The following is a 219,737-nucleotide window of genomic DNA, read 5'->3' as shown; positions in this document are numbered from 1 at the left end:
TCTTGACGATCCATAGCAAACGTGTACTGACTAAATAAAAGCAGTACAATCCAATGTGACGTCATAATAGGGAAGTTTTCTTCCTTTTCGTATCGCCTTTCAGCTCATGATTACACTATATTCTTCCGTTGACATAATTGATAACGCAATGATGTCGCAACATTATTACGAACACCCAGCACCGCAATTTCTTTGACGTATCCTGGTCATGAGATTTATTCGTTTCGTGACAATATCTATATTTTTAGTAAATAGTTTTGGTAAAAATAACACTGGCCGAATTAAATCGGCTATTGCTAATTTCGTGAATTTATTCTCGTTCATTTCATATAATGAGTTTTGGTTGATTTAATTGTTTTACGTAACAATCGGGGAAGAGACATCTGCGTGTACTCGTACCTTTGGGGTGTAATCATCCGATCATTGGCACCACTTGTAACACTGTGAATCAATGGTCATTACGATGCCATTGGTAGAGCAATAACTGTTTTATGGATTGGACAAGATATTAAAGCTAATATGTAAGTAAATAAGCCCACATTTGATTGTCGCTCACATATTTAACGACGATGACGTCATGTTTGAAAAAGCTGTGTTGATACCTTATAAAAAAACGTGAAGTCAAAATGAACATGAAACCACTACCAGCAAAATACATCTGGGACAGTGAAGCAAAACTAAAATATAGGCAACTTCTTGAAATTGCTAAAGAAAACGAAATTAGCGACATTATAAACAAAATTGATTCAAACAATTGTGATGATGTTGTTACAGAATTTAGTGCTTTGCTGTCATCAGTCGCGAACAAAACTGTCAAAAAAATAACACCCAAAATTAGAAAAAAGAAAAGAGAAACCAAATTATGGTTTGATAGAGAATGCTGGGAAATTCGAAATGAACTTAAATCTGCTAGCAAATTGTTTCAGCAATATCCCCTTGATCCGTTCACCAGGGGAAAATACTTTGTTATAAAAAAAAAATATAAAAAATTAATTAAAAGGAAAAAATATGACTTAAAACAGCACCAGTTATCAAAGCTAAATGATTCGGAAGGTGAACCATCAAAATTTTGGAAGCTGTTACGAGACTTAAACTCAGATTGTTTAGATAACAACAACAATTCAATTGAGCCCAATGAATGGCTGTCTTACTTTAAAAAGCTTTTAAACAATAACAGTCTATCAACTGATTTAGAAACAAATCGCCTTAATAAAAACAATTTAAATGAAACTAGTCAAACTGATTGGACTGTTGAAAACAAAACAAACAGCAAAAATGATTTAAATGCCCAAATCACTATACCTGAAATCAAAAAAACATCAGGGGAGGACGAGCTCTGTAATGAAATGTTTAAATATGGTGAATTCTACATTCTTGAAGGGCTTCAAAAATTGTTTAGTCATATATATAATTCAGGCATTTTTCCAGCCAGTTGGAACACGAGCTTAGTCGTTCCTATTCACAAGTCAGGGTCCAAGACAATTCCTAATAACTACAGAGGGATTGCAGTATCTAGCTGCTTAGGAAAACTGTTTACCAGTATCCTGAACACTAGGCTAATAGCATACTTGGACAAACAAAATATTATTTCAAAGCATCAATTCGGTTTTAGGAAAAACTGCAGGACCACAGACAATCTCTTTATATTAAAAACAATTGTACAAAAATATCTCTATAATAATAGCCATTCAAAAGATATCATAACCTCCAAGTCTAACAAAATCTATGCTTGCTTCATAGATTTTAGAAAGGCGTTTGACAGTGTGTGGCATAATGGTCTCTATTTCAAACTCCATAAAAATGGCATATCAGGTAAAATGTTTGAAATAATAAAAAACATGTACGAAAACAACAGGTACAGAATTAAAACAAAAGAGGGTTTAACTGAGAGCTTTAAATCAACAGTTGGAGTCAGACAAGGGTGCAATCTTAGCCCTACTCTTTTTAACATTTTCTTAAATGATCTACCTAACTGTTTCAACTCTGAAAACTGTGACTCCCCGGTTCTTGATAATTTAAAAGTAAGTTGTCTCCTATATGCAGATGATGTTGTCATTTTATCTAAATCTGCTAGGGGGCTACAAAACTGTTTAGACAACTTAAAAATATATACGTCAAAATGGCACCTGGCTGTTAATACAGAGAAAACAAAGGTTATTGTATTCAATAAATCAAACAGAGCCCTGAGCAATAATATATTCTTCTTCGCTGAAAAAGAAATTGCCATAGTTAAGCAAATTAATTACCTGGGTATAACTATAAGTGCTAATGGCAAACATAAAGAGGGTATCAATAATTTAAAAAATAAAGGGATGAAAGCTCTCTTTGCTTTGAAATGCAAACTCGGTTATGACAACTCACTAAACATACCCCTCCAACTATCTTTATTTGACAAACTGATAAGACCAATTATTGTATATGGTAGTGATGTTTGGGGTGATGAAAGCACAACTAAGTCTGCAATTGAGGATGTCCATCTTTCATTTTGTCGGTTCATTCTTGGTCTCTCAAAATTCACACCAAAAATGGCTGTTTATGGTGAGCTAGGAAGGTACCCCATTGACTATTTTATCAAGAAACAACAACTTAAATATTTCAACCGGGTAACAAACTCTGATAACACATTACTAAGAGAAGACTACTTAGTAAATAAGAATGTAACAAGTAAATGGTTTACAAGTGTAGAAACCCTCATGCAAAATTTAGATGTTGTCACCATTGTAAACTCAAGTGAAAAAATAATTAAGAAAAATTTAGACTTTATTCATAAAAAAATAAACAAATCATTTGAGAACCAATGGATCTTAGACATGCATAATGATAATAGAAAACTAACCTTGGCTAAAAACAAACTAAGAACATACAGACTTTTCAAACAAGATTTAAAAATTGAAAATTACCTAATTAATATGCAGAACCATGGTCTTAGAAGGTTAATTGCAAAATTCAGGACAAGCAACCATGACCTTAAAATTGAGAAAGGCAGACATAATAATGTGCGGCTGGATAAAAGAACATGTGATATGTGCAGCCAAAATATAGTTGAGGATGAGCAACATTTTGTAATGAAATGTCCAGCTTACAGTCACCATAGGGACAAATTATTCCTGACTGCACAAAATAACATTCCAAATTTTGATAAAGAAAATAGTCAGAATAAATTCATTTTGATTATGGCAAACCATACTCTAGCACCAGCCTTAGCTGTCTTCTTAAAAAACAGCTATGGAACAAAACAGCAACAACTATCAGTGTATTAGGCCACATTCTGTGTTCATTCTATATTCTGTATTCACCATTGGCTGCAAATTGTATTTTTTTGTTTTTGACTTGTTTTTTTTTTTTTTTTTAGAAATGTTTTTATTTTTTGTTTTATTTTTTAGATTGTATTTTTTTTTTTAATTTCTTTCTGTAAGACCCTTTTTATCCTTTCCTAAGGATTTTATGCGTCTAATAAAAATATAATATATAATATATGGCTGGGCACTGGAATAATAACAGTGAACCCATATCCTGTCTACGTGAAATGCCGGGAGCCTAATGCCTCAGATTTTAATGCAGTCGACGACTCGTATTATTGGTGGTGAATGTGTGTTTCCAGATTGACTTTTTGTTGGTGGAATCTTTACAAATAAGCAATTTATATTTGTAGTTGTGGCATACAATCTCTGCTATAATGATCATTGTGAAATTTTTTTCTAATTTGGGATATGTATAATCTAAAAGCCGATAACAAAAGAAATGACTGGAAATTGGCGAGAGCTATATTTGAAAACACACACACACTGGAACCTTCTTATAACGAACTCTTTGGGGACATACAGTTAGTTTGTTATAGTGAAGTGTTCACTATAATGAAATACATAATACATTGAGATTATTGTGGACGAGAGTCGTGCAATGTGTTTATTATATATATATATTCGTCATCACATACTACGCAATACAATACAAATAATATGATGCCATTTCAGTAAATTTCAGTAGTGATTTATTGCCTTGCGTTGCCCCTACCTGATATTTGGCAAGTTAAAAATCTAACCAATGTCGGGTATTTATCGAGGCTTTCCACAACCACGTGCGGATTCAGGGGGAGGCGTGCCAGGCGCCCCACTCAGCCCGCAAAAAGACGAAGCAATGGACAAACCCAGCTCTCCGACGAAGGTGCGCGGACGTGCTTACATATACAGGTATGACTAGACTAGAAACATATAGAGGTGAGGCACAGATACGGTGGCGGGTTTTAGCGGGGAACATCACACATTGTACAACATGACACATTCTTGAAACCACTAACCAGCAGCATTTCATATTGTTTGTCAGAATAAGCAATACTGTAACAGATAATATCTTAACAATAAAAAAACATTGTCTTGAAATGCAAAAATATGATATATGAAAGTAAAGTAAATCGACATGTATATGGTTCTCATGGACAGCTGTTCTCGTCACTGTTGTCTCCACAGTCGTCTTGACCATTACAGAATAGTGTATTACTGATACACGTGCCAGATGACGCACACAGGAAGTGGGGGAAACATTCATTCCATGTTATACCTTATAAGAAATAAAACTAATTTAATAATTGGGCGTAGTGATAAGAAAGGCAGTAAGCTGGAATATTATACTTTTGATATTCAAGACGATGATGTGGTAAATGGCCGTCAATCGTTGCGATATGTTGTTAAAAATAATTTAAATATCACATAGCATATATTTATTCATTAAAGCGCTGTGGTCGTCGCGCAGCACGTGTTCGAATTTCATGTAAATAAACCGTATTTTACACGTGTTGTATACGTCGCTATGAGTTCCATATCGAACAGGGCGCGGCACGACGACTGCCGCCCTTGACTGAGTAAAAATGTAATTTGGGAAATATGCAAAGCAAACGATGTTCGCTGTAAACTGGGTCTACACTCATCAACACCAGGGGCATGTGCTATTCATTCGAAAAAAAACACATTTAAAAAAAAAAAAAGAATTCCACCTGGGCATTTGTCTTCGTCTTCTTGATCAGGACAGTCGTGTTCTCCATCACAACGATCTGAACGTGGAAGACATTGCCCAGATACGGGACATTCATATCCAACCTGACACGAACCTAGAAACCAAACCAGTTCGTGATATTTGTTTAGTTTAGTATTCATGTTAGCGGGACGGAGTAGGTTAACAGCAATATGCATTGGTAAGTGTTCGAACGTGCAATGACATGCGTATTAAAGCGAGAGGGTCGTCACCTGCGCACGCGCGGAAATTGAGTTCCAAGCGACGATAACAACACACGCTAAAAACGCAAAAGCTCATGGGTAGACGCTTGTTTGTAAACAATGAAACGCTATGGCCACCTGACGCTTGCACAGGTGACGACTCTCATTTCTCATTACATCTAACTAACATTACGATACATCGTAATTCAATGCAACACACATAGCAATGCACGTTCCCATTCGGGTTTCATCTTTAGGACATATACGTACATTGCAGTTCATCGCTGTCATCACCACAGTCATCAATTCCATCGCACTGCCACGCATTCGGTATACAGCGTCCATTTGTACAATCGAAATGAGGAGAACACGTTGCTGTGTGTATGAATATACATATATTCAATTGGTAGTGAGCAAAGTACACACAATGGACGTTTGCACGTTGACGTTGATTGATGAATATTGGAACAAACTCGTAGTATAATTCGATATTGTGATGAATACTTATATAATGAAGTTAAATTATGCGAATTAGCTGGCAATCTGACTAAAATTCGATGTAAAATATATATTGTTATTAGGTTTTCAAGACACATGTCTTGGAAACCTTTTGTAATTGTTATGTTTTTTATTATTATTAGGTTTTCAAGACACATGTCTTGGAAACCTTTTGTAATTGTTATGTTTTTTATTATTAGGTTTTCAAGACACATGTCTTGGAAACCTATTGTAATCGTTATGTTTTTAGGTTTTCAAGACACATGTCTTGGAAACCTTTTGTAATTGTTATGTTTTTTATTATTATTATTATTATTATTATTATTAGGGTTTCGAGCCCATTTGGTCGAAACCCTATTGTAATTGTTCCGTTTATTATTATTATTATTATTATTAGGGTTTCGAGCCCATTTGGTCGAAACCCTTTTGTAATTGTTCCGTTTATTAGGGTTTCGAGCCCATTTGGTCGAAACCCTTTTGTAATTGTTCCGTTTATTATTATTAGGGTTTCGAGCCAATTTGGTCGAAACCCTATTGAAATTGTTCCGTTTATTATTATTATTATTATTATTATTATTATTATTCTTCCGCCTAAATTTTTGGTCACGCTTTATGTCAACACCGTTGGACCGATCAGTTCCATACTTGCCACAATGGTAAAGCTGTATGAGATCTGGTGCATATCCTAAGTTCAGACACATAGGTCACATGACCAGGCCGCCATCTTGGATTAAAGGCGAAATTTTCAATGCCGAATTGCGCACCTTTCTGAGGGTCTGAGTGCTCCAATTTTTTTATGATAGTAGCAGTGCGACAAGGGCTACAAATTTCATCAAAAAAAACTTTAGCGGTCACGTGACTTTTTTTTTTAGAATTTTTTTAAATTTTGTTTTGCATCTCATTTGCATAATTTTCGACAAATCAACTAACCCTGAATAACTTTGAAAGATCATATGACATAGTATTTAATTCCAAAATATGGAAGTCCAGGCGAAAAGCCGTTTTTTATAAGAAGATTTTAGAATGTTTTTTCATATTTTTTTGTTCTTTTATATGGTCACGTGACCTCATTTTATAGACATAATTGCAATATCTTAAGCACTGTTACAGATAGGAACATGCAACCAGTGCAATATTGAAGTGATGGTACATGAAATTCTACTAACAAACAAGATGACCATATATGGTCATGTGATCTCATTAAATATGCATAAATGTAATATATCAAGCACTGTTACAGATAGGGACATGCAACCTGTGCAATATCGAAGCTATAAGACACGAGATGTTACTAACTAATGTGATGACCATATATGGTCATGTGACTTCATTAAATATGCATAATTGAATTATCTGAAGCACTGTTACTGACATGAACATGCAACCTGTGCAAAATCGAAGCTGTGGGACATGAGATGTGAGTAACTAATGTGATGACCGTATATGGTCATGTGACTTCATTAAATATGCATAATTGAATTATCTCAAGCACTGTTACAGATAGGAACATGCAACCAGTGCAATATTGAAGCTATTGCACAACAGAAGTGACTAACATATCCGATGACCATATATGGTCATGTGACCTCATCAAATAAGCATAAATGTAATAACTCAAGCACTATTACAGACGGGAACATGCAACCTGTGCAATATCGAATCTATGGAACAAGAGATGTGACTAACTAATGTGATGACCATATATGGTCATGTGACCTCATCAAATATGCATAAATGTTATATCTCAAGCACTGTTACAGATAGGAACATGCAACCAATGCAATATTGAAGTTATTGCACAACAGAGCTGACAAAAAATATCAGATGACCATATATGGTCATGTGACATCATTAAATATGCAAGATTGTAATACCTTAAGCACTGTTACAGACAGGAACATGTAACATGTTTAGTATGAAGGCCATGCAATTTCCTTTAATATATTATTGTCAATGATGCTGATTTTGGAACGCTGCTAATAAGTCAGTGGGCTCGAAACCCGACATTGCTGCAACGCAGCTATATTTATTATTATTATTATTATTATTATTCTTCCGCCTAAATTTTTGGTCACGCTTTATGTCAACACCGTTGGACCGATCAGTTCCATACTTGCCACAAAGGTAAAGCTGTATGAGATCTGGTGCATATCCTAAGTTCAGACACATAGGTCACATGACCAGGCCGCCATCTTGGATTAAAGGCGAAATTTTCAATGCCGAATTGCGCACCTTTCTGAGGGTCTGAGTGCTCCAATTTTTTTACGATAGTAGCAGTTCGACAAGGGCTACAAATTTCATCAAAAAAAACTTTAGCGGTCACGTGACTTTTTTTTTTAGAATTTTTTTAAATTTTGTTTTGCATCTCATTTGCATAATTTTCGACAAATCAACTAACCCTGAATAACTTTGAAAGATCATATGACATAGTATTTAATTCTAAAATATGGAAGTCCATGCGAAAAGCCGTTTTTTATAAGAAGATTTTAGAATGTTTTTTCATATTTTTTTGTTCTTTTATATGGTCACGTGACCTCATTTTATAGACATAATTGCAATATCTCAAGCACTGTTACAGATAGGGACATGCAACCTGTGCAATATCGAAGCTATAAGACACGAGATGTTACTAACTAATGTGATGACCATATATGGTCATGTGACTTCATCAAATATGCATAAATGTAATAACTCAAGCACAGTTACAGACGGGAACATGCAACCAGTGCAATATTGAAGTGATGGTACATGAAATTTTACTAACAAACAAGATGACCATATATGGTCATGTGACCTCATTGAATATGCATAAATGTAATATATCAAGCACTGCAAGAGTTAGGGACATGCAACCTGTGCAATATCGAAGGTATGGGTCAAGAGATGTGACTAACTAATGTGATGACCATATATGGTCATGTGACTTCATTAAATATGCATAATTGAATTATCTCAAGCACTGTTACTGACATGAACATGCAACCTGTGCAAAATCGAAGCTGTGGGACATGAGATGTGAGTAACTAATGTGATAATCGTATATGGTCATGTGACGTCATTAAATATGCATAATTGTAATATCTCAAGCAGAATCACAGATTGAGACATGCAACCTATGCAATATCGAAGCTATGAGACAAGAGATGTGGCTAACTAATGTGATGACCATATATGGTCACGTAATTTCATCAAATATGCATAAATGTAATAACTCAAGCACTGTTACAGATAGGAACATGCAACCAGTGCAATATTGAAGCTATTGCACAACAGAAGTGACTAACATATCCGATGACCATATATGGTCATGTGACCTCATCAAATAAGCATAAATGTAATAACTCAAGCACTATTACAGACGGGAACATGCAACCTGTGCAATATCGAATCTATGGAACAAGAGATGTGACTAACTAATGTGATGACCATATACGGTCATGTGACCTCATCAACTATGCAAAAATGTTATATCTCAAGCACTGTTACAGATAGGAACATGCAACCAATGCAATATTGAAGTTATTGCACAACAGAGCTGACAAAAAAACATCAGATGACCATATATGGTCATGTGACATCATTAAATATGCGAGATTGTAATACCTTAAGCACTGTTACAGACAGGAACATGTAACATGTTTAGTATGAAGGCCATGCAATTTCCTTTAATATATTATTGTCAATGATGCTGATTTTGGAACGCTGCTAATAAGTCAGTGGGCTCGAAACCCGACATTGCTGCAACGCAGCTATATTTATTATTATTATTATTATTATTATTATTATTCTTCCGCCTAAATTTTTGGTCACGCTTTATGTCAACACCGTTGGACCGATCAGTTCCATACTTGCCACAATTGTAAAGCTGTATGAGATCTGGTGCATATCCTAAGTTCAGACACATAGGTCACATGACCAGGCCGCCATCTTGGATTAAAGGCGAAATATTCAATGCCGAATTGCGCACCTTTCTGAGGGTCTGAGTGCTCCAATTTTTTTATGATAGTAGCAGTGTGACAAGGGCTACAAATTTCATCAAAAAAAACTTTAGCGGTCACGTGACTTTTTTTTAAAGAATTTTTGTAAATTTTGTTTTGCATCTCATTTGCATAATTTTCGACAAATCGACTAACCCTGAATAACTTTGAAAGATCATATGACATAGTATTTATTTCCAAAATATTGAGTCCAGTCGATAAGCCGTTTTTTATAAGAAGATTTTAGAATGTTTTTCCATATTTTTTTGTTCTTTTACATGGTCACGTGACCTCATTTTTTAGACATAATTGCAATATCACAAGCACTGTTACAGATAGGAACATGCAACCAGTGCAATATTGAAGTGATGGTACATGAAATTCTACTAACAAACAAGATGACCATATATGGTCATGTGATCTCATTAAATATGCATAAATGTAATATATCAAGCACTGTTACAGATAGGGACATGCAACCTGTGCAATATCGAAGCTATAAGACACGAGATGTGACTAACTAATGTGATGACCATATATGGTCATGTGACTTCATCAAATATGCATAAATGTAATAACTCAAGCACAGTTACAGACGGGAACATGCAACCAGTGCAATATTGAAGTGATGGTACATGAAATTTTACTAACAAACAAGATGACTATATATGGTCATGTGACCTCATTGAATATGCATAAATGTAATATATCAAGCACTTCAAGAGTTAGTTACATGCAACCTGTGCAATATCGGAGGTATGGGTCAAGAGATGTGACTAACTAATGTGATGACATTACATGGTCATGTGACTTCATTAAATATGCATAATTGAATTATCTCAAGCACTATTACAGATAGAAACATGCAACCTGTGCAAAATCGAAGCTATGGGACATGAGATGTGAGTAACTAATGTGATGACCGTATATGGTCATGTGCCGTCATTAAATATGCATAATTGTAATATCTCAAGCAGAATCACAGATAGAGACATGCAACCTATGCAATATCGGAGCCATGTGACAAGAGATATGACTGACTAATGTGATGACCATATATGGTCATGTAACTTCATCAAATATGCATAAATGTAAGAACTCAAGCACTGTTACAGATAGGAACATGCAACCAGTGCAATATTGAAGCTATTGCACAACATAAGTGACTAACACATCCAATGACCATATATGGTCATGTGACCTCATCAAATATGCATAAATGTTATATCTCAAGCACTGTTACAGATAGGAACATGCAACCAGTGCAATATTGAAGCTATTGCACAACAGAAGTCACTAACATATCTGATGACCATATATGGTCATGTGACCTTATCAAATAAGCATAAATGTAATAACTCAAGCACTATTACAGACGGGAACATGCAACCTGTGCAATATCGAATCTATAGAACAAGAGATGTGACTAACTAATGTGATGACCATATATGGTCATGTGACCTCATCAAATATGCATAAATGTTATATTTGAAACACAGTAACAGATAGAAACACACAACCTGTGCAATATCGAAGCTATGAGACAAGATATGTGACTAACACATCTGATGCCCATACACGGTCATGTGACATCGTTAAATATGCATAAATGTAATAACTCAAGCACTGTTACAGACGGGAACATGCAACCTGTGCAATATCGGATCTATGGAACAAGAGATGTGACTAACTAATGTGATGACCACATATGGTCATGTGACCTCATCAAATATGCATAAATGTTATATCTCAAGCACTGTTACAGATAGGAAAATGCAACAATGCAATATTGAAGTTATTGCACAACAGAGCTGACAAAAACATCTGATGACCATATATGGTCATGGGACATCATTAAATATGCAAGATTGTAATACATTAAGCACTGTTACAGACAGGAACATGCAACATGTTTAGTATGAAGGCCATGTAATTTCCTTTAATATATTATTGTCAATGATGCTGATTTTGGAACGCTGCTAATAAGTCAGTGGGCTCGAAACCCGACATTGCTGCAACGCAGCTATATTTATTATTATTATTCTTCCGCCTAAATTTTTGGTCACGCTTTATGTCAACACCGTTGGACCGATCAGTTCCATACTTGCCACAATGGTAAAGCTGTATGAGATCTGGTGCATATCCTAAGTTCAGACACATAGGTCACATGACCAGGCCGCCATCTTGGATTAAAGGCGAAATTTTCAATGCCGAATTGCGCACCTTTCTGAGGGTCTGAGTGCTCCAATTTTTTTATGATAGTAGCAGTGCGACAAGGGCTACAAATTTCATCAAAAAAAACTTTAGCGGTCACGTGACTAATTTTTTTCTAGAATTTTTTTAATTTTCTTTTGCATCTCATTTGCATAATTTTCGACTAATCAACTATCCCTGAATAACTTTGAAAGATCATATGACATAGTATTTAATTCCAAAATATGAAGTCCAGGCGATAAGCCGTTTTTTAGAAGAAGATTTTAGAATGTTTTTTCATATTTTTTTTGTTCTTTTATATGGTCACGTGACCTCATTTTATAGACATAATTGCAATATCTCAAGCACTGTTACAGATAGGAACATGCAACCAGTGCAATATTGAAGTGATGGTACATGAAATTCTACTAACAAACAAGATGACCATATATGGTCATGTGATCTCATTAAATATGCATAAATGTAATATATCAAGCACTGTTACAGATAGCGACATGCAACCTGTGCAATATCGAAGCTATAAGACACGAGATGTGACTAACTAATGTGATGACCATATATGGTCATGTGACTTCATCAAATATGCATAAATGTAATAACTCAAGAACAGTTACAGACGGGAACATGCAACCAGTGCAATATCGAAGCTGTGAGACAAGAAATGTGACTAACAAATGTGATGACCATATATGGTCATGTAACTTCATCAAATATGCATACATGAAATAACTCAAGCACTGTTACAGACATGAACATGCAACCTGTGCAAAATCGAAGCTATGGGACATGAGATGTGAGTAACTAATGAGATGACCGTATATGGTCATGTGACGTCATTAAATATGCATAATTGTAATATCTCAAGCAGAATCACAAATAGAGACATGCAACATATGCAATATCAAAGCTATGAGACAAGAGATGTGACTAACTAATGTGATGACCATATATGGTCATGTAACTTCATCAAATATGCATAAATGTAGTAACTCAAGCACTGTTACAGATAGGAACATGCAACCAGTGCAATATTGAAGCTATTGCACAACAGAAGTGACTAACACATCTGATGACCATATATGGTCATGTGACCTCATCAAATATGCATAAATGTTATATCTCAATCACTGTTACAGATAGGAACATGCAACCAGTGCAATATTGAAGCTATTGCACAACAGAAGTGACTAACATATCCGATGACCATATATGGTCATGTGACCTCATCAAATAAGCATAAATGTAATAACTCAAGCACTATTACAGACGGGAACATGCAACCTGTGCAATATCGAATCTATGGAACAATAGATGTGACTAACTAATGTGATGACCATATATGGTCATGTGACCTCATCAAATATGCATAAATGTTATATGTCAAGCACTGATACAGATAGGAACATGCAACCAGTGCAATATTGAAGTTATTGCACAACAGAAGTGACCGACACATCCGATGTCCATATATGGTCATGTGACATCATTAAATATGTATGATTGTAAAACATTAAGCACTGTTACAGACAGGAACATGTAACATGTTTAGTATGAAGGCCATGCAAATCCATTAATATATTCTTGTCGATGATGCTGGTTTTGGAACGCTGCTAATAAGTCAGTGGGCTCGAAACCCGACATTGCTGCAACGCAGCTATATTTAGGGTTTCGAGCCCATTTGGTCGAAACCCTTTTGTAATTGTTCCGTTTATTATTATTATTATTATTATTATTATTATTATTCTTCCGCCTAAATTTTTGGTCACGCTTTATGTCAACACCGTTGGACCGATCAATTCAATACTTGCCACAATGGTAAAGCTGTATGAGATCTGGTGCATATCCTAAGTTCAGACACATAGGTCACATGACCAGGCCGCCATCTTGGATTAAAGGCGAAATTTTCAATGCCGAATTGCGCACCTTTCTGAGGGTCTGAGTGCTCCAATTTTTTTATGATAGTAGCAGTGCGACAAGGGCTACAAATTTCATCAAAAAAAACTTTAGCGGTCACGTGACTTTTTTTTTTAGAATTTTTTTAAATTTTGTTTTGCATCTCATTTGCATAATTTTCGACAAATCAACTAACCCTGAATAACTTTGAAAGATCATATGACATAGTATTTAATTCCAAAATATGGAAGTCCAGGCGAAAAGCCGTTTTTTATAAGAAGATTTTAGAATGTTTTTTCATATTTTTTTGTTCTTTTATATGGTCACGTGACCTCATTTTATAGACATAATTGCAATATCTCAAGCACTGTTACAGATAGGAACATGCAACGAGTGCAATATTGAAGTGATGGTACATGAAATTCTACTAACAAACAAGATGACCATATATGGTCATGTGATCTCATTAAATATGCATAAATGTAATATATCAAGCACTGTTACAGATAGGGACATGCAACCTGTGCAATATCGAAGCTATAAGACACGAGATGTGACTAACTAATGTGATGACCATATATGGTCATGTGACTTCATCAAATATGCATAAATGTAATAACTCAAGCACAGTTACAGACGGGAACATGCAACCAGTGCAATATTGAAGTGATGGTACATGAAATTTTACTAACAAACAAGATGACCATATATGGTCATGTGACCTCATTGAATATGCATAAATGTAATATATCAAGCACTGCAAGAGTTAGGGACATGCAACCTGTGCAATATCGAAGGTATGGGTCAAGAGATGTGGCTAACTAATGTGATGACCATATATGGTCATGTGACTTCATTAAATATGCATAATTGAATTATCTCAAGCACTGTTACAGATAGAAACATGCAACCTGTGCAAAATCGAAGCTGTGGGACATGAGATGTGAGTAACTAATGTGATGACCGTATATGGTCATGTGACGTCATTAAATATGCATAATTGTAATATCTCAAGCAGAATCACAGATAGAGACATGCAACCTATGCAATATCGAAGCTATGAGACAAGAGATGTGGCTAACTAATGTGATGACCATATATGGTCATGTAATTTCATCAAATATGCATAAATGTAATAACTCAAGCACTGGTACAGATAGGAGCATGCAAACAGTGCAGTATTGAAGGTATTGCCCAAGGAAGGTGACTAACATATCCGATGACCATATATGGTCATGTGACCTCATCAAATATGCATAAATGTTATATCTCAAGCACTGTTACAGATAGGAACATGTAACCAGTGCAATATTGAAGTTATTGCACAACAGAGGTGACTAAAATATTCAATATCCGTATATGGTCATGTGACCTCATCAAATATGCATACATATAATAACTCAAGCTCTGTTTCAGACAGGAGCATGCAACAAGTACAGTATTGAATGTACTACACAAGGAAGGTGACTAACATATCCTATGACCATATATGATCATGTGACATCATTAAATATGCATTAATGTAATAACTCAAGCACTGTTACAGACGGGAACATGCAACATGTGCAATATCGAAGCTATGAGACGAGAGATGTGACTAACTAATGTGATGGCCATATATGGTCATGTGACATCATTAAATATGCAAGATTGTAATACCTTGAGCACTGTTACAGACAGGAACATGTAACATGTTTAGTATGAAGGCCATGCAATTTCCTTTAATATATTATTGTCAATGATGCTGATTTTGGAACGCTGCTAATAAGTCAGTGGGCTCGAAACCCGACATTGCTGCAACGCAGCTATATTTAGGGTTTCGAGCCCATTTGGTCGAAACCCTATTGTAATTGTTCCGTTTATTATTATTATTATTATTATTATTATTATTATTCTTCCGCCTAAATTTTTGGTCACGCTTTATGTCAACACCGTTGGACCGATCAGTTCCATACTTGCCACAATGGTAAAGCTGTATGAGATCTGGTGCATATCCTAAGTTCAGACACATAGGTCACATGACCAGGCCGCCATCTTGGATTAAAGGCGAAATTTTCAATGCCGAATTGCGCACCTTTCTGAGGGTCTGAGTGCTCCAATTTTTTTATGATAGTAGCAGTGCGACAAGGGCTACAAATTTCATCAAAAAAAACTTTAGCGGTCACGTGACTAATTTTTTTCTAGAATTTTTTTAATTTTCTTTTGCATCTCATTTGCATAATTTTCGACTAATCAACTATCCCTGAATAACTTTGAAAGATCATATGACATAGTATTTAATTCCAAAATATGAAGTCCAGGCGATAAGCCGTTTTTTAGAAGAAGATTTTAGAATGTTTTTTCATATTTTTTTTGTTCTTTTATATGGTCACGTGACCTCATTTTATAGACATAATTGCAATATCTCAAGCACTGTTACAGATAGGAACATGCAACCAGTGCAATATTGAAGTGATGGTACATGAAATTCTACTAACAAACAAGATGACCATATATGGTCATGTGATCTCATTAAATATGCATAAATGTAATATATCAAGCACTGTTACAGATAGCGACATGCAACCTGTGCAATATCGAAGCTATAAGACACAAGATGTGACTAACTAATGTGATGACCATATATGGTCATGTGACTTCATCAAATATGCATAAATGTAATAACTCAAGCACAGTTACAGACGGGAACATGCAACCAGTGCAATATTGAAGTGATGGTACATGAAATTTTACTAACAAACAAGATGACCATATATGGTCATGTGACCTCATTGAATATGATTAAATGTAATATATCAAGCACTGTAAGAGTTAGGGACATGCATCCTGTGCAATATCGGAGGTATGGGTCAAGAGATGTGACTAACTATTGTGATGACCATATATGGTCATGTGACTTCATTAAATATGCATAATTGAATTATCTCAAGCACTGTTACAGATAGAAACATGCAACCTGTGCAAAGTCGAAGCTATGGGACATGAGATATGAGTAACTAATGTGATGACCGTATATGGTCATGTGCCGTCATTAAATATGCATAATTGTAATATCTCAAGCAGAATCACAGAGAGAGACATGCAACCTATGCAATATCGAAGCTATGTGACAAGAGATATGACTAACTAATGTGATGACCATATATGGTCATGTAACTTCATCAAATATGCATAAATGTAATAACTCAAGCACTGTTACAGATAGGAGCATGCAACCAGTGCAATATTGAAGCTATTGCACAACAGAAGTGACTAACACATCCGATGACCATATATGGTCATGTGACCTCATCAAATATGCATAAATGTTATATCTCAAGCACTGTTACAGATAGGAACATGCAACCAGTGCAATATTGAAGCTATTGCACAACAGAAGTGACTAACATATCCGTTGACCATATATGGTCATGTGACCTCATCAAATAAGCATAAATGTAATAACTCAAGCACTATTACAGACGGGAATATGCAACCTGTGCAATATCGAATCTATGGAACAAGAGATGTGACTAACTAATGTGATGACCATATATGGTCAGGTGACCTCATCAAATATGCACAAATGTTATATCTCAAGCACTGTTACAGATAGGAACATGCAACCAATGCAATATTGAAGTTATTGCACAACAGAGCTGAAAAAAACATCCGATGACCGTATATGGTCATGGGACATTATTAAACATGCAAGATTGTAATACCTTAAGCACTGTTACAGACAGGAACATGTAACATGTTTAGTATGAAGGCCATGCAATTTCCTTTAATATATTATTGTCAATGATGCTGATTTTGGCACGCTGCTAATATGTCAGTGGGCTCGAAAACCGTCATTGCTGCAACGCAGCTATATTTAGGGTTTCGAGCCCATTTGGTCGAAACCCTTTTGTAATTGTTCCGTTTATTATTATTATTATTATTATTAGGGTTTCGAGCCCATTTGGTCGAAACCCTTTTGTAATTGTTCCGTTTATTATTATTATTATTATTATTATTATTATTATTCTTCCGCCTAAATTTTTGGTCACGCTTTATGTCAACACCGTTGGACCGATCAGTTCCATACTTGCCACAATGGTAAAGCTGTATGAGATCTGGTGCATATCCTAAGTTCAGACACATAGGTCACATGACCAGGCCGCCATCTTGGATTAAAGGCGAAATTTTCAATGCCGAATTGCGCACCTTTCTGAGGGTCTGAGTGCTCCAATTTTTTTATGATAGTAGCAGTGCGACAAGGGCTACAAATTTCATCAAAAAAAACTTTAGCGGTCACGTGACTTTTTTTTTTAGAATTTTTTTAAATTTTGTTTTGCATCTCATTTGCATAATTTTCGACAAATCAACTAACCCTGAATAACTTTGAAAGATCATATGACATAGTATTTAATTCCAAAATATGGAAGTCCAGGCGAAAAGCCGTTTTTTATAAGAAGATTTTAGAATGTTTTTTCATATTTGTTTGTTCTTTTATATGGTCACGTGACCTCATTTTATAGACATAATTGCAATATCTCAAGCACTGTTACAGATAGGAACATGCAACCAGTGCAATATTGAAGTGATGGTACATGACATTCTACTAACAAACAAGATGACCATATATGGTCATGTGATCTCATTAAATATGCATAAATGTAATATATCAAGCACTGTTACAGATAGGGACATGCAACCTGTGCAATATCGAAGCTATAAGACACGAGATGTGACTAACTAATGTGATGACCATATATGGTCATGTGACTTCATCAAATATGCATAAATGTAATAACTCAAGCACAGTTACAGACGGGAACATGCAACCAGTGCAATATTGAAGTGATGGTACATGAAATTTTACTAACAAACAAGATGACCATATATGGTCATGTGACCTCATTGAATATGCATAAATGTAATATATCAAGCACTGCAAGAGTTAGGGACATGCAACCTGTGCAATATCGAAGGTATGGGTCAAGAGATGTGGCTAACTAATGTGATGACCATATATGGTCATGTGACTTCATTAAATATGCATAATTGAATTATCTCAAGCACTGTTACAGACATGAACATGCAACCTGTGCAAAATCGAAGCTGTGGGACATGAGATGTGAGTAACTAATGTGATGACCGTATATGGTCATGTGACGTCATTAAATATGCATAATTGTAATATCTCAAGCAGAATCACAGATAGAGACATGCAACCTATGCAATATCGAAGCTATGAGACAAGAGATGTGGCTAACTAATGTGATGACCATATATGGTCATGTAATTTCATCAAATATGCATAAATGTAATAACTCAAGCACTGTTACAGATAGGAACATGCAACCAGTGCAATATTGAAGCTATTGCACAACAGAAGTGACTAACACATCCGATGACAATATATGGTCATGTGACCTCATCAAATATCCATAAATGTTATATCTCAAGCACTGTTACAGATAGGAACATGCAACCAGTGCAATATTGAAGCTATTGCACAACAGAAGTCACTAACATATCCGATGACCATATATGGTCATGTTACCTCATCAAATAAGCATAAATGTAATAACTCAAGCACTATTACAGACGGGAACATGCAACCTGTGCAATATCGAATCTATGGAACAAGAGATGTGACTAACTAATGTGATGACCATATATGGTCATGTGACCTCATCAAATATGCATAAACGCTATATTTGAAACACAGTAACAGAAAGAAACACATAAACTGTGCAATATCGAAGCTATGAGACAAGATATGTGACTAACACATCTGATGCCCATACACGGTCATGTGACATCATTAAATATGCATAAATGTAATAACTCAAGCACTGTTACAGACGGGAACATGCAACCTGTGCAATATCGAATCTATGGAACAAGAGATGTGACTAACTAATGTGATGACCACATATGGTCATGTGACCTCATCAAATATGCATAAATGTTACATCTCAAGCACTGTTACAGATAGGAAAATGCAACCAATGCAATATTGAAGTTATTGCACAACAGAGCTGACAAAAACATCTGATGACCATATATGGTCATGGGACATCATTAAATATGCAAGATTGTAATACCTTAAGCACTGTTACAGACAGGAACATGCAACATGTTTAGTATGAAGGCCATGCAATTTCCTTTAATATATTATTATCAATGATGCTGATTTTGGAACGCTGCTAATAAGTCAGTGGGCTCGAAACCCGACATTGCTGCAACGCAGCTATATTTATTATTATTATTCTTCCGCCTAAATTTTTGGTCACGCTTTATGTCAACGCCGTTGGACCGATCAATTCAATACTTGCCACAGTGGTAAAGCTATATGAGATCTGGTGCATATCCTAAGTTCAGACACATAGGTCACATGACCAGGCCGCCATCTTAGATTAAAGGCGAAATTTTCAATGCCGAATTGCGCACCTTTCTGAGGGTCTGAGTGCTCCAATTTTTTTATGATAGTAGCAGTGCGACAAGGGCTACAAATTTCATCAAAAAAAACTTTAGCGGTCACGTGACTTTTTTTTTTAGAATTTTTTTAAATTTTGTTTTGCATCTCATTTGCATAATTTTCGACAAATCAACTAACCCTGAATAACTTTGAAAGATCATATGACATAGTATTTAATTCCAAAATATTGAGTCCAGGCGATAAGCCGTTTTTTATAAGAAGATTTTAGAATGTTTTTCCATATTTTTTTTGTTCTTTTACATGGTCACGTGACCTCATTTTTTAGACATAATTGCAATATCTCAAGCACTGTTACAGATAGGAACATGCAACCAGTGCAATATTGAAGTGATGGTACATGAAATTCTACTAACAAACAAGATGACCATGTATGGTCATGTGATCTCATTAAATATGCATAAATGTAATATATCAAGCACTGTTACAGATAGGGACATGTAACCTGTGCAATATCGAAGCTATAAGACACGAGATGTGACTAACTAATGTGATGACCATATATGGTCATGTAACTTCATCAAATATGCATAAATGTAATAACTCAAGCACAGTTACAGACGGGAACATGCAACCAGTGCAATATTGAAGTGATGGTACATGAAATTTTACTAACAAACAAGATGACTATATATGGTCATGTGACCTCATTGAATATGCATAAATGTAATATATCAAGCACTGCAAGAGTTAGTTACATGCAACCTGTGCAATATCGGAGGTATGGGTCAAGAGATGTGACTAACAAATGTGATGACCATATATGGTCATGTGACTTCATTAAATATGCATAATTGAATTATCTCAAGCACTGTTACAGATAGAAACATGCAACCTGTGCAAAATCGAAGCTATGGGACATGAGATGTGAGTAACTAATGTGATGACCGTATATGGTCATGTGCCGTCATTAAATATGCATAATAGTAATATCTCAAGCAGAATCAAAGATAGAGACATGCAACCTATGCAATATCGAAGCTATGTGACAAGAGATATGACTAACTAATGTGATGACCATATATGGTCATGTAACTTCATCAAATATGCATAAATGTAATAACTCAAGCACTGTTACAGATAGGAACATGCAACCAGTGCAATATTGAAGCTATTGCACAACAGAAGTGACTAACACATCCGATGACCATATATGGTCATGTGACCTCATCAAATATGCATAAATGTTATATCTCAAGCACTGTTACAGATAGGATAATGCAACCAGTGCAATATTGAAGCTATTGCACAACAGAAGTGACTAACATATCCGTTGACCATATATGGTCATGTGACCTCATCAAATAAGCATAAATGTAATAACTCAAGCACTATTACAGACGGGAATATGCAACCTGTGCAATATCGAATCTATGGAACAAGAGATGTGACTAACTAATGTGATGACCATATATGGTCAGGTGACCTCATCAAATATGCACAAATGTTATATCTCAAGCACCGTTACAAATAGGAACATGCAACCAATGCAATATTGAAGTTATTGCACAACAGAGCTGAAAAAAACATCCGATGACCGTATATGGTCATGGGACATTATTAAATATGCAAGATTGTAATACCTTAAGCACTGTTACAGACAGGAACATGTAACATGTTTAGTATGAAGGCCATGCAATTTCCTTTAATATATTATTGTCAATGATGCTGATTTTGGAATGCTGCTAATATGTCAGTGGGCTCGAAACCCGACATTGCTGCAACGCAGCTATATTTATTATTATTATTATTATTATTCTTCCGCCTAAATTTTTGGACACGCTTTATGTCAACACCGTTGGACCAATCAGTTTCATACTTGCCACAATGGTAAAGCTGTATGAGATCTGGTGCATATCCTAAGTTCAGACACATAGGTCACATGACCAGGCCGCCATCTTGGATTAAAGGCGAAATTTTCAATGCCGAATTGCGCACCTTTCTGAGGGTCTGAGTGCTCCAATTTTTTTATGATAGTAGCAGTGCGACAAGGGCTACAAATTTCATCAAAAAAAACTTTAGCGGTCACGTGACTTTTTTTTTTAGAATTTTTTTAAATTTTGTTTTGCATCTCATTTGCATAATTTTCGACAAATCAACCAACCCTGAATAACTTTGAAAGATCATATGACATAGTATTTAATTCCAAAATATTGAGTCCAGGCGATAAGCCGTTTTTTATAAGAAGATTTTAGAATGTTTTTTCATATTTTTTTTGTTCTTTTATATGGTCACGTGACCTCATTTTATAGACATAATTGCAATATCTTAAGCACTGTTACAGTTAGGAACATGCAACCAGTGCAATATTGAAGTGATGGTACATGAAATTCTACTAACAAACAAGATGACCATATATGGTCATGTGATCTCATTAAATATGCATAAATGTAATATATCAAGCACTGTTACAGATAGGGACATGCAACCTGTGCAATATCGAAGCTATAAGACACGAGATGTTACTAACTAATGTGATGACCATATATGGTCATGTGACTTCATCAAATATGCATAAATGTAATAACTCAAGCACAGTTACAGACGGGAACATGCAACCAGTGCAATATTGAAGCTATTGCACAACAGAAGTGACTAACACATCCGATGACCATATATGGTCATGTGACCTCATCAAATATGCATAAATGTTATATCTCAAGCACTGTTACAGATAGGAACATGCAACCAGTGCAATATTGAAGCTATTGCACAACAGAAGTCACTAACATATCCGATGACCATATATAGTCATGTGACCTCATCAAATAAGCATAAATGTAATAACTCAAGCACTATTACAGATGGGAACATGCAACCTGTGCAATATCGAATCTATGGAACAAGAGATGTGACTAACTAATGTGATGACCATATATGGTCATGTGACCTCATCAAATATGCATAAATGTTATATTTGAAACACAGTAACAGATAGAAACACACAACCTGTGCAATATCGAAGCTATGAGACAAGATATGTGACTAACACATCTGATGCCCATACACGGTCATGTGACATCATTAAATATGCATAAATGTAATAACTCAAGCACTGTTACAGACGGGAACATGCAACCTGTGCAATATCGAATCTATGGAACAAGAGATGTGACTAACTAATGTGATGACCACATATGGTCATGTGACCTCATCAAATATGCATAAATGTTATATCTCAAGCACTGTTACAGATAGGAAAATGCAACCAATGCAATATTGAAGTTATTGCACAACAGAGCTGCAAAAACATCTGATGACCATATATGGTCATGGGACATCATTAAATATGCAAGATTGTAATACATTAAGCACTGTTACAGACAGGAACATGCAACATGTTTAGTATGAAGGCCATGCAATTTCCTTTAATATATTATTGTCAATGATGCTGATTTTGGAACGCTGCTAATAAGTCAGTGGGCTCGAAACCCGACATTGCTGCAACGCAGCTATATTTATTATTATTATTATTATTATTATTATTATTATTCCGCCAGATTTTTCGCTAAGCGCCATTCGAACACAGTTGCACATATCTTGAAAATGTTTGCACATGTTTGTAAAGCCTGATGAGATCTAGTGCATATCCTAAGATGACGCATATTGGTCACGTGGTACGGCGGCCATTTTGAATTTAAGGCGAAAAATGGCATGCTCATTTAAACACCTTTCTGAGGGTCTAGGAGTCTCAAACTTTCACTTAAAAGAAGCATTGGCCCTAGAGCTACGTATTTCATGAAAAAAAAGTTGAACGGTCATGTGACTTTTTTTTCTAGAATTTTCTAAAATATTGTTTTGCATCTCATTTGCATAATTTTGATCGTATCAAAATTCCACGCCATAATTTTGAAGAACATCATACATACTACAGATTAATCAAAGAATCATGCAAGTGCGACCAGTAGTTTTGGAGCAGTTGATTTATGAATATTTTTCACATTTTATATAAAATAGTCAGCAATGTTGCATTGTGGGAAAGGGGGGAGGGCCCATATACGATACACATTGAATTGACATATATTGAGAACTATTGCACATACAAACATGGAACTAGCGCTATATTGAAGACATTGGACAAGAGAATTGACCAAAATATTGGATGACCATATATGGTCATGCAACTCATTAAATATGCATGTCTCTAATATCTCAGGCACTATTGCAAGTACAAACATGGAACTAACGCTATATTGAAGACATTGGACAAGAAAATTGACCAAAATATTGGATGACCATATATGGTCATGTAACTCATGAAATATGCATGTCTTTAATATCTCAGGCACTATTGCAAGTATAAACATGGAACCAATGCTATATTGAAGACATTGAAGAAAAGAATTGATCAACATAGTGTATGACCATATATGGTCATATAACTCATTAAATATGCACGTCTCTAATATCTCGAGTACTATTGTAAGCACAAACATGGAATCAATACTATATTGAAGACATTGGACAAAAGGATTGACCAACATATTCGATTACCATATATGGTCATAGAACTCATTAAGTATGCATATCCATACTATCTCGAGCACTTTTGAAGATAGGGACATGTACCCAAACCTATACTGAAGACATTGGACAAGAGAATTGTCCAACATATGAGATGACCATATATGGTCATAGAACTCATTAAATATGCACGCCTCTAATATTTTAGGCACTGTTGCAGGTAGGAACATGAAACCAATGCTATATTGAAGACATTGGACAAAAGAATTGACAAACATACTCGATGACTATATATGGTCATATAACTCATTACATATGCATGGCAATAATATCTCGGACACTATCACATATACAAACATGGGACCAACGTTAATTTTGAGGGCTATTGCAAACAGTCATACCTGGCCATGCATTGCATGTGACTTCGCCATGTGCCATGGTCTTGAAAACCGGTGATTGCTGCTATGCAGCTATATTTAGGTTTTCAAGACACATGTCTTGGAAACCTATTGTAATCGTTATGTTTTTTATTATTATTATTCCGCCAGATTTTTCGCTAAGCGCCATTCGAACACCGTTGCACATATCTGGAAATTGTTTTCACATGTTTCTTAAGCTTGATGAGATCTAGTGCATATCCTATGATGACGCATATTGGTCACGTGGTACGGCGGCCATTTTGAATTTTAGGCAAAAAATGGCATGCTCATTTAAACACCTTTCTGAGGGTCTAGGAGTCTCAAACTTTCGCTTAAAAGAAGCATTGACCCTAGAGCTACGTCTTTCATGAAAAAAAAGTTGAACGGTCATGTGACTTTTTTTTCTAGAATTTTCTGAAATATTGTTTTGCATCTCATTTGCATAATTTTGATCGTATCAAAATTCCACGCCATAGTTTTGAAGAACATCATACATACTACAGATTAATCAAAGAATCATGAAAGTGCGACCAGTAGTTTTGGAGCAGTTGATTTATGAATATTTTTCACATTTTATATAAAATAGTCAGCAATGTTGCATTATGGGAAAGGGGGGAGGGCCCATATACGATATACATTGAATTAACATATATTGAGAACTATTGTATATACAAACATGGAAGGAACGCTATATTGAAGACATTGGACAAGAGAATTGACCAAAATATTGGATGACCATATATGGTCATGCAACTCATTAAATATGCATGTCTCTAATATCTCAGGCACTATTGCAAGTACAAACATGGAACCAATGCTATATTGAAGACATTGGACAAAAGAATTGACCAACATATTCGATGACCATATATGGTCATAGAACTCATTAAATATGCATATCCATAATATCTCGATCACTTTTAAAGATATAGACATGTACCCAAACCTATATTGAAGGCATTGGACAAAAAAATTGACCAACATATAAAATGAATATATATGGTCATAGAACTCATTAAATATGCATGACTCTAATATCTCAGGCACTATTGCAAGTACAAAGATGGAACCAACGCTATATTGAAGACATTGGACAAAAGAATTGACCAACATAGTTGATGACCATATATGGTCATATAACTCATTACATATGCATATCCATAATATCTCAAGCACTTTTAAGGATATAGACATGTACCCAAACCTATATTGAAGACATTGGACAAGAGAATTGACCAACACATTCGATGACCATATATAGTCAGAGAACTCATTAAATATGCATGTCTCTAATATCTCAGGCACTATTGCAAGTACAAACATGGAACCAACGCTATATTGAAGACATTGGCCGAGAGAATTGACTAACATATTCGATGACCATATATGGTCATAGAACTCATTAAAAATGCATATCCATAATATCTCGAGCACTTTTAATGATAGAGACATGTACCCAAACCTATACTGAAGGCATTGGACAAAAGAATTGACCAACATTTTAAATGACCATATATGGTCATAGAACTCATTAAATGTGGAAGTCACTAATATCTTAGGCACTGTTGCAAGTAGGACCATTGAACCAATGCTGTATTAAAAACATTGCTCATTTAAACACCTTTCTGAGGGTCTAGGAGTCTCAAACTTTCGCTTAAAAGAAGCATTGGCCCTAGAGCTACGTATTTCATGAAAAAAAAGTTGAACGGCCATGTGACTTTTTTTCTAGAATTTTCTAAAATATTGTTTTGCATCTCATTTGCATAATTTTGATCGTATCAAAATTCCACGCCATAATTTTGAAGAACATCATACATACTACAGATTAATCAAAGCATCATGAAAGGGCGACCAGTAGTTTTGGAGCAGTTGATTTATGAATATTTTTCACATTTTATATAAAATAGTCAGCAATGTTGCATTATGGGAAAGGGGGGAGGGCCCATATACGATACACATTGAATTGACATATATTGAGAACTATTGCACATACAAGAATGGAACTAAGGCTATATTGAAGACATTGGACAAGAGAATTTACCAAAATATTGGATGACCATATATGGTTATGCAACTCATTAAATATGCATGTCTCTAATATCTCAGGCACTATTGCAAGTACAAACATGGAACCAACGCTATATTGAAGACAAAGGACGAGAGAATTGACCAAAATATTCGATAACCATATATGGTCATAGAACTCATTAAATATGCATGTCTCTAATATCTCATGCACTATTGCAAGTACAAACATGGAACAAAAGCTATATTGTAGATATTGAACAAGAGAATTGACCAACACAATCGATGACTATATATGGTCATAGAACTCATTAAATATGCATGTTTTTAATATCTCGGGCACTATTGCAAGTACAAACATGCTACCAATGCTATATTGAAGACATTGGACGAGAGAATTGACCAACATATTCGATGACCATATAAGGTCATAGAACTCATTAAATATGCATATCCATAATATCTCGATCACTTTTAAAGATATAAACATGTACCCAAACCTATATTGAAGGCATTGGACAAAAAAATTGACCAACATATAAAATGACCATATATGGTCATAGAACTCATTAAATATGCAAGTCCCTAATATCTCATGCACTATTGCAAGTACAAACATAGTACCAACACTATATTGTAGATATTGAACAAGAGAATTGACCAACACAATCAATGACCATATATGGTCATAGAAATCATTAAATATGCTTGTCCCTAAAATCTCGGACACTATTGCAAGTATAGACATGCAACCAACACTATATTGAAGACATTGGACAAGAGAATTGAGCAACATAGTAGATGACCATATATGGTATTAAATATGCATGTCTCTGATATCTTAGGCACTGTTGCAAGTAGGAACATGGAACCAGAGCTACATTGAAGACATTGAACAAGAGAATTGACAAACATACCTGATGACTATATATGGTCATGGAACTCATTAACTATGCATGGCTATAATATCTCGGACACTATCACATATACAAACATGGAACCAACGTTAATTTTCAGGGCTATTGCAAACAGTCATACATGGCCATGCATTGCATGTGACTTGGCCATGAGCCATGGTCTTGAAAACCGGTCATTGCTGCTATGCAGCTATATTTAGGTTTTCAAGACACATGTCTTGGAAACCTTTTGTAATTGTTATGTTTTTTATTAGGTTTTCAAGACACATGTCTTGGAAACCTATTGTAATTGTTATGTTTTTAGGTTTTCAAGACACATGTCTTGGAAACCTTTTGTAATTGTTATGTTTTTTATTATTATTATTCCGCCAGATTTTTCGCTAAGCGCCATTCGAACACCGTTGCACATATCTGGAAAATTTTTTCACATGTTTGTTAAGTTTGATGAGATCTAGTGCATATCCTAAGATGACGCATATTGGTCACGTGGTACGGCGGCCATTTTGAATTTTAGGCAAAAAATGGCATGCTCATTTAAACACCTTTCTGAGGGTCTAGGAGTCTCAAACTTTCGCTTAAAAGAAGCATTGGCCCTAGAGCTACGTATTTCATGAAAAAAAAGTTGAACGGTCATGTGACTTTTTTTTTTAGAATTTTCTGAAATATTGTTTTGCATCTCATTTGCATAATTTTGATCGTATCAAAATTCCACGCCATAATTTTGAAGAACATCATACATACTACAGATTAATCAAAGAATCATGAAAGTGCGACCAGTAGTTTTGGAGCAGTTGATTTATGAATATTTTTCACATTTTATATAAAATAGTCAGCAATGTTGCATTATGGGAAAGGGGGGAGGGCCCATATACAATACACATTGAATTGACATATATTGAGAACTACTGTATATACAAACATGGAACTAACGCTATATTGAAGACATTGGACAAGAGAATTGACCAAAATATTGGATGACCATATATGGTCATGCAACTCGTTAAATATGCATGTCTCTAATATCTCAGGCACTATTGCAAGTACAAACATGGAACCAATGCTATATTGACGACATTGGACAAAAGAATTGACCAACATATTCGATGACCATATATGGTCATAGAACTCATTAAATATGCATATCCATAATATCTCGATCACTTTTAAAGATATAGACATGTACCCAAATCTATATTGAAGACATTGGACAAGAGAATTGACCAACACATTCGATGACCATATAAGGTCATAGAACTCATTAAATATGCATGTCTCTAATATCTCAGGCACTATTGCAAACACAAACATGGAACCAATGTTATATTGAAGACATTGGACAAAAGGATTGACCAACACATTCGATGACCATATATGGTCATATAACTCATTAAATATGCATATCCATAATATCTCGAGCACTTTTAAAGATAGAGACTTGTACCCAAACCTATACTGAAGGCATTGGACAAAAGAATTGACCAACATTTTAAATGACCACATATGGTCATAGAACTCATTAAATATGCAAGTCTCTAATATCTTAGGCACTGTTACAAGTAGGAACATTGAACCAATGCTATAATGAAGACATTGGACAAGATAATTGACAAACATACCCGATGACTATATATGGTCATGGAACTCATTAAATATGCATGGCTATAATACCTCGGACACTATCACATATACAAACATGGGACCAACGTTAATTTTCAGGGCTATTGCAAACAGTCATACATGGCCATGCATTGCATGTGACTTGGCCATGTGCCATGGTCTTGAAAACCGGTGATTGCTGCTATGCAGCTATATTTTATTATTATTATTATTCCGCCAGATTTTTTCGCTAAGCGCCATTCGAACACTGTTGCACATATCTGGAAAATTGTTTCACATGTTTGTTAAGTATGATGAGATCTAGTGCATATCCTAAGATGATGCATATTGGTCACGTGGTACGGCGGCCATTTTGAATTTAAGGCGAAAAATGGCATGCTCATTTAAACACCTTTCTGAGGGTCTAGGAGTCTCAAACTTTCGCTTAAAAGAAGCATTGTCCGTAGAGCTACGTATTTCATGAAAAAAAAGTTGAACGGTCATGTGACTTTTTTTTCTAGAATTTTCTAAAATATTGTTTTGCATCTCATTTGCATAATTTTGATCGTATCAAAATTCCACGCCATCATTTTGAAGAACATCATACATACTACAGATTAATCAAAGAATCATGAAAGTGCGACCAGTAGTTTTGGAGCAGTTGATTTATGAATATTTTTCACATTTTATATAAAATAGTCAGCAATGTTGCATTATGGGAAAGGGGGGAGGGCCCATATACGATACACATTGAATTGACATATATTGAGAACTATTGCACATACAAGAATGGAACTAACGCTATATTGAAGACATTGGACAAGAGAATTTACCAAAATATTGGATGACCATATATGGTCATGCAACTCATTAAATATGCATGTCTCTAATATCTCAGGCACTATTGCAAGTACAAACATGGAACCAATGCTATATTGAAGACATTGGACAAAATAATTGACCAACATATTCGATGACCATATATGGTCATAGAACTCATTAAATATGCATATCCATAATATCTCGATCACTTTTAAAGATATAGACATGTACCCAAATCTATATTGAAGACATTGGACAAGAGAATTGACCAACACATTCGATGACCATATAAGGTCATAGAACTCATTAAATATGCATGTCTCTAATATCTCAGGCACTATTGCAAACACAAACATGGAACCAATGTTATATTGAAGACATTGGACAAAAGGATTGACCAACACATTCGATGACCATATATGGTCATATAACTCATTAAATATGCATATCCATAATATCTCGAGCACTTTTAAAGATAGAGACTTGTACCCAAACCTATACTGAAGGCATTGAACAAAAGAATTGACCAACATTTTAAATGACCATATATGGTCATAGAACTCATTAAATATGCAAGTCTCTAATATCTTAGGCACTGTTACAAGTAGGAACATTGAACCAATGCTATAATGAAGACATTGGACAAGAGAATTGACAAACATACCCGATGACTATATATGGTCATGGAACTCATTAAATATGCATGGCTATAATACCTCGGACACTATCACATATACAAACATGGGACCAACGTTAATTTTCAGGGCTATTGCAAACAGTCATACATGGCCATGCATTGCATGTGACTTGGCCATGTGCCATGGTCTTGAAAACCGGTGATTGCTGCTATGCAGCTATATTTATTAGGGTTTCGAGCCCATTTGGTCGAAACCCTTTTGTAATTGTTCCGTTTATTAGGTTTTCAAGACACATGTCTTGGAAACCTATTGTAATCGTTATGTTTTTTATTATTATTCCGCCAGATTTTTCGCTAAGCGCCATTCAAACACCATTGCACATATCTTGAAAATGTTTGCACATGTTTGTAAAGTTTGATGAGATCTAGTGCATATCCTAAGATGACGCATATTGGTCACGTGGTACGGCGGCCATTTTGAATTTAAGACGAAAAATGGCATGCTCATTTAAACACCTTTCTGAGGGTCTAGGAGTCTCAAACTTTCGGTTAAAAGAAGCATTGGCCTTAGAGCTACGTATTTCATGAAAAAAAAGTTGAACGGTCATGTGACTTTTTTTTCTAGAATTTTCTGAAATATTGTTTTGCATCTCATTTGCATAATTTTGATCGTATCAAAATTCCACGCCATAATTTTGAAGAACATCATACATACTACAGATTAATCAAAGAATCATGGAAGTGCGACCAGTAGTTTTGGAGCAGTTGATTTATGAATATTTTTCACATTTTATATAAAATAGTCAGCAATGTTGCATTATGGGAAAGGGGGGAGGGCCCATATACGATACACATTGAATTGACATATATTGAGAACTATTGCATATAGAAACATGGAACTAACGCTATATTGAAGACATTGGACAAGAGAATTGACCAAAATATTGGATGACCATAAATGGTCATGCAACTCATTAAATATGCATGTCTCTAATATCTCAGGCACTATTGCAAGTACAAACATGGAACTAACGCTATATTGAAGACATTGGAGAAAAGAATTGACCAAAATATTGGATGACCATATATGGTCATGTAACTCATTAAATATGCATGTCTTTAATATCTCAGGCACTATTGCAAGTATAAACATGGAACCAATGCTATATTGAAGACATTGAACAAAAGAATTGATCAACATAGTGTATGACTATATATGGTCATATAACTCATTAAATATGCGTGTCTCTAATATCTCAGGCATTATTGCAAGTTCAAACATGGAATCAACGCTATATTGAAGATATAGGACTAGAGAATTGACCAACATATTCGATGACCATATATGGTCATAGAACTGATTAAATATGCATATCCATATATCTCGAACACTTTTAAAGATAGAGACATGTACCCAAACCTATGTTGAAGACATTGGACAAGATAATTGACCAACACAGTCGATGACCATATATGGTCATACAACTCATTAAATATGCATGTCTCTAATATCTCGAGTACTATTGTAAGCACAAACATGGAACCAATACTATATTGAAGACATTAGACAAAAGGATTGACCAACATATTCGATTACCATATATGGTCATAGAACTCATTAAGTATGCATATCCATAATATCTCGAGCACTTTTAAAGATAGGGACATGTACCCAAACCTATACTGAAGACATTGGACAAGAGAATTGTCCAACATATAAGATGACCATATATGCTCATAGAACTCATTAAATATGCATGCCTCTAATATCTTAGGCACTGTTGCAGGTAGGAACATGGAACCAATGCTATATTGAAGTCATTGGACAAAAGAATTGACCAACATAGTAGATGACCATATATCGTCATATAACTCATTAAATATGCATATCCATAATATCTCAAGCACTTTTAAAGATGTAGACATATACCCAAACCTATATTGAAGGCATTGGACAAAAAGAATGACCAACATATAAAATTACTATATATGGTCATAGAACTCATTTAATATGCATGTCTCTAATATCTCAGGCACGATTGCAAGTACAAACATGGAACCAATGCTATATTGAAGACATTGGAGAAAAGAATTGACCAACATAGTTGATGACCATATATGGTCATAGAACTCATTAAATATGCATATCCATAATATCTCAAGCACTTTTAAAGATAGAGACATGTACCCAAACCTATACTGAAGGCATTGGACAAAAGAATTGACCAACATTTTAAATGACCATATATGGTCATCGAACTCATTAAATATGCATATCCATAATATCTCAAGCACTTTTAATGATGTAGACATATACCCAAACCTATATTGAAGGCATTGGACAAAAAAAATGACCAACATATAAAATGACTATATATGGTCATAGAACTTATTTAATATGCATGTCTCTAATATCTCAGGCACGATTGCAAGTACAAACATTGAACCAATGCTATATTGAAGACATTGGAGAAAAGAATTGACCAACATAGTTGATGACCATATATGGTCATAGAACTCATTAAATATGCATATCCATAATATCTCAAGCACTTTTAAAGATAGAGACATGTACCCAAACCTATACTGAAGGCATTGGAAAAAAGAATTGACCAACATTTTAAATGACCATATATGGTCATAGAACTCATTAAATATGCAAGTCTCTAATATCTTAGGCACTGTTGCAAGTAGGAACATTGAACCAATGCTGTATTAAATACATTGGACAAGAGAATTGACAAACATACCCGATGACTATATATGGTCATGGAACTCATTAAATATGCATAGCTATAATATCTCGGACACTATCACATATACAAACATGGAACCAACATTAATTTTGAGGGCTATTGCAAACAGTCATACATGGCCATGCATTGCATGTGACTTGGCCATGTGCCATGGTCTTGAAAACCGGTGATTGCTGCTATGCAGCTATATTTATTATTATTATTAGGGTTTCGAGCCAATTTGGTCGAAACCCTATTGAAATTGTTCCGTTTATTATTATTATTATTATTATTATTATTATTATTCTTCCGCCTAAATTTTTGGTCACGCTTTATGTCAACACCGTTGGACCGATCAGTTCCATACTTGCCACAATGGTAAAGCTGTATGAGATCTGGTGCATATCCTAAGTTCAGACACATAGGTCACATGACCAGGCCGCCATCTTGGATTAAAGGCGAAATTTTCAATGCCGAATTGCGCACCTTTCTGAGGGTCTGAGTGCTCCAATTTTTTTATGATAGTAGCAGTGCGACAAGGGCTACAAATTTCATCAAAAAAAACTTTAGCGGTCACGTGACTTTTTTTTTTAGAATTTTTTTAAATTTTGTTTTGCATCTCATTTGCATAATTTTCGACAAATCAACTAACCCTGAATAACTTTGAAAGATCATATGACATAGTATTTAATTCCAAAATATGGAAGTCCAGGCGAAAAGCCGTTTTTTATAAGAAGATTTTAGAATGTTTTTTCATATTTTTTTGTTCTTTTATATGGTCACATGACCTCATTTTATAGACATAATTGCAATATCTTAAGCACTGTTACAGATAGGAACATGCAACCAGTGCAATATTGAAGTGATGGTACATGAAATTCTACTAACAAACAAGATGACCATATATGGTCATGTGATCTCATTAAATATGCATAAATGTAATATATCAAGCACTGTTACAGATAGGGACATGCAACCTGTGCAATATCGAAGCTATAAGACACGAGATGTTACTAACTAATGTGATGACCATATATGGTCATGTGACTTCATTAAATATGCATAATTGAATTATCTGAAGCACTGTTACTGACATGAACATGCAACCTGTGCAAAATCGAAGCTGTGGGACATGAGATGTGAGTAACTAATGTGATGACCGTATATGGTCATGTGACTTCATTAAATATGCATAATTGAATTATCTCAAGCACTGTTACAGATAGGAACATGCAACCAGTGCAATATTGAAGCTATTGCACAACAGAAGTGACTAACATATCCGATGACCATATATGGTCATGTGACCTCATCAAATAAGCATAAATGTAATAACTCAAGCACTATTACAGACGGGAACATGCAACCTGTGCAATATCGAATCTATGGAACAAGAGATGTGACTAACTAATGTGATGACCATATATGGTCATGTGACCTCATCAAATATGCATAAATGTTATATCTCAAGCACTGTTACAGATAGGAACATGCAACCAATGCAATATTGAAGTTATTGCACAACAGAGCTGACAAAAAATATCAGATGACCATATATGGTCATGTGACATCATTAAATATGCAAGATTGTAATACCTTAAGCACTGTTACAGACAGGAACATGTAACATGTTTAGTATGAAGGCCATGCAATTTCCTTTAATATATTATTGTCAATGATGCTGATTTTGGAACGCTGCTAATAAGTCAGTGGGCTCGAAACCCGACATTGCTGCAACGCAGCTATATTTATTATTATTATTCTTCCGCCTAAATTTTTGGTCACGCTTTATGTCAACGCCGTTGGACCGATCAGTTCCATACTTGCCACAATTGTAAAGCTGTATGAGATCTGGTGCATATCCTAAGTTCAGACACGTAGGTCACATGACCAGGCCGCCATCTTGGATTAAAGGCGAAATTATCAATGCCGAATTGCGCACCTTTCTGAGGGTCTGAGTGCTCCAATTTTTTTATGATAGTAGCAGTGCGACAAGGGCTACAAATTTCATCAAAAAAAACTTTAGCGGTCACGTGACTTTTTTTTTTAGAATTTTTTTAAATTTTGTTTTGCATCTCATTTGCATAATTTTCGACAAATCAACTAACCCTGAATATCTTTGAAAGATCATATGAAATAGTATTTAATTCCAAAATATTGAGTCCAGGCGATAAGCCGTTTTTTATAAGAAGATTTTAGAATGTTTTTCCATATTTTTTTGTTCTTTTACATGGTCACGTGACCTCATTTTATAGACATAATTGCAATATCTCAAGCACTGTTACAGATAGGAACATGCAACCAGTGCAATATTGAAGTGATGGTACATGAAATTCTACTAACAAACAAGATGACCATATATGGTCATGTGATCTCATTAAATATGCATAAATGTAATATATCAAGCACTGTTACAGATAGGGACATGCAACCTGTGCAATATCGAAGCTATAAGACACAAGATTTGACTAACTAATGTGGTGAACATATATGGTCATGTGACTTCATCAAATATGCATAAATGTAATAACTCAAGCACAGTTACAGACGGGAACATGCAACCAGTGCAATATTGAAGTGATGGTACATAAAATTTGACTAACAAACAAGATGACAATATATGGTCATGTGACCTCATTAAATATGCATAAATGTAATATATCAAGCACTGCAAGAGTTAGGGACATGCAACCTGTGCAATATCGAAGGTATGGTTCAAGAGATGTGACTAACTAATGTGATGACCATATATGGTCATGTGACTTCATTAAATATGCATAATTGAATTATCTCAAGCACTGTTACAGACATGAACATGCAACCTGTGGAAAATCGAAGCTGTGGGACATGAGATGTGAGTAACTAATGTGATGACCGTATATGGTCATGTGACGTCATTAAATATGCATAATTGTAATATCTCAAGCAGAATCACAGATAGAGACATGCAACCTATGCAATATCGAAGCTATGAGACAAGAGATGTGGCTAACTAATGTGATGACCATATATGGTCATGTAATTTCATCAAATATGCATAAATGTAATAAATCAAGCACTGTTACAGATAGGAACATGCAACCAGTGCAATATTGAAGCTATTGCACAACAGAAGTCACTAACATATCCGATGACCATATATGGTCATGTGACCTCATCAAATATACATAAATGTAATAACTCAAGCACTGTTACAGACGGGAACATGCAACCTGTGCAATATCGAAGCTATGGGACAAGAGATGTGACTAACTAATGTGATGACCATATATGGTCATGTGACCTCATCAAATATGCATAAATGTTATATTTGAAACACAGTAACAGATAGAAACACACAACCTGTGCAATATCGAAACTATGAGACAAGATATTTGACTAACACATCTGATGCCATACACGGTCATGTGACATCATTAAATATGCATAAATGTAATAACTCAAGCACTGTTACAGACGGGAACATGCAACCTGTGCAATATCGAATCTATGGAACAAGAGATGTGACTAACTAATGTGATGACCACATATGGTCATGTGACCTCATCAAATATGCATAAATGTTATATCTCAAGGACTGTTACAGATAGGAAAATGCAACCAATGCAATATTGAAGTTATTGCACAACAGAGCTGACAAAAACATCCGATGACCATATATGGTCATGGGACATCATTAAATATGCACGATTGTAATACCTTAAGCACTGTTACAGACAGGAACATGCAACATGTTTAGTATGAAGGCCATGCAATTTCCTTTAATATATTATTGTCAATGATGCTGATTTTGGAACGCTGCTAATAAGTCAGTGGGCTCGAAACCCGACATTGCTGCAACGCAGCTATATTTATTATTATTATTATTCCGCCAGATTTTTCGCTAAGCGCCATTCGAACACTGTTGCACATATTTTAAAAATGTTTTCACATGTTTGTAAAGTCTGATGAGATCTAGTGCATATCCTAAGATGACGCATATTGGTCACGTGGTACGGCGGCCATTTTGAATTTAAGGCAAAAAATGGCATGCTCATTTAAACACCTTTCTGAGGGTCTAGGAGTCTCAAACTTTCGCTTAAAAGAAGCATTGGCCCTAGAGCTACGTATTTCATGAAAAAAAAGTTGAACGGTCATGTGACTTTTTTTTCAAGAATTTTCTGAAATATTGTTTTGCATCTCATTTGCATAATTTTGATCGTATCAAAATTCCACGCCATAATTTTGAAGAACATCACACATACTACAGATTAATCAAAGAATCATGAAAGTACGACCAGTAGTTTTTGAGCAGTTGATTTATGAATATTTTTCACATTTTATATAAAATAGTCAGGAATGTTGCATTATGGGAAAGGGGGGAGGGCCATATACGATACACATTGAATTGACATATATTGAGAACTATTGTATATACAAACATGGAACTAACGCTATATTGAAGACATTGGACAAGAGAATTGACCAAAATATTGGATGACCATATATGGTCATGCAACTCATTAAATATGCATGTCTCTAATATCTCAGGCACTATTGCAAGTACAAACATGGAACCAACACTATATTGAAGACATTGGCCGAGAGAATTGACTAACATTTTCGATGACCATATATGGTCATAGAACTCATTAAATATGCATATACATAATATCTTGAACACTTTTAAAGATATAGACATGTACCCAAACCAATAGTGAAGACATTGGACAAGAGAATTGACCAACACATTCGATGACCATATATGGTCATAGAACTCATTAAATATGCATGTCTCTAATATCTCAGGCACTATTGCAAGTACAAATATGGAACCAATGCTATATTGAAGACATTGGACAAAAGAATTGACCAACATAGTTGATGACCATATATGGTCATAGAACTCATTAAATATGTATATCCATAATATCTTGAGCACTTTTAAAGATGTAGACATGTACTCAAACCTATTGTGAAGACATTGGACAAGAGAATTGACCAACACATTCGATGACCATATATGGTCAAAGAACTCATTAAATATGCATGTCTCTAATATCTCAGGCACTAGTGCAAACACAAACATGGAACCAATGTTATATTGAAGACATTGGGCAAAAGGATTGACCAACACATTCGATGACCATATATGGTCATAGATCTCATTAAATATGCATATCCATAATAAACCTCGAGCACTTTAAAAGATAAAGACATGTACCCAAACCTATAGTGAAGACATTGGACAAGAGAATTGACCAACACATTCGATGACCATATATGGTCATAGAACTTTTTAAATATGCATATCCATAATATCTCGAGCACTTTTAAAGATAGAGACATGTACCCAAACCTATACTGAAGGCATTGGACAAAAGAATTGACCAACATTTTAAATGACCATATATGGTCAAAGAACTCATTAAATATGCATGTCTCTAATATCTCAGGCACTATTGCAAGTACAAACATGGAACCGATGCTATATTGAAGACATTGAACAAAAGAATTGATCAACATAGTTGATGACCATATATGGTCATGCAACTCATTAAATATGCATGTCTTTAATATCTCAGGCACTATTGCAAGTATAAACATGGAACCAATTCTATATTGAAGACATTGAACAAAAGAATTAATCAACATAGTGTATGACCATATATGGTCATAGAACTCATTAAATATGCGTGTCTCTAATATCTCAGGCATTATTGCAAGTTCAAACATGGAATCAACGCTATATTGAAGACATAGGACGAGAGAATTGACCAACATATTCGATGACCATATATGGTCATAGAACTGATTAAATATGCATATCCATATATCTCGAACACTTTTAAAGATAGAGACATGTACCCAAACCTATATTGAAGACATTGGACAAGATAATTGACCAACACAGTCAATGACCATATATGGTCATACAACTCATTAAATATGCATGTCTCTAATATCTCGAGTACTATTGTAAGCACAAACATGGCACCAATACTATATTGAAGACATTGGACAAAAGGATTGACCAACATATTCGATTACCATATATGGTCATAGAACTCATTAAGTATGCATATCCATAATATCTCGAGCACTTTTAAAGATAGGGACATGTACCCAAACCTATACTGAAGACATTGGACAAGAGAATTGTCCAACATATGAGATGACCATATATGGTCATAGAACTCATTAAATATACATGCCTCTAATATCTTAGGCACTGTTGCAGGTAGGAACATGAAACCAATGATATATTGAAGTCATTGGACAAGAGAATTGACAAACATACCTGATGACTATATATGGTCATATAACTCATTACATATGCATGGCAATAATATCTTGGACACTAACACATATACAAACATGGGACCAACGTTAATTTTGGGGGCTATTGCAAACAGTCATACCTGGCCATGCATTGCATGTGACTTGGCCATGTGCCATGGTCTTGAAAACCGGTCATTGCTGCTATGCAGCTATATTTTATTATTATTATTATTCCGCCAGATTTTTTCGCTAAGCGCCATTCGAACACCGTTGCACATATCTGGAAAATTTTTTCACATGTTTGTTAAGTATGATGAGATTTAGTGCATATCCAAAGATGATGCATATTGGTCACGTGGTACGGCGTCCATTTTGAATTTAAGGCGAAAAATGGCATGCTCATTTAAACACCTTTCTGAGGGTCTAGGAGTCTCAAACTTTCGCTTAAAAGAAGCATTGGCCCTAGAGCTACGTATTTCATGAAAAAAAAGTTGAACGGTCATGTGACTTTTTTTTCTAGAATTTTCTAAAATATTGTTTTGCATCTCATTTGCATAATTGTGATCGTATCAAAATTCCACGCCATAAGATTGAAGAACATCATACATACTACAGATTAATCAAAGAATCATGAAAGTGCGACCAGTAGTTTTGGAGCAGTTGATTTATGAATATTTTTCACATTTTATATAAAATAGTCAGCAATGTTGCATTATGGGAAAGGGGGGAGGGCCCATATACGATACACATTGAATTGACATATATTGAGAACTATTGTATATACAAACATGAAACTAACGCTATATTGAAGACATTGGACAAGAGAATTGACCAAAATATTGGATGACCATATATGGTCATAGAACTCATTAAATATGCATGTCTCTAATATCTCTGGCACTATTGCAAGTACAAACATGCAACCAATGCTATATTGAAGACATTGGACAAAAGAATTGACCAACATAGTTGATGACCATATATGGTCATAGAACTCATTAAATATGCATATCCATAATATCTCGGTCGCTTTTAAAGATATAGACATGTACTCAAACCTATATTGAAGACATTGAACAAGAGAATTGACCATCACATTCGATGACCATATATGGTCATAGAACTCATTAAATATGCATGTCTCTAATATCTCAGGCACTATTGCAAACACAAACATGGAACCAATGTTATACTGAAGACATTTGACAAAAGGATTGACCAACACATTCGATGACCATATATGGTCATAGAACTCATTAAATATGCATATCCATAATATCCGAGCACTTTTAAAGATAGAGACATGTATCCAAACCTATACTGAATGCATGGGACAAAAGAATTGACCAACATTTTAAATGCCCATATATGGTCATAGAACTCATTAAATATGCAAGTCTCTAATATCTTAGGCACTGTTGCAAGTAGAAACATTGAACCAATGCTATATTGAAGACATTGGACAAGAGAATTGACAAACATACCCGATGACTATATATGGTCATGGAACTCATTAAATATGCATGGCTATAATATCTCGGACACTATCACATATACAAACATGGAACCAACGTTAATTTTGAGGGCTATTGCAAACAGTCATACATGGCCATGCATTGCATGTGACTTGGCCATGTGCCATGGTCTTGAAAACCGGTGATTGCTGCTATGCAGCTATATTTAGGTTTTCAAGACACATGTCTTGGAAACCTTTTGTAATTGTTATGTTTTTTATTATTATTATTATTATTCCGCCAGATTTTTCGCTAAGCGCCATTCGAACACCGTTGCACATATCTTGAAAATGTTTTCACATGTTTGTAAAGTCTGATGAGATCTAGTGCATATCCTAAGATGACGCATATTGGTCACGTGGTACGGCGGCCATTTTGAATTTAAGGCAAAAAATGGCATGCTCATTTAAACACCTTTCTGAGGGTCTAGGAGTCTCAAACTTTCGCTTAAAAGAAGCATTGGCCCTAGAGCTACGTATTTCATGAAAAAAAAGTTGAACGGTCATGTGACTTTTTTTTCTAGAATTTTCTAAAATATTGTTTTGCATCTCATTTGCATAATTTTGATCGTATCAAAATTCCACGCCATAATTTTGAAGAACATCATACATACTACAGATTAATCAAAGAATCATGCAAGTGCGACCAGTAGTTTTGGAGCAGTTGATTTATGAATATTTTTCACATTTTATATAAAATAGTTAGCAATGTTGCATTATGGGAAAGGGGGGAGGGCCCATATACGATATACATTGAATTGACATATATTGAGAACTATTGCACATACAAGCATGGAACTAACGCTATATTGAAGACATTGGACAAGAGAATTGACCAAAATATTGAATGACCATATATGGTCATGCAACTCATTAAATATGCATGTCTCTAATATCTCAGGCACTATTGCAAGTACAAATATGGAACTAACGCTGTATTGAAGACATTGGACAAGAAAATTGACCAAAACATTGGATGACCATATATGGTCATATAACTCATTAAATATACATGTCTTTAATATCTCAGGCATTATTGCAAGTACAAACATGGAACCAACGCTATATTGAAGACATAGGACATGAGATTTGACCAACCTATTCAATGACCATATATGGTCATATAACTGATTAAATATGCATATCCATATATCTCGAGCACTTTTAAAGATAGAGACATGTACCCAAACCTATATTGAAGACATTGGACAAGAGAATTGACCAACACATTCGATGACCATATATGGTCATAGAACTCATTAAATATGCAAGTCTCTAATATCTGAGGCACTGTTGCAAGTAGGAACATTGAACCAATGTTATATTGAAGGCATTGGACAAGAGAATTGACAAACATACCCGATGACTATATATGGTCATGGAACTCATTAAATATGCATGGCTATAATATCTCAGACACTATCATATATACAAACATGGAACCAACGTTAATTTTGAGGGCTATTGCAAAAGTCATACATGGCCATGCATTGCATGTGGCTTGGCCATGTGCCATGGTCTTGAAAACCGGTGATTGCTGCTATGCAGCTATATTTATTAGGGTTTCGAGCCCATTTGGTCGAAACCCTATTGTAATTGTTCCGTTTATTAGGGTTTCGAGCCCATTTGGTCGAAACCCTTTTGTAATTGTTCCGTTTATTATTATTATTAGGGTTTCGAGCCCATTTGGTCGAAACCCTATTGTAATTGTTCCGTTTATTATTATTATTAGGGTTTCGAGCCCATTTGGTCGAAACCCTTTTGTAATTGTTCCGTTTATTATTATTAGGGTTTCGAGCCCATTTGGTCGAAACCCTATTGTAATTGTTCCGTTTATTATTAGGGTTTCGAGCCCATTTGGTCGAAACCCTTTTGTAATTGTTCCGTTTATTATTATTATTATTATTATTATTATTATTATTCTTCCGCCTAAATTTTTGGTCACGCTTTATGTCAACACCGTTGGACCGATCAGTCCCATACTTGCCACAATGGTAAAGCTGTATGAGATCTGGTGCATATCCTAAGTTCAGACACATAGGTCACATGACCAGGCCGCCATCTTGGATTAAAGGCAAAATATTCAATGTCGAATTGCGCACCTTTCTGAGGGTCTGAGTGCTCCAATTTTTTTATGATAGTAGCAGTGCGATAAGGGCTACAAATTTCATCAAAAAATACTTTAGCGGTCACGTGACTTTTTTTTTTAGAATTTTTTTTAATTTTGTTTTGCATCTCATTTGCATAATTTTCGACAAATCAACTAACCCTGAATAACTTTGAAAGATCATATGACATAGTATTTAATTCCAAAATATGAAGTACAGGCGATAAGCCGTTTTTTAGGAGAAGATTTTAGAATGTTTTTTCATATTTTGTTGGTCTTTTATATGGTCACGTGACCTCATTTTATAGACATAATTGCAATATCTCAAGCACTGTTACAGATAGGAACATGCAACCAGTGCAATATTGAAGTGATGGTACATGAAATTCTACTAACATACAAGATGACCATATATGGCCATGTGATCTAATTAAATATGCATAAATGTAATATATCAAGCACTGTTACAGATAGGGACATGCAACCTGTGCAATATCGAAGCTATAAGACACGAGATGAGACTAACTAATGTGATGACCATATATGGTCATGTGACTTCATCAAATATGCATAAATGTAATAACTCAAGCACAGTTACAGACGGGAACATTCAACCAGTGCAATATTGAAGTGATGGTACATGAAATTCTACTAACAAACAAGATGACCATATATAGTCATGTGACCTCATTGAATATGCATAAATGTAATATATCAAGCACTGTAAGAGTTAGGGACATGCAACCTGTGCAATATCGAAGCTATGGGTCAAGAGATGTGACTAACTAATGTGATGACTATATATGATCATGTGACCTCATCAAATATGCATAAATGTAATAACTCAAGCACTGTTACAGACGGGAACATGCAACCTGTGCAATATAGAATCTATGGAACAAGAGATGTTTATAACTAATGTGATGACCACATATGGTCATGTGACCTCATCAAATATGCATAAATGTTATATCTCAAGCACTGTTACAGATAGGAAAACGCAACCAATGCAGTATTGAAGTTATTGCACAACAGAGCTGACAAAAACATCCGATGACCATATATGGTCATGGGACATCATTAAATATGCAAGATTGTAATACCTTAAGCACTGTTACAGACAGGAACATGTAACATGTTTAGTATGAAGGCCATGCAGTTTCCTTTAATATATTATTGTCAATGATGCTGATATTGGAACGCTGCTAATAAGTCAGTGGGCTCGAAACCCGACATTGCTGCAACGCAGCTATATTTATTATTATTATTATTATTATTCTTCCGCCTAAATTTTTGGTCACGCTTTATGTCAACACCGTTGGACCGATCAGTTCCATACTTGCCACAATGGTAAAGCTGTATGAGATCTGGTGCATATCCTAAGTTCAGACACATAGGTCACATGACCAGGCCGCCATCTTGGATTAAAGGCGAAATTTTCAATGCCGAATTGCGCACCTTTCTGAGGGTCTGAGTGCTCCAATTTTTTTATGATAGTAGCAGTGCGACAAGGGCTACAAATTTCATCAAAAAAAACTTTAGCGGTCACGTGACTAATTTTTTTCTAGAATTTTTTTAATTTTCTTTTGCATCTCATTTGCATAATTTTCGACTAATCAACTATCCCTGAATAACTTTGAAAGATCATATGACATAGTATTTAATTCCAAAATATGAAGTCCAGGCGATAAGCCGTTTTTTAGAAGAAGATTTTAGAATGTTTTTTCATATTTTTTTTGTTCTTTTATATGGTCACGTGACCTCATTTTATAGACATAATTGCAATATCTCAAGCACTGTTACAGATAGGAACATGCAACCAGTGCAATATTGAAGTGATGGTACATGAAATTCTACTAACAAACAAGATGACCATATATGGTCATGTGATCTCATTAAATATGCATAAATGTAATATATCAAGCACTGTTACAGATAGCGACATGCAACCTGTGCAATATCGAAGCTATAAGACACGAGATGTGACTAACTAATGTGATGACCATATATGGTCATGTGACTTCATCAAATATGCATAAATGTAATAACTCAAGCACAGTTACAGACGGGAACATGCAACCAGTGCAATATTGAAGTGATGGTACATGAAATTTTACTAACAAACAAGATGACCATATATGGTCATGTGACCTCATTGAATATGATTAAATGTAATATATCAAGCACTGTAAGAGTTAGGGACATGCATCCTGTGCAATATCGAAGGTATGGGTCAAGAGATGTGACTAACTAATGTGATGACCATATATGGTCATGTGACTTCATTAAATATGCATAATTGAATTATCTCAAGCACTGTTACAGTTAGAAACATGCAACCTGTGCAATATCGAAGCTGTGAGACAAGAGATGTGACTAACTAATGTGATGACCATATATGGTCATGTAACTTCATCAAATATGCATACATGAAATAACTCAAGCACTGTTACAGACATGAACATGCAACCTGTGCAAAATCGAAGCTATGGGACATGAGATGTGAGTAACTAATGAGATGACCGTATATGGTCATGTGACGTCATTAAATATGAATAATTGTAATATCTCAAGCAGAATCACAAATAGAGACATGCAACATATGCAATATCGAAGCTATGAGACAAGAGATGTGACTAACTAATGTGATGACCATATATGGTCATGTAACTTCATCAAATATGCATAAATGTAGTAACTCAAGCACTGTTACAGATAGGAACATGCAACCAGTGCAATATTGAAGCTATTGCACAACAGAAGTGACTAACACATCTGATGACCATATATGGTCATGTGACCTCATCAAATATGCATAAATGTTATATCTCAATCACTGTTACAGATAGGAACATGCAACCAGTGCAATATTGAAGCTATTGCACAACAGAAGTGACTAACATATCCGATGACCATATATGGTCATGTGACCTCATCAAATAAGCATAAATGTAATAACTCAAGCACTATTACAGACGGGAACATGCAACCTGTGCAATATCGAATCTATGGAACAATAGATGTGACTAACTAATGTGATGACCATATATGGTCATGTGACCTCATCAAATATGCATAAATGTTATATGTCAAGCACTGATACAGATAGGAACATGCAACCAGTGCAATATTGAAGTTATTGCACAACAGAAGTGACCGACACATCCGATGTCCATATATGGTCATGTGACATCATTAAATATGTATGATTGTAAAACATTAAGCACTGTTACAGACAGGAACATGTAACATGTTTAGTATGAAGGCCATGCAAATCCATTAATATATTCTTGTCGATGATGCTGGTTTTGGAACGCTGCTAATAAGTCAGTGGGCTCGAAACCCGACATTGCTGCAACGCAGCTATATTTATTATTATTATTATTATTCTTCCGCCTAAATTTTTGGTCACGCTTTATGTCAACACCGTTGGACCGATCAGTTCCATACTTGCCACAATGGTAAAGCTGTATGAGATCTGGTGCATATCCTAAGTTCAGACACATAGGTCACATGACCAGGCCGCCATCTTGGATTAAAGGCGAAATTTTCAATGCCGAATTGCGCACCTTTCTGAGGGTCTGAGTGCTCCAATTTTTTTATGATAGTAGCAGTGCGACAAGGGCTACAAATTTCATCAAAAAAAACTTTAGCGGTCACGTGACTTTTTTTTTTAGAATTTTTTTCAATTTTGTTTTGCATCTCATTTGCATAATTTTCGACAAATCAACTAACCCTGAATAACTTTGAAAGATCATATGACATAGTATTTAATTCCAAAATATGAAGTCCAGGCGAAAAGCCGTTTTTTATAAGAAGATTTTAGAATGTTTTTTCATATTTTTTTGTTCTTTTATATGGTCACGTGACCTCATTTTATAGACATAATTGCAATATCTCAAGCACTGTTACAGATAGGAACATGCAACCAGTGCAATATTGAAGTGATGGTACATGAAATTCTACTAACAAACAAGATGACCATATATGGTCATGTGATCTCATTAAATATGCATAAATGTAATATATCAAGCACTGTTACAGATAGGGACATGCAACCTGTGCAATATCGAAGCTATAAGACACGAGATGTGACTAACTAATGTGATGACCATATATGGTCATGTGACTTCATCAAATATGCATAAATGTAATAACTTAAGCACAGTTACAGACGTGAACATGCAACCAGTGCAACATTGAAGGGATGGTACATAAAATTTTACTAACAAACAAGATGACCATATATGGTCATGTGACCTCATTGAATATGCATAAATGTAATATATCAAGCACTGCAAGAGTTAGGGACATGCAACCTGTGCAATATCGAAGGTATGGGTCAAGAGATGTGACTAACTAATGTGATGACCATATATGGTCATGTGACTTCATCAAATATGCATAAATGTAATAACTCAAGCACAGTTACAGACGGGAACATGCAACCAGTGCAATATTGAAGTGATGGTACATGAAATTTTACTAACAAACAAGATGACCATATATGGTCATGTGACCTCATTGAATATGCATAAATGTAATATATCAAGCACTGCAAGAGTTAGGGACATGCAACCTGTGCAATATCGAAGGTATGGGTCAAGAGATGTGACTAACTAATGTGATGACCATATATGGTCATGTGACTTCATTAAATATGCATAATTGAATTATCTCAAGCACTGTTACAGACATGAACATGCAACCTGTGCAAAATCGAAGCTGTGGGACATGAGATGTGAGTAACTAATGTGATGACCGTATATGGTCATGTGACGTCATTAAATATGCATAATTGTAATATCTCAAGCAGAATCACAGATAGAGACATGCAACCTATGCAATATCGAAGCTATGAGACAAGAGATGTGGCTAACTAATGTGATGACCATATATGGTCATGTAATTTCATCAAATATGCATAAATGTAATAACTCAAGCACTGTTACAGATAGGAACATGCAACCCGTGCAATATTGAAGCTATTGCACAACAGAAGTGACTAACACATCCAATGACCATATATGGTCATGTGACCTCATCAAATATGCATAAATGTTATATCTCAAGCACTGTTACAGATAGGAACATGCAACCAGTGCAATATTGAAGCTATTGCACAACAGAAGTCACTAACATATCCGATGACCATATATTGCACAACAGAAGTCACTAACATATCCGATGACCATATATGGTCATGTGACCTCATCAAATAAGCATAAATGTAATAACTCAAGCACTATTACAGACGGGAACATGGATCCTGTGCAATATCGAATCTATGGAACAAGAGATGTGACTAACTAATGTGATGACCATATATGGTCATGTGACCTCATCAAATATGCATAAATGTTATATTTGAAACACAGCAACAGATAGAAACACACAACCTGTGCAATATCGAAGCTATGAGACAAGATATGTGACTAACACATCTGATGCCCATACACGGTCATGTGACATCGTTAAATATGCATAAATGTAATAACTCAAGCACTGTTACAGACGGGAACATGCAACCTGTGCAATATCGAATCTATGGAACAAGAGATGTGACTAACTAATGTGATGACCCTATATGGTCATGTGACCTCATCAAATATGCATAAATGTTATATCTCAAGCACTGTTACAGATAGGAAAATGCAACCAATGCAATATTGAAGTTATTGCACAACAGAGCTGACAAAAACATCCGATGACCATATATGGTCATGGGACATCATTAAATATGCAAGATTGTAATACATTAAGCACTGTTACAGACAGGAACATGCAACATGTTTAGTATGAAGGCCATGCAATTTCCTTTAATATATTATTGTCAATGATGCTGATTTTGGAACGCTGCTAATAAGTCAGTGGGCTCGAAACCCGACATTGCTGCAACGCAGCTATATTTATTATTATTATTATTATTATTATTCTTCCGCCTAAATTTTTGGTCACGCTTTATGTCAACACCGTTGGACCGATCAGTTTCATACTTGCCACAATGGTAAAGCTGTATGAGATCTGGTGCATATCCTAAGTTCAGACACATAGGTCACATGACCAGGCCGCCATCTTGGATTAAAGGCGAAATTTTCAATGCCGAATTGCGCACCTTTCTGAGGGTCTGAGTGCTCCAATTTTTTTATGATAGTAGCAGTACGACAAGGGCTACAAATTTCATCAAAAAAACTTTAGCGGTCACGTGACTTTTTTTTTTAGAATTTTTTTAAATTTTGTTTTGCATCTCATTTGCATAATTTTCGACAAATCAACTAACCCTGAATAACTTTGAAAGATCATATGACATAGTATTTAATTCCAAAATATGGAAGTCCAGGCGAAAAGCCGTTTTTTATAAGAAGATTTTAGAATGTTTTTTCATATTTTTTTGTTCTTTTATATGGTCACGTGACCTCATTTTATAGACATAATTGCAATATCTCAAGCACTGTTACAGATAGGAACATGCAACCAGTGCAATATTGAAGTGATGGTACATGAAATTCTACTAACAAACAAGATGACCATATATGGTCTAGTGATCTCATTAAATATGCATAAATGTAATATATCAAGCACTGTTACAGATAGGGACATGCAACCTGTGCAATATCGAAGCTATAAGACACGAGATGTGACTAACTAATGTGATGACCATATATGGTCATGTGACTTCATCAAATATGCATAAATGTAATAACTCAAGCACAGTTACAGACGGGAACATGCAACCAGTGCAATATTGAAGTGATGGTACATGAAATTTTACTAACAAACAAGATGACCATATATGGTCATGTGACCTCATTGAATATGCATAAATATAATATATCAAGCACTGCAAGAGTTAGGGACATGCAACCTGTGCAATATCGAAGGTATGGGTCAAGAGATGTGGCTAACTAATGTGATGACCATATATGGTCATGTGACTTCATTAAATATGCATAATTGAATTATCTCAAGCACTGTTACAGACATGAACATGCAACCTGTGCAAAATCGAAGCTGTGGGACATGAGATGTGAGTAACTAATGTGATGACCGTATATGGTCATGTGACGTCATTAAATATGCATAATTGTAATATATCAAGCAGAATCACAGATAGAGACATGCAACCTATGCAATATCGAAGCTATGAGACAAGAGATGTGGCTAACTAATGTGATGACCATATATGGTCATGTAATTTCATCAAATATGCATAAATGTAATAACTCAAGCACTGTTACAGATAGGAACATGCAACCAGTGCAATATTGAAGCTATTGCACAACAGAAGTGACTAACGCATCTGATGACCATATATGGTCATGTGACCTCATCAAATATGCATAAATGTTATATTTGAAACACGTAACAGAAAGAAACACACAACCTGTGCAATATCGAAGCTATGAGACAAGATATGTGACTAACACATCTGATGCCCATACACGGTCATGTGACATCATTTAATATGCATAAATGTAATAACTCAAGCACTGTTACAGACGGGAACATGCAACCTGTGCAATATCGAATCTATGGAACAAGAGATGTGACTAACTAATGTGATGACCACATATGGTCATGTGACCTCATCAAATATGCATAAATGTTACATCTCAAGCACTGTTACAGATCGGAAAATGCAACCAATGCAATATTGAAGTTATTGCACAACAGAGCTGACAAAAACATCTGATGACCATATATGGTCATGGGACATCATTAAATATGCAAGATTGTAATACCTTAAGCACTGTTACAGACAGGAACATGCAACATGTTTAGTATGAAGGCCATGCAATTTCCTTTAATACATTATTGTCAATGATGCTGATTTTGGAACGCTGCTAATAAGTCAGTGGGCTCGAAACCCGACATTGCTGCAACGCAGCTATATTTAGGGTTTCGAGCCCATTTGGTCGAAACCCTATTGTAATTGTTCCGTTTATTATTATTATTATTATTATTATTCTTCCGCCTAAATTTTTGGTCACGCTTTATGTCAACACCGTTGGACCGATCAGTTCCATACTTGCCACAATGGTAAAGCTGTATGAGATCTGGTGCATATCCTAAGTTCAGACACATAGGTCACATGACCAGGCCGCCATCTTGGATTAAAGGCGAAATTTTCAATGCCGAATTGCGCACCTTTCTGAGGGTCTGAGTGGTCCAATTTTTTTATGATAGTAGCAGTGCGACAAGGGCTACAAATTTCATCAAAAAAAACTTTAGCGGTCACGTGACTAATTTTTTTCTAGAATTTTTTTAATTTTCTTTTGCATCTCATTTGCATAATTTTCGACTAATCAACTATCCCTGAATAACTTTGAATGATCATATGACATAGTATTAAATTCCAAAATATGAAGTCCAGGCGATAAGCCGTTTTTTAGAAGAAGATTTTAGAATGTTTTTTCATATTTTTTTTGTTCTTTTATATGGTCACGTGACCTCATTTTATAGACATAATTGCAATATCTCAAGCACTGTTACAGATAGGAACATGCAACCAGTGCAATATTGAAGTGATGGTACATGAAATTCTACTAACAAACAAGATGACCATATATGGTCATGTGATCTCATTAAATATGCATAAATGTAATATATCAAGCACTGTTACAGATAGCGACATGCAACCTGTGCAATATCGAAGCTATAAGACACGAGATGTGACTAACTAATGTGATGACCATATATGGTCATGTGACTTCATCAAATATGCATAAATGTAATAACTCAAGCACAGTTACAGACGGGAACATGCAACCAGTGCAATATTGAAGTGATGGTACATGAAATTTTACTAACAAGATGACCATATATGGTCATGTGACCTCATTGAATATGATTAAATGTAATATATCAAGCACTGTAAGAGTTAGGGACATGCATCCTGTGCAATATCGAAGGTATGGGTCAAGAGATGTGACTAACTAATGTGATGACCATATATGGTTATGTGACTTCATTAAATATGCATAATTGAATTATCTCAAGCACTGTTACAGTTAGAAACATGTAACCTGTGCAATATCGAAGCTGTGAGACAAGAGATGTGACTAACTAATGTGATGACCATATATGGTCATGTAACTTCATCAAATATGCATACATGAAATAACTCAAGCACTGTTACAGACATGAACATGCAACCTGTGCAAAATCGAAGCTATGGGACATGAGATGTGAGTAACTAATGAGATGACCGTATATGGTCATGTGACGTCATTAAATATGCATAATTGTAATATCTCAAGCAGAATCACAAATAGAGACATGCAACATATGCAATATCGAAGCTATGAGACAAGAGATGTGACTAACTAATGTGATGACCATATATGGTCATGTAACTTCATCAAATATGCATAAATGTAGTAACTCAAGCACTGTTACAGATAGGAACATGCAACCAGTGCAATATTGAAGCTATTGCACAACAGAAGTGACTAACACATCTGATGACCATATATGGTCATGTGACCTCATCAAATATGCATAAATGTTATATCTCAATCACTGTTACAGATAGGAACATGCAACCAGTGCAATATTGAAGCTATTGCACAACAGAAGTGACTAACATATCCGATGACCATATATGGTCATGTGACCTCATCAAATAAGCATAAATATAATAACTCAAGCACTATTACAGACGGGAACATGCAACATGTGCAATATCGAATCTATGGAACAATAGATGTGACTAACTAATGTGATGACCATATATGGTCATGTGACCTCATCAAATATGCATAAATGTTATATGTCAAGCACTGATACAGATAGGAACATGCAACCAGTGCAATATTGAAGTTATTGCACAACAGAAGTGACCGACACATCCGATGTCCATATATGGTCATGTGACATCATTAAATATGTATGATTGTAAAACATTAAGCACTGTTACAGACAGGAACATGTAACATGTTTAGTATGAAGGCCATGCAAATCCATTAATATATTCTTGTCGATGATGCTGGTTTTGGAACGCTGCTAATAAGTCAGTGGGCTCGAAACCCGACATTGCTGCAACGCAGCTATATTTATTATTATTATTCTTCCGCCTAAATTTTTGGTCACGCTTTATGTCAACACCGTTGGACCGATCAGTTCCATACTTGCCACAATGGTAAAGCTGTATGAGATCTGGTGCATATCCTAAGTTCAGACACATAGGTCACATGACCAGGCCGCCATCTTGGATTAAAGGCGAAATTTTCAATGCCGAATTGCGCACCTTTCTGAGGGTCTGAGTGCTCCAATTTTTTTATGATAGTAGCAGTGCGACAAGGGCTACAAATTTCATCAAAAAAAACTTTAGCGGTCACGTGACTAATTTTTTTCTAGAATTTTTTTAATTTTCTTTTGCATCTCATTTGCATAATTTTCGACTAATCAACTATCCCTGAATAACTTTGAAAGATCATATGACATAGTATTTAATTCCAAAATATGAAGTCCAGGCGATAAGCCGTTTTTTAGAAGAAGATTTTAGAATGTTTTTTCATATTTTTTTTTGTTCTTTTATATGGTCACGTGACCTCATTTTATAGACATAATTGCAATATCTCAAGCACTGTTACAGATAGGAACATGCAACCAGTGCAATATTGAAGTGATGGTACATGAAATTCTACTAACAAACAAGATGACCATATATGGTCATGTGATCTCATTAAATATGCATAAATGTAATATATCAAGCACTGTTACAGATAGCGACATGCAACCTGTGCAATATCGAAGCTATAAGACACGAGATGTGACTAACTAATGTGATGACCATATATGGTCATGTGACTTCATCAAATATGCATAAATGTAATAACTCAAGCACAGTTACAGACGGGAACATGCAACCAGTGCAATATTGAAGTGATGGTACATGAAATTTTACTAACAAACAAGATGACCATATATGGTCATGTGACCTCATTGAATATGATTAAATGTAATATATCAAGCACTGTAAGAGTTAGGGACATGCATCCTGTGCAATATCGAAGGTATGGGTCAAGAGATGTGACTAACTAATGTGATGACCATATATGGTCATGTGACTTCATTAAATATGCATAATTGAATTATCTCAAGCACTGTTACAGTTAGAAACATGCAACCTGTGCAATATCGAAGCTGTGAGACAAGAGATGTGACTAACTAATGTGATGACCATATATGGTCATGTAACTTCATCAAATATGCATACATGAAATAACTCAAGCACTGTTACAGACATGAACATGCAACCTGTGCAAAATCGAAGCTATGGGACATGAGATGTGAGTAACTAATGAGATGACCGTATATGGTCATGTGACGTCATTAAATATGAATAATTGTAATATCTCAAGCAGAATCACAAATAGAGACATGCAACATATGCAATATCGAAGCTATGAGACAAGAGATGTGACTAACTAATGTGATGACCATATATGGTCATGTAACTTCATCAAATATGCATAAATGTAGTAACTCAAGCACTGTTACAGATAGGAACATGCAACCAGTGCAATATTGAAGCTATTGCACAACAGAAGTGACTAACACATCTGATGACCATATATGGTCATGTGACCTCATCAAATATGCATAAATGTTATATCTCAATCACTGTTACAGATAGGAACATGCAACCAGTGCAATATTGAAGCTATTGCACAACAGAAGTGACTAACATATCCGATGACCATATATGGTCATGTGACCTCATCAAATAAGCATAAATGTAATAACTCAAGCACTATTACAGACGGGAACATGCAACCTGTGCAATATCGAATCTATGGAACAACAGAAGTGACTAACACATCTGATGACCATATATGGTCATGTGACCTCATCAAATATGCATAAATGTAGTAACTCAAGCACTGATACAGATAGGAACATGCAACCAGTGCAATATTGAAGTTATTGCACAACAGAAGTGACCGACACATCCGATGTCCATATATGGTCATGTGACATCATTAAATATGTATGATTGTAAAACATTAAGCACTGTTACAGACAGGAACATGTAACATGTTTAGTATGAAGGCCATGCAAATCCATTAATATATTCTTGTCAATGATGCTGGTTTTGGAACGCTGCTAATAAGTCAGTGGGCTCGAAACCCGACATTGCTGCAACGCAGCTATATTTATTATTATTATTAGGGTTTCGAGCCCATTTGGTCGAAACCCTATTGAAATTGTTCCGTTTATTATTAGGGTTTCGAGCCCATTTGGTCGAAACCCTATTGTAATTGTTCCGTTTATTATTATTATTAGGGTTTCGAGCCCATTTGGTCGAAACCCTTTTGTAATTGTTCCGTTTATTATTATTATTATTATTATTATTATTATTATTCTTCCGCCTAAATTTTTGGTCACGCTTTATGTCAACACCGTTGGACCAATCAGTTCCATACTTGCCACAATGGTTAAGCTGGATGAGATCTGGTGCATATCCTAAGTTCAGACACATAGGTCACATGACCAGGCCGCCATCTTGGATTAAATGCGAAATTTTCAATGCCGAATTGCGCACCTTTCTGAGGGTCTGAGTGCTCCAATTTTTTTATGATAGTAGCAGTGCGAAAAGGGCTACAAATTTCATAAAAAAAAACTTTAGCGGTCACGTGACTTTTTTTTTTAGAATTTTTTTAAATTTTGTTTTGCATCTCATTTGCATAATTTGCGACAAATCAACTAACCCTGAATAACTTTGAAAGATCATATGACATAGTATTTAATTCCAAAACATGGAAGTCCAGGCGAAAAGCCGTTTTTTATAAGAAGATTTTAGAATGTTTTTTCATATTTTTTTGTTCTTTTATATGGTCACGTGACCTCATTTTATAGACATAATTGCAATATCTCAAGCACTGTTACAGATAGGAACATGCAACCAGTGCAATATTGAAGTGATGGTACATGAAATTCTACTAACAAACAAGATGACCATATATGGTCATGTGATCTCATTAAATATGCATAAATGTAATATATCAAGCACTGTTACAGATAGGGACATGCAACCTGTGCAATATCGAAGCTATAAGACACGACATGTGACTAACTAATGTGATGACCATATATGGTCATGTGACTTCATCAAATATGCATAAATGTAATAACTCAAGCACAGTTACAGACGGGAACATGCAACCAGTGCAATATTGAAGGGATGGTACATGAAATTTTACTAACAAACAAGATGACCTTATATGGTCATGTGACCTCATTGAATATGCATAAATGTAATATATCAAGCACTGCAAGAGTTAGGGACATGCAACTTGTGCAATATCGAAGGTATGGGTCAAGAGATGTGACTAACTAATGTGATGACCATATATGGTCATGTGACTTCATTAAATATGCATAATTGAATTATCTCAAGCACTGTTACAGACATGAACATGCAACCAGTGCAATATTGAAGTGATGGTACATGAAATTCTACTAACAAACAAGATGACCATATATGGTCTTGTGATCTCATTAAATATGCATAAATGTAATATATCAAGCACTGTTACAGATAGGGACATGCAACCTGTGCAATATCGAAGCTATAAGACACGAGATGTGACTAACTAATGTGATGACCATATATGGTCATGTGACTTCATTAAATATGCATAATTGAATTATCTCAAGCACTGTTACAGACATGAACATGCAACCTGTGCAAAATCGAAGCTGTAGGACATGAGATGTGAGTAACTAAAGTGATAACCGTATATGGTCATGTGACGTCATTAAATATGCATAATTGTAATATCTCAAGCAGAATCACAGATAGAGACATGCAACCTATGCAATATCGAAGCTATGAGACAAGAGATGTGGCTAACTAATGTGATGACCATATATGGTCACGTAATTTCATCAAATATGCATAAATGTAATAACTCAAGCACTGTTACAGATAGGAACATGCAACCAGTGCAATATTGAAGCTATTGCACAACAGAAGTGACTAACACATCCGATGACCATATATGGTCATGTGACCTCATCAAATATGCATAAATGTTATATCTCAAGCACTGTTACAGATAGGAACATGCAACCTGTGCAATATCGAATCTATGGAACGAGATGTGACTAACTAATGTGATGACCATATATGGTCATGTGACCTCATCAAATATGCATAAATGTTATATCTCAAGCACTGTTACAGATAGGAACATGCAACCAATGCAATATTGAAGTTATTGCACAACAGAGCTGACAAAAACATCAGATGACCATATATGGTCATGGGACATAATTAAATATGCGAGATTATAATACCTTAAGCACTGTTACAGACAGGAACATGTAACATGTTTAGTATGAAGGCCATGCAATTTCCTTTAATATATTATTGTCAATGATGCTGATTTTGGAACGTTGCTAATAAGTCAGTGGGCTCGAAACCCGACATTGCTGCAACGCAGCTATATTTATTATTATTATTCTTCCGCCTAAATTTTTGGTCACGCTTTATGTCAACACCGTTGGACCGATCAGTTCCATACTTGCCACAATGGTAAAGCTGTATGAGATGTGGTGCATATCCTAAGTTCAGACACATAGGTCACATGACCAGGCCGCCATCTTGGATTAAAGGCGAAATTTTCAATGCCGAATTGCGCACCTTTCTGAGGGTCTGAGTGCTCCAATTTTTTTATGATAGTAGCAGTGCGACAAGGGCTACAAATTTCATCAAAAAAAACTTTAGCGGTCACGTGACTAATTTTTTTCTAGAATTTTTTTAATTTTCTTTTGCATCTCATTTGCATAATTTTCGACTAATCAACTATCCCTGAATAACTTTGAAAGATCATATGACATAGTATTTAATTCCAAAATATGAAGTCCAGGCGATAAGCCGTTTTTTAGAAGAAGATTTTAGAATGTTTTTTCATATTTTTTTTGTTCTTTTATATGGTCACGTGACCTCATTTTATAGACATAATTGCAATATCTCAAGCACTGTTACAGATAGGAACATGCAACCAGTGCAATATTGAAGTGATGGTACATGAAATTCTACTAACAAACAAGATGACCATATATGGTCATGTGATCTCATTAAATATGCATAAATGTAATATATCAAGCACTGTTACAGATAGCGACATGCAACCTGTGCAATATTGAAGCTATAAGACACGAGATGTGACTAACTAATGTGATGACCATATATGGTCATGTGACTTCATCAAATATGCATAAATGTAATAACTCAAGCACAGTTACAGACGGGAACATGCAACCAGTGCAATATTGAAGTGATGGTACATGAAATTTTACTAACAAACAAGATGACCATATATGGTCATGTGACCTCATTGAATATGATTAAATGTAATATATCAAGCACTGTAAGAGTTAGGGACATGCATCCTGTGCAATATCGAAGGTATGGGTCAAGAGATGTGACTAACTAATGTGATGACCATATATGGTCATGTGACTTCATTAAATATGCATAATTGAATTATCTCAAGCACTGTTACAGTTAGAAACATGCAACCTGTGCAATATCGAAGCTGTGAGACAAGAGATGTGACTAACTAATGTGATGACCATATATGGTCATGTAACTTCATCAAATATGCATACATGAAATAACTCAAGCACTGTTACAGACATGAACATGCAACCTGTGCAAAATCGAAGCTATGGGACATGAGATGTGAGTAACTAATGAGATGACCGTATATGGTCATGTGACGTCATTAAATATGCATAATTGTAATATCTCAAGCAGAATCACAAATAGAGACATGCAACATATGCAATATCGAAGCTATGAGACAAGAGATGTGACTAACTAATGTGATGACCATATATGGTCATGTAACTTCATCAAATATGCATAAATGTAGTAACTTAAGCACTGTTACAGATAGGAACATGCAACCAGTGCAATATTGAAGCTATTGCACAACAGAAGTGACTAACACATCTGATGACCATATATGGTCATGTGACCTCATCAAATATGCATAAATGTTATATCTCAATCACTGTTACAGATAGGAACATGCAACCAGTGCAATATTGAAGCTATTGCACAACAGAAGTGACTAACATATCCGATGACCATATATGGTCATGTGACCTCATCAAATAAGCATAAATGTAATAACTCAAGCACTATTACAGACGGGAACATGCAACCTGTGCAATATCGAATCTATGGAACAATAGATGTGACTAACTAATGTGATGACCATATATGGTCATGTGACCTCATCAAATATGCATAAATGTTATATGTCAAGCACTGATACAGATAGGAACATGCAACCAGTGCAATATTGAAGTTATTGCACAACAGAAGTGACCGACACATCCGATGTCCATATATGGTCATGTGACATCATTAAATATGTATGATTGTAATACCTTAAGCACTGTTACAGACAGGAACATGCAACATGTTTAGTATGAAGGCCATGCAATTTCCTTTAATATATTATTGTCAATGATGCTGATTTTGGAACGCTGCTAATAAGTCAGTGGGCTCGAAACCCGACATTGCTGCAACGCAGCTATATTTATTAGGGTTTCGAGCCCATTTGGTCGAAACCCTTTTGTAATTGTTCCGTTTATTATTAGGGTTTCGAGCCCATTTGGTCGAAACCCTTTTGTAATTGTTCCGTTTATTATTAGGGTTTCGAGCCCATTTGGTCGAAACCCTATTGTAATTGTTCCGTTTATTATTATTATTATTATTATTATTATTATTATTCTTCCGCCTAAATTTTTGGTCACGCTTTATGTCAACACCGTTGGACCGATCAGTTCCATACTTGCCACAATGGTAAAGCTGTATGAGATCTGGTGCATATCCTAAGTTCAGACACATAGGTCACATGACCAGGCCGCCATCTTGGATTAAAGGCGAAATTTTCAATGCCGAATTGCGCACCTTTCTGAGGGTCTGAGTGCTCCAATTTTTTTATGATAGTAGCAGTGCGACAAGGGCTACAAATGTCATCAAAAAAAACTTTAGCGGTCACGTGACTAATTTTTTTCTAGAATTTTTTTAATTTTCTTTTGCATCTCATTTGCATAATTTTCGACTAATCAACTATCCCTGAATAACTTTGAAAGATCATATGACATAGTATTTAATTCCAAAATATGAAGTCCAGGCGATAAGCCGTTTTTTAGAAGAAGATTTTAGAATGTTTTTTCATATTTTTTTTGTTCTTTTATATGGTCACGTGACCTCATTTTATAGACATAATTGCAATATCTCAAGCACTGTTACAGATAGGAACATGCAACCAGTGCAATATTGAAGTGATGGTACATGAAATTCTACTAACAAACAAGATGACCATATATGGTCATGTGATCTCATTAAATATGCATAAATGTAATATATCAAGCACTGTTACAGATAGCGACATGCAACCTGTGCAATATCGAAGCTATAAGACACGAGATGTGACTAACTAATGTGATGACCATATATGGTCATGTGACTTCATCAAATATGCATAAATGTAATAACTCAAGCACAGTTACAGACGGGAACATGCAACCAGTGCAATATTGAAGTGATGGTACATGAAATTTTACTAACAAACAAGATGACCATATATGGTCATGTGACCTCATTGAATATGATTAAATGTAATATATCAAGCACTGTAAGAGTTAGGGACATGCATCCTGTGCTATATCGAAGGTATGGGTCAGGAGATGTGACTAACTAATGTGATGACCATATATGGTCATGTGACTTCATTAAATATGCATAATTGAATTATCTCAAGCACTGTTACAGTTAGAAACATGCAACCTGTGCAATATCGAAGCTGTGAGACAAGAGATGTGACTAACTAATGTGATGACCATATATGGTCATGTAACTTCATCAAATATGCATACATGAAATAACTCAAGCACTGTTACAGACATGAACATGCAACCTGTGCAAAATCGAAGCTATGGGACATGAGATGTGAGTAACTAATGAGATGACCGTATATGGTCATGTGACGTCATTAAATATGCATAATTGTAATAACTCAAGCACAGTTACAGACGGGAACATGCAACCAGTGCAATATTGAAGTGATGGTACATGAAATTTTACTAACAAACAAGATGACCATATATGGTCATGTGACCTCATTGAATATGCTTAAATGTAATATATTGAGCACTGTTACAGACATGAACATGCAACCTGTGCAAAATCGAAGCTATGGGACATGAGATGTGAGTAACTAATGAGATGACCGTATATGGTCATGTGACGTCATTAAATATGCATAATTGTAATATCTCAAGCAGAATCACAGATAGAGACATGCAACCTATGAAATATCAAAGCTATGATACAAGAGATGTGACTAACTAATGTGATGACCATATATGGTCATGTAACTTCATCAAATATGAATAAATGTAGTAACTCAAGCACTGTTACAGATAGGAACATGCAACCAGTGCAATATTGAAGCTATTGCACAACAGAAGTGACTAACACATCCGATGACCATATATGGTCATGTGACCTCATCAAATATGCATAAATGTAATATATCAAGCACTGTTACAGATAGGGACATGCAACCTGTGCAATATCGAAGCTATAAGACACAAGATGTGACTAACTAATGTGATGACCATATATGGTCATGTGACTTCATCAAATATGCATAAATGTAATAACTCAAGCACAGTTACAGACGGGAACATGCAACCAGTGCAATATTGAAGTGATCGTACATGAAATTTTACTAACAAACAAGATGACCATATATGGTCATGTGACCTCATTGAATATGCATAAATGTAATATATCAAGCACTGCAAGAGTTAGGGACATGCAACCTGTGCAATATCGAAGGTATGGGTCAAGAGATGTGGCTAACTAATCTGATGACCATATATGGTCATGTGACTTCATTAAATATGCATAATTGAATTATCTCAAGCACTGTTACAGACATGATCATGAAACCTGTGCAAAATCGAAGCTGTGGGACATGAGATGTGAGTAACTAATGTGATGACCGTATATGGTCATGTGACGTCATTAAATATGCATAATTGTAATATCTCAAGCAGAATCACAGATAGAGACATGCAACCTATGCAATATCGAAGCTATGAGACAAGAGATGTGGCTAACTAATGTGATGACCATATATGGTCATGTAATTTCATCAAATATGCATAAATGTAATAACTCAAGCACTGTTACAGATAGGAACATGCAACCAGTGCAATATTGAAGCTATTGCACAACAGAAGTGACTAACACATCCGATGACCATATATGGTCATGTGACCTCATCAAATATGCATAAATGTTATATCTCAAGCACTGTTACAGATAGGAACATGCAACCAGTGCAATATTGAAGCTATTGCATAACAGAAGTCACTAACATATCCGATGACCATATATGGTCATGTGACCTCATCAAATAAGCATAAATGTAATAACTCAATCACTATTACAGACGGGAACATGCAACCTGTGCAATATCGAATCTATGGAACAAGAGATGTGACTAACTAATGTGATGACCATATATTGTCATGTGACCTCATCAAATATGCATAAATGTTATATCTCAAGCACTGTTACAGATAGGAACATGCAACCAATGCAATATTGAAGTTATTGCACAACAGAGCTGACAAAAACATCAGATGACCATATATGGTCATGGGACATAATTAAATATACGAGATTATAATACCTTAAGCACTGTTACAGACAGGGACATGTAACATGTTTAGTATGAAGGCCATGCAATTTCCTTTAATATATTATTGTCGATGATGCTGATTTTGGAACGTTGCTAATAAGTCAGTGGGCTCGAAACCCGACATTGCTGCAACGCAGCTATATTTATTATTATTATTCTTCCGCCTAAATTTTTGGTCACGCTTTATGTCAACACCGTTGGACCGATCAGTTTCATACTTGCCACAATGGTAAAGCTGTATGAGATCTGGTGCATATCCTAAGTTCAGACACATAGGTCACATGACCAGGCCGCCATCTTGGATTAAAGGCGAAATTTTCAATGCCGAATTGCGCACCTTTCTGAGGGTCTGAGTGCTCCAATTTTTTTATGATAGTAGCAGTGCGACAAGGGCTACAAATTTCATCAAAAAAAACTTTAGCGGTCACGTGACTTTTTTTTTTAGAATTTTTTTAAATTTTGTTTTGCATCTCATTTGCATAATTTTCGACAAATTAACTAACCCTGAATAACTTTGAAAGATCATATGACATAGTATTTAATTCCAAAATATGGAAGTCCAGGCGAAAAGCCGTTTTTTATAAGAAGATTTTAGAATGTTTTTTTCATATTTTTTTGTTCTTTTATATGGTCACGTGACCTCATTTTATAGACATAATTGCAATATCTCAAGCACTGTTACAGATAGGAACATGCAACCAGTGCAATATTGAAGTGATGGTACATGAAATTCTACTAACAAACAAGATGACCATGTATGGTCATGTGATCTCATTAAATATGCATAAATGTAATATGTCAAGCACTGTTACAGATAGGGACATGCAACCTGTGCAATATCGAAGCTATAAGACACGAGATGTGACTAACTAATGTGATGACCATATATGGTCATGTGACTTCATCAAATATGCATAAATGTAATAACTCAAGCACAGTTACAGACGGGAACATGCAACCAGTGCAATATTGAAGTGATGGTACATGAAATTCTACTAACAAACAAGATGACCATATATGGTCATGTGACCTCATTGAATATGCATAAATGTAATATATCAAGCACTGCAAGAGTTAGGGACATGCAACCTGTGCAATATCGAAGGTATGGGTCAAGAGATGTGGCTAACTAATGTGATGACCATATATGGTCATGTGACTTCATTAAATATGCATAATTGAATTATCTCAAGCACTGTTACAGACATGAACATGCAACCTGCGCAAAATCGAAGCTGTGGGACATGAGATGTGAGTAACTAATGTGATGACGGTATATGGTCATGTGACGTCATTAAATATGCATAATTGTAATATCTCAAGCAGAATCACAGATAGAGACATGCAACCTATGCAATATCGAAGCTATGAGACAAGAGATGTGGCTAACTAATGTGATGACCATATATGGTCATGTAATTTCATCAAATATGCATAAATGTTATAACTCAAGCACTGTTACAGATAGGAACATGCAACCAGTGCAATATTGAAGCTATTGCACAACAGAAGTGACTAACACATCCGATGACCATATATGGTCATGTGACCTCATCAAATATGCATAAATGTTATATCTCAAGCACTGTTACAGATAGGAACATGCAACCAGTGCAATATTGAAGCTATTGCACAACAGAAGTCACTAACATATCCGATGACCATATATGGTCATGTGACCTCATCAAATAAGCATAAATGTAATAACTATTACAGCACTATTACAGACGGGAACATGCAACCTGTGCAATATCGAATCTATGGAACAAGAGATGTGACTAACTGATGTGATGACCATATATGGTCATGTGATCTCATCAAATATGCATAAATGTTATATTTGAAACACAGTAACAGATAGAAACACACAACCTGTGCAATATCGAAGCTATGAGACAAGATATGTGACTAACACATCTGATGCCCATACACGGTTATGTGACATCATTAAATATGCATAAATGTTACATCTCAAGCACTGTTACATATAGGAAAATGCAACCAATGCAATATTGAAGTTATTGCACAACAGAGCTGACAAAAACATCCGATGACCATATATGGTCAGGGGACATCATTAAATATGCAAGATTGTAATACCTTAAGCACTGTTACAGACAGGAACATGCAACATGTTTAGTATGAAGGCCATGCAATTTCCTTTAATATATTATTGTCAATGATGCTGATTTTGGAATGCTGCTAATAAGTCAGTGGGCTCGAAACCCGACATTGCTGCAACGCAGCTATATTTAGGGTTTCGAGCCCATTTGGTCGAAACCCTATTGAAATTGTTCCGTTTATTATTAGGGTTTCGAGCCCATTTGGTCGAAACCCTATTGTAATTGTTCCGTTTATTATTATTATTATTATTATTATTATTATTATTCTTCCGCCTAAATTTTTGGTCACGCTTTATGTCAACGCCGTTGGACCGATCAATTCAATACTTGCCACAATGGTAAAGCTATATGAGATCTGGTGCATATCCTAAGTTCAGACACGTAGGTCACATGACCAGGCCGCCATCTTGGATTAAAGGCGAAATTTTCAATGCCGAATTGCGCACCTTTCTGAGGGTCTGAGTGCTCCATTTTTTTTATGATAGTAGCAGTGCGACAAGGGCTACAAATCTCATCAAAAAAAACTTTAGCGGTCACGTGACTTTTTTTTTTAGAATTTTTTTAAATTTTGTTTTGCATCTCATTTGCATAATTTTCGACAAATCAACTAACCCTGAATAACTTTGAAAGATCATATGACATAGTATTTAATTCCAAAATATCGAGTCCAGGCGATAAGCCGTTTTTTATAAGAAGATTTTAGAATGTTTTTTCATATTTTTTTGTTCTTTTATATGGTCACGTGACCTCATTTTATAGACATAATTGCAATATCTCAAGCACTGTTACAGATAGGAACATGCAACCAGTGCAATTTTGAAGTGATGGTACATGAAATTCTACTAACAAACAAGATGACCATATATGGTCATGTGATCTCATTAAATATGCATGAATGTAATATATCAAGCACTGTTACAGATAGGGACATGCAACCTGTGCAATATCAAAGCTATAAGACACGAGATGTGACTAACTAATGTCATGACCATATATGGTCATGTGACTTCATCAAATATACATAAATGTAATAACTCAAGCACTGTTACAGACGGGAACATGCAACCTGTGCAATATCGAAGCTATGGGACAAGAGATGTGACTAACTAATGTGATGACCATATATGGTCATGTGACCTCATCAAATATGCATAAATGTTATATTTGAAACACAGTAACAGATAGAAACACACAACCTGTGCAATATCGAAGCTATGAGACAAGATATGTGACTAACACATCTGATGCCCATACACGGTCATGTGACATCATTAAATATGCATAAATGTAATAACTCAAGCACTGTTACAGACGGGAACATGCAACCTGTGCAATATCGAATCTATGGAACAAGAGATGTGACTAACTAATGTGATGACCACATATGGTCATGTGACCTCATCAAATATGCATAAATGTTATATCTCAAGCACTGTTACAGATAGGAAAATGCAACCAATGCAATATTGAAGTTATTGCACAACAGAGCTGACAAAAACATCCGATGACCATATATGGTCATGGGACATCATTAAATATGCAAGATTGTAATACCTTAAGCACTGTTACAGACAGGAACATGCAACATGTTTAGTATGAAGGCCATGCAATTTCCTATAATATATTATTGTCAATGATGCTGATTTTGGAACGCTGCTAATAAGTCAGTGGGCTCGAAACCCGACATTGCTGCAACGCAGCTATATTTATTATTATTATTATTATTATTATTATTATTCTTCCGCCTAAATATTTGGTCACGCTTTATGTCAACACCGTTGGACCGATCAGTTTCATACTTGCCACAATGGTAAAGCTGTATGACATCTGGTGCATATCCTAAGTTCAGACACATAGGTCACATGACCAGGCCGCAATCTTGGATTAAAGGCGAAATTTTCAATGCCGAATTGCGCACCTTTCTGAGGGTCTGAGTGCTCCAATTTTTTTATGATAGTAGCAGTGCGACAAGGGCTACAAATTTCATCAAAAAAAACTTTAGCGGTCACGTGACTTTTTTTTTTAGAATTTTTTTAAATTTTGTTTCGCATCTCATTTGCATAATTTTCGACAAATCAACTAACCCTGAATAACTTTGAAAGATCATATGACATAGTATTTAATTCCAAAATATGAAGTCCAGGCGATAAGCCGTTTTTTAGAAGAAGATTTTAGAATGTTTTTTCATATTTTTTTGTTCTTTTATATGGTCACGTGACCTCATTTTATAGACATAATTGCAATATCTCAAGCACTGTTACATATAGGAACATGCAACCAGTGCAATTTTGAAGTGATGGTACATGAAATTCTACTAACAAACAAGATGACCATATATGGTCATGTGATCTCATTAAATATGCATGAATGTAATATATCAAGCACTGTTACAGATAGGGACATGCAACCTGTGCAATATCGAAGCTATAAGACACGAGATGTGACTAACTAATGTCATGACCATATATGGTCATGTGACTTCATCAAATATGCATAATTGTAATAACTCAAGCACTGTTACAGACGGGAACATGCAACCTGTGCAATATCGAAGCTATGGGACAAGAGATGTGACTAACTAGTGTGATGACCATATATGGTCACGTGACCTCATCAAATATGCATAAATGTTATATTTGAAACACAGTAACAGATAGAAACACACAACCTGTGCAATATCGAAGCTATGAGACAAGATATGTGACTAACACATCTGATGCCCATACACGGTCATGTGACATCATGAAATATGCATAAATGTAATGACTCAAGCACAGTTACAGACGGGAACATGCAACCTGTGCAATATCTAATCTATGGAACAAGAGATGTGAATAACTAATGTGATGACCACATATGGTCATGTGCCCTCATCAAATATGCATAAATGTTATATCTCAAGCACTGTTACAGATAGGAAAATGCAACCAATGCAATATTGAAGTTATTGCACAACAGAGCTGACAAAAACATCCGATGACCATATATGGTCATGAGACATCATTAAATATGCAAGATTGTAATACCTTAAGCACTGTTACAGACAGGAACATGCAACATGTTTAGTATGAAGGCCATGCAATTTCCTATAATATATTATTGTCAATGATGCTGATTTTGGAACGCTGCTAATAAGTCAGTGGGCTCGAAACCCGACATTGCTGCAACGCAGCTATATTTATTATTATTATTATTATTATTATTCTTCCGCCTAAATTTTTGGTCACGCTTTATGTCAACGCCGTTGGACCGATCAGTTCCATACTTGCCACAATGGTAAAGCTGTATGAGATCTGGTGCATATCCTAAGTTCAGACACATAGGTCACATGACCAGGCCGCCATCTTGGATTAAAGGCGAAATTTTCAATGCCGAATTGCACACCTTTCTGAGGGTCTGAGTGCTCCAATTTTGTTATGCTAGTAGCAGTGCGACAAGGGCTACAAATTTCATCAAAAAAAACTTTAGCGGTCACGTGACTTTTTTTTTTAGAATTTTTTTAAATTTTGTTTTGCATCTCATTTGCATAATTTTCGACAAATCAACTAACCCTGAATAAGTTTGAAAGATCATATGACATAGTATTTAATTCCAAAATATGGAAGTCCATGCGAAAAGCCGTTTTTTATAAGAAGATTTTAGAATGTTTTTTCATATTTTTTTGTTCTTTTAAATGGTCACGTGACTTCATTTTATAGACATAATTGCAATATCTCAAGCACTGTTACAGATAGGAACATGCAACCAGTGCAATATTGAAGTGATGGTACATGAAATTCTACTAACAAACAAGATGACCATATATGGTCATGTGATCTCATTAAATATGCATAAATGTAATATATCAAGCACTGTTACAGATAGGGACATGCAACCTGTGCAATATCGAAGCTATAAGACACGAGATGTGACTAACTAATGTGATGACCATATATGGTCATGTGACTTCATCAAATATGCTTAAATGTCATAACTCAAGCACAGTTACAGACGGGAACATGCAACCAGTGCAATATTGAAGGGATGGTACATGAAATTTTATTAACAAACAAGATGACCATATATGGTCATGTGACCTCATTGAATATGCATAAATGTAATATATCAAGCACTGCAAGAGTTAGGGACATGCAACCTGTGCAATATCGAAGGTATGGGTCAAGAGATGTGACTAACTAATGTGATGACCATATATGGTCATGTGATTTCATTAAATATGCATAATTGAATTATCTCAAGCACTGTTACAGACATGAACATGCAACCTGTGCAAAATCGAAGCTGTGGGACATGAGATGTGAGTAACTAATGTGATAACCGTATATGGTCATGTGACGTCATTAAATATGCATAATTGTAATATCTCAAGCAGAATCACAGATAGAGACATGCAACCTATGCAATATCGAAGCTATGAGACAAGAGATGTGGCTAACTAATGTGATGACCATATATGGTCACGTAATTTCATCAAATATGCATAAATGTAATAACTAAAGCACTGTTACAGATAGGAACATGCAACCAGTGCAATATTGAAGCTATTGCACAACAGAAGTGACTAACACATCCGATGACCATATATGGTCATGTGATCTCATCAAATAAGCATAAATGTAATAAATCAAGCACTATTACAGACGGGAACATGCAATCTGTGCAATATCGAATCTATGGAACAAGAGATGTGACTAACTAATGTGATGACCATATATGGTCATGTGACCTCATCAAATATGCATAAATGTTACATCTCAAGCACTGTTACAGATAGGAACATGCAACCAATGCAATATTGAAGTTATTGCACAACAGAGCTGACAAAAACATCAGATGACCATATATGGTCATGGGACATCATTAAATATGCGAGATTGTAATACCTTAAGCACTGTTACAGACAGGAACATGTAACATGTTTAGTATGAATGCCATGCAATTTCCTTTAATATATTATTGTCAATGATGCTGATTTTGGAACGCTGCTAATAAGTCAGTGGGCTCGAAACCCGACATTGCTGCAACGCAGCTATATTTAGGGTTTCGAGCCCATTTGGTCGAAACCCTATTGAAATTGTTCCGTTTATTATTAGGTTTTCAAGACACATGTCTTGGAAACCTATTGTAATCGTTATGTTTTTTATTATTCCGCCAGATTTTTTCGCTAAGCGCCATTTCGACACCGTTGCACATATCTGTAAAAAATTTTCATATGTTTGTAAAGGTTGATGAGATCTAGTGCATATCCTAAGATGACGCATATTGATCACGTGGTACGGCGGCCATTTTGAATTTAAGGCGAAAAATGGCATGCTCATTTGAACACCTTTCTGAGGGCCTAGGAGTCTCAAACTTTCGCCTAAAAGAAGCATTGGCCCTAGAGCTACGTATATCAGAAAAAAAAAGTTGAACGGTCATGTGACTTTTTTTTCTAGAATTTTCTGAAATATTGTTTTGCATCTCATTTGCATAATTTTGATCGTATCGAAATTCCACGCCATAATTTTGAAGAACATCATACATACTACAGATTAATCAAAGAATCATGGAAGTGCGACCAGTAGTTTTGGAGCAGTTGATTTATGAATATTTTTCACATTTTATATAAAATAGTCAGCAATGTTGCATTATGGGAAAGGGGGGAGGGCCCATATACGATACACATTGAATTGACATATATTGAGAACTATTGCATATACAAACATGGAACTAACGCTATATTGAAGACATTGGACAAGAGAATTGACCAAAATATTGGATGACCATAAATGGTCATGCAACTCATTAAATATGCATGTCTCTAATATCTCAGGCACTATTGCAAGTACAAACATGGAACTAACGCTATATTGAAGACATTGGACAAGATAATTGACCAAGATATTGGATGACCATATATGGTCATGTAACTCATTAAATATGCATGTCTTTAATATCTCAGGCACTATTGCAAGTATAAACATGGAACCAATGCTATATTGAAGACATTGAACAAAAGAATTGATCAACATAGTGTATGACCGTATATGGTCATATAACTCATTAAATATGCGTGTCTCTAATATCTCGGGCATTATTGCAAGTTCGAACATGGAATCAACGCTATATTGAAGACATAGGACGAGAGAATTGACCAACATATTCGATGACCATATATGGTCATAGAACTGATTAAATATGCATATCCATATATCTCGAACACTTTTAAAGATAGAAACATGTACCCAAACCTATACTCAAGACATTGGACAAGAGAATTGTCCAACATATGAGATGACCATATATGGTCATAGAACTCATTAAATATGCATGCCTCTAATATCTTAGGCACTGATGCAGGTAGGAACATGGAACCAATGCTATATTGAAGTCATTGGACAAGAGAATTGACAAACATACCTGATGACTATATATGGTCATATAACTCATTACATATGCATGGCAATAATATCTTGGACACTATCACATATACAAACATGGGACCAACGTTAATTTTGGGGGCTATTGCAAACAGTCATACCTGGCCATGCATTGCATGTGACTTGGCCATGTGCCATGGTCTTGAAAACCGGTCATTGCTGCTATGCAGCTATATTTATTATTATTATTCTTCCGCCGTTTTTCGGTCACACTTTATGTCAACGCCGTTGGACCGATCAGCTCAGTACTTGCCACAATGGTAAAGCTGGATGAGATCTAGTGCATAGCCCAAGTTCAGACACATAGGTCACATGACCAGGCCGCCATCTTGGAATAAAGGCGAAATTTTCAATGCCAAATTGCGCACCTTTCTGAGGGTCTGAGTGCTCCAATTTTTTTATGATAGTAGTAGTGCGACAAGGGCTACAAATCTCATCAAAAAAAACTTTAGCGGTCACGTGACTTTTTTTTTTAAGAATTTTTTTAAATTTTGTTTTGCATCTCATTTGCATAATTTTCGACAAATCAACTAACCCTGAATAACTTTGAAAGATCATATGACATAGTATTTAATTCCAAAATATTGAGTCCAGGCGATAAGCCGTTTTTTATAAGAAGATTTTAGAATGTTTTTTCATATTTTTTTGTTCTTTTATATGGTCACGTGACCTCATTTTATAGACATAATTGCAATATCTCAAGCACTGTTACAGATAGGAACATGCAACCAGTGCAATTTTGAAGTGATGGTACATGAAATTCTACTAACAAACAAGATGACCATATATGGTCATGTGATCTCATTAAATATGCATGAATGTAATATATCAAGCACTGTTACAGATAGGGACATGCAACCTGTGCAATATCGAAGCTATAAGACACGTGATGTGACTAACTAATGTCATGACCATATATGGTCATGTGACTTCATCAAATATACATAAATGTAATAACTCAAGCACTGTTACAGACGGGAACATGCAACCTGTGCAATATCGAAGCTATGGGACAAGAGATGTGACTAACTAATGTGATGACCATATATGATCATGTGACCTCATCAAATATGCATAAATGTTATATTTGAAACACAGTAACAGATAGAAACACACAACCTGTGCAATATCAAAGCTATGAGACAAGATATGTGACTAACACATCTGATGCCCATACACGGTCATGTGACATCATTAAATATGCATAAATGTAATAACTCAAGCACTGTTACAGACGGGAACATGCAACCTGTGCAATATCGAAGCTATGGGACAAGAGATGTGACTAACTAATGTGATGACCATATATGGTCATGTGACCTCATCAAATATGCATACATGTTATATTTGAAACACAGTAACAGATAGAAACACACAACCTGTGCAATATCGAAGCTATGAGACAAGATATGTGACTAACACATCTGATGCCCATACACGATCATGTGACATCATTAAATATGCATAAATGTAATAACTCAAGCACTGTTACAGACGGGAACATGCAACCTGTGCAATATCGAATCTATGGAACAAGAGATGTGACTAACTAATGTGATGACCACATATGGTCATGTGACCTCATCAAATATGCATAAATGTTATATCTCAAGCACTGTTACAGATAGGAAAATGCAACCAATGCAATATTGAAGTTATTGCACAACAGAGCTGAAAAAACATCCGATGACCATATATGGTCATGGGACATCATTAAATATGCAAGATTGTAATACCTTAAGCACTGTTACAGACAGGAACATGCAACATGTTTAGTATGAAGGCCATGCAGTTTCCTTTAATATATTATTGTCAATGATGCTGATTTTGGAACGCTGCTAATAAGTCAGTGGGCTCGAAACCCGACATTGCTGCAACGCAGCTATATTTAGGGTTTCGAGCCCATTTGGTCGAAACCCTTTTGTAATTGTTCCGTTTATTATTATTATTATTATTATTAGGGTTTCGAGCCCATTTGGTCGAAACCCTATTGTAATTGTTCCGTTTATTATTATTATTATTATTATTATTATTATTATTCTTCCGCCTAAATTTTTGGTCACGCTTTATGTCAACACCGTTGGACCGATCAGTTTCATACTTGCCACAATGGTAAAGCTGTATGAGATCTGGTGCATATCCTAAGTTCAGACACATAGGTCACATGACCAGGCCGCCATCTTGGATTAAAGGCGAAATTTTCAATGCCGAATTGCGCACCTTTCTGAGGGTCTGAGTGCTCCAATTTTTTTATGATAGTAGCAGTGCGACAAGGGCTACAAATTTCATCAAAAAAAACTTTAGCGGTCACGTGACTTTTTTTTTTAGAATTTTTTTAAATTTTGTTTTGCATCTCATTTGCATAATTTTCGACAAATCAACTAACCCTGAATAACTTTGAAAGATCATATGACATAATATTTAATTCCAAAATATGGAAGTCCAGGCGAAAAGCCGTTTTTTATAAGAAGATTTTAGAATGTTTTTTCATATTTTTTTGTTCTTTTATATGGTCACGTGACCTCATTTTATAGACATAATTGCAATATCTCAAGCACTGTTACAGATAGGAACATGCAACCAGTGCAATATTGAAGTGATGGTACATGAAATTCTACTAACAAACAAGATGACCATATATGGTCATGTGATCTCATTAAATATGCATAAATGTAATATATCAAGCACTGTTACAGATAGGGACATGCAACCTGTGCAATATCGAAGCTATAAGACACGAGATGTGACTAACTAATGTGATGACCATATATGGTCATGTGACTTCATCAAATATGCATAAATGTAATAACTCAAGCACAGTTACAGACGGGAACATGCAACCAGTGCAATATTGAAGTGATGGTACATGAAATTTTACTAACAAACAAGATGACCATATATGGTCATGTGACCTCATTGAATATGCATAAATGTAATATATCAAGCACTGCAAGAGTTAGGGACATGCAACCTGTGCAATATCGAAGGTATGGTCAAGAGATGTGGCTAACTAATGTGATGACCATATATGGTCATGTGACTTCATTAAATATGCATAATTGAATTATCTCAAGCACTGTTACAGACATGAACATGCAACCTGTGCAAAATCGAAGCTGTGGGACATGAGATGTGAGTAACTAATGTGATGACCGTATATGGTCATGTGACGTCATTAAATATGCATAATTGTAATATCTCAAGCAGAATCACAGATAGAGACATGCAACCTATGCAATATCGAAGCTATGAGACAAGAGATGTGGCTAACTAATGTGATGACCATATATGGTCATGTAATTTCATCAAATATGCATAAATGTAATAACTCAAGCACTGTTACAGATAGGAACATGCAACCAGTGCAATATTGAAGCTATTGCACAACAGAAGTGACTAACACATCCGATGACCATATATGGTAATGTGACCTCATCAAATATGCATAAATGTTATATCTCAAGCACTGTTACAGATAGGAACATGCAACCAGTGCAATATTGAAGCTATTGCACAACAGAAGTCACTAATGTATCCGATGACCATATATGGTCATGTGACCTCATCAAATAAGCATAAATGTAATAACTCAATCACTATTACAGACGGGAACATGCAACCTGTGCAATATCGAATCTATGGAACAAGAGATGTGACTAACTAATGTGATGACCATATATGGTCATGTGACCTCATCAAATATGCATAAATGTTATATCTCAAGCACTGTTACAGATAGGAACATGCAACCAATGCAATATTGAAGTTATTGCACAACAGAGCTGACAAAAACATCAGATGACCATATATGGTCATGGGACATCATTAAATATGCGAGATTATAATACCTTAAGCACTGTTACAGACAGGAACATGTAACATGTTTAGTATGAAGGCCATGCAATTTCCTTTAATATATTATTGTCAATGATGCTGATTTTGGAACGCTGCTAATAAGTCAGTGGGCTCGAAACCCGACATTGCTGCAACGCAGCTATATTTAGGTTTTCAAGACACATGTCTTGGAAACCTATTGTAATCGTTATGTTTTTTATTATTCCGCCAGATTTTTTCGCTAAGCGCCATTTCGACACCGTTGCACATATTTGGAAAAATTTTTCATATGTTTGTAAAGGTTGATGAGATCTAGTGCATATCCTAAGATGACGCATGTTGGTCACGTGGTACGGCGGCCATTTTGAATTTAAGACGAAATATGGCATGCTCATTTAAACACCTTTCTGAGGGTCTAGGAGTCTCAAACTTTCGCTTAAAAGAAGCATTGACCCTAGAGCTACGTATTTCATGAAAAAAAAGTTGAACGGTCATGTGACTTTTTTTTCTAGAATTTTCTGAAATATTGTTTTGCATCTCATTTGCATAATTTTGATCGTATCAAAATTCCACGCCATAATTTTGAAGAACATCATACATACTACAGATTAATCAAAAAATCATGAAAGTGCGACCAGTAGTTTTGGAGCAGTTGATTTATGAATATTTTTCACATTTTATATAAAATAGTCAGCAATGTTGCATTATGGGAAAGGGGGGGGGCCTATATATGATACACATTGAATTGACATATATTGAGAACTATTGTATATACAAACATGGAACTAACGCTATATTGAAAACATTGGACAAGAGAATTGACCAAAATATTGGATGACCATATATGGTCATGCAACTCATTAAATATGCATGTCTCTAATATCTCAGGCACTACTGCAAGTACAAACATGGAACCAACGCTATATTGAAGACATTGGCCAAGAGAATTGACCAACATATTCGATGACCATATATGGTCATAGAACTCATTAAATATGCATGTCTATAATATCTCAGGCACTATTGCAAGTACAAACATGGAACCAATGCTATATTGAAAACATTGAACAAAAGAATTGATCAACATAGTGTATGACCATATATGGTCATAGAACTTATTAAATATGCGTGTCTCTAATATCTCAGGCATTATTGCAAGTACAAACATGGAATCAACGCTATATTGAAGACATTGGACAAAAGAATTGACCAACATATTCGATGACCATATATGGTCATAGAACTCATTAAATATGCATGTCTCTAATATCTCAGGCACTATTGACATCACAAACATGGAACCAATGTTATATTGAAGACATTGGACAAAAGGATTGACCAACACATTCGATGACCATATATGGTCATAGAACTCATTTAATATGCATATCCATAATATCTCGAGCACTTTTAAAGATAGAGACATGTACCCAAACCTATACTGAAGGCATTGGACAAAAGAATTGACCAACATTTTAAATGACCATATATGGTCATAGAACTCATTAAATATGCATGTCTCTAATATCTTAGGCACTGTTACAAGTAGGAACATTGAACCAATGCTATATTGAAGACATTGGACAAGATAATTGACAAACATACCTGATGACTATATATGGTCATAGAACTCATTAAATATGCATGTCTCTAATATCTCAGGCACTATTGCAAACACAAACATGGAACCAATGTTATATTGAAGACATTGGACAAAAGAATTGACCAACATAGATGATGACCATATATGGTCATGGAACTCATTAAATATGCATGGCTATAATATCTCGGACACTATCACATATACAAACATGGAACCAACGTTAATTTTGAGGGCTATTGCAAACAGTCATACATGGCCATGCATTGCATGTGACTTGGCCATGTGCCATGGTCTTGAAAACCGGTGATTGCTGCTATGCAGCTATATTTATTATTATTATTCTTCCGCCTAAATTTTTGGTCACGCTTTATGTCAACACCGTTGGACCGATCAGTTCCATACTTGCCACAATGGTAAAGCTGTATGAGATCTGGTGCATATCCTAAGTTCAGACACATAGGTCACATGACCAGGCCGCCATCTTGGATTAAAGGCGAAATTTTCAATGCCGAATTGCGCACCTTTCTGAGGGTCTGAGTGCTCCAATTTTTTTATGATAGTAGCAGTGCGACAAGGGCTACAAATTTCATCAAAAAAACCTTTAGCGGTCACGTGACTAATTTTTTTCTAGAATTTTTTTAATTTTCTTTTGCATCTCATTTGCATAATTTTCGACTAATCAACTATCCCTGAATAACTTTGAAAGATCATATGACATAGTATTTAATTCCAAAATATGAAGTCCAGGCGATAAGCCGTTTTTTAGAAGAAGATTTTAGAATGTTTTTTCATATTTTTTTTGTTCTTTTATATGGTCACGTGACCTCATTTTATAGACATAATTGCAATATCTCAAGCACTTTTACAGATAGGAACATGCAACCAGTGCAATATTGAAGTGATGGTACATGAAATTCTACTAACAAACAAGATGACCATATATAGTCATGTGATCTCATTAAATATGCATAAATGTAATATATCAAGCACTGTTACAGATAGCGACATGCAACCTGTGCAATATCGAAGCTATAAGGCACGAGATGTGACTAACTAATGTGATGACCATATATGGTCATGTGACTTCATCAAATATGCATAAATGTAATAACTCAAGCACAGTTACAGACGGGAACATGCAACCAGTGCAATATTGAAGTGATGGTACATGAAATTTTACTAACAAACAAGATGACCATATATGGTCATGTGACCTCATTGAATATGATTAAATGTAATATATCAAGCACTGTAAGAGTTAGGGACATGCATCCTGTGCAATATCGAAGGTATGGGTCAAGAGATGTGACTAACTAATGTGATGACCATATATGGTCATGTGACTTCATTAAATATGCATAATTGAATTATCTCAAGCACTGTTACAGTTAGAAACATGCAACCTGTGCAATATCGAAGCTGTGAGACAAGAGATGTGACTAACTAATGTGATGACCATATATGGTCATGTAACTTAATCAAATATGCATACATGAAATAACTCAAGCACTGTTACAGACATGAACATGCAACCTGTGCAAAATCGAAGCTATGGGACATGAGATGTGACTAACTAATGTGATGACCGTATATGGTCATGTGACGTCATTAAATATGCATAATTGTAATATCTCAAGCAGAATCACAAATAGAGACATGCAACATATGCAATATCGAAGCTATGAGACAAGAGATGTGACTAACTAATGTGATGACCATATATGGTCATGTAACTTCATCAAATATGCATAAATGTAGTAACTCAAGCACTGTTACAGATAGGAACATGCAACCAGTGCAATATTGAAGCTATTGCACAACAGAAGTGACTAACACATCTGATGACCATATATGGTCATGTTAGCTCATCAAATATGCATAAATGTTATATCTCAATCACTGTTACAGATAGGAACATGCAACCAGTGCAATATTGAAGCTATTGCACAACAGAAGTGACTAACATATCCGATGACCATATATGGTCATGTGACCTCATCAAATAAGCATAAATGTAATAACTCAAGCACTATTACAGACGGGAACATGCAACCTGTGCAATATCGAATCTATGGAACAATAGATGTGACTAACTAATGTGATGACCATATATGGTCATGTGACCTCATCAAATATGCATAAATGTTATATGTCAAGCACTGATACAGATAGGAACATGCAACCAGTGCAATATTGAAGTTATTGCACAACAGAAGTGACCGACACATCCGATGTCCATATATGGTCATGTGACATCATTAAATATGTATGATTGTAAAACATTAAGCACTGTTACAGACAGGAACATGTAACATGTTTAGTATGAAGGCCATGCAAATCCATTAATATATTCTTGTCGATGATGCTGGTTTTGGAATGCTGCTAATAAGTCAGTGGGCTCGAAACCCGACATTGCTGCAACGCAGCTATATTTATTAGGGTTTCGAGCCCATTTGGTCGAAACCCTATTGTAATTGTTCCGTTTATTATTATTATTATTATTATTAGGGTTTCGAGCCCATTTGGTCGAAACCCTTTTGTAATTGTTCCGTTTATTATTATTATTATTATTATTATTATTATTATTCTTCCGCCTAAATTTTTGGTCACGCTTTATGTCAACGCCGTTGGACCGATCAATTCAATACTTGCCACAGTGGTAAAGCTATATGAGATCTGGTGCATATCCTAAGTTCAGACACATAGGTCACATGACCAGGCCGCCATCTTAGATTAAAGGCGAAATTTTCAATGCCGAATTGCGCACCTTTCTGAGGGTCTGAGTGCTCCAATTTTTTTATGATAGTAGCAGTGCGACAAGGGCTACAAATTTCATCAAAAAAAACTTTAGCGGTCACGTGACTTTTTTTTTTAGAATTTTTTTAAATTTTGTTTTGCATCTCATTTGCATAATTTTCGACAAATCAACTAACCCTGAATAACTTTGAAAGATCATATGACATAGTATTTAATTCCAAAATATTGAGTCCAGGCGATAAGCCGTTTTTTATAAGAAGATTTTAGAATGTTTTTCCATATTTTTTTTGTTCTTTTACATGGTCACGTGACCTCATTTTTTAGACATAATTGCAATATCTCAAGCACTGTTACAGATAGGAACATGCAACCAGTGCAATATTGAAGTGATGGTACATGAAATTCTACTAACAAACAAGATGACCATGTATGGTCATGTGATCTCATTAAATATGCATAAATGTAATATATCAAGCACTGTTACAGATAGGGACATGTAACCTGTGCAATATCGAAGCTATAAGACACGAGATGTGACTAACTAATGTGATGACCATATATGGTCATGTAACTTCATCAAATATGCATAAATGTAATAACTCAAGCACAGTTACAGACGGGAACATGCAACCAGTGCAATATTGAAGTGATGGTACATGAAATTTTACTAACAAACAAGATGACTATATATGGTCATGTGACCTCATTGAATATGCATAAATGTAATATATCAAGCACTGCAAGAGTTAGTTACATGCAACCTGTGCAATATCGGAGGTATGGGTCAAGAGATGTGACTAACAAATGTGATGACCATATATGGTCATGTGACTTCATTAAATATGCATAATTGAATTATCTCAAGCACTGTTACAGATAGAAACATGCAACCTGTGCAAAATCGAAGCTATGGGACATGAGATGTGAGTAACTAATGTGATGACCGTATATGGTCATGTGCCGTCATTAAATATGCATAATAGTAATATCTCAAGCAGAATCAAAGATAGAGACATGCAACCTATGCAATATCGAAGCTATGTGACAAGAGATATGACTAACTAATGTGATGACCATATATGGTCATGTAACTTCATCAAATATGCATAAATGTAATAACTCAAGCACTGTTACAGATAGGAACATGCAACCAGTGCAATATTGAAGCTATTGCACAACAGAAGTGACTAACACATCCGATGACCATATATGGTCATGTGACCTCATCAAATATGCATAAATGTTATATCTCAAGCACTGTTACAGATAGGATAATGCAACCAGTGCAATATTGAAGCTATTGCACAACAGAAGTGACTAACATATCCGTTGACCATATATGGTCATGTGACCTCATCAAATAAGCATAAATGTAATAACTCAAGCACTATTACAGACGGGAATATGCAACCTGTGCAATATCGAATCTATGGAACAAGAGATGTGACTAACTAATGTGATGACCATATATGGTCAGGTGACCTCATCAAATATGCACAAATGTTATATCTCAAGCACCGTTACAAATAGGAACATGCAACCAATGCAATATTGAAGTTATTGCACAACAGAGCTGAAAAAAACATCCGATGACCGTATATGGTCATGGGACATTATTAAATATGCAAGATTGTAATACCTTAAGCACTGTTACAGACAGGAACATGTAACATGTTTAGTATGAAGGCCATGCAATTTCCTTTAATATATTATTGTCAATGATGCTGATTTTGGAATGCTGCTAATATGTCAGTGGGCTCGAAACCCGACATTGCTGCAACGCAGCTATATTTATTATTATTATTCTTCCGCCTAAATTTTTGGTCACGCTTTATGTCAACACCGTTGGACCGATCAGTTCCATACTTGCTACAATGGTAAAGCTGTATGAGATCTGGTGCATATCCTAAGTTCAGACACATAGGTCACATGACCAGGCCGCCATCTTGGATTAAAGGCGAAATTTTCAATGCCGAATTGCGCACCTTTCTGAGGGTCTGAGTGCTCCAATTTTTTTATGATAGTAGCATTGCGACAAGGGCTACAAATTTCATCAAAAAAAACTTTAGCGGTCACGTGACTTTTTTTTTTAGAATTTTTTGAAATTTTGTTTTGCATCTCATTTGCATAATTTTCGACAAATCAACTAACCCTGAATAACTTTGAAAGATCATATGACATAGTATTTAATTCCAAAATATTGAGTCCAGGCGATAAGCCGTTTTTTATAAGAAGATTTTAGAATGTTTTTCCATATTTTTTTGTTCTTTTACATGGTCACGTGACCTCATTTTTTAGACATAATTGCAATATCTCAAGCACTGTTACAGATAGGAACATGCAACCAGTGCAATATTGAAGTGATGGTACATGAAATTCTACTAACAAACAAGATGACCATATATGGTCATGTGATCTCATTAAATATGCATAAATGTAATATATCAAGCACTGTTACAGATAGGGACATGCAACCTGTGCAATATCGAAGCTATAAGACACGAGATGTGACTAACTAATGTGATGACCATATATGGTCATGTGACTTCATCAAATATGCATAAATGTAATAACTCAAGCACAGTTACAGACGGGAACATGCAACCAGTGCAATATTGAAGTGATGGTACATAAAATTTGACTAACAAACAAGATGACCATATATGGTCATGTGATCTCATTGAATATGCATAAATGTAATATATCAAGCACTGCAAGAGTTAGGGACATGCAACCTGTGCAATATCGAAGGTATGGGTCAAGAGATGTGACTAACTAATGTGATGACCATATATGGTCATGTGACTTCATTAAATATGCATAATTGAATTATATCAAGCACTGTTACAGACATGAACATGCAACCTGTGCAAAATCGAAGATGTGGGACATGAGATGTGAGTAACTAATGTGATAACCGTATATGGTCATGTGACGTCCTTAAATATGCATAATTGTAATATCTCAAGCAGAATCACAGATAGAGACATGCAACCTATGCAATATCGAAGCTATGAGACAAGAGATGTGGCTAACTAATGTGATGACCATATATGGTCACGTAATTTCATCAAATATGCATAAATGTAATAACTCAAGCGCTGTTACAGATAGGAACATGCAACCAGTGCAATATTGAAATGATGGTACATGAAATTCTACTAACAAACAAGATGACCATATATGGTCATGTGATCTCATTAAATATGCATAAATGTAATATATCAAGCACTGTTACAGATAGGGACATGCAACCTGTGCAATATCGAAACTATAAGACACGAGATGTGACTAACTAATGTGATGACCATATATGGTCATGTGACTTCATCAAATATGCATAAATGTAATAACTCAAGCACAGTTACAGACGTGAACATGCAACCAGTGCAATATTGAAGTGATGGTACATGAAATTTTACTAAAAAACAAGATGACTATATATGGTCATGTGACCTCATTGAATATGCATAAATGTAATATATCAAGCACTGCAAGAGTTAGTTACATGCAACCTGTGCAATATCGGAGGTATGGGTCAAGAGATGTGACTAACTAATGTGATGACCATATATGGTCATGTGACTTCATTAAATATGCATAATTGAATTATCTCAAGCACTGTTACAGTTAGAAACATGCAACCTGTGCAATATCGAAGCTGTGAGACAAGAGATGTGACCAACTAATGTGATGACCATATATGGTCATGTAACTTCTTCAAATATGCATACATGTAATAACTCAAGCACTGTTACAGACATGAACATGCAACCTGTGCAAACTCGAAGCTATGGGACATGAGATGTGAGTAACTAATGAGATGACCGTATATGGTCATGTGACGTCATTAATTATGCATAATTGTAATATCTCAAGCAGAATCACAGATATAGACATGCAACCTATGCAATATCAAAGCTATGATACAAGAGATGTGACTAACTAATGTGATGACCATATATGGTCATGTAACTTCATCAAATATGAATAAATGTAGTAACTCAAGCACTGTTACAGATAGGAACATGCAACAAGTGCAATATTGAAGCTATTGCACAACAGAAGTGACTAACATATCCGATGACCATATATGGTCATGTGACCTCATCAAATAAGCATAAATGTAATAACTCAAGCACTATTACAGACGGGAACATGCAACCTGTGCAATATCGAATCTATGGAACAAGAGATGTGACTAACTAATGTGATGACCATATATGGTCATGTGACCTCATCAAATATGCATAAATGTTATTTCTCAAGCACTGTTACAGATAGGAACATGCAACCAATGCAATATTGAAGTTATTGCACAACAGAGCTGAAAAAAACATCCGATGACCGTATATGGTCATGGGACCTCATTAAATATGCAAGATTGTAATACCTTAAGCACTGTTACAGACAGGAACATGTAACATGTTTAGTATGAAGGCCATGCAATTTCCTTTAATATATTATTGTCAATGATGCTGATTTTGGAACGCTGCTAATAAGTCAGTGGGCTCGAAACCCGACATTGCTGCAACGCAGCTATATTTATTATTATTATTCTTCCGCCTAAATTTTTGGTCACGCTTTATGTCAACACCGTTGGACCGATCAGTTCCATACTTGCCACAATGGTAAAGCTGTATGAGATCTGGTGCATATCCTAAGTTCAGACACATAGGTCACATGACCAGGCCGCCATCTTGGATTAAAGGCGAAATTTTCAATGCCGAATTGCGCACCTTTCTGAGGGTCTGAGTGCTCCAATTTTTTTACGATAGTAGCAGTGCGACAAGGGCTACAAATTTCAGCAAAAAAAACTTTAGCGGTCACGTGACTTTTTTTTATAGAATTTTTTTAAATTTTGTTTTGCATCTCATTTGCATAATTTTCGACAAATCAACTAACCCTGAATAACTTTGAAAGATCATATGACATAGTATTTAATTCCAAAATATTGAGTCCAGGCGATAAGCCGTTTTTTATAAGAAGATTTTAGAATGTTTTTCCATATTTTTTTGTTCTTTTACATGGTCACGTGACCTCATTTTTTAGACATAATTGCAATATCTCAAGCACTGTTACAGATAGGAACATGCAACCAGTGCAATATTGAAGTGATGGTACATGAAATTCTACTAACAAACAAGATGACCATATATGGTCATGTGATCTCATTAAATATGCATAAATGTAATATATCAAGAACTGTTACAGATAGGGACATGCAACCTGTGCAATATCGAAGCTATAAGACACGAGATGTGACTAACTAATGTGATGACCATATATGGTCATGTGACTTCATCAAATATGCATAAATGTAATAACTCAAGCACAGTTACAGATGGGAACATGCAACCAGTGCAATATTGAAGTGATGGTACATGAAATTTTACTAACAAACAAGATGACTATATATGGTCATGTGACCTCATTGAATATGCATAAATGTAATATATCAAGCACTGCAAGAGTTAGTTACATGCAACCTGTGCAATATCGGAGGTATGGGTCAAGAGATGTGACTAACTAATGTGATGACCATATATGGTCATGTGACTTCATTAAATATGCATAATTGAATTATCTCAAGCACTGTTACAGATAGAAACATGCAACCTGTGCAAAATCGAAGCTATGGGATATGAGATGTGAGTAACTAATGTGATGACCGTATATGGTCATGTGCCGTCATTAAATATGCATAATTGTAATATCTCAAGCAGAATCACAGATAGAGACATGCAACCTATGCTATATCGAAGCTATGTGACAAGAGATATGACTAACTAATGTGATGACCATATATGGTCATGTAACTTCATCAAATATGCATAAATGTAATAACTCAAGCACTGTTACAGATAGGAACATGCAACCAGTGCAATATTGAAGTGATGGTACATGAAATTCTACTAACAAACAAGATGACCATATATGGTCATGTGATCTCATTAAATATGCATAAATGTAATATATCAAGCACTGTTACAGATAGGGACATGCAACCTGTGCAATATCGAAGCTATAAGACACGAGATGTGACTAACTAATGTGATGACCATATATGGTCATGTGACTTCATCAAATATGCATAAATGTAATAACTCAAGCACAGTTACAGATGGGAACATGCAACCAGTACAATATTGAAGTGATGGTACATGAAATTTTACTAACAAACAAGATAACTATATATGGTCATGTGACCTCATTGAATATGCATAAATGTAATATATCAAGCACTGCAAGAGTTAGTTACATGCAACCTGTGCAATATCGGAGGTATGGGTCAAGAGATGTGACTAACTAATGTGATGACCATATATGGTCATGTGACTTCATTAAATATGCATAATTGAATTATCTCAAGCACTGTTACAGATAGAAACATGCAACCTGTGCAAAATCGAAGCTATGGGATATGAGATGTGAGTAACTAATGTGATGACCGTATATGGTCATGTGCCGTCATTAAATATGCATAATTGTAATATCTCAAGCAGAATCACAGATAGAGACATGCAACCTATGCTATATCGAAGCTATGTGACAAGAGATATGACTAACTAATGTGATGACCATATATGGTCATGTAACTTCATCAAATATGCATAAATGTAATAACTCAAGCACTGTTACAGATAGGAACATGCAACCAGTGCAATATTGAAGCTATTGCACAACAGATGTGACTAACACATCCGATGTCCATATATGGTCATGTGACATCATTAAATATGTATGATTGTAAAACATTAAGCACTGTTACAGACAGGAACATGTAACATGTTTAGTATGAAGGCCATGCAAATCCATTAATATATTCTTGTCAATGATGCTGGTTTTGGAACGCTGCTAATAAGTCAGTGGGCTCGAAACCCGACATTGCTGCAACGCAGCTATATTTATTATTATTATTAGGGTTTCGAGCCCATTTGGTCGAAACCCTATTGAAATTGTTCCGTTTATTATTAGGGTTTCGAGCCCATTTGGTCGAAACCCTATTGTAATTGTTCCGTTTATTATTATTATTATTATTATTATTCTTCCGCCTAAATTTTTGGTCACGCTTTATGTCAACACCGTTGGACCGATCAGTTCCATACTTGCCACAATGGTAAAGCTGTATGAGATGTGGTGCATATCCTAAGTTCAGACACATAGGTCACATGACCAGGCCGCCATCTTGGATTAAAGGCGAAATTTTCAATGCCGAATTGCGCACCTTTCTGAGGGTCTGAGTGCTCCAATTTTTTTATGATAGTAGCAGTGCGACAAGGGCTACAAATTTCATCAAAAAAAACTTTAGCGGTCACGTGACTAATTTTTTTCTAGAATTTTTTTAATTTTCTTTTGCATCTCATTTGCATAATTTTCGACTAATCAACTATCCCTGAATAACTTTGAAAGATCATATGACATAGTATTTAATTCCAAAATATGAAGTCCAGGCGATAAGCCGTTTTTTAGAAGAAGATTTTAGAATGTTTTTTCATATTTTTTTTGTTCTTTTATATGGTCACGTGACCTCATTTTATAGACATAATTGCAATATCTCAAGCACTGTTACAGATAGGAACATGCAACCAGTGCAATATTGAAGTGATGGTACATGAAATTCTACTAACAAACAAGATGACCATATATGGTCATGTGATCTCATTAAATATGCATAAATGTAATATATCAAGCACTGTTACAGATAGCGACATGCAACCTGTGCAATATTGAAGCTATAAGACACGAGATGTGACTAACTAATGTGATGACCATATATGGTCATGTGACTTCATCAAATATGCATAAATGTAATAACTCAAGCACAGTTACAGACGGGAACATGCAACCAGTGCAATATTGAAGTGATGGTACATGAAATTTTACTAACAAACAAGATGACCATATATGGTCATGTGACCTCATTGAATATGATTAAATGTAATATATCAAGCACTGTAAGAGTTAGGGACATGCATCCTGTGCAATATCGAAGGTATGGGTCAAGAGATGTGACTAACTAATGTGATGACCATATATGGTCATGTGACTTCATTAAATATGCATAATTGAATTATCTCAAGCACTGTTACAGTTAGAAACATGCAACCTGTGCAATATCGAAGCTGTGAGACAAGAGATGTGACTAACTAATGTGATGACCATATATGGTCATGTAACTTCATCAAATATGCATACATGAAATAACTCAAGCACTGTTACAGACATGAACATGCAACCTGTGCAAAATCGAAGCTATGGGACATGAGATGTGAGTAACTAATGAGATGACCGTATATGGTCATGTGACGTCATTAAATATGCATAATTGTAATATCTCAAGCAGAATCACAAATAGAGACATGCAACATATGCAATATCGAAGCTATGAGACAAGAGATGTGACTAACTAATGTGATGACCATATATGGTCATGTAACTTCATCAAATATGCATAAATGTAGTAACTTAAGCACTGTTACAGATAGGAACATGCAACCAGTGCAATATTGAAGCTATTGCACAACAGAAGTGACTAACACATCTGATGACCATATATGGTCATGTGACCTCATCAAATATGCATAAATGTTATATCTCAATCACTGTTACAGATAGGAACATGCAACCAGTGCAATATTGAAGCTATTGCACAACAGAAGTGACTAACATATCCGATGACCATATATGGTCATGTGACCTCATCAAATAAGCATAAATGTAATAACTCAAGCACTATTACAGACGGGAACATGCAACCTGTGCAATATCGAATCTATGGAACAATAGATGTGACTAACTAATGTGATGACCATATATGGTCATGTGACCTCATCAAATATGCATAAATGTTATATGTCAAGCACTGATACAGATAGGAACATGCAACCAGTGCAATATTGAAGTTATTGCACAACAGAAGTGACCGACACATCCGATGTCCATATATGGTCATGTGACATCATTAAATATGTATGATTGTAATACCTTAAGCACTGTTACAGACAGGAACATGCAACATGTTTAGTATGAAGGCCATGCAATTTCCTTTAATATATTATTGTCAATGATGCTGATTTTGGAACGCTGCTAATAAGTCAGTGGGCTCGAAACCCGACATTGCTGCAACGCAGCTATATTTATTAGGGTTTCGAGCCCATTTGGTCGAAACCCTTTTGTAATTGTTCCGTTTATTATTAGGGTTTCGAGCCCATTTGGTCGAAACCCTTTTGTAATTGTTCCGTTTATTATTATTATTATTATTATTATTATTATTATTATTCTTCCGCCTAAATATTTGGTCACGCTTTATGTCAACACCGTTGGACCGATCAGTTTCATACTTGCCACAATGGTAAAGCTGTATGACATCTGGTGCATATCCTAAGTTCAGACACATAGGTCACATGACCAGGCCGCAATCTTGGATTAAAGGCGAAATTTTCAATGCCGAATTGCGCACCTTTCTGAGGGTCTGAGTGCTCCAATTTTTTTATGATAGTAGCAGTGCGACAAGGGCTACAAATTTCATCAAAAAAAACTTTAGCGGTCACGTGACTTTTTTTTTAGAATTTTTTTAAATTTTGTTTCGCATCTCATTTGCATAATTTTCGACAAATCAACTAACCCTGAATAACTTTGAAAGATCATATGACATAGTATTTAATTCCAAAATATGAAGTCCAGGCGATAAGCCGTTTTTTAGAAGAAGATTTTAGAATGTTTTTTCATATTTTTTTGTTCTTTTATATGGTCACGTGACCTCATTTTATAGACATAATTGCAATATCTCAAGCACTGTTACATATAGGAACATGCAACCAGTGCAATTTTGAAGTGATGGTACATGAAATTCTACTAACAAACAAGATGACCATATATGGTCATGTGATCTCATTAAATATGCATGAATGTAATATATCAAGCACTGTTACAGATAGGGACATGCAACCTGTGCAATATCGAAGCTATAAGACACGAGATGTGACTAACTAATGTCATGACCATATATGGTCATGTGACTTCATCAAATATGCATAATTGTAATAACTCAAGCACTGTTACAGACGGGAACATGCAACCTGTGCAATATCGAAGCTATGGGACAAGAGATGTGACTAACTAGTGTGATGACCATATATGGTCACGTGACCTCATCAAATATGCATAAATGTTATATTTGAAACACAGTAACAGATAGAAACACACAACCTGTGCAATATCGAAGCTATGAGACAAGATATGTGACTAACACATCTGATGCCCATACACGGTCATGTGACATCATGAAATATGCATAAATGTAATGACTCAAGCACAGTTACAGACGGGAACATGCAACCTGTGCAATATCTAATCTATGGAACAAGAGATGTGAATAACTAATGTGATGACCACATATGGTCATGTGCCCTCATCAAATATGCATAAATGTTATATCTCAAGCACTGTTACAGATAGGAAAATGCAACCAATGCAATATTGAAGTTATTGCACAACAGAGCTGACAAAAACATCCGATGACCATATATGGTCATGAGACATCATTAAATATGCAAGATTGTAATACCTTAAGCACTGTTACAGACAGGAACATGCAACATGTTTAGTATGAAGGCCATGCAATTTCCTATAATATATTATTGTCAATGATGCTGATTTTGGAACGCTGCTAATAAGTCAGTGGGCTCGAAACCCGACATTGCTGCAACGCAGCTATATTTATTATTATTATTATTATTATTATTCTTCCGCCTAAATTTTTGGTCACGCTTTATGTCAACGCCGTTGGACCGATCAGTTCCATACTTGCCACAATGGTAAAGCTGTATGAGATCTGGTGCATATCCTAAGTTCAGACACATAGGTCACATGACCAGGCCGCCATCTTGGATTAAAGGCGAAATTTTCAATGCCGAATTGCACACCTTTCTGAGGGTCTGAGTGCTCCAATTTTGTTATGCTAGTAGCAGTGCGACAAGGGCTACAAATTTCATCAAAAAAAACTTTAGCGGTCACGTGACTTTTTTTTTTAGAATTTTTTTAAATTTTGTTTTGCATCTCATTTGCATAATTTTCGACAAATCAACTAACCCTGAATAAGTTTGAAAGATCATATGACATAGTATTTAATTCCAAAATATGGAAGTCCATGCGAAAAGCCGTTTTTTATAAGAAGATTTTAGAATGTTTTTTCATATTTTTTTGTTCTTTTAAATGGTCACGTGACTTCATTTTATAGACATAATTGCAATATCTCAAGCACTGTTACAGATAGGAACATGCAACCAGTGCAATATTGAAGTGATGGTACATGAAATTCTACTAACAAACAAGATGACCATATATGGTCATGTGATCTCATTAAATATGCATAAATGTAATATATCAAGCACTGTTACAGATAGGGACATGCAACCTGTGCAATATCGAAGCTATAAGACACGAGATGTGACTAACTAATGTGATGACCATATATGGTCATGTGACTTCATCAAATATGCTTAAATGTCATAACTCAAGCACAGTTACAGACGGGAACATGCAACCAGTGCAATATTGAAGGGATGGTACATGAAATTTTATTAACAAACAAGATGACCATATATGGTCATGTGACCTCATTGAATATGCATAAATGTAATATATCAAGCACTGCAAGAGTTAGGGACATGCAACCTGTGCAATATCGAAGGTATGGGTCAAGAGATGTGACTAACTAATGTGATGACCATATATGGTCATGTGATTTCATTAAATATGCATAATTGAATTATCTCAAGCACTGTTACAGACATGAACATGCAACCTGTGCAAAATCGAAGCTGTGGGACATGAGATGTGAGTAACTAATGTGATAACCGTATATGGTCATGTGACGTCATTAAATATGCATAATTGTAATATCTCAAGCAGAATCACAGATAGAGACATGCAACCTATGCAATATCGAAGCTATGAGACAAGAGATGTGGCTAACTAATGTGATGACCATATATGGTCACGTAATTTCATCAAATATGCATAAATGTAATAACTAAAGCACTGTTACAGATAGGAACATGCAACCAGTGCAATATTGAAGCTATTGCACAACAGAAGTGACTAACACATCCGATGACCATATATGGTCATGTGATCTCATCAAATAAGCATAAATGTAATAAATCAAGCACTATTACAGACGGGAACATGCAATCTGTGCAATATCGAATCTATGGAACAAGAGATGTGACTAACTAATGTGATGACCATATATGGTCATGTGACCTCATCAAATATGCATAAATGTTACATCTCAAGCACTGTTACAGATAGGAACATGCAACCAATGCAATATTGAAGTTATTGCACAACAGAGCTGACAAAAACATCAGATGACCATATATGGTCATGGGACATCATTAAATATGCGAGATTGTAATACCTTAAGCACTGTTACAGACAGGAACATGTAACATGTTTAGTATGAATGCCATGCAATTTCCTTTAATATATTATTGTCAATGATGCTGATTTTGGAACGCTGCTAATAAGTCAGTGGGCTCGAAACCCGACATTGCTGCAACGCAGCTATATTTAGGGTTTCGAGCCCATTTGGTCGAAACCCTATTGAAATTGTTCCGTTTATTATTAGGTTTTCAAGACACATGTCTTGGAAACCTATTGTAATCGTTATGTTTTTTATTATTCCGCCAGATTTTTTCGCTAAGCGCCATTTCGACACCGTTGCACATATCTGTAAAAAATTTTCATATGTTTGTAAAGGTTGATGAGATCTAGTGCATATCCTAAGATGACGCATATTGATCACGTGGTACGGCGGCCATTTTGAATTTAAGGCGAAAAATGGCATGCTCATTTGAACACCTTTCTGAGGGCCTAGGAGTCTCAAACTTTCGCCTAAAAGAAGCATTGGCCCTAGAGCTACGTATATCAGAAAAAAAAAGTTGAACGGTCATGTGACTTTTTTTTCTAGAATTTTCTGAAATATTGTTTTGCATCTCATTTGCATAATTTTGATCGTATCGAAATTCCACGCCATAATTTTGAAGAACATCATACATACTACAGATTAATCAAAGAATCATGGAAGTGCGACCAGTAGTTTTGGAGCAGTTGATTTATGAATATTTTTCACATTTTATATAAAATAGTCAGCAATGTTGCATTATGGGAAAGGGGGGAGGGCCCATATACGATACACATTGAATTGACATATATTGAGAACTATTGCATATACAAACATGGAACTAACGCTATATTGAAGACATTGGACAAGAGAATTGACCAAAATATTGGATGACCATAAATGGTCATGCAACTCATTAAATATGCATGTCTCTAATATCTCAGGCACTATTGCAAGTACAAACATGGAACTAACGCTATATTGAAGACATTGGACAAGATAATTGACCAAGATATTGGATGACCATATATGGTCATGTAACTCATTAAATATGCATGTCTTTAATATCTCAGGCACTATTGCAAGTATAAACATGGAACCAATGCTATATTGAAGACATTGAACAAAAGAATTGATCAACATAGTGTATGACCGTATATGGTCATATAACTCATTAAATATGCGTGTCTCTAATATCTCGGGCATTATTGCAAGTTCGAACATGGAATCAACGCTATATTGAAGACATAGGACGAGAGAATTGACCAACATATTCGATGACCATATATGGTCATAGAACTGATTAAATATGCATATCCATATATCTCGAACACTTTTAAAGATAGAAACATGTACCCAAACCTATACTCAAGACATTGGACAAGAGAATTGTCCAACATATGAGATGACCATATATGGTCATAGAACTCATTAAATATGCATGCCTCTAATATCTTAGGCACTGATGCAGGTAGGAACATGGAACCAATGCTATATTGAAGTCATTGGACAAGAGAATTGACAAACATACCTGATGACTATATATGGTCATATAACTCATTACATATGCATGGCAATAATATCTTGGACACTATCACATATACAAACATGGGACCAACGTTAATTTTGGGGGCTATTGCAAACAGTCATACCTGGCCATGCATTGCATGTGACTTGGCCATGTGCCATGGTCTTGAAAACCGGTCATTGCTGCTATGCAGCTATATTTATTATTATTATTCTTCCGCCGTTTTTCGGTCACACTTTATGTCAACGCCGTTGGACCGATCAGCTCAGTACTTGCCACAATGGTAAAGCTGGATGAGATCTAGTGCATAGCCCAAGTTCAGACACATAGGTCACATGACCAGGCCGCCATCTTGGAATAAAGGCGAAATTTTCAATGCCAAATTGCGCACCTTTCTGAGGGTCTGAGTGCTCCAATTTTTTTATGATAGTAGTAGTGCGACAAGGGCTACAAATCTCATCAAAAAAAACTTTAGCGGTCACGTGACTTTTTTTTTTAAGAATTTTTTTAAATTTTGTTTTGCATCTCATTTGCATAATTTTCGACAAATCAACTAACCCTGAATAACTTTGAAAGATCATATGACATAGTATTTAATTCCAAAATATCGAGTCCAGGCGATAAGCCGTTTTTTATAAGAAGATTTTAGAATGTTTTTTCATATTTTTTTGTTCTTTTATATGGTCACGTGACCTCATTTTATAGACATAATTGCAATATCTCAAGCACTGTTACAGATAGGAACATGCAACCAGTGCAATTTTGAAGTGATGGTACATGAAATTCTACTAACAAACAAGATGACCATATATGGTCATGTGATCTCATTAAATATGCATGAATGTAATATATCAAGCACTGTTACAGATAGGGACATGCAACCTGTGCAATATCGAAGCTATAAGACACGTGATGTGACTAACTAATGTCATGACCATATATGGTCATGTGACTTCATCAAATATACATAAATGTAATAACTCAAGCACTGTTACAGACGGGAACATGCAACCTGTGCAATATCGAAGCTATGGGACAAGAGATGTGACTAACTAATGTGATGACCATATATGATCATGTGACCTCATCAAATATGCATAAATGTTATATTTGAAACACAGTAACAGATAGAAACACACAACCTGTGCAATATCAAAGCTATGAGACAAGATATGTGACTAACACATCTGATGCCCATACACGGTCATGTGACATCATTAAATATGCATAAATGTAATAACTCAAGCACTGTTACAGACGGGAACATGCAACCTGTGCAATATCGAAGCTATGGGACAAGAGATGTGACTAACTAATGTGATGACCATATATGGTCATGTGACCTCATCAAATATGCATACATGTTATATTTGAAACACAGTAACAGATAGAAACACACAACCTGTGCAATATCGAAGCTATGAGACAAGATATGTGACTAACACATCTGATGCCCATACACGATCATGTGACATCATTAAATATGCATAAATGTAATAACTCAAGCACTGTTACAGACGGGAACATGCAACCTGTGCAATATCGAATCTATGGAACAAGAGATGTGACTAACTAATGTGATGACCACATATGGTCATGTGACCTCATCAAATATGCATAAATGTTATATCTCAAGCACTGTTACAGATAGGAAAATGCAACCAATGCAATATTGAAGTTATTGCACAACAGAGCTGAAAAAACATCCGATGACCATATATGGTCATGGGACATCATTAAATATGCAAGATTGTAATACCTTAAGCACTGTTACAGACAGGAACATGCAACATGTTTAGTATGAAGGCCATGCAGTTTCCTTTAATATATTATTGTCAATGATGCTGATTTTGGAACGCTGCTAATAAGTCAGTGGGCTCGAAACCCGACATTGCTGCAACGCAGCTATATTTAGGGTTTCGAGCCCATTTGGTCGAAACCCTTTTGTAATTGTTCCGTTTATTATTATTATTATTATTATTATTATTATTATTCTTCCGCCTAAATTTTTGGTCACGCTTTATGTCAACACCGTTGGACCGATCAGTTCCATACTTGCCACAATGGTAAAGCTGTATGAGATCTGGTGCATATCCTAAGTTCAGACACATAGGTCACATGACCAGGCCGCCATCTTGGATTAAAGGCGAAATTTTCAATGCCGAATTGCGCACCTTTCTGAGGGTCTGAGTGCTCCAATTTTTTTACGATAGTAGCAGTGCGACAAGGGCTACAAATTTCAGCAAAAAAAACTTTAGCGGTCACGTGACTTTTTTTTTTAGAATTTTTTTAAATTTTGTTTTGCATCTCATTTGCATAATTTTCGACAAATCAACTAACCCTGAATAACTTTGAAAGATCATATGACATAGTATTTAATTCCAAAATATTGAGTCCAGGCGATAAGCCGTTTTTTATAAGAAGATTTTAGAATGTTTTTCCATATTTTTTTGTTCTTTTACATGGTCACGTGACCTCATTTTTTAGACATAATTGCAATATCTCAAGCACTGTTACAGATAGGAACATGCAACCAGTGCAATATTGAAGTGATGGTACATGAAATTCTACTAACAAACAAGATGACCATATATGGTCATGTGATCTCATTAAATATGCATAAATGTAATATATCAAGAACTGTTACAGATAGGGACATGCAACCTGTGCAATATCGAAGCTATAAGACACGAGATGTGACTAACTAATGTGATGACCATATATGGTCATGTGACTTCATCAAATATGCATAAATGTAATAACTCAAGCACAGTTACAGATGGGAACATGCAACCAGTGCAATATTGAAGTGATGGTACATGAAATTTTACTAACAAACAAGATGACTATATATGGTCATGTGACCTCATTGAATATGCATAAATGTAATATATCAAGCACTGCAAGAGTTAGTTACATGCAACCTGTGCAATATCGGAGGTATGGGTCAAGAGATGTGACTAACTAATGTGATGACCATATATGGTCATGTGACTTCATTAAATATGCATAATTGAATTATCTCAAGCACTGTTACAGATAGAAACATGCAACCTGTGCAAAATCGAAGCTATGGGATATGAGATGTGAGTAACTAATGTGATGACCGTATATGGTCATGTGCCGTCATTAAATATGCATAATTGTAATATCTCAAGCAGAATCACAGATAGAGACATGCAACCTATGCTATATCGAAGCTATGTGACAAGAGATATGACTAACTAATGTGATGACCATATATGGTCATGTAACTTCATCAAATATGCATAAATGTAATAACTCAAGCACTGTTACAGATAGGAACATGCAACCAGTGCAATATTGAAGTGATGGTACATGAAATTCTACTAACAAACAAGATGACCATATATGGTCATGTGATCTCATTAAATATGCATAAATGTAATATATCAAGCACTGTTACAGATAGGGACATGCAACCTGTGCAATATCGAAGCTATAAGACACGAGATGTGACTAACTAATGTGATGACCATATATGGTCATGTGACTTCATCAAATATGCATAAATGTAATAACTCAAGCACAGTTACAGATGGGAACATGCAACCAGTACAATATTGAAGTGATGGTACATGAAATTTTACTAACAAACAAGATAACTATATATGGTCATGTGACCTCATTGAATATGCATAAATGTAATATATCAAGCACTGCAAGAGTTAGTTACATGCAACCTGTGCAATATCGGAGGTATGGGTCAAGAGATGTGACTAACTAATGTGATGACCATATATGGTCATGTGACTTCATTAAATATGCATAATTGAATTATCTCAAGCACTGTTACAGATAGAAACATGCAACCTGTGCAAAATCGAAGCTATGGGATATGAGATGTGAGTAACTAATGTGATGACCGTATATGGTCATGTGCCGTCATTAAATATGCATAATTGTAATATCTCAAGCAGAATCACAGATAGAGACATGCAACCTATGCTATATCGAAGCTATGTGACAAGAGATATGACTAACTAATGTGATGACCATATATGGTCATGTAACTTCATCAAATATGCATAAATGTAATAACTCAAGCACTGTTACAGATAGGAACATGCAACCAGTGCAATATTGAAGCTATTGCACAACAGATGTGACTAACACATCCGATGACCATATATGGTCATGTGACCTCATCAAATATGCATAAATGTTATATCTCAAGCACTGTTACAGATAGGAACATGCAACCAGTGCAATATTAAAGCTATTGCACAACAGAGCTGACAAAAACATCCAATGACCATATATGGTCATGGGACATCATTGAATATGCATAAATGTAATATATCAAGCACTGTTACAGATGGGAACATGCAACCTGTGCAATATCGAAGCTATGGGACAAGAGAGGTGACTAACTAATGTGATGACCATATATGGTCATGTGACCTCATCAAATATGCATAAATGTTATATTTGAAACACAGTAACAGATAGAAACACACAACCTGTGCAATATCGAAGCAATGGGTCAAGAGATGTGACTAACTAATGTGATGACTATATATGATCATGTGACCTCATTAAATATGCAAGATTGTAATACCTTAAGCACTGTTACAGACAGGAACATGCAACATGTTTAGTATGAAGGCCATGCAATTTCCATTAATATATTATTGTCAATGATGCTGATTTTGGAATGCTGCGAATAAGTCAGTGGGCTCGAAACCCGACATTGCTGCAACGCAGCTATATTTATTATTATTATTCTTCCGCCGTTTTTCGGTCACACTTTATGTCAACGCTGTTGGACCGATCAGGTCAATACTTGCCACAATGGTAAAGCTGGATGAGATCTAGTGCATAGCCTAAGTTCAGACACATAGGTCACATGGCCAGGCCGCCATCTTGGATTAAAGGCGAAATTTTCAATGCCGAATTGCGCACCTTTCTGAGGGTCTGAGTGCTCCAATTTTTTTTATGATAGTAGCAGTGCGACAAAGGCTACAAATCTCATCATAAAAAACTTTAGCGGTCACGTGACTTTTTTTTTTAGAATTTTTTTAAATTTTGTTTTGCATCTCATTTGCATAATTTTCGACAAATCAACTAACCCTGAATAACTTTGAAAGATCATATGACATAGTATTTAATTCCGAAATATGGAGTCCAGGCGATAAGCCGTTTTTTATAAGAAGATTTTAGAATGTTTTTTCATATTTTTTGTTCTTTTATATGGTCACGTGACCTCATTTTATAGACATAATTGCAATATCTCAAGCACAGTTACAGATAGGAACATGCAACCAGTGCAATATCGAAGCTATGAGACAAGAGATGTGACTAACTACTGTGATGACCATATATGGTCATGTGACCTCATTAAATATGCATAAATGCAATATCTCAAGCATTCTAACAGATAGGGACATGCAACCAGTGCAATATTGAAGTGATGGTACAAGAAATTTTACTAACAAGGAAGATGACCATATAAGGTCATGTGACCTCATTAAAAATGCATAAATGTAATATATAAAGCACTGTTACAGATAGGGACATGCAACCTGTGCAATATTGAAGTGATGGTACATGAAATTCTACTAACAAGGAAGATGACCATATAAGGTCATGTGACCTCATTAAATATGCATAAATGTAATATATCAAGCACTGTTACAGATAGGGACATGCAACCTGTGCAATATCGAAGCTATAAGACACGAGATGTGACTAACTAATGTGATGACCATATATGGTCATGCGACTTCATCAAATATGCATAAATGTAATAACTCAAGCACAGTTACAGACGGGAACATGCAACCAGTGCAATATTGAAGTGATGGTACATGAAATATTACTAACAAACAAGATGACCATATATCGTCATGTGACCTCATTGAATATGCATAAATGTAATATATCAAGCACTGCAAGAGTTAGGGACATGCAACCTGTGCAATATCGAAGGTATGGGTCAAGAGATGTGACTAACTAATGTGATGAACATATATGGTCACGTCACTTCATTAAATATGCATAATTGAATTATCTCAAGCACTGTTACAGACATGAACATGCAACCTGTGCAAAATCGAAGCTGTGGGACATGAGATGTGAGTAACTAATGTGATGACCGTATATGGTCATGTGACGTCATTAAATATGCATAATTGTAATATCTCAAGCAGAATCACAGATAGACCATGCAACCTATGCAATATCGAAGCTATGAGACAAGAGATGTGACTAACTAATGTGATGACCATATATGGTCATGTAACTTCATCAAATATGCATAAATGTAATAACTCAAGCACTGTTACATATAGGAACATGTAACCAGTGCAATATTGAAGCTATTGCACAACAGAAGTGACTAACACATCCGGTGACCATATATGGTCATGTGACCTCATCAAATAAGCATAAATGTAATAACTCAAGCACTATTACAAACGGGAACATGCAACCTGTGCAATATCGAATCTATGGAACAAGAGATGTGACTAACTAATGTGATGACCATATATGGTCATGAATGTAATAACTCAAGCACTGTTTCAGACAGGAACATGCAACCAGTGCAGTATTGAAGGTATTGCACAAGGAAGGTGACAAACATATCCGATGACCATATATGGTCATGGGACGTCATTAAATATGCAAGATTGTAATACCTTAAGCACTGTTACAGACAGGAACATGTAACATGTTTAGTATGAAGGCCATGCAATTTCCTGTAATATATTATCGTCGATGCTGATTTTGGAACGCTGCTAATAAGTCAGTGGGCTCGAAACCCGACATTGCTGCAACGCAGCTATATTTATTATTATTATTAGGTTTTCAAGACACATGTCTTGGAAACCTTTTGTAATTGTTATGTTTTTTATTAGGTTTTCAAGACACATGTCTTGGAAACCTATTGTAATCGTTATGTTTTTTATTATTATTCCGCCAGATTTTTTCGCTAAGCGCCATTTCGACACCGTTGCACATATCTGGAAAAAATTTTCATATGTTTGTAAAGGTTGATGAGATCTAGTGCATATCCTAAGATGACGCATGTTGGTCACGTGGTACGGCGGCCATTTTGAATTTAAGACGAAATATGGCATGCTCATTTAAACACCTTTCTGAGGGTCTAGGAGTCTCAAACTTTCGCTTAAAAGAAGCATTGGCCCTAGAGCTACGTATTTCATGAAAAAAAAGTTGAACGGTCATGTGACTTTTTTTTCTAGAATTTTCTGAAATATTATTTTGCATCTCATTTGCATAATTTTGATCGTATCAAAATTCCACGCCATAATTTTGAAGAACATCATACATACTACCGATTAATCAAAGAATCATGAAAGTGCGACCAACAGTTTTGGAGGAGTTGATTTATGAATATTTTTCACATTTTATATAAAATAGTGAGCAATGATGCATTATGGGAAAGGGGGGAGGGTCCTTAATACGATACACATTGTATTGCCATATATTGAGAACTATTGCATATACAAACATGGAACCAACGCTTTATTGAAGACATTGGACAAGAGAATTGACCAAAATATTGGATGACCATATATGGACATAAAACTCATTAAATATGCATGTCTCTAATATCTCATGCACTATTGCAAGTACAAACATGGAACCATGGCTATATTGAAGACATTGCACGAGAGAATTGACCAACATATTCAATGACCATATATGGTCATATGACTCATTAAATATGCATGTCTCTAATATCTCATGCACTATTGCAAGTACAAACATGGAACCAATGCTATATTGAAGACATTGAACAAAAGAATTGACCAACATAGTTGATGACCATATATGGTCATAGAACTCATTAAATATGCATATCCATAATATCTCTAGCACTTTAAAAGATAGAGACATGTACCCAAACCTATATTGAAAGCATTGGACAAGAGAATTGACCAACACATTCGATGACCATATATGGTCATGCAACTCATTAAATATGCTTGTCTCTAATAGCTCAGGCACTATTGCAAGCACAAACATGGAACCATGGCTATATTGAAGACATTGGACGAGAGAATTGACCAACATATTCAATGACCATATATGGTCATATAACTCATTAAATATGCATGTCTCTAATATCTCATGCACTATTGCAAGTACAAATATGGAACCAATGCAATATTGAAGACATTGGACAAAAGAATTGACCAACATAGTTGATGACCATATATGGTCATAGAACTCATTAAATATGCATATCCATAATAACTCTAGCACTTTAAAAGATAGAGACATGTACCCAAACCTATATTGAAAGCATTAGACAAGAGAATTGACCAACACATTCGATGACCATATATGGTCATGCAACTCATTAAATATGCATGTCTCTAATAGCTCAGGCACTATTGCAAGCACAAACATGGAACCATGGCTATATTGAAGACATTGGACGAGAGAATTGACCAACATATTCAATGACCATATATGGTCATATAACTCATTAAATATGCATGTCTCTAATATCTCATGCACTATTGCAAGTACAAATATGGAACCAATGCTATATTGAAGACATTGGACAAAAGAATTGACCAACATAGTTGATGGCCATATATGGCCATAGAACTCATTAAATATGCATATCCATAATATCTCTAGCACTTTAAAAGATAGAGACATGTACCCAAACCTATATTGAAAGCATTGAACAAAAGAATTGACGAACATAGTTGATGACCATATATGGTCATATAACTCATTAAATACGCATGTCTCTAATATATTATGCACTATTGCAAGTACAAACATTGTACCAACCCTATATTGAAGACATTGGACAACAGAATTGACCAACATAGTTGATGACCATATATGGTCATAGAACTCATTAAATATGCATGTCTCTTATATATTATGCACTATTGCAAGTACAAACATGGTACCAACCCTATATTGAAGACATTGGACAACAGAATTGACGAACATAGTTGATGACCATATAAGGTCATTGAACTCATTAAATATACATGTCTCTAATATAGTATGCACTATTGCAAGTACAAACATGTAACCAATGCTATATTGAAGACATTGGACAAAAGAATTGACCAACATATTCGATGACCATATATGGTCATAGAACTCATTAAACATGCATATCTATAATATCTCGATCACTTTTAAAGATATAGACATGTACCCAAACCTATATTGAAGACATTGGACAAGAGAATTGACCAACACATTCGATGACCATATATGGTCATAGAACTCATTAAATATGCATGTCTCTAATATCTCAGGCACTATTGCAAACACAAACATGAATCCAATGTTATATTGAAGACATTGGACAAAAGGATTGACCAACACATTCGATGACCATATATAGTCATAGAACTCATTAAATATGCATATCCATAATATCTCGAGCACTTTTAAAGATATAGACATGTACCCAAACCTATATTGAAGACATTGGACAAGAGAATTGACCAACACATTCGATGACCATATATGGTCATGCAACTCATTAAATATGCTTGTCTCTAATAGCTCAGGCACTATTGCAAGCACAAACATGGAACCATGGCTATATTGAAGACATTGGACGAGAGAATTGACCAACATATTCAATGACCATATATGGTCATATAACTCATTAAATATGCATGTCTCTAATATCTCATGCACTATTGCAAGTACAAATATGGAACCAATGCAATATTGAAGACATTGGACAAAAGAATTGACCAACATAGTTGATGACCATATATGGTCATAGAACTCATTAAATATGCATATCCATAATATCTCTAGCACTTTAAAAGATAGAGACATGTACCCAAACCTATATTGAAAGCATTAGACAAGAGAATTGACCAACACATTCGATGACCATATATGGTCATGCAACTCATTAAATATGCATGTCTCTAATAGCTCAGGCACTATTGCAAGCACAAACATGGAACCATGGCTATATTGAAGACATTGGACGAGAGAATTGACCAACATATTCAATGACCATATATGGTCATATAACTCATTAAATATGCATGTCTCTAATATCTCATGCACTATTGCAAGTACAAATATGGAACCAATGCTATATTGAAGACATTGGACAAAAGAATTGACCAACATAGTTGATGGCCATATATGGCCATAGAACTCATTAAATATGCATATCCATAATATCTCTAGCACTTTAAAAGATAGAGACATGTACCCAAACCTATATTGAAAGCATTGAACAAAAGAATTGACGAACATAGTTGATGACCATATATGGTCATAGAACTCATTAAATACGCATGTCTCTAATATATTATGCACTATTGCAAGTACAAACATTGTACCAACCCTATATTGAAGACATTGGACAACAGAATTGACCAACATAGTTGATGACCATATATGGTCATAGAACTCATTAAATATGCATGTCTCTTATATATTATGCACTATTGCAAGTACAAACATGGTACCAACCCTATATTGAAGACATTGGACAACAGAATTGATCAACATAGTTGATGACCATATAAGGTCATTGAACTCATTAAATATACATGTCTCTAATATATTATGCACTATTGCAAGTACAAACATGTAACCAATGCTATATTGAAGACATTGGACAAAAGAATTGACCAACATATTCGATGACCATATATGGTCATAGAACTCATTAAACATGCATATCTATAATATCTCGATCACTTTTAAAGATATAGACATGTACCCAAACCTATATTGAAGACATTGGACAAGAGAATTGACCAACACATTCGATGACCATATATGGTCATAGAACTCATTAAATATGCATGTCTCTAATATCTCAGGCACTATTGCAAACACAAACATGAATCCAATGTTATATTGAAGACATTGGACAAAAGGATTGACCAACACATTCGATGACCATATATAGTCATAGAACTCATTAAATATGCATATCCATAATATCTCGAGCACTTTTAAAGATATAGACATGTACCCAAACCTATATTGAAGACATTGGACAAGAGAATTGACCAACACATTCGATGACCATATATGGTCATAGAACTCATTAAATATGCATGTCTCTAATATCTCAGGCACTATTGCAAACACAAACATGAATCCAATGTTATATTGAAGACATTGGACAAAAGGATTGACCAACACATTCGATGACCATATATAGTCATAGAACTCATTAAATATGCATATCCATAATATCTCGAGCACTTTTAAAGATAGAGACATGTACCCAAACCTATACTGAAGGCATTGGACAAAAGAATTGACCAATATTTTAAATAACCATATATGGTCATATAACTCATTAAATATGCAAGTCTCTAATATCTTAGGCACTGTTACAAGTAGGAACATTGAACCAATGCTATATTGAAGACATTGGGCAAGAGAATTGACAAACATGCCCGATGACTATATATGGTCATGGAACTCATTAAATATGCATGGATATAATATCTGGGACACTATCACATATACAAACATGGAACCAACATTAATTTTCAGGGCTATTGCAAACAGTCATACATGGCCATGCATTGCATGTGACTTGGCCATGTGCCATGGTCTTGAAAACCAGTGATTGCTGCTATGCAGCTATATTTATTATTATTATTATTCCGCCAGATTTTTCGCTAAGCGCCATTCGAACACCGTTGCACATATCTTGAAAATGTTTTCACATGTTTGTAAAGTCTGATGAGATCTAGTGCATATCCTAAGATGACGCATATTGGTCACGTGGTACGGCGGCCATTTTGAATTTAAGGCAAAAAATGGCATGCTCATTTAAACACCTTTCTGAGGGTCTAGGAGTCTCAAACTTTCGCTTAAAAGAAGCATTGGCCCTAGAGCTACGTATTTCATGAAAAAAAAGTTGAACGGTCATGTGACTTTTTTTTCTAGAATTTTCTAAAATATTGTTTTGCATCTCATTTGCATAATTTTGATCGTATCAAAATTCCACGCCATAATTTTGAAGAACATCATACATACTACAGATTAATCAAAGAATCATGCAAGTGCGACCAGTAGTTTTGGAGCAGTTGATTTATGAATATTTTTCACATTTTGTATAAAATAGTTAGCAATGTTGCATTATGGGAAAGGGGGGAGGGCCCATATACGATATACATTGAATTGACATATATTGAGAACTATTGCACATACAAACATGGAACTAACGCTATATTGAAGACATTGGACAAGAGAATTGACCAAAATATTGAATGACCATATATGGTCATGCAACTCATTAAATATGCATATCCATAATATCTCGATCACTTTGAAAGATATAGACATGTACCCAAACATATATTGAAGACATTGGACAAGAGAATTGACCAACACATTCGATGACCATATATGGTCATAGAACTCATTAAATATGCGTGTCTCTAATATCTCAGTCATTATTGCAAGTACAAACATCGAACCAACGCTATATTGAAGACATAGGACGAGAGATTTGACCAACATATTCGATGACCATATATGGTCATAGAACTAATTAAATATGCATATCCATATATCTCGAGCACTTTTAAAGATAGAGACATGTACCCAAACCTATATTGAAGGTATTGGACAAGAGAATTGACCAACACATTCGATGACCATATAAGGTCATAGTACTCATTAAATATGCATGTCTCTAATAGCTCAGGCACTATTGCAAGCACAAACATGAAACCAATGTTATATTGAAGACATTGGACAAAAGAATTGACCAACACAGTCGATGACCTTATATGGTCATACAACTCATTAAATATGCATGTCTCTAATATCTCGAGCACTATTGCAAGCACAAACATGGAACCAATGCTATATTGAAGACATTGAACAAAAGGATTGACCAACATATTCGATTACCATATATGGTCATAGAACTCATTAAATATGCATATCCATAATATTTCGAGCACTTTTAAAGATAGAGACATGTACCCAAACCTATACTGAAGGCATTGGACAAAAGAATTGACCAACATTTTAAATGACCATATATGGTCATAGAACTCATTAAATGTGCAAGTCTCTAATATCTTAGGCACTGTTGCAAGTAGGAACATTGAACCAATGCTATATTGAAGACATTGGACAAGAGAATTGACAAACATACCCGATGACTATATATGGTCATGCAACTCATTTAATATGCATGGCTATAATATCTCGGACACTGTCACATATACAAACATGGAACCAACGTTAATTTTCAGGGCTATTGCAAACAGTCATTCATGGCCATGCATTGCATGTGACTTCGCCATGTGCCATGGTCTTGAAAACCGGTGATTGCTGCTATGCAGCTATATTTATTATTATTATTCTTCCGCCTAAATTTTTGGTCACGCTTTATGTCAACACCGTTGGACCGATCAGTTCCATACTTGCCACAATGGTAAAGCTGTATGAGATCTGGTGCATATCCTAAGTTCAGACACATAGGTCACATGACCAGGCCGCCATCTTGGATTAAAGGCGAAATTTTCAATGCCGAATTGCGCACCTTTCTGAGGGTCTGAGTGCTCCAATTTTTTTATGATAGTAGCAGTGCGACAAGGGCTACAAATTTCATCAAAAAAAACTTTAGCGGTCACGTCACTAATTTTTTTCTAGAATTTTTTTAATTTTCTTTTGCATCTCATTTGCATAATTTTCGACTAATCAACTATCCCTGAATAACTTTGAAAGATCATATGACATAGTATTTAATTCCAAAATATGAAGTCCAGGCGATAAGCCGTTTTTTAGAAGAAGATTTTAGAATGTTTTTTCATATTTTTTTTTGTTCTTTTATATGGTCACGTGACCTCATTTTATAGACATAATTGCAATATCTCAAGCACTGCTACAGATAGGAACATGCAACCAGTGCAATATTGAAGTGATGGTACATGAAATTCTACTAACAAACAAGATGACCATATATGGTCATGTGATCTCATTAAATATGCATAAATGTAATATATCAAGCACTGTAAGAGTTAGGGACATGCATCCTGTGCAATATCGAAGGTATGGGTCAAGAGATGTGACTAACTAATGTGATGACCATATATGGTCATGTGACTTCATTAAATATGCATAATTGAATTATCTCAAGCACAGTTACAGACGGGAACATGCAACCAGTGCAATATTGAAGTGATGGTACATGAAATTTTACTAACAAACAAGATGACCATATATGGTCATGTGACCTCATTGAATATGATTAAATGTAATATATCAAGCACTGTAAGAGTTAGGGACATGCATCCTGTGCAATATCGAAGGTATGGGTCAAGAGATGTGACTAACTAATGTGATGACCATATATGGTCATGTGACTTCATTAAATATGCATAATTGAATTATCTCAAGCACTGTTACAGTTAGAAACATGCAACCTGTGCAATATCGAAGCTGTGAGACAAGAGATGTGACTAACTAATGTGATGACCATATATGGTCATGTAATTTCATCAAATATGCATACATGAAATAACTCAAGCACTGTTACAGACATGAACATGCAACCTGTGCAAAATCGAAGCTATGGGACATGAGATGTGAGTAACTAATGAGATGACCGTATATGGTCATGTGACGTCATTAAATATGCATAATTGTAATATCTCAAGCAGAATCACAAATAGAGACATGCAACATATGCAATATCGAAGCTATGAGACAAGAGATGTGACTAACTAATGTGATGACCATATATGGTCATGTAACTTCATCAAATATGCATAAATGTAGTAACTCAAGCACTGTTACAGATAGGAACATGCAACCAGTGCAATATTGAAGCTATTGCACAACAGAAGTGACTAACACATCTGATGACCATATATGGTCATGTGACCTCATCAAATATGCATAAATGTTATATCTCAATCACTGTTACAGATAGGAACATGCAACCAGTGCAATATTGAAGCTATTGCACAACAGAAGTGACTAACATATCCGATTACCATATATGGTCATGTGACCTCATCAAATAAGCATAAATGTAATAACTCAAGCACTATTACAGACGGGAACATGCAACCTGTGCAATATCGAATCTATGGAACAATAGATGTGACTAACTAATGTGATGACCATATATGGTCATGTAACTTCATCAAATATGCATAAATGTAATAACTCAAGCACTGTTACATATAGGAACATGTAACCAGTGCAATATTGAAGCTATTGCACAACAGAAGTGACTAACACATCCGGTGACCATATATGGTCATGTGACCTCATCAAATAAGCATAAATGTAATAACTCAAGCACTATTACAAACGGGAACATGCAACCTGTGCAATATCGAATCTATGGAACAAGAGATGTGACTAACTAATGTGATGACCATATATGGTCATGAATGTAATAACTCAAGCACTGTTTCAGACAGGAACATGCAACCAGTGCAGTATTGAAGGTATTGCACAAGGAAGGTGACAAACATATCCGATGACCATATATGGTCATGGGACGTCATTAAATATGCAAGATTGTAATACCTTAAGCACTGTTACAGACAGGAACATGTAACATGTTTAGTATGAAGGCCATGCAATTTCCTGTAATATATTATCGTCGATGCTGATTTTGGAACGCTGCTAATAAGTCAGTGGGCTCGAAACCCGACATTGCTGCAACGCAGCTATATTTAGGTTTTCAAGACACATGTCTTGGAAACCTTTTGTAATTGTTATGTTTTTTATTATTATTATTATTATTATTATTATTATTATTATTATTATTATTATTCCGCCAGATTTTTCGCTAAGCGCCATTCGAACACCGTTGCACATATCTTAAAAATTTTTTCATATGTTTGTAAAGTTTGATGAGATCTAATGCATATCCTAAGATGACGCATATTGGTCACGTGGTACGGCGGCCATTTTGAATTTTAGGCAAAAAATGGCATGCTCATTTAAACACCTTTCTGAGGGTCTAGGAGTCTCAAACTTTCGCTTAAAAGAAGCATTGGCCCTAGAGCTACGTATTTCATGAAAAAAAAGTTGAACGGTCATGTGACTTTTTTTTCTAGAATTTTCTGAAATATTGTTTTGCATCTCATTTGCATAATTTTGATCGTATCAAAATTCCACGCCATAATTTTGAAGAACATCATACATACTACAGATTAATCAAAGAATCGTGAAAGTGCGACCAGTAGTTTTGGAGCAGTTGATTTATGAATATTTTTCACATTTTATATAAAATAGTCAGCAATGTTGCATTGTGGGAAAGGGGGGAGGGCCCTTGTACGATACACATTGAATTGACATATATTGAGATCTATTGTATATACAAACATGGAACTAACGCTATATTGAAGACATTGGACAAGAGAATTGACCAAAATATTGGATGACCATAAATGGTCATGCAACTCATTAAATATGCATGTCTCTAATATCTCAGGCACTATTGCAAGTACAAACATGGAACCAACGCTATATTGAAGACATTGGACAAAAGAATTGACCAACATAGTTGATGACCATATATGGTCATAGAACTCATTAAATATGAATATCTATAATATCTCGAGCACTTTTAAAGATATAGACATGTACCCAAACCTATAGTGAAGACATTGGACAAGAGAATTGACCAACACATTCGATGACCATATATGGTCATGGAACTCATTGAATATGCATGTCTCTAATATCTCAGGCACTATTGCAAGTACAAACATGGAACCAATGTTATATTGAAGACATTGAACAAAAGAATTGATCAACATAGTTGATGACCATATATGGTCATAGAACTCATTAAATATGAATATCTATAATATCTCGAGCACTTTTAAAGATATAGACATGTACCCAAACCTATAGTGAAGACATTGGACAAGAGAATTGACCAACACATTCGATGACCATATATGGTCATGGAACTCATTGAATATGCATGTCTCTAATATCTCAGGCACTATTGCAAGTACAAACATGGAACCAATGTTATATTAAAGACATTGAACAAAAGAATTGATCAACATAGTTGATGACCATATATGGTCATAGAACTCATTAAATATGAATATCTATAATATCTCGAGCACTTTTAAAGATAGAGACATGTACCCAAACCTATATTGATGGTATTGGGCAAGAGAATTGACCAACACATTTGATGACCATATAAGATCATAGTACTCATTAAATATGCATGTCTCTAATATCTCAGGCACTATTGCAAGCACAAACATGAAACCAATGTTATATTGAAGACATTGGACAAAAGAATTGACCAACACAGTCGATGACCTTATATGGTCATACAACTCATTAAATATGCATGTCTCTAATATCTCGAGCACTATTGCAAGCACAAACATGGAACCAATTCTATATTGAAGACATTGAACAAAAGGATTGACCAACATATTCGATTACCATATATGGTCATAGAACTCATTAAATATGCATATCCATAATATTTCGAGCACTTTTAAAGATAGGGACATGTACCCAAATCTATACTGAAGACATTGGACGAGAAAATTGTCCAACATATGAGATGACCATATATGGTCATAGAACTCATTAAATATGCATATCAATAATATCTCGAGCACTTTTAAAGATAGAGACATGTACCCAAACCTATACTGAAGGCATTGGACAAAAGAATTGACCAACATTTTAAATGACCATATATGGTCATAGAACTCATTAAATGTGCAAGTCTCTAATATCTTAGGCACTGTTGCAAGTAGAAACATTGAACCAATGCTATATTGAAGACATTGGACAAGATAATTGACAAACATACCCGATGACTATATATGGTCATGCAACTCATTAAATATGCATGGCTATAATATCTCGGACACTATCACATATACAAACATGGAACCAACGTTAATTTTCAGGGCTATTGCAAACAGTCATACATGGCCATGCTTTGCATGTGACTTCGCCATGTGCCATGGTCTTGAAAACCGGTGATTGCTGCTATGCAGCTATATTTATTATTATTATTATTCCGCCAGATTTTTTGCTAAGCGCCATTCGAACACCGTTGCACATATCTGGAAAATGTTTTCACATGTTTGTAAAGTTTGATGAGATCTAGTGCATATCCTAAGATGACGCATATTGGTCACGTGGTACGGCGGCCATTTTGAATTTTAGGCAAAAAATGGCATGCTCATTTAAATACCTTTCTGAGGGTCTAGGAGTCTCAAACTTTCGCTTAAAAGAAGCATTGGCCCTAGAGCTACGTATTTCATGAAAAAAAAGTTGAACGGTCATGTGACTTTTTTTTCTAGAATTTTCTAAAATATTGTTTTGCATCTCATTTGCATAATTTTGATCGTATCAAAATTCCACGCCATAATTTTGAAGAACATCATACATACTACAGATTAATCAAAGAATCATGAAAGTGCGACCAGTAGTTTTGCAGCAGTTGATTTATGAATATTTTTCACATTTTATATAAAATAGTCAGCAATGTTGCATTGTGGGAAAGGGGGGAGGGCCCATATACGATACACATTGAATTGACATATATTGAGAACTATTGCACATACAAACATGGAACTAACGCTATATTGAAGACATTGGACAAGAGAATTGACCAAAATATTGGATGACCATATATGGTCATGCAACTCATTAAATATGCATGTCTCTAATATCTCAGGCACTATTGCAAGTACAAACATGGAACTAACGCTATATTGAAGACATTGGCCGAGAGAATTGACCAACATATTCGATGACCATATATGGTCATAGAACTCATTAAATATGCATATCCATAATATCTCGAGCACTTTTAAAGATAGAGACATGTACCCAAACCTATATTGAAGGCATTGGACACAAAAATTGACCAACATATAAAATGACCATATATGGTCATATAACTCATTAAATATGCATGTCTCTAATATCTCAGGCACTATTGCAAGTACAACATGGAACCAATGCTATATTGAAGACTTCGAACAAAATAATTGACCAACACATTCGATGACCATATATGGTCATAGAACTCATTAAATATGCATGTCTCTAATATCTCAGGCACTATTCCAAACACAAACATGGAACCAATATTATATTGAAGACATTGAAGAAAAGGATTGACCAACACATTCGATGACCATATATGGTCATAGAACCCATTAAATATGCATATCCATAATAACTCGAGCACTTTTAAAGATATAGACATGTACCCAAACCTATACTGAAGGCATTGGACAAAAGAATTGACTAACATTTTAAATGACCATATATGGTCATAGAACTCATTAAATATGCAAGTCTCTAATATCTTAGGCACTGTTGCAAGTAGGAACATTGAACCAATGCTATATTGAAGACATTGGACAAGAGAACTGACAAACATACCCGGTGACTATATATGGTCATGGAACTCATTAAATATGCATGGCTATAATATCTCGGACACGATCACATATACATACATGGAACCAACGTTAATTTTCGAGGCTATTGCAAACAGTCATACATGGCCATGCATTGCATGTGACTTGGCAATGTGCCATGGTCTTGAAAACCGGTGATTGCTGCTATGCAGCTATATTTATTATTATTATTCTTCCGCCTAAATTTTTGGTCACGCTTTATGTCAACGCCGTTGGACCGATCAATTCAATACTTGCCACAATGGTAAAGCTATATGAGATCTGGTGCATATCCTAAGTTCAGACACGTAGGTCACATGACCAGGCCGCCATCTTGGATTAAAGGCGAAATTTTCAATGCCGAATTGCGCACCTTTCTGAGGGTCTGAGTGCTCCAATTTTTTTATGATAGTAGCAGTGCAACAAGGGCTACAAATTTCATCAAAAAAAACTTTAGCGGTCACGTGACTTTTTTTTTTAGTTTTTTTTTAAATTTTGTTTTGCATCTCATTTGCATAATTTTCGACAAATCAACTAACCCTGAATAACTTTGAAAGATCATATGACATAGTATTTAATTCCAAAATATCGAGTCCAGGCAATAAGCCGTATTTTATAAGAAGATTTTAGAATGTTTTTTTCATATTTTTTTTGTTCTTTTATATGGTCACGTGACCTCATTTTATAGACATAATTGCAATATCTCAAGCACTGTTACAGATAGGAACATGCAACCAGTGCAATTTTGAAGTGATGGTACATGAAATTCTACTAACAAACAAGATGACCATATATGGTCATGTGATCTCATTAAATATGCATGAATGTAATATATCAAGCACTGTTACAGATAGGGACATGCAACCTGTGCAATATCGAAGCTATAAGACACGAGATGTTACTAACTAATGTGATGACCATATATGGTCATGTGACTTCATCAAATATGCATAAATGTAATAACTCAAGCACAGTTACAGATGGGAACATGCAACCAGTGCAATATTGAAGTGATGGTACATGAAATTTTACTAACAAACAAGATGACCATATATGGTCATGTGACCTCATTGAATATGCATAAATGTAATATATCAAGCACTGCAAGAGTTAGGGACATGCAACCTGTGCAATATCGAAGGTATGGGTCAAGAGATGTGACTAACTAATGTGATGACCATATATGGTCATGTTACTTCATTAAATATGCATAATTGAATTATCTCAAGCACTGTTACAGATAGAAACATGCAACCTGTGCAAAATCGAAGCTATGGGACATGAGATGTGAGTAACTAATGTGATGACCGTATATGGTCATGTGCCGTCATTAAATATGCATAATTGTAATATCTCAAGCAGAATCACAGATAGAGACATGCAACCTATGCAATATCGAAGCTATGTGACAAGAGATATGACTAACTAATGTGATGACCATATATGATCATGTAACTTCATCAAATATGCATAAATGTAATAACTCAAGCACTGTTACAGATAGGAACATGCAACCAGTGCAATATTGAAGCTATTGCACAACAGAAGTACCTAACACATCCGATGACCATATATGGTCATGTGACCTCATCAAATATGCATAAATGTTATATCTCAAGCACTGTTACAGATAGGAACATGCAACCAGTGCAATATTGAAGCTATTGCACAACAGAAGTGACTAACATATCCGTTGACCATATATGGTCATGTGACCTCATCAAATAAGCATAAATGTAATAACTCAAGCACTATTACAGACGGGAATATGCAACCTGTGCAATATTGAATCTATGGAACAAGAGATGTGACTAACTAATGTGATGACCATATATGGTCAGGTGACCTCATCAAATATGCACAAATGTTATATCTCAAGCACTATTACAGATAGGAACATGCAACCAATGCAATATTGAAGTTATTGCACAACAGAGCTGAAAAAACATCCGATGACCGTATATGGTCATGGGACATTATTAAATATGCAAGATTGTAATACCTTAAGCACTGTTACAGACAGGAACATGTAACATGTTTAGTATGAAGGCCATGCAATTTCCTTTAATATATTATTGTCAATGATGCTGATTTTGGAACGCTGCTAATATGTCAGTGGGCTCGAAACCCGACATTGCTGCAACGCAGCTATATTTAGGGTTTCGAGCCCATTTGGTCGAAACCCTATTGTAATTGTTCCGTTTATTATTATTATTATTATTATTATTATTATTAGGGTTTCGAGCCCATTTGGTCGAAACCCTATTGTAATTGTTCCGTTTATTATTATTATTAGGTTTTCAAGACACATGTCTTGGAAACCTTTTGTAATTGTTATGTTTTTTATTATTAGGTTTTCAAGACACATGTCTTGGAAACCTATTGTAATCGTTATGTTTTTTATTATTATTCCGCCAGATTTTTCGCTAAGCGCCATTCAAACACCATTGCACATATCTTGAAAATGTTTGCACATGTTTGTAAAGTTTGATGAGATCTAGTGCATATCCTAAGATGACGCATATTGGTCACGTGGTACGGCGGCCATTTTGAATTTAAGACGAAAAATGGCATGCTCATTTAAACACCTTTCTGAGGGTCTAGGAGTCTCAAACTTTCGGTTAAAAGAAGCATTGGCCTTAGAGCTACGTATTTCATGAAAAAAAAGTTGAACGGTCATGTGACTTTTTTTTCTAGAATTTTCTGAAATATTGTTTTGCATCTCATTTGCATAATTTTGATCGTATCAAAATTCCACGCCATAATTTTGAAGAACATCATACATACTACAGATTAATCAAAGAATCATGGAAGTGCGACCAGTAGTTTTGGAGCAGTTGATTTATGAATATTTTTCACATTTTATATAAAATAGTCAGCAATGTTGCATTATGGGAAAGGGGGGAGGGCCCATATACGATACACATTGAATTGACATATATTGAGAACTATTGCATATAGAAACATGGAACTAACGCTATATTGAAGACATTGGACAAGAGAATTGACCAAAATATTGGATGACCATAAATGGTCATGCAACTCATTAAATATGCATGTCTCTAATATCTCAGGCACTATTGCAAGTACAAACATGGAACTAACGCTATATTGAAGACATTGGAGAAAAGAATTGACCAAAATATTGGATGACCATATATGGTCATGTAACTCATTAAATATGCATGTCTTTAATATCTCAGGCACTATTGCAAGTATAAACATGGAACCAATGCTATATTGAAGACATTGAACAAAAGAATTGATCAACATAGTGTATGACTATATATGGTCATATAACTCATTAAATATGCGTGTCTCTAATATCTCAGGCATTATTGCAAGTTCAAACATGGAATCAACGCTATATTGAAGATATAGGACTAGAGAATTGACCAACATATTCGATGACCATATATGGTCATAGAACTGATTAAATATGCATATCCATATATCTCGAACACTTTTAAAGATAGAGACATGTACCCAAACCTATGTTGAAGACATTGGACAAGATAATTGACCAACACAGTCGATGACCATATATGGTCATACAACTCATTAAATATGCATGTCTCTAATATCTCGAGTACTATTGTAAGCACAAACATGGAACCAATACTATATTGAAGACATTAGACAAAAGGATTGACCAACATATTCGATTACCATATATGGTCATAGAACTCATTAAGTATGCATATCCATAATATCTCGAGCACTTTTAAAGATAGGGACATGTACCCAAACCTATACTGAAGACATTGGACAAGAGAATTGTCCAACATATAAGATGACCATATATGCTCATAGAACTCATTAAATATGCATGCCTCTAATATCTTAGGCACTGTTGCAGGTAGGAACATGGAACCAATGCTATATTGAAGTCATTGGACAAAAGAATTGACCAACATAGTAGATGACCATATATCGTCATATAACTCATTAAATATGCATATCCATAATATCTCAAGCACTTTTAAAGATGTAGACATATACCCAAACCTATATTGAAGGCATTGGACAAAAAGAATGACCAACATATAAAATTACTATATATGGTCATAGAACTCATTTAATATGCATGTCTCTAATATCTCAGGCACGATTGCAAGTACAAACATGGAACCAATGCTATATTGAAGACATTGGAGAAAAGAATTGACCAACATAGTTGATGACCATATATGGTCATAGAACTCATTAAATATGCATATCCATAATATCTCAAGCACTTTTAAAGATAGAGACATGTACCCAAACCTATACTGAAGGCATTGGACAAAAGAATTGACCAACATTTTAAATGACCATATATGGTCATCGAACTCATTAAATATGCATATCCATAATATCTCAAGCACTTTTAATGATGTAGACATATACCCAAACCTATATTGAAGGCATTGGACAAAAAAAATGACCAACATATAAAATGACTATATATGGTCATAGAACTTATTTAATATGCATGTCTCTAATATCTCAGGCACGATTGCAAGTACAAACATTGAACCAATGCTATATTGAAGACATTGGAGAAAAGAATTGACCAACATAGTTGATGACCATATATGGTCATAGAACTCATTAAATATGCATATCCATAATATCTCAAGCACTTTTAAAGATAGAGACATGTACCCAAACCTATACTGAAGGCATTGGAAAAAAGAATTGACCAACATTTTAAATGACCATATATGGTCATAGACCTCATTAAATATGCAAGTCTCTAATATCTTAGGCACTGTTGCAAGTAGGAACATTGAACCAATGCTGTATTAAATACATTGGACAAGAGAATTGACAAACATACCCGATGACTATATATGGTCATGGAACTCATTAAATATGCATAGCTATAATATCTCGGACACTATCACATATACAAACATGGAACCAACATTAATTTTGAGGGCTATTGCAAACAGTCATACATGGCCATGCATTGCATGTGACTTGGCCATGTGCCATGGTCTTGAAAACCGGTGATTGCTGCTATGCAGCTATATTTATTATTATTATTATTCCGCCAGATTTTTCGCTAAGCGCCATTTGAACACCGTTGCACATATCTTGAAAATGTTTGCACATGTTTGTAAAGTCTGATGAGATCTAGTGCATATCCTAAGATGACGCATATTGGTCACGTGGTACGGCGGCCATTTTGAATTTAAGGCGAAAAATGGCATGCTCATTTAAACACCTTTCTGAGGGTCTAGGAGTCTCAAACTTTCGCTTAAAAGAAGCATTGACCCTAGAGCTACGTATTTCATGAAAAAAAAGTTGAACGGTCATGTGACTTTTTTTTCTAGAATTTTCTGAAATATTGTTTTGCATCTCATTTGCATAATTTTGATCGTATCAAAATTCCACGCCATAATTTTGAAGAACATCATACATACTACAGATTAATCAAAGAATCATGAAAGTGCGACCAGTAGTTTTGGAGCAGTTGATTTATGAATATTTTTCACATTTTATATAAAATAGTCAGCAATGTTGCATTATGGGAAAGGGGGGAGGGCCCTTATACGATACACATTGAATTGACATATATTGAGAACTATTGTATATACAAACATGGAACTAACGCTATATTGAAGACATTGGACAAGAGAATTGACCAAAATATTGGATGACCATATATGGTCATGCAACTCATTAAATATGCATGTCTCTAATATCTCAGGCACTACTGCAAGTACAAACATGGAACCAACGCTATATTGAAGACATTGGCCGAGAGAATTGACCAACATATTCGATGACCATATATGGTCATAGAACTCATTAAATATGCATATCCATAATATCGCGAGCACTTTTAAAGATAGAGACATGTACCCAAACCTATACTGAAGGCATTGGACAAAAGAATTGAGCAACATATTAAATGACCATATATGGTCTCTAATATCTTAGGCACTGTTACAAGTATGAACATTGAACCAATGCTATATTGAAGACATTGGACAAGAGAATTGACAAACATACCCGATGACTATATATGGTCATAGAACTCATTAAATATGCATGGCTATATTATCTCGGACACTATCACATATACAAACATGGTACCAACGTTAATTTTGAGGGCTATTGCAAACTGTCATACATGGCCATGCATTGCATGTGACTTGGCCATGTGCCATGGTCTTGAAAACCGGTCATTGCTGCTATGCAGCTATATTTAGGGTTTCGAGCCCATTTGGTCGAAACCCTTTTGTAATTGTTCCGTTTATTAGGGTTTCGAGCCCATTTGGTCGAAACCCTTTTGTAATTGTTCCGTTTATTATTATTATTATTAGGGTTTCGAGCCCATTTGGTCGAAACCCTATTGTAATTGTTCCGTTTATTATTATTATTATTATTATTAGGGTTTCGAGCCCATTTGGTCGAAACCCTTTTGTAATTGTTCCGTTTATTATTATTATTATTAGGGTTTCGAGCCCATTTGGTCGAAACCCTTTTGTAATTGTTCCGTTTATTATTATTATTATTATTATTATTATTATTATTCTTCCGCCTAAATTTTTGGTCACGCTTTATGTCAACGCCGTTGGACCGATCAATTCAATACTTGCCACAATGGTAAAGCTATATGAGATCTGGTGCATATCCTAAGTTCAGACACGTAGGTCACATGACCAGGCCGCCATCTTGGATTAAAGGCGAAATTTTCAATGACGAATTGCGCACCTTTCTGAGGGTCTGAGTGCTCCAATTTTTTTATGATAGTAGCAGTGCGACAAGGGCTACAAATCTCATCAAAAAAAACTTTAGCGGTCACGTGACTTTTTTTTTTAGAATTTTTTTAAATTTTGTTTTGCATCTCATTTGCATAATTTTCGACAAATCAACTAACCCTGAATAACTTTGAAAGATCATATGACATAGTATTTAATTCCAAAATATCGAGTCCAGGCGATAAGCCGTTTTTTATAAGAAGATTTTAGAATGTTTTTTCATATTTTTTTGTTCTTTTATATGGTCATGTGACCTCATTTTATAGACATAATTGCAATATCTCAAGCACTGTTACAGATAGGAACATGCAACCAGTGCAATATTGAAGTGATGGTACATGAAATTCTACTAACAAACAAGATGACCATATATGGTCATGTGATCTCATTAAATATGCATAAATGTAATATATCAAGCACTGTTACAGATAGGGACATGCAACCTGTGCAATATCGAAGCTATAAGACACGAGATGTGACTAACTAATGTGATGACCATATATGGTCATGTGACTTCATCAAATATGCATAAATGTAATAACTCAAGCACAGTTACAGACGGGAACATGCAACCAGTGCAATATTGAAGTGATGGTACATGAAATTTTACTAACAAACAAGATGACCATATATGGTCATGCGACCTCATTGAATATGCATAAATATAATATATCAAGCACTGCAAGAGTTAGGGACATGCAACCTGTGCAATATCGAAGGTATGGGTCAACAGATGTGGCTAACTAATGTGATGACCATATATGGTCATGTGACTTCATTAAATATGCATAATTGAATTCTCTCAAGAACTGTTACAGACATAAACATGCAACCTGTGCAAAATCGAAGCTGTGGGACATGAGATGTGAGTAACTAATGTGATGACCGTATATGGTCATGTGACGTCATTAAATATGCATAATTGTAATATCTCAAGCAGAATCACAGATAGAGTCATGCAACCTATGCAATATCGAAGCTATGAGACAAGAGATGTGGCTAACTAATGTGATGACCATATATGGTCATGTAATTTCATCAAATATGCATAAATGTAATAACTCAAGTACTGTTACAGATAGGAACATGCAACCAGTGCAATATTGAAGCTATTGCACAACAGATGTGACTAACACATCCGATGACCATATATGGTCATGTGACCTCATCAAATATGCATAAATGTTATATCTGAAGCACTGTTACAGATAGGAACATGCAACCAGTGCAATATTGAAGCTATTGCACAACAGAAGTCACTAACATATCCGATGACCATATATGGTCATGTGACCTCGTCAAATAAGCATAAATGTAATAACTCAAGCACTATTACAGACGGGAACATGCAACCTGTACAATATCGAATCTATGGAACAAGAGATGTGACTAACTAATGTGATGACCATATATGGTCATGTGACCTCATCAAATATGCATAAATGTTATATTTGAAACACAGTAACAGATAGAAACACACAACCTGTGCAATATCGAAGCTATGAGACAAGATATGTAACTAACACATCTGATGCCCAAACACGGTCATGTGACATCATTAAATATGCATAAATGTAATAACTCAAGCACTGTTACAGACGGGAACATGCAACCTGTGCAATATCGAATCTATGGAACAAGAGATGTGACTAACTAATGTGATGACCACATATGGTCATGTGACCTCATCAAATATGCATAAATGTTATATCTCAAGCACTGTTACAGATAGGAAAATGCAACCAATGCAATATTGAAGTTATTGCACAACAGAGCTGACAAAAACATCCGATGACCATATATGGTCATGGGACATCATTAAATATGCAAGATTGTAATACCTTAAGCACTGTAACAGACAGGAACATGCAACATGTTTAGTATGAAGGCCATGCAATTTCCTTTAATATATTATTGTCAATGATGCTGATTTTGGAACGCTGCTAATAAGTCAGTGGGCTCGAAACCCGACATTGCTGCAACGCAGCTATATTTATTATTATTATTATTATTCTTCCGCCTAAATTTTTGGTCACACTTTATGTCAACGCCGTTGGACCGATCAATTCAATACTTGCCACAATGGTAAAGCTATATGAGATCTGGTGCATATCCTAAGTTCAGACACATAGGTCACATGACCAGGCCGCCATCTTGGATTAAAGGCGAAATTTTCAATGCCGAATTGCGCACCTTTCTGAGGGTCTGAGTGCTCCAATTTTTTTATGATAGTAGCAGTGCGACAAGGGCTACAAATCTCATCAAAAAAAACTTTAGCGGTCACGTGACTTTTTTTTTTAGAATTTTTTTAAATTTTGTTTTACATCTCATTTGCATAATTTTCGACAAATTAACTAACCCTGAATAACTTTGAAAGAGCATATGACATAGTATTTAATTCCAAAATATTGAGTCCAGGCGATAAGCCGTTTTTTATAAGAAGATTTTAGAATGTATTTTCATATTTTTTTGTTCTTTTATATGGTCACGTGACCTCATTTTATAGACATAATTGCAATATATCAAGCACTGTTACAGATAGGGACATGCAACCTGTGCAATATCGAAGCTATAAGACACGAGATGTGACTAACTAATGTGATGACCATATATGGTCATGTGACTTCATCAAATACGCATAAATGTTGTATCTCTAGCACTGTTACATATAGGAACATGCAACCAGTCCAATATTGAAGTTGTTGCACAACAGAGGTGACGAACATATCCGATGACCATATATGGTCATGTGACCTCATCAAATATGCATAAATGTAATAACTCAAGCACTGTTGCAGACAGGAACATGCAACTAGTGCAGTATTGAAGGTATTGCACCAGAAAGGTGACTAACATATCCGATGACCATGTATGATCATGTGACATCATTAAATATGCATTAATGTAATAACACAAGCACTGTTACAGATAGGGACATGCAACCTGTGCAATATCGAAGCTATGAGACACGAGATGTGACTAACTAATGTGATGAAAATATATCTGGTCATGTGACTTCATCAAATATGCATAAATGTAATAACTCAAGCACTGTTACAGACGGGAACATGCAGCCAATGCAATACTGAAGTGATGGTACAAGAAATTTTACTAACAAACAAGATGACCATATATGGTCATGTGACGTCATTAAATATGCATAAATGTAATATATCAAGCACTGTTACAGACGGGAACATGCAACCTGTGCAATATCGAAGCTATGAGACAAGAGATGTGACTAACTAATGTGATGACCATATATGGTCATGTGACCTTATCAAATATGCATAAAATGCAATAACTCAAGCACTGTTACAGATAGGAACACGCAACCAGTGCAATATTGAAGTTATTGCACAACAGAGGTGACTAAAATATCCGATGACCATATATGGTCATGTGACCTCATCACATATACATAAATGCAATAACTCAAGCACTGTTACAGACAGAAACATGCAACCAGTGCAATATTGAAAGTATAGGACAAGAGAGGTGACTCACACATCGGATGACCATATATGGTCATGTGACCTAATCAAATATGCATAAATGTAATAACTCAAGCTCTGTTACAGATAGGAACATGCAACCAGTGCAATATCGAAGCTATGGGATAAGACATGTGACTAACGTATCCGATGACTATATATGGTTATGTGACCTCATCAAATATGCATAATTGTGATATCTCAAACACTGCTACGGATAGGGACATGCAACCTGTGCAATATCAAAGCTATGTGATAAGATTTGTGACTAACGTATCCGATGACCATATATGGTCATGTGACATCATTAAATATGCAAGATTGTAATACCTTAAGCACTGTTACAGACAGGAACATGTAACATGTTTAGTATGAAGGTCATGCAAATCCTTTAATATATTCTTGTCAATGATGCTGATTTTGGAACGCTGCTAATAAGTCAGTGGGCTCGAAACCCGACATTGCTGCAACGCAGCTATATTTATTATTATTATTATTCCGCCAAAATTTTTGGTCACGCTTTATGTCAACGCCGTTGGACCGATCAATTCAATACTTGCCACAATGGTAAAGCTATATGAGATCTGGTGCATATCCTAAGTTCAGACACGTAGGTCACATGACCAGGCCGCCATCTTGGATTAAAGGCGAAATTTTCAATGCCGAATTGCGCACCTTTCTGAGGGTCTGAGTGCTCCAATTTTTTTATGATAGTAGCAGTGCGACAAGGGCTACAAATCTCATCAAAAAAAACTTTAGCGGTCACGTGACTTTTTTTTTTAGAATTTTTTTAAATTTTGTTTTGCATCTCATTTGCATAATTTTCGACAAATCAACTAACCCTGAATAACTTTGAAAGATCATATGACATAGTATTTAATTCCAAAATATCGAGTCCAGGCGATAAGCCGTTTTTTATAAGAAGATTTTAGAATGTTTTTTCATATTTTTTTGTTCTTTTATATGGTCACGTGACCTCATTTTATAGACATAATTGCAATATCTCAAGCACTGTTACAGATAGGAACATGCAACCAGGCAATTTTGAAGTGATGGTACATGAAATTCTACTAACAAACAAGATGACCATATATGGTCATGTGATCTCATTAAATATGCATGAATGTAATATATCAAGCACTGTTACAGATAGGGACATGCAACCTGTGCAATATCGAAACTATAAGACACGAGATGTGACTAACTAATGTGATGACCATATATGGTCATGTGACTTCATCAAATATGCATAAATGTAATAACTCAAGCACAGTTACAGACGGGAACATGCAACCAGTGCAATATTGAAGTGATGGTACATGAAATTTTACTAACAAACAAGATGACCATATATGGTCATGTGACCTCATTGAATATGCATAAATATAATATATCAAGCACTGCAAGAGTTAGGGACATGCAACCTGTGCAATATCGAAAGTATGGGTCAAGAGATGTGGCTAACTAATGTGATGACCATATATGGTCATGTGACTTCATTAAATATGCATAATTGAATTATCTCAAGAACTGTTACAGACATGAACATGCAACCTGTGCAAAATCGAAGCTTTGGGACATGAGATGTGAGTAACTAATGTGATGACCGTATATGGTCATGTGACGTCATTAAATATGCATAATTGTAATATATCAAGCACTGTTACAGATAGGGACATGCAACCTGTGCAATATCGAAGCTATAAGACACGAGATGTGACTAACTAATGTCATGACCATATATGGTCATGTGACTTCATCAAATATACATAAATGTAATAACTCAAGCACTGTTACACACGGGAACATGCAACCTGTGCAATATCGAAGCTATGGGACAAGAGATGTGACTAACTAATGTGATGACCATATATAATCATGTGACCTCATCAAATATGCATACATGTTATATTTGAAAAACAGTAACAGATAGAAACACACAACCTGTGCAATATCGAAGCTATGAGACAAGATATGTGACTAACACATCTGATGCCCATACACGGTCATGTGACATCATTAAATATGCATAAATGTAATAACTCAAGCACTGTTACAGACGGGAACATGCAACCTGTGCAATATCGAATCTATGGAACAAGAGATGTGACTAACTAATGTGATGACCACATATGGTCATGTGACCTCATCAAATATGCATAAATGTTATATCTCAAGCACTGTTACAGATACGAAAATGCAACCAATGCAATATTGAAGTTATTGCACAACAGAGCTGACAAAAACATCCGATGACCATATATGGTCATGGGACATCATTAAATATGCAAGATTGTAATACCTTAAGCACTGTTACAGACAGGAACATGCAACATGTTTAGTATGAAGGCCATGCAATTTCCTATAATATATTATTGTCAACGATGCTGATTTTGGAATGCTGCTAATAAGTCAGTGGGCTCGAAACCCGACATTGCTGCAACGCAGCTATATTTATTATTATTATTCTTCCGCCTAAATTTTTGGTCACGCTTTATGTCAACACCGTTGGACCGATCAGTTCCATACTTGCCACAATGGTAAAGCTGTATGAGATCTGGTGCATATCCTAAGTTCAGACACATAGGTCACATGATCAGGCCGCCATCTTGGATTAAAGGCGAAATTTTCAATGCCGAATTGCGCACCTTTCTGAGGGTCTGAGTGCTCCAATTTTTTTATGATAGTAGCAGTGCGACAAGGGCTACAAATTTCATCAAAAAAAACTTTAGCGGTCACGTGACTTTTTTTTTTAGAATTTTTTTAAATTTTGTTTTGCATCTCATTTGCATAATTTTCGACAAATCAACTAACCCTGAATAACTTTGAAAGATCATATGACATAGTATTTAATTCCAAAATATGAAAGTCCAGGCGAAAAGCCGTTTTTTATAAGAAGATTTTAGAATGTTTTTTCATATTTTTTTGTTCTTTTATATTGTCACGTGACCTCATTTTATAGACATAATTGCAATATCTCAAGCACTGTTACAGATAGGAACATGCAACCAGTGCAATATTCAAGTGATGGTACATGAAATTCCACTAACAAACAAGATGACCATATATGGTCATGTGATCTCATTAAATATGCATAAATGTAATATATCAAGCACTGTTACAGATAGGGACATGCAACCTGTGCAATATCGAAGCTATAAGACACGAGATGTGACTAACTAATGTGATGACCATATATGGTCATGTGACTTCATCAAATATGCATAAATGTAATAACTCAAGCACAGTTACAGACGGGAACATGCAACCAGTGCAATATTGAAGTGATGGTGCATGAAATTTTACTAACAAACAAGATGACCATATATGGTCATGTGACCTCATTGAATATGCATAAATGTAATATATCAAGCACTGCAAGAGTTAGGGACATGCAACCTGTGCAATATCGAAGGTATGGGTCAAGAGATGTGGCTATATATGATGATGACCATATATGGTCATGTGACTTCATTAAATATGCATAAATGTAATAACTCAAGCACTGTTACAGATGGTAACATGCAACCTGTGCAATATCGAAGCAATGGGACAAGAGATGTGAATAACTAATGTGATGACCATATATTGTCATGTGACCTAATCAAATATGCATAAATGTAATAACTCAAGCACTGTTACAGACGGGAACATGCAACCTGTGCAATATCGAAGCTATGGAACAAGAGATGTGACTAACTAATGTGATGACCATATATGGTCATGTGACCTCATCAAATATGCATAAATGTTATATTTGAAACACAGTAACAGAAAGAAACACACAATCTGTGCAATATCGAAGCTATGAGACAAGATATGTGACTAACACATCTGATGCCCATACACAGTCATGTGACATCATTAAATATGCATAAATGTAATAACTCAAGCACTGTTACAGACGGGAACATGCAACCTGTGCAATATCGAATCAATGGAACAAGAGATGTGACTAACTAATGTGATGACCACATATGGTCATGTGACCTCATCAAATATGCATAAAGGTAATAACTCAAGCACTGTTACAGACAGGAACATGCAACTAGTGCAATATTGAAGGTCTTGCACAAGAGAGAAGACTAACACATCTGATGACCATACACGGTCATGTGACATCATTAAATATTCATAAGTGTAATAACTCAAACAATGTTACAGATAGAAAAATGCAACCTCTGCAATATCGAAGCAATGAGACAAGAGATGTGACTAACTAATGTGATGACCATATATGGTCATGTGACTTCATCAAATATGCATAAATGTAATAACTCAAGCGCAGTTACAGACGGGAACATGCAATCAGTGCAATATTGAAGTGATGGTACATGAAATTTTACTAACAATCAAGATGACCATATATGGTCATGTGAACTCATTGAATATGCATTAATGTAATATATCAAGCACTGTAAGAGTTAGGGACATGCAACCTGTGCAATATCGAAGGTATTGGTCAAGAGATGTGACTAACTAATGTGATGACCATATATGGTCATGTGACCTCATCAAATATGCATAAATGTTATATTTGAAACACAGTAACAGATAAAAACACGCAACCAGTGCAATATTGAAGTTATTGCACAACAGAGCTGACAAAGACATCCGATGACCATATATGATCATGTGACCTCATCAAATATGCAAAAATGTAATAACTCAAGCACTGTTACAGATAGAAAAATGCAATATCGAATCTATGGAACAAGAGATGTGACTAACTAATGTGATGACTATATATGATCATGTGACCTCATCAAATATGCATAAATGTTATATCTCAAGCACTGTTACAGATAGGAACATGCAACCAATGCAATATTGAAGTTATTGCACAACAGAGCTGACAAAGACATCCGATGACCATATATGGTGGTGGGACATCATTAAATATGCAAGATTGTAATACCTTAAGCACTGTTATAGACTGGAAAATGTAACATGTTTAGTATGAAGGTCATGCAATTTCCTTTAATATATTATTGTCAATGATGCTGATTTTGGAACGCTGCGAATAAGTCAGTGGGCTCGAAACCCGACATTGCTGCAACGCAGCTATATTTATTATTATTATTATTATTCTTCCGCTTAAATTTTTGGTCACGCTTTATGTCAACGCCGTTGGACCGATCAATTCAATACTTGCCACAATGGTAAAGCTATATGAGATCTGGTGCATATCCTAAGTTCAGACACGTAGGTCACATGACCAGGCCGCCATCTTGGATTAAAGGCGAAATTTTCAATGCCGAATTGCGCACCTTTCTGAGGGTCTGAGTGCTCCAATTTTTTTATGATAGTAGCAGTGCGACAAGGGCTACAAATTTCATCAAAAAAAACTTTAGCGGTCACGTGACTTTTTTTTTTAGAATTTTTTTAAATTTTGTTTTGCATCTCATTTGCATAATTTTCGACAAATCAACTAACCCTGAATAACTTTGAAAGATCATATGACATAGTATTTAATTCCAAAATATCGAGTCCAGGCGATAAGCCGTTTTTTATAAGAAGATTTTAGAATGTTTTTTCATATTTTTTTGTTCTTTTATATGGTCACGTGACCTCATTTTATAGACATAATTGCAATATCTCAAGCACTGTTACAGATAGGAACATGCAACCAGTGCAATTTTGAAGTGATGGTACATGAAATTCTACTAACAAACAAGATGACCATATATGGTAATGTGATCTCATTAAATATGCATGAATGTAATATATCAAGCACTGTTACAGATAGGGACATGCAACCTGTGCAATATCGAAGCTATAAGACACGAGATGTGACTAACTAATGTCATGACCATATATGGTCATGTGACTTCATCAAATATACATAAATGTAATAACTCAAGCACAGTTACAGACAGGAACATGCAACCAGTGCAATATTGAAGTGATGGTACATGAAATTTTACTAACAAACAAGATGACCATATATGGTCATGTGACCTCATTGAATATGCATAAATGTAATATATCAAGCACTGTAAGAGTTAGGGACATGCAACCTGTGCAATATCGAAGCTATGGGTCAAGAGATGTGATTAACTAATGTGATGACTATATATGATCATGTGACCTCATCAAATATGCATAAATGTAATAACTCAAGCACTGTTACAGACGGGAACATGCAACCTGTGCAATATCGAAGCTATGGGACAAGAGATGTGACTAACTAATGTGATGACCATATATGGTCATGTGACCTCATCAAATATGCATAAATGTTATATTTGAAACACAGTAACAGATAGAAACACACAACCTGTGCAATATCGAAGCTATGAGACAAGATATGTGACTAACACATCTGATGCCCATACACGGTCATGTGACATCATTAAATATGCATAAATGTAATAACTCAAGCACTGTTACAGACGGGAACATGCAACCTGTGCAATATCGAATCTATGGAACAAGAGATGTGACTAACTAATGTGATGACCACATATGGTCATGTGACCTCATCAAATATGCATAAATGTTATATCTCAAGCACTGTTACAGATAGGAAAATGCAACCAATGCAATATTGAAGTTATTGCACAACAGAGCTGACAAAAACATCCGATGACCATATATGGTCATGGGACATCATTAAATATGCAAGATTGTAATACCTTAAGCACTGTTACTAGACAGGAACATGCAACATGTTTAGTATGAAGGCCATGCAATTTCCTATAATATATTATTGTCAATGATGCTGATTTTGGAACGCTGCTAATAAGTCAGTGGGCTCGAAACCCGACATTGCTGCAACGCAGCTATATTTAGGGTTTCGAGCCCATTTGGTCGAAACCCTATTGTAATTGTTCCGTTTATTATTATTATTATTATTATTATTCTTCCGCCTAAATTTTTGGTCACGCTTTATGTCAACACCGTTGGACCGATCAGTTCCATACTTGCCACAATGGTAAAGCTGTATGAGATCTGGTGCATATCCTAAGTTCAGACACATAGGTCACATGACCAGGCCGCCATCTTGGATTAAAGGCGAAATTTTCAATGCCGAATTGCGCACCTTTCTGAGGGTCTGAGTGCTCCAATTTTTTTATGATAGTAGCAGTGCGACAAGGGCTACAAATTTCATCAAAAAAAACTTTAGCGGTCACGTGACTAATTTTTTTCTAGAATTTTTTTAATTTTCTTTTGCATCTCATTTGCATAATTTTCGACTAATCAACTATCCCTGAATAACTTTGAAAGATCATATGACATAGTATTTAATTCCAAAATATGAAGTCCAGGCGATAAGCCGTTTTTTAGAAGAAGATTTTAGAATGTTTTTTCATATTTTTTTTTGTTCTTTTATATGGTCACGTGACCTCATTTTATAGACATAATTGCAATATCTCAAGCACTGTTACAGATAGGAACATGCAACCAGTGCAATATTGAAGTGATGGTACATGAAATTCTACTAACAAACAAGATGACCATATATGGTCATGTGATCTCATTAAATATGCATAAATGTAATATATCAAGCACTGTTACAGATAGCGACATGCAACCTGTGCAATATCGAAGCTATAAGACACGAGATGTGACTAACTAATGTGATGACCATATATGGTCATGTGACTTCATCAAATATGCATAAATGTAATAACTCAAGCACAGTTACAGACGGGAACATGCAACCAGTGCAATATTGAAGTGATGGTACATGAAATTTTACTAACAAACAAGATGACCATATATGGTCATGTGACCTCATTGAATATGATTAAATGTAATATATCAAGCACTGTAAGAGTTAGGGACATGCATCCTGTGCAATATCGAAGGTATGGGTCAAGAGATGTGACTAACTAATGTGATGACCATATATGGTCATGTGACTTCATTAAATATGCATAATTGAATTATCTCAAGCACTGTTACAGTTAGAAACATGCAACCTGTGCAATATCGAAGCTGTGAGACAAGAGATGTGACTAACTAATGTGATGACCATATATGGTCATGTAACTTCATCAAATATGCATACATGAAATAACTCAAGCACTGTTACAGACATGAACATGCAACCTGTGCAAAATCGAAGCTATGAGACATGAGATGTGAGTAACTAATGAGATGACCGTATATGGTCATGTGACGTCATTAAATATGCATAATTGTAATATCTCAAGCAGAATCACAAATAGAGACATGCAACATATGCAATATTGAAGCTATGAGACAAGAGATGTGACTAACTAATGTGATGACCATATATGGCCATGTAACTTCATCAAATATGCATAAATGTAGTAACTCAAGCACTGTTACAGATAGGAACATGCAACCAGTGCAATATTGAAGCTATTGCACAACAGAAGTGACTAACACATCTGATGACCATATATGGTCATGTGACCTCATCAAATATGCATAAATGTTATATCTCAATCACTGTTACAGATAGGAACATGCAACCAGTGCAATATTTAAGCTATTGCACAACAGAAGTGACTAACATATCCGATGACCATATATGGTCATGTGACCTCATCAAATAAGCATAAATGTAATAACTCAAGCACTATTACAGACGGGAACATGCAACCTGTGCAATATCGAATCTATGGAACAATAGATGTGACTAACTAATGTGAAGACCATATATGGTCATGGGACCTCATCAAATATGCATAAATGTTATATGTCAAGCACTGATACAGATAGGAACATGCAACCAGTGCAATATTGAAGTTATTGCACAACAGAAGTGACTGACACATCTGATGTCCATCTATGGTCATGTGACATCATTAAATATGTATGATTGTAAAACATTAAGCACTGTTACAGACAGGAACATGTAACATGTTTAGTATGAAGGCCATGCAAATCCATTAATATATTCTTGTCGATGATGCTGGTTTTGGAACGCTGCTAATAAGTCAGTGGGCTCGAAACCCGACATTGCTGCAACGCAGCTATATTTATTATTATTATTCTTCCGCCTAAATTTTTGGTCACGCTTTATGTCAACACCGTTGGACCGATCAGTTCCATACTTGCCACAATGGTAAAGCTGTATGAGATCTGGTGCATATCCTAAGTTCAGACACATAGGTCACATGACCAGGCCGCCATCTTGGATTAAAGGCGAAATTTTCAATGCCAAATTGCGCACCTTTCTGAGGGTCTGAGTGCTCCAATTTTTTTATGATAGTAGCAGTGCGACAAGGGCTACAAATTTCATCAAAAAAAACTTTAGCGGTCACGTGACTATTTTTTTTCTAGAATTTTTTTAATTTTCTTTTGCATCTCATTTGCATAATTTTCGACTAATCAACTATCCCTGAATAACTTTGAAAGATCATATGACATAGTATTTAATTCCAAAATATGAAGTCCAGGGGATAAGCCGTTTTTTAGAAGAAGATTTTAGAATGTTTTTTCATATTTTTTTTGTTGTTTTATATGGTCACGTGACCTCATTTTATAGACATAATTGCAATATCTCAAGCACTGTTACAGATAGGAACATGCAACCAGTGCAATATTGAAGTGATGGTACATGAAATTCTACTAACAAACAAGATGACCATATATGGTCATGTGATCTCATTAAATATGCATAAATGTAATATATCAAGCACTGTTACAGATAGCGACATGCAACCTGTGCAATATCGAAGCTATAAGACACGAGATGTGACTAACTAATGTGATGACCATATATGGTCATGTGACTTCATCAAATATGCATAAATGTAATAACTCAAGCACAGTTACAGACGGGAACATGCAACCAGTGCAATATTGAAGTGATGGTACATGAAATTTTACTAACAAACAAGATGACCATATATGGTCATGTGACCTCATTGAATATGATTAAATGTAATATATCAAGCACTGTAAGAGTTAGGGACATGCATCCTGTGCAATATCGAAGGTATGGGTCAAGAGATGTGACTAACTAATGTGATGACCATATATGGTCATGTGACTTCATTAAATATGCATAATTGAATTATCTCAAGCACTGTTACAGTTAGAAACATGCAACCTGTGCAATATCGAAGCTGTGAGACAAGAGATGTGACTAACTAATGTGATGACCATATATGGTCATGTAACTTCATCAAATATGCATACATGAAATAACTCAAGCACTGTTACAGACATGAACATGCAACCTGTGCAAAATCGAAGCTATGGGACATGAGATGTGAGTAACTAATGAGATGACCGTATATGGTCATGTGACGTCATTAAATATGCATAATTGTAATATCTCAAGCAGAATCACAAATAGAGACATTCAACATATGCAATATTGAAGCTATGAGACAAGAGATGTGACTAACTAATGTGATGACCATATATGGTCATGTAACTTCATCAAATATGCATAAATGTAGTAACTCAAGCACTGTTACAGATAGGAACATGCAACCAGTGCAATATTGAAGCTATTGCACAACAGAAGTGACTAACACATCTGATGACCATATATGGTCATGTGACCTCATCAAATATGCATAAATGTTATATCTCAATCACTGTTACAGATAGGAACATGCAACCAGTGCAATATTGAAGCTATTGCACAACAGAAGTGACTAACATATCCGATGACCATATATGGTCATGTGACCTCATCAAATAAGCATAAATGTAATAACTCAAGCACTATTACAGACGGGAACATGCAACCTGTGCAATATCGAATCTATGGAACAATAGATGTGACTAACTAATGTGATGACCATATATGGTCATGTGACCTCATCAAATATGCATAAATGTTATATGTCAAGCACTGATACAGATAGGAACATGCAACCAGTGCAATATTGAAGTTATAACACAACAGAAGTGACTGACACATCCGATGTCCATATATGGTCATGTGACATCATTAAATATGTATGATTGTAAAACATTAAGCACTGTTACAGACAGGAACATGTAACATGTTTAGTATGAAGGCCATGCAAATCCATTAATATATTCTTGTCGATGATGCTGGTTTTGGAACGCTGCTAATAAGTCAGTGGGCTCGAAACCCGACATTGCTGCAACGCAGCTATATTTAGGTTTTCAAGACACATGTCTTGGAAACCTATTGTAATCGTTATGTTTTTTATTATTATTCCGCCAGATTTTTCGCTAAGCGCCATTCGAACACCGTTGCACATATCTTGAAAATGTTTGCACATGTTTGTAAAGTTTGATGAGATCTAGTGCATATCCTAAGATGACGCATATTGGTCACGTGGTACGGCGGCCATTTTGAATTTAAGACTAAAAATGGCATGCTCATTTAAACACCTTTCTGATGGTCTAGGAGTCTCAAACTTTCGCTTAAAAGAAGCATTGACCCTAGAGCTACGTATTTCATGAAAAAAAAGTTGAACGGTCATGTGACTTTTTTTTCTAGAATTTTCTGAAATATTGTTTTGCATCTCATTTGCATAATTTTGATCGTATCAAAATTCCACGCCATAATTTTGAAGAACATCATACATACTACAGATTAATCAAAGAATCATGGAAGTGCGACCAGTAGTTTTGGAGCAGTTGATTTATGAATATTTTTCACATTTTATATAAAATAGTCAGCAATGTTGCATTATGGGAAAGGGGGGAGGGCCCATATACGATACACATTGAATTGACATATATTGAGAACTATTGCATATAGAAACATGGAACTAACGCTATATTGAAGACATTGGACAAGAGAATTGACCAAAATATTGGATGACCATAAATGGTCATGCAACTCATTAAATATGCATGTCTCTAATATCTCAGGCACTATTGCAAGTACAAACATGGAACTAACGCTATATTGAAGACATTGGAGAAAAGAATTGACCAAAATATTGGATGACCATATATGGTCATGTAACTCATTAAATATGCATGTCTTTAATATCTCAGGCACTATTGCAAGTATAAACATGGAACCAATGCTATATTGAAGACATTGAACAAAAGAATTGATCAACATAGTGTATGACTATATATGGTCATATAACTCATTAAATATGCGTGTCTCTAATATCTCAGGCATTATTGCAAGTTCAAACATGGAATCAACGCTATATTGAAGACATAGGACGAGAGAATTGACCAACATATTCGATGACCATATATGGTCATAGAACTGATTATATATGCATATCCATATATCTCGAACACTTTTAAAGATAGAGACATGTACCCAAACCTATGTTGAAGACATTGGACAAGATAATTGACCAACACAGTCGATGACCATATATGGTCATACAACTCATTAAATATGCATGTCTCTAATATCTCGAGTACTATTGTAAGCACAAACATGGAACCAATACTATATTGAAGACATTGGACAAAAGAATTGACCAACATTTTAAATGACCATATATGGTCATAGAACTCATTAAATATGCATATCCATAATATCTCAAGCACTTTTAATGATGTAGACATATACCCAAACCTATATTGAAGGCATTGGACAAGAGAATTGTCCAACATATAAAATGACTATATATGGTCATATAACTCATTTAATATGCATGTCTCTAATATCTCAGGCACGATTGCAAATACAAACATGGAACCAATGCTATATTGAAGACATTGGAGAAAAGAATTAACCAACATAGTTGATGACCATATATGGTCATATAACTCATTAAATATGCATATCCATAATATCTCAAGCACTTTTAAAGATGTAGACATGTACCCAAACCTATACTGAAGGCATTGGACAAAAGAATTGACCAACATTTTAAATGACCATATATGGTCATAGAACTCATTAAATATGCAAGTCTCTAATATCTTAGGCACTGTTGCAAGTAGGAACATTGAACCAATGCTATATTAAATACATTGGACAAGAGAATTGACAAACATACCCGATGACTATATATGGTCATGGAACTCATTAAATATGCATAGCTATAATATCTCGGACACTATCACATATACAAACATGGAACCAACGTTAATTTTGAGGGCTATTGCAAACAGTCATACATGGCCATGCATTGCATGTGATTTGGCCATGTGCCATGGTCTTGAAAACCGGTGATTGCTGCTATGCAGCTATATTTATTATTATTATTCTTCCGCCTAAATTTTTGGTCACGCTTTATGTCAACACCGTTGGACCGATCAGTTCCATACTTGCCACAATGGTAAAGCTGTATGAGATCTGGTGCATATCCTAAGTTCAGACACATAGGTCACATGACCAGGCCGCCATCTTGGATTAAAGGCGAAATTTTCAATGCCGAATTGCGCACCTTTCTGAGGGTCTGAGTGCTCCAATTTTTTTATGATAGTAGCAGTGCGACAAGGGCTACAAATTTCATCAAAAAAAACTTTAGCGGTCACGTGACTTTTTTTTTAGAATTTTTTAAAATTTTGTTTTGCATCTCATTTGCATAATTTTCGACAAATCAACTAACCCTGAATAACTTTGAAAGATCATATGACATAGTATTTAATTCCAAAATATGGAAGTCCAGGCGAAAAGCCGTTTTTTATAAGAAGATTTTAGAATGTTTTTTCATATTTTTTTGTTCTTTTATATGGTCACGTGACCTCATTTTATAGACATAATTGCAATATCTCAAGCACTGTTACAGATAGGAACATGCAACCAGTGCAATATTGAAGTGATGGTACATGAAATTCTACTAACAAACAAGATGACCATATATGGTCATGTGATCTCATTAAATATGTATAAATGTAATATATCATGCACTGTTACAGATAGGGACATGCAACCTTTGCAATATCGAAGCTATAAGACACGAGATGTGACTAACTAATGTGATGACCATATATGGTCATGTGACTTCATCAAATACGCATAAATGTAATAACTCAAGCACTGTTACAGACGGGAACGTGCAACCTGTGCAATATCAAAGCTATGAGACAAGAGATGGGACTAACTAATGTGTTGACCATATATGGTCATGTGACCTCATCAAATATGCATAATTGCAATATCTCAAGTACTGTTACAGACAGGAACATGCAACCAGTGCAATATCGAAGTTATTGCACAACAGAAGTGACTAACACATCCGATGACCATATATGGTCATGTAACTTCATCAAATATGCATAAATGTAATAACTCAAGCACTGTTACAGACGGGAACATGCAACCTGTGCAATATCGAAGCTATGGGATAAAAGTTGTGACTAACTAATGTGATGACCATATATGGTCATGTGACCTCATCAAATATGCATAAATGTTATATGTCAAGCACTGTTACAGATAGGACCATGCATCCAGTGCAATATTGAAGTTATTGCACAACAGAAGTGACTAACACGCTCATTTAAACACCTTTCTGAGGGTCTAGGAGTCTCAAACTTTCGCTTAAAAGAAGCATTGGCCCTAGAGCTACGTATTTCATGAAAAAAAAGTTGAACGGTCATGTGACTTTTTTTTCTAGAATTTTCTAAAATATTGTTTTGCATCTCATTTGCATAATTTTGATCGTATCGAAATTCCACGCCATAATTTTGAAGAACATCATACATACTACAGATTAATCAAAGAATCATGCAAGTGCGACCAGTAGTTTTGGAGCAGTTGATTTATGAATATTTTTCACATTTTATAATAGTCAGCAATGTTGCATTATGGGAAAGGGGGGAGGGCCCATATACGATACACATTGAATTGACATATATTGAGAACTATTGCACATACAAACATGGAACTAACGCTATATTGAAGACATTGGACAAGAGAATTGACCAAAATATTGGATGACCATATATGGTCATGCAACTCATTAAATATGCATGACTCTAATATCTCAGGCACTACTGCAAGTACAAACATGGAACCAACGCTATATTGAAGACATTGGCCGAGAGAATTGACTAACATATTCGATGACCATATATCGTCATAGAAGTCATTAAATATGCATATCCATAATATCTCGAGCACTTTTAAAGACAGAGACATGTACCCAAATCTATATTGAAGGCATTGGACAAAAAAATTGACCAACATATAAAATGACCATATTTGGTCATAGAACTCATTAAATATGCATGTCTCTAATATCTCAGGCACTATTGCAAACACAAACATGGAACCAATGCTATATTGAAGACATTGGACAAAAGAATTGACCAACATAGTTGATGACCATATATGGTCATAGAACTCATTAAATATGTGTGTCTTTAATATCTCAGGCATTATTGCAAGTACAAACATGTAACCAACGCTATATTGAAGACATAGGACAAGAGAATTGACCAACATATTCGATGACCATATATGGTCATAGAACTCATTAAATATGCATATCCGTAATATCTTGATCACTTTTAAAGAAATAGACATGTACCCAAACCTATATTAAAGACATTGAACTAGAGAATTGACCAACACATTCGATGACCATATATTGTCATAGAACTCATTAAATACGCATGTCTCTAATATCTCAGGCACTATTGCAAGTACAAACATGGATCCAACGCTATATTGAAGACATTGGCCGAGTAAATTGACTAACATATTCGATGACCATATATGGTCATAGAACTCATTAAATATGCATATCCATAATATCTCGAGCACTTTTAAAGATAGAGACATGTACCCAAACCTATACTGAAGTCATTGGACAAAAGAATTGACCAACATTTTAAATGACCATATATGGTCATAGAACTCATTAAATATGCAAGTCTCTAATATCTTAGGCACAGTTGCAAGTAGGAACATTGAACCAATGCTATATTAAAGACATTGGACAAGAGAATTGACAAACATACCCGATGACTATATATGCTCATGGAACTCATTAATTATGCATGGCTATAATATCTCGGACACTATCACGTATACAAACATGGAACCAACGTTAATTTTCAGGGCTATTGCAAACAGTCATACCTGGCCATGCATTGCATGTGACTTGGCCATGTGCCATGGTCTTGAAAACCGGTGATTGCTGCTATGCAGCTATATTTAGGGTTTCGAGCCCATTTGGTCGAAACCCTATTGAAATTGTTCCGTTTATTATTAGGGTTTCGAGCCCATTTGGTCGAAACCCTTTTGTAATTGTTCCGTTTATTATTAGGGTTTCGAGCCCATTTGGTCGAAACCCTATTGTAATTGTTCCGTTTATTATTATTAGGGTTTCGAGCCCATTTGGTCGAAACCCTATTGTAATTGTTCCGTTTATTATTAGGGTTTCGAGCCCATTTGGTCGAAACCCTATTGTAATTGTTCCGTTTATTATTATTAGGTTTTCAAGACACATGTCTTGGAAACCTTTTGTAATTGTTATGTTTTTTATTATTATTATTCCGCCAGATTTTTCGCTAAGCGCCATTCGAACACCGTTGCACATATCTTGAAAATGTTTGCACATGTTTGTAAAGTCTGATGAGATCTAGTGCATATCCTAAGATGACGCATATTGGTCACGTGGTACGGCGGCCATTTTGAATTTAAGGCGAAAAATGGCATGCTCATTTAAACACCTTTCTGAGGGTCTAGGAGTCTCAAACTTTCGCTTAAAAGAAGCATTGGCCCTAGAGCTACGTATTTCATGAAAAAAAAGTTGAACGGTCATGTGACTTTTTTTTCTAGAATTTTCTGAAATATTGTTTTGCATCTCATTTGCATAATTTTGATCGTATCAAAATTCCACGCCATAATTTTGAAGAACATCATACATACTACAGATTATTCAAAGAATCATGCTAGTGCGACCAGTAGTTTTGGAGCAGTTGATTTATGAATATTTTTCACATTTTATATAAAATAGTCAGCAATGTTGCATTGTGGGAAAGGGGGGAGGGCCCATATACGATACACATTGAATTGACATATATTGAGAACTAATGCACATACAAACATGGAACTAACGCTATATTGAAGACATTGGACGAGAGAATTGACCAAAATATTGGATGACCATATATGGTCATGCAACTCATTAAATATGCATGTCTCTAATATCTCAGGCACTATTGCAAGTACAAACATGGAACCAACACTGTATTGAAGACATTGGACAAGAAAATTGACCAAAACATTGGATGACCATATATGGTCATAGAACTCATTAAATATACATGTCTTTAATATCTCAGGCACTATTGCATGTACAAACATGGAACCAATGCTATATTGAAGACATTGAACAAAAGAATTGATCAACATAGTTGATGACCATATATGGTCATATAACTTATTAAATATGCGTGTCTCTAATATCTCAGTCATTATTGCAAGTACAAACATCGAACCAACGCTATATTGAAGACATAGGACGAGAGATTTGACCAACATATTCGATGACCATATATGGTCATAGAACTAATTAAATATGCATATCCATATATCTCGAGCACTTTTAAAGATAGAGACATGTACCCAAACCTATATTGAAGGTATTGGACAAGAGAATTGACCAACACATTCGATGACCATATAAGGTCATAGTACTCATTAAATATGCATGTCTCTAATATCTCAGACACTATTGCAAGCACAAACATTAAACCAATGTTATATTGAAGACATTGGACAAAATAATTGACCAACACAGTCGATGACCTTATATGGTCATACAACTCATTAAATATGCATGTCTCTAATATCTCGAGCACTATTGCAAACACAAACATGGAACCAATGCTATATTGAAGACATTGAACAAAAGGATTGACCAACAAATTCGATTACCATATATGGTCATAGAACTCATTAAATATGCATATCCATAATATTTCGAGCACTTTTAAAGATAGAGACATGTACCCAAACCTATACTGAAGGCATTGGACAAAAGAATTGACCAACATTTTAAATGACCATATATGGTCATAGAACTCATTAAATGTGCAAGTCTCTAATATCTTAGGCACTGTTGCAAGTAGTAACATTGAACCAATGCTATATTGAAGACATTGGACAAGAGAATTGACAAACATACCCGATGACTATATATGGTCATGCAACTCATTAAATATGCATGGCAATAATATCTCGGACACTATCACATATACAAACATGAAACCAACGTTAATTTTCAGGGCTATTGCAAACAGTCATTCATGGCCATGCATTGCATGTGACTTGGCCATGTGCCATGGTCTTGAAAACCGGCGATTGCTGCTATGCAGCTATATTTATTATTATTATTCTTCCGCCTTAATTTTTGGTCACGCTTTATGTCAACACCGTTGGACCGATCAGTTTCATACTTGCCACAATGGTAAAGCTGTATGAGATCTGGTGCATATCCTAAGTTCAGACACATAGGTCACATGACCAGGCCGCCATCTTGGATTAAAGGCGAAATTTTCAATGCCGAATTGCGCACCTTTCTGAGGGTCTGAGTGCTCCAATTTTTTTCTGATAGTAGCAGTGCGACAAGGGCTACAAATTTCATCAAAAAAAACTTTAGCGGTCACGTGACTTTTTTTTTTAGAATTTTTTTAAATTTTGTTTTGCATCTCATTTGCATAATTTTCGACAAATCAACTAACCCTGAATAACTTTGAAAGATCATATGACATAGTATTTAATTTCAAAATATGGAAGTCCAGGCGAAAAGCCGTTTTTTATAAGAAGATTTTAGAATGTTTTTTCATATTTTTTTGTTCTTTTATATGGTCACGTGACCTCATTTTATAGACATAATTGCAATATCTCAAGCACTGTTACAGATAGGAACATGCAACCAGTGCAATATTGAAGTGATGGTACATGAAATTCTACTAACAAACAAGATGACCATATATGGTCATGTGATCTCATTAAATATGCATAAATGTAATATATCAAGCACTGTTACAGATAGGGACATGCAACCTGTGCAATATCGAAGCTATAAGACACGAGATGTGACTAACTAATGTGATGACCATATATGGTCATGTGACTTCATCAAATATGCATAAATGTAATAACTCAAGCACAGTTACAGACGGGAACATGCAACCAGTGCAATATTGAAGTGATGGTACATGAAATTTTACTAACAAACAAGATGACCATATATGGTCATGTGACCTCATTGAATATGCATAAATGTAATATATCAAGCACTGCAAGAGTTAGGGACATCCAACCTGTGCAATATCGAAGGTATGGGTCAAGAGAAGTGGCTAACTAATGTGATGACCATATATGGTCATGTGACTTCATTAAATATGCATAATTGAATTATCTCAAGCACTGTTACAGACATGAACATGCAACCTGTGCAAAATCGAAGCTGTGGGACATGAGATGTGAGTAACTAATGTGATGACCGTATATGGTCATGTGACGTCATTAAATATGCATAATTGTAATATCTCAAGCAGAATCACAGATAGAGACATGCAACCTATGCAATATCGAAGCTATGAGACAAGAGATGTGGCTAACTAATGTGATGACCATATATGGTCATGTAATTTCATCAAATATGCATAAATGTAATAACTCAAGCACTGTTACAGATAGGAACATGCAACCAGTGCAATATTGAAGCTATTGCACAACAGAAGTGACTAACACATCCGATGACCATATATGGTCATGTGACCTCATCAAATATGCATAAATGTTATATCTCAAGCACTGTTACAGATAGGAACATGCAACCAGTGCAATATTGAAGCTATTGCATAACAGAAATCACTAACATATCCGATGACCATATATGGTCATGTGACCTCATCAAATAAGCATAAATGTAATAACTCAATCACTATTACAGACGGGAACATGCAACCTGTGCAATATCGAATCTATGGAACAAGAGATGTGACTAACTAATGTGATGACCATATATGGTCATGTGACCTCATCAAATATGCATAAATGTTATATCTCAAGCACTGTTACAGATAGGAACATGCAACCAATGCAATATTGAAGTTATTGCACAACAGAGCTGACAAAAACATCAGATGACCATATATGGTCATGGGACATCATTAAATATGCGAGATTGTAATACCTTAAGCACTGTTACAGACAGGAACATGTAACATGTTTAGTATGAAGGCCATGCAATTTCCTTTAATATATTATTGTCATTGATGCTGATTTTGGAACGCTGCTAATCAGTCAGGGGGCTCGAAACCCGACATTGCTGCAACGCAGCTATATTTATTATTATTATTAGGGTTTCGAGCCCATTTGGTCGAAACCCTTTTGTAATTGTTCCGTTTATTATTATTAGGGTTTCGAGCCCATTTGGTCGAAACCCTTTTGTAATTGTTCCGTTTATTATTATTAGGGTTTCGAGCCCATTTGGTCGAAACCCTTTTGTAATTGTTCCGTTTATTATTATTATTATTATTATTATTATTATTATTCTTCCGCCTAAATTTTTGGTCACGCTTTATGTCAACGCCGTTGGACCGATCAATTCAATACTTGCCACAATGGTAAAGCTATATGAGATCTGGTGCATATCCTAAGTTCAGACACGTAGGTCACATGACCAGGCCGCCATCTTGGATTAAAGGCGAAATTTTCAATGACGAATTGCGCACCTTTCTGAGGGTCTGAGTGCTCCAATTTTTTTATGATAGTAGCAGTGCGACAAGGGCTACAAATCTCATCAAAAAAAACTTTAGCGGTCACGTGACTTTTTTTTTTAGAATTTTTTTAAATTTTGTTTTGCATCTCATTTGCATAATTTTCGACAAATCAACTAACCCTGAATAACTTTGAAAGATCATATGACATAGTATTTAATTCCAAAATATCGAGTCCAGGCGATAAGCCGTTTTTTATAAGAAGATTTTAGAATGTTTTTTCATATTTGTTTGTTCTTTTATATGGTCACATAATTGCAATATCTCATGCACTGTTACAGATAGGAACATGCAACCAGTGCAATATTGAAGTGATGGTACATGAAATTCTACTAACAAACAAGATGACCATATATGGTCATGTGATCTCATTAAATATGCATAAATGTAATATATCAAGCACTGTTACAGATAGGGACATGCAACCTGTGCAATATCGAAGCTATAAGACACGAGATGTGACTAACTAATGTGATGACCATATATGGTCATGTGACTTCATCAAATATGCATAAATGTAATAACTCAAGCACAGTTACAGACGGGAACATGCAACCAGTGCAATATTGAAGTGATGGTACATGAAATTTTACTAACAAACAAGATGACCATATATGGTCATGCGACCTCATTGAATATGCATAAATATAATATATCAAGCACTGCAAGAGTTAGGGACATGCAACCTGTGCAATATCGAAGGTATGGGTCAAGAGATGTGGCTAACTAATGTGATGACCATATATGGTCATGTGACTTCATTAAATATGCATAATTGAATTCTCTCAAGAACTGTTACAGACATGAACATGCAACCTGTGCAAAATCGAAGCTGTGGGACATGAGATGTGAGTAACTAATGTGATGACCGTATATGGTCATGTGTGTCATTAAATATGCATAATTGTAATATCTCAAGCAGAATCACAGATAGAGTCATGCAACCTATGCAATATCGAAGCTATGAGACAAGAGATGTGGCTAACTAATGTGATGACCATATATGGTCATGTAATTTCATCAAATATGCATAAATGTAATAACTCAAGCACTGTTACAGATAGGAACATGCAACCAGTGCAATATTGAAGCTATTGCACAACAGAAGTGACTAACACATCCGATGACCATATATGGTCATGTGACCTCATCAAATATGCATAAATGTTATATCTCAAGCACTGTTACAGATAGGAACATGCAACCAGTGCAATATTGAAGCTATTGCACAACAGAAGTCACTAACATATCCGATGATCATATATGGTCATGTGACCTCATCAAATAAGCATAAATGTAATAACTCAATCACTATTACAGACGGGAACATGCAACCTGTGCAATATCGAATCTATGGAACAAGAGATGTGACTAACTAATGTGATGACTATATATGATCATGTGACCTCATCCAATATGCATAAATGTAATAACTCAAGCACTGTTACAGACGGGAACATGCAACCTGTGCAATATCAAAGCTATGGGACAAGAGATGTGACTAACTAATGTGATGACCATATATGGTCATGTGACCTCATCAAATATGCATAAATGTTATATTTGAAACACAGTAACAGATAGAAACACACAACCTGTGCAATATCGAAGCTATGAGACAAGATATGTAACTAACACATCTGATGCCCAAACACGGTCATGTGACATCATTAAATATGCATAAATGTAATAACTCAAGCACTGTTACAGACGGGAACATGCAACCTGTGCAATATCGAATCTATGGAACAAGAGATGTGACTAACTAATGTGATGACCACATATGGTCATGTGACCTCATCAAATATGCATAAATGTTATATCTCAAGCACTGTTACAGATAGGAAAATGCAACCAATGCAATATTGAAGTTATTGCACAACAGAGCTGACAAAAACATCCGATGACCATATATGGTCATGGGACATCATTAAATATGCAAGATTGTAATACCTTAAGCACTGTAACAGACAGGAACATGCAACATGTTTAGTATGAAGGCCATGCAATTTCCTTTAATATATTATTGTCAATGATGCTGATTTTGGAACGCTGCTAATAAGTCAGTGGGCTCGAAACCCGACATTGCTGCAACGCAGCTATATTTATTATTATTATTATTATTATTATTCTTCCGCCTAAATTTTTGGTCACGCTTTATGTCAACGCCGTTGGACCGATCAATTCAATACTTGCCACAATGGTAAAGCTATATGAGATCTGGTGCATATCCTAAGTTCAGACACGTAGGTCACATGACCAGGCCGCCATCTTGGATTAAAGGCGAAATTTTCAATGCCGAATTGCGCACCTTTCTGAGGGTCTGAGTGCTCCAATTTTTTTATGATAGTAGCAGTGCGACAAGGGCTACAAATCTCATCAAAAAAAACTTTAGCGGTCACATGACTTTTTTTTTTAGAATTTTTTTAAATTTTGTTTTGCATCTCATTTGCATAATTTTCGACAAATCGACTAACCCTGAATAACTTTGAAAGATCATATGACATAGTATTTAATTCCAAAATATGGAAGTCCAGGCGAAAAGCCGTTTTTTATAAGAAGATTTTAGAATGTTTTTTCATATTTTTTTGTTCTTTTATATGGTCACGTGACCTCATTTTATAGACATAATTGCAATATCTCAAGCACTGTTACAGATAGGAACATGCAACCAGTGCAATATTGAAGTGATGGTACATGAAATTCTACTAACATACAAGATGACCATATATGGTCATGTGATCTCATTAAATATGCATAAATGTAATATATCAAGCACTGTAAGAGTTAGGGACATGCAACCTGTGCACTATCGAAGCTATGGGTCAAGAGATGTGACTAACTAATGTGATGACCATATATGGTCATGTGACTTCATCAAATATGCATAAATGTCATAACTCAAGCACAGTTACAGACGGGAACATGCAACCAGTGCATTATTAAAGGGATGGTACATGAAATTTTACTAACAAACAAGATGACCATATATGGTCATGTGACCTCATTGAATATGCATAAATGTAATATATCAAGCACTGCAAGAGTTAGGGACATGCAACCTGTGCAATATCGAAGGTATGGGTAAAGAGATGTGACTAACTAATGTGATGACCATATATGGTCATGTGACTTCATTAAATATGCATAATTGAATTATCTCAAGCACTGTTACAGACATGAACATGCAACCTGTGCAATATCGAAGCTGTGGGACATGAGATGTGAGTAACTAATGTGATGACCGTATATGGTCATGTGACGTCATTAAATATGCATAATTGTAATATCTCAAGCAGAATCACAGATAGAGACATGCAACCTATGCAATATCGAAGCTATGAGACAAGAGATGTGGCTAACTAATGTGATGACCATATATGGTCATGTAATTTCATCAAATATGCATAAATGTAATAACTCAAGCACTGTTACAGATAGGAACATGCAACCAGTGCAATATTGAAGCTATTGCACAACAGAAGTGACTAACACATCCGGTGACCATATATGGTCATGTGACCTCATCAAATATGCATAAATGTTATATCTCAAGCACTGTTACAAATAGGAACATGCAACCAGTGCAATATTGAAGCTATTGCACAACAAAAGTCACTAACATATCCGATGACCATATATGGTCATGTGACCTCATCAAATAAGCATAAATGTATAACTCAAGCACTATTACAGACGGGAACATGCAACCTGTGCAATATCGAATCTATGGAACAAGAGATGTGACTAACTAATGTGATGACCACATATGGTCATGTGACCTCATCAAATATGCATAAATGTTACATCTCAAGCACTGTTACAGATAGGAAAATGCAACCAATGCAATATTGAAGTTATTGCACAACAGAGCTGACAAAAACATCCGATGACCATATATGGTCATGGGACATCATTAAATATGCAAGATTGTAATACCTTAAGCACTGTTACAGACAGGAACATGCAACATGTTTAGTATGATGGCCATGCAATTTCCTTTAATATATTATTGTCAATGATGCTGATTTTGGAACGCTGCTAATAAGTCAGTGGGCTCGAAACCCGACATTGCTGCAACGCAGCTATATTTATTATTATTAGGGTTTCGAGCCCATTTGGTCGAAACCCTTTTGTAATTGTTCCGTTTATTATTATTATTATTATTATTATTATTATTATTCTTCCGCCTAAATTTTTGGTCACGCTTTATGTCAACGCCGTTGGACCGATCAATTCAATACTTGCCACAATGGTAAAGCTATATGAGATCTGGTGCATATCCTAAGTTCAGACACGTAGGTCACATGACCAGGCCGCCATCTTGGATTAAAGGCGAAATTTTCAATGCCGAATTGCGCACCTTTCTGAGGGTCTGAGTGCTCCAATTTTTTTATGATAGTAGCAGTGCGACAAGGGCTACAAATATCATCAAAAACAACTTTAGCGGTCACGTGACTTTTTTTTTTAGAATTTTTTTAAATTTTGTTTTGCATCTCATTTGCATAATTTTCGACAAATCAACTAACCCTGAATAACTTTGAAAGATCATATGACATAGTATTTAATTCCAAAATATCGAGTCCAGGCGATAAGCCGTTTTTTATAAGAAGATTTTAGAATGTTTTTTTCATATTTTTTTTCTTTTATATGGTCACGTGACCTCATTTTATAGACATAATTGCAATATCTCAAGCACTGTTACAGATAGGAACATGCAACCAGTGCAATATTGAAGTGATGATACATGAAATTCTACTAACAAACAAGATGACCATATATGGTCATGTGATCTCATTAAATATGCATAAATGTAATATATCAAGCACTGTTACAGATAGGGACATGCAACCTGTGCAATATCGAAGCTATAAGACACGAGATGTGACTAACTAATGTGATGACCATATATGGTCATGTGACTTCATCAAATATGCATAAATGTAATAACTCAAGCACAGTTACAGACGGGAACATGCAACCAGTGCAATATTGAAGGGATGGTACATGAAATTTTACTAACAAACAAGATGACTATATATGGTCATGTGACCTCATTGAATATGCATAAATGTAATATATCAAGCACTGCAAGAGTTAGTTACATGAAACCTGTGCAATATCGGAGGTATGGGTCAAGAGATGTGACTAACTAATGTGATGAACATATATGGTCATGTGACATCATTAAATATGCATAATTGAATTATCTCAAGCACTGTTACAGATAGAAACATGCAACCTGTGCAAAATTGAAGCTATGGGACATGAGATGTGAGTAACTAATGTGATGACTGTATATGGTCATGTGCCGTCATTAAATATGCATAATTGTAATATCTCAAGCAGAATCACAGATAGAGACATGCAACCTATGCAATATCGGAGCCATGTGACAAGAGATATGACTAACTAATGTGATGACCATATATGGTCATGTAACTTCATCAAATATGCATAAATGTAATAACTCAAGCACTTTTACAGATAGGAACAAGCAACCAGTGCAATATTGAAGCTATTGCACAACAGAAGTGACTAACACATCCGATGACCACATATGGTCATGTGACCTCATCAAATATGCATAAATTTTATATCTCAAGCACTGTTACAGATAGGAACATGCAACCAGTGCAATATTGAAGCTATTGCACAACAGAAGTGACTAACATATCCGTTGACCATATATGGTCATGTGACCTCATCAAATAAGCATAAATGTAATAACTCAAGCACTATTACAGACGGGAATATGCAACCTGTGCAATATCGAATCTATGGAACAAGAGATGTGACTAACTAATGTGATGACCATATATTGTCAGGTGACCTCATCAAATATGCACAAATGTTATATCTCAAGCACTGTTACAGATAGGAACATGCAACCAATGCAATATTGATGTTATTGCACAACAGAGCTGAAAAAAACATCCGATGACCGTATATGGTCATGGGACATTATTAAATATGCAAGATTGTAATACCTTAAGCACTGTTACAGACAGGAACATGTAACATGTTTAGTATGAAGGCCATGTAATTTCCTTTAATATATTATTGTCAATGATGCTGATTTTGGAACGCTGCTAATATGTCAGTGGGCTCGAAACCCGACATTGCTGCAACGCAGCTATATTTATTATTATTATTCTTCCGCCTAAATTTTTGGTCACGCTTTATGTCAACGCCGTAGGACCGATCAATTCAGTACTTGCCACAATGGTAAAGCTATATGAGATCTGGTGCATATCCTAAGTTCAGACACGTAGGTCACATGACCAGGCCGCCATCTTGGATTAAAGGCGAAATTTTCAATGCCGAATTGCGCACCTTTCTGAGGGTCTGAGTGCTCCAATTTTTTTATGATAGTAGCAGTGCGACAAGGGCTACAAATCTCATCAAAAAAAACTTTAGCGGTCACGTGACTTTTTTTTTTAGAATTTTTTTAAATTTTGTTTTGCATCTCATTTGCATAATTTTCGACAAATCAACTAACCGTGAATAACTTTGAAAGATCATATGACATAGTATTTAATTCCAAAATATCGAGTCCAGGCGATAAGCCGTTTTTTATAAGAAGATTTTAGAATGTTTTTCCATATTTTTTTGTTCTTTTACATGGTCACGTGACCTCATTTTTTTTTAGACATAATTGCAATATCTCAAGCACTGTTACAGATAGGAACATGCAACCAGTGCAATATTGAAGTGATGGTACATGAAATTCTACTAACAAACAAGATGACCATATATGGTCATGTGATCTCATTAAATATGCATAAATGTAATATATCAAGCACTGTTACAGATAGGGACATGCAACCTGTGCAATATCGAAGCTATAAGATACGAGATGTGACTAACTAATGTGATGACCATATATGGTCATGTGACTTCATCAAATATGCATAAATGTAATAACTCAAGCACAGTTACAGACGGGAACATGCAACCAGTGCAATATTGAAGTGATGGTACATGAAATTTTACTAACAAACAAGATGACTATATATGGTCATGTGACCTCATTGAATATGCATAAATGTAATATATCAAGCACTGCAAGAGTTAGTTACATGCAACCTGTGCAATATCGGAGGTATGGGTCAAGAGATGTGACTAACTAATGTGATGACCATATATGGTCATGTGACTTCATTAAATATGCATAATTGAATTATCTCAAGCACTGTTACAGATAGAAACATGCAACCTGTGCAAAATCGAAGCTATGGGACATGAGATGTGAGTAACTAATGTGATGACCGTATATGGTCATGTGCCGTCATTAAATATGCATAATTGTAATATCTCAAGCAGAATCACAGATAGAGACATGCAACCTATGCAATATCGGAGCCATGTGACAAGAGATATGACTAACTAATGTGATGACCATATATGGTCATGTAACTTCATCAAATATGCATAAATGTAATAACTCAAGCACTGTTACAGATAGGAACAAGCAACCAGTGCAATATTGAAGCTGTTGCACAACAGAAGTGACTAACACATCCGATGACCATATATGGTCATGTGACCTCATCAAATATGCATAAATGTTATATCTCAAGCACTGTTACAGATAGGAACATGCAACCAGTGCAATATTGAAGCTATTGCACAACAGAAGTGACTAACATATCCGTTGACCATATATGGTCATGTGACCTCATCAAATAAGCATAAATGTAATAACTCAAGCACTATTACAGACGGGAATATGCAACCTGTGCAATATCGAATCTATGGAACAAGAGATGTGACTAACTAATGTGATGATCATATATGGTCAGGTGACCTCATCAAATATGCACAAATGTTATATCTCAAGCACTGTTACAGATAGGAACATGCAACCAATGCAATATTGAAGTTATTGCACAACAGAGCTGAAAAAAAAACATCCGATGACCGTATATGTTCATGGGACATTATTAAATATGCAAGATTGTAATACCTTAAGCACTGTTACAGACAGGAACATGTAACATGTTTAGTATGAAGGCCATGCAATTTCCTTTAATATATTATTGTCAATGATGCTGATTTTGGAACGCTGCTAATATGTCAGTGCGCTCGAAACCCGACATTGCTGCAACGCAGCTATATTTAGGGTTTCGAGCCCATTTGGTCGAAACCCTATTGAAATTGTTCCGTTTATTAGGGTTTCGAGCCCATTTGGTCGAAACCCTTTTGTAATTGTTCCGTTTATTATTATTATTATTATTATTATTAGGGTTTCGAGCCCATTTGGTCGAAACCCTTTTGTAATTGTTCCGTTTATTATTATTATTATTATTATTATTATTATTATTCTTCCGCCTAAATTTTTGGTCACGCTTTATGTCAACACCGTTGGACCGATCAGTTCCATACTTGCCACAATGGTAAAGCTTTATGAGATCTGGTGCATATCCTAAGTTCAGACACATAGGTCACATGACCAGGCCGCCATCTTGGATTAAAGGCGAAATTTTCAATGCCGAATTGCGCACCTTTCTGAGGGTCTGAGTGCTCCAATTTTTTATGATAGTAGCAGTGCGACAAGGGCTACAAATCTCATCAAAAAAAACTTTAGCGGTCACGTGACTTTTTTTTTTAGAATTTTTTTAAATTTTGTTTTGCATCTCATTTGCATAATTTTCGACAAATCAACTAACCCTGAATAACTTTGAAAGATCATATGACATAGTATTTAATTCCAAAATATGGAAGTCCAGGCGAAAAGCCGTTTTTTATAAGAAGATTTTAGAATGTTTTTTCATATTTTTTTGTTCTTTTATATGGTCACGTGACCTCATTTTATAGACATAATTGCAATATCTCAAGCACTGTTACAGATAGGAACATGCAACCAGTGCAATATTGAAGTGATGATACATGAAATTCTACTAACAAACAAGATGACCATATATGGTCATGTGATCTCATTAAATATGCATAAATGTAATATATCAAGCACTGTTACAGATAGGGACATGCAACCTGTGCATTATCGAAGCTATAAGACACGAGATGTGACTAACTAATGTGATGACCATATATGGTCATGTGACTTCATCAAATATGCATAAATGTAATATCTCAAACACTGTTACAGATAGAAACATGCAACCAGTGCAATATTGAAATTATGGTACATGAAATTTTACTAACAAACAAGATGACCATATATGGTCATGTGACCTCATTGAGTATGCATAAATGTAATAAATCAAGCACTGCAAGAGTTAGGGACATGCAACCTGTACAATATCGAAGCTGTGGGACATGAGATGTGAGTAACTAATGTGATGACCGTATATGGTCATGTGACGTCATTAAATATGCATAATTGTAATATCTAAAGCAGAATCACAGATAGAGACATGCAACCTATGCAATATCGAAGCTATGAGACAAGAGATGTGGCTAACTAATGCGATGACCATATATGGTCATGTAATTTCATCAAATATGCATAAATGTAATAACTCAAGCACTGTTACAGATAGGAACATGCAACCAGTGCAATATTGAAGCTATTGCACAACAGAAGTGACTAACACATCCGATGACCATATATGGTCATGTGACTTCATCAAATATGCATATATGTTATATCTCAAGCACTGTTACAGATAGGAACATGCAACCAGTGCAATATTGAAGCTATTGCACAACAGAAGTCACTAACATATCCGATGACCATATATGGTCATGTGACCTCATCAAATAAGCATAAATGTAATAACTCAAGCACTATTACAGACGGGAACATGCAACCTGTGCAATATCGAATCTATGGAACAAGAGATGTGACTAACTAATGTGATGACCATATATCGTCATGTGACCTCATCAAATATGCATAAATGTTATATTTGAAACACAGTAACAGAAAGAAACACACAACCTGTGCAATATCGAAGCTATGAGACAAGATATGTGACTAACACATCTGATGCCCATACACGGTCATGTGACATCATTAAATATGCATAAATGTAATAACTGAAGCATTGTTACAGACGGGAACATGCAACCTGTGCAATATCGAATCTATGGAACAAGAGATGTGACTAACTAATGTGATGACCATATATGGTCAGGTGACCTCATCAAATATGCATAAATGTTATATCTCAAGCACTGTTACAGATAGGAAAATGCAACCAATGCAATATTGAAGTTATTGCACAACAGAGCTGACAAAAACATCCGATGACCATATATAGTCATGGGACATCATTAAATATGCAAGATTGTAATACCTTAAGCACTGTTACAGACAGGAACATGCAACATGTTTAGTATGAAGGCCATGCAATTTCCTATAATATATTATTGTCAATGATGCTGATTTTGGAACGCTGCTAATAAGTCAGTGGGCTCGAAACCCGACATTGCTGCAACGCAGCTATATTTAGGGTTTCGAGCCCATTTGGTCGAAACCCTATTGTAATTGTTCCGTTTATTATTATTATTATTATTATTATTATTATTATTCTTCCGCCTAAATTTTTGGTCACGCTTTATGACAACACCGTTGGACCGATCAGTTCCATACTTGCCACAATGGTAAAGCTGTATGAGATCTGGTGCATATCCTAAGTTCAGACACATAGGTCACATGACCAGGCCGCCATCTTGGATTAAAGGCGAAATTTTCAATGCCGAATTGCGCACCTTTCTGAGGGTCTGAGTGCTCCAATTTTTTTATGATAGTAGCAGTGCGACAAGGGCTACAAATTTCCTCAAAAAAAACTTTAGCGGTCACGTGACTTTTTTTTTTAGAATTTTTTTAAATTTTGTTTTGCATCTCATTTGCATAATTTTCGACAAATCAACTAACCCTGAATAACTTTGAAAGATCATATGACATAGTATTTAATTCCAAAATATGGAAGTCCAGGCGAAAAGTCGTTTTTTATAAGAAGATTTTAGAATGTTTTTTCATATTTTTTTGTTCTTCTTTATGGTCACGTGACCTCATTTTATAGACATAATTGCAATATCTTAAGCACTGTTACAGTTAGGAACATGCAACCAGTGCAATATTGAAGTGATGGTACATGGAATTCTACTAACAAACAAGATGACCATATATGGTCATGTGATCTCATTAAATATGCATAAATGTAATATATCAAGCACTGTTACAGATAGGGACATGCAACCTGTGCAATATCGAAGCTATAAGACACGAGATGTTACTAACTAATGTGATGACCATATATGGTCATGTGACTTCATCAAATATGCATAAATGTAATAACTCAAGCACAGTTACAGACGGGAACATGCAACCAGTGCAATATTAAAGTGATGGTACATGAAATTTTACTAACAAACAAGATGACCATATATGGTCATGTGACCTCATTGAATATGCATAAATGTAATATATCAAGCACTGCAAGAGTTAGGGACATGCAACCTGTGCAATATCGAAGGTATGGGTCAAGAGATGTGACTAACTAATGTGATGACCATATATGGTCATGTGACTTCATTAAATATGCATAATTGAATTATCTCAAGCACTGTTACAGACATGAACATGCAACCTGTGCAAAATCGAAGCTGTGGGACATGAGATGTGAGTAACTAATGTGATGACCGTATATGGTCATGTGATGTCATTAAATATGCATAATTGTAATATCTCAAGCAGAATCACAGATAGAGACATGCAACCTATGCAATATCGAAGCTATGAGACAAGAGATGTGGCTAACTAATGTGATGACCATATATGGTCATGTAATTTCATCAAATATGCATAAATGTAATAACTCAAGCACTGTTACAGATAGGAACATGCAACCAGTGCAATATTGAAGCTATTGCACAACAGAAATGACTAACACATCCGATGACCATATATGGTCATGTGACCTAATCAAATATGCATAAATGTTATATCTCAAGCACTGTTACAGATAGGAACATGCAACCAGTGCAATATTGAAGCTATTGCACAACAGAAGTCACTAACATATCCGATGACCATATATGGTCATGTGACCTCATCAAATAAGCATAAATGTAATAACTCAAGCACTATTACAGACGGGAACATGCAACCTGTGCAATATCGAATCTATGGAACAAGAGATGTGACTAACTAATGTGATGACCATATATGGTCATGTGACCTCATCAAATATGCATAAATGTTATATTTGAAACACAGTAACAGATAGAAACACACAACCTGTGCAATATCGAAGCTATGAGACAAGATATGTGACTAACACATCTGATGCCCATACACGGTCATGTGACATCATTAAATATGCATAAATGTAATAACTCAAGCACTGTTACAGACGGGAACATGCAACCTGTGCAATATCGAATCTATGGAACAAGAGATGTGACTAACTAATGTGATGACCACACATGGTCATGTGACCTCATCAAATATGCATAAATGTTATATCTGAAGCACTGTTACAGATAGGAAAATAGCAACCAATGCAATATTGAAGTTATTGCACAACAGAGCTGACAAAAACATTCAATGACCATATATGGTCATGGGACATCATTAAATATGCAAGATTGTAATACATTAAGCACTGTTACAGACAGGAACATGCAACATGTTTAGTATGAAGGCCATGCAATTTCCTTTAATATATTATTGTCAATGATGCTGATTTTGGAACGCTGCTAATAAGTCAGTGGGCTCGAAACCCGACATTGCTGCAACGCAGCTATATTTATTATTATTATTCTTCCGCCTAAATTTTTGGACACGCTTTATGTCAACACCGTTGGACCAATCAGTTTCATACTTGCCACAATGGTAAAGCTGTATGAGATCTGGTGCATATCCTAAGTTCAGACACATAGGTCACATGACCAGGCCGCCATCTTGGATTAAAGGCGAAATTTTCAATGCCGAATTGCGCACCTTTCTGAGGGTCTGAGTGCTCCAATTTTTTTTATGATAGTAGCAGTGATACAAGGGCTACAAATTTCATCAAAAAAAACTTTAGCGGTCACGTGACTTTTTTTTTTAGAATTTTTTTAAATTTTGTTTTGCATCTCATTTGCATAATTTTCGACAAATCAACCAACCCTGCATAACTTTGAAAGATCATATGACATAGTATTTAATTCCAAAATATTGAGTCCAGGCGATAAGCCGTTTTTTATAAGAAGATTTTAGAATGTTTTTCCATATTTTTTTATTCTTTTACATGGTCACGTGACCTCATTTTTTAGACATAATTGCAATATCTCAAGCACTGTTACAGATAGGAACATGCAACCAGTGCAATATTGAAGTGATGGTACATGAAATTCTACTAACAAACAAGATGACCATATATGGTCATGTGATCTCATTAAATATGCATAAATGTAATATATCAAGCACTGTTACAGATAGGGACATGCAACCTGTGCAATATCGAAGCTATAAGACACGAGATGTGACTAACTCATGTGATGACCATATATGGTCATGTGACTTCATCAAATATGCATAAATGTAATAACTCAAGCACAGTTACAGACGGGAACATGCAACCAGTGCAATTTTGAAGTGATGGTACATGGAATTCTACTAACAAACAAGATGACCATATATGGTCATGTGATCTCATTAAATATGCCTGAATGTAATATATCAAGCACCTTTACAGATAGGAACATGCAACCTGTGCAATATCGAAGCTATGGGACAAGAGATGTGACTAACTAATGTGATGACCATATATGGTCATGTGACCTCATCAAATATGCATAAATGTTATATTTGAAACACAGTAACAGATAGAAACACACAACCTGTGCAATATCGAAGCTATGAGACAAGATATGTGACTAACACATCTGATGCCAATACACGGTCATGTGACATCATTAAATATGCATAAATGTAATAACTCAAGCACTGTTACAGACGGGAACATGCAACCTGTGCAATATCGAATCTATGGAACAAGAGATGTGACTAACTAATGTGATGACCACATATGGTCATGTGACCTCATCAAATATGCATAAATGTTATATCTCAAGCACTGTTACAGATAGGAAAATGCAACCAATGCAATATTGAAGTTATTGCACAACAGAGCTGACAAAAACATCCGATGACCATATATGGTCATGGGACATCATTAAATATGCAAGATTGTAATACCTTAAGCACTGTTACAGACAGGAACATGCAACATGTTTAGTATGAAGGCCATGCAATTTCCTATAATATATTATTGTCAATGATGCTGATTTTGGAACGCTGCTAATAAGTCAGTGGGCTCGAAACCCGACATTGCTGCAAAGCAGCTATATTTAGGGTTTCGAGCCCATTTGGTCGAAACCCTATTGTAATTGTTCCGTTTATTAGGGTTTCGAGCCCATTTGGTCGAAACCCTATTGTAATTGTTCCGTTTATTATTATTATTATTATTATTATTATTATTATTCCGCCTAAATTTTTGGTCACGCTTTATGTCAACACCGTTGGACCGATCAGTTCCATACTTGCCACAATGGTAAAGCTGTATGAGATCTGGTGCATATCCTAAGTTCAGACACATAGGTCACATGACCAGGCCGCCATCTTGGATTAAAGGCGAAATTTTCAATGCCGAATTGCGCACCTTTCTGAGGGTCTGAGTGCTCCAATTTTTTTATGATAGTAGCAGTGCGACAAGGGCTACAAATTTCATAAAAAAAAACTTTAGCGGTCACGTGACTTTTTTTTTAAGAATTTTTTGAAATTTTGTATTGCATCTCATTTGCATAATTTTCTACAAATCAACTAATCCTGAATAACTTTGAAAGATCATATGACATAGTATTTAATTCCAAAATATGGAAGTCCAGGCGAAAAGCCGTTTTTTATAAGAAGATTTTAGAATGTTTTTTCATATTTTTTTGTTCTTTTATATGGTCACGTGACCTCATTTTATAGACATAATTGCAATATCTTAAGCACTGTTACAGTTAGAAACATGCAACCAGTGCAATATTGAAGTGATGGTACATGAAATTCTACTAACAAACAAGATGACCATATATGGTCATGTGATCTCATTAAATATGCATAAATGTAATATATCAAGCACTGTTACAGATAGGGACATGCAACCTGTGCAATATCGAAGCTATAAGACACGAGATGTTACTAACTAATGTGATGACCATATATGGTCATGTGACTTCATCAAATATGCATAAATGTAATAACTCAAGCACAGTTACAGACGGGAACATGCAACCAGTGCAATATTGAAGTGATGGTACATGAAATTTTACTAACAAACAAAATGACCATATATGGTCATGTGACCTCATTGAATATGCATAAATGTAATATATCAAGCACTGCAAGAGTTAGGGACATGCAACCTGTGCAATATCGAAGGTATGGGTCAAGAGATGTGACTAACTAATGTGATGACCATATATGGTCATGTGACTTCATTAAATATGCATAATTGAATTATCTCAAGCACTGTTACAGACATGAACATGCAACCTGTGCAAAATCGAAGCTGTGGGACATGAGATGTGAGTAACTAATGTGATTATCGTATATGGTCATGTGACGTCATTAAATATGCATAATTGTAATATCTCAAGCAGAATCACAGATAGAGACATGCAACCTATGCAATATCGAAGCTATGAGACAAGAGATGTGGCTAACTAATGTGATGACCATATATGGTCATGTAATTTCATCAAATATGCATAAATGTAATAACTCAAGCACTGTTACAGATAGGAACATGCAACCAGTGCAATATTGAAGCTATTGCACAACAGAAGTGACTAACATATCCGATGACCATATATGGTCATGTGACCTCATCAAATATGCATAAATGTTATATCTCAAGCACTGTTACAGATAGGAACATGCAACCAGTGCAATATTGAAGCTATTGCACAACAGAAGTCACTAACATATCCGATGACCATATATGGTCATGTGACCTCATCAAACAAGCATAAATGTAATAACTCAAGCACTATTACAGACGGGAACATGCAACCTGTGCAATATCGAATCTATGGAACAAGAGATGTGACTAACTAATGTGATGACCATATATGGTCATGTGACCTCATCAAATATGCATAAATGTTATATTTGAAACACAGTAACAGATAGAAACACACAACCTGTGCAATATCGAAGCTATGAGACAAGATATGTGACTAACACATCTGATGCTCATACACGGTCATGTGACATCATTAAATATGCATAAATGTAATAACTCAAGCACTGTTACAGACGGGAACATGCAACCTGTGCAATATCGAATCTATGGAACAAGAGATGTGACTAACTAATGTGATGACCACATATGGTCATGTGACCTCATCAAATATGCATGAATGTTATATCTCAAGCACTGTTACAGATAGGAAAATGCAACCAATGCAATATTGAAGTTATTGCACAACAGAGCTGACAAAAACATCCGATGACCATATATGGTCATGGGACACATTAAATATGCAAGATTGTAATACCTTAAGCACTGTAACAGACAGGAACATGCAACATGTTTAGTATGAAGGCCATGCAATTTCCTTTAATATATTATTGTCAATGATGCTGATTTTGGAACGCTGCTAATAAGTCAGTGGGCTCGAAACCCGACATTGCTGCAACGCAGCTATATTTATTATTATTATTATTATTATTCTTCCGCCTAAATTTTTGGTCACGCTTTATGTCAACACCGTTGGACCGATCAGTTCCATACTTGCCACAATGGTAAAGCTGTATGAGATCTGGTGCATATCCTAAGTTCAGACACATAGGTCACATGACTAGGCCGCCATCTTGGATTAAAGGCGAAATTTTCAATGCCAAATTGCGCACCTTTCTGAGGGTCTGAGTGGTCCAATTTTTTTATGATAGTAGCAGTGCGACAAGGGCTACAAATTTCATCAAAAAAAACTTTAGCGGTCACGTGACTAATTTTTTTCTAGAATTTTTTTAATTTTCTTTTGCATCTCATTTGCATAATTTTCGACTAATCAACTATCCCTGAATAACTTTGAATGATCATATGACATAGTATTTAATTCCAAAATATGAAGTCCAGGCGATAAGCCGTTTTTTAGAAGAAGATTTTAGAATGTTTTTTCATATTTTTTTTGTTCTTTTATATGGTCACGTGACCTCATTTTATAGACATAATTGCAATATCTCAAGCACTGTTACAGATAGGAACATGCAACCAGTGCAATATTGAAGTGATGGTACATGAAATTCTACTAACAAACAAGATGACCATATATGGTCATGTGATCTCATTAAATATGCATAAATGTAATATATCAAGCACTGTTACAGATAGCGACATGCAACCTGTGCAATATCGAAGCTATAAGACACGAGATGTGACTAACTAATGTGATGACCATATATGGTCATGTGACTTCATCAAATATGCATAAATGTAATAACTCAAGCACAGTTACAGACGGGAACATGCAACCAGTGCAATATTGAAGTGATGGTACATGAAATTTTACTAACAAACAAGATGACCATATATGGTCATGTGACCTCATTGAATATGATTAAATGTAATATATCAAGCACTGTAAGAGTTAGGGACATGCATCCTGTGCAATATCGAAGGTATGGGTCAAGAGATGTGACTAACTAATGTGATGACCATATATGGTCATGTGACTTCATTAAATATGCATAATTGAATTATCTCAAGCACTGTTACAGTTAGAAACATGCAACCTGTGCAATATCGAAGCTGTGAGACAAGAGATGTGACTAACTAATGTGATGACCATATATGGTCATGTAACTTCATCAAATATGCATACATGAAATAACTCAAGCACTGTTACAGACATGAACATGCAACCTGTGCAAAATCGAAGCTATTGCACAACAGAAGTGACTAACATATCCGATGACCATATATGGTCATGTGACCTCATCAAATAAGCATAAATGTAATAACTCAAGCACTATTACAGACGGGAACATGCAACCTGTGCAATATCGAATCTATGGAACAATAGATGTGACTAACTAATGTGATGACCACATATGGTCATGTGACCTCATCAAATATGCATAAATGTTATATGTCAAGCACTGATACAGATAGGAACATGCAACCAGTGCAATATTGAAGTTATTGCACAACAGAAGTGACCGACACATCCGATGTCCATATATGGTCATGTGACATCATTAAATATGTATGATTGTAAATCATTAAGCACTGTTACAGACAGGAACATGTAACATGTTTAGTATGAAGGCCATGCAAATCCATTAATATATTCTTGTCGATGATGCTGGTTTTGGAACGCTGCTAATAAGTCAGTGGGCTCGAAACCCGACATTGCTGCAACGCAGCTATATTTAGGTTTTCAAGACACATGTCTTGGAAACCTTTTGTAATTGTTATGTTTTTTATTATTATTATTCCGCCAGATTTTTCGCTAAGCGCCATTCGAACACCGTTGCACATATCTTGAAAATGTTTGCACATGTTTGTAAAGTCTGATGAGATCTAGTGCATATCCTAAGATGACGCATATTGGTCACGTGGTACGGCGGCCATTTTGAATTTAAGGCGAAAAATGGCATGCTCATTTAAACACCTTTCTGAGGGTCTAGGAGTCTCAAACTTTCGCTTAAAAGAAGCATTGGCCCTAGAGCTACGTATTTCATGAAAAAAAAGTTGAACGGTCATGTGACTTTTTTTTCTAGAATTTTCTGAAATATTGTTTTGCATCTCATTTGCATAATTTTGATCGTATCAAAATTCCACGCCATAATTTTGAAGAACATCATACATACTACAGATTATTCAAAGAATCATGCTAGTGCGACCAGTAGTTTTGGAGCAGTTGATTTATGAATATTTTTCACATTTTATATAAAATAGTCAGCAATGTTGCATTGTGGGAAAGGGGGGAGGGCCCATATACGATACACATTGAATTGACATATATTGAGAACTAATGCACATACAAACATGGAACTAACGCTATATTGAAGACATTGGACGAGAGAATTGACCAAAATATTGGATGACCATATATGGTCATGCAACTCATTAAATATGCATGTCTCTAATATCTCAGGCACTATTGCAAGTACAAACATGGAACCAACACTGTATTGAAGACATTGGACAAGAAAATTGACCAAAACATTGGATGACCATATATGGTCATAGAACTCATTAAATATACATGTCTTTAATATCTCAGGCACTATTGCATGTACAAACATGGAACCAATGCTATATTGAAGACATTGAACAAAAGAATTGATCAACATAGTTGATGACCATATATGGTCATATAACTTATTAAATATGCGTGTCTCTAATATCTCAGTCATTATTGCAAGTACAAACATCGAACCAACGCTATATTGAAGACATAGGACGAGAGATTTGACCAACATATTCGATGACCATATATGGTCATAGAACTAATTAAATATGCATATCCATATATCTCGAGCACTTTTAAAGATAGAGACATGTACCCAAACCTATATTGAAGGTATTGGACAAGAGAATTGACCAACACATTCGATGACCATATAAGGTCATAGTACTCATTAAATATGCATGTCTCTAATATCTCAGACACTATTGCAAGCACAAACATTAAACCAATGTTATATTGAAGACATTGGACAAAATAATTGACCAACACAGTCGATGACCTTATATGGTCATACAACTCATTAAATATGCATGTCTCTAATATCTCGAGCACTATTGCAAACACAAACATGGAACCAATGCTATATTGAAGACATTGAACAAAAGGATTGACCAACAAATTCGATTACCATATATGGTCATAGAACTCATTAAATATGCATATCCATAATATTTCGAGCACTTTTAAAGATAGAGACATGTACCCAAACCTATACTGAAGGCATTGGACAAAAGAATTGACCAACATTTTAAATGACCATATATGGTCATAGAACTCATTAAATGTGCAAGTCTCTAATATCTTAGGCACTGTTGCAAGTAGTAACATTGAACCAATGCTATATTGAAGACATTGGACAAGAGAATTGACAAACATACCCGATGACTATATATGGTCATGCAACTCATTAAATATGCATGGCAATAATATCTCGGACACTATCACATATACAAACATGAAACCAAAGTTAATTTTCAGGGCTATTGCAAACAGTCACTCATGGCCATGCATTGCATGTGACTTGGCCATGTGCCATGGTCTTGAAAACCGGCGATTGCTGCTATGCAGCTATATTTAGGCTTTCAAGTCCCTTCAGGCTTGAAAGCCTATTGTTTTTGTTATGTTTATTATTATTATTATTATTATTATTATTATTATTATTATTATTATTATTATTATTCTTCCGCCAACTTCAAACGACTTCTTCTCTGAAACGGCTGGACCGTTTTGCCTGAAAATTTGTATATACCTTCTACATGTCATGCCATTAAAAGTGACTGAAACAGATTTTCGATTAGTCACGTGGTTCGGCCGCCATCTTGGAACTCATTAAATATGCATGTCCCTTGTATCTCAAAAACTATTGCATGTACAAACATGGAACTAGCGGTATATTGAAGGCAACTGACAAGAGAATTGGCCAAAATATTCGTTGACCATATATGGTCATAGAACTCATTAAATATGCATGTCTTTATATCTCAAGCACTATTGCATGTACAAACGTGAAACTGACGCTATATTGAAGGAAATGGTCAAGAGAATGAGCCAACATATTCGTTGACCATATAAGGTCATATACCTCATTAAATATGCATACCTATAATATCTCAGGCACTATTGCACATACAGACATGGAACCATTGCTATATTGAAGGCTTTGGACAAGAGAAATCGTCAACATCTTCAATGACCATATATGGTCATATAACTCATTAAATATGCATGTCTCCAATATCTTAAGCACTATTGCATGTACAAACATGGAACTAACGGTATACCGAAGGCAATGGACAAGAAAATTGACCAACATATTCGTTGACCAAATATGGTCATAGAACTCATTAAATATACATGTCTCCAATATCTCAAGCACCATTGCAAGTATAAACATGGAACCAATGATATATTGAAGGCAACTGACAAGAGAATTGGCCAACATATCTGTTGACCATATATGGTCATAGATCTCATTAAATATGCATGTCTCTAATATTTCAAGCAGTATTGCATGTACAGACAGGGTACCATCGCTACATTGAAGGCAATGGAAAAGAGAATTGGCCAACATATCCGTTGACCATACATGGTCATAGAACTCATTAGATATCATATACATAATATCTCGAGCACTATTGAAGTTAGAGACATGGAAATAGCACTATAATGAAGGCATTGGGCCAGAACGTCGTGTAACCTACACGTATATACATTGCACAAATCAAATCTTCAAACTTTTTTTCCCCAAATTTAATGGTGTTATGACTCCTTTTTCTTGAAAGCCGTTAATAGCTGCTCTGCAGCTATATTTATTATTATTATTATTATTATTATTCCGCCAGATTTTTCGCTAAGCGCCATTCGAACACCGTTGCACATATCTTAAAAATTTTTTCATATGTTTGTAAAGTTTGATGAGATCTAATGCATATCCTAAGATGATGCATATTGGTCACGTGGTACGGCGGCCATTTTGAATTTTAGGCAAAAAATGGCATGCTCATTTAAACACCTTTCTGAGGGTCTAGGAGTCTCAAACTTTCGCTTAAAAGAAGCATTGGCCCTAGAGCTACGTATTTCATGAAAAAAAAGTTGAACGGTCATGTGACTTTTTTTTATAGAATTTTCTGAAATATTGTTTTGCATCTCATTTGCATAATTTTGATCGTATCGAAATTCCACGCCATAATTTTGAAGAACATCATACATACTACAGATTAATCAAAGAATCGTGAAAGTGCGACCAGTAGTTTTGGAGCAGTTGATTTATGAATATTTTTCACATTTTATATAAAATAGTCAGCAATGTTGCATTGTGGGAAAGGGGGGAGGGCCCTTGTACGATACACATTGAATTGACATATATTGAGAACTATTGTATATACAAACATGGAACTAACGCTATATAGAAGACATTGGACAAGAGAATTGACCAAAATATTGGATGACCATATATGGTCATGCAACTCATTAAATATGCATGTCTCTAATATCTCAGGCACTATTGCAAGTACAAACATGGAACCAACGCTATATTGAAGACATTGGACAAAAGAATTGACCAACATAGTTGATGACCATATATGGTCATAGAACTCATTAAATATGCATATCTATAATATCGTGAGCACTTTTAAAGATATAGACATGTACCCAAACCTATAGTGAAGACATTGGACAAGAGAATTGACCAACACATTCGATGACCATATATGGTCATGGAACTCATTGAATATGCATGTCTCTAATATCTCAGGCACTATTGCAAGTTCAAACATGGAACCAATGTTATATTGAAGACATTGAACAAAAGAATTGATCAACATAGTTGATGACCATATATGGTCATATAACTCATTAAATATGCGTGTCTCTAATATCTCAGGCATTATTGCAAGTACAAACATGGAACCAACGCTATATTGAAGACATAGGACGAGAGAATTGACCAACATATTCGATGACCATATATGGTCATAGAACTGATTAAATATGCACTTTTAAAGATAGAGACATGTACCCAAACCTATATTGAAGGTATTGGACAAGAAAATTGACCAACACATTCGATGACCATATATGGTCATACAACTCATTAAATATGCATGTCTCTAATATCTCAGGAACTATTGCAAGCACGAACATGAAACCAATGTTACATTGAAGACATTGGACAAAAGGATTGACCAACATATTCGATTACCACATATGGTCATAGAACTCATTAAATATGCATATCCATAATATCTCGACCACTTTTAAAGATAGGGACATGTACCCAAACATATACTGAAGACATTGGTCAAGAGAATTGTCCAACATATGAGATGACCATATATGGTCATAGAACTCATTAAATATGCATGCCTCTAACATCTTAGGCACTGTTGCAGGTCGGGACATGGAACCAAGGCTATATTGAAGACATTGGACAAGAGAATTGACAAACATACCCGATGACTATAAATGGTCATATAACTCATTACATATGCATGGCAATAATATCTCGGACACTATCACATATACAAACATGGGACCAACGTTAATTTTGAGGGCTATTGCAAACAGTCATACCTGGCCATGCATTGCATGTGACTTGGCCATGTGCCATGGTCTTGAAAACCGTTGATTGCTGCTATGCAGCTATATTTAGGTTTTCAAGACACATGTCTTGGAAACCTTTTGTAATTGTTATGTTTTTTATTATTATTATTATTATTATTATTATTATTATTATTATTATTATTATTCCGCCAGATTTTTCGCTAAGCGCCATTCGAACACCGTTGCACATATCTTGAAAATGTTTGCACATGTTTGTAAAGTCTGATGAGATCTAGTGCATATCCTAAGATGACGCATATTGGTCACGTGGTACGGCGGCCATTTTGAATTTAAGGCGAAAAATGGCATGCTCATTTAAACACCTTTCTGAGGGTCTAGGAGTCTCAAACTTTCGCTTAAAAGAAGCATTGACCCTAGAGCTACGTATTTCATGAAAAAAAAGTTGAACGGTCATGTGACTTTTTTTTCTAGAATTTTCTGAAATATTGTTTTGCATCTCATTTGCATAATTTTGATCGTATCAAAATTCCACGCCATAATTTTGAAGAACATCATACATACTACAGGTTAATCAAAGAATCATGGAAATGCGACCAGTAGTTTTGGAGCAGTTGATTTATGAATATTTTTCACATTTTATATAAAATAGTCAGCAATGTTGCATTATGGGAAAGGGGGGAGGGCCCATATACGATCAGCATTGAATTGACATATACTGAGAACTATTGCATATACAAACATGGAACTAACGCTATATTGAAGACATTGGACAAGAGAATTGACCAAAATATTGGATGACCATATATGGTCATGCAACTCATTAAATATGCATGTCTCTAATATCTCAGGCACTATTGCAAGTACAAACATAGAACCAACGCCGTGTTGAAGACATTGGACAAGAGAATTGACCAAAACATTGGATGACCATATATGGTCATACAACTCATTAAATATGCATGTCTTTAATATCTCAGGCGCTATTGCAAGTACAAACATGGAACCAATGCTATATTGAAGACATTGAACAAAAGAATTGATCAACATAGTGTATGACCATATATGGTCATAGAACTCATTAAATATGCGTGTCTCTAATATCTCAGGCATTATTGCAAGTACAAACATGGAATCAACGCTATATTGAAGACATAGGACGAGAGAATTGACCAACATATTCGATGACCATATATGGTCATAGAACTGATTAAATATGCATATCCATATATCTCGAACACTTTTAAAGATAGAAACATGTACCCAAACCTATATTGAAGACTTTGGACAAGATAATTGACCAACACAGTCGATGACCATATATGGTCATACAACTCATTAAATATGCATGTCTCTAATATCTCGAGTACTATTGTAAGCACAAACATGGAACCAATACTATATTGAAGACATTGGACAAAAGGATTGACCAACATATTCGATTACCATATATGGTCATAGAACACATTAAGTATGCATATCCATAATATCTCGAGCACTTTTAAAGATAGGGACATGTACCCAAACCTATACTGAAGACATTGGACAAGAGAATTGTCCAACATATGAGATGACCATATATGGTCATAGAACTCATTAAATATGCATGCCTCTAATATCTTAGGCACTGATGCAGGTAGGAACATGGAACCAATGCTATATTGAAGTCATTGGACAAGAAAATTGACAAACATACCTGATGACTATATATGGTCATATAACTCATTACATATGCATGGCAATAATATCTTGGACACTATCACATATACAAACATGGGACCAACGTTAATTTTGGGGGCTATTGCAAACAGTCATACCTGGCCATGCATTGCATGTGACTTGGCCATGTGCCATGGTCTTGAAAACCGGTCATTGCTGCTATGCAGCTATATTTATTATTATTATTATTATTATTATTATTCCGCCAGATTTTTCGCTAAGCGCCATTCGAACACCATTGCACATATCTTGAAAATGTTTGCATATGTTTGTAAAGTCTGATGAGATCTAGTGCATATCCTAAGATGACGAATATTGGTCACGTGGTACGGCGGCCATTTTGAATTTAAGGCGAAAAATGGCATGCTCATTTAAACACCTTTCTGAGGGTCTAGGAGTCTCAAACTTTCGCTTAAAAGAAGCATTGACCTTAGAGCTACGTATTTCATGAAAAAAAAATTGAACGGTCATGTGACTTTTTTTTCTAGAATTTTCTAAAATATTGTTTTGCATCTCATTTGCATAATTTTGATCGTAACAAAATTCTACGCCATAATTTTGAAGAACATCATACATACTACAGATTAATCAAAGAATCATGAAAGTGCGACCAGTAGTTTTGGAGCAGTTGATTTATGAATATTTTTCACATTTTATATAAAATAGTCAGCAATGTTGCATTATGGGAAAGGGGGGAGGGCCCTTAATACAATACAAATTGAATTGCCATATATTGAGAACTATTGTATATACAACCATGGAACCAACGCTATATTGAAGACATTGGACAAGAGAATTGACCAAAATATTGGATGACCATATATGGGCATACAACTCATTAAATATGCACGTCTCTCATATCTCAGGCACTATTGCATGTACAAACATGAAACCATGGCTATATTGAAGACATTGGACGAGAGAATTGACCAACATATAAAATGACCATATATGGTCATAGAACTCATTAAATATGCATGCCTCTAATATCTCAGGCACTATTGCAAGTACAAACATGGAACCAATGCTATATTGAAGACATTGGACAAAAGAATGGACCAACATAGTTGATGACCATATATGGTCATAGAACTCATTAAATACGCATATCCATAATATCTCGAGCACTTTTAAAGATAGAGACATGTAATCAAACCTATATTGAAGACTTCGGACAAGAGAATTGACCAACACATTCGATGACCATATATGGTCATAGAACTCATTAAATATGCATGTCTCTAATATCTCAGGCACTATTCCAAACACAAACATTGAACCAATGTTATATTGAAGACATTGAACAAAAGGATTGACCAACACATTTGATGACCATATATGGTCATATAAACCATTAAATATGCATATCCGTAATATCTCGAGCACTTTTAAGGATAGAGACATGTACCCAAGACTATACTGAAGGCATTGGACAAAAGAATTGACCAACATTTTAAATGACCATATATGGTCATAGAACTCGTTAAATATGCAAGTCTCTAATATCTTAGGCACTGTTGCAAGTAGGAACATTGAACCAATGCTATATTGAAGACATTGGACAAGAGAACTGACAAACATACCCGGTGACTATATATGGTCGTGGAACTCATTAAATATGCATGGATATAATATCTCGGGCACTATCACATATACAAACATGGAACCAACGTTAATTTTCAGGGCTATTGCAAACAGTCATACATGGCCATGCATTGCATGTGACTTGGCAATGTGCCATGGTCTTGAAAACCGGTGATTGCTGCTATGCAGCTATATTTATTATTATTATTATTCCGCCAGATTTTTCGCTAAGCGCCATTTGAACACCGTTGCACATATCTTGAAAATTTTTTCATATATTTGTAAAGTGTGATGAGATCTAATGCATATCCTAAGATGACGCATATTGGTCACGTGGTACGGCGGCCATTTTGAATTTAAGGCGAAAAATGGCATGCTCTTATAAACACCTTTCTGAGGGTCTAGGAGTCTCAAACTTTCGTCTAAAAGAAGCATTGGCCCTAGAGCTACGTATATCAGAAAAAAAAAGTTGAACGATCATGTGACTTTTTTTTCTAGAATTTTCTGAAATATTGTTTTGCATCTCATTTGCATAATTTTGATCGTATCAAAATTCCACGCCATAAGTTTGAAGAACATCATACATACTACAGATTAGTCAAAGAATCATGGAAGTGCGACCAGTAGTTTTGGAACAGTTGATTTATGAATATTTTTCACATTTTATATAAAATAGTCAGCAATGTTGCATTATGGGAAAGGGGGGAGGGCCCATATACGATACACATTGAATTGACATATATTGAGAACTATTGCATATACAAACATGGAACTAACGCTATATTGAAGACATTGGACAAGAGAATTGACCAAAATATTGGATGACCATAAATGGTCATGCAACTCATTAAATATGCATGTCTCTAATATCTCAGGCACTATTGCAAACACAAACATGGAACTAATGTTATACTGAAGACATTTGACAAAAGGATTGACCAACACATTCGATGACCATATATGGTCATAGAACTGATTAAATATGCATATCCATATATCTCCATCACTTTTAAAGATAGAGACATGTACCCAAACCTATATTGAAGGTATTGGACAAGAGAATTGACCAACACATTCGATGACCATATATAGTCATAGTACTCATTAAACATGCATGTCTCTAATGTCTTAGGCACTATTGCAAGCGCAAACATGAAACCAATGTTATATTGAAGACCTTGGTCAAAAGAATTGACCAACACAGCCGATGACCTTATATGGTCATACAACTCATTAAATATGCATGTCTCTAATATCTCGAGCACTATTGCAAGCACAAACATGGAACCAATGCTATATTGAAGACATTGAACAAAAGCATTGACCAACATATTCGATTACCATATATGGTCATATAATTCATTGAATATGCATATCCATAATATCTCGAGCACTTTTAAAGATAGGGACATGTACCCAAAGCTATACTGAAGACATTGGACAAAAAAATTGTCCAACATATGAGATGACCATATATGGTCATAGAATTCATTCAATATGCATGCCTCTAATATCTTATGCACTGTTGAAGGTAGAACATGGAACCAATGCTATATTGAAGTCATTGGACAAGAGAATTGACAAACATACCCACTGACTATGTATGGTCATGGAACTCATTACATATGCATGGATATAATATCTCGAACACTATCACATATACAAACATGGGACCAACGTTAATTTTCAGGGCTATTGCAAACAGTCATACATGGCCATGCATTGCATGTGACTTGGCCATGTGCCATGGTCTTGAAAACCGGTGATTGCTGCTATGCAGCTATATTTATTATTATTAGGTTTTCAAGACACATGTCTTGGAAACCTATTGTAATCGTTATGTTTTTAGGTTTTCAAGACACATGTCTTGGAAACCTATTGTAATCGTTATGTTTTTTATTATTCCGCCAGATTTTTTCGCTAAGCGCCATTTCGACACCGTTGCACATATCTGTAAAAAAATTTCATATGTTTGTAAAGGTTGATGAGATCTAGTGCATATCCTAAGATGACGCATATTGATCACGTGGTACGGCGGCCATTTTGAATTTTAGGCAAAAAATGGCATGCTCATTTAAACACCTTTCTGAGGGCCTAGGAGTCTCAAACTTTCGCCTAAAAGAAGCATTGGCCCTAGAGCTACGTATATCAGAAAAAAAAAGTTGAACGGTCATGTGACTTTTTTTTCTAGAATTTTCTGAAATATTGTTTTGCATCTCATTTGCATAATTTTGATCGTATCGAAATTCCACGCCATAATTTTGAAGAACATCATACATACTACAGATTAATCAAAGAATCATGGAAGTGCGACCAGTAGTTTTGGAGCAGTTGATTTATGAATATTTTTCACATTTTATATAAAATAGTCAGCAATGTTGCATTATGGGAAAGGGGGGAGGGCCCATATACGATACACATTGAATTGACATATATTGAGAACTATTGCATATACAAACATGGAACTAACGCTATATTGAAGACATTGGACAAGAGAATTGACCAAAATATTGGATGACCATAAATGGTCATGCAACTCATTAAATATGCATGTCTCTAATATCTCAGGCACTATTGCAAGTACAAACATGGAACTAACGCTATATTGAAGACATTGGACAAGATAATTGACCAAGATATTGGATGACCATATATGGTCATGTAACTCATTAAATATGCATGTCTTTAATATCTCAGGCACTATTGCAAGTATAAACATGGAACCAATGCTATATTGAAGACATTGAACAAAAGAATTGATCAACATAGTGTATGACCATATATGGTCATATAACTCATTAAATATGCGTGTCTCTAATATCTCGGGCATTATTGCAAGTTCAAACATGGAATCAACGCTATATTGAAGACATAGGACGAGAGAATTGACCAACATATTCGATGACCATATATGGTCATAGAACTGATTAAATATGCATATCCATATATCTCGAACACTTTTAAAGATAGAAACATGTACCCAAACCTATATTGAAGACTTTGGACAAGATAATTGACCAACACAGTCGATGACCATATATGGTCATACAACTCATTAAATATGCATGTCTCTAATATCTCGAGTACTATTGTAAGCACAAACATGGAACCAATACTATATTGAAGACATTGGACAAAAGGATTGACCAACATATTCGATTACCATATATGGTCATAGAACACATTAAGTATGCATATCCATAATATCTCGAGCACTTTTAAAGATAGGGACATGTACCCAAACCTATACTGAAGACATTGGACAAGAGAATTGTCCAACATATGAGATGACCATATATGGTCATAGAACTCATTAAATATGCATGCCTCTAATATCTTAGGCACTGATGCAGGTAGGAACATGGAACCAATGCTATATTGAAGTCATTGGACAAGAGAATTGACAAACATACCTGATGACTATATATGGTCATATAACTCATTACATATGCATGGCAATAATATCTTGGACACTATCACATATACAAACATGGGACCAACGTTAATTTTGGGGGCTATTGCAAACAGTCATACCTGGCCATGCATTGCATGTGACTTGGCCATGTGCCATGGTCTTGAAAACCGGTCATTGCTGCTATGCAGCTATATTTTATTATTATTATTATTCCGCCAGATTTTTTCGCTAAGCGCCATTCGAACACCGTTGCACATATCTGGAAAATTTTTTCACATGTTTGTTAAGTATGATGAGATCTAGTGCATATCCTAAGATGATGCATATTGGTCACGTGGTACGGCGGCCATTTTGAATTTAAGGCGAAAAATGGCATGCTCATTTAAACACCTTTCTGAGGGTCTAGGAGTCTCAAACTTTCGCTTAAAAGAAGCATTGACCCTAGAGCTACGTATTTCATGAAAAAAAAGTTGAACGGTCATGTGACTTTTTTTTCTAGAATTTTCTGAAATATTGTTTTGCATCTCATTTGCATAATTTTGATCGTATCAAAATTCCACGCCATAGTTTTGAAGAACATCATACATACTACAGATTAATCAAAGAATCATGGAAGTGGGACCAGTAGTTTTGGAGCAGTTGATTTATGAATATTTTTCACATTTTATATAAAATAGTCAGCAATGTTGCATTATGGGAAAGGGGGGAGGGCCCATATACGATACACATTGAATTGACATATATTGAGAACTATTGCATATACAAACATGGAACTAACGCTATATTGAAGACATTGGAAAAGAGAATTGACCAAAATATTGGATGACCATATATGGTCATGCAACTCATTAAATATGCATGTCTCTAATATCTCAGGCACTATTGCAAGTACAAACATGGAACTAACGCTGTATTGAAGACATTGGACAAGAGAATTGACCAAAAAATTGGATGACCATATATGGTCATAGAACTCATTAAATATACATGTCTCTAATATCTCAGGCACTTTTGCAAGTACAAACATGGAACCAATGCTATATTGAAGACATTGGACAAAAGGATTGACCAACACATTCGATGACCATATATGGTTATAGAACTCATTAAATATGCATATCCATAATATCTCGAGCACTTTTAAAGATTGAGACATGTACCCAAACCTATACTAAAGGCATTGGACAAAAAAATTGATCAACATTTTAAATGACCATATATGGTCATATAACTCATTAAATATGCAAGTCTCTAATATCTTAGGCACTGTTGCAAGTACGAACATTGAACCAGTGCTATATTGAAGACATTGGAGAAGAGAATTGACAAACATACCCTATGACTATATATGGTCATGGAACTCATTAAATATGCATGGTTATAATATCTCGGACACTATAACATATACAAACATGGAACCAACGTTAATTTTGAGGGCTATTGCAAACAGTCATACATGGCCATGCATTGCATGTGACTTGGCCATGTGCCATGGTCTTGAAAACCGGTGATTGCTGCTATGCAGCTATATTTAGGTTTTCAAGACACATGTCTTGGAAACCTTTTGTAATTGTTATGTTTATTATTATTATTATTATTATTATTATTATTCCGCCAGATTTTTCGCTAAGTGCCATTTGAACACCGTTGCACATATCTTGAAAATTTTTTCATATATTTGTAAAGTTTGATGAGATCTAATGCATATCCTAAGATGACGCATATTGGTCACGTGGTATGGCGGCCATTTTGAATTTAAGGCGAAAAATGGCATGCTAATTTAAACACCTTTCTGAGGGCCTAGGAGTCTCAAACTTTCGCCTAAAAGAAGCATTGGCCCTAGAGCTACGTATATCAGAAAAAAAAAGTTGAACGGTCATGTGACTTTTTTTTCTAGAATTTTCTGAAATACTGTTTTGCATCTCATTTGCATAATTTTGATCGTATCAAAATTCCACGCCATAATTTTGAAGAACATCATACATACTACAGATTAATCAAAGAATCATGGAAGTGCGACCAGTAGTTTTGGAGCAGTTGATTTATGAATATTTTTCACATTTTATATAAAATAGTCAGCAATGTTGCATTATGGGAAAGGGGGGAGGGCCCATATACGATACACATTGAATTGACATATATTTTGAACTATTGCATATACAAACATGGAACTAACGCTATATTGAAGACATTGGACAAGAGAATTGACCAAAATATTGGATGACCATAAATGGTCATGCAACTCATTAAATATGCATGTCTCTAATATCTCAGGCACTATTGCAAGTACAAACATGGAACTAACGCTATATTGAAGACACTGGACAAGAGAATTGACCAAAATATTGGATGACCAAATATGGTCATGTAACTCATTAAATATGCATGTCTTTAATATCTCAGGCACTATTGCAAGTATAAACATGGAACCAATGCTATATTGAAGACATTGAACAAAAGAATTGATCAACATAGTGTATGACCATATATGGTCATATAACTCATTAAATATGCGTGTCTCTAATATCTCAGGCATTATTGCAAGTTCAAACATGGAATCAACGCTATATTGAAGACATAGGACGAGAGAATTGACCAACATATTCGATGACCATATATGGTCATAGAACTGATTAAATATGCATATCCATATATCTCGAACACTTTTAAAGATAGAAACATGTACCCAAACCTATATTGAAGACATTGGACAAGATAATTGACCAACACAGTCGATGACCATATATGGTCATACAACTCATTAAATATGGATGTCTCTAATATCTCGAGTACTATTGTAAGCACAAACATGGAACCAATACTATATTGAAGACATTGGACAAAAGGATTGACCAACATATTCGATTACCATGTATGGTCATAGAACTCATTAAGTATGCATATCCATAATATCTCGAGCACTTTTAAAGATAGGGACATGTACCCAAACCTATACTGAAGACATTGGACAAGAGAATTGTCTAACATATGAGATGACCATATATGGTCATAGAACTCATTAAATATGCACGCATCTAATATCTTAGGCACTATTGCAGGTAGGAACATCGAACCAATGCTATATTGAAGTCATTGGACAAGAGAATTGACAAACATACCTGATGACTATATATGGTCATATAACTCATTACATATGCATGGCAATAATATCTTGGACACTATCACATATACAAACATGGGACCAACGTTAATTTTGGGGGCTATTGCAAACAGTCATACCTGGCCATGCATTGCATCTGACTTGGCCATGTGCCATGGTCTTGAAAACCGGTCATTGCTGCTATGCAGCTATATTTATTATTATTATTATTCCGCCAGATTTTTCGCTAAGCGCCATTCGAACACCGTTGCACATATCTGGAAAATTTTTACACATGTTTGTTAAGTTTGATGAGATCTAGTGCATATCCTAAGATGACGCATATTGGTCACGTGGTACGGCGGCCATTTTGAATTTTAGGCAAAAAATGGCATGCTCATTTAAACACCTTTCTGAGGGTCTAGGAGTCTCAAACTTTCGCTTAAAAGAAGCATTGGCCCTAGAGCTACGTATTTCATGAAAAAAAAGTTGAACGGTCATGTGACTTTTTTTTTTAGAATTTTCGGAAATATTGTTTTGCATCTCATTTGCATAATTTTGATCGTATCAAAATTCCACGCCATAATTTTGAAGAACATCATACATACTACAGATTAATCAAAGAATCATGAAAGTGCGACCAGTAGTTTTGGAGCAGTTGATTTATGAATATTTTTCACATTTTATATAAAATAGTCAGCAATGTTGCATTATGGGAAAGGGGGGAGGGCCCATATACAATACACATTGAATTGACATATATTGAGAACTACTGTATATACAACCATGGAACTAACGCTATATTGAAGACATTGGACAACAGAATTGACCAAAATATTGGATGACCATATATGGTCATGCAACTCATTAAATATGCATGTCTCTAATATCTCAGGCACTATTGCAAGTACAAACATGGAACCAATGCTATATTGAAGACATTGGACAAAAGAATTGACCAACATATTCGATGACCATATATGGTCATAGAACTCATTAAATATGCATATCCATAATATCTAGATCACTTTTAAAGATATAGACATGTACCCAAATCTATATTGAAGACATTAGACAAGAGAATTGACCAACACATTCGATGACCATATATGGTCATAGAACTCATTAAATATGCATGTCTCTAATATCTCAGCCACTATTGCAAACACAAACATGGAATCAATGTTATATTGAAGACATTGGACAAAATGATTGACCATCACATTCGATGACCATATATGGTTATAGAACTCATTAAATATGCATATCCATAATATCTCGAGCACTTTTAAAGTTAGAGACATGTACCCAAACCTATACTGGAGGCATTGGACAAAAAAATTTATCAACATTTTAAATGACCATATATGGTCATATAACTCATTAAATGTGCAAGTCTCTAATATCTTAGACACTGTTGCAAGTACGAACATTGAACCAATGCTATATTGAAGACATTGGAGAAGAGAATTGACAAACATACCCTATGACTATATATGGTCATGGAACTCATTAAAGATGCATGGCTATAATATCTCGGACACTATAACATATACAAACATGGAACCAACGTTAATTTTCAGGGCTATTGCAAACAGTCATACATGGCCATGCATTGCATGTGACTTCGCCATGTGCCATGGTCTTGAAAACCGGTGATTGCTGCTATGCAGCTATATTTGTTTTTTGTTTTTATACATGAATATTGTTTGCTTTTATTTTTACGTTTATTATATATCCTATTTCGGTCACCTTGACGAGACCTACATCGAAGTTTATTCAGATTGGTGTTCTGTTAATACAATGTTGTGAATTTTCTGGTTAAAAATGAAGGAGTACTTTCAATTAAATCATCAGTTGGTCGACTTCACTGAAACGTATTTTAGTGGAAGATAAGGGGATGTCCATTACTTATCATTCGAATTCAGGGCCAATCACAGGCACCATGAATATTTGAAAATTGAGTTCAATTGCAAAGATAGGGTTCAAATTCGTTGTTTTAGCACTGACACCGTAGTGGAGAGTCACAAAATGCCTTAAACACTGTTGCCAAAATTATGGAAAATCATACCGACTTCCCACTATCACATGTGTAAACTAAAAGTGCTTACCATTATACTGACACACAAATTTGTGAACACTGTTGCACCTCTCGTGTATCCATCTTAACTCCCCTGTTGGTAGGTATCCTCTGTAATGGAACATACATATTGTGCATATATATATGATGTTCCCGTACCTTTTTATCTAATGACTGTGTACAATATGTTTCTTACAACAACTTTATATCCAATCTCAAAGTCGCTTTCAGAGTTGAACAAACCGATATCTGAAATGTATTTTATATGATACTTACTGTGTAATACTGCAGTGTTTCAGTGGATCACTGGCTGGGGCTTGTCCAATGCCCGTGTTAGGTAACGCTGTCCCATCTGCATACACCCATGTGCCAGGGTTATCTACATCAGTAGCGCTGAACCACATAATATCTAGTAACATACAGTAACCGATGACCAGCAAATTATAGTAACATACAGTAACCGATGACCAGCAAATTATAGTAACATACAGTAACCGATGACCAGCAAATTATAGTAACATACAGTAACCGATGACCAGCAAATTATAGTAACATACAGTAACCGATGACCAGCAAATTATAGTAACATACAGTAACCGATGACCAGCAAATTATAGTAACATACAGTAACAGATGACCAGCAAATTATAGTAACATACAGTAACAGATGACCAGCAAAGTGTAGTAACAAACAGTAAAGGGTGACCAGCTAAATATAGTAACATACAGTGAAGGGTGATCAGCAAAGTATGGCAACATACAGTAACCGATGACCGACGAAGTATAGTAACATACAGTAACCGATGACCAGCGAAGTATAGTAACATACAGTAAAGGGTGACCAGCGAAATATAGTAACATACAGTAACCGATGACCGGCAATGTATAGTAACATACAATAACCGGTGACCAGCGAAATATAGTAACATACAGTGAAGGGTGATCAGCAAAGTATGGCAACATACAGTAACCGATGACCAGCAAATTATAGTAACATACAGTAACAGATGACCAGCAAAGTGTAGTAACAAACAGTAAAGGGTGACCTGCTAAATATAGTGACATACAGTAACCGATGACCGGCAATGTATAGTAACATACAATAACCGGTGACCAGCGAAATATAGTAACATACAGTAACCGATGACCGGCAATGTATAGTAACATACAATAACCGGTGACCAGAGAAATATAGTAATATACAGTGAAGGGTGATCAGCAAAGTATGGCAACATACAGTAACTGATGACCGGCGAAGTATAGTAACATACAGTAACCGATGACCGGCGAAGTATAGTAACATACAGTAAAGGGTGACCAGCTAAATATAGTAACAGACAGTAACCGATGACCGGCGAAGTATAGTAACATACAGTAAAGGGTGACCAGCTAAATATAGTAACATACAGTAACCGATGACCGGCAATGTATAGTAACATACAATAACCGGTGACCAGCGAAATATAGTAACATACAGTAACCGATGACCAGCAAATTATAGTAACATACAGTGATGGGTGATCAGCAAAGTATGGCAACATACAGTAACCAATGACCGGCGAAGTATAGTAACATACAGTAACCGATGACCGGCGAAGTATAGTAACATACAGTAACCAATGGTCAGAAAAGTGTGATTAAGTCAAGATAGGAATATTGCTTTCCACCATTATAGGTAGTTGCTTGTTTATATCTTACATTGTTGTGTCTTATTACGTTCAAGTCTATTATTACGTGATCTGTACGTATGAACTATTGTGTGATACACATGTTAAACAATAAGCTTCCAAAATAGCACAAATAGTTACATCTACGTCATTTTTCATTGTGTGAATGATTACTTATGCATACACTCCTACTGGATTGACATACATGCATATTGTAGATATAGTATAATAAATTACTGCTTACCGAAATGTCCCGTCTTTATTTGGTAATATAGGAAAGCACTTGTATCTGATTGGTTGCGGTGTTTCAAAATTGTTCCTCCCTGTGACTCGCAGTATTGCTGTGCGTCGGTCCAGGTTGTCAAGGTATCGTTAAATACGTACTTGAACTCTGCATTCAAAGGAGATCAACTTTTATAGTTTGAGTGGTGGAGACAGGGGGGGGGGAGTTTGCGTCGTTTCATCGGTAAACTCAATATGAAAACTAACCTTGACATATAGGAACAGTAAGCCGAAAACAATCTGTCATAAACTCTCCTCCAGAAGACCACATCCATTGGTACTCTGTCATACCAGTAGGGTGTACATCAATGCACACGTGGTCATATTCCATACAGTCTAAACCGGTCAAGTCGTAGTCTATGAAATGCACATTGTTTATCTCTATCATCTGGTTACTGTCGACATTAACGGAGTAAGTTGGTAGGCGACCAGCCAGTTTGTGTAGTTGCATGTTCTCAGATGATACCAAGTACATATCCATCCCAAAGATGACGTCAGCGTTGTCTGTTATGCATGCAGAGTATAGCCCCGCCTCAATAGTGACATCAAATTGAAACGTTCGCTTGTTGTATGTATAAATGTCGACATCACCCGTGGTAGGCAATATACGTACTGAGTCGCACGTGATTTGATCTGAAAACAAATAAATTTCATTAATAACACTGACATATTGATGGCAGTATTATACCCCCCATCCAGTGGTAACTAAGGTAATTAGGAAGTTTGTAAGAAGTTGCCATAGTAATTATGATTATTAGGTATTGTTTGATCACAGTATTCACAAAATCTATGAGTCTTTCTTTTTTTCAATAACAACGTAACCTCAATAACGCAGCTCTATGCCTGAAAACACGAATGCAAGGCAAATATTTTTCTTGATCAAAAGACGACCTAAAATTGTGACAGGAACGGAGTTTTGAGGGAGGAGATGAAGAACGGAGTTTGTCGTTCAGTGTATTGGCATATCAGAACCCACGGCTACTTCATCCACGCACATCAGGATATTGAGGTTTTGAAGATCGTTGTCAATGCAAACACCCTTACACTTAACAGTAATAGTGTATGAAACGAGATCATCGATAAATATAGTAAAAATATAGGGCGAAGCGTACAACCTTGATGTGTCCTGATAGTGCATTTAAAGTGGGTCCACCAGATGTAATCACACAAGATCGCAATTTGCCACGTATACCTTATTTGATTACTTTCGATCACAGAAAATCGCGTTGAATCGAGGCAAAAGCATATGCGAAATCAATAAAAATGAAATTAAAACGTCTTTTTCTTTGTTAAATTTTTCGCCGCCATGGCTTGAAGTGCAAAAATGTTTCTGTTTTTGCTGTATCCTCACCGAAAACTACATTGTGCTTTACATAACCGGTACAAGACTCAACTATCAACATATACTATTTTTTATGAATGAAAACATTCGTATTATGAATCAAACAAAGAAGGAAAACAAATGACCATGTTTCTTTAGGTAATCTACCGGTGTCGGCGAATTCAGTCGGCATATTTTGTGATCCAACGTCCCAGTACCTCGCGGCTGACAGCCAGACACATTTCAATTTTTGTCTGTACCTATAAGCAAAATAAATAATCTGACAACAGAATAAACTTTTGTCTCACCCTACCAGAAACACATTTGTATACGCGCGTAAAATGTCTACGAAAATGAAAGACAAAAACATGTCCTCCGCCAATCAGATACCAGAAAAAACCATAATGAAAAAACCTAGTCAACAAAGTGATGTGGAAATTTGCGTTTATACTCACTTCGACAAGAGTCCAATGGACTACAGGCTGAGATTACATTGGCGCCAGTCCACCACAATAATTTATTTGGCTGCTTTGTTTTTATGTCTATACATAGATTAGTATAATCCCCACATCCGGTTGAATGAAGGTCATGTCCTGTGGTAACGCTGGGGATTAACACAACACCGCCGACAGTCATGTTTATTGCTGACGTTATACTGTTTTCTGGGACTTGTTTTGCAGTTTGACTAGTATTGTCCGCGTTGTTAAAATACACCCAGAACTCAAATATTTCATCCACTATACCCGCGACGTCACGATTAACATCACCAACATCCAATACCACATCCATTCGCAAGGTATATTGTGAACCCATGATGACTTCATTAGATAGAATTGACATCGAAACTGAGTCTAATGTCAATATGACTGCAGAATAATAAAAACATCGTGACGCACACTATTTGCTGTGAATGCATTTATATTGGGGATTGTTGATCAGCAGCTAAACGCTTAACATCTTTGAATATTTTAATACAATTTATACGGTAGATACTACGTGTCTTTATCGTAGAAAGTTTTAATGACTTTTTTTACATTACATAGAATTTTACATGTTTCAATTATAATTGCTCCACATTCATATTTATTTTTATCCTCGGCTATGGCAGCGTCAAAATTACCCTAGCTATTACGTCACTCAACCAACTTCATTTGCATAATGCATATTTTATTAAATATATACTAGTAGTTTTCACTCACCCGATTTATTACCTGCAAGATAAACAACAAATATTTTGTGAAGATATAAATTTTAGTATAAGAACTTATGACATAATAATCTTTGTACACTATCAGTTCATTCACGCGTGATTCCATAATATACGGAATAGCAGATAATATTAAATTTAATCACACCATTAACGAACCCTTTATCGTCTGTACTGGAATTTCGTCATTTCCTGTAATAGAATAGGGACCGAATTGTAAGACATCGTATCAAATCTGGCAATAAAGCACAGAGAAACTTGTTGTCATGAAATTTAGTTTGTTCGTACTTTGTATGTGGAACAAGCGGGACCCCAATGGAGTAGAATTTTCCTTAAGTACTTCGTATCATCCAATAGTTGCACATATACGTAGTATACATTTTAAAGATGAGTTACACACGTAACTATGGTGATGTAATTCGACGACTATCACGCATTTGCATACAATATGCAAATTAATAATACATCAATTGGCAAGGATGAATAACGTATTTTAGTTATTTCTATCAACATATTTTACATGTACTAAGACAGCGACCAAAAACACTCCTACCTGTCCACAGTAAGACACTAGCTGTTGTAGACGTTATTAACATAGTACATCCGACCAATAATAATAATGATAAAACGGCAATCAATACACCCTTGGGTATCGACGGCGGTGCTCCCTTGTCCTGTCAATAAACACGTCGTAAAGATCTGACAATTTGTTAAGTATTAAAGAACAAACTGCGAGCATCTTACCCGAACAATACTGTATACTGGATTGATATAATCTTCACAACAATAAGTGATTATTTTCGACACATTGGCGTAAAAAGAAATACAAAAAGTTTACAATAATTCCCAAAGGACTAATAGCAAGATTAAAAACTGCCTCAATACACCTACCGGATACAACAATCACGATGCAAAATTGCTATGACAAAACACGTTTTCTGGTGAAAGTAGGAATTATAACTAGGAACTAGAATCCATAAATATGTCAACTTACATTTTCACTCTTATCAGTGATGTAATGCGCTCGACCACGTTCCATATTCTGACACTATAGTGCACTGTTACGCCAGAAAAATGTAATTCGATATACATGTACGCGTTGAAATCATGAGTACTCAATAATGTGGCGACGATGGCATACTGATACTGTGTTGTTACAACTACGCTGCTTGTAAATTGACCAAATCACACCCACAGGGCTTAGAACGGCGGATAAATATTACGAGTGTGTAAGAGATGACGATATCTCCATGGCAACAACAATACAAACATAATACAAACATAACACATACATAATGTATTGTAGATGGCGTATATTAAACGTACATTTCAAAAACAATGTATATGCACACTCAATTACGCTATCACTTGATATCAGCAATATTTAAGATAATGTCCTATTGTACCAGGCATTACGAAATAGAACTTGACGCTTCTGATTTGTCGACTAGGTAGACACATACGTCATTTCGATCAGCGTTTTTTTACGCAAATTGTGTGATGTGGTAGATAGCACGTCTGCTAGCTGCGGGGCTATTATCGTAATCTTAAATCTCATGTTTTATGTTGTTAATACAATCTATCAGAACATGTAGATATTGTTATTAAATAACTCGAAGAATACACTTAGCATTTTTACCATCAGCCAGATTTCACACTTATTACAAAGACAAAGCAAAAGTGTCGCAATATTCAAGTCAAGTACTATGTCGTCCCAATAACCAACATTGCTCCAGGTATAGCTTCTACTACTATTTGTTGCATACACACAACGACGGAGGCAATGCTTAAAGTCAGTTTAATTCTATATAAGAGAAATAGAGAATTCGTCGAGACATATCGTCCAAAGTCAGATGCCCATCAACTCATTTGACTGTGGTAATTTTGACAAAGGCGATCGCCTACGTACTGTACCTTGCTAAGGTTTCAACATTTTGTGACACGTTTGGAACATATCGGTATTCCAGATATGAGTAACCCGGTAGATCCTAATGTGCGTTTAGTAGTTATCATTTGAGCAACTTTGAGTATATCTTTTCCCATGACATCTAAACAGTATATATATCAAAATTCAGATATTTTAACTCTCACATATGCATATATTCAAACGTGTGTTTTTTGTATGTGACTCAGTCTTACGGAATTGGTCAGATTGTTGACAATCCGATTTGACGCTCGGGATTTTACATTTTGTAAGAAACACTTTCACTTCATATTATTAGAACATGCAGTAAAACGTATACATGTGTATTGGAATACTTTCACGAAATCAAAAGCAACTTACTATGACTTCCAAGACGATTTTTTCGGATGTGCAATCAACGTATTAGTCTACCCACATATTTTTACCAAGTATGTCGACAACTTGTATTCATGCAATATATCTGCGAAACATATGCGAATGCTTAACATGTGTTTCCATAGCAACCAATCTGATTTTATTAGCGCCGACATGACTATTTGTGGCGACAATATATTGATTCAGGTAAATGCATTGTGGCTATCGGATTATATGTCCAAATACATTAAACAGAATCAAACACTTGTGCTTAGTCACTAATCACTGTAATTAGACTTGTATGTTCTGTATTCATATGTGCTACATATTTATACGATGCATTTCTCAGACTGTCGTGAGCAGTGGAAGTAGAAAAAGGCTGGGTGTTATCTTAGCAACAGTATTAACTGTATCCGTTCTTGGAGGTGGTGGCATTGGATCATATTTTGGTGAGTATCACGTGATGTAATTTTGTAACTATAAATATTAGCATAATTTGTATATTATAAGCGATTACTCAGTTAATTTAATAGACTGATGTAGAACATGATTAGTACAATTCAAATTTGCCATTAATCGTTAAGCACATATGATCCAATATAACCATTATTAATATTATAATATATATTAATATTCTATAATATGTTCTAACTGAATATTTACATAGTAATAACACATAATAATAAAACAAATATATAAATTCATTGTAATTTTCTACATCTTTTGGTATTACTGAACCAATGCATTTTATGTGTTTATACGTATTTATTTTGTTTTCTTCAGGAATTATTGGTTCTCAATCGACTGGCACAGGTAATCGAATTGTGTTGTTGAACTCCTCCCATTATACGTTATTCGCCAATTGTTGTCGGGATATCGCTGAGAATAAGGAAACCACACAATTTGTTCCCCCTCCCCTATTTACCGTCATCGCGTTCACTGTTTTGCTGACCATAGAAATCATGAGAAACAAGAAATGAGTTACAATAAACATCATTAGTTAGTTAATTACTTATTTTAATATTCTGGTATTTTCTGCTTTCAGCATTGGTGTCGGCAAATGTAGAGCTGTCAAGTCAGCCACACGCCACTCTTGACATAGTACTTTGGTGGCTCAAGGTATTTCAATTGCACATTGATATACATATTAGCTCCAGTAGTGACGCTGTTAGTGGACCTGCATCTGCGTTATTTGCAGTTGAAGTGTTCCTCAAAATGGATGATGTAGACCCTGGCACAGCCAAGTTACAAGAGGAGAATAGCGACGTACTAAACCATCGATTAATAGGATCTATCCTTGGCGATGAAGTAACATTTGATGATGATGTCATCATCGCTCTAGATATTCAACCAGTAGAAATGGACTTCGGAGAGCTGGTGTGCAACCATTACAGTGAGATCTGTGTAGAAATCAGACCAGTAGAAGATACTATCTGGCAATGGAAATCTGACGAAGAATTCAAGACAGCGTGTATTGACCTCGGAATGTGTCAATGTAAGTGTAAATATATCCCATTAACGCAAATAACATATACCTCCCTCTATGAGACGTAAATTAATTTTACCTCTTTATTCTGTCAAATAGACCCAATCGATGCCGATGACTTGCAGCATATGGTCTGACCTACCAGGTACATAACTCTAGCAGTGAAACTATAGTATAGAAACTATAGTATTTGATATTGACATCGGGATCAGCAACGAATCGCAATCTTACAGTGATGTTGCAGACTCTCTGTTTTCCGTGTCCCTTTACTTCTCTGACGAGTTTGGAGAATATATTTCATCAAAATCACCAATCCAGGAATTGCCAAGTGATATGATCATGATGGCACCAGGAGCTTTTATCAATCTCGCGAATATCAGTGTAAATTACGACCTCACAGGAATGGGCTGTGCTCAAAATCTCTACTTGTGTGTTGATGTTGGCCCGAGAAGCGACTCCCCTTGGATATGGTCGGTTGCAGATGTCGTCATTACTGATTGTCTTCCTGTTGTAACATGTCAAAGTAAGTCGGTAATTTGTATTGTTAATTATAGTAAGTACTCGTACATGTATGAGATTTGTGCTATCAGTTGGTGTATTTGTAGTTAAATGCTTTCAAAAATACAACCATCTATGGAGATGCATTTATATTTTGTTATGTTAGCTGAATACGTAGAATAATATTAACACGTTTTGTCAGAAATATCAAAAACATACTAAATAATTCTTTGTTTCGGCTTTGAATAAATAGCAAAATTTGCATCTTAGTTGCAAGCTGGTAACTATGGTTAATTATGTTAGTGTTTACATTGCCCAAAGATTTGCAGCATTTTTAAAGAAGTAGGCATACTGTTTATTTTACAGTACTGGGTATTTGTCCATATCTTTAATCTATCCAAGAGTTCATATATTCCCAACCTACGCTCACAGATTCAACTCAGTGAATGGCTATTGACATTTCATTGGGCGTAAAATTCAGTGTCTGCCGCATTTACATTTACTTGGTGTGTGCTGCATTCCCAATTATATCAATATTATGATAACTGTTATACTAAAACGAGAATGAATGTTTATACTTTTTAACTCCTAAAAACCTGACTAAACAAACACAAAGTCAAAAAATAATTCAAAACTTTCTTGTTTCTATTTAGATCAAATTACTGCATCTTCTATTGATCTAATGGTCGCTACAGGAAACGATCTCAATATGATAATGGGCTCCGATAAAACTTTCACTTTAGATATCAGTATAGTAACCGACCAAGAAACAGCTGCCTTCGAAGGTGAAACAGAGTTTGTTTTCCAGACGTCACTTTATTTAGCATCCGATTCAGAAGAAGCGCGTATACCAAGCACTGTATCCTTGCCATCAACTATCATGGTATATATCAATGTCAATCATAATTTTGAACTATTGGGAGTAATTTTTAGTGATTTCAGTTTAAATGATCTGAGCTGTGAAGATTATACACACGTTTGTGTTGACATGTCACCTGTGGTAGGAATGTTACCGTATGAATGGACGTGGGCAAATGAAATTGCTTATGAAACCAGTTGTACGCAATTGGATGGACAATGTCAAGGTAATGTCTTATCTGTGTAATTTGCAATACATGTGTATGAAGTTGAATTTATACATAACATTTAAATCCTTTCATTTCACATTCGCATATACTATTCAATTAACAATCCTAAATTTAGTGATTATATTCCAATGATATATATGTACTATTCAAGCCTTCATATAGATGATCTTGAATGGCATCAATGTCACGTGATTATTGCTAAGAATCATTCATTATGTGTGCCATACATAGAGAATGTTCTCATTTCTCTTGAACACTTCATGCGTAAGAAGAGGTCAATATATCTCCCTCTCATTCAGTCGACGGATTTCCAACCCCCAAATAATACTAGCACCACACAAGGCCCATAATTGCTCAACTGTATTTTGGACTGCACCATTCCTCACTTGAGTAAGTCAAGTTGTTGAACACCGAGCTGGAATGAAGAAGGCATTGCTTTTATATTTGTTTTTATTTTTCCTTTTAATCTAAGTTAACCCATATGATGTCAAGTTGCAAACTATCAGCTGTTTACCAGTACTACAGTATGGTTTGTCTTCAAAATTTCGGAAGATTGTTTTTACCCCATTAATTTTGTAAACCACAGAGGATAGATGTGAATTCAGCAAATTTTGAATGATTGACATGGACACAAATTGTGGATGTTCGGTGTCTGTGTCAAAATAGCCCGTTCTCGAAATTATAATAAATATACAAAAGGGATTGACTATGTTTGAATATTGATGAAAACCAATGGTGAACGACGTCAAACAATACATAATATACTGTGAATAATCTTTAGTTGATACCGACACCTGAATAACATATTTCCCATTTTATTTTGTAGTTCAAGTTACCCCAGACAACCAAGATCCGTTGGTATTGGATAGTACTAATGTTGATGTAACTATGGGATATGTTGACAATTCATTTATTGTGAATGCCGAATTTTCAACAATGGCTACCGGAACTGGTAAACTCTAATGTTGATGACCCCCAGGGCAACATGAATAATGCATTGTTGTCAGACGTATTTGCGTCCGTCGTATCAAGCGACAATGTGGATATAGTAAGCGACACAACCATTTTTTTCAGCATCATAGCAGACGGGGTTGACCTGACAGACTATCAATGCCAACATTATCAGTACATTTGCATACGGATGTTTACTGTTCCTGAATCTGGACTGATTTATGGTGGTCCATGGGGAACTCAACCAGGTGCTACGTGCACTCTGTTTAATTCATGTAGAAGTGAGTATGTATTGTTGCCCTATGTATAGGTATATCGGGTTTAGTACTATTTAGGATTAAAGGGCGGTAGTCGTCGCTCCACGCACTCGCGAGATATATGGCTCTCTTATAAACAAAGAAGGCGACTTTGACTGTTGCGCAGATCAACGAGTACATACTGAGACGTTACCAATCTCTAATTAGGTATTTTTAGGTGATTGGAAAGCATTGAAAAAGTCACCGGAGGTAATTAGTGCAAGTTACGTCACTTTGTGTAAAGATATGTAGTTTTCACTCTGAATATATATAATGTAAACATTTGGTTTGTTAACCATAGATACCATCAAGTACGAATATGTTCCTGAGGCTATGAACTATGTCGATGCATCAGCATATTGTGGAAATCTTGGCAAAACTTTATTCGATCCTTTTAATCGGATGGAACAAAACGATGGACACTACTTCCTCCAGAAATATTTTGGCAGCATAGGTAATTAGGTTTTTGTGATTGTGTGTTTTTATAGGTTCTCTGCTTGCATGGGATGCACTCATAGTGTTGTGCGGTCTTATGTACATAACACACTCATAAACCAAGTTATTTTTTTAGATACAGAATACAGACCATAGTATTGTTCAGCTGTGCCATGTCAACTATCAGTTGTTTTTATAAAACATATATATAGCCTACACAATATACAATATGTGGTCCTTTGTACAAATCATACTTATAACGTTTGTGTGGTCCTATGCATACGACGCGATATGTGAGGTCGGTTGTACACGTTTGCCCGATACAAGACTGTTTATTGTGTTTGAGTTATGTTGTAAACAACATACTCATACTTTATGTGGGGTACTTTGCGCAGGACGAGGTTATAACTTGTGTGAGATCCTTTGTACCAGACACGATCAGAATTTGTGTGAGATCAGAAGAAAAAACATATTTAAAATAATAACGAGTGCCAGGCTCTTCTATGTGTTTGATACTAAAGTTTTAATGTTGGTGTTTAGTGTTTCCAACAATTTTTATGGGTCCAAATGATCTAGAAAATGAAGGCTCATGGAGACACGTTGATGGTAGTGATTTAGAATATAGTAATTGGATTCCCGGAGAACCATCCACCAGTGGTAGCAACGAGGATTGCATGACTGCACTGTAAGTATTTATGTGTAACCAACTATAAAAATTGGGTACGCTATGTTTTTTTGGAAAGAGGAATATGAGCTATGTCTTTTAGATCTTTGTTTAGGTTCTGTGTATTCTATTCATGTAATTGGTATAATATCACCAAAGCGATGAAGCACATTGTAAGCATCACACTTAAATGCACATGTTAAACTCGGCGATTTAAAGAAGCGTATATTGACCCAATACAGTCCCCAATATTTTGGACCGTGCACATGCGATACACAAAGTATTTTTTTCCACTTATAGGTCCATGTTATCCACAATACGAATGCAGTGATGGCACGTGTATTAATACAGACAGCCTGTGTGATTCAATTGATAACGATTGTCCCTCCAACGAAGATGAAGAGCATTGCCTCAGTAAGTAACATTTGTCCACACTTACAAGATGACTTCAGAGACTCAACTCAATTTAACAATATTTATTTGTTTTTTACACTTAGGCGTACCTTACACCAGTTGCTACCCAGAGTTTGGCTGCAGCAATGGAGATTGTTTTGCACATGACTTCATCTGTGACTGTCCCGACCTTATGGGCGACCCCGAATGTATGTGATATATAATACATATGATATATATGGTATCTGACTATAGAATGTACTACTGTTGGCACTAGTTAGCATAATTGTAACATTACACTGTGTTGTATTTCGTTGAACTGTGTATAGTCGCTATAAATATGCACTTATTACACGCTATTTCAGGATGCACTTTATATAATAATGAGTTCTAGCCTAACTGGGAGTTCGTCTGTCATTTGTATTACGTCTCGTGAGTTTGAATCAAATGTCATGTTCATATATTCGCATATGTACCTGTAACTCCGATTGTATTTTATCCAAGATTTTGGGGATTGGCAATTTTTTTAACTAACAACGTCATATAATAATAACTTCCAGCTCGAGACATTAGCATGGCATTAATAGAAGGGAAAATTATTTATATTTTTTTAAATAATCTGAGTAACAATGATATAACATGCCGGGAAACTTGTGTAACTAAAATCAGAATCCTTCTCGTTAGGAATAACTTAACCATACCTTTTCTATATTTATTCGCCCAATAATTCATTGCGTTTGTTTTTCAAACAGGCGGATGTAATGATAATGAGTTTACATGTAATTCTGGTCAATGCATAACAATTCATTGGCTCTGTGACGGTATTACCGACTGTTCTTCGGCAGAAGATGAATCGGATTGTTCTGGTGAGTACATGTTCATTTTTCCCACGCAATTAAGGAAGATGTATAAGTATTTTGTTCAACATAAGGCATAATTGTTCTCATTATAAATAACCTAACTTCTTCTTACCCACCACTTCATTTATTTGCCCTGAAAATTTGTTGGTTGTACTAACTCAATCTTACCTTTTCTATATTTGTCATCTGTGACTGTCCCGACCTTATGGGCGACCCCGAATGTATGTGATATATAATACATATGCACCTTCTATATATGGTATCTGACTATAGAATGTACTACTGTTCGTACTAGTTAGCATAATTGTAACATAACACTGTGTTGTATTTCGTTGAACTGTGTATAGTCGCTATAAATACGCACTTATTGCACGGCATTTCAGGATGCATTTTACAAAACAATGAGCTCTAGCCTAACTAGTAGTTAGTCTGATAATCGCATTCTACGACTCTTGAGTTCGAATAATGTTTCATGTTCATATATTCGCATACGTGCCTGTAACTCCGATTGTATTTTATCCAAGATTTTGAGGATTGGCAAATTCTCAACTAACAACGTCATATAATAACAACGCCCAGCTTGAGACATTAGCATGGCATTAATAGAATAAAAATATATTTATATATTTTTTAATAATCTGAGTAAAAATGATATAACATGCCGGGAAACTTTAAAATGAGGCACGCTAAGTTATATAATTTTATCTGCACAGTAAATGAGACCAATCAACGTAGAACACAAATTAACATATTATGAACCATGGATAATAATTTCATCCAATACAAAATTACAAATTTGAAAACAAGCAAGTTCAATGAAGTAATGGGCTCTGAATGGATATCGTGCAGCTCAGTACAAACAATATAACCTTATAATGATTTGTTTCTAATAGGTGGCTGTACTGTGGATCCATTTACATGTAATACTGGTTCATGTATAGGATCATCCTTGATATGTAATGGTTTTAATGACTGTTCTTTTGGAGAAGATGAGTTGAATTGTGAGTTACTCAATATTTAGTATGTCCACTCTGTCGTATCACACGCAAACAAGGGATTTGTATGGGTATTTTGTATAACTAAAATCAGAATTCTTCTCATTAGGAATAACTTAAACTTGTCCTTACTATATTTATTCGCCCCGTAATGCATTGCGTTTTTTTCAAACAGGTTGTAATAATGATGAGTTTACATGTAATTCTGGTCAATGTATACCAATTTATTGGCACTGTGACGGTATTACCGACTGTTCTTCGGCAGAAGATGAATCGGATTGTTCGGGTGAGTAGATGTTTGCTTTCTTGTATTACGTGTAAATGTGGGTATTTAGAGTAACTAATAAAATAAAGGCAGAATCCTCATAATAATAGTCTAACTCAATATTTTATTTTATTTTTATTTTATTTTATGTACCAGATTACCAGATTTGAAAAATCAGAAAATTAACGCAATTGCTTTTGTTTTATTTTCAGTATGAGCAGTTCATATTCTTACTAATATTAACCAATCAGAAACTACGGATTGCAGTTAGTATGGACAGCACTTAGTTTCGTTTTTACTTAAAAGCATAAGGCCAAGTCCACTTTTACTAGCTATAGTTCTGCAATTAAATTTATTGTAACTATTCTTAGTATTTTTAAGTATAAACAAGGTAGAAACTTATTTCAGTGTTTTAATTCCCATCTCCTAAAACCTGTACATCAACTTCAAAGATACAATGTAGAAGCTGATTATTCCAATTACCGTCAATCATATGTACAGTATGAAGGGAATCAGCATACGACATATGAATGATTTGCATTGACGTCATATTCCATCATTCGGTAGTTTTGAAATGTTTGGTTGTAAAGCATCACTTCATTATCACTTTGGACGCCCATCTTTCATATGTATATTTTACATGCATGTATATCAATACATGTTACTATTACCTTGCATTATACAAATACAATGACAGATTTCGAAAACTTTTGTATTATATGAATAAATTCATTGTCATTCTGAGCAAGGTTGTTACGTCATAGGGTACCTGTGGCCATAATCTTTCTTTATGTTGAATAACATAGCAATCTAAGCATTGTTAATATTGATTGCAGCATACGAATATATTAGCTTAGTTATATTTGTAGTTATATTTGTAACTGAAGGAGTATTTAAAGTATTTAAAGTATGCAGGTAAAATGTGTGCGGTGATTGTTAAAAGTTGTTAATATTGATTTATGATAGTTTTCAAATGTAGAATACGAAAACAATGTAGGTGTTTTCTGCAAACTTTGACCCCAATTCCGAAATCAAAGATGGTGTGCAAGGATAGCTGTGGAGCTATAAATAACTATATTTAAATATTATGTATCATGTATTTAAGTAGTACAATATGTATAAGTAAGGTCAAAGTTAACAATTCAGATTGAATATCAAACGTTATTTTCGTTATAAATGAAAAATAAACGCTTTCTAAAACGAATTACAAAGTGTTTGTAGTATGGTGTTTGCTACATATGGTTTCTCAAATATTACTTGGTTTACTCTTATCACTAACCATTCTTAACCTCTTTTTTAGCGAGTAGTTTTCCATAATGCTCTTCCAATATCTCAACTTTCTCAGAACTTAGATTTTCAATAAGTTTGTTAATTGTTTCTTATTTGCATAACTAGAATATGCAATTTTCTTTTATTTATGTTTGGCTTTTGTTCTTTTTAAAAAAAAACTGATTTATCCGCACCAATCTAATTCCTTTTTACCTTCCTGTTTTCTACTCTATCTTTAACAACATATTTGAATTACAAAATTAAAAAAAATCTTCTTCGTCTGGTTACGAAGTAAATGAGATATAAGTAACATTTTATCCCCCCCCCCCCGTGGTGGTAACGCTATATATACTGTATTCACCAAGGCGTCTAAATATCAGAACACGGAATCACCTGATTTATTAGATGATGAAGATGTTACGCACATCAACGAGGAAGGTGAAGAGGATTTAATTAGGCACTTCTTTTTCAGGGGTTTACATAGGCTGAAGGAGATATTAAGAGAATTGGATCCAGAAGACAGTGAACTGAGGCAAATACATCGCCTAAAAGAAGACTGTACTCAACCCCAAATCATTAATTAACCAATGTTAAGCCTTTACAATTTTCTCATGTACTATTCAAGCAATTTCAATAGAACATGATACATAGATTGGATAATGCACAGACTTGATTAGTGTTTGATTGAAATCCGTGTATATTATTGACAGATAACTTGAGGTACCACTCATTCATCAAATTTCAATGAAACTAGTAAATACAGTATTACTTATTTGTACTTCATGCCTCCATGCTTTCTTTGATTTGAATTTATATTTGTTTAATGTGTATCAATGCACAAATATCAGATAAATTAGACAATCTGTTTGCAAGTAGCCTTCAAAAAACTTCAAAACCTACAAATTATTGCTCCTTTAACAATATCAACATTCTGTATTAACTTTTCAGACAAGTGCATATAAACATTTTAGAGTAAACATGTTATTCATATACAGCAAAATGTACACGTTGTACATAAGCACACAGTGCTTTGGATATTAATACTACTATTGCCCCTTTCAACTAAATCAACCAAATAACCGAGAAACATATATATAACTATACAAACTATCAATCAGTTATTTAAATAGTTAAATAGTTAAATCAGTTATTCAAACACCTTTAATTCTGATACCTTTGCCCTTCATTACTTGTCATGACAGGAAACATAACAATATTGTACATTGTTGTGGTTCTACGTCCTCTGCCTCTGAGTTATTTATACTGATTATTTAATAATATACGTAAATGACAAATTGATTCGCACTTTTGTCTTGACCTGGACTGATAAGCCGAACATACTGCAGTTCTGTAAGATATGTGCATTTCATTACTGCTTTGGATACAATGAAAATTGCATCCTCATTTGCATATATTGATATGTATTTACTGATTGATAGTAATAATATATTTGCACTTCCCAATAAGGAAAATGCGACAATGTATCTAAATTCATTAAAATTTTAGTATCTTAGCACATCTACTTACATAACGACATAATAATTTGGCAAAAATACCCCCAAAATCAAAAAATGATATGCAAATTAGCTAAATAATATTCATAGATAATTATTATAATGGTATGTTGTCTGGTTGATATTCTAATGCATCTATAAGTTTCAACCATATCTGATAAGAAATGCCAAAAATAGAAAATAATTATGCAAATTAGATACGGAATATGCATGGATAAAGCACCATAATCTAATCAGGTATGTGCATTATCCTAAAGTACGTGTGTAACATATATCGTTCAGGTGTTCTATAGATATTGGTGGAACACAGGCACACCGAACTCATTACCTACACTGTGTGCTTTACACACATGGGAGCCAAAAATAGGGAATACTTTAAATTTATTCAACACTTAATGTGAAAACAGTGCAATATCAAAGTTTATAATACCCACAAAAACATCTCATTGAAACAAAAGGAACACCAGCAATATTTGACTTGTGCAACAGGTTTAGTTTAAATTGAATTTTCTAATTTATGCGAATCAGGTAATCAATATGCAATGTCATTGCCAACCCTAAACTAATCACTGCTGTTGAGAATATATTTACAAAGTTTCCTTAAAATCTGACTTATGGTACTTATGCAGTAACATATGCAGTTACAAACCTAAACTAATCACTTCAATGGATCCTGCTTCATCGAAATCTGATGAAGTTGTTATTGTTCTTTTATGCAAATTAGACAGTTTATATACACAGATATTAACAAAAAATGGCCTGTAGAGTATTCCAGGGCACTTATATTTCAAGTTGAAATATTTTGAACGGTTCTTGAAGATCAGTGAAAATTAGCATGCAAATGAGATCATTAATATGCACGGTTAACAATTATTCCCGAGTATCTATATACCAAGTTTCATCAAATCCGACCATATTTTTTGACAGACAGGGAGAGAGGCCGACAGACAGATGGGGTAACTACAAAGAATGGAAGTCATTGTGGTTACCCTATCTGTTTGCCTGTGTATGTGTGTAGATTCGTGTGAATGTTTGACCAGTTTTGAGGTAAAAACATTTGACAATGTTCCCCAAAGCCTATTACCGGATACTCAATAGAATATAACTTGATGCATAACATGCATAACAGATCCAATTACTAGTCTATTATTAATAGTTCTCTATGATAATATATAGCATCTAATCTACCACATATCTCACGCCTAAGCTAGCATTTTGAAAAATTAAACTGAATGTAATAAATAATGTCCAGCATAGTAAGGATTGCTATGATTATATGTTGCATACTAATGCTGGGCTCATTGTTGTGATGTAAATCATTAGGCTGTCATGTTTTTCAATGACGCCGTTTATACATATCTGCTGTTCATCACTAAGAGAGAGGCAAGGTCTGCACTGCCAGGCTTGTCAGAATGATATTCTCTCTCAATCTGATTCACCTGCATTTCTATGATTGGGTTTGCACAGAAGTTATGCATGAACGTATTATGCTAGCTATGGGCACCGATAACCGCTATAGTTGTCCCAATAATTAAGATTTTTTTATTTGGTTCTTGACCAACCGTTACAAATACCATTAATAATGTACGGTAACACAATTGTGCATACAATCGTGAAGGGGAAGCATGTGCAATTCGTCGATTGCGGCGCAGTTAAATATTTGTTTACAACACTCATGTATGCCGCTATTAATCACTTACGGTTTTCTCCATTTATTCAATACATGTCAAATCTGTGAAGAAATTAAATATAGATATGATATCCAGTTTGTGCACATATTATTCTATTAATGATTTCACCAATAGGTACCCGTGAAACCCATGGCGTGTAACTAGTACATCTACATTACATTTACATTATTCCACAAAACTTTAAAAGCAGAATGTATCACTGATCCAACATTTCGTCTAACGCCATTACTCTCACATGAACTAATAACTCGATAACGCGGGCTTCGAAGTTCTATTGTTATGTAAGTTCTATTTTGAGTAAATCAACCAATCACTCGCTTGCCAGGCATACTGTAGTGCGCATAGAAACCTATCCTCCGGCAAATTAGAGGAAAGAAACAAGACCATAACTACATCATGGTTTGCGAGAAGAGAATCACAAACTCAAACCATGCGTGTTCACTTCATTTCTGACTAATTATAAGAAAACATATTAAACATCTGTATGATGAACATGTTACTGCATGGCAAGTTTCTAATCACTTAGGCTCTGTACCTTAGTATGCGCCGTGTAGTTTTAATTTACCGCATCAATTTCATTTGAACATATGGTGTTAGTTATCTTTCTGCAGATATTACAACACCATTTCATCTACAGCATCTCACAGTGCGTCTCAGCAATGCGTATATATATCAAAACAACTTCCCAATGCTTTTCACTATGGTAACATTCTGTATGTAGGTTAAATGAGAATATTGTGAAATTATTACGAAAAAAAATATGCACATATGTAGCTGCGCCTATGCACGAAGGCAGCTGCGGTTTCGTAGTTCTCTATTGCGACAGTCAACTGATTACTGCCTTTTCAATTTTATTTGGATGCTTTGTGTTGACAGTCGGGCCAGCCAGATACCGACGACCGTAGCGGAGGTCGATGCGTTACCGTACAGCATAAGTGCATACTTTGAGAATTCTCGTGATGACCTTAATATTATACATTCCCGTTTGTTTTAATAATTAAATGAAAGATAATAACCCGAATTGGCAAAAAAGTACGTTTCGCGCTTTGTGAACGTTTGCGTTCAGTGACGGAATTATATTTGCATCGCGCGCTGATAGCGCGTCTGAGAAAAACGAAGTAAAGTATACTATGACTACACAAACACAGTCTCAATAGTCGTCGTTGCGCTGATGAACGATTGCACCGTGACATTATGTTTCTCGGCTATCGTCTTCGCTGAGAATGGTGACGGTCCCATATTTCATCCAACTCTGTTTTACAACATTTTATCAATTCTCTTTGACAAAATCGCCGACAAAAACACCGCTTTGCTGAGCGTCTTTTTATAATTTAGATGTCGGGTAAGCGATTTCATAGTAGCACACTTAAAAATAAGCAATATATTTTGTTCTCTTTCAAACCAAACATAGATGTGTTGACATAGTCGATCCCTTTCTCGCAGCTAAAAATTCCACAACGTTTGATCCAAATAATATTTATGTTTTGCAACATTCCACAACATCGTCCACAAAAGCAAATTTAGTTATTGAAGAAGCTAGCGTCGTGAAGTAATTAAGGAAAACAAATATTGAATTACCGTTGAATTACCTCGATATCTTACAAATATGGTAAATTGTTATATTAAGTTGTATGCTATGAGCGATGTTCGTAGTCGAATGTGATCGGCTAAAATGTCTAATGTCAGCACTGAATGAATCGTGAATGCTGTTACTGACTGACAGCTGCTGATTATGACTACTTTATTTGACTGTTTATGGTGCGTGGCCAAGTGCGTATTCATGACATTCAAACAATATGCAACGTGCTAAAATGCATGCCATAAGTCTCTATGTGTTGCGCAATTCATATATTCATAATAAATGTAATATCTGAACAAAATAAAGGTAAAATTTCTATTTGTTACATGATAAAATTTATTATGAATGCACTATTTGTATCACCTGTTCATTTTTCTCCTCATAATAAACAAGCATTAAAACCACAATCACTAAAAGTCCTTATTATCCGCCATACAAGTTGAGTGGCCAATACTGTTATGATAAATGTATTATTTGGTTAGACAATATCATACCCAATGTTAGAGAATTTCAGTGCAAGTTCATGACGTAGAATCAGACCATCCTTAACACTATTAAAAAAAACAGAGGGCAATATATTAAACTGATCTTTCGACGAATGACTTTACTGTAAACCCCCAGCATGTCCAAGGCAAAAGTTGTTTTACCTGGTAACCACACTGGGTTGAACTCTGCCACATCATTATTATTGTATGATAATAAGCACTGGCATATCCATCCATTAATCTAAATCAGTAGTCGTATTTTATTATACGTTTCATGCATGTAATATAGCTCCCAGATTTCTGGCGCAGTCAGGGACAAAAGTCTGAAAACTCAATTGTTGTTACGTTTCAATCTTTTAGTATGAATTAATTTTTTGCAGAATATGTCACATCCTGTTACAAATAATGCAAAGACTTAAATACTTGTTTTGTTTGTTTGCTTAGTTACATTTTCAATTTGCTAATGGACACACGGCCGTCTGTAAAAGGCTCAGGTTACATAACGGCCGTATGTCCATTTCATGTTCGAAGCCTGTACACGCATCTCTCACCCGCATTACATCAATGTAAAAGATGACACGTGTAAAGTCCGAAGACAGGTTTACTCGGATGAAACCGATGACAAGACAAGGAAAGAAAGACGAAGACTCCAGAATACCTCAAGAAAAAAATGAATATCCAAAGAATGAACGACGCCAGAAACAACATGGCGCAAGAAATTGATTCACGTATATTCATGACGCATTGTAAAGACCGAATAATCGTGAATGAAAGAAGCTATGCCAAGCAGAAACCATGAGAAGGACAATAAACTATTAGTATATTATGCTGAAAAACACGCCCACTTAAAACGGAGGGGTCGTCACATGCGCACGCGCGGGAATCGAGTCCCAACGGACGATAACAACACGTGCTTGGGTGAACGCTTGTTTGAAAACAATGACACGCTATGGCCATCTGACGCATGCGCGGGTACCGAAACCCCCGCTTTAGGTAACCAGTGCTTCACAGATTTAAAAAGGTACAACGACGGCTTTTGATATGGTAACACCTTTATCGACTTTCTACTATAGTTTACCGACATGATGCATTTCCCATAAAATCAATTGAGAATTTGACATATAGTAAATTGTTTAAAAATCGGTCGATCAGTTGTGTCTCATTAGCGTCACTCAATTGTCTCAAATAGTATTCGAACATGGACTCATTGAAAAATAAATTCCAACACCCTAGAAATGATGGCGCACAGCATTGACCAGAATGCAGAATGTTTTGAGTCACCGCATTTTAAAAATTATCACGCCCAGTGTTGATAAAATAAAATAAAATGTAGAGATCTATTACTCGCACACATCGACAATATACTATTGTTGTCTTGGCTGGAGAGTAATTCAAAAGGGTAGCAGGGCGTTGCATCTGACCCACACGTAGTATACAAGTTAATATACGGATTCATTTAAAACAAATTTATTTAGATTTTACTCAAACCTCGATAAAATAGGTTTAACTCTTTTGTCGATATTCATAACAAAGTATTAATTAAAAAAAAAATAGTTCACTTAATCACAGTGTATTGTTTTTAGCATCTCCAATACTCTAGAATGGCACAAAAAGGAGAACGCTAGGTGTGGGGTACATGTGAACTAAGCGAAGATGACGATATATAGAATGTATAAAAGCCCAATAAACATATGTGAAAGAAATACTATAAATTGTCAGTGTGTTAACAATTATACCAATTATATTTATGAAATCGAAACATTCGATTAACATTCGTCATACAACGATCAGTTACGTTCATATTACAAAAATGTCATTTTGAGATGCATGTGCACCAAACTTATTGTCGATTGAAAATGGACCCCCCTAGTGTCTAGTCGGACATAAGTCTTCCAGTGACGTATGTGTAATGTTTTATCTTACTGCCTCCACATATTATGGTAGCGACAGGGGTGGGTGTATTCAAAATCGAGCAATCGGATGATGAATCATATAAGCACAAAAATGCAATGTCCTTATAATGACGGGGCGAAATAAAATAACCAGACAAAGAAGAACTTACTGCATACCCAATTTCTTTTATTTTATAATTCAAATATGTTGTTAAAGACAGAGTAAAAAAAGGGAAGATAAAATGGATTACATTGGTGCTGATAAATTAGTTTTTTTTTCAAGAGAACAAAAGCCAAACATGAAATAAAAAAACAATTAACAAACGTATTGGAAATCTAGGTTCTGAGAAAGTTGAGATATTGGAAGACCATTATGGAAAACTACTTGCTAAAGAAAGAGGTTAAGAATGGTTAGTAATAAGAGTAAACCAAGTAATATTGGAGTAATCATGTGTAGCAAACACCATATTACAAACACTTTGTAATTCGTTTTAGAAAGCGTTTATTTTTCATTTATAAAGAAAATAACTTTTGATATTCAATCTGAATTGTTAATTTTTACCTTACTTATACATGTTTTACTACTTAAATACATGATACATAATATTTAAATATAGTTATTTATAGTTTACACAGCTATCTTTGCACGCCATCTTTGATTTCGGGAGTGGGGTCAAAGTTTGCATCTACACCTACATTGTTTTCGTATTCTACATTTGAAAACTATCATAAATCAATATTAACAACTTTTAACAATCACCGCACACATTTTACCTGCATAAGCTTCTACATTAATACTTTATATACTCATTTAATCAGTTACAAACAGCTACCCTAAGACGTAACAACTTAGCTCCGAATGACAATGAATTTATTTATATTACAAAAGTTGTCAAAATCTGTAATGGCATTTCTATGATGCCGGAAACAGTACTAGTAACATGTATTGATCTATAATTACGGTCAAAAACCGGTACATTTCATGTAAACTAATCAATGCAAATTTACATAAGAAAGATGGGCGTCCAAAGTGATAATGAAGTGATGATTTACAACCAAATATTTCAAACCCACCGAATGGTGGAATATGACGTCAATGCAAATGATTCATATATCGTAGGAGAAAACACATTGGAACCTGCTGATTGCTGCTGATTCCCTTCATACTGCACATATGACTGAAGGAAATTGGAATAATCACCTGCTACATTATATCTTTAAAGTTGATATACAGGTTTTGGAAGATGGAATTAAAACCCAAAAATAAGTTTTTACCTTGTTTATACTTAAAAATAATAAGAATAGTTACAATAAATTTAATTTCAGAACTATAGCTAGTACAAGTGGGCTTGACCTTATGCTTTTAAGTAAAAACGAAACTAGGTATGTTACGTCATCATGTTAAGTGTTGTTCATACTAACTGCAGTCCTGTAGTTTCTGAAAACTACTACATTGTCAACTTTAATTTTCCAATGTCGTTTACAATGCTGGTAAATAGTTGATTGGTTAATATGAGTAAGGAAAAAAGCTGTCCACACTATTCCCTGAAAAAAAAAAAAAAAGATGTTCATTTACGTTGCCGTTACGGTGTAATATGGAGGTTGTGATAATAAATGCAGCAATTGTGTTAATTTTTGATTTTTCAAATCTGGTAATCATTGTGTTCTATGGAATAGAACGCGTGGCTACATAGAGTGAAATACTGAGTTAGACTATTATAATAACGATTCTGCCTTTATTATATTAGTTACACTAAATACCCACATTTACACGTGATACAGGAAATTAAATATGTACTCACCAGAACAATCCGATTCATCTTCTCCCGACGGACAGTCAACATAATTATCGCAGTGCCAATAATTTGGTATGCAGTCACCAGAATTACATGTAAACTCATTACTATTACAATTGCTTTCGCCGCCGTTGCCTATTTGAAAAAACAAAACAAAATAGATTACGGGGCAAATAAATAAAGCAAGGGAATTTATTATAAGAATGATTCTGATTTTAGTCCTCATAACAATCGCAGTACCAATAATATGTTGTACATGAACCAGAATCACACATAAGCTGATAACCACTGCAACTAACACATTTTCAGAGCAAATAAATGAAGGTAAAGTTAGGTTATTTATAATGAGAAACATTCCCCTTTATGTTGAACACAATCTCCCTTACCTGCGTGTGAAAAATGAACATGTACTCACCAGAACAGTCCACTTCATCTTCTCCCGAAGGACAGTCGGCTAAACCGTCACAGTGCCAATAATTTGGTATGCACTGACCAGAATTACATCTAAACTCAACACTATTACAACCTGTTTGAAAAACGCAATGAATTACGGGGCGAATGAATATAGTAAGGACAAGGCTAAGTTATTCCTAATGAGAAGAATTCTGATTTTAGTTACACAAAATATCCATACAAATCCCCTATTTGCGTGTGATAAGGTAGAGTGGACACACTAAATATTGAGTAACTCACAATTCAACTCATCTTCTCCAAAAGAACAATCGTTAAAACCATTGCATATCAAGGATGATCCTATACATGAACCAGTATTACATGTAAATTGATCCACAGTACAGCCACCTATTAGAAACAAATCATTATAAGTTTATATTGTTTGTACTGAGCAGCACGATATCAATTCAGAGCACATTACTTCATTGATCTTGCTTGTTTCCAAATTTTTAATTTTGTATTGGATAAAATTAATATCCATGGTTCATAATATGTTAATCTGTGTTCTACGTTGATCGGTATCATTTACTATGCAGCGTGTGCTTCATTTTAAAATTTCCCGGCATGTTATATCATTGTTATCCTGATTATTAAAAAGTAATTGTATCTTCTATTAATGCCATGCTAATGTCTCAAGCTGGGCGTTGTTATTATATGACGTTGTTAGTTAAGGATTTGCGAATCCTCAAAATCTTGAATAAAATACAATCGGAGTTACAGGCACGTATGCGAATATATAAACATGAAACATTATTCGAATTCACGAGTCGTCGAATGCGAAAGGCAGACGAACTCCAAGTTAGGCTAGATATCAATGTTTTGTAAAATGCATCCTGAAAAAGCGTGTAATAAGTGCGTATTTATAGCGACTAGGCACAATGCGACGAAATACAACACAGTGTAATGTTACAATTATGCTAACTAGTACGAACAGTAGTACATTCTACAGCCAGATACCATATATCACATACATTCGAGGTCGACCAGTCACAGATGACAAAATAGAAAGGGTGAGATTAAGTTAGTACAACAATTTTCAGGGCAATTAAATGAAGGGAGGGTAAGATAAGGTTGGGTTATTGACAATGGCAAAAATTCTGCCTTATGTTGAACAAAATATCTATACATCACCTCCCTTAATTACGTGTGAAAAATGTTACACATAATATATATCACGTACATTCGGGGTCTCCCATGAGGTCGGGACAGTCACAGATGAGGTCATGTGCAAAACAATCGCCATTGCTGCAGCCAAACTCTGGGTAGCAACTGGTGTAAGGTACGCCTAAGTGTAAAAAACAAATAAATATTGTTAAATTGAGTGCAGTCTCTGAAGTCATCTTGTAAGTGTGGACAAATGTTACTTACTGAGGCAATGCTCTTCATCTTCGTTGGAGGGACAATCGTTATCAATTGAATCACACAGGCTGTCTGTATCAATACACGTACCATCACTGCATTCGTATTGTGGATAACATGGACCTATAAGTGGAAAAAAATACTTTGTGTATCGCATGTGCACGGTCCAATATATTGGGGACTGTATTGGGCCAATATACGCTTCTTTAAATCGCCGAGTTTAACATTTTGCACTTAAGTGTGATGCTTACAATGTGCTTCATCGCTTTGGTCTCCACAATCATCATATCCATCGCACTCCCACTCAACAGAAATGCAATGTTTATTGTCACAAAGAAACTCCGATCCACATGGCGCTGAAATTAGAGTATATAAATTATGCACATTGTTATGAATAAAGACGAGCACTTCTTTTAAATCATAATAATAGATGAATGTTCATTTGAATCAAATGTATTCGTTCACAAATGCAATTATCAGTGTGTTAGCAATATATCTGACTGAAAATAATGATTTTGTGTTCGCCATTAATATATCTTAGATATTTATTTTGTTATATATATATACTGACATATGTATTGGCAAATGAACGGGTACTCATTAGAGCAGGCTACATCATTCCACTTCAACATACTGCCACTGAAAGAAACAATAATAACACATTTTTTCATATTAATATTAACTTATAGTAAAGTGCCATTGTATCATATGTTGCAACATAGAATAAGATCGTCACAAGATCACATATATGTTTGAATAAAAGTATAAACGTAATACTAAAGTCCCTCGCGTGAAATGCTTCGAATGTTTAGGATTCACAATTACATTAGGCCCGAGAAAAGTCTAACGGTACGTCTGAAAGTGTATTAGTATATCATATGGTGGCACCGAGGCACTGGCAGAGTGCATAGCACAACATTACCCAATAATAGTAGATGTCTCTCTAATTGTAATGACTGACACAAGACGCGGTATGTCAATCGTCTAAACGTAGGAATGAAATGCAAGGCAAGTGTTACCGCAGAGATCGGAAGGTCATATGAGTTGCGGTTGTAGAATCAAATTCTCATGCTACATGTAAATGGTAACTATGATGAATGGGACTTGACCTTGTTCAACAACCGTGGTAGTTGGTTGTCAGTCGACGACATTATGTTAACTAAGGCTTTACGATGTTTAGCTGCATAGGTAGCTGATGGTCATCTTTGCCTCAAATTCATTTTACCGTTTGACTTGCATTATAAATATTTCATTCTGCTTCAGGCATTACATGTATATTTATGCATTACATTTAGCTAGTATGTCAGCCTGTCTTGAGCATAATGTAGGTTATTACATATGTACTGCAGTTTATTTTGATTCGTCCCTGAAATCAAAATCTGTATTTCCACACCTCATATGCAAATGAGGTCTGGGAGCAAACAAAGTAGTGCCTTCAGGAGTACCGTTTTTCGAAACATAGCAGAAATAAACAATATTAAGAAGTACGATATTTTTCATTTGGGGTACATGAATATACTTGCCTAGTGAAATGAAATTTGAACAACAGTAATGGTACCTTTAGCCAGTCACTTATTTTGGCAAAAACTAATTTGCATATCACCCATGCAATAATGTTTTCGGTATTTTCACGGTCGATATGCAAATGAACATGGTATTTCCATCGGCTACCGAACTATTTTTATTTTGTAAACACATTTTCGTCTGCTATTTTTGTCCGGTTCAAATCGTCAGGCAACATTTTTGGCGTGTTAGGTGTACATCACATGGAATACTACGATTGGGAGAACTTAATGTAAGTTGACCACCTGGAAACTGAGTTTTATAAACCTTGAAGGGCTCTCAGAAGATCCACCAGCAGTGAAATCAGCGATTACTATGCAGCCGCAACCATCAACATCGAGATACCAGGTTTCTGTTGGCGACGTTGCGGCGTTACTCAGTTCCAAATAAAAATTAACAACGCCAAAAGAGCAACATTTTAACCGGTAACTAAGACTCAGTCAATCCACGACCAGCAAGCAACATCACACACGAAGTTGTAGCGTGCAGCTCAGCGACAACCGCTGTCGACGAAAGTCATCCCCTCAGTGAAGTACCGCAGTTGCACAGCATGTTTGCCAATGCACAATTCTGTGGTGGAACTTTTAACTTCAACATAAACTGTGTATCATAGTCGTCCAGTTCAAGTCCTGGTTCTGTCGCGGTCCCAACTAAACGTCAACGAGTTATTTATTCGGACAATGACTCAGATTAGACGTCTGATTATTTTAATTTCAAACAAACAGTGACACTCGTTCTCCGGGCGCATTCTACACTGAAACGCGCTGCTAGGGCGTAACACTATATTGGAACATATTAATGGGCAAAAGGGTTCCCGACCTAAATTCCATCCCGGTTTGTTGCACGTTCTTTCTTTAATATGAAATAATCAAATATGGAACATATGTAATAATAACAAAACCCCACACCCTGCCCGTGGCTTTCGTTGCGAGATGCTTCGCTCGTGAAAGTACGGCCGCAGGATACACCGCATCACTCGTGAAAATAACTTCCATACGCAACGAAAGCCACGGCCAGGGTGTGGGGTTCTGTCGTATTATGGTGAGTGAAGCATAAATATTTCAGAATTAATTTGTTAACATATACAAACTGTTGTATATAATATATTGTTACTCATCATTGATGAGGAAAATGTATAAAATATGTATAAATTCTGAGCCAAAACTAAATTTGTGTGTTTGTTTTTATATATACGCTTAACAGCAACAATAGTACCAAGCCAATCTCATATGCAAGAAATCGAACAATGTCGACCACGTCTTGTTAATTGACATTCACCCATTTTGTTAAATGATGGTCAGTCAGATTAATTATTTATCTGAGTTATTTAATTAAGTTCATTTATTAAAGTGTTATTATCAATACAGCTTGTGTCTGTGTGAGTTTGTGCAACATACCAATTACATGAATAAAATACACAATACTTAAAAACGTCTAAAAGAGATAGCAAGGAAGTTTGGCAGCATAGACCCCCCCAAAAGACAAATTTTTATAGTTGGTTGGTTAAATACTTAAATACTCGCTGTAAATACTTACAGTGCAGTCATGCAATCCTCGTTGCTACCACTGTTGGATGGTTCTCCTGGAATCCAATTACTATATTCTAAATCACTACCATCAACGTGTCTCCATGAGCCTTCATTTTCTAGATCATTTGGACCCATAAAAATTGTTGGAAAGTCTAAATACAAACATTGAAACTTTAGTATCAAACACATAGGACAATCTGACACTCGTAATAATTTGAAATATGTTTTAAAAAATGTGTCTTGCCTATGCTTATGCCACGTGTCTTGGAGTGCATGTCTTAAGCTACGAATTAAATACATTCACATATGAATGTGCATTTTGCAAATGACAGCAAAATTGGTAACAAGCAAGTTTTTTTCTGATCTCACACATATTACGATCGTGTCTGGTACAACGGATCTCACACAAGTTTTAACTTCGTCATGCGCAAAGTATCCCACGCAAAAAGACATAAATCAAACACAAGTAACAGTCTTGTATCGAACAAACGGGTACAACCGACCTGTTATAAGTATGATTTGTACAAAGGGTCATATATTGTATATTGTGTAGGCACGACTGAACAATACTATGGTCTGTATTCTGTATCTAACAAGTCATTGTTAATGACACAGTCCCCGTCCAAAATTTTGTGATTTGACATATCAATTTGATGCTGATGAAGTCATTAAAATTAGATTGAAACCATTAATAGGAGATGGATTGATAAAAAAAGTTATGATTTAGTGCTTTTACTAGAGAATTTGAAATTGGGCAGTCATATTGAAATGTTCATTGCATTCAAGAGAAAGTAGCATGGGTACCATGAAAAACAAAATGGCCGCAAGTCGGCAATATTTGTTTGAATCACGAAAAAAGTATGACGTGCACCTATAACCCAATATGTATGATCATCATACCAACTTTGATCTAAATCGGCCCAGTCATCTCCGAGAAACTGCTGCGGACACGTTTAGGTATCAGAAATAGCAAAATTTCACATCCAAAATGGCCGCCAGTCGGCCATTTTTGCTCCGATCATAAAATAACTTGACGCGCATATGTAAGACATTATGTATTGTCTCCATGTTAAGTGTGAATGAAATCCATCAATGGGTGTCCGAGATATAGCTCCGGACGTGCGTACAGACGGACGGAACGAACACAAATTAATAGTCCCCGTTTTTGGACTTCGTCCGAACGGGGACTAAATACAACTTGGGTTATGAGTGTGTTATGTACATAAGACCGCACAATACTATGAGTGCGTCCCATGCAAGCAGAGAACCTATAAAAACACACAATCATAAAAACCTAATTACCTAAGCCGCCAAAATATTTCTGGAGGAAGTAGTGTCCATCGTTTTGTTCCATCTGATTAAAAGGATCGAATAAAGTTTTGCCAAGATTTCCACAATATGCTGATGCATCGACATAGTTCATAGCCTCAGGAACATATTCGTACTTGATGGTATCTATGGTTAACAAACCAAATGTTTACATTATATATATTCAGAGTGAAAACTACATATCTTTACACAAAGTGACGTAACTTCGTCACATGTATAGACATGTGTTGGGAAACACTGTAATACATGGAACATATGTTTGAAAATAAAAATTATAATTTCACATATTAACATATATATAAGAGAAGTGCTTTTATGTTTTAGTTTTAAAGGATTGTGGTCGACGTGCTGCGCATGTGCGACATTTGTGTTGATAAACACTGATTTTTCCAATGTCCAATGCGCTCTTGTAATGGAAATCACAAGTATAAGATTTGACCTGGGCGCGACTTGCACTGATTACCGCCGGTGACTCCTTCGATACGTTCCAATTACCTAAAAACACCTAACTAAAGCTTGGTAACGTCTCAGTTTCTACTCGTTGATCTGCGCAACAGTCAAAGTCGTTTTGTTTATATGAGAACCACATATCTCGCGCGTACGTGGAGCGACGACTACCGCTCTTTAATCCTAAATAGTACTAAACCCGATATACCTATATAGGGCAACAATACATACTCACTTCTACATGAATTAAACAGAGTGCACGTAGCACCTGGTTGAGTGCCCCATGGACCACCATAAATCAGTCCAGATTCAGGAACAGTAAACATCCGTATGCAAATGTACTGATAATGTTGGCATTGATAGTCTGTCAGGTCAACCCCGTCTGCTATGATGCTGAAAAAAATGGTTGTGTCGCTTACTATATCCACATTGTCGCTTGATACGACGGACGCAAATACGTCTGACAACAATGCATTATTCATGTTGCCCTGAGGGTCATCAACATTAGAGAAAAATATTTCGGTTGAGAAAAAGATATCTGCATTTCCGCTGAGTTTACCGGTTCCGGTAGTCATTGTTGAAAATTCAACATTCACAATAAATGAATTGTCATCATATCCCATGGTTACATCAACATTAGTACTATCCAATAACAACGGATCTTGGTTGTCTGGGGTAACTTGAACTACAAAATAAAATGGGAAATATGTTATTCAGGTGACGGTATCAACTAAGGATTATTCACAGTATATTACGTATTGTTTGACGTCGGTCACCACGGGTTTTCATCATTAGTCAAACATAGTCAATCCCTGTTATATATATATTTTTAATTTCGAGAACAGGCAAAACATCCAAAATTTGTGTTCATGTCAATCATTTAAAAATAGAAATCACATCTATCCTATACAGTCTCTGTGGTTTACAAAACTAATGGGGTAAAAACAATCTGAACAGCTGATGGTTGTCAACTTGACATCATATGGGTTAACTTAGATTAAAAGGAAAAATACACAACAAATATAAAAGCAACGCCTTCTTCATTCCAGCTCGGTATTCAACAACTTGACTTACTCGAGTGAATGGTGCAATACAAAATACAGTTGAGCAATTATGGGCCTTATGAGGTGCTAGTATGATTTGGGGGTTGGCAATCCGTCAGGAGGGGATCACATGACGCAACAAAATCACGACAAGCCCAATACATAATCACCCTAGAACGACCAGAGTATCATATGACGTGTCACACGAGATAGCTGCACTAGGCCATTATAATAATTATCATTAACCATCCCCCATATACAGTAGTAGTTCTATAGAATTACTAGTGAAATGCTACATGACTCATACCCCGGTCATGACAAACCGTGTTTCAAAAGCTTAGAGTGACAACTAATAGTAAAAGTCTAACATAAGGGCATTGATAAGGGTTAATGACTTTTTTATTTGTAATCTTATTTTTTCTGATGTTATGGTAGTACGTTGCTACTGTGTCTAAATTATATATCTGATACACTTGACCTCAACATTGTGTGCTTCAAACTCATTGTTAGTTCTATCGGGTTGTATGTGAACTATTTCGACTTGTCCCGCAAATTACCATAATGTACTACAGTCTCGTTTTTATGTCAATAATATTCGCATAGAAAGTGTACTTCTGTCAATAAATTTATGAATGAATATTCACGGGGAAATTACTCACAGGGATATAGTTACTTGTCTAACACTGCATGATTCTACACTCTGGTTACACATAGAAACGTTATTTGTAATACTATGAAAGGGAAGTTAAATGTTTAAGAACACAAAGAAAACAACTGAGAAATACATCGCAGTACATCGTCAACTGAATGAGAGGAAGATATATTGACCTCTTCTTACACATGAAGTTTGCAAAAGGCATGAGCACATTCTCTACGTGTCGCACCCATAATGCAACATTCTAAGCCATAATCAACGACTACACAAGACACGTGACATTGATGCCATCCGAAAATATCTATATAAAGGCTAGCGTAGATATATCTATCATTGGAATATAATCACTAAATTTAGAATTGTTAATTGAATAATATATGCGAATGTGAAATTAAAGGATTTAAATTTTATGTATAAATTCAACTTCCTACACATGTATTGCAAATAACACAGATAAGACATTACTAATTTACCTTGACATTGTCCATTCAATTGAGTACAACTGGTTTCATAAGCCATTTCATTTGCCCACGTCCATTCATACGGTAACATTCCTACCACAGGTGATATGTCTACACAAACGTGTGTATAATCTTCACAGCTCAGATCATTTAAACTGAAATCACTAAATGTTACTCCCAATAGTTCAATATTATGATTGGCATTGATATATACCATAGTTGATGGCAAGGATACAGTGCTTGGTATACGTGCTTCTTCTGAATCGGATGCTAAATAAAGTGACGTCTGGAAAACAAACTCTGTTTCGGCTTCGAAGTCAGCTGTTTCTCGGTCGGTTACTATACTGATATCTAAAGTGAAAGTTTTATCGGAGCCCATTATCATATTGAGATCGTTTCCTGTAGCGACCATTAGATCAATAGAAGAGGCAGTAATTTGATCTGAATAAAAACAAGAAAGTTTTGAATTAGTTTTTTGACTTTGTGTTTGTTCAGACTAGGTCAGCCTTTCATGAATTAAAAAGTATAAACAATCGTTTTTCATTCTCAGTTTAAGTTTTCATAATGTGGATATAATTGGGAATGCAGCACCGCAAAAATAAATAAAAAGTAAATATAAATGCGGCAGACACTGAATTTTACGCCCAATGAAAAGGAGCCATGGACTGAGTTGAATCTGTGAGCGTAGGTTGGGAGTATATGATCACGTAGAAAGATTAAAGATATGGACAAATACCCAGTACTGTAAAATAAACAGTATGCCTACTTCTTTAAAAATGCTGCAAATCTTTGGGCAATGTAATCACCAACATAAGTAACCATTGTAATCAGCTTGCAGTTATTAAGATGCGTATTTCGCTATTTATTCAAAGCCGAAACAAAAAAAAATATTTAGTAGCGTTGTTAACTATGTTTTGAATATTTCTGACAAAACGTGCTAATACTATTCAACGTATTCAGCTAACATAACAAGATATAAATTTTTGAAAGCATTTAACTACAAATACACCAACTGATAGCACAAATCTCATACATGAACGGGTACTTACTACAATTAACAATAAAAACTACCGACTTACTTTGACATGTTACAACAGGAAGACAATCAGTAATGACGACACCTGCACCCGACCATATCCAAGGGGAGTCGCTTCTCGGGCCAACATCAACACACAAGTAAAGAGTTTGAGCACAGCCCATTCCTGTGAGGTCGTAATTAACACTGATATTCGCGAGACTGATAAAAGCTCCTGGTGCCATCATGATCATATCACTTGGCAATTCGTGGATTGATGATTTTGATGAAGTATATTCTCCAAACTCGTCGGAGAAGTAAAGGGACACGGAAAACAGAGAGTCTGCAACATCACTGTAAGATTGTGATCCGTTGCTGATCCCGATGTCAATATCAAATACTATAGTTTTACTGCTAGACCCCATAATGAAGTCAAGAGTACCTGGTAGGTCAGAACCTACATGTAGCTGCAAGTCATCGGCATCGATTGGGTCTATTTGACAGAATAAAGAGGTAAAATTAATTTACGTCTCATAGAGGGGGGTATACGTTATTTGCGTTAATGGGAGATATTTACACTTACATTGACACATTCCGAGGTCAATACACGCTGTCTTGAATTCTTCATCAGATTTCCATTGCCAGATAGTATCTTCTACTGGTCTGATTTCTACACAGATCTCACTGTAATGGTTGCACACCAGCTCTCCGAAGTCCATTTCCACTGGTTGAATATCTAAAGCGATGGTGACATCATCACCAAATGTTACTTCATCGCCAAGGATAGACCCCACTAATCGAGGGGTTAGTTCGTCGCTATGCTCGTCTTGTAACTTGGCTGTGCTAGGGTCTACATCATCCATTTTGAGGAACACTTCAACTGCAAATAACTCAGATGCAGGCCCACTAACAGCCTCACTACTGGAGCTAATATGTATATTAATGTGCAATTGAAATACCTTGAGCCACCCAAGTACTATGTCAAGAGTGGCGTATGGCTGACTTGACAGCTCTACATTTGCTGACACCAATGCTGAAAGCATAAAATACCAGAATATTAAAATAACTAATTAACTATCTAATAAAGTTTATTGTGATTCAATTCTTGTTTCCTGTGATTTCTATGGTCAGTAAAACAGTGAACGCGATGACGGTAAATAGGGGAGGGGGAACAAATGTTGTGGTTCCTTTGTTCTCAGCGATATCCCGACAACAATTGGCGAATAACGTATAATGAGAGGAGTACAACAACACAATACAGCTCGATTACCTGTGCCAGTCGATTGAGAACCAATAATTCCTGAAGAAAACAAAATAATTACGTATAAACACATAAAATGCATTGGTTCAGTATTACTAAAGTATGTAGAAAATTACAATGAATCTATATATTTGTTTTATTATTAAATGTTATTTCAATGTGGATATTCAGTGCGAACATATTATAGAAAATTAATATATTATAATATTAATCATGGTTATACTAGATCATATGTGCTTAGCGATCAATAGCTAATTCGAATTGTACCAATCATGTTCTACAACAGGCTATAATGATACGAACAAAGTAGAGTCAATCATAATAGTCAAAATTAATATAATCGCATTTAGTTTACAAATTGTTAATATTTATAGCTCCAAAATCACATCACGTGATACTCACCAAAATATGATCCAATGCCACCACCTCCAAGAACGGATACAGTTAATACTGTTGCTAAGATACCACCTAGCCTTTTTCTACTTCCACTGCTCACTGCAGTCTGAGAAATGCATCGTATAAATATGTCGCAAATATGAATATAGAACATACAAGTCTAATTACAGTGATTAGTGACTAAGCACAAGTGTTTGATTCTGTTTAATGTATTTGGACATATAATCCGATAGCCACAATGCATTTACCTGAATCAATATATTGTCGCCACAAATAGTCAAGTCGGCGCTAATAAAATCAGATTGGTTTCTATGGCAACACATGTTAAGCGTTCGCATATGTTTCGCTGATATATTGCATGAATACAAGTTGTCGACATACTTAATTAAAATATTTGGGTAGACTTATACGTTGATTGCACATCCGAAAAAAAACCGTCTTGAAAGTCATAAAAAGTTGTTATTGATATCGTAAAAGTATTCCAATACACATGTATACGTTTTACTGCATGTTATAACAATATGAAGTGAAAGTGTTTCTTACAAAATGTAAAAATCCCGAGCGTCAAATCGGATTGTCAACAATCTGACCAATTCCGTAAGACTGAGTCACATACAAAAAAACACACGTTTGAATATATGCATATGTGAGAGTTAAAATATCTGAATTTTGATATATATACTGTTTAGATGTCATGGGAAAAGATATACTCAAGGTTGCTCAAATGATAACTAATATACTCACATTGTTGCTGGAAGTACCTACCGGGTTACTCATATCTGGAATACTGATATGTTCCAAACGTGTCACAAAATGTTGAAACTTTAGCGAGGTACAGTACGTAGGCGATCACCTTTATCAAAATTACCACAGTCAAATGAGTTGATGGGCATCTGACTTCGGACGATATGTCTCGACGAATTCCCTATTTCTCTTATATAGGATTAAAGTGACTTTAAGCGTTGCCTCCGTCGTTGTGTGTATGCAACAACTAGTAGTAGAAGCTATACCTGGAGCAATGTTGGTTATTGGGACGCCATAGTACTTGACTTGAATATTGCGAAACTTTTGCTTTGTCTTTGTAATAAGTGTGAAATCTGGCTGATGGTAAAAATGCTAAGTGTATTCTTCGAGTTATTTAATAACAATATCTACATGTTCTGATAGATTGTATTAACAACATAAAACATGAGATTTAAGATTACGATAATAGCCCCGCAGCTAGCAGACGTGCTAACTACCACGCTACACTATTTGCGTAAATAACGTATGTGTCTACCTAGTCGATAGATTATACGCGTCAATTTCCGTCGATTAATGTTTAGTAAATGGGACATTATCTTACATATTGCTGGTATCAAGTGATAGCGTAACTGAGTGTGCACAAACATTGTTTTTGAAATGTACGTTGAATATACGCCATCTACATTATGTATGTGTTGTGCTTGTATTGTTGTTACCATGGAGATATTATTATCTCTTGCACACTCATAATTTTTATCCGCCGTTCTTATCCCTGTGGGTGAGATTTGGTCAATTTACAAGCGTAGTTGTAACAACACAGTACCAGTAAGTCATCGTCGGCACATTATTGAGTATTCATGATTTCAACGCGTACATGTATATCGAATTACATTCTCTGGGTCGTGGTCGAGCGCATTACATCACTAGTAAGAGTGAAAATGTAAGTTGACATATTCATAGATTCTAGTTTCTAGTTATAATTCCTACTTTCACCTGAAAACGTTTTTTTTTGTCATATTAATTTTAAATAGCTGTTCAAGCACCCTTATTAAATGGCGAGGGTGTTGCGGTTTGCATCGTGATTGTTGTACCCGGTAGGTGTATTGAGGCCGCTTTTAATCTTGCTATTAATCCTGTGGGAATTATTGTAAACTTCTTGTATTTCATTTTACATCAATGTGTCGAAAATAATCACTTATTGTTGTGAAGATTATTTCAATCCAGTATACAGCTATTGTTCGGGTAAGATGCTCGCAGTTTGTTCTTTAATGCTTAACAAATTGTCAGATGTTTACGACGTGTTTATTGACAGGACAAGGGAGCACCGCCGTCGGTGCCCAAAGGTGTATTGATTGCCGTTTTATCATTATTATTATTGGTCGGATGTACTATGTTAATAACGTCTACAACAGCTAGTGTCTTACTGTGGACAGGTATGAGTTCTTTTGGTCTAAAATATGTTGACAGATTTTATGAAGATTAAAAATATGGACATTTAATAGAAATGATTAAAATACGTTATTCATTCTTGCCAATTGATTATTATTAATTTACTTATTGTATGCAAATGTGTTATAGTCGTCGAGTTACATCACCATAGTTACGTGTGTAACTCATCTTTAAAATGTATACCACGCATATGTGCAACTATTGGATGATACGAAGTACTTATGGAAAATTCTACTCCATTGGGGTCCACACTAAATCTCATGACAACAAGTTTGATTCAATAACAGTATACGTCATAGCAGTTTCTCTGTGCTTTATTGCCAGATTTGATACGATATCTTACAATTCGGTCCCTATTCTATTACAGGAAGTGACGATAATGGTTTCGTTAATGGTGTGATTAAATTAAATATTATCTGCTATACCGTATATTATGGAATCACGCGTGAATGAACTGATAGTGTACAACGATTATTATGTCATAAGTTCTTATACTAAAAATTATATCTTCACAAAATATTATTTGTTTATCTTGCAGGTAATAAATCGGGTGAGTGAAAACTATATATTCAATAAAATGTGCATTATGCAAATTGGTTGAGTGACGTAATAGCGAGGGTAATTTTGACGCTGCCATAGCCGATGCTAAAAAAGTCATCAAAACTTTCTACGATAAAGACACGTAGTATCTACCGTATAAATTCTATTAAAATATTCAAAGATGTTAAGTGTGTTTAGCTGCTGATCAACAATCCCCAATATAAATGCATTCACAGCAAATAGTGTGCGTCACGATGTTTTTTTTATTCTCAAGCCATATTGACATTAAACTCAGTTTCGATGTCAATTCTTTCTAATGAAGTCATCATGGGTTCACATTATACCTTGGGAATGGATGTGGTATTGGATGTTGGTATAGTGGATGAAATATTTGAGTTCTGGGTGTATTTTAACAACGCGGACAGTACTAGTCAAACTGCAAAACAAGTCCCAGAAAACAGTATAACGTCAGCAATAAACATGACTGTCAGCGGTGCTGTGTTAATCCCCAGCGTTACCACACGACATGACCTTCATTCATTCAAACGGATGCGGGGATTATACTAATCTGCCAAATCAGCCAAATAAATTGTCGTGGTGGACTGGCGCCAATGTAATCTCAGTCTATTGGACGCTTGCGGAATTGAGTATAAACGCAAATTACCACATCACTTTGTTGACTAGGTTTTTTCTGGTATCTGATTAGCGGGGGACATTTTTTGCCTTTCATTTTCGTAGACATTTAAAAAAAGTTTATTCTGTCGTCAGATTACTTATTTTGCTTATAGGTACAGAAAAACATGTAAACGTGTCTGGCTGTCAGACGAGGCACTGAGACATTGTAGCACAAAATCACTGAATATGCCGAAACATGGTCATTTGTTTTACTTCTTTGTTAGATTCAACACGATTAAACATGATTTTATGCGGTCAACAACTAATCTAATATAGAACATGCAACTACACAACAACTACAACAACTGGCTGGTC

The 219,737-nt window shown here is 35.4% G+C and overlaps 2 protein-coding genes across 2 annotated transcripts; both read right to left on the bottom strand.

The window, feature by feature from the left end:
* Window positions 1–3,877: 3,877 nt before the first annotated feature.
* LOC146750353 (uncharacterized) lies at window positions 3,878–183,870 on the bottom strand. Its single transcript, XM_085498669.1, has 8 exons — window positions 183,317–183,870; window positions 181,748–182,173; window positions 181,503–181,649; window positions 179,868–180,000; window positions 179,623–179,702; window positions 5,481–5,585; window positions 4,991–5,104; window positions 3,878–4,557 (listed from the first exon to the last, which is right to left on the bottom strand). The coding sequence occupies exons 1-8, from the start codon at window positions 183,699–183,701 to the stop codon at window positions 4,430–4,432; spliced, it is 1,518 nt and encodes a 505-aa protein (XP_085354795.1). The 5' UTR covers window positions 183,702–183,870; the 3' UTR covers window positions 3,878–4,429.
* Window positions 183,871–202,873: 19,003 nt separating this feature from the next.
* On the bottom strand, window positions 202,874–216,337 carry LOC146750352 (uncharacterized). The gene is made up of 17 exons (XM_085496273.1): window positions 216,263–216,337; window positions 216,021–216,120; window positions 215,628–215,657; window positions 214,941–215,390; window positions 214,422–214,850; window positions 213,355–213,783; window positions 211,419–211,868; window positions 210,710–210,862; window positions 209,415–209,559; window positions 206,887–206,954; window positions 206,567–206,671; window positions 206,325–206,438; window positions 206,137–206,241; window positions 205,197–205,304; window positions 204,919–205,029; window positions 204,510–204,638; window positions 202,874–204,252 (listed from the first exon to the last, which is right to left on the bottom strand). Exons 1-17 carry the CDS (start codon window positions 216,335–216,337, stop codon window positions 204,215–204,217), a joined length of 3,039 nt encoding a protein of 1,012 aa, XP_085352399.1. The 3' UTR covers window positions 202,874–204,214.
* Between the last annotated feature and the right edge of the window lie 3,400 nt (window positions 216,338–219,737).

Source organism: Saccoglossus kowalevskii, chromosome 1, assembly GCF_978046115.1.
Source record: "Saccoglossus kowalevskii chromosome 1, keSacKowa6.1, whole genome shotgun sequence".
NCBI lineage: Eukaryota > Metazoa > Hemichordata > Enteropneusta > Harrimaniidae > Saccoglossus > Saccoglossus kowalevskii.
This window is presented reverse-complemented; position numbering and strand designations above follow the sequence as displayed.

Coding starts and splice junctions, on each gene's coding strand:
- LOC146750353 (XM_085498669.1), bottom strand. CDS start 183,701: ATGTCAATTCTATCTAATGAAGTCATCATGGGTTCACAATATACCTTG. Junction 179,703..179,867: donor AAACACTGCAGTATTACACA/GTAAGTATCATA, acceptor GTTCCATTACAG/AGGATACCTACCAACAGGGG. Junction 5,586..179,622: donor ATTTGTGTGTCAGTATAATG/GTAAGCACTTTT, acceptor TCATACACACAG/CAACGTGTTCTCCTCATTTC.
- LOC146750352 (XM_085496273.1), bottom strand. CDS start 216,337: ATGTGTTGCCATAGAAACCAATCTGATTTTATTAGCGCCGACTTGACT. Junction 210,863..211,418: donor TCTGTTTAATTCATGTAGAA/GTGAGTATGTAT, acceptor TGTTAACCATAG/ATACCATCAAGTACGAATAT. Junction 205,030..205,196: donor TGGAGAAGATGAGTTGAATT/GTGAGTTACTCA, acceptor TTTTTCAAACAG/GTTGTAATAGTGTTGAGTTT.